This window comes from Gopherus evgoodei, chromosome 11 (assembly GCF_007399415.2).
Source record: "Gopherus evgoodei ecotype Sinaloan lineage chromosome 11, rGopEvg1_v1.p, whole genome shotgun sequence".
Classification (NCBI taxonomy): domain Eukaryota; kingdom Metazoa; phylum Chordata; order Testudines; family Testudinidae; genus Gopherus; species Gopherus evgoodei.
Genome location: NC_044332.1, coordinates 70,550,185 through 70,762,572, shown reverse-complemented (window position 1 = coordinate 70,762,572; position 212,388 = coordinate 70,550,185). Strand labels below are relative to the sequence as shown.

The 212,388-nt window shown below is 44.8% G+C and overlaps 1 protein-coding gene across 1 annotated transcript; it reads right to left on the bottom strand.

Annotated features, from left to right (window-relative positions):
• Positions 1-6,623: 6,623 nt before the first annotated feature.
• SEMA5B (semaphorin 5B) lies at positions 6,624-160,233 on the bottom strand. The gene is made up of 21 exons (XM_030579372.1): positions 160,197-160,233; positions 159,580-159,679; positions 140,834-140,879; positions 108,581-108,643; positions 95,507-95,605; positions 94,046-94,259; positions 91,410-91,695; positions 87,293-87,428; positions 83,168-83,375; positions 80,942-81,149; positions 60,236-60,353; positions 52,708-52,889; positions 49,854-49,997; positions 47,005-47,152; positions 45,335-45,560; positions 44,374-44,592; positions 34,652-34,822; positions 33,658-33,807; positions 32,836-32,880; positions 26,934-27,139; positions 6,624-9,294 (listed from the first exon to the last, which is right to left on the bottom strand). Exons 1-21 carry the CDS (start codon positions 160,231-160,233, stop codon positions 9,139-9,141), a joined length of 3,162 nt encoding a protein of 1,053 aa, XP_030435232.1. The 3' UTR covers positions 6,624-9,138.
• Positions 160,234-212,388: the final 52,155 nt, after the last annotated feature.

The window sequence follows — 212,388 nt, the reverse complement described above, 5'->3', positions numbered from 1 at the left end:
CACCTGCTGTGGCATTGGCAGAGCCAGCTGTTTGGCCTGGCTGGCCTGACCCATCAAAGGACAACTACAAAGGGAGGCTGGGCTGACATACGGCCTGCTGCTGTCCCTGGACCAGGAGGAGTGGCAGTGCCAGGAGCAATGCCAACCACAGGACCGCAATCCCGACATGGAGGACCGGTACTGTCAGTAACAGCTGCTCCGCAAGCTGTTCCGGCGGGCAGACCCGCGACAGCAAGACGCCGCTAATCGACACCCAGGGCTGCGGAGGTGGTGCCTTGGCTGGGTCCTGGAGCTGAACAGGAATGATGGCGATGTTTGTGCCGTTACCGGCTGCAATAGCCCCTCCAAGATGAGGAACCTTTGGAGACATCTGCCTCAGTCCCGTTGGTGTTCGCTTCCCTAGGCGGAGCGGTGTCGAGTGTCTCGGTCAGACGAAACCCAATCAGACAGCTTGGTGGGCGTCGAGGGTGATCCATGTGGATTTTCCCTGAATGGTCACTGGGCAGTGAACGGCATCAGGAACATTCCCTCAACTGACACCAGGGGCAACTGCAGAGATCCCCGCAGCGGCTTGCCTCTGGAGTACGGGGTCAACATCGGCAGTGCTCCTGGTACCAACCTGGACATACCGGAGGCCCTGCAGGTGACCTGGGACATTGTGGAGGGCATCCAGACACTCTGCGCGACTTGAGTTGGAGGCCTCAAGGCCGGTGGGGATCGAGGACTACCCGACGTGGGTCTGGCCTCTGTTCTGGGTTTACTCCGGTGCCGTGGCGAAGGAGGCCTCTTCCTAGCCTTCTTGGCGTGCCCTGTGGACGGGGAGTGGTGCTGACTAATCGATGGCACCAGAGGGTTGCCACACACCAACACCACAGTGCCCAGTGCCGACTCAGCGGCGAGCCAGGGTCAGCGCTGACTCCATCAGGATAGCCCGGAGCCTAATGTCCCTTTCTCTCTTGGTCCGAGACTTAAACGACTTGCAAATCTTGCAACGATCACTGATTTGGGTTTCCCCCAAAGACAGTCTGTGTGCGGCTCACTCAGTGGCGTAGATCGCCTACGAGTGTCGCACAACTTAAAACTTGGAGCATGGGACATGGCCCGGCCCAGGCACTCTAGCTAAACTAAACAGCTAACAACAGGTTCCATACACTGAACGAACAAGCAGTTTTGGAGACGAGCCACAGCAAAGCTGCAGCAGAGCAGTGGTGGTAAGGAGGAATTGAGGGTGGGGGGAGCACACAGCTCCCCTTATACCGTGCCATGAAGGCGCCACTCCAGGGATCGCTGGGGCGCTCCCCTACGGGTACTGCTAGGGGGAAAACTTCCAGCACCGGTGCATGTGGGGAGCATGCACACCTATTACGGAATACACCTGAGCAATCACTCGAAGCAGCAGCTTTGCGCCCAGCAAGTGTGTGTGTATAAAACAAAAATTAAAGAGCAGAAAGACTAATATATCAATTGTACACTGTGTTTGCAAATCTGGTTCAAATTGCAGTGTTTAAGGACTTTTAATTGCTCCAAAGTGTATCTTATTCACATAGATGAGGCATCAGCATGTTTTTGTTTTCACTATAACCCCACTGTGTAAGACTGGACAGGCCAGAAGAGAAAATAAAGTGCCAGGACTCAGATATTGTGCTATTAGGCATGGGAGAAAAATAGTGGGTTGATTAGATAGCTATGGCTATTCCTTTAGTGGGGACACAAAGACCATTGAACTCCAGCACTATCCCACTGGCTGCTGTATTCATTCAGCAAGCGATTTGTCATTGCTAATGGATGTGCAGCTCCAGTAGCTATTGTTGATGTTGCCCCTTCAGCCATCTCCAGTTAGGCAAGTAACATCGCAGACAGTAAGTGCTCAATTCTGCAACGGGCTGAGCACTTTGGCCCTGCTCCAGCAAAGCCAGCCTACTCAAGGTGCTTAAAGTTAAGCATGTGTTTGTTTCCTTTGCTGGAGTAGAGCCAGAACACTCAGCATATTGCAAGCTTGAGCCCTCACACTCTGTGCCAGCTCAGAACCACTTACTTGGCCTGTTTGTAAGCCAATATTCAGCTTTAGAGTGCCCCTAAACAAACTCAACTGTATGCATGAGGTATTTTTACAATCTTTTTTAGTATTAGATATTTTTACTAATGCGTAGAGTTGTGAAGTGCAGTGAAGGTGAGTGAGAATAACATGCACTGTGGAACAAAGTGAGCCTGTTACTTTAATTACTCAAATTTGTAGCTAGAAAAACAATATGTTAGGCATAGATTTTTAGTTTCCGATTTGAGAATTCACTACACAGAAGTGTCTTGCTTTCTAAATGGTTTTGTTTTGAATCGCTTATGCAAATTCAAGTATAGGAATAACGGAGAAAAAAATCTGATTCCCACTAAGTTTATTTTTACTGATGTGCCTCTCAAATTACTTTTTGATGGGCTGCATTTGAAAAGAAATTCTTGTACATACACTTGAGCATCTGAAAACACCCAAAAGATAGCTTATGCTTTACTAGGGATAAGGTATTCCATACGCAGGTGTAGCATGTTTCAGGTTGTTAGCAAGCCAATCTATTTTTTATGACAGCATGGTGTCATTTTCAGTATAAAACTACAATATAAGTCTTCAGCTGTCTGGAAACAAACTAAAATGTTTCTGACTCTGTCACTTTTTAGTCTTTATTTTGATTAATAAATGGGATGAGAGCACTAACATTCTCCAGTAAGAGGCTATGATCAGCCTTCAATCAAAAATGTGCCCATTTTTACAGTTTCTCACTGTGATATGTAAGTTGCAAAGGAGCTGGAATACAGTCTCAGTCTAAGTGAGAACTGTACAGCTGAAAGGATCAGCCTGTCGATTATATCTTTGAAACAAGCTAATATATTTGATACAATTTTAAAAAAAACAAAACAAAAAACACTGTGTCCTTGGGACACTAGTTATGTGGGTCCCTGGACAAAGTAGAGGTGATACAGGAGCCAGGGAGCAGAGTCATGCCGCAGAATCAGACCTGGATTTGTATTTCAAATCCGCCGGTGTTCAGAGTCACTTGATTCAAAGCTTTAGTTTGGCCCATTTGATGCCTTATTCTGAAATAAGATTTGTGAGTCAAATGCACCTAAAGTGTGGGAGAGTGGCAGGAGGGGGGTTTGGTGGTTTAGTTTTATTCTAGAATGCTGAGCAAAATCAGGTTTGTTTAGCTGGAGTTGCATTGTGTAGCTGAACTTAATTTTATACCCAGTAACCTTATGTAGTCAGCCAGACTAAAATTGTGATAAATGCAATTCTGTGTCATGGTTCAGGCAATAAGGGGATTGTGGTCAGCAAGGAATTAGATATTTACACATATTCCAAGTTATAAACCTGGCCCAATTGGCCAGTTGCACTCTGAGATGTGTTTTGCCATCTGTAACATATGTATTTAGCATTGCCAGGAGAAAGTTGCCTGTCAAATCTTGAGTGACTTCATGTTACGTCTTTTTGAGAGGAAATGACTCACAAGCTCTCCAGGTGATTGTTTTATTTCTGAATTACTCTTTACATTGTACAATATATAAAAATACAGAGTACCCCCCCAAAATTCACAGTGTCTAAAGGCAGTGATTACAGTCTAGGTCACCTTTGTATACTAATAGTACCATCGTGTTCAATTGCATAGGAAGGGTGATGTGCCTTCACACTAAGAGTCCACTAATACCTGCCAGATTTTCCTTTTTTAGGGTAAATATACTGTTTTCTGCTAACAATTTCCTGTGTATCAAAGATTCAGTATTGCCTCTGTCTCTCCCTCCTCACCCCTGTGACAAAGGTTGTTTCTGATTAATTGGCTTATCTGTTCAAAATATGTGCATGTTGTTGTATGTAGATGAAACCCACAAGATCATGCAACTGGGTGGCTTTTTTCCCCCCCAATGTTTTGCCATATTTCTACTAAAAGCCCTTTTGCTTCAGTTATTAGACATACTGACCTCTCCCTCATGCTGTGGCCTGTATAGTGCACAGCATCCCCATCCCACTGAGGTTTCAGTGTAACAATGTGTTTAGTAAAAATAAATACCGGACAGGGCTGGGATGAGGAATCAAGTTCTAGAAGCAAACTCAACACTGATTACAAAGAGGAGGCTGGGAACCAGAACTGCACTTACAGCTTCAAGAAAGGCTCTACCTTACAGTGGTGTGGCCAGGAGAATGAAGATACCGGATTCTCCATGAAGGCTTGCTTTTGTTAGTTTCCTTGTGCCGTTTTGAAGGCTCCAGTGCTATGGACAGCATCCAACGTGGTCAGTGCTTATCTGACCTCAGAATTGTTTGATGTTTGCTCTTAACTGGCTTAAATGAGGGATTTACCTATACGAGGCTGTTCCCATTTGAAAATTCACTGAGCTATCAAAACAACCCCTTCAGCTAGGACCAAATCTTGCAAAACCACTGCTCAGATGCGTATAGCCCTTACTCTACACCCCTGGAAATCTGTGTTCCCACCACTCCAGTGGGTGCTGGATCATGCCTGATATTCAGGGAGTCCCACTGATGTCCCTGGGCGAGGGCTAATCTAGAAGGCAAGGCTGGGGATTATAAAGGTGCCCACAGGCATTAGCTACATCTTCTCCTGTTGCTCTGTCAGGCCCCCTTGAAAATCACAACCTAGGAGGTGGCAGGGTCTAGCTCTTAAGTTGTATGACAACAGTCCTGTGTGGAAACTGTTATTAAACTATTATGCTGTCACTCAACTGCAAAGCTCTTCAACATACAAGTGAAAATTTCTTCCAGATCCAGTTTGACATCTTTTACTTTCCATTTGTTGTTCTAACCTGCTACTTTGTTTGCATAATTAGTATCTACTTGTAGTTAAATTCAAGAGTGATACACACAGCTGCTTCAGGCTGATTAGTCATCCACTGAATGGCTACAAAAATTAGGGGGTAGGCATGTTAGTCTGTATCCACAAAACAACAAGGAGTCCGGTGGCACCACTGGGCTACAAAAATTGTTTACTTAGTTATTCTTAGCCAGAATGTTTTGTGGAGAATGGGCATTTGAACTACAACAAAGCAATTTTAATTTTCAATTTTTAAAAAATTATATTTAGTTATAAAATGTATTTTGCTATATCTAATGAAAAGAACATGGGGTTTCTTAATCCTTATTTTCAGTCTTTCCCTATGGAATTTGAACACTAGCACTGCCTTTCTAAGTCTAAAATTTCTCTGTAGGCATTTGAATGGATGGAGAAAGAGTGTGTGTATATATTATAAATATATACCCTAGCTATCCACTGATAGCTATGCACACTATTACATTTGTTACATAAACTTTAAATTTACATTTTATATGTATAAACAAATCTGACATTTGGTACAAAGAATACACTGATCTGTGTGGACAGCAATTTCATCTTCACGTGGGCTTATCTTCAATTAATCATTGGAGGTGTCCTAATCATCTTTACCACAGCTGGCATTTAATGGACTCCATTCCCACTCTACCTTGATTTCAATACAACTTCTATTTCATTTTCTCAAAATAAGGCATTAAGAACATCAGTCATTACACCATACACATTCTTTTCTGGTATTTGTACATTTCACATGTTTAAGAAGAGTGAGTGACTCATATTTACAAATGTTCACAAGTGCATCTTTAGACAACAGTGCCCCTTCCTCTAGGTATTTTACTTTTGGGAGTCTTGTCTATTGGAGGCAGCTGCAAGTTATAAAGAGGTGGCATGTTTATAATTTGCATCTCAATCCAGCGAAGTGCAACAGCAGTTTTACAGTGGGGCATAGCTCACTCCATATATGCAACCTTTAGAGCAAGGGAGGAGTGCATCTCTTCATGTGGAGGTGCAAAAAGAACGACCTCGTTAAATGCTACCCGCTACACATTTGGGTGCAAGACACTTACTGCATTCAACGTGCAGTACAGCTGAATCCTATTCCAAAATATCTGCAGTGAGCTAAGCCTGCAAGGTCAACCCAATTTCTTGCTAAATAACTGATCAGCATTTTGTTTTTTTCTAAAAGTTTAAAAAAAAAAAAAGCAAAAACTGCTGTTAGAAACCTTTGGTGCTAGAGCAATGCTATTTCCAACACTGTGCATACTTTAAGAATGGGAAATTTAAGCAGTTTAACATCAGGCTCCTGCAGAAGCAATTCAGTCTCGTATGGACATGGCAGATCTGATGATCTGCTGCCAATTTACCTGCTAGAACCAAACAGAAACACAAGAATATCATTGTACATTGTGTCATTAACCTGGGCAGCCCTGAAGAGCACAGAAGGAATTCAACCCTCACATCACATTAACATTGCCCTTACAGAACTGCTCTCTCACACAAACATTAATTGAGTAATAAGAGTTCAGAGTTTCTCCTCCCCCTGCTTCCACTTTCTGCTCAAATGGAGGCCACAGATTCTCGCTGTGATTGCCAATTTCATGAAGCCATTCAGATGGTTAATAAGAATGACTCTGAAGTGTCTTGATGAAAATATAACCTTCCCCATTGCCCATACATACTATAAAATACGCACCTTTTGAGCACAATGGAAGCAGTGATCTTGCTCACTGAGTTGAAAAACTAAATAATTTCAGCTCTTACATGGCTTTTTTTTTTTTTTTTTTTTTTTTTCAAATGGAAATGTTTGCGCTACCAAAAAAAAATTAAAATAACTGCAAGGTTTAACTCACTTGCTCGCAACTCTAAGAACTGCAGCTGTAATCCTGCCAAATAAACAATAACCGTATAACTCTCCGACACAGGGAACCACCTGAAATGGAAGCCTAGAAATGACTTTAGCTTGTAATGCCTACAGTGATCTTGAGTGCCACTCGTTTCTTTAGAACTGCTGCCATTAGACATGTCTAGTGCAACAGTTGTCAGCCAGGCAGGCTCTGCATCAATCCTGTAACTTTAGCTTGGGATTTTCCATAGCCCTAAGGGAATTAGGTACCTAACTCCCACTGAAAATCAATGGGGCTTTTGTGACCAGTGTCTGCCTCTTTTGATCTAAGTGGAAGAAACTAGTACAGCCAAATTCTTAGAGCCACAATCTACTTTCAGTCATACTCCTGTATAAATCCAGAGTAATTTTATTTAAATGGGGTTTCTCCCAATTTACACTGGTGTCACTGGAAGCAGAACCTGGCTCAGCCTGCTAAACTGGTACAGTTGCCAGAAAAGGTTGGGAGTCATTCAGCTACTGTAAGACCCTCACTGATGAAATTTTATAATCAATCTCCTTACAGCTATAGATCACTAGCATAGGTTAGGGTTCAACTAGTTTAGAAACAGGTTACTTTGTTCTCCTGCTTTTGGTCCCACACTGTAAGACCAGGTTACTCCACCACTGCTCTGCCTCACCCTTAGGTGAGCTGTATATTTTGAGTCATGAACAGCAAAGCCTCTTCTCAGCTCTGTGGATGGGTATGTGTGCAATGACCAGCCCCCCCTCAGCCCTATCTTCCAAACAAGTGTCCGCGAATGACAGCAACGAGAAACCATTGAGTGCTGCCTTACAGTGAAATCTCTCCTATGTAACCAATAGAACCCAAACTGCTTCAAACACATCCCAGTCAATGATTGAAAACAGACATGGTAATTGCTACAGTAAGATGCATACAGAGAATTCAAGTTCTGGAGCTACTTGGAGCTCATGGGTGTTTAGGTTTGTACTCTTATCTCATGCTCAGTATTGTGGCATTGTAAAAGTCTTAGCCTCAGGAGTTCATTATAAATAGTTAGAAACATTCAACAGTAACAGTGTCAAACTTGCTCACGTTGCTAACACATTTGATGGAACTGTCCATTAAGCACTGGCGCTATTGTTTGGCCAAAACAAAACCTTATGTCAGACATACATATCTGGTTGTACACGCCATGGCTTCTGCAACAGTCTAATACAATTCTGCGGGACACAGGCACACACACACACAAAAATACATTTCAAGGCTGGATATAATGTTTAATAACGCTACAGTCCCAATTTAATTTAATAACTGTAGCAAGGTTTTTGTTCGTTTGTTTCTAGCTGAGAAATCTAAAGAAATATTGGCAAACAATGCACATTAGTCAGTTGTATAATTATTTGATGGAGTACTGACTGGAAGACACTAAGAATGTGCAGCAGACTTTCTGCGTCATGGTATGCTATGAATACATTCCTTAGAAAAATACCGTGCCAAAAATTCAGAATTTCTTACTTTTCAAAAAATAAGTGAACTAAAAAAATAATAATAAAAAGAATTAGCCCCAAGCCTAGTGATTTCACAAGAGGAAGGCCTGGCCATCGGTCATCATTCCTTGCAGATACGAACAGAATCAAGCTTGGAGGGAGAAAAAGTAAATGTCATTTCAAAGAAAGCTCATGGCTCATGTACAGCACTCCTCACATTTTTTCCAGTGGTAAGCACATCTTTGTTATGCAAAGTCCACATCTCATTAGTCCAACATTTACTTCACTTAACATCTCATTGCCTGTATCATTTTCTTTTAATTAAGACTGGAAATATTCTGAAATGCTTCTTTGGGTAGAGTAGAGTACTTTGTGTATTTTCTTTACCCAGCTGAACTGGATGTTACCAAAGAAGACTGTGGAGGCTATTTCCTACAATGTGAAAGGAATCTTCTGGTGAAGCTGGAGACACCACTATAAACCTAAAACTGTGTTCTCGTTCCAACCGTGATGGAGTCCCAGGCAGTTCGTCTTGTGAACGAAGTGTCATTCAATGTACCGCCATTGTCTAGTCACTGTACAATCATCCATTGCTCTAAGGAGCTATCTGTAATGTGTCTGAGAACACAATAGTGTAGCATGGTGGAAACCTAGCACAGCATGCAATCAGTTCCTCAGCAGTTCAAGCCTGAGACAGAAAAATTGATCATCCAGCCGTGAATATTTGCAGCAGTTAAATGTCATCTCCAGCCAAATATCCACAAAAGTCTATGCAGAATGGTCCATGGTCCATAAGCATTTTGTCAGTTTAAGGAGATGTGCTGTTTAAAAGTAATATAGTTAACCAAAAAAAAAAAGGCCCTAGTTGGACAATATTTACATCTGGAGACCGGGCCAATATTTGGTCCATAAACTCATTTAAAAAACAATTCATATAGGAAGTGATCCAGTCCTTGGACAATCTGTCCATCATCAGCTGTTGGTAAAGGTCCTTCCAGGGGAGGCCTCAGGCCTGTAGTCATATTTATTCAGTGTACTGGGATAATAGGTTGTCGTGTACACATTGGTTTGCTGCAAGGGGTAGAAGTTGGTCCTCTCATCAGGTATTAAGTTGTTCTTGTTAAGCGTCTGTAAAAAGTAAAAAAATTAGAGACATATAAATGCTTTGTAAATGTTCTTTCCTATTTTCAGATCTTTCTCTCTCAGATTCCGTCTCCATCCTGGGCCACTGGCACCTTCCCTCCATCTGGGAGGATAAGATGGGTGTGTACCATACATGGCTCTCTCTCTCTCTCTGTGGAGTCGGTCAGTGGGTGGACCCACAGCTCTTGCCATTTCTGCATTGGTGGATCTGTGCTCAGCCATTACTAGAGCCAGAATCCAGAGTCTTCTGCAGAGACTCAGATTCTCCTAGCAGATGGCATGATGTCTGATCATCATTGTCACACAACCATGCTGGGCCTAAACAGGACTGAGTGGTGAACTGTACACTCAACCTATCCCCTTCCAAAGTCTTCCTTATACAGCCACCAACTCCCTGGCACAGCAGTTACCAAAATGGCACTTCTTTTCTCTTTGGAAGAGCAGGTGCACATTTACCTGATCTCCATCTCCATTGGTAGATATCCAGGTTTGGACCCCCCGATATTAAGTGTGTCACTTCTGTCAGCTACAGTACAAGTAACAAGTCATGGTCACTTTTTGAAAAACTAAAATGACTCAAGAAATTCTACAACCAAGTAACAAGTGTTGGCAACAGCAGCAGAAAAATGAGAAATACAAAATGTATCTTTTACCATTAGAATTTAGAAAAGAGGCAGGGGCTTCTCTGCCTTATTATGGAATCACTTATATTCATGCCACCAGAAATTGTTTTCCCCCTCCCCTTTGTTGTAAAATCCACTGACATGCCAGATATTTCCAGCTCAAAAAGGAGCAAGTCCTGTTTTGGAGGATGAGACACCTCTCAGAAAATGTATCGTTTTCCTTGTTGTTGATGTCATTTCAGTCACACAATCCATTTAGCTCTTGAAGCATGCTCAAGGCAGGCTTTCATTTTTAAAAAGACCTGCATGCCTCAATCTCTCACATGGGCACCTTAATCTGCTGTTATGCTGCAACAAGGAATTCATCCCTTGTTCTGAGGCAACAAAAGGTGCATGTTTCACTTACCCCTTAAAATAGGTGCACACTATTTCCAAAAAGGGTGCAGAGACCTGTAATGGGCTAGTTCAAGCTTCTTGCAATCTGGAGTGGAGAATGTCACCCCTTTGAAAGGCAGCATGGACCGAGGACTGAATATAGACTTTGGAGTCCGGAACTCCTGACTTCTAATACTGGCTCTGCTACTGACTAATTGTGTGACCTTGGGCAAATGACATCACCTGTTTCCATATGGGTTAATAATGCTTGCTAACCTACCTCCCAGAAGTGATGTGATGATTAACTCAGAGCTCAACAAGTGCTAAGGGCCCAATACTTCCACTCTCACTCAACCTGCAAAGTACCTTACTCATGCATAGAGTCCTAGGTCATTCAGGGGGGGCTTCAAGGGAGTAAAGCACTGCTCTCTGTGACTAAAGATAACAGCATCGCGTGCTATATCCATGCCAAACATCACTATTAGAATGGGCAGAACTCCTACTTTAGATGTGCAAATGCTAAATAATTTCCAACTGGCCAAAAAGGGGTGAGAATTCCTTCGGCCCTTAGAAATGAATGGAAGATGTGACAGGAAGTGTTATGCATTGCTCCCAATCAACCAAAGAAATATCAAAATAAATAAAGGGAGCAGTTTGTTGGTTAGCACTCAGGGCTGGTGGTCAGGGAATTTGAGTTTAATTCTCTGGCTCTGCCACATTCTGTGTGTCCTTGGGAAATCTCTGAGATTCGGACTCCCCATCTGTAATCTGAAGATAAAAATACTCAGCTTGGTCAAACAGTTGAGATCCCTGGGTAAAAGGCACATTATATGTGCAAAGTATTATTATTGGGGAGCTCTTCCAAAGCAAATGAACTTAGTTATTCATGTGTACTGTACATAAGGATTGTTATTTCCTAGCTAGTGTGATTTAGCTCCGTACACTTAACACGTACAGTTAAATACTACATGCCAGTGCCTTCCATGGAGCAGTACGGCACACCGTACCACTGGTGTCCTCATTCACCAAGTGCGCATAAAACATCGCCAGATCTACTCAACTGCACAGTGGTAGCACAAGTGTACATTTTCAGAAGCATAAATGAGGGCAAGAGGAACACGTGAGTGAGGAAATTGCCTCCTACATGGTCAAGTCCTGAGATGATGCTCAGGGAAATCTCATGGGTTGCACAATGTGGTAAGGAGGGGGCTGTCAGCATATGGATGTGTGAGAGCAGGTGGTTCAGTTGGGATGCTCTTGGAAGGTCACGGCAGCTGTGGATTAGCTGAGTCTCCACTTGGAATTTCACTAAGGATTAAGGGTAGAGATGAGTCCTACTCAAAACCCCAGCTCTAAACACCCCTGAAGTTTGATGATGATCAAATCCTGGTCGGGCCCAGCTCTAACTCAAAATGAAAAATCACAGCCCTCTATTCCTTGGGCTCTCAGCTGGAATGACTAAATTTCAGGATTTCCTGCAATGCTTTACATCTAGTCACTGAAAGCAAGTGTTGCATTTAATTAACATTGGCATTTTCTCTCTTTTTTTTTGCCTTTACTTTCCTTTAACACTTAATTAGAAAACGACCCCACAACTATTTCTGTGTTCTTTGATGGAGGGTTTCATATCTTTGGGAAATACCTTATTAAAATTCTTTAAGGGATTTATAATGTAATTAGCTGCACAGAATAAGTCTCTGGCGATATTAGGATGGCAGAACAAGCCCTAAATCAGTACGATCAATGTACAACGCCTTAATGTTTTTCAGCACAAACATATTGTTGGTCTTATTTTAATAAATAGATGGTTAGGCTCCCAGGCACTAGAAATCGGTTGATATTTTTGCAAGAGGAGAAATTAGGCAGCAGCGAATTTTAGAAATCCACAAACCCAGACGGGGATTGTATTTAAATCTCTGGGTAGCCTCACTTGTATTAATAAAAGATTTAACCCTGGCTCATTCCTTTCTCCCTATGCAGGGATGTTGGCATAGAAAGTACGCTTATTAAGTTTGCGGACGATACCAAACTGGGAGGGATTGCAACTGCTTTGGAGGACAGGGTCAAAATTCAAAATGATCTGGACAAATTGGAGAAATGGTCTGAGGTAAACAAGATGAAGTTCAATAAAGATAAATGCAAAGTGCTCCAATTAGGAAGGAACAATCAGTTTCACACATACAGAATGGGAAGAGACTGTCTAGGAAGGAGTATGGCAGAAAGAAATCTAGGGGTCATAGTAGACCACAAGCTTAATTTGAGTCAACAGTGTGATACTGTTGCAAAAAAAGCAAACGTGATTCTGGGATGCATTAACAGGTGTGTTGTAAACAAGACACGAGAAGTCATTCTTCCGCTTTACTCTGCGCTGGTTAGGCCTCAACTGGAGTATTGTGTCTAGTTCTGGGCACCGCATTTCAAGAAAGATGTGGAGAAATTGGAGAGGGTCCAGAGAAGAGCAACAAGAATGATTAAAGGTCTTGAGAACATGACTTATGAAGGATGGCTGAAGGAATTGGGTTTGTTTAGTCTGGAAAAGAGAAGACTGAGAGGGGACATGATAGCAGTTTTCAGGTATCTAAAAGGGTGTCATCAGGAGGCGGGAGAAAACTTGTTCACCTTAGCCTCTAATGATAGAACAAGAAGCAATGGGCTTAAACTGCAGCAAGGGAGATTTAGGTTGGACATTAGGAAAAAGTTCCTAACTGTCAGGGTAGTTAAACACTGGAATAGATTGCCTAGGGAAGTTGTGGAATCTCCATCTCTGGAGATATTTAAGAGTAGGTTAGATAAATGTCTGTCAGGGATGGTCTAGACAGTATTTGGTCCTGCCATGAGGGCAGGGGACTGGACTCGATGACCTCTCGAGGTCCCTTCCAGTCGTAGAGTCTATGAGAGACAGGTGACAAACTGTCCCTCTGAAGACTTTCCTTCAGGTGCAAGATGGGTTGTGCCATCAAGGCAGGACATGGCTCAGACGCATCCCCAGTGTGCTGAACCCAGTGGAGTTACACCCAGGGCACATTTGGCCTACTCTGAACAGACAAGAGTCTCCAGCAGGTTTTGTTTATTCTATTGCCTCTCCTCTAAAACTGCAGTAAGATGCCTTCTCCTCAGGGCAGCACTCCCCCGGGCAATACACAGCTGTATCTGAAAATCCTCCTAAACACGGCTGGGAAACAGGTTCAGGCTCTCACTGCCCCATCCTGCCCTGCCTCTGTAGCAGCACTCGGAATCTATGGTGATAACAATGCCTGTAAGCTATATTGAGATAGAAAGATAGAAAATTGTTTCACTCAGGAGCAAACAGGAACTCAAACCACATTGATCAAATATCTGCTACTGCTTCCTCCATCCTCAAGATCAGCAGTATCAGCAAAGCCAAGTTATATTTGCCAGTATATCCATCAGGAGCCTCCATCCAAGAACCTTTTAGCAGATGGCTTGCTAGCAATTTATGCTAATCTGACCAAAACCCATTACTCAAGAGCACACACCAGAATTTAAACTTCTTCCTTTAAAAGAGTTTTTATTGTATTATATTGGCATATAAATAAAACACAAGAAAGACTCTTCTGTCCTAGGAATATTATTTTGTCACACAGGGACGTTTTCAGAAAAGTGAAGAAATCACTGTGAGATGGTTTGAGATAAATGCAGCATTTTGACATACTATCACTGTCGGCAATTTTTAAAAAAGATATGTCCTGACAATGCTACTGCTTAACCTGGGGCTAGCAGAACACTGAATAGCCCAATATTTACAGAAATGTATAAGCAATGTATAGTTGTCATTACAATAATTTTAAAAGCATAGTGCTACCAAAAATGCCTTCCATATATGGTCATAACCTCTGAAACTTAGATACAACATATGTATGGATATGTTCCATACGGATGGACTATTTTGTATGTGAATGTGTGTATGTATTATATAACATAAACACACACACACACGCACTCACAGTTCCATCCCATCCAACACAAAGTTCCAATAAAGCAAAGTGTAAGTATTTTTAAACATGACTGGCATCATGATATATTTGTTCACTAGATCTTTTTCATCATTTACAAGTGATATTTTAGGCAAAGTAAAACATTCAGACTTTCTAATTACTAATCTCCTGTGCCATAAGCCTTACCCCCAGGCCAAAAGATTGTGCCCTTAGTCCAGGTCATTAAATGATAATCCACTAGTGTATTGGATTAAAATCTGACACAACTATCAGCACAATCACATTTAATAATATGGATATTACAATACTAGTCCAGTTTGATCTTGGATATAACTGTATATGCCCTGTATGTACATTTGTTACTTATATATATATAAATGTGTGCTAAAACTTTTCCAAATTTCAATTTTTTCATCAATATTTGTCTAAACATCAAATTTTCATTAAAAAATAGGACAAATTTTTTTACAAAAACATTTCAATTTTTTCCCCATTTTTTGACCAGCTCCAGTGAAAAGGGCAATTTTTTTAGTGTATTAGCTATAAATACACTTTCCTCCCAAACATATGCCTCCAAAATCTAGGTCAGCACAATAAAGTAACAGTGTTTCTAACACAGTGAAATAATACAGAAAGATTTCTGGTAAGCCTCATCTGGTGCCTCATTTTGCAGTTACTTCCACATTTGCCGAGTCCCCTCAGCACTTCAGACTCCTCTCCCTTTTTTGGAGCTCTCCTAGGATCTTGGGGGCAGATCTTCTTCATCTGGTGTAAATTGTTGTAACTGCATAAAAGCCAATGGCGCTATGACCATTGACACAAACAGCAAATCTGCCCCAACATCTTTCTGCCACTGGCAGATATTTCAGTCTTTCCCTTTTACATATGGCAGATATTTTAATTTAGGTGACCTCTTCAAAGCATCTCACTCATTTGTGATTAACCCCTAATCACATTTTAATCTCGTCCTGGATTAAGAGGTTTTATATCATGATGCATATCTTTTCAACTGTAGTTTCCCCCAAAAGATCCCTCTAAAATGTAATAACTGCACTGACATTATATATACAACAGCAGGAGTGGAAGATCTCTTTCTACCATTAAAAACACATCAGTCCTAAACCTCATGTTGGCTGGAAAGGAACACAAGAAGCCAGCCAGCCAATCAGTCCTGCAGCCTCTCCACACACTTTTAAGCTTTGACATGCATTGTGCAGTGGATTTAGGCAATAGCCCAGGACTGGTGTCTACATATCAAAGTGACTGGACTGCTTTATGGACAGACAGCATGAATTAGACTACTCCACTCAGTCACAGTAGGAACCCCCAATGCCCAAATTGGGATCATATGCAAGTAGAGCTTAATATCCTACTTGCAGTATAATCAAGGGCATGAATTCAATGGCACAACGTTAGACCTTTAAAGAATAAAATGAGTAGTTCCCCTTTTCCCTGCTAGCAGTATCCAATATCCTGCAGTAACAGTGATCTGAGAGAGCAAGCTGGACACTTCTTTCTTCTGTGAGGAAAGAGGGAGGGAGAAGGGAATTATATAATCAAATCAAAATGTAATTACATAATGGATAGAAATAAACAATAAAGCATCCCAGATCCAACCTCTCATCTTTTTTGTGTTCCTCTTGGGGCGCATGTTTTCCTCATAGTAAAATCAGATTGGGTGAAATGCTTTTTAAATACAGATTGTTTGTGTTTTATGGAGCTAGCCATGCCCTGCTCATGAGAGGAAATTACCCGGTGTCATGGCAACATAAGATAGATAAGGATTACTGAAATGGACTCAGATTATGAACAATTCCCTGCAGAATGCACATTTCTGGAGTGGAGCAAGGTGGTCATCTCAGCACTGTGACTAGCCAGCAAATTGGGGAATAATTAGCACAACAATTACATTAAAAATAAATAAAGCACATGACTAAAATCAAACCTCTTGGCATTTACTAGCACTAACAAAACAAAGGATACAAGGCCTACTCCTGCCCATCAACTGCCTGCTGCAACGGTATCACGCCTCTCACGCTATACATTGTAACCACTACTGAAAATATAGACAAATGCTGGAAAGGGCTTCGGAATCCCACAGATTTATTAGCCACAAACTATAAAAAGATTCAGAGCCTCTGGCATCTCTTCTTTCAAGTCTTCCTTAGAAGCTCACCTCCTCCCAGATGGTGCAAAGACATTTAGATCTGCTAAGCTGTATGCCCTGTGGGTGAAATCCTAGCCCCACTGCAGTCGATGGCACAACTTCCATTGTGAACTAGGCACATACTTACGGCTAGACTTGTGTTTAAGTATCTTTCTGAATTGGGCCCCAAGAGTCTGATCCAAAGGTGACTGAGTTCAATGGGAGTCTTTCCACCGACATCAGCAGGTGTTGGATCTGACCCTAAGTAATTTGTCCACTTCACACTCGTTGGGATCTCAGACTCACCAGTATTTGTTACTCTTCTCTGGATGATTATCATCACTGGCTATTTGTTTCCTGTAGCACTCACAATTTGCTAGGCACTACCCAGACACAAAGGAAGCCCCAAACAACCTACACCCAAAAAATTCCCTCCTGTTTGTCAGTGTGGAGCTGTTTGGAGTGGGACACAAAATTCCAGCTCTAGTCTCAACAGTGCTGTGGAGATAGACTGTCTGCTCCCTGCTCTGTGATGTCTCTGCAGAATTCTTCTGTCCACCTAGCTATCGCTTATTGGGAAGGTGGACAGATGCAAGCACCTCTCCTGTCGGCATAGCTATATCTACACTGAAGCGCTACCGTGGTGCAGTTGCAGTGTTTCAAGTGTAGATAAGCCCTACATCAACATAGCTACACTGGTGCAAACAACCCTAATGGGTATATGCTGCAACAGTGCAAGTTACCCTGGTAACTTACTGGGGTAAGTCACCTGGGATGGTGTGAGCCCCACATCACACCAGCACAGTGCATTTAGACTCGGAGTTACACAGACAGAGCTACCCCAGCGCGCGCACACACAAAAAATCACAGTATAGACGGGGTCTAATTTGCCAACCAATACTTCCGTTAGGTCTCTGACAGCCTTCCTGCTTTTCAGCGATCTCCTGTGATGCTGGCAGACCAGGTGCCATCTTTTGCCAAGGCTTTAGACCTCAGCTGAGCACTGACAAATTCATTGCTGGAAACCAGTCAGTCTTCCCCTTGTAGCCGCATGGCTAAGATGGGTACTGGACTTACCACAAAGTGTTTAGTGTTTAGATTTTATGAAATGCTTAGAAGTTGCTGAAGGCATTAATCTCACGTATCTCTTTATCACATACTATGAGGTAGTATTTACATTTTTGTTTTGTAACTGTAAAAAATGCTTGCTCTGAAATTGTGAACTCGGTCAGGAGAGATGTCTCCTGCCCATCAAGTCGTCCTATCAAAATGAAATGAAGCATTGTGGAACATTATAATAAAAAGACTTTGTTAATTGCCCCCCCTCACACTCATCAAGAGGCTACATGCAAAAGGGCTCATCGCATCAGCTTGAATTCTGGAAGTAGGAAATAAAAACAGCTGGCAAGAAAATGTTTCATCTCTTTTGCTGTTTGGACTCCGAAAGGGCTGGAGGCAGCTCCAAAACAGCAGCAGAGATCCCTGGGTGAACGTGAGCTGGCCCTAAAAGACATTCAGAGCTGACATATTACTACAACTCTGCCACCTTTTGAAACCACACACTAATTCATTTGCGTATATATGTTTACCTGCTTTAACGTTGTAACAATGCTCTCAGTTTTTTTGTGGTTAATAAACCCTTAGAAAATTTACAACAGGATTGGCTACAAGCATTGTCTTTGGTGTGAGATCTAAGCTTCTTGGGTGGCCCTGGGGTCAACAACATTGGCTGCTGCAGAAGTCACAGAATCTGTGACCTCAGTGACAGCCACAGAGCCCTAATCACTGCCTACCATTTATAATCCATCAGCCAATTTTCAGGCTCAGTGGCAGCCCTCAAATCCAAGCCAATCTGAATCCATTTGCCAAATCAGGTTTTGTACAACCCTGTACCAAATGCTTTACTAACAGTGAGTGGAGTGGAGGGAGTGGAGCTACACCGATTTACAACAGACGGGGATCCAGCCCTGGATATCTGACAACAGCATTCCCTTCATCCCCTAGCCTCGGAAGCCAAAGAAGTGATCACATCTGATTTCTCTCGATGCACCCAAGTACCCTTCACTTCAAAGTATGTGATACTGCAGCTCAAAAATTAACTCCGGTTGCCCTGCATGCAACGATGACAAAGACTGGCTTTAATGAATTTGCACGAGCATACCTGAAAGCACAATATGGCCCATTCCAGTCATTGCTCCTGGTTTCATTCTCCACTGTGGCCCCGATTCAGCCAAGCATTCAAGTCCTAATGGTTTGATGTGGATGGACTGAAGTTAAGGATGTGCTTAAATACTCTTTGGAATAGAAGCCTACGTGCCTCCAGATATCTCCTCTTCGCACCAAATCTAGCTGGCCTTACTCATGTGGAATTAATGCGGCTACTCCTGTGACGGAAGTGACCCAGATTTGGTGGTTAAATAGCTATTCAATTAGTTAAGGAGGGACTGGAGCTCTCTCTTCTCCTGTATTTAATGCTTGGTACTATATATTTGCATTTCACAGCACTGGGGTATTGCCTCGGTTTTCATGAATTTTCATAAATCAGTGCTAGTAATTGGGGCTGTTCATTAGCTAATTCTCACAGACTCCAGGATACAGTCCATCCAGACCTGTTGACATAGATTCAGTTTTCCCCTTTATTCCTTAGTGCTAGGTCCTGAGATCCAGTGAGGATGCTCAGGCAAAGCAACTTTAGAGATGGCTTAATGAGGATTCCCCTTGTATACAAGCACCTGAGGGAGGGGTAGGGCCAGCATTATTAACTCGATGCCAAACCCACCCTGTATAGGGGATGTGACTGCTGGAGCAACCAATGCATCTTAGAGCAGCACTGAGGCTGCTCTCAACTGCTCCTCTGCACTGACCTGGTGCCTGGCAGTCTGAGTGTCAGGAAGACACAAAGTTGGCATGCTGGCAGGGTCCCTTCCTCAAGCTGCTGCAAGGTGCCAAACAACTGTCCCCTAAGTCTTAGAATTGATAGCTCATTATTTCATAATTACCAGACTCACTCTTTTTATTACTCCAGTTAAAGAAGCCATTCAGTAGCTCAACTATTCTAGATTCCTAATTAATTTAGTCTCCCTCCAAATGTATCACTGAGTTTATACTTTCTCTGGTATTTATTGTTCCCCTCATATATTTCTAAAGCCCCTCTTAATTTCTTTGCTTAGCATTCTTCTGTTTTGGTTCCCTTACTTCTTACACAAAGCTTTAACCAATTCTGTCTATATTATTATTAGGCCATGGCCACTCAGGACTTCACAGGTTTCTCTATGCTGCATACCATTGCCTCTCCGGGCTTCATGGCAGCAGTGCAGGGAAGAATACACATCTTTCTTCTCCAGTATCACAGTCCCATGCCCCGCGAGCCAAGGGAAAACCACCATTAGCTGTTAGCAGTAAGAGCCTAGGACATATCTGAGTAGCCCTGTTCTGGCCAGTAGAGGGCAGCGGTATAAATATACAGTAGCCAGTTAACTGCCATATCGCTGAATTTCCTCAGGAATCCACATTTCTTCTTCCTTGAATTCTGTTTTTTTCAGTGTGGAGAACAGATAAATATCCTTCCAACGAAGGCAAACCTGGCATCTGCAATGACTCGATGGGGGTTCTGAGCTCACTGAGTAGGGGACAATAGCAAAGATCCTGCTCACATGCATATCACCATCAGGATGGGGGAGAGAGTTGAGTAATCATTAAACACTTGGCAGGACAAGAATGAAGCACCTACATCCACAGGGAGGTGGTTCTCAAGATGACTTAAAATCAAAGAGGAAGTGAAAACTGGATCGAGAGAACTGAACAGAAACTCTCTCGACAATTACCGATGTGCTAATTTGGATTCCTGCCACACAGCACGCAGCCACAGCCCTGCAAAGCTGTGAAGCGCCCGCCTTCAAAACGGTTAGGTGGAAACCAGATTGTACTAAAGCAGCACGGTGAGCGGCTGTTTAACATTCCAAGGGGGAGCCCTTCTGGGGACAACCAGAGAGATAAGACATTCCAGCTCTAACTGGCAGTTTTCACTGATCTTAAACAATTCATCTATAGAACAGAGGCATATGTGAAAACTAGACGGCAGCTTTCCCCCTCCCAGCCCCCGTCCTCCAGGATGCTGCTGTCACGGGGTAATGACCCCTCTGCTAGATGCAGATCACTCCGTGGGCAGAATAATCACATAATAGTCTCACATCCAGGCATGCCTGACTGCTCAATTTGACTTGACCCAATTAAATAAAGGGGTAGGGGGAGAGAGACACTAATAGATTTCATCTGAGTTGCATGGCTTAATCCTTTTTCCCTCCCAACAGGAGCTCTGTTACTTTCCTTTCCGAGCAGGCCTTATGTAAATCTAGACTCCCCTGAAGTGATATTTGCAACTGCTGGATCATACAATGAAGAGCACAATGCTCCTTTGCCAATACAGCTGCCAGGCCTTACCATTTTTTTTCAAATAAGACTATACTCGTAAAATACGTAATGTGCCATTCAAACAGTTAAATGCCACTTTGCTCAGGGGAAATAGTCTCTATTAAGCATGAAATTCACCTAAAACAGATTTTATGTTTCAATCTGATTTACTGTTGTTTTTATTTGTTGTTGTTTCATCTGATTGCATCAGCTAAATCTCTCTTTAAAAAGACACACAGCCAAGGCAGATGCTAAAGGGAAACTGCTGAGAACTTTCTTGACTGAGTTGTGTTTCATTAGCTGTTGACTAATGTCTGAACTGTATAGCCCAATTCCTGGGACTTGAATGATGCACAATGAAAGGGTCACTGAAACAAAAGGAATTCTTACATCACAACTATATCATGGTCTGTGCTGTGACCACATAGGAATAAGTGGGTTAGCTAAGTGTAGTTGAAGTAGCAACACATCAAATTAGGTGATAGGAGAGAGAGTCCTAAATTTTCCAAGGGTGAGAGAAACAAATATCCTCACAAATTAAGAATGCCTTAGGCCAGGGGTAGGCAACCTATGGCACATGTGCCGAAGGCGGCACGCAAGCTGATTTTCAGTGGCACTCACACTGCCCAGGTCCTGGCCCACTGGTCGGGGGGAACAGGGGGGCTCTGCATTTTAATTTAATTTTAAAATAAGCTTCTTAAACATTTTAAAAAACTTATTTACTTTACATACAACAATAGCTCAGTTATATGTTATAGACTTATAGAAAGAGACCTTCTAAAAACATTAAAGTGTATTACTGGCACGTGAAACCTTAAATTAGAGTGAATAAATGAAGACTCGGCACAGCACTTCTGAAAGGTTGCTGACCCCTGCCTTAGGCAAAACTTACCTCTGGGGGACCCAAAGTAGCTAAAAGTCATTTATACATTAACCCCAGCTGCTTCTCGGCTTTAAAAAAGATTCAATTTTCAGTAGCGGTAAAAACAATTATACCCAAAAGAAACAGATTTTTAAAACCAAACAGATATTCACAGTCTGCTTCAAGCTTTATTTCTCACTACGCAGTTGGAAGCTGCACCAGTCTTTAAGCCTGATGATTCATTCAGAATATTTATTCTTCAGCAAGGCAGAAACTCTCGTGTACGATCTCCATATTGATATTTTGTTGCTTAAAATATTATGCGATTGTCTGGCATCCCTTGCAGAGGGTGCCTGCTCCACATGGGTCTTTGGCTCTCAGTGGGATTATTCTCACTTTGTTGAAAGGCATTTAATTTAGATTGTTTGATTTATATAGTTCCCATGGGAATTAATGAATAATATAATATATGGAGATATACCTATCTCCTAGAACTGGAAGGGATCCTGAAAGGTCATTGAGTCCAGCCCCTTGCCTTCACTAGCAGGACCAAGTAATGATTTTTGCCCCAGATCCCTAAGTGGCCCCCTCAAGGATTGAACTCACAACTCTGGGTTTAGCAGGCCAATGCTCAAACCACTGAGCTATCCCTCTCCACTGATTTTTCCATTTATGAATATTTTCTAATAGCTGTACTTTCATTCAGAGGCATAACTTTGTTTGGGCAAATGTGATACAGGCGAGTCTCATCTTACACGGGGGTTCCGTTCTGCAGTTAGCATGTAAAGCAAAAACTGCGTATAGACAAAATTACATTGAGCTGAATGGCAGGCGGAATCGTCCACACTACAGGTACAGTATTAAAATTGTTATTTTTCTCTCTTTTTTTTTTTTTGCCAATCGCCTAAAGCTGAAATCGTGCATGTTAAATGCGCATAAGATGCAACAGACCTGTATTCGCAGATCTACCCAAGTTAGTTTGTAGTGGCCTGATGTCTTCCTATAAACTCCCGGCACTAGGAGACACATCAAACATTTACAAGTTTCTTCACAGCCCAATCCTGAAATCCTCACTCAGTTTTCACTCTATCCTCTCTCATATAAAGCTCTCATTGCAGCAGATGGCAGTTTTGCTTTAGCAACAACTTCAGGGTTTTTCCCGTGGTTTACAAGGGATGGCAGTAGAGGTGACAGAGACAGGATGTAGAGTAGAGGAACTGGAAGCTTTGATAATTTATCTGAGGCATCTCTACAGAGAGAGAGGTTTAATTTTATAAAATATACGGATGTGTCTTCAAAATAAAGCTACAAACTACATTAAAAAAAATACGTCAATACAAGCACAGCTGGGAAGAAACTCTATATAGCTGTCATCACACCCAACCTTGAAAACATGCCATTCTCCTTAATCAATATGACCCTGATCCAAAGTCCACTGAAGTTAATGGAAGCCTTTACACTGACTTCAGTGGGATTTGGTTTTGGCCCTATGTGCAGGTGCCTTTCCCAGACTATTCTAAAACTCCGTCCCTATGCTTTGTAGAGTCAACACTTCGCCCCCTTTATTAACAACGAATTTAACAATAAGAGAAAGTTCAGTTTGAGCCTCTTCTTCAGGCTTGGCTGCTCTAAGGCTCCTATCTCAGAACAGCTCAGCCCTGACCCTGCGTCCTCCTTGCTCCTCCCCCTTATATCCAGTGCAGATCTAACTAGCCAGTTGGCAAGAGTGGGCTGCTGGGCAGTTCTCAGAAGGAACAAAGCCTGCTAAGAATGCCAGTCCATACCTGGTAAGATCGCCTTCATTAAATCTACCTTAATATAAAATTCACCTCGATTTACAACTCCGCATTCAGCATTGTGCATTTGAGTGCAACGCTCCTAAACTTTCGGTTGCGTTCTCCTGCTGACTGGGCAACAGAAATATTTCAAGATGAATATGAAATGAAGAAGGTTGCAGAAGTCTTAGTAGTATCAAAAAAACAGAGAAAATTACAGAGTTGTGCATTAGCCATGCCTTATGTTAGCATCCAGTCAATGTGTGTTATTGGTTTCTTTACTGCAAAGTAGCCGACTGATCAAATATTTCCTTAATCTCAGGTTTATTAACCCATACACATGCACATACATACACACCGCGTCCATGTGCATTATTCTGATCCAGAAAATCAACTGGAATTTAAACATTTAGAATACAGACAGGCCCAGGCCAGAAGTCCAGAACACTTCCCATTTTTAAGAAGGTAAATTTTAGCCCCCCTGAATTTAGAAAGACAATAAAGTCCACGTTACTGTATAGAGCTCTGTAGGATTACACAGAGACCACGGATCCTTCTTTAACGGATGATAATTCTATCTAATATATTTTTAAACTTAAAACCCATTAACAACATTATTAATTTTCCCCTTTTTAAAAACCAGAGCAGGACACAATCTCTCCCATCAAAACAAACACCTACTACAGATAAGTTTAGGAAGGGACAAAACATAAGCAGTGACAAAATCCCTCAGAACACCTGCTGAAGTTTGTCAGCTACTCCCAAATACAAAACTAACTAATAATACTCCTGTGCCTTACGTTTCACACACACCTGCAAACTCCCTTCAACTGCACTAACACTATATTATTTAGAGAACAATGAGAAGTGACTCAACTGAAGTGTAGGTCTAAGGTTGTTGGACAGACTAGAAGTAGGGGTTTAAGATAAGAGGAACTATATGCAAGCAGATTTTAAGGGGACACGGTTTTACAGAGGGAGTGATGATTAGGGAGAAGGGATTTCTTTTAAATCAACTGCCTTCACCACACCTGGACGTCCATACCACTCATTTCCCACTGCCTCTGTAAAATAAGATCTCTTTAAATTCTTCTTAATATACAAGTCCCTTTTACCCTGACCTCTTAGGCTGTCCAATGATCTTCTATTTACATACTTCAGTTGTGTCACTTCTTAATAGTCTCTATGTAACCCCCACCTTGTCCATCACTTCTTGTATGTGAGTCCCTCCTTTCCGTTAACCACCTTCACTGCCCTACCTTGCACTGTCTCCAATTAGCTAAACCTTCCTTCAAATAAAGTAATCTAAACTAGACACCCAGAATGTGATCTAATGAATGCTAAGAATTCCTACCTAATATATATATACACACCACCACCCCCCCTTCAGAGAATCAAACATCCTATCAGCCTTTACTGTAGCTGCACACAAGAGCAAATATTCAGATATTTGGTCTGTCAAAAACCCCAGGTCCTTTTCTGATATTGTATTAACTAAACCATTGCCGTTTTAAACTGTGCTTCACTTACATTATTCCTACCCAACTGCATCAACTTGATACAGACACATTCCGTTCCATAATCCATTTGCCCAGTCAATCAATATTAGTCTGTAATCAGCTGTATCCATCTGAATCTTAGCCACTCCCACTATTTTAGTACCATCTGCAAATGTAATGATCTTATACATCACAGCAACGTTTGCACCATTACCAAAATATTAATATAGTGCCATGCAAGTGTCCATTCCTTGCCCACTTCCAAAAAGAACATCCTCCTTTCACTCCAGCCCTCTGCATGCTGCCCATGAAACAAGAGAACAGCACTGCAAAACTCTACTCACATGAGCAGGCCTTACCTCACCACCACAGGCCTACAGACTGTGCCAGGACTAGTCACATTACTGAAAGGTTTACTCCTGTGGTTTTGGAGCTTTCAGGATCTGGCCTCAATCCTTTACCCATCTTCATAATTTATTATCTACCCTGTATTCTGAGAGTTTATAGGATAATCCATCCTGTGAAACTTTGTCAAGAGCGTTCTCAAAAATCCAGATATTGTCTGCTGCTTCTCTTCTACCTAGATCAATATTTATTTAATTTTAAAAAAGGAATCCAATTTGTGTGACATGATTTACCGTGCACAAATGCATGCTGATTCTCATTATTATGCTGCGCCCTTATTCAATTGCATGCAACTGTATCGTAAACCACCAGGATGTGTATTTTTGAGATTGCATTTACAAACTTCACAATCCTGCAAGGTGCTAAACAGCGGAGGAGAGGCCCATAAAACCCATCAGGAAGTACTCAGCACCTCAATCAAGACCGCAGTTACTAGATGAGTCTGTAATTTTCAGACTCTTATAATATTTCTTTGAAGTACCAGAACAATAGCCACTCTCTTCCAATTACCTGGTATAGCCCCATTATCATAATTGTTGTTGTTATTATTTGTGTCGTGCTAACACCCAAAGGCCTCAAACAGGATTGACGTCCTCTCGTGCTGGGCGCTGAGAAGACATTTAGGTAGAAACAGCCTCTGCCATGAAGAGCTTACCATCTATGGCCCCGATCCTGCAATGAGCACCGTTCAAAGTCTATGGGTACAGGGGTCTGCCTGCACGGAGATTATTGCAGGATCATGGCCTAAACAGGAAAGACAGGCAAGCAGCAAAAGACAGACAGACAACATACGCAAAATGTCAGTGATACATAACTACTGGGGGAGGAGGGGTTCTCTGTTGCTATACCTTCCAGACCATCCTCCCCATTGTGTTCCTGTGCCCCAAGGGAGTCTGCTCCACTCAAATTCCCTTCCTGCCACCTCGGCAGTCACCATTCAGCTGTCTGATCCCTAATCTCATCTACTACTGGTAAACATCATCCATTACTACCCCCGTTTTACACAAATATGTGTTTACCATTGTTTCAGTCTTCTCAGTCTTCTCCAGTGTATTGTCTCCTGCAACTCCTCCATGCATGTATTGCTAATCTTCTTATGAAATACCAAGGGAGCATGTGAGTTCTACTATCAGTTCTTCCGACCTCCTTAAGATCAGATTCTTCCAACTTTTCACACTTTTCAATGGAGCTTCTCGCAGAGTAAGGAGTTACCCAACATAAATAAGGCTGGCAGAACTCGGTCCTTATTCTGTTGCCCCAGGAACAGCCTCACCACGTCTCTCCTATTTTTCATTCCCTCAGTGTATTTAAAGAATCTCATCCTGTTTATCTAAATATCACCACTAGTTATTTGTACTTTAAGATTTCCATTATTCTCTCCATTCCTTCTGCTGCTTTTTATCAAGCCCTAACAATGCTGTCGGATTATCTCCTCTTTCAGATTCTTTTATGTACATATATACATTTTATCTATGTATCACGCACACACATTTATAATTAAGACCATAGCATAAATATATACGTAGGCAGCTGTTATCGATTTGCCAGTGGTGTTTCTGGTAAAGTACCCTACCTTGAATTCCATGGGTGTGTACTTTTCATTCTTGGGGGTTGTGTTGCCTTTGTAATGGAGATGGTTGGGAGTGGTTGGGTGAATAATAGTCGATTCCTGGGACTGTCGCTGACAGCGCTGACAGTACACATAGATCACAAACGTTAAGAGACTGGAACCGAAGAAGCAGGAGATGCCGGTGGCAATCAGATGGATGAGACTAAACCCTGTAAGCAAAACAACAAGTGATGCTCCTTTCAAAGAGCAGCTTTCTCCCTCTCTGGACAAAAGCACAGATACAAATCAGAGTTACATCATCTCAGAATCAATGGGGATAAGTTGCTGAATTGAATGGGTCCATACATTGTTTTCTCAAAACTCTTTCCCTGTCTCCCCATTCTCTCTCCCTCTATTGATACTGAAACTAAACATTCTGTTAAGCTGACAGCAAAAGAAACGAGGCATACAGACAATACACGTTCATGGGCTCCAAAGCATGGGTATGTCATGGAAATAGGGGGCTACAAAAACCTCAGTGTTTTATCCAATGGAAAATAAAGCCCTCTTTGTTGGCGACCCAAAAATATTCAGTGGGGGAGGCGGATAGGGGAAAGCAGCATGACACATTCCTACTTTATGTAATCCCCACAGATATGTCAACAATGCAAAAACCAACCCACAGCAGCAAGTCTCAGAGCCTGGGCCAACTGACTCAGCCATGTGGGGCTCCCACTATGGGGCTAGAGAATAGTAGTATAGAAGTTCTTACTTAGGCTGGGGTCCAGGTTCTGAGACCCACCACCCACCCCACCAGGAACATCTACATTGCTATTTTTTAGCCCGGAAGCTTGAGCCCCACAGGCCTGAGTCAGCTGATCCAGGCTGAGACTCTCAGCTCCAGGACTTTTTTGCAGTGTCCACATATCCCAAGTGTGCACAGCCATCATTTGTTGATTTAGCAATTAGTTTCCCCCCACTATCTATGAGGTGTATTAGCAACATTAAAGAGTGTGCTGGTAGGTGCACAGGAGGGGCCAGGGAAAGTGGGGGAATGAGATGGAAACAAAATGGGCAGTGGGGGGAAAAGAAAATACCAAGGAAACTGCCTGAAATATTCTTTGATCAAACTTCTCCATGAGCTGCCCAGATAGAATTCCAGGCAGGCCCTGGCAAGGCAGCTATAGTACACAGATGTCAAAGAGCAGAGCTCTTCACCTGAGGTTTCAAACATTTCCAGCACAATAGCACGGCATGGGGGCTATGTTATCTCCTGAAAGGAGATGCATATCTACAGGCAGGAGAAACCAAACGGCCAACAGCTCTCCACTTTACACAAGAGGAACAGCCTTGACTGGAGTCCATGGCACAACCAACACTAGAAGATATAGGAGCAGGGACTGGAAGAGTCTTGTGTAGCACCCAGATGTGACCCTGTTTAGTGTCCATCTTCAATCGGAGGGTGCTGCTTTCCGATCAGAAGAGTGGAGCAATTTGAGGAGAATCAGCAGCGTTAGCCCAAATGTAAATTTTTACTGACTTTGGTCTGCTACACAATCTTTCCAGGAAGGACGACATGGGCCACAAAAGTTGAGAGGAACCACTGCACTATTGAACATCAACATGCTCACTGCTGAGTGCAGCCACTTATGTTCAGAGACTAGCGACCAGAATCTATGGGAGTAACTATGACTCTCTTCAAGTCTTCTACTTGTGGGGGGGGAGGGTCAGGATCTTGAGGCATGAAGCAACAGCTTCATTGAGGAGGGGTTGGGTAACTCCTTACTCTGCAAGTAGCTCCACTGAAATCAATGTGTGAAAAGATATCCTGGATCAGCAGTTGGGCTAGGAAAGCTGCCAAAGAGGCTTGTGCCCTGGTTGAATGGGCTGTTACAATCGCCAGAGGCGGCACCTGGGCCTGGTCATAGCAGCAGCGGATACAGGCAGTGTAAGCGAGTGGACTCATCCTGTGGCGCCTCCTGCTGGTTGTCCTTGGGAATTAGCTCACCAGCCCTCTGGAGTGCCCTCTGCCAGCCAGTGATCCACTACTGCTGGGCCGCCGTGTCCCTCCCAGGACCCCAGTGCCTCTTTAACTGGGTGCTGCCTCCAGCAGTACCCCCCCAGTTCTGGGTCTCCCCCTTCCAGGGGAACCCCCATCCACTATCCCTCTTGTTAACTGCGGACACAACCAGCGACCCTGATGGTGGGGGGATGTGGAGATATTCAAATACTTCTCTTCTGCCCTTTTGGACATGGGTGGAATCGAAGATGGGGTCTGCCACTGTGTTTAGAACCCATGGATGGACAGGCAGCTTGATGTGGGCTGAGGTAGGAGACAACATGATGTTGAACAGGTCACCTGACTGCTCCGCCAACTCCTTGATTTTGAGGCTTAAGTTGTTAGCCACCCTTTTAAGGAGAGCCTGGTGCTCCTTAAAGTCATCAGGGGGACTGCCAGTCTGGGAGGGCCCCGCCACCCCTTTCGTCTGGTGATGAAGATGACAAGGGCTTCGCAGGGGAAGGGGTGGGTTCCCTTTCCCTTTCCCTTTCTGGGGATGACTCCTTGGGTGGTGGCTCATTGTGCTGTCCCCACGATGGACTCCGCATCCTGTTCCAAATCCAGTGCTGGCTGTGCCGGGGGGTTTCCGAGGCAGCCAGGGAGAAGTGGTAGAAGCATGGAACCAGCATCATCGGTACTTCCCAAGGGTTCTAACAGGGTCACTGGGCAGGCCACTGGCCCTGCTGCCATGCTGGTCTCACAGGCGGACAGGGATTCACATCCCTTTGGTGATGGGCTGAACCCTGGCTCCAACTCAGACCAGTCCCCTTCCGGTGATCACAGTCGGCCTGTGGAGGCCTGCATCTGCTGACTAACCCTTGTCAGAGACCGGTGTCTAGTGGGTGGGGATTTGCACCTGTCCCTCGATCGGTACTGGGGCAGCGAAGATTGGTGCCACAATGGCGAGCAGTTCCACACTGGCGGGGACCAACGCCTAGGAGACCACCTAAGCAATAGGCACCAGCGCCAAGGTGATCTTAGGTGAGAGACTGGCCGGTACTGGGGACACGGTGCCTCAATTCCAGCATTCATGCCTCGTGGAAGGAGAGCGCGGTGCCGGGATCTGGGCCTTCTAGCCAGTGACCGAGATTGTGGGACCGGGGTCCGGTCCTAAGCCGTGGGGACAGAGACGAATGCCTGAGATCCAGGGACCGATGGCGCTCCCCTGCCCTTTGGGGAGGTCCCATGGCCTTGCTTGCCCTTCGATTGCAGGGCCTTAGCCATGTCCGGCGCAACATCTGCAGTGCCAGAAGGCCCACCAGTTTTTTGGCTGCCTGGGCCACCTCGGGCGACAAAGGTCCCTATAGGGGCCAGGATCTCCTACCTCTCCCGGGAGCCGGAGTCACATCCCTGGCTGGGCTAGGGGAGATCCAACCATAGCAGTACTTCCCTATAGCTCCGGGGCGGGCCCGGGGCATGAACTAGACCCTTTACCCAGAGTCCCCTTTGCCTTCTTGGATGATGCCAGGCAGCCCTTTTTCCTGTGCCACTTCCTGGGCACCAGCGAGGGGGAATGGTGCTGGGTGGATCCTGGTGCTGGTGAGGTGCTCCGCACCTATGCCAAGGTGCTGGAGTGGAGTCCAGTCCTGAGGGCTCTGACACCAGGCAAAGCACGGTCTCCATCAGTAGGGCTCTCAGGCAGATGTCCATCTCCTTCTAGGTTCTGGGATGAAAGTTTTTGCAAATCCTGCACTTGTCCTTTATACGGGATTCACCCAAGCACTTCAAACAGCTGCTGTGGGGGTCACTGACAGACATCAGCCTGTTGCATGACGAACATGGCTTGAAGCCAGGGGAATGGGGCATGCCCCACTCCGGGAGGGAGGCCCAGCCGGGACTCTAACTACTAAACAACTAACACTTACTTAAATTGGCTAACTTAGTACCTAAGGACTATGAATAACAATAGGCTGTTAAGAACCGCTAATGCTCCTGCAATGCAAGATAAGGGGCTATGACCAACTGTCTTGGGCGGTAAGAAGGAATTGAGAGGGCATAGGGCCAGCAGCACCTAATATACCAACGCATGAGCACAACACTCAAGAGGGTGCCACAGCTGACCCTACAGACAGCGGTAAGGCAAAAATCTCTGTCGACTGTGCACACGGGCGCGCACACGCTGAAAATGGAATCGACACGAGCAAGCACTCGAAGAAGAATCTATGGTTTACTTTTTAAACATTGTATAAAATTCCATAGCAGGCATATAATTTTTTATTATATTTTATAGGATAGTCCAAAAAGTCTACAGAAAGACTATAATTTCCTATTACGTTTTATAGGACTTTTCCATCAGGGCAGTTTCCTCCTAAAAATCCTACTTTCTTGCATCTCATATCAACATTACAATCGCAAAAACGTAGAATGAATTAGTTGAGTTCAGTGATGTCACACGACTTTCTCTTGTCCAGTTTGCCCATATTGTAACATACCTGGTGATGATTCCATGAGGAGGCATGTGTCTTCTGGGTTTTTCATTCATTCATTCATTCATTCATTCAGTACAGTAGGAAATCCTTTCTGAAACCTGAAGCTCTTTTACCAACAGCTCCAGCTCTTGGAAGAGCCATCAGTTTTTGTGCATGTTTTCTTGGGGGCAAGAGATTTTGGGGTTTTTTCATAGGCAGCACATCAGTTCCCAAAGATGCCTGCCTGGTTCATCACTTTTTAAATGTTGGTTTTCTCTTCAAGATGCAGCACAAGGCGCTTCTATTGATTAACTTCCTTGCCAGAGATTGTAAGATGCTAAGTAATAAATAATATTAGCCAGTGTCAAATATAAATTGTAACTGCAAATAAAATAACAATGGAAAAAAGACAGTTCAAATTATCAATAGCAATGCATAATTCTGGAGTGCAAGGATAATCAGGAGCCCCAGAAAAGAAGCAGATACCTTGCATTATTTGGGCAGGAATAAGTGATGCAGAAAGACACTCTTTATATAATTGGTACTGAAGACATAATTCCACTGACTGCCCTGCAGCCACAAACCAAGAAGCTATGTATCAAAATACTGATGTTTTATTTGTATTTTTTGTCATCCCTTGGAAGGGAGAGTTGCTCTGCATGGACCAGAAGCTGCGCTTCATCTTGGGGACTTGCAGGCACAGCTGGTGATTTGTATTTCACAAGAGCTTTGTGTTCATCACCAGTGGAAATCTACCAGATCTCTTGTGTGAAGCTTCTCTGGTACCGTTTTAAAACGTACAGGAAAATCAATAATCCATGTCCCCAGCAGCACTGCAGGGAGCAGTAAGGGCAAGTTACAGAAACCTTGAAAGTCTTCAGAAGACCTCATCAATCTAGAACTCACAGGACAGAAGAGAGGTGAAGTTATTGATTAGATCGTCCAAGTTCTACACATAATGAAGACACAGCTGCTTGGTAGATAAACAAGAACATGAATGGAAGGGAATGCTTTGGAGGATGACTGTCCACTCTGATCTAACCCACCCTGTCTCTCAAACCTCATTATACTGCACAAGTACAGTCTGGGACATTCTACTCAATGAAATTTTCATAGGTGTCTGAAGGATACCTCCTTCCAAACAGCTGGAGTGTCAGAGGAATCTCTCTTCATTTCTCTTGGACCGTTTACAAAGTGGGCACAACAAGACAGGCATGTGCTCCCTGCTAATTAACAACTCTGAGGACCCACCCCAAATTCAGAAATAAGTAAGAGTCTTGGAAGTGACAGCTGGACAGAGCAATACATTCTTTCAATCTGACTCAGACAATGAGACTCCACGGGAATTAAGGCTATCAGCAGGATATGAATTGGGTAGATTAATGGTATGGTTGATGCTGTCCAGAAAGGAAAAGCCACATTAAGATAAAAATAAGATATATAGTTAGTTGTACTCTACCTCCACAGTTCGTGGTCTCATCAATGCTTGAGGCCGGCAGAATCACTAAACAAAGAGAAAGCATTGGGAAAAGTTGTCATTTTGCCATCAGTTGCAAAATACTCCCTTTGCTCCTTGCAGAAGTTGTTTGTGCATTCCACAGCAAGCTGCGGGCCTAAGTGGAGAGACTGGCTGACAACATGGAGCAAAATTTAACAAAAACTCTGTATAAACCCCAACAGCACAAAGGTGCAGCACAAAAAAAGAACACTTAGAAGGAGTTCTTCAGTCTAAAACTGCTAAATATTTGCACAGGGGACTCAAATTCAACTGACATAAAGCCTCAGGTTCCAGGTGTTCATGAACCTCAACCTCTCAGCAAAACTACACCCGAACAGCCATCAATGCCCTCTCCCCTCCCCACATCAGCCCTAAAAGCCCAGATGCCTTGCCTCTGTGGGATGTTTCCCCTGGAGTGTCTGAATGAACAAAACTCCAGTTGCCAACATTCACACAAACACTAGGGTTCATTTAATTAACGTCTCATGAATTGCACCCTGCAGGGTTTAATGGCCCCAATTCAAATTAAACAGCTTACTTAATTTACTGTAGCTGTAAACAGCATTGCCTTATGGGAGAGCTGAGCTGCCACATCCATTTCATGCACAAAGTGCTGTACGTTACGAAGGGGTTTTTCAAAGAGGTCTGCAGGCGTGTGATACGCCTTTGCCATTATTTCTAACCTCTTAGGCAGCTCTGGACATTGCAGCCTATGTTGACTGACAGTCATTCCTCCTAAGAGAAACCTGCTTTCCTTGCCCTGTGGGGTTCTGCTGCACCTACCGGGAATCTCATTGTACAGGCAGTCTTGGTACTGTGTGCTGTTTCCGACGCACTGGGATGACTCTGGATTGTGCATCTCGCAATAACGGCTGCGATACTGGATCCCGTCTTCGTTGCACAGGCTCCACTCTGACCAGTCCGACCACCCACCTTAAACCCAACCAATCCGAAATCAGGAATAACGCACACACGAGGCTGCCATGGTGGAGGGCAGGGGGAAGGACACCTGTACGATCCCAACTTCCCAGTGTTTAGGGGTGTCTGAATCCTGATTCCAGTGCAGGCCCATCTCTAGTACGGCATAAAACAGGGAGCCTTCAGGGGGCTGGATTTAATTCCCTCAATATAATGAACATTACCACTGTGCAACCTAAGCTTCACACTGCACCAGTGAGTGCAAAGCAGCCTGAAGGCTGACGCAGCCAGCCCCAGAAGGAAAACCCAGACTAGGGGACCCTCAATGGACCCAGAGTGGGCATAAAGGCTCCTAGATCAGCCCTCTTCCTATAGTAGCACAGAAGCTGGCTGGGGTTTTGTTCTAGCTGCCATAATGCCCTCATGGGGGCTGCTGGCAGTCAGCATAACTTAGTGCAGCCCCAGGGCTGCTCTAATCTCCCACTAGCCACCAGCCCAGCATGCAGCCAACTCAGGATCAGAGGAGCTCAAAAGTGGCTTCAAACCACCTCTGCACCCTTTTCCCAATGACCCGTCAAGTTGTGATGTGAGCTCCTCACCCATTCTGTGTAGCACAACACAGGGAAGGAAAATCCCTTGTCAACTGCACAGGCTGCTACTTCAGAGACACCTTTGGCTTGTCTTGCAAATGTCTCTGCTCAAAACTGATCTGCTTTGTCAATTTTAAATGGATCAGCTATCAACAAGATTTTGGCTGGCTGGCTCTAGAATACCAGTCCATGCTCTAGTGAACAAGTTAACAGGAAGGTGATGCATTTAATTTTAAGAATAGTGTGTCTATTCCTGAATAGTCTGTTACCTTTGCAGGAGTGTGTGTTGCAGAGCGCCTCCTCGGTGTGCAGGCCAATGCAGATATCCTCTCCGCTGGACGGCGCTGGGTTGGTACAGGTGCGGGTACGCTGATAATGTCCTCCTCCACAGGTTGCTGAACACTGAGACCAAGGGGTCCAGCAAGACCACGAACCTTTTACTGAGGATCATAAGAAATAAAACAAAGACACACACACTGGCTTTTATTTCTCTTTCTCTGCTGAAGCTTGGGAGACCAACTGAGTCTTGGCCTCCTAGGCCGCCCAGCCCAACCTAATGAGCTCTTTCTGTGCCACTAGGAATAGAGATTTCCTGGTGCAACGTCTGTGCCCAACAAAGGACAACTTAAACCAACAACGAGGTTAAACATGTTGTACTCTATAGATGCTGAATCAAACATATCTGTTATTCTGCTAGAGGAAACCCTGTATCTTAGAGTGCTCTAAAGGAAACAATTATTTTTCATGTTTCTTTGTTCTTACACATGTGTAATATAGCCATGATCATAATCTATTATTTACCTATTTCCTGACAAGGCCCACTTCATCTACGAGGAGGCTGAGCTACCTAGATTTCTTGGAAACAAATAGCTGCTACAACCCAAACATTTTTAATGCAATAATTAGTCTGAGTTTGCGTAGCACCTTTCTTTTGAAGATTTCAAAGTTGTCATAAACAGATAGCTAAGGGTTAATGTCTCTTTCACCTGAAACACCTGACCAGAGAACCAATCAGGAAACTGGATTTTTTCAACTTTGGGTGGAGGGAAGTGTGTCTCTGAGTCTTTTGTCTGTCTGCCTGTTTCCTCCGAGCTTTGGAGAAGTAGTTCTATTTTCTAGTCTTCTGTTTCTAAGTGTAAGGACAAAGAGATCAGATAGTAAGTTCTATGGTTTCTTTTCTTTGGTATTTGCATGAATATAAGTGCTGAAGTACTTTGATTTGTATTCTTTTTGAATAAGGCTGTTTATTCAATATTCTTTTAAGCAATTGACCCTGTGTTGTATCATCTTAATACAGAGAGAACATTTGTATTTTTTTTTTTTTTTTTTTATAAAGTTTTCTTTTAAGACCTGTTGGAGTTTTTCTTTACTTCAGGGAAATTAAGTCTGTACTCACCAGGGAATTGGTGGGAGGAAGAAATCAAGGGGAGAGCTGTGTGTTGGATTGCTAGCCTGATTTGGCATTTCCTCTGGGTGAAGAGGAAAGTGCTTTTGTTCCAGGATTGGGAACGGAGAGGGGGAATCACTCTGTGTAGTTTCACAGAGCTTGTGTCTGTGTATCTCTCCAGGAGCACCTGGAGGGGGGAAGGGAAACAGGATTATTTCCCTTTGTTGTGAGACTCAAGGGATTTGGGTCTTGGGGTCCCAGGGAAGGTTTTTCAGTGGGACCAGAGTGCCCCAAAACACTCTAATTTTTTGGGTGGTGGCAGCAGTACCAGGTCCAAGCTGGTAACTAAGCTTGGAGGTTTTCATGCTAACCCCCAAATTTTGGACGCTAAGGTCCAGAATCTGGGAATAAGGTTATAACATGGTGGCAGTAGGTTGGGATATAGACAGAATCCAGAAGCCAGTAGGAATATTATATTTTTCTTTTCTCTGCTAAGGGCTTTTTAGCAGAGAGAAACAGTTTGGTTTTAAAAGGGAACCAGAGAGAATTTTTTTTTTTTCTGCTCTCTCTAGCAGTTTGTGGTTTGCATATTAAGCGAGAAGACTGTTAAGGGTCTTTTGTCATGCAATAGCCCTCCCATTAGGAGGCAAGTAGCAGCACTTATATGCATGCAAATAAAGTGGTTTTTCTGGTTTCCCTTAATTGAACATTAGCTAGAGAGAGAAAAGGAAAAAAGCACTGTTGCTAGGCAGACTTCAGGAGGCAACAGAGAGCCTGCAGTTCAGAAGATAAACACCGGAGGGCACCTCAACACCAGAAAACAGGAACCATGTCTACTAGGACAAAAATGGAGGCCGAAGACCATTTAAAAGAAGCTGAACACAGGCGACAACTGGAAATAAAACAAAAAGAGATGGAGATAAAAGAAAAGGAAGAAAGCATCAAACTGGCAGCCTTCCAAAGAGAACAGGCAGCCCAAGAGGCAGCACACAAAAGAAAACTAGAAGAAGAAGAGGTGGCCTACCGAAGGAAACAAGCAGAAGATGAGGCAGCCCACCGCCGAGAAATGGAAAAGCACCAAAAAGAAATGGAAAAACAACAAAAACAAATGGAAAAAGAGAATGAAGAGAAGGAAAAACAGAGAAAACATGAACTGGAGATGGCAAAAGCTGGGCTGCATGTGCCAGCCACCCCTAACAACCCGGCGCCAATTATTGCTCCACAGCACAGAAAATTTCCCACCTACAAGGCAGGTGATGACACCGAGGCCTTCTTGGAAAATTTTGAAAGAGCCTGTCTTGGGTACAGCATCCCCGAAGACCAGTACATGGTAGAATTAAGGCCACACCTCAGTGGACCTTTAGCAGAGGTGGCAGCTGAAATGCCCAAGCCGCAAATGAATGACTATAAACTTTTTCAAACCAAGGCCAGATACAGGATGGGGATAACCCCAGATCATGCCCGTCGGCGCTTCAGAACCCAAAAATGGAAACCAGAGGTGTCATTTCCCAAACACGCCTACTACATTGCAAAAAACTATGAGGCCTGGTTAACAGGAAACAACATTCAAACCTTGGAAGAAGTGAACCTCCTCATACAAATGGAGCAGTTCTTGGATGGTGTTCCTGAAGACATCACACGGTACATACAAGATAGAAATCCCAAAACTATCGCTGAGGCGGGGGAGATTGGAGCCAAATGGATGGAACTGGCAGAAAGCAAAAAAGCTACTGTCAAGGGGAACGATTACCCCAGGGGGCACACAGACCATAAACCCTACAACCGAGGACAGCCAAAGACCCTCCATACCACCCAAGTAAAGCCACAGATACCCTACTCTTCAACCTCACCAGTCTCCAGTAACTCACCTCGGCCCAGTGACCCATCAGATGGAAGATGCTTTAAGTGTAATGAACTGGGACATATCAAGGCCAACTGTCCCAAGAACACCATGCGAGTGCAATTCATTACACCACCATCACCCCAAAGATCCCCAGGCCCAGATGCCTCTCAAATACCCTTGGAGCGAAGGGAAAATTTGAGAGTGGGCGGAAAGAAGGTTACTGCGTGGAGAGACACGGGGGCACAAGTGTCAGCTATCCACCAATCCTTCGTTGACCCCAAATTCATCAACCCAAAGGCCAAAGTTACCATTTACCCCTTCATGTCACAAGCTGTAGACTTGCCTACAGCTCAACTGCCTGTCCAGTACAAAGGCTGGTCAGGAATGTGGACTTTTGCAGTATATGACAATTATCCTATCCCCATGCTACTGGGGGAAGACTTGGCCAACCAAGTGAAGCGGGCCAAGAGAGTGGGAATGGTTACCCGTAGCCAAACCAGGCAAGCTTCCAGACCCATTCCTGTTCCTGAGCCGTCCACAGACGCCCCGTCTGTGTTACCAGAGACCCAGACAGAGGTAGTGGACCCGGATTCCATGCCTACCACTGAAACAGCCACAGCATCTCCAGTCCCAGGCCCGGAACTGGAACAGCAACCAGCACCAGCAAGTGCAACCACATCTTCAAACTCAACGCCCGAGGGCGCCAGCGAGCCAGAACTGGCAGAAGCAACAGACAGCCATACCCAAAAGGCTCAGCCAGAGCCTGAAATACCCTCAGGTGCACCAGCGGAGAGCGGTTCACCAGCAACGGAAACAACCCCATCACCTACATCGCTTCCAGAGGGACCAAGCCCAAGTCCACAGTCTGAGGAAAAACTGGTGACCCCAGCCTCAAGGGAACAGTTCCAGGCTGAGCAGGAAGCAGATGACAGCCTTCAGAAAGCGTGGGCGGCGGCACGGAGCACCCCACCGCCTCTCAGCTCTTCAAATCGATCCCGGTTTGTTATAGACCAAGGACTTTTATACAAGGAAATTCTTTCTGGGGGACACCGGGAAGAATGGCAGCCGCAAAAACAGTTGGTGGTTCCAACTAAGTACCGGGAGAAGCTCTTAAGCTTAGCCCATGATCATCCCAGTGGCCATGCTGGGGTGAACAGAACCAAGGACCGGTTGGGGAAGTCCTTCCACTGGGAGGGGATGGGCAAGGATGTTGCCAAGTATGTCCGGTCTTGTGAGGTATGCCAAAGAGTAGGTAAGCCTCAAGACCAGGTCAAGGCCCCTCTCCAGCCACTCCCCATAATTGAGGTCCCATTTCAGCGAGTAGCTGTGGATATTCTGGGCCCTTTCCCAAAAAAGACGCCCAGAGGAAAGCAGTACGTACTGACTTTAGTGGACTTTGCTACCCGATGGCCAGAAGCAGTAGCTCTAGGCAACACCAGGGCTAACACTGTGTGCCTGGCCCTAACAGACATCTTTGCCAGGGTAGGTTGGCCCTCTGACATCCTTACAGATTCAGGGTCTAATTTCCTGGCAGGGACCATGGAAAAACTGTGGGAAACTCATGGGGTGAATCACTTGGTTGCCACCCCGTACCACCATCAAACCAATGGCCTGGTGGAAAGGTTCAATGGAACTTTGGGGGCCATGATAAGAAAATTCATCAACGAATTCTCCAATAATTGGGACCTAGTGTTGCAGCAGTTGCTGTTTGCCTACAGAGCTGTACCACATCCCAGTTTAGGGTTTTCACCATTTGAACTTGTGTATGGTCACGAGGTTAAGGGGCCATTACAGTTGGTGAAGCAGCAATGGGAGGGGTTTACGCCTTCTCCAGGAACTAACATTCTGGACTTTGTAAGCAACCTACAAAGCACCCTCCGACATTCTTTAGCCCTTGCTAGAGAGAACCTAAAGGATGCTCAAGAAGAGCAAAAGGCCTGGTATGACAAACATGCCAGAGAACATTCCTTCAAGGTAGGAGACCAGGTTATGGTCTTGAAGGCGCAACAGGCCCATAAGATGGAAGCATCATGGGAAGGGCCATTCACGGTCCAAGAGCGCCTGGGAGCTGTAAACTACCTCATAGCATTTCCCAATTCCTCACTAAAGCCTAAAGTGTACCATGTTAATTCTCTCAAGCCTTTCTATTCCAGAGACTTACAGGTTTGTCAGTTTACAGTCCAGGGAGATGATGCTGAGTGGCCTGACGGTGTCTACTACGATGGAAAAAAAGACGGTGGCGTGGAAGAGGTGAACCTCTCAACCACCCTGGAACGTCTGCAGCGGCAACAAATCAAGGAGCTGTGCACTAGCTTCGCCCCATTGTTCTCAGCCACCCCAGGACGGACTGAACGGGCATACCACTCCATTGATACAGGTAATGCTCACCCAATCAGAACCCCACCCTACCGGGTGTCTCCTCATGCCCAAGCTGCTATAGAACGGGAGATCCAGAACATGCTACAGATGGGTATAATCCGCCCATCTACCAGTGCATGGGCATCTCCAGTGGTTCTGGTACCCAAACCAGATGGGGAAATACGCTTTTGCGTGGACTACCGTAAGCTAAATGCTGTAACTCGTCCGGACAACTATCCAATGCCACGTACCGATGAGCTATTGGAAAAGTTGGGACGTGCTCAGTTCATCTCTACAATAGACTTAACCAAGGGGTACTGGCAAGTACCGCTAGATGAACCTGCCAAGGAGAGGTCAGCATTCGTCACCCATGCTGGGGTGTATGAATTCAATGTCCTTCCTTTCGGCCTTCGAAATGCACCCGCCACCTTCCAGAGGCTGGTAGACGGTCTACTAGCTGGACTGGGAGAATTTGCAGTTGCCTACCTCGATGATGTGGCCATTTTTTCAGACTCCTGGCCCGAACACCTACTCCACCTGGAAAAGGTCTTTGAGCGCATCAGGCAGGCAGGACTAACTGTTAAGGCCAAAAAGTGTCAAATAGGCCAAAACAGAGTGACTTACCTGGGGCACCAGGTGGGTCGAGGAACCATAAACCCCCTACAGGCCAAAGTGGATGCTATCCAAAAGTGGCCTGTCCCAAGGTCAAAGAAACAGGTCCAATCCTTCTTAGGCTTGGCCGGATACTACAGGCGATTTGTACCACACTACAGCCAAATCGCTGCCCCATTGACCGACCTAACCAAAAAGACCCAGCCAAATGCCGTTAAGTGGACTAATGAGTGTCAAAAAGCCTTTACCCAGCTTAAGGCAACGCTCATGTGTGACCCTGTACTCAGGGCCCCGGATTTTGACAAACCATTCCTAGTAACCACAGATGCATCTGAGCGTGGTATAGGAGCAGTACTCATGCAGGAAGCAACAGATCACAACTTCCATCCTGTCGTGTTTCTCAGCAAAAAACTGTCTGAAAGGGAAAGTCACTGGTCAGTCAGTGAAAAGGAATGCTATGCCATTGTGTACGCCCTGGAAAAGCTACGCCCATATGTTTGGGGACGGCGGTTCAAACTACAAACTGACCATGCTGCACTAAAGTGGCTTCATACTGCCAAGGGGAACAACAAGAAACTTCTTCGTTGGAGTTTAGCTCTCCAAGATTTTGATTTTGAAATTCAACACATCACAGGAGCTTCTAACAAAGTTGCTGATGCACTCTCCCGTGAGAGTTTCCCAGAATCCAGTAGTTAAAAAGTGTTCTTAACATGTAAAAGTCTGTTAGTTATATACTTAGTAGTATATGTAAGGTGCATGTGTTGTATTGATCTGTTTATTTTCAAGTTCTAGAAGGAAATTGCCGCCAGTGAGCTTCCCCACTGTCTGCAATTTGGGGGGCGTGTCATAAACAGATAGCTAAGGGTTAATGTCTCTTTCACCTGAAACACCTGACCAGAGAACCAATCAGGAAACTGGATTTTTTCAACTTTGGGTGGAGGGAAGTGTGTCTCTGAGTCTTTTGTCTGTCTGCCTGTTTCCTCCGAGCTTTGGAGAAGTAGTTCTATTTTCTAGTCTTCTGTTTCTAAGTGTAAGGACAAAGAGATCAGATAGTAAGTTCTATGGTTTCTTTTCTTTGGTATTTGCATGAATATAAGTGCTGAAGTACTTTGATTTGTACTCTTTTTGAATAAGGCTGTTTATTCAATATTCTTTTAAGCAATTGACCCTGTGTTGTATCATCTTAATACAGAGAGAACATTTGTATTTTTTTCTTTTTTTTTTTTTATAAAGTTTTCTTTTAAGACCTGTTGGAGTTTTTCTTTACTTCAGGGAAATTAAGTCTGTACTCACCAGGGAATTGGTGGGAGGAAGAAATCAAGGGGAGAGCTGTGTGTTGGATTGCTAGCCTGATTTGGCATTTCCTCTGGGTGAAGAGGAAAGTGCTTTTGTTCCAGGATTGGGAACGGAGAGGGGGAATCACTCTGTGTAGTTTCACAGAGCTTGTGTCTGTGTATCTCTCCAGGAGCACCTGGAGGGGGGAAGGGAAACAGGATTATTTCCCTTTGTTGTGAGACTCAAGGGATTTGGGTCTTGGGGTCCCAGGGAAGGTTTTTCAGTGGGACCAGAGTGCCCCAAAACACTCTAATTTTTTGGGTGGTGGCAGCAGTACCAGGTCCAAGCTGGTAACTAAGCTTGGAGGTTTTCATGCTAACCCCCAAATTTTGGACGCTAAGGTCCAGAATCTGGGAATAAGGTTATAACAAAAGTGCTTTACTAACAGTAAGTCTCAGCACAGCCTTGTGAGATGTGTAGATCAACCCCTTTTACAGACTAGAGAACTGAAGCACAGAGAAGTTACTTGACCTGAGGTCACGCAGCCAGTCAATGGCAAAGCTGAGAATGGAACCCATGAGTCCAGGCTCCGAGACCCACATTCTGGCTACTAGACACTCTCCCCATTTTTCTCAGTTTCATGTTCCGTTCCTTCAAATGTGATTCAGTGCAACATATACCAGTATATTTATACACAGAGAAAGAAGGAGGGAGGCAGAGATAAACCGATATAGGAACCATGCACTCAAAACAGTGTGCAATAAATCAGAGTAAAAAAGGAAAAAAGAAAAACTGCACAGGATGCACAAAAGGGCACAGCCATTAGTTAAAAGCCCACTGGGATGTTCCAAAATAGTAGTAAAAGCAGTCTTTGCAGAGTTCAGATTTTTAATTTTTATGGGCCACGTGGCTCAAATTTTGCCACTCTCCTTGTGCTCAGAACATTATGACCACATCTCTCCTGTCCACAAATGGCAGCTTTAGCTTTAGGGTTGCCAAGCCTCCAGGACTGTCCTGGAGTCTCCAGGAATCAAAGATGAATTTTTAATTAAAGATTATTGTTGTATGATGAAACCTCCAGGAATATATCCAACCAAAATTAGCAACACCATTTAGCTTTGCCTTTGAGATTTTAAAATTAAGAAATATAATAAATGATACTGCTCATAATGATACTTAGCAGTTGTAGCAATTTCACCCTAGGGCATAAAGTGTTTCACAGGAAATGGCTAAGTATTGTTACTGTTCAGTGGTGAAGTGACAGCCGAAATTGTTTCTACAGGATGAAAAGGAGTGGAGTGGGAGAGCCCATGGACTATGAGTAAGGCCCTACTTAATTCACAATACTGCAGAAATTGTGGATCCCACAATATTAGGCTTCCCCTGCAATTCTGACAGTGGGAGCCCCGTCTGAACCAGTAGCCGACAGTGGAAGCCCCTGCTCTCAGTCCTGGGGTGCCAACAGTGGAAAATGACAGAAAAAGAATAATGGACCTTATTACCACAAATCGTAAGATCCATTACCACTTTGATACGATTCTCCATGGCTTGTCCGCAAGTCAGTAACAATTTTTTTAACAATCGTCCCGGAATTTAAGTCGGGCCTTCACTATGAGTAGTATTCTGGACCAGAAGTGCAAGAAAAACAGGAGCATAAACTCAAAAATCAAGTAACCTGGTACGAATACTCCCTGTTGGCCGTGTAAGAAACGCTAATTGATGTCGGGAGGAAATGCCCATGGTGAAGACATTACATAACTGGAAGAGGCAGGAAGTAAGAAGAAACAACTACTAACACAAAAAAATTGCCAAAACAAGCATCTCTGCGCAGTAGTAATCCACATTTGTTGTCCTCTCACCAGGGGTAAGGGCACCACACTGTCCTCTACTGGATGGAGCACTATGCCTGCACAAGTGTGCATTAGTCACTCTCTAGTGCAGTGTTTCCCAAACTTGGGACGCCACTTGTGTAGGCAAAGGCCCTGGTGGGCTGGGCCGGTTTGTTTCCCTGCTGCGTCTGCAGGTCCAGCCGATCGCGGCTCCCACTGGTCGTGGTTTGCTGCTCCAGGCCAATGGGGGCTGCTGGAAGCAGCGGCCAGTATGTCCCTTGGCCCGTGCTGCTTTCAGCATCTCCCATTGGCCTGGAGCAGTGAACCGTGGACAGTGGGAACCGCAATCGGCCGAATCTGCGGATGCGGCAGGTAAACAAACCGGCCTGGCCCACCAGGGGCTTTCCCTAAACATGTGGTGTCCCAAGTTTGGGAAACATTGGTCTAGTGGCTAGAAAAATGGAAAGTAAGTTACAGTGCTGTTCTCTAGAGCATCTTAGTATGTCGCCCTCTAGAGACGACAGAGGGCATCAGGCATAACAGTGAAGTGTGCACGTATCACAGGCTGCCCAAAGCTTATTTAAATACCTTCAAAAAAGTGATACAAGTTAAAAACAGACATTTAGAACTGTTGAATCTTCATGATAAGAGCACATAATTTTGTGGTGGAAATAAATTATTTTTTACCTGGGCAGGGATGTGGGTTACAATCTTGGTATTCCATTGCTGACCCCACACAGGGTAGGCCGCCATTTTTCGGCTCTGGGTTTGTGCATGTTCTCTTCCGGATCCGAAATCCCAATTCACAGTCCCTGGAACACGATGACCAGGCCCCCCAAAAGGACCAGCCCCCATTGATAATCCGTGCAGAGGTCTTACCAGTCTTTAGAAGATCGTCAACTAGAGCTTCAAGAAGCACAAAGACGACACAAAAGTGTTGATTTGGGGACAGGGCTTTGCTTGGAAACAAACTCATTCCATATTCAGGCTCTGGGGAGGAATTCTGTGGAAACTGCATCACCCAGTGGTGCTGGAAACCCAGTGCCAACAGTGCGGCTCGACTGCTCCAGAGTGAAACCAAAAGGGAAATTCAAGGGAGCAATCTATTTTCCCTGTGTAAACCCAATGAAGTAAAAAACCAAGCCCACAATATTACAGGGGCAACAAATTGATGAGGGCCAGACTGGACCTGAAAAGCACTGACCTATGCGACAGGCAGCACAGAGGTTCTCTGCCCCACAGGCAGCACCAGGATTTGTGGTTTCCCGTTGGGCCTCCAGAGCACGCAGTGAGAGTGTACATGCCACAGCTCAGGACAGCCCTCTCACTAGAGAGAATGGGTGAGGCTACATCCCCACCTGCAGCATCTCAGCCCCCTGCAGGCGCTAGGAGGAAGCAGTCCCTACACTTCCATAAGCACAGGGATAAGACTGTGTCCCCTTGACTCCAAGGAAACAAATGCTCCTTGCAGCCTCCCTGCATGGTGCTCTCATGCCAGGGCCAGTGACAGTTGGGTCTAGAGACTCTTGCCATCCCTGCAGTATGTGGTGGTATCAGTGTTTATTCATGACTGCGTCCCCCTTTCACAACCACAAAGGATGCAAAGCTGAACTTGGCCTAGGGCTCTGGGCAAGCCAGCGGGACGTACAGTCAGTATCACAAACCGCTGAGCCGTCATTGGGGCAGAACCGACTCTCCGTCTTCTTCCTCCCAAATTGCAGCTCATGAGGATCAGCCAGCTGGGCACGGCAGGTGTAGCGGAAGCGCTGCTCTTGGCGGGCTCCATTCTGGGTGAGGTTCACAGGCATCCAGGGGGTCCAGGGCGTGTTTCTGCGCACCTCTGGGCAGCCCTCTGGATTGCAGGTCTTGTATTCCTACCAACCAGGAAAATCATTTCCCGTTACTCCCAACTTGCTTATGGATGAGCTTAATGACTATAACACATCTGCAGCACAGCTAAGAGGAAGGAATTCTTTTACACTCAAGAAACCAGCACGAAAACAAGTGGATTTAAGAAGGCATACACTTGCATCACCCTGAGTGCTCCAGATACAATTCACCCCCATGCAGAAGGACAGCATGAGCCAGAGGGATTAACTGGGAGTTAACTGGTGCAGAGGCCTCATACAGGTCCTCGGCATGGGATGAATTTCACTCACTGAATTGTGGCCTATGTCTCCTTTGTTTTTGTTTCCTTGCAGATTGCAAGCTCTTCGGAGCAGGGAACAGGTCTTTGCACACATTTGGATAGTGCCCAACACATTTTGGGCAGGGACACAATGCAAGTAATAAATGAAATAAATTATAACAGTAGTCAATCTCTGGCTGTGAACAGCAGAGGTACAATCCTGAAAGTTAAATCTACACAAGTGCATGGCCCATCATTGAAGTTAAAGCATTAGCCCATTCTCCAGCACTTTATATTCCAGTCGTGGCACTATCTGTTTATTTCTGAAGACGCTTTTAGAAAACCTGTCTTCTGATTTGGGTTTCTGACCTACACGGTGAAGGCGATGGGCCACATAGGTCCTCAGTCTGGGTCTGAGTTCCTACTAACATTTGTAGAAGTTCTGTATGGGTGGAAAGTAAGGGGGTCCTGGATTCTGACAACCCCATCACCACCATGTTACAGGATGAATTCCAATGAATAACACTGAGTTCCTGTTTTTTAAAAAGAGTAAGGGAATTCTTTCTGGCAGGGAGATAAGAATATTCCTGCTTCAGGACTTTATATGAGTAGATATCAAATGGCTTGTGAATAAAATCAGAGGTCCCTGATCAAATCTGCTTACATCTAGAAAAATCCTTCAAAAAGAAAAACCTTTCTAAAGCAAACTAATTAAAAATAGCGTGCATCCTTCAGCTGACAAGCTGTGGAGAAATACAATGGAAATGTTAACCAGTGTATAAGCGGCAGGCTGATTAAATACACTTTCCATTGTCAAATGAGCGTGAGGCCCATTTCTGTGGTATGTGCAGAGCTCCCGCCAACGGCAAGAGGCTCCTCCACGGGAGTGAGAAGTAAAGGAAAAAAACTGCTGGAACGCTCTTAGTTTCCCAGACAAGTGAGGGCAAAAGGCCTGATCAAAAGCCAACTGAAGTCAGTGTAAAGACACTCCTCCCTCCTTCCACCCCGGCATCAAGTTCCATGAGCTTTCGCTAGCTCCCAATACAGAATGAATCCACCAACCTACCATTCTCCCCACCATCTTGCCTAGCAGAAGTTGCTCCTGGCATTTTTTACTAGCACAAAAAATGAAAAAATAAACACACGAGATCCCTTGTAGGCTGAATACAAGGCCAGCAAATAATACATACCACAGCGCAGCCTGGGCAGGTGTTGCCATTCTCACAGGACCTCTGCCTGGAATGTATCCCTCCACCACAATTTGCACTACATTTATTCCAGGGGCCCCACGAAGACCAAAATATTGGTAATGGGCATGGACTGTTCTCGTTGCAGAATCTGAAAGAATGTGGGCAAAGCACACAGAGAATCCCTGTCACTTACTAGAGGCATCCAAAGGACAGAGGGATATGGGCTTTAAATGCCACTCCCAAAGCAGGATCACAGCTATATACGTTTGGGGTGAAATTCATGTGCTGCCAAAATCAAACTCGTGGGAAGTGTGGGCTTTGCTGGTACACCACACAGGACTGAATTTCACACTTTGCACTTAACCCAAGGTGATTAACCATTTAGAGGGAGATTTGCTGACAAGCTCAGCGCCGACAGTCAGGGGCACATTTTCAGAAGAGTTCAGATCTTATTTGGATAGCAAAATCAATCTGATAAGATTTTCAAAAAAGCCATACCCCCAACTCTCATGTGTCACAATGGTAGACGCTGGGTGCTGAGCATTTTGGAAATCTGGTCCATATTTTAGGTGCCTAAATGGGAGGGGAGCTCTTCAATCTGTCCCCAGTTACAGGTTCTGAGCCCTTGACAAACTTTCTAATTGCACAAAATCAAATACCCTTGCCCCGCCCCTTCTCTGAGGCCACACTCCCACTCACTCCATCCCCCCTCCCTCCGTTTCTCACTCCCCCCCACTCTCAATCACTTTCAACAGGCTGGGGCAGGGGGTTGGGGTGTAGGAAGGTGCGAGGGCTCTGGCTCGGGCCAGAAATGAGGAGTTCAGGGTGTGGGAGCAGGCTCTGTGCTGGAGCAGGGGGTTGAGGTATGGGTGGGGATGAGGGTGCCGGCTGGGGGTGTGGACTCTGGGGTGAGGCCAGGGTATGGGGTACAGAAGGGAGCTCAGATCAGGAGCAGGGAGTTGGGTGCAGAAGGGGGGTTCAGGTTCCAGCTGGGCAGCACTTGCCTCAGGCGGCTCCCCATCAGCGGCAAAGCAGGGCTAAGGCAGGCTCCCTACCTGCCCTGGTTCCACGCAGTTCCTGGAAGCAGCCGGCATATCCAACTCCTAGGCAGAAAGGACAGGGGGCTCTGCAAACTGCCCGCACCTGCAGGCGTTGGTTCCCGGCCAATGGGGAGCTGCAGAGCCAGTGCTCGGGATGGGGGCAGCGCATGGAGCCCTCATGGCTGCCCCTGGACCTAGGAACTGGACATGCTGTCTGCTTCCAAGAGCTGTGCAGAACCAGGGCAAACAGGGAGCCTGCCTTAGTCCCGCTGTGCTGCCAACTGGACTTTTAGTGGCCCCGGTTAGCAGTGCTGACCAGAGCCGCTAGGGCCCCTTTACGCTCGGGGTTCCGGTCGAAAACCGGACGCCTGGCAACCCTATGACAAACTGCTCTCTTGAAAATCTCACTCTTATTGATGTTTGGAACACAGGTAACTAGTGTTTGAAGTCGGGCTGTACCTAAAAGCAGATTAATGTTGTTTCCTGTTTCCTTTTAAAAAGGGAACATCATTTTTGTTCAGCTTTTGAATCAAACGCCATCTGAATTTTAATCACTCCAGTCTTTAAACTTAGACCACAACTGCCGTGCAGTCTTTAAAGTTCCTTTTGAATGGCCACAAATCAAGCCAACATGAAGATGTCCAGAGTCAAGAAAGTGAAATAAATTACCCTCTGCACAGTGAAAAACACAGAGAAACCTATCTTAAGTTACTACTCAAGAGACCAGCAAAAATCTGCTGCCAAGTAGAAATGGCCTTTAATGAAATGTCAAAGCTAGAAACCACATGGGGATACTTAAAAGCATTTGCTTAAAGAGTGGCTGGACCCTGAGAAGTGATTCTGTGGAAAACGTACTGTGCATTCCAAATTTATTGTCTTTCAATTATTCTAGATTAAATTTCCTCAGTTTTCAAGTAAAGACAGTGTTTTCTCATGCCCAACCCTGCAAACTCAACCTGAGATCTGAAAGTTAAACTGGGTCCTTTCTTTTTCACACATAATTACCATTAACACTGACCTAACGGAGTGGAGTTGTAATTAAGGTGCAACTGATGTGTACACTGACTAGAGTACACCACTGCCCTCTAGTGGGTGGAATCAGAACTGCTCAACTAAGTATCCTAGGCGTTATATGGCTAATAGAGATTCTCTTTTAGCACAAGAGATAGGATCATCTGTGTTTGAGGCAAGAAGATGTCAGTTCTATCCCTGCTACTACGGCAAAGTTCTGAGAAACCATGGCATGCAGCACGGTGGTAATTGAAGACTTAGGACTTGTCTTCACTACCAGGGAGATCAACGTTGCTTCAATCAATGCAGCGGGTGTCGATTTAGCAGGTCTAGTGAAGACCCGCTAAATCGATGGCAGAGCGCTCTCCGAACGACTCTGGTACTCCAGCTCCCTAAGTAAGGTGAAGTCAGTGGGAGAGCATCTCCCGTCGACACAACGAAGTGAAGACACAGCGTTAAGCCAACCTAAGCTACGTTATTTATGTAGCCGGAGTAGCGTAACTTACGTCAACCCACCCCACTAGTGTAGACAAGGCCTTAGGTTTTCTCAGGTTTGTTCCAATATAGAGGGCGGTCAATGTGGGTGAGCTAATGCATCTTAACTCTGGAATTCCCTCACTTCTATGCACTTGACTGGTCAGCCCTAACGCTGCATTAACACTAGTGCTTAGCGTTACATCTACGTTAATTTCAGACCCATCCTTCCCGCTGCTATGTATTTATAGCCTGGAAAGTGAATGCACTGCCCTGGATGAAACACCCTCTAGTGTTTGGGCTGTGAATGCCTCTGCCTCTTACCGCTCTTCTCTGCTCTGTCCAACACAGACCCTGCCCCCATACCGTGGAGCAGGGTTGCTGCACGATCTCTGACGGACCTGAAAGCCAATCCCACAGGAGGTGCTGCATTGGGCCCAGGCGGACCAGGGTGTCCAAGCTCCATTTCTGACAGAGATAAAGGGAGGGGGCAGATGAGAAAACAAGCTATTTGGGTTAATTACAATTATTCCCATTTCATGCTATACTCAAAGGCTTAGGCTGTAAAGTTAATAAGGGGCAGCCCCACTAAATCACTGGGATACACGAGTTCTAAAAAGTCCCAAGCGATAGGCCCCAAGTGAGGACTGGGATTTTCAGAAGCACTCAGCCTTGGCCTAACTCGGCTCCAACTGAAGTTGATGGCAAAGCTCCCACTGACTTCAAACAAAGCAGAGTTAGGCCAATGCTGAACAATTTGAAAGTCCCACGTGAGAATTCTCTGAGTTTTCTGTGATGTTACTGTTGACGATTTCCCTTTCCCTTCAATCCCATTCCTCTATAAGTCTCCTTGACCAATCCCCTCCAATATCTCTTTACCTTCCTTCTCTAGTCAATATGCTCACACAACAGTAGACCCAAAAATTTGCATGTTAAAACCCAACCCCACTGCATGAACTGATCCTCCCACTAAATGGGATTCAGGTGTGGTAGGTCCACAAAACCAGCTCTGCCAATGCCCAGGAGTTGGGAAGACTACCCCACTCCATCGAGGGCATGCTGACACTACAGATTTGCTATAATTTGTGTTGCTAACCAGGATTTTATCATGAATCCTGTGATATTTGGTGTTTTTCTTAAAGCCGCAGCTCCTGGAATCCTGCTTTTACATGAGAATCTCAGCTTTCAGTCAAAAAAATTAATATCATCTAGCTTTCATGGAAAGTCTGAAAATTTGATTTAGTATGACCCTAGATGTGCAGAAGCCAGAAGGCAAATAAAAAACCCCAATGTTTATTAATTTAAAAAAAAATCTCATGATTTTTAACCCCAATCTCACAATTTTGGGGCCTGATGTACGATAGGGATTGGTAACACTGCTACATCATAAATCTCAATAGGACCAGGGGACAGAAGAATTAGATTACGGTCTTTCATGTGCCACAGATTCTCATCTCAGACTGAGCCACCAGATAGGCAACTATCTCTCTCCTTGAAGACCTCATCTCAATGCATTACTGTTTCTAGCTCAGCAATCTCATTTTGTAAAAAATGCCACTTCCTGATGTCTACTAAAGAAACGACTCAAGTGCTCTCCTGTTACAGCCATGTTCAAAAGCTGAGATGGAAAAAAGATATTACTTTTCAAAACCTTTACTAAACTATTAACACTGCTGGCAACAAGTGCGTTTTAGCCTGGCACCAATCATGGTACAGGACGGAAGTTAAAACCCAAGTTGCCCTGAACATTTTTTTGTGTTCGTTATCAGCTCTTGCCTTCTCTGAGCAGCCTGACTTCAGAACAGTGCTGGATATCTCCTCCTCCCCACATAGATGAAGGAACGAGAGATCCTTTTATATGAAAAATCTTACTCTTCCATGTTTTAACCCACCTCTCACCTGCCAGTCCTCAATCCAGGAGAGGTTTTATGCAAAATCTTAAAAGAGAAAAATACTACAAGAAGGATTTTTGTTGCTGTTGTAGCAGGAAAAGAAAAATATATACAAAAAATATTCCTGATAAAAATAACACTTCCCTGCCATCAGGTGATTTGTATTCCAAGTGAAGAGGCATCTTAATAGCAACAAAAAGTTTCCATTTTCAGACTTCCAACTCCTGCTTTCTAATAAAACTCATCATTAAACATCCTGCTTTCTCTCTGAGGAAATATCTCAATGGCATATGAAATCAATTAAAGGAAATTCTAGGGCTTACGTGGATGTAGGATGACCAGATGTTCCTATTTTTCAAACCCTGCTGCCTTCCTATGTTTTATGATGGAATACATATTCCAGCCACTTCTTACAGGCTGTTCCCACCACTTTTCCCGCTGGCCCAGAGCCTATAACGTGAGTGATCCTGAAAAGCTTGTCCCTCTGGTGGGCCTGACATCAGTCACTGACAGAAAGGGTCACCTCAATACGAGGCAGCAGAGCAGTGGCAGGAATGGCTGGCTCTGCTGGGTAGGCAGCACAGCTGGAAGAATAGACTGCAATTAAAATATGACCCTTAACAAATGTAGCTGATTCTTTTCCTGCCAAGAGCAGGGCTGAGCTCGGGGGAGGAGGTGAGGCCGACTCAGTATGAGGAGTGTTTAAAGAGGGGCTGAGGTAGATTAAGATCCACGATTAAGTCCCATTGATTGCAATGAGACATAAGCAAGTCCTGTCCTGAATAGGGATGCTTTCTTAGGTCTGCCCTTGTCTTATGCAGCCAGCCAGCACCAATCCCCTGCGTGGCGTGATGCTGATGGTTCATTAACTTAGGGACCCCGGCACACAAAGGAGGCACCTGAACTCTCCTGTGCAATATACTGTCTCTCAGCCCCCTCCATTTGGCCACACTTCCAAGGTTAGAAACACAACACTAGTGTGCTCTCACTATTCCCACTGTACAGCAGTGGGAAAGTGAGCCCCAGAGAAGCTAAGTCCAACATTTTCCAATACATCCACTCACTTGGGGGCCTCTCAGCTTTTGGGTGCCTCACTTGACACACTTTCAGCCTGTTTTTCAGAGGAGCCCAGTCCCTGCAGCTCCTATTGACTTCAACTGGCATTGCGCCCACTTACCCCTTGGGCCAAATGTGGCCCAGAGACAAGACGATACCAGTGGAAACATAGGTGAGGAGACCAGACATTTAGGAACCACCCTGTTCCTCTCCCAGCCATGCAGAGGTACCTTGAGCAATTTGCAATCTCAATCCTGGCCCCTTCACAGCTGCGACCCCCGCAGCGAGGGCGAGGGCTGTCACAGGACCGTGACCTGCACATACAAGAGCCTGTGCTGTCCCCATCCGAATGCTCACATGGTTGCCACGGGGACCAGGGCCCCAATCTCCCATTTGTCGTCAGGTTTTTCACCTAATTTAAAAAAAAAAAAAAAAGTGACTACAGAGAGTTTACATTACTGGAGACAGCACCACAATAGACATGGCAAACAATACTGCTGAGAGGATTAAGATGCAGCTTAGACAGGAGCTGTCTGTGCCTGTGAGCGGGATTCAAAAGCTGGGGCTATTTTCAGACAATGCTGAGCCAATATTTACCCTCAGAATTCCACCCTGCATGCCTAACATGCATACACAAGCAGCAAAGCTCCCTCAGGCTACTACCGCATCCCACAAGAGCATTGTCTGCCTACCTCACAAAACTGCCACACCTTCAGATATCATCTCACACCGCCTCAACCTGGGAGGCTGAGTCATGGCCCAGGAGCCCACTGTGCTAGATCCTGTGCAAGCACAGAACAAAGACACAGTCCCTGCCCCAAGGAGCTTACAATCTACGGATAAGACAAGAGACAACAGGTGGATATGGACAGAGGAGGAGTACAAGTGAGCAATGAGACAATATTGCTCAGTGTGATATGCAGAAGGCACTGCCCACTAGCAGCCTAACCACTGTCTTCCTGTGTTAACAGTCCAAAACGCCACCGCTTACTAAAGTACTGCTGCAGTGTTTGAGATTGTTCCCATCAAATTTATTATTTACTGTTTATATTACTGTAGCATCCAGCTGAGCTCAGAGCCCCACTGTAGGAGACAGTCCATCCCAAGCAGCTTACAATCTAATTAGATAACACAGGCAAAGGAGGAGAGGAAACAGACACACACAGGTAAGTGAAATGACTTGCTCAAGGTCACACAGCAGGTTAGTGGTAAAGCAAAGATAGAGCACAAGTCTCCAGTGGCCAGTCCAGCAGCCTTATCTAGTAGGCCGTGCCACTCGTCTCCAGAAAACTCAAATATATTCAGCTTTGGGGCAAGTGCTGCCTTTTCATTCCGTGTTTGTACTGCACCTAGCACTATAGGCTCCTGCTCCGTGACTTGGGGATTCCAGGCATTACAACACAAATAAATAATAATAGTAATAAAAAACAGGGTAATCATGTAAGTGCAAAAAATTGGAATAAGGAGAATGTAGCACCCGGTCCAGCCCTGAAGGGGTTGGAAAAGCCCTGCAGAGGGCTGGGGCTGGGGCAGGGAGCAAAACCCCGGCTGATTGGGGGAAGTGGCTGCAGCTGGGGCCATGCCCCAAACTGAGCAACTAGGCCTTATAAGACGGCCAGAGAAGCCAGAAGCAGCAGTCTCTCTCCATTTGTAGAGGGAGATGGGCCTGGCTGCAGGGGGCTAGAGATAGGGTACCTGACTAGAGCAGGGCTGGGGAAAGGCAGAGGAGCTGGGGAGCTCCAGCCTTGGAAGCCCCAGGCTGCAGCCTAGCAGAAGGCAAATAGGTACTGGGGGTTGCAGAGGGCAGCCCAGGGGTAGGCAAAGGCAGCAGGTCCAAAACCAATCATGACAGTGATGAGTAGGCTGATACTGCAGTCTGCACCAGGGCGCGGGGGCTAGACAATGACTGGCAGCAGCCGTATACTGAGGAAAGGTGGGGATACTGGGTGGGGGTTCCCCAGGAAGGGGACACCCTAAGACTGAGGGGTTACTGCCGGGGGCAGTGCCCCAGATAACAGGGCACCGGGCCTGGGAGGAACACAGGGGCCAAGTGGTAGCGGGACACCAGGCTGCAGAGGGTGCTCCAGTGGCTGGAAAGCTAATTCCCTGAGATGACCAGCAGGAGGTGCTGCAGGGGTGAGTCCTGCACGCTTACAGGGAAGTTTCTGGCTGGGATTGAGATGTGTGAGAGGTGGGGTGTCAGTATCTACTCATGCAATGCCTGGCTTGCTGTTAGTCTCATGCTGTCAGGATCGCTAAATTAACCTACAAATGAAAAATAACCTTGCCTGTTGGTCATGAATTACACTTAAAAAAAAAAAAACAGGCACAATTATTTAATCAAACAATCTTCCTATTTAAATTAAATTCTACAACCATTCCCATCCCCCAACCCTTCTCTCGCTCTTTCTTTTGCTACGGGAGGTTGCCCGTCTCACAGAGGCTCCTATGTGATGCAAAGTGAAGCCAAGGGCCTTGCGGAAGAGAAATGAGTTTGCTGAGCACGGTTGTCCTCCCCACCACAGTTTGGTTTGCTCTGCCAGCGCCACAGTAATAGACCTGCGCTCTTCACAAACTCCAGCCAGACCCAGCAGTCAGGATATTGCTGCTCTGGGCTGCACCAGCTCCTCTCTATCTAGGGTAACAGAACAGAAAAAGCAACGGAAACTAATTCTGTGCAGTATGTGCGCTGTGACCTCCGACAGGGGGTCTACATGAAGTGAGGCAGCTATAGGGGAGGCAGTGTGGCACCCTAGCCAGCCATGGGAGGAAACATAGGGGCCTTAGAGGTGCCAGTGTCTATAACTGTGCCTGAGATCCATTGGGTTCCCAGTGCCACTTCTTGAGGATGTGCAATTTGTGTGTTGTCTTGAGCCTACAACTCCCTTGCAGCTTCCACAGAGACAGCCAAAACTGAAGGGCTCTGACAGAGGTGTGGTGAGACAAAACGGAAGGGAATCAGAGAAATGTCCCACCCAGGGCTGCACAAAACCCTGCCGCTAAACTACCAATAAAGGCAACATGGAAATAGGTCTTTGTGTCTCATTCAAAGAATAAGAAAGGAACAGACTGGGGCCCTGGCTAACATCTTGGGCCAAAGTACTGAGCCAGATACAGCTGCAAACAAAACCAACATTGCCATGCTTAATGTTTATCCCTCTACAGCTTCAAAGAGTTCTACAATCATTCTGAACTAGCTGTCGCTACCTCGGTGACGTATGCATCTTTTCCTCAGCTTTACAGACAAGGAAACTGAGGCACAAAAGGTTAAGTGTCATGTATGAGGCCACACAGTGAGTCAATTGTAGAATCAGGAGTAGAACTCTCTCATGCCTCCTCCCCCGTCTACCTTACGTTAAGCTTTAACTAGGCACTTTTGAGAGCTGTCATCATCCCCCCTCAGCCCATCTAACAGCCTCAGCAACCCACAGCAATGACATGGAAGTAATTTAGATCTGTTACTGTGCTCGTCATATTGTGGCTAAGGGGTTTTAAGCATCTGTTGCAAACCTTTGTTTTCAACAGATTGTCATTCAGCAGCAAAAATTCATTCTGGGTTGAAGGTTACCAGGCAAGATGTCCCAAAGGAGTACATTATTTTTGGTTGACTTTGTGATTTTTAAATACAGACATAAAATTAATACAGCTTGGGTGTTACAAAATTAGAAAATTAGGAGAGCTACTTTCAAACACTTGATTATGGATTTTTTTTTTTTTTTTGCTTTTCAAAAGTAAAAATCCAAATATTGGATCATGCTGTTCATTTTTAAGCCAGAAGCCTTTGCTGATTTCCATCAGGAGTTCTGCTTAGAAATCAATGGTAGGATATGGCCCATTGCTTCAGTTTTTAAAAATAAAAAGCTGATAAATAATTATTGGCTCGCAATTGGTACTGGGAAAGAACCCAACATTTAAATAAATAAACAAAATGGCTGAAATGTTGAGATTTATAAACATGTCACGTTGCAAGTTTTTTTCTTAAGAAATTACATATGGATTATTATTCCATCCTTAAATTTGTAGTGACATTATGAAAAGAGCAAGCTCAGGAATTTGGATAAAAAAACATGAATTGATTTTTTCCAGAACAGGTTTCCGTGGTGGCTCCTTTGTAGCCATCATATAAACAAAATACATTTTAAAACCTCTGTAATCAAATACACCTTTGAAATTATTACACGATCAGGTAAGAGAGTCCTTGTTAATCATAAATAGACCCACATATGCAGAAGGGTCCAATACTCCACTGCTCGCACAACTTAAATGTCTTACTGAGTTCAAGGAATGCAGAAACAGGCCCAAAAGCAGCGGTGCTCAGAATCCAAGCTAAAAATCTAGACTGACCTGTTTTTATGCAAAGCAGATAATTTTGGTGTATAATCAAATATTATAGGTGGGGAAGGTAGCACCACCATAGTTGGCAAGTATAATAGGCCAGGGGAGGCTGAACCTCTCCTGATCCAGCTGCCGCCATGAGATACCTGGACTATAGTGGCCTCACTTGTACCCAGCCTCTTCCTGACCCTGCTCCGCCCCTTCCCCAAGCCCTGCCCCTTGCTATCTGGGGAGTCCCTTTTTTTCTCCTCTCCACCCCCGTCCCTCAGGAGGTCCCCCATTGATTGCCACATCCATCCTCTCCTCCACCTCCCCTGCCCCACAAGGCTCCACCACCCTGCATCCTTCTTCCCCTCCTCCCCCTCCCACCCGCTGCTCACTGTGTCCCTGCGGGCGGTGGGGGAGGAGGGTGGAGGAGAGAACGGATGCTGAGAGTGTGAGCGGGGGGGCCTCGCAGGGGAGGGGGCACGTGGAGGAGAGGAGGGAAGTGGAGAACAGCAGGGACCTCATGGGGGAGGGGGTGGAGGAAAGGAGGGATGCAGGGAGCCTTATGGGGGGCAGAGGAGAGGAGGAATGCAGTGAGTGGCGGCGGGGGGCGAAATGGGGATGGAGTATGGATGGAGCCATGGGTGGAAGAGGTGGGACAGGGAGCCAGCCTCCTTCAGGGGAAACTTCACCCACTGCCCATGGGCACCACCCAATATTAATGCTGCCCAACGCTTCTCAGTATAAGACCCTGTTTTCAGTTCCATACAGCTTTGCCAAACTCAGCCATTTAGGCTGGTTTTCCATGACAGGTATTCGCCTCAGGCTAGGGAGAAAAGCACTGTTTTCCCTATGTTAAAAATTTCTGGTGTCTTTTTCTTTCAACAGCTCTAGTGTCCCCAAGATTTGGAACAGGGGTTTGAAATTTGGCAGAGAGGTGAATCAGGGATGCGCCTTTTGCTGTCCCTAGGGAAACTGCCAAATTTGGCCAAGTTATAAGCCTTTGAAAAAAATCACAGTTTGCACTAGCTCACTAGAGACTTCTCTTAGATTTTAGAAGCGGAATTCCGTGAAGATTGTATCCGCGCTGGGAGGACAAAGCAAGACTTTCTCTGCTTCCGTTGCCCATCTGTAAAATGGGGATATCACCCCTTTCCTCACAGAGATTTTGTGAAAGTAAAGTCATTAGTGAAGCACTCAGATCCTACAGGGATAAGTGCCACAGAAAAGCTCCTGAGGAACTTAATCATTCTCTTTCTAGAGCAGAAGTTGAATAGGGTGCAGGGAACGCTTTGAACAATGAGGAGAAAACAAAATACTGAATAGTTGCTCATTAAATGAGCACTGTCCATACTATACAGTGAATCAGGCAGCAGTCCTGTGGAAGAAATAGTGCATGATCATGTAATTAAAGACTACCATAATGCATACACACACAGAGTCTGAATCAATGCTGCACTGGCAACTTTAATTATGGTATTTTCTAACTTCTGAGTGCTTGACTTTGCAACTTGAATAACACTCTTTTAACGCAGCGTGTGTTTGTATGTATAATTTATGATTAATAAAAATGTTTGTTTATATAATTCCTTGGATAGTACTTAATATAATACTATGGATCAAGCACCTGAAACCGATTAAGATAAAAACCTGGATTCTCCAAGACGCAGGAAGTAAAATAAGAGAGATAACAGAGAGGCATTCTTCACAAGGGCAGGCCTCTTAACTTCAGTGTCCCAGCCAAATTCTGACTTGGGTCACTGCATTCTATTTACCTACATGTCACTGCATTTTAAATAGGTAAAACATTCTTCCGCTTACTGTAATGTTATGCTCCTGCTGAGCAAGGTATTTACCATGCACTTAACGTTGAGTGTATGCTTCCGTTCACTGCTGAATCAGGGCCATAAATCAGCTGTTCCATTCCACATCAGAGACCGATATATTGGGGGGGAGGAGTGAGAGGAAGTGATTTCTGTAATGTATGTGGTTTTTAAAGTACTTGGCATGAAAAGTACTATATTGATGAAAATTTAATAATAAAAAACCTAAAACTAAAACTATCTGCATATTAAATTCTAATGCAAAGGTGAAATGAATGTCCCTAGGAGCACACAATATTCAGAATGCCCCTGAATATTCCGTGCAGCTTTTATAACCTTGAAACAATGATCTGGAATTGCACGATCCCCAATGTTCGCCATGGCGGATGTGTTTGAATTAGAGGATTAACACCTCACACACCTATCAACGGACAAAGGCATCAAACAAGACGAGATAACAGCTTGTGCAATCAGGAGGCACCACACTAGAGGGTTATAAACATACAAGCCTCTGAATCCAGTGGTGAAAGACTTAAGCCTGCCAAGTGGAGGATGGATTGAAGTAATGACTAATATTTCCTGGGAAATCTTCTGAGAAGATAGATAGATAAGGGAAATAAATATACCAGCACCTCCAGACATAAATAGCATATTGAAGGCATAACCCACCCAGCCTCTTCTCAGCCTGCTGTAGTTAGCACCATTAGCACGCTAACTGGCATTAGATAACAATGGAGGCTGAAGAGAAATCTTTTATTTTCCACATTGCAAGGTAATCAGAGTAGTTCTCTTTCCTGCAATCTTATGGATATGGTTCAAGCAGCAGGAATTAACGTGGCCATGCAGCTTTCAAAGACTGCAGCCTTGAACTGGATATGGTAGGCAGAAAGTCAGCCAGTTTGCTGGTTTGTTGCAATGACATTTCAGAGACCACAACAAGAACAGAAAAGTATTCCCTTTGAGTGCCTTAACCTGTGTTTGAATCCTACTCAGGTTAGTGGAGGGTTACAATTTCATCTCTCTCGTATACATACATACACACACACACGCCATCACTCTTCCCTTCTACTTGCACTTACACATGCATATAAAATTCTCTCCACTTTAACGTACAATTCTATCACTCTCTCTCCTTCATGCTCCCCCGACCCTAGAATTCTCCCCCCCTTATTTACATACATACACACATACACGGCTTGATTCTCTGTTTATGTTCAGCCTCTTTCTGCTACTCCAATAGAATACAGCCCAGCACAGGGAGTTTCTCTGGCCAGCACAGAGTTGTCACAAGAGCTCTATGCCAGCTCTTGCCTCCCAGTCCCTCACATAAGGTGTGTGTCAGAGATGAGTTGGGACATGCTGGGCAGGGCCAGAGAACATGGACTTCAGCTATTCTCATTTCCCAAAGAGAGCCGAGAGAAATAGTGCATAAATTAAAGCAGCCTTGAGGCTGCTCTGACTTAACTGGGGGTGTAGGAATCCCGCAGCAGGACTCAGAGACCCTAGAGCATAGAAATGTATGTACTGAGCAATGGGCTGACTATAATGCGAGCACGTGTGCTCTCTCTCTCACACACACACACTTTTCTACTCGTCTGTTTTAATTTCCACTTACCGGGCACTCAGTAATATTCTGAGTCCATAAGCTCATGTTGGAGCTGTCCTCAATGGTGGTGCATCGTTTCTGTTTGTTATCCCAGCCACAGTATGGGTCCCTGGCTCCTAGACATTCCCTGTGTGAGAAAAGAGAACAGATTAGAGCTCTTTAAGATTGGCCAGCTCTAAGAACCTATATTAAAGTGTAGTGCTTCTATATGACAGCTGTCAACTGCAGTGAACCTCAGCAGAAGAAACATTTCTTTTAGGCAGTACTTCACCTGCTTGCAATGAGAGAACAGTTGAACAACAAGGGTGATAGGACACAAAGCAAATATCATACATACTGTAGATTAAAAACCCAGTCAGTCACTCTCTTTTGAGGCCTATGGGGGAGAAATTGCAAATTTTAGTCAAAGAACACTTGTCACTGAGATATCCTTATGCCCCCGAGTAATCCTTCACCAGGCCAGATCTCACACAAAGCATCCTCTGTGAGCATGTTTGCTGACACTATGTCCCTCCAAAGGGGTTAGACAAGCAGAATTAGCCAATGGGCCAATAATAAAGGCTTTCTATTAGTCTTGGCCTTTGTCAGGACAATGATTTCATTTATAATCCTAACATCAAGATGTCAGTTTGGAAGAGTCACAGCAGAACATTATTTCTGAGCCTTTGGCTGCTCTGAACACTGGTGCCTTCATTTTCCTGCCAAACTCATATTGACAGCTATGTGTGTGCTCCCATTCTATGAGCTGCTACAGAAAACTAACTATGGCTGCCACCATCACTGGACAGCAAAGGTCAGTGATGAGACTGGTCCATCTCGGGCTGTACTGGTTACTCCCCTCATGGATTCCTTTCAAGTCCTTAATTTTCATTATGAAAATGTAATAGCACAAGCCACAGAGAATATGGACAAGTCAGGGAGAGAGAGAGAAAGAAGAGGGAAGACCAAAACGAAAAGGATTTGTAACACCATTTCTTTATTTCAGTGACCCATGCTTTGCTATCATGCAAACTGCTGCTTGGCTCTTTCTGAAATCCCCAAAAGATATCAGAAATGCCAATTAAATGGTAGCATGAGAGCAACAGGAAAAATCCAGTTCAGGCAACTATAAAGGAAGATAACGAGATTCATTCCAAGGGTAGGTATCAGTATGATAAGTGAAACATTAGAAAAAAAATCAAATGAAATGAGATGTGAAGTATTCCCACCCAGAAATCTTTGAAATCCTATTAGACCACAATCAGCTACAAATGAAAAAGGATGTCCCTCAAGCACAGCTGAAAACACTTGGATGCAGCACTAGTCCTACTGATTCCAAAGCAATTTGCCCAAAAGCAAACACTTGATTCTTTTGTTCTCTGGTACTGTTTTTTTATTACTTAACAACTCTCTAATTTGCTCATATGGTGCAGAAGGGCGTCTGTTTCACTAAAGATTTAAACCTGGTAAACAACAAGCAATGCTGTCTCTTGGTTGTTTTAAAGGAGCGATTTAGTGAACAAGTTACAATGATTCTCCATTATGTTTTCCTTAAACTGCTTAAAAATACCTGAGGAAAAGGTATAGATCATTCTCATTCAGCCCAAAGTAGTAAACGCTAGGCTTTAATGTAGAAAAAGACTTGAGATCCCTAGCCCAAGGACGCTGAAGGGTACATATGTGCTGCAGTGCTTACTATTCTGGCTAAAGAGCCCCATCCTACTGTTTTGGCTGCCCATCCTGTTTTAATCCACAGTATGGGGTAGCATTCATTTTCATAGGAAGTGCTTGTCTGCCTTTTGCACTTCAAAGGCAGCAGCTCCTCTCTGGGACGGTACATAGTCACTGAGCAAATGCACAGACTAGGAAGATGCCTGCCATATGCTCAGACCTCTAGGTAATCTCACCACTTCAGGAAGGAACTGTGTGGTTTCTGGAGGAAGTGAGAAAAACACAGAGAAGAAGAACAAAAGATTCCTGCATATAGCTGTACAGATCTCAGCTCATCCTTCTAGACCTTGAGATGGAGCACATGTTACATTGCTTCCGACTGTGTAAAGCTGGTCCACTAGACACTCAGCAAACAGAGGCAGGTCATTGTAATTCATAACAGGGATGGCTATTGTGAGCATCACCCTATTACAAATACACAATTTCTCTGAATTTAATTTATAGGAAAACATGTGCTGCATAAATTCAGAAAATAACCTCCATATGTTCTGTGCTGCAGCCCACAGCCCCTCTGCAGGCTGTAATATATCCCAGTTAGGCACTGACCACTTTGCTGGCACTATTATACTGTATGTCATGTAGCTAATGTGCTGCTCTGAGCCAACAGCAGCACGCCACAGACCCTTAATGGTGCACACAGTGAATCACAGCCTGCCATTCTCTTGCCTCTCTCGCTAACCCCCACAGCTGATTGGCAATCAGTAACTGAATCACAGGACCGGTACCTACACTGCAATGCTGGGCTTTGGCAAAAGGCTGACACTGTGCGTGTTAACACGAGCTATATCTTGTGCTAGGTGCACACTCACTGGCCTCTGGAACATGAATAGAACAAAGTGTCATTTGCCTCTCTCTGCCACTTACATGAGAACTGGACTCTATTTGGTTAGTAGAGCATACATGGTATAATTTTATAATAATCAAAGAACAAGACATTTCCCCATCTCAAGGCTGGCTCCCGTGACCAACTGAGATCTAAAAACAAAACAGCTGTGCTGTCTACTTCACTTCAAAATTCAGAACCCATCTGGTTCAATTCTCGTAAGAAACCTACCAACTGACAGTGATATAATTTAGGTTTAAGAGAAATGTATTTACTTACACACAAGTTGTTTCATTTCTTTCTTTTTATAAATGGAAATGGAAAGAGCATTACAATACACAGTACAGGAAGAGACGATGTCTGGCTAATGTGTTAAGTAAATACTTTCAAATCCGCATTTCATTTAGGGTTTGGAAAAATGTATTCCTATTTTATAAATAATATAAAAGCACACACTCAATACACACACATGTACATATACACACACACACCCCCCATACTCAGTACATCCCCATTTATCTGAATGGGCTGGGGGACATCCAAATACTTCAGATAAACAGGCTTTCAGACAAACAGAAGTGCTAGTAACTAACATCAGGCTACATGGGAGGGACACTGTGGCTTTGGATAACTAGGACTTTTGGATAAAGGGAATTTGATAACTGGAATTATACAGTACATATACACACACCCCAAAATGCTACATAAATTGTATTGAGAAAACAACAATGTATGCAATAAAAAGTCAAATTAGACACCTTCTAGACTGTAGACTCTGACACAGGGATTGTCATGTGCTATATGTGCAGTGCCTAGAAAAATGGGACCCTGATTTGGTTGAGGCCTCTGTATGTTACTATAATATCAATAGTAATATTAGGATCAATAATATAATAATAGGATCAATAATAGGATCAATAATATCTCTACAATAGTCACCATTAGTAAATCAGCATTCGCCATGCCATGGTAGCTAAGACACCATAGTATTTCCCTGTATTTAGAACAGAAAATACATGTGGTAATTACATACAAATATTATCATGTAGCAGTTACATTTTGATGCTACTGAAGTCAATAGGACTTTTACCATTGGCTTTAATGGGGCCAGGATTTAATCCCGTACGCGGACTCTTTAATTCCAAACAGTATGTGGATTCTTAAAGTGACTGATTAGAACCGCCTGAAGGAGCAAAATGATACAATATCATCTCCTCCCTGCCCTTTGCCATCACAACTCCCACTGAAGCAACGCTGCCAGGGAATCAATCGACTAGTCCCCGACTCTGGAAACTCTCACTGTGGGCCTTCCGGAGCACAGCAGGGAATAGTGATTACATTAATCCTGATGGTATTGCCCACTGACTTACTTGATGAATTCCCAAAGAGTGGGATGTACATGAAAAGTAAGATGTTGCTGACAGCAAAGCCACGCCCCCCCGCCCCCCCCCCCCCCGCATTAGGACCCCTCATGCAGATAAATAATTGCAACATGTTCACTGAGTCAGGAAAATACCTCTCCATGTACAGCTACTGGGCTCAGTTTACGATGACAGGGTATTTGCATCAATAGTGATTCACTTTAGTTCATTGGCTTGCAATAAATGTCTTACCTGGTGCCTAATGGCATATACTGAAAACCCCCAATTTAGAAACAATTCTGCTGGTATCTCCTGCACAGGGTATTTTGTCGCTCACTCTCTAACTTTCACTCACCAAGGACATTTGCATGAAAATAGGATCTCCTCCTTAAGTGTTCACCTGCTGCCTGCTGTTCTGGAGCCATGGGACTGTTAGTTGTCGAACACCACAATAATCTCCACAGCAATGAGTTGGGATTACACAGACAGAGGATTAAGGCTCCAGGTGGGGAATCAGGAAGTAGGATTTGATCCACAACCCACTACAGTCAACAGAAAAATTTCCCCTGCCTCCTGGCCCCATTTCCCACCACCCAGGCCCAGCCTCCTAGCCTCACTCCTCAATTGCCCAGGCTCTGCCTCTCACTTTCTCTCATCACCCTCCCCATTCCACATCACTCAGTATCTGTCTTCTCTCCTTATTCCATAATTACCTAGGGCCAGCCTCCCATCCCCACTCCCAGTCACATAAGGTCCATGCAGCAGCCGCTTATTGGGAAAGTATTTGTGAATTTTTACCTCCTTAAAATGCTGTTTAGCATCTGAAAACGAGGAGAAGAAGCCAGCATTGTGTGAACAATCATCTCGGTGCAGACCACGGCAGGAGAATTTTTCTCTTCCAGAGCAGTGAAAATGAGGTGGCCCTTCAAAGTCACTTTGTTGTTGCTGTTGTGGGCTTTGGTTTTAGGGGAATGAATTTTACCACAGACTGTCCCAAAATACGAGTTAAATGACCCAGAAAAATATCCGACCTGTGAACACAGTTGTTTCTTAAAGGGAATGTTTATTCCAATGTGCACCTTTTGAAGCACTGGGGATGCTTGTGCCCACACACCTCTAAAGGCCCCTCCCCTTAACCCAAGGGGTGGAGCCACTGGACCAAGGCTTCAATTAAGTTTAGGGGACAACAAATGAAAAAACAGGGATGGGAATGAGGGTCACAGGTATAAAAGCAGGAATCCAGAGGGGCACACCATGCACAGAACCCGGACACCACCCACTGCTCTTGGGAAGCAACTAGGGAGCCAGTGGAGGTGGCCAGAGGAACTCTACCCAGAGAGGTGATTTGAGGGAGGATTAGAAGTAGGCCCCGCAGTCGCAGTACACTCTCCTCCACCCCCACAATCTAGCTTCCTGCTCCAGGTATAGTGGATGGCCATTTTGGCCATGGTCAAGAGAAGGCTGACAAGGAGGTCTTGTGACTTTGTGGGGCCATGGATAGGGTGTGCGTAAATCAGGAGATGTGGGGAGAAGTGCAACCAGAATCAGAGGAGTAAGCTCTGGAGGAGCTGGAAGAGGGGCTGCAACCAGGCACACTTGATATAAACATGCGCCAGGGTCTCCCTCTCGCCACAGAAGGAACAGGTATTAGGGGAAGTCGTGAACCGTGCCAGGTACATGGTCGTGAAAGAGCCACCAACAAATCTCCCTGATGGGCCCTGGAGCCAGGGTGGAATACAGACTAGCCCACCGGGATTCCTCTGCCTCCTTAGGTATTCCAATGTGCAGTGCAAAGCAGCAGCAGCAGCCCACTTAGGAACTCTTGTTTACGAACTGAACAATTTCTCCCTTAAAATCTTCATTAAAGTTTAAAAGTCTGCAGTTCAAAAGTTTCCAATCCGGCCTCTAATGTGCTGATGGCACAAGAAGACTCCATCTTTTGGTCAGTTTTCCCTGACAGATAAAAGCTTTAGACTGTGTAATAAACAGATCTTTTAAAATCAATAGAGCAGACCCAAGAGATTAGGCTTTGACAGGCCAAAGGAAAGCAAGAATTACTGTAACTTCTGTCCTCTCTTCTGATTCTCATGGGAGAGACAACAAGCAAACATGCTCTTCTGTACCAAGAGTCTCAAAGCAACCACATGGCATTTATACTAATAGATATTCAGCTAAGGCTCTCCAGCAATTCATCACAATGCTCTTGCTCTCCCCATGCCCTTCCTCTCTATTTCCATTTTCCTCTTTCTCACTCCCTTTCTCTTTACTCTGCAAGTAAATGCAACTAATTCTGGAAGGTGGGTGAGAGTGTAACAGTCTGGCATGATCTTTAAGGGCCACAGGCCTGGGGCCAGCTAGCCCTGTTCACTAATCAGATTCAGCTGAGCAACAGGTCCGTGCTCCTTATAAAGAGCTGCAGGGCAGGTGTGTCTGCACAGAAAACTGCCAGGAAGGGACAGTCTCTTACAATAGTCCCTGCAGTAGGGAAAAGCGTCCATGAAGGAAGGCCCAGGGGACCAGCCCTGTGGACGCTGTCCTGTATAAAGGGCAGGGAACAAGGAGAGAAACAAGACTGAAGAAAGCCAAGGGGCTATAGAGTGGCAGAGGTTACGTTTCATGCCATCTGAGACTACTAGGGTGAAGAAAGGCCCAGGGAAGCAGTCCTGCAGCTACTCTCCAGAACAAGGAGCAGATTGCTGAGAAAAAACACAGGAGGGACGCAAGACTTTTATTAAGCCTAGGGTGGGTGGATGTTGTTTATGTTATTCCTTTATTTTAAGGAAGACTAGGGACTGATAAAGAACCTGAAGTCATAGAAGGAGATGGGCGCCAGGACCTTCTGGGTTACAGTACTGAACTTTGCTTTGAGATGTTAGGAGTCCATATTAATAGGTTTCCAACAAAAAGCTGCTTAGGGGGGCAAGATGGATAGCTCAGTGGTTTGAGCACTGGCCTGCTAAACCCAGGGTTGTGAGTTCAATCCAGGGGGAGATTTAGTTGGGGATTGGTCCTGCTTTGAGCAGGGGGTTGGACTAAATGATCTCCTGAGGTCCCTTCCAACCCTGATTGTTTATGATTCTAAAGCAAAGAGGACAGCATTTTGTAAGCAATAAGGTGGTATTTTGCTGTTGATTAGCTGTGAGCCTAAAGACTGTTTGGCAGGCTAGCATTTCCTGACAAGTTTAGCTCATTGTCCCATTAACATTAACCTGCAGAGGGTACGAACGAAACAAATAATCATATTAGCTTCCAGCCAACCAAATCATAATTCCTGACAGTCTCAATAACCCATGCAAAGGAGAGCGGACTTTTGTCTTCCCTAAAACCAGATGGTGTGAAGAGAGCAGAGTCAGAATCAAAGAATGTTCACGGCTTATGAAAGTAAGATTAAAAAGAAAAACCAACTCAAACAATCCCTGTAATTTCAATACATTTAAAAATTGAAACCCATTGAGATGGGCTCATGATCTGTGCAAATCCATTATCTTTCCCACTGAACAGGCAAGTGGACTGGAACTGAGCTGTTGCAGTCAGATGCTGGTCAAGTTGCAACTTCATTTTTCTGCCAAACAATGCAACACATTCAGAGCCAGATTTTTCACCCATTATTCATTTGGAGTAGGACTTTACCCCTCGAGTAATCAATGGAACTACTTACGGAGTAAGGTACTGCTCCTAGCCCACAGTGGGCAGGGTGATAGTAGCATTTAGAGCAGACAGATGAGGTTCAGTAGTTCAGTGCATGGTGTCAGAACACAAAGACAGAGAAGTGTGTATGTGAAGTTTATCACCTACACACCACCAGCTTCACTGACTTCCACTTTGTACATGTTGGGTTTTAATCATATAAATTAAAGCCTGACACTTGAAAATGACTTTTGAAAGTAAACTACCTTCCAGGCCATTTAAAAGCCAAAACACATCTGTCAGGGTTCCTTCCCCTCTCTGAACTCTAGGGCACAGATGTGGAGACCCGCATGAAAGCCCCCTAAGCTTATTTCTAAAAGCTTAGGTTAAACCTGGTATGCTGCCACCACCAAATGATTCAACAAGAAACAGGGAAAGGATCACTTGGAGTTCCTCTTCCCCAGAAATATCCCCCCAAGCCCTTACACCCCTTTTCCAGGGGAGGCTGAGAATAATATCCTAACCAATTGGTTACAAAGTGATCAAAGACCCAAACCCCTGGGTCTCTGGACAATGGAAAAATCAGTCAGATTCTCAAAAGAAGGATTTTATTAAAAAGAAAATGTGAACATCATCTCTGTAAAATCATAATGGAAAATAACTTTACAGGGCAATCAGATTCAAAGAGCCCAGAGGAACCCCCTCTAGCCTTAGTTTCAAAATTACAACAAAACAGGGATAAACCTCCCTCTAGCAAAAGTAAAACTCACAAGTTGAGAAAACAAAGATAAACTAATACGCCTTGTCTGGCTGTTACAAGTTTGAAATATGAGAGACTTGTTCAGAAAGATTTGGAGAACATGGATAGACGTCCAGTCCCTCTTAGTCCCAAGAGCGAAACCACCAAAACAAAGAGCATAAACAAAAGACTCCCCTTCCCCCGCAAAAATCTGTAAGTATCTTGTCCCCTTATTGGTCCTTCGGGTCAGATGTCAGCCAGGTTACCTGAGCTTCTTAACTTTTTACTAGTAAAAGGATTTTGGTGCCTCTGGCCAGGAGGGATTTTATAGTATTGTACACAGGAGGGTTGTTACCCTTCCCTTTATAGTTATGACAACATCTAACTTATTTGAAAGTAATAGTGAATACATTAATGACTTCTTTGGCAATTTTGGCTTATTTCCCTTTCCAGGCCATAGACTCTAAATTGGCTTTATCTTTGTTAGTTTCCACCTGGGCCCCAACATTTTCAATATCTCCATAAATGATTGTGGCTTTATAGATTATGGCCTCTCACAATCTACGCAACAAACCACTGCATTTTTCACTCCCTGACATCCCTTTCCATCATTTCTTAGGGACAACGAGTTCCTTATTGGGTATGGTTTGGTTTTTATTAAAGACATGAAATCAAACAACATTGCATTTATTCAGATTTGAAGATTAATGCTATCCTGAGAAAATTCTGATTAAATCTGGATTTACGTTTGCATCAGTAAAACAGGTTATTAAAATAAAAAAGCAGCAGCAGCACTGCTCCATAAACACTATTAAAAACTCCTGTCACCATGCCAAGCAAAACTGACATTATTGTTTCTAATAAAAACAGAAAGTCAGTGTGCCTTTGACTACCAGATATGGAATCAGTCATCCACAAAGAAATGCAGATAACTACACAAGTTCTAACCAGAGGGGTCACAAGAAGGAATACCTCAATAGGGAGTGTATTTGTCCGGATGTTGAAACACAATCCATTTCTGAAACTTAGACGACTTTAGCCATAATAGAAAATTCCTAGAGCATATTTTGGGGGAGTTCTATACCCCTCCTGTATAACACAGGCCAACTAGATGATCCCAATGGTCACTTCTGGCCTTGGAATCTACAAAGAAAACATCTCTTATACACAATGCAGACTGCAGTGTGGAGCAAACACACTCAAAGCAAAAAGGCAGATGGGTTAGAAGCCCTTTTGAAAAACAGCACTGGCAAATTTGCCCATTCAAGTGTCATTCTCTACAGCTGCTCTGTGTCGTGAAATGCCAGGATGTTGATGCCACATGTGGCTGGTACCTTGCTTCTGCATTTTGAGTTTGCAATGTCAGATTTCATACTCTTAAAAATGAAGTGAATTCCTGCAATTTACTGGATTGGGAGCATAGCAGAAGGGGTAGCTGGAGGGAAAAAAAAAATCTGCTCTCAATAGCAAGGAAAAATGAATATTATAGGCAACCTCCATAAGATGCTGCTGATTCACACCTAGGCTACAATGGGATTTATCAAGAAGAAGGCATGCAGGAGGAAATTACTTTGAAAGAGTCGTGAATGAGATACAGAGGTCTGAAAACAACCTACAATTTTCCCCAAGGCTGCACAAAACCATCCCTATTTGAGCAGCTCTTTCATATGAGCTTGTTTTGTCCAACTTTGGGTAATTACTTTCTGCTCAAAAAACTACCCTCAGCTGATTCAACTAGAGAGAATATTTGTAGAATAACAGAGTATTAAAGAGTTCAAAGAAATGTTAGGCCATCTAATCTATCCCTTGGGGATATAGTTCACCCCTTGCCCAGGGCAGGATAGTTCCTACGCTAGACAAGTGTAAGACGATCCCTTCAATATGTTCTCCATCACTTTGTTCTGTCCAGTTTTAAATGTCCCAAGCATCAACCCTTCCTCTACTTAACTTGACAGATTATTCCACACTGTAACTGATCTCACTATCAGGATTTTTTTCTTGATATTCAACCAATACCTTTTTAGTGCCTGTCCAAAACAGCTGTGCAGTGTTGCTGGCAGCTGGGTGACTATATTTTTCACAGGTTGTTGCTTTGGGATTCTTTGGCATGAAAGAGACTATATAAATATAAATAACTATCACTCTTTTGTGTTTTTTTCTGATGATGAATTGGATATACTTATTTTACACACTATGCCAGGGATCGGCAACCTACGGCACGCATGCCAAAGATGGCACGCAAGCCAATTTTGTAAGGCACGCGGCTGCCAGACAGGGTCCGAGCCACCGGCCCCCCTCAGCCCGCGGACGGCTGAGTGAATGGAACCCCAGGCCGGCAGGAGGCTGAGCGGGGCCGGCTGACAGGACCCCAGACCGGTGGCAGGCGCACCCCCTGGCTCCCCCCTCACCGCGCTCAGGTTCTGCGGCTCCCGGAAGTGTGAGCTGCCGCTGCCACTGCTGCCCTCCCGCAGCTCCCCTCCTCCTGCTGCCTCAGCGCTTCACGTGGAGCCAGCATCTGACCAGCATGGGCATGGTAAGGGATGTCCCGGGGGGCAGGGGGAGGGTTGGATGGGTCAGGAGTTCTGGGGGTCCTGTCAGGGGGCGGGAAGTGGTTGGATGAGGTGTGGGAGTCCCGGGGGTCTGTCTGGGGGCAGGGGTGTGGATAAGGATTGGGGCAGTTAGGGGACAGGTAGGGGGCAGTTAGGGGTCGCGGAGCAGGGAGGCTTAGGCAGGGAGTGGGGTTCTGGGGGGCAGTCAGGGGACAAGGAGCAGGGAGGCTTAGGTAGGGAGTGGGGTTCTGGGGGGCAGTCAGGGGACAAGGAGCAGGGGGGGTGGAGGTTCTGAAGGAGGCAGTCGGGGTGGGAAGTGGGAGGGAGTGGATGGGGCAGGGCTAGGGCAGGGCTATCCCCTCTTTTCTGATTGTTGAAATATGGTAACCCTAGGCGAGGTGGGAGCCAGGGGGTGCATGGGGGCTGGTGCCTGCATATACCCACTGCAGCCTGCACGAATAACTGGGAGGCGCCAGGCCGCAGCCTGGGCAGGAAGCCGCGGCTGCTCCCTGTTAGTGGCGCCACCACCTTTTCAGGGCTGCTGACCCCCTGCACCGGCTCCTCCATGGCTGGGGCTCGCTGCTGCCACAAGCGGGGCGCTCTGGCTCTCCAGTGCCTCCGAAAGGCGACTCCTCCCTGCCGAGCTGCTGCAGCGGCTCAAGCCTGGCAAAGCCACGGGGTAGGGGCCACCGGGGTGTGGTGGGGAGGGCTTACGGGGGGGGAGGGGGTCCGTGCACCCTCCAGGGGAGTTCGGGGGTCGGGAGGGAGGAAACCTGGTCTGGGGAGCAGCCCCTGGGCACAGCTGGCCCCTGGGGTCTATAAAGGCTCCTTGGGATTTGCCCCTCAATGAACTGACGTGCGGGAGGGAGATGGGGGGCACAAGGTGGAAGTTTCGCCTAGGACACAAAATATTCTTGCACCAGCCCTGCCCCAGGGGGTGTGTGCACCCCAGGTTAAGAACCACTGCACTAAACTGATAAGATCTGCTCTTTAAATTTAATTTTAAATGAAGTTTCTTAAACATTTTTAAAAACTTGTTTGCTTTACATATAACAATAGTTTATAGACTTACAGAGAGAGACCTTCTAAAAAGGTTAAAATGTATTACTGGCACGTGAAACCTTAAATTAGAGTGAATAAGTGAAGACTCGGCACAGCACTTCTGAAAGGTTGCCGATCCCTGCACTATGCTGATGCTGTAAAGAAAACCCCAACAACTAGCACATCTCCAAACGAAAAGGCCAAATTCCCCAGCAGCTATTCAGCTGGATATTAAACTATGACTCCTCCAATCAGGGGCGCACATTGCATATTGCAGTGACTGTTCCCTCTCACTACAGGTCTTGCTATAAGAAGAATGGAAATTTGAGATATGAAGTAGGCAGCCAGTGGAATTAGACTCCAAGCTCTTTGATGCAGAGGCTGCATCTTCCTATGTGACAGTGCCTAGAAAATTGAGGGTGCTACAAATATGAAAAAAATAGTTGCACAAGATGTAAGAACTGAAGGCTGAAATGGATGAAACACCTGCAGCCTGCTTATAGCATTTTGTTATTAATATTATTTAAATTCCTGTTGTGTCAAAGCCATCCTAGCATTGTACATTCCAAGAAAACTGCATGCTCACTGTCAATCAGCACTGGACTGAGACTAATTTCATAGAGCCCACCAAGCAGTCATCAGGTGGTAATGACTTCTAGACACCACTGATCTGGGCTGGACTCAAGCCAGTTAGCTAGAGGTGAAAAAATCCATCTTCTAAGCTATTCAGAATCTTCGGAGCCATCCAGGTCACAAGTGCAGTGTGGGGTGTTGTTGTTTTTTTTATTATTATTAAAACAGTAACACCAAAGCATCCCAAAACAAATTGGCAACAAAGAGATGACTGTGAGAAAACAAAAGCCAGTGAGCCCTGAAATTAGCTCATTTTACTGGGCTCATTCTTAAGTGACCTTCACCTGCCTCAGTTATAACCTTTCTTTTTTCAGTAGCTGCGTAAACCTGGGCTTCAGCTATTGTACAATATGGTAAATCGTAGTCTAATAGTGAGAGAGAGATGGTATTAAAAAGACAGCATAAAAATACAGCTTTATAAATTGAGTTTATAGAATCATATAAGTCACAAATTGGACAGAACTATCAAATTGTCCAATCTGTTTTCCAGGCACTGTGGGATTGTTCCCTACAGATTATTTCTTAGGGTTCTGTCCTACAGTAGTTTTAAATGTGCCAAGTGAAGGGGCTTTTGCCATGTTCCTTGAGAGATTATTCAATAGCCAAACACGTTTCTGTAACCATAGGGCATTCACACCCTGCTCTGAGCAGAGCATCCGGACACAGCACAAAATCCTGAATTCCAACTGTTGTTTGGTTTTTCATGTTTAACTCAATCACCACCACCAGATCACAAACCTCAGTCTCAGCTTTCTCCCCAAACTCACCCCATCTTAGCTTTCCTTGCAAATACTTAATTCTCTCATCATTGTTCTTTATGATTCTTTCACACTTTAGTATCAGCCACAAAGCATGCTATTTTCTTCCATGTCATAAAGATACTGTCAAATAAGATGGACCTAATGTCAATTTTTTGGGTACCTCACTAGAAACTTCCCCCAACTTGCTTAGTTTTCACTTACTTGTGCCCTTTGCTTATAGTCTTTTAATCGATTTTTAGATCCATACGACAATGTTCCTTTCTTAAACAATTTGAATTAAGCTTTCATGAGATACAGTACGCAATGTTTTACTAAAATCTAACCATATTACATCTATCTCATTCCCTTCAGGCACAAAAGTCCAGATCCTGAAAACTATGATGAAGATGCTTAACTTTAGGTATGCAACTAGATTTATTATAGTAATTAAGACTACTCATCTGCTTACAGCTCAGCATGTGAATTAGAGTTTCAGTCTGGGGGGTCCAATATTGTAGTGCTATAAAAAAAAAGCAATCAAATTCATCTGCCACATAAATCTACATAGCTTATTGATTGTAGTTCTGTTTGTTATGCTTTAGGGTTATGTCTACACTGCAATTAAAAACCTGCGGCTGGCCCATGCCAACTCACTCAGGTTCGTGGGGCTTGCGCTAAGGGGCTGTTTAATTGCAGTTAGATGTACAGCATCAGCCTGGAGCCCAGGTTCTAGGACCCTGTGAGGAGGGACTTCCTAGAGCCTAGGCTGCAGTTTGAGCCCAAACGTCTACACTGCAACTAAGCAGCCTCTTAGCCTGAGTCAGCTGGCACGGGCCAGCCTCGAGTGTCTAACTACAGTATAGACATACCCTAGAGGTGAAATGCTGGCCCCCTCGAGTCAATGGGAGCTTTACTAGTCACTTAAATTGAGTCAGGATTTCACTTGCATGATTTATCACATTATATTAGTAGGGTTTGTGGATTGATTTACTTTCCTTCTTTGAAGTTTTCCATGGCTTTTCAAATTAATTATCAGTGGTATAGCAAGTAGCTAGTTCCCTTAACCCTACAGTGACCAGGTCAACCAAACCAGATGGAAAGAGGTAGTACAGATGTTCTCTTTCCTGCTTTTCAACAATATTTATATTTTCACAAGGCCCCCCTCACTACTTCTCGTTAAGCTCTCAAAGACGTGCATAAAAGGAGTTCGGTATCTAAGCAATTTTCATAGTCGTTAAAGAACCAGATTTTCAGAAACACTCAGCTCCCACTTAGGTATCAAAATATTCAGCAAAAATCTGACCGTCAGTCACAATGGGAGCTGCGGTACCTTAATTATGATGTTTCAGGGCTCCTCTGTCGTTCTCCCAGCATTCTTAATACTTACTGCCATTGCACATTACTCGTTTGATTTCTGAATTCCCCAACATTTGCTTACCTGAAATCTAGCAGGCTTGTAATGACTGTATCTTTACTATGCAAGATTCAGGTAGTTCACCTCTTTGTTTCAGGGATCTCGCTTTTTTGTTTTTGTTTTTTTTTAAAACATCCAAACCCACACATCTTTCACTTAAAATGTCTAGTGGAAGTTGCTTAGGTCCAGGTCCCTATATACCTTTGAGGATCTATCTCCCATGGATTTCAGTGGCAGCTAGAAGCCTAAATACCTTTGAGCTTCTGGGCTTAGAGGCCACCTTTAGAACTTTTATTTGACATGTGGTGAGGAAGACAGGAAGAGTGAGAGAGCGAGAAATGCACTACACTGCTTGGATGCTGCTATTGACCCTTCCTCCATGTCCAACATTCCCCTCCAGAGCAGGTCCAGGAGTTACTCACCCACATGTATTCAGTTGTCTGATCACTGGCCAAGGGCTGCTTTGTAGTGAATTGTGTTCCTCATACAGACCCCAAGTCAGCAAATGAGAGTAGCCATCAGTCGAGCGTCAGGGTTTTTGCTGGCTTTGCATAAAGCAACATGGCCACGAGGTATGTTAAACAGAATTTTTGCAAAGCGAGCAATTTAAAACCCAGATTAATGCGGTCAAAAGACAAGAGAGAGTCACAACTGCATGCAAAGAGGGCTTGGTTCTTACCCCAGCCACACAAGTGTAAATCAGAAATAACTCCATTGATGTCATTACCCTGCTGCCAAACCGGTGTAGGGTCCAAGAGATTCACAGCTAAGAAGTGAACACAATTGCACAGAGAAAAATGCACCTTTAGCAGCAGAGGTGGATAATAAACTGGCCTGTTCCCAAGATCCCATAGTGCACCCAAAATACCACTGATTCGTATGAGCTGTAGACTCACTCCAGACAGTTGTGGGAGATGGCGTGGGGAGAAGAGGGGGCGGAAGATGATCCATAAAAAGTGCAGTAAAATAATGTCTCTACAAGGAGTTGGAGCAGCAGTGATGTTGGCGTGACCTTCCAGCCTGGTCACCAACCACGCTTTGTTGATGCTATTCTAAACCAAATTCATGACTACAGCTTCACTCGCATTCCCTGCCCTGAACATGGCTGGCTGACCCATAGTCAATAACCTGCTGAACTCTATGCATACTCTGGATAGATGCTGAGCAATGGGTATGTCACGTACATCACAAAGCTCGTGTTAGTGCTGGCCTCACTGTCCCACCTGCTTCACTGTGATTCCCAACATGAAATAATGATCTTACTAGCCCTTTAAATAATTCTTGACCTAGACTGAAGATTGGCCCAAACTATCAACACTGGATCCTGATCACAAATCCCCACCTCTCCAAAGTTCAGATGCTAGGCTTTGTTTTTACCTGTTCTAGATATACTGTGATGCCAGCTGTGAAATTTAGAACAGGAATCCAAGACCAACCCCAGGCCAAAGTTTAGGGGTATTCTGAAAGAAGAGTTAAACCCAACTTTACCTACTTCTTGTATTGTAAGGAGATTAAAAAGGTTTCTAAACAAGTAAAACCTTGAGCAGCAAACCCAGCCAAACTACTATGCAGCAAAGAAGTCTAGAAACATGTCATGTTTAAAAGGGTTTGCAGGTTTTGCATGCATTGGACACCCTCCTAATACTCTCCAGTGGAAGTGAGGAACCACAGCGTTAACACAATAGGAAAACACACAAATGCACAAGGCAAGGTCCCTGCAGCCAAGTCTAGCCATAAATTTGGGCAACTGACAGTACAGCCGTCTTCCTGTTGCTCGGCTGCTGAGCCTGGCAGTATTGAAAAGGCCAGTTGTGACAGGTCAGTGCACATATACAAAGCACCATTTAGACACCCAGAAATACCTTGGGTTAGCGAAGCACATCAAGACACAGTGCAATGCTATCAGTGACCATTTAGCAGGTTCAATTGATGCTATGGCAATAAACAAACAGTAAAAGAGAGGCCAGATGTGCTTTTTTTACCGCCTTTCTTCCTCTTCCCCTCTTTCTGAGCCTTGGGTATGTGTCCCCCTGCCTTGCAGCAGCAGAGCTGTATGGAATGCCAAAGCTAATCAATGCTAGATCAGTTCTGTCTCCACATCTGATCTCCCTTTCTTGAGGCCCAGACTGATACGATTCCAAAAACTACTTGGCAATCATAATTCCTAATCAGCCCCTGGGATGCTAAACAGTCACAAGTTTCCTGATAAAGAGGGACAGAGCGAGGGAAACAAAGAGCACAAGTATTCCTGCCTGGGAGGCATGAAGTTTTCATCACCTGAAAGCTTCCCAAGCCCCCATCAAAACGATTAGATTATGAAAACTGCTGAAACCAGAACTTTTCTGAAAAGCCAGTTAAAAAGTCATAGCGCCGGCAAAGAAGTAGGTGAGGAGTAGAAATTGAGACTTGCTCCTGAGGTTATTTCTTGGCATGTATTAAACATAGACACAACAATAAGCAATAAATCACAGACCATGAGAAGTGTCAGGTGGAAAGCACCAGATGAAATTAGAACACCCCTCTTGAAACAATTCAGCACTGAAATAAATACAAAGGGAGGTTGGTAAACGTGTGATCTACACATCCAGGATATTAAAGGGGAAAAGTTTCAGGAATCTGAAATTGAGAAATCCCCTACAAAATAGTTTCTATTAGGGGGAAAAAACCACCATCTAAATACATACAACCCGAGCTCCTCTTAGCTTTCTTAAGGGATGTGCACATTTGCAAGTTTCTATTTGGTTTTTTGCAATGTGCCATCCCTCTATTGCTCCAGATCTCGTGATACCCTCCCTGAGCTTTTCCTCAACTTCTTTTGAACTCAGGACCTACCACTGCATTACCTGCAAAAAATCTCATTCATTGACCAACTCTCTCTGAACAAATTCTGGCTTACCATGTTGTACAAATGTGTTCGCTGTTTGGCACCCAGCGTATTTACGGTACATTTCAGTTTATCCTATCCCAGGTACTTCTATTTAGCCCAATCTTACTAATTTTACAGTATCTAATCAAACTATGATAAAACTGATTGTAGGAGGCAGGATTTTGAGTCACCAGCCCCTCAAGAGCTGGGTTGATGCTTTATTTCATTGAAAGTAGTATGATCTAGAGAAAATTTAAAACCCTCCCCTGATGGCACGCAGCTTCCAGTCATCTGAGCTAGACCTTAACATTGTACCATGAAGTCAAATGACGACTATGATGTGTGGGAGTCTGTGTGTTCTAAACTATTATATACCACTAAGCTGGAGTAAAGATGGATGATGAGGGGAGGAGTTGTGCCTCCCGGATCCATGTGTGGAGGGGACTTTCATGAGGCAAAAAGAACTCAGCTGCGCTTGTGACACCGTCACCCTTTCCCCTCAGTCCATGAAGCGGGTTCTCTGGGTGTCTGGGATTCTGGGCCAGGTGAGGTGTGGGCAGACTGGGACTTGGAACACATATCACCACTCCTGGGGCTTTGTCATCTTTTCTGTGGCCCCCTCTTCAATCCAGCAATCCCTTGAAGGGGGATACCCACGGCCAGGGAAGTACCTGGTAGCGTGGCTTCAGTGCAGCTCCACTGGAGCACTGAGCTGCTATGGAAGAATGGGGCCTCTGTGCTGAGAGCCTTAGCTTCCCATAGATCCCACAGGATCCTTGGGGTTTCTAGGTGGGTTCCACAGTGTGTTCCATATGCAGGAGCAAACCCTGATCCTCCTAATGGAATCTCCATGAGGAGATTTTCATAGACTGAACACAGGTGGTCAGGCCTAGTGGTCAGAGCAGGAGTCAGGAGTCAGGCTCCAGGAACCAAAGGTTAGCAATGGAACCAGAGTTGGGAGTCAAGCTGAGGGTCAGTGCCAGAGTCAGGAATCGGGCCAGGGCTCAGAGCTCGAGCTAGGAGCCAGAGGTGGGGCACAGAAGCAGGGATCTGGAACAAGGCAGGGCGTAGGAACCAGGAACAGGACAGGAAGGCAGGAATCAGGAACAAGGCAGGACTTAAGAGTCAGGCAAGATGGCAGATCTGATATAGCTGCTGGCCAGGAATTCACCTAGTTGTTTAGATGACTTCTGGTTCAAACAATGAGTCTGAGTAAATTGGAGAGACCAGACATCTCCTCCAATTGGGAGCTTTGTGAGCGGTGCCTATAGTGAGTGAGCGAGGGTCCACCAGCCCACACTCTTTGCTGGTGCCAGTCACGTGGTGGCTGCAGTCAGAGGACTGCCCAGGGACCTGGGTTGAGACCCATGATCCCCCACAGGAGACCCTAGCAGACACTTCTTCTCCCAAACCCAGTCTTATGGGTTTTTCACAGGAATAGATGATCCAGACTATTGAAACTACATTACAAATACAGTGGTGTTGAACCTGGAATAAAACTGGCCCCCGATGTGTATGTCACAGGGCTTTCTCACTAGTAAAACCTTTAGCACTAAATCGGCATCGTAACGAAGGCTGTGCATGTTTGTCATGGTCATGACATCCAGGAAGAAAATAATGATTTTTAGGGGAGTTATATGATGACGGTCTCAGTCACCCAGTTCAGCCTGTTACTAAGCAAGTCTTATCCATGAATGCTCACAGGATTGGCTCGTTCTCTCTGTTCAGTGGAGTGGCATATAAATTCTTCTTTAATGGTTAGCATCCAAATGGAGTGTCCAGATACCTTAGGGAGCCTTGAAATAATTGGCCATTTAACTTTACAAAAGGGTCACGCTGGACCCCACGGTGGAAAGTACTTTTATATCCTCAGACTGGGAACTTTAACATTTAATAAATTGCCAGCAAGTTTAATTTGTGTATATCTTTCATGAACAAACAGAAAGAGATGGAAGAATTAGGTTTCCCTTGATCCATATGATATGTATATTCCTTTCAAGCTGTATTCTTCTATACAATCTTAAGAGAAAGGCTCTTGTGTTCTGGCCCTTTAAATATCTGCCATTCAGAGGGGAGGACTGGATGATGTTTTCCAACTATGGTTCCTTTCTCATATTAAACCCTTGAAGTAATGACTGACGTGGATGGGTTTTTTCCTAAAAGGGATAAGTACACTTACGAGGCTCAGCAAAAATAGAAAGAGCCGGTGTTTTTACATTTAGACAGACTCAACTTTAGAACAAGCTAGTTAATAATTTTAACCTGGTTAGAAATGAAGCAATCACAAAATTCTGCATGTGGAATCAGGCTTAGTGCTAGGCCAAGAAAGAAGTAGCTAGTTTAGAGCATACTAATGAACTGCCTCCTTTTGGCATGCACCGAGGATCCATTTCAGACAAGGATCAGCAACGCAAAGGCTGCAGTGAAGGGAGAGGAGTGTCCTTAGGGGTGCAAATAAGCAATTACCCACAGCTGGACCCACTTCAAACTCTAGGACTGAAGATGGAAAACACAGATTACATGAGTACCTGTCACAGTCAGCTAGTATCATACTGCTTTGCCTGCTGAAACTAGGGGCAGGCCATGTAGCTATCCCCCCCCCCCCCCCGTGTTGAATACAGAAGGGTTTGATTACAACTCTGCAATCAGAGGTCAATATTGAAAATGTTTTTTTATTTTCTTTTAAATTGTTCAAGCCAAACAGCACTTTTCCAGGTGCCAACTCTGTCAAACACTGTTCCAATGAGCTATTGGCTTCTAAAAGCAACGAAAAATAGCCAACCAATGCACCCCTACATTGTTAAATGGTTGGGAAGCAATCATTTATAAGCCACAATGGGAGAGAGGACCAAGAATTCAGAATACTGCAGCTTTTCAGCCAGTGAGAACTACAAGTGAAACACGTGGAGATGATAAAACCAACACTGAAATGTCAAGTAAAAAAGTAAATATTGGAAGTTACTCCTCAGTAAACATGTGATTAATTTCTAATGAGGACGAATTAATATTTACCAAAAACAATATCCGTCGTTCCCATTGCTCCTGGCATAAGCACTATCAATCAAGATACACACACACACAGAGAAATATCTGGTCTCTTTCTCCCAGCGATGAAAAAAGGTATTCTGAAATGAATCAGACTAGAATATGTTTCCCTGGTGCTTTCCTTTGAAGCTGGAGTGGAATATATCAGAGCAGTAAAATTTGCTTACCCTTCTGTTCTGTACACTGAACACCTCTCCAGAGGAATTTTTAGCACTCCATTATTTAAACCCACAAATAGTGACCTGTCACTATGCAGGATTTGGAGGCTCTTGATTGGTTCCTGTTGACCATCGGGAAGAATCTGCATTTCCTCTAAATAACAACTCCTCAGGCTCCTATTAGTGGTAGAAAGTGCCTTCAAAATGGTGCCATACTCTAATGGAACAAGAAGCAAGACGCAAGTAAATCTTAGATCTATTGATTCAATTTTGTACCTAGCATGAAGACTAAAGATTAATGACATCCTATTTACATAAACACTTTAAGGCTTCTTTCCTCTTCTACTACTTTTCAAACATTTTTGTTATCAAGGGTAGAAACTGCCTCAGCTATGTGGGTGCAATTCCCTTTTGTGTATTCAGACTGATTTATAGCTGTGGAACAGATGGGCCCACAATAATGCCATCTTAACTGCAACAAATAGTGAACCAGTGTTGGAAATCTCTGATGCCACAGTAAATGTTGAATGGGTTTGAAGTCTAAATTATCCTTTCCCTGCTAAAAGTGGCCCTTCCAGTAGGAATATTGGATACAACGACAATGAGCATTGTTTGTATGGAAGCTTACGCTACACTGTTGATCTATCAATTGGTGGATTGATGGACCTATGGGAGAAGTTCATCTCTGAGGCTGTCAAATTAGCATTTTTTTCCATGAAGAATACATGCATTTAGAACAAAAATTAGATTAGTCAATGCCTGTTATCTTTGAAGATTGATCTATTCAAGGAATAAGCTTTCCTGGTCAAACAGCAATTTTTTTTGTGTCTGTACCATAGTTACATTACTCCTAGCAACTAAGTTCTCCTATATGTAGGAATTTTCTAAATCAATTTATAGCGCCCCAAAATACAGATCTGGATCTATACCATCATGAAGTTTGGGGTCAATTCCGATTTGGATTCAAGTTCACTCCTAATCTCCATGATCCAATATGCTCTAGGCTCCCTTTAACTGCAATTCTCATCCTTTGAAAGGTTTTAGTTTCAACAGATTCCAGTCTCCATTGACCACTCCATTCTCCAGTGTCCAGAGAAACAGACGTGTATAAGATAATAGATGATAAAACACTATGACTTCTTCACAGATAACAGAAGGCAAAATGCAAATGGAATTAAAATCTCAGTCTTCCACTTCTGTTTCTTCTGGTATAGTAACTGGGACACCTCACTTAAGGAATAAAGATGTAAATGTGGCAAAACCATGCCATATTTCATTTTAAGTGTGGTTTGCTCATCACGATCACTTCCATGCAGGCCTAAATCAGGGAGAATGTTACTAGAATATATAAAAGCTAATCACTTACTTTGAAAGTGGTGGTAAAAGTTACATAAATTATGACACAATTCTGGAAGATGGTAACTTCAGAGTGAGAGGATGACTCCATATTGCAATGTTAGTTTAATCTAACACTTAGAGAGGCAATATATCTTATTATAAAAGTCAACACTCTCGCAATAAAGGATGAAAACACTACACCCATTAGGCTGGCCATATGCTTTGATTAACCAAAATATTTAATTTAACTTTTATCTCAAGTGTGTATATAGGTTAAGGCAACCATTTATAATACTTTGCCTTTCTTCACCGCCTTTCATCCACGGTCCTTGTGCTTTCCAGCGTGCCCTAATTGTCAGAGCATGGCAGTGGTAGTCAAGAGATTTGCATTATAATCTCAGTGCTGCTACTGACTATTCGTGTGACCTTTGGAAATTGTCTGCCTCTGTCTCCCCATCTGTAATGTGATGATGATAATAATGCTTACCCATCTCTTGACCTCATAGGAGTGTAAAAGTACACAAGCATTGCAGATAGGTAAACTGTAGCACACAGAGTTAAGTTAGCTTGCACAAGATCACACACAGCAATTTGGTTACCTAGGGCAAGCCCTTTACCCTTCTCCACCATTGTGCCTTAGTCTGATTAGTTGATACATGTTAAAAGGAAAGACATCTTTTGCTTCTTTACGCATTGCGGATTTAAGGCCTACTCTCTCAAGGTCATGCCTCAGGGTCTCTATTCTGTTTTTATCTCTTCCCTATTCAGAAAAATTAGCTTCCATGGAGTTTTGCCTAAAGAACTCAGTACAAACAGTAACAGCCTCAGGATCAGGCTCCCATGCTGCTACATCTCTGAACGAGGGGACTGATCCTCCTTAAACTTGAATGCTCTCACCTGTCCCAATATACATCACATGGTAAAGAGTATCCTTTCCTTGAACAATGTCAACCACCAGTTTGGAAAATCGAATGCTGTCTTGAGTCACGTAGGGATCCACGGAGACTGGCTGAACCACGTCATTCATCAGAAACAAGCGCTGGGCATCCTGCAGGATCCTTTCGGTCAGGTTCTCATTAGGGCTGTTGTCATTCAGGGTCCCACACTAAACAGGGACGACAGAACTTCAGCAGCTGTATTTGCACTTCACCCAAAACAACCCTCTAGTCCTTCCTCAGGGAAAACATTCATTGACTTCACTGAGAATTGTGCCTGAGGAAAGCCTTCAGGATTTGGCCCCTTGTGCTAATGGCCAGTGTTACAGGGAGCTCTGGTCACTCTTCCACCCCATAAAGTCATGTCTCCATATTTGTCCATTGGCCAGTGAGACGGTATTTTATTCCTTTGTGACACCACAGAGTGGGCACATCTACAGATAAACTACAGAAGTTCAGAACTAACTGGGGAGCAAAAAAGTTAAGGATGGATAAAGAAATTCAGAGGAGATAAGAAAACCCTGAACTTCTACCCAAACCCTTTCTGAGGTTTTCCCAGGTCTGCCTGAAATCTCACCTTAAAGTCCTGTAAATCTGAGATGAACTCCCCCCCAAATTACTCTTTTTGTATAACAACACCAAGTTCACCACCTGGTCTCTTCCACATGCATACTCCCATTGGCTCCCCTGACTTTGAATAATCCTTGCAAGGGAATTGGCCTGCAACTTCCCTCCAACTCCTACAGCTTCACATAGATGGCTGGTTAGCCTGTGTCCGACTATCTTCAGGCTTTACCTCACCTCCCACGGCCATCCAAAATAGACCTTTTGGTTAAGGCATTGGCCTTTCAGTTCAACAGCAGCATCAGATCTGCTACTCTGGTTACCTCATTCTGAGGCCTGAGTTGCCCTGGAATTCACTTTATATCATACTTTAATACTTGGCACTAAATATTGTCAAAATACCATGCAAAATCATACTCCCACAGAAGTCAACGAGATGTTAGTTATTGACTTCACTGGGAACAGGACTGGCGCTGTGAGGTGGGCAAGGAGGCTTTCATTAACTCACATGAAATGTGAGGAGTCTGTTGAATGGCCTGTGCCCCAGGGCACAGAAGTCAACGACAGAATTGGGATGAGTTCTCAGTCCTAAACTCGGTCCATTGGACTATGTTGCCCCACTGACATACTGATCTTGACAGATCAAGGAACAGAAAAATTATGTTTTCCCAATTAGGGTCCCATTTTTGACTGTTTACTGCAACAACGAACAAGTTCTTCACAATGGCTAGGCACAACTTTCCTTTTGTGAATCCCTGCCGAAAATCTGCAGCTGTGGGTATGTCTACACTACCCGCTGGATACGCTGATTTCAGCTATGCTATTCACAAAACTGAAGTTGCGTATCTTAGGTTGACCACCCCCAGCGTAGATCTAGCCTAACTAAAATCTGCAAACAGAGCTGGAAGAACTGGAGGGAAATCTAGGGCAGTTAATAGGGCTGGTGCTGACCTACTCCAGCTGAAGATCTAGCCCTCTGGTGAGTATCTTCAGCCTCTTTCTAAATACTCATGCCAAGGTTAGTAGTTTTCTGACTCAATCCTTACAGAATGCATTTTCTAATAGAGAAGTTCTTTCCAGTTCATCAGTGCCTAATCCATGGTTCCTACAGAAGTTTGGAAATCTCTCTTTTGCCACCTTTTTCTCATTCTCTCTCTAATCCTGCAAGTTCATGTTTCAGATAGTCTCACTTTTACCCACTATACCCTTTTCCTTCACAGGTCATCAATGAAGGAGAAATCCTGATGGTTGGAATGTCAGTTAGTTTTATTTCCTACGCTCATGAAGCAGAAGGTAACCCTTTTGCTCTCTTGGCAGCCCGCATGCTGAAACAGCATCCTCCAGTTATTATTTTGTTTTGTTCTAATTTCCTGATTATCTATGCCATCTTGATCCTCTATATCCTTCAGTATTTCTCCTTCCTCTCTGGCATCCTTCCCTCATCTTCCTTTGTGAACAGCGAGTCAAAGAATTAATTTAATTTTTTTGCAATATCTGCCTCTTCTGTCACTAAATTACCTTTGTCATCTCATAAAGGCCCTTCACTGACCTCTTGTTCCTTACGTACTTGAAATATATCCAAATCTCTTTTTGCAATCTTCCTTTCATCTTCCACTGTGTCACAGAGAGATTCACCCTGAGGGTGTGAGGGAAGATTCCTGACACACTGACACTCCCCCTGGGATTTCCACCAGTGGGGGAGAACTAAATTCTATATTTCAATGCAGGCTTCATGGCAGCCCATCTAGCAGAGGCTGCTCACGGACACTCTGAAGCAGTCATCTTCACTCGCTGAGGTTTTGTGCAGAGCTGACTGTAACGCTGGATGGTTGCAATTTGTTCCTTTTTTGCCAATTAGCTGTAACTCAGGATCCTGGCAAGTTCACAATTCACAGATGCTTAGATTTTTAAGCCCCAAAGGAACAACTATGATCATCTAGTCTGATCTCCTGAATGACTCACACCATAGAATGTTACCCAGTAATTCCTGCAAAAGCCCATACATTCCTGGAGAGCTAGCGCTATCTATTAGAAAGACACCTCCCCTTCCCCAATCCTGATTGAAAGACTTAGGAGATGATTTAAGATTTCAAATGACAGACACGGGCGGCTCCAGGCCCCAGCACGCCAAGCGCGTACTTGGGGCGGCATGCTGCGGGGGGTGCTCTGTCGGGAGAGGGGCAGGCGGCTCCGGAGGACTTCCCGCAGGCGTGCCTGCGGAGGGTCCGCTGGTCCTGCGGCTCCGGTGGAGGTCCTGCGGGAGGTCCATCGGAGCCGCCTGCCACTCTCACAGCGACCAGAAAAGCGCCCCCCGTGGCATGCCGCCGTGCGTGAGGCGGCGAAAAGTCTAGAGCCGCCCCTGGACAGACAATCCTCCACATCCCTGGGTAAGTTGTTCCAATGGTCACGTTCCTTAGTTCTAGTCTGAATTTGTCTAGCTTCAACTTCCAGCCACTGAATCTGCAAATCGTGGCTGGGGAGTCTGCATGGCTCATTTTAAGAGTCTCATTCTAGACACTCACATACCACAGTGATGAGCATAGCAGAAATACAAACCTAGCACAGGAATTCCCATTCTGCAGTCCCTCTAGCCCAGTATGGTCTCCAACAGAGGCCAATGCTAGCTGCTTCAAGGGACGGTGCAAGAAGCCCCGCAGTGGGAAATTTCGGAATAATCTGTCTCCCAAGAAATTTTCATTCTCACTCTTTTAATTAGAGGCTATTTTCTGCCTTTCAGCATGAAGGTTTATATCTCTTACACAACTCCTGTTCATTTTATAAGTCTTTACTACAACAACTCTGGCTATTCTTAGTCTCCATAGAAATGTTCAGTCTTCTTTTGAATCCTGCTAAACTCACCATCTCAGTAATATCATAGAGTCACAGTCATAACGTTTGAGGCCAGAAGGGGCCACCAGATCATCCAGTCTGACCTCCTGTATATCACAGGCCACCAAAGACCACCCAGACACCCCCATATCACGGCCAGCAACAAGGATTAGACCAAAGTATTACAGCTCACAAGAGACAACCCGGGCAGAGAATAGGAGGGATGAAGGAGAACCAATCCCCAAGACCCCTACAATGTCAGGTAATTGATTCAGTGAGATATACCCAGATCATGTGGCAGGGAGTTCCACAGATTAAGAATATGCTGTATGACAAAGATTTATTTTTACCCAATGAGAAGCTTGACCTATATTTTTTTTTCTCCTCGTTCTACTTCATTTGAATACAAATAATGATTCCCGCATTCTTCAAAAAAAATGACCACGCTTTTCCCCTCTATCCACTTCAGTCTTTATCTTGAAGTATTTTGGTAAATCTAGAGCACTAAAAAGTACCCACCCCAAACCCTAATTTTCCATTACACCTCCCAGTGTGGAGCAATATAGTTCAATGATTTGTATAGCACCAGGATTCTGCCTGGAGTCCTGAATTCCATAAACATCTACTCAGTACAACAGTTCCATCAAAGAGAAATTAAAAGGGTCTGGAGTGAATTGAAGTGCTGCAGCAATACCTGAAAATTAGGGATGGGGTTTATTGTTGGCAGCCATGTTGATCTTGGATTCTCCTGGTATCGGAAAGGGCCATTAAACGCCTGAGTAATGGCACTGAGGTTGAAGGCACATACTGCTGAAGCAGCTATACTGTTTCTGAAAAGGGGAAAAAATCAGTTTAATAATTAGAACATTGACAATTTCATCATAAGAGACATCAAACATCAGTTGAATAAAATACATGTAAATTACTAGGTAAAAGTGCAGTGTTACAGATCTCAGAAGGAGGAAAAAATCCAGCCAGATTAGATGACAATCTTGAGAATGAATTTTAATCTCGATTGTAAAATGTACATGATTTAAGACCCACAGAAGCAATCCTGACACAAAGGGCACATATTGTACAATTTCCATGGATTATTTGTGTCCGGTTTTCTATTTAGTTTTTTACATCCCATCAATCCTGACTGATAATGAACAGACTAATTTTTAATTTCATGGTATTTGTCAGATGAAGTTGAAATTCAGTTTCTGTAGATGCCTGAAATCTATAGCTGCAAAAATATACTAAATACATCTAGAGAAAGAATTAGCACCAAGCCAGCGACTGCAACAGTTCAACATGCAAGGTCATGCCACAGAAGCTGTTTTCAATGACCACAGTTCACTTCTTTGTGTCCCCAGCTGGGAATAGCATCTGTATCTGAATAGTATCAAGAATGCATGTGCCACGCAGAGGAATCAGTCTGTAAAACAAAGGCTTCTGGAGGAAGGACTATCTGCAAGGGAACTTGTTTCAGCAACTTTACCCTACTCAGTCATCATATCCGGCAGCTCTGCGGGCCATTGCTGTTCCATTTCTGTCAGCAAGGGCATGTTTTGGCAAGGTGCAAAGCACACTCCACTTCTGACTTTAATAGGCAGTGAGGTCACCCAGAACCACCCAGGACTGGCTCCATATCTAAGTAGGGTCAAGCCCTAAGCATAGGTATTTACTTAAGTGACAGGGCTTGTATAAGCCCAACCTGGGATTCAACCCATTCTTTTTAAAGGAAGAAGAAAAGAGAGAGAAAATTAGAGAGAAAGACATCAAATTAAAAATAAAAATAGATCACTAAGGGATAGCATGATTGACTTGTCATAGTGGCTTCTAGATAACCCAGGGTTTGCTTGACATACTGCGCTAATTAAGGCAATCTGAATTCTCTGAAAAGAACAATTTTTTACTAAACCAATAATTACACACAGAAAAAGCCTAGCTGCACGATTCCAGGCAGGGAACGAGAGGGACAGATTCTTTCACAGCGGATTCCTTTGGAGCAGCCCAGTATAAAGAGGAACTTTTTTCTCCTATTCCCTTTTCCTCCCCCCACTAAACTCCCCTCCCTGCACCTTCAATTCCACTGTGCAGTGGAGCAGTTCACTCTGAACATGTCAAAGCATTGCAAGTTGAACCTTTCTCCACTTTTGTCTGAATGCTGCTGATGCAGTGCATGTTCACAGAAGGCAGCTCTTTAGACAAAGCTAATTATGGGTGACAAGTAAATGCCTCGAGGCACACAAAAAAAGGCTAGTCTAAATAAAGCTGCATAGCTTTTCAAAATAGAATGAATTCTTATAGAGCCCTGCTAAACATTACAGAGTCAAGTTCCTTCCCTCTGCTGAAGATGAGTAAGAAGAGGTGAATATCAGATAATTACCCTGCCTCCAGGGCAGTGCTGTTCCACCCTATCAAAAGTTTGATCTCAATCTTAAACCACTGACATTTATTTCTCTGTACAGTTCTTTATTTCTGGGTGATGCATGGGCCAAGTATAGCTATCTCCTTCATTCATATCCAGTACTAGTGGTGATGGATCAACCAGGCAGTTTGGAAAATGCTTTCGTTCAAAGGGTTTTAAACGTGATCTCAATGACCTTATAGAAAAACTTTAATAACAACTGTTTAAATATTTCAAAAGCTAGTTCCCTAAATAAACCATATTTTCTGCTGACTTAGCTCAATATTACACAACAATGAGCAATAAATCTGTTTGTCATGGATTTTTCACAATGAAGCATGATATAAGCCAATCGTCCTTTGTTGGGAAACGGCCCTGATTCCACTAAACGCGAGTTTTCAAAAGGTAATGATATTTTTAAACAAAAATCATGTATCTTCAGTCTACCAGCAGAACAGTGGATAGAGACACAGACTGGTGCATAAATAAGCCTTATTTGGCATGCAGAACACATGTAGCAAGATATAAATCCTGATGGAAGTTAAAAGAATAATTATCATTATTTCTCTAGTCAGATGACAAATTGGAACATTTTCCTCTTTGAATTCTTGAAAGAACATTCTGTCGTAGCCACAAAAAACACTACTTGATCTAACTTCAGCTATGGTCTATAATAACGCATCTAGCCAGTTACACCAGAGTTATATAATACATTGTTCTCAGCAGGTGGAGGCGAGAAGGATGAACCAAGTGTGGGGGTGGGCCCTTTAAGGCCATGGAGTAACAAGAGTGTCTAACTGTATCCTATACAGGGATTGGGTAACATCCATTACATTCCGTGTTGCTTACAAATAATGGGCAAAGTGATGCTACAGACCTAGCAGGAGAGTATCCTATCCCACCCATGCCACCCAATACCTTCTCCCAGTAGATTCTAAGTATACCAGTTGTTAATTATTATAATGTTTTAATTTTTTTTAAATGATCATTTCAAACTTTTTCGTGCCAAATGGATGTATGGATAAAAACTTTCAACATCTTCATTGCAAACTGGTCAGCCACTTTTGGTAACATAAGCACTGTCTCATTATCTTCACCCGAAGCTCTAGCCAAGTTTCTTTATAGGGTCAGAATGTTTGGCTAATTTCCTTTAAGTATTAATTCTAGAGAGAGTTTCATGCAGAGTTTAGAACTGGGTTAGATTTTCTCCAAAGTGCACAGGGTGTTTGGACCTGGGTTTGTGGTTCAGGCCAATTGCCCAATGATATTTTCTTTTTTAAGCGCTGCACTGGCTTGTTCCTGGCTGATTTTGGCAGTGAACATGTAGAAATAGCATAAGATAGATGGATAAGTACAGCCTACCACCTCCCTCTTGGTGTTTATAGAGTATGGGTGAAAGCCGGGACCCATCGACTTCAACGGCAAAAGTCTCACTGATTTCAATGGAGCCAGGATTTCACCTCTAGGGCTGCAATATCTAAGCACTGTACGCAGATAACGAAAAGCACAACATCATGAGTTGCTTTGAGAGAAGTTGGTTCTCTGTCCCAATTTCAGTGTCAGTGGAGCCCATGCTAAAACAGCGTGACTCTTTCCAGTCTGCCCCTAGTTCCTGTAGAGAGGTTGAGTTTGCTGCAGCCTTTCAGCTAAGGAATCAGGTTCTCTAGCTCAAAAAGCAGACGTTTAGATCCAGGGTTCCCAAGCTCAATTTCTGCCACTGCCAACCCCTGCAGAAGCATCACTGTACACAGACTCCTATTTGAGTGTGATGCCAAGTCTCTGCCCTGCATGGGCTATTATGTGGGGCCAGATCTTTATTTACATTGAGTAGTATCCTAGTCCATGAGTAGCCCCGCAGGAGTCAGCTACACAAATTAGGCTCTGTGAGTGTCGCATCTTGTACAACAATTAATTCCATTTTCATCTTCTCCTTTATAATTCAGGCTAACAAACTCTAGAGAGTATTATTGTGACCTCATAATGGACATGCTGGTAGCAGTGAGAAATGGTTCTCACCTGAGCGTGGGGGCTTGGAGAAACCTGGTTTACACTCATCTAACTTTAAAAAAGTAAACAAAAACCTAAAAAAATTCACAATATATTTTTTAAACTTCACTCTTCTCCTCTGACTCTGTCCTCAGGATCCTCACACATGCACACCCAAAAACATCCCAATGCAACTTCCTTGAAAACGATCCCAACAAACATCAGAAAGGTGATATGACAATCTCCAGTTATGTCTTTACGCCCCTCTATTTTATAGTTCATGCTTCTCCCCGAAAGTTCTAAAGGATACTTTACCTCTAAACGATCGTTCAGAATGATTGACTGGAAATGATAGTAAGAGAGTTTCATCGTGCTGGGGGTTGAGGTGGGAAAGTAGGACCAAAATGTAACTGAAAGTGTCACAACTCACACATTGGTAGTGAAGACTCCATAGATCAGGTCCTGCTCAGGAAGATAGAAGGTGCTTTGCAGTTCATTGTAATAGAAGGGGATTTCTCCAGAGCGGGAGCAGTTCAGCCTGGCCTTCATAAAAGTCGTCCACGTGTCCTCCAGCAAAAATCTCCCCCCAATGTCATTTTTGCAAACTCTGGCCACGCGAGAATAGACAGTTTTCCCACAATCATGTTCCACCGCGTTCTCACGGAAAAAGAAGTACGTGAACAAACCAATGTCATAGGCAGCAATAAAGTTGGGCTCTGGAAAACAGACGCGCAATGAGATTTACAGAGCTCAGAAGCTGAATGGTGCTCATTCAACAGCCCTGTGTGTTGCACCGTTAGGTTGCAGGGGACACCAGGTTGGAAGAGGGCATCCGAGCAGTGGGTCTGAGAATAATGACATATGAATGTGTAGCTCCCATTCAGTTCCTCAGCTCCAACCCTGGTGATGCAAATACTGGGCCCAGTCCTTTCACCATTGCTATCAGTGGCATACCTACCACTGCAGTTAGACATTGTGTGTGTGTGTGTGTGTGTGTTCACTCTACAATACAAGCCACCCACCCCCTTTTCATTGCTGAGTCACACCTTCTGGTGTGTTAAATATGCTGTTTGCATCACCTCCTAATTCTTTAAATGCTGTATTGAAACATTCAACCTATTCTCCTAATGCAGTGACAACTGGCTTCTATCATGAGCCTTTTTCCAGTTCATAGGCACTAAAAGATTTTCTCATGTTTGTAAAACAAACCACACCAAAACTGATAGTATCAGAACAAGCGTTTTACTTCTTCCCTACAAGAACTTAAAAGACTCTGGAAGAGGTTTGAAGCATGCATTTTCATCAGACGCTACACAAAGTTCTAAAGTGTATATTCTTTCATGCCAACAGACTCTGCAGAAAAGCAAAAAGTTTGGCCAATGGACAATATTTGACTGGAGGGGGCTAAAACTGTTGATTTCACAGGCTGCTTTTAAGATGCTTATGTCGGACTCATGCTCAAAGTAGGAAGAAAAATGTACAGGAATTCCTTTAATGCTACAGCCCAGGAGTGAGGAGGAGAACAGAGCATGCACGGGGAGCTCTGATGAAGCTGCAAGGCAGGTTTAAGCTGGGAAGTAGTAGATAAGTAGGAGAGGGCTCCACAGAATAGCTCCAATCAGATCATCACAGACGTTAAGGCCCAAGGGACCATTATGATCACCTAATCTGATCTTCTACATAACACAGGACACAGAATTTCCCCCCGTGGTTCCTGCATCAAGCCCAGTAATTTCTGGTTGAAGCAGAGCATATCTTTTAGAAAGACATCTAATCCTCACAGACCGATTTCTTGAGATTTCAAATCCTCCACCTTCCTTGGTAACTTGTTTCAATGGTTAATTACCCCCACTGTTAAAAACAGGCACTTTATTTTCAGTTTGAAATTGTCAAGCTTTGGCTTCCAGCCTTTGATCTTATTGTAGTTGTGTGTGCTAGGCCAAAAAAACCTTTTTTATCGGGTATTTTCTCCCCATGCAAGTACTTATGCTGCACAGTCAAGTCACCTTTTAACCTTCTTTTGAGTAAGTTAAATAGATTATGCTCATTAAGTCTCTCACTGCAAGGCAGGTTTTCCAGACCTCAATCATTCCTGAGGCTCTTCACCGAACCCTTTCCAATTTTTCAACATCCTTCTTGAAATGTGGACACCAGAACAGGACACAGTATTCTGATAATAGTCCCACCAGTGCTGCATACAGAGGTACTACTGCCTTCATACTCCTACTCAATATCCCCATTGATACATCCACAGTTTGCATTAGCTCCTTTAGCTACAGCATTGCGACTGGCAGCTCAGCTTGGCTGTGCTCTTCTTTAAACTCTCTTTTCAGATTTTCTTTCCTTCTCCTGGATTTTTCTCTATTTGCCTTTCTGTTTGTTTGTGCAGGAAAACAGACCTAAAGGAGAAATGCTGGGACTTGCCTCCAAATGGAAAGACAATGCCATAGTCCAGCACCTTCTTCCTCTGGGCACTGCTTCACACCACAGCTCTATAGCAGCCTTCAAAAGCCTCACCAGAATCTGAAGAGTGGACACAAGCACTGTCCATAAGGTTTGATCCAAAGCCCACAGAAGTCAATAGAAAGACTCCCACTGACCTGAATGGACTGTGGATCAGGCCCCACTAACCAAGGGAAATAGCAGATTCTCCATCACTTACGTCTTTCAGTCAAGATTGGGTCTCTCTCTAATAGATCTGTCCTTGCTCATCCAGGGCTCGATGCAGGAATGACTGGATGAATTTTTATGACCTGGTTTACACAGGAGGTCAGACTAGATCATTATAATGATCCCTTCTGACCTTAACATCTATGAATGTATAATAGGCTGGGGGTTTATGTTGACTTAGTTTCTCCCGCTTTGGCATCTCAAGACTACATACCCAGCAGCCTGTCTCTGTAAAAAGTATTCTATAAACCACATTCTCTGAATTGTATAAAGTTCTCTGAAATCTCCTGTCAAGTCTGGATTCTGGTGTTAAATGAGGGAGAGGGAGCTGATTTACAAGCCTATCCTGTTGCTTTCAATACCCCTATTGCTTCGGTTTGGCCAGCGGGACTTTACCATTAAGCCATTTGGAGTTGTATTGTGCAGTCCGAAGTGGGGGAACTTTTCCAAGGCTGCGGTAAATGGCAGGATCCCGTCCAGAGAAATCAATTACAGTCGCAGCATAGAGTTCTCCCCGTGATGTAATCACGGCTGTCGAGTTGTGCCGAGGGTCATACGGGCATCTAGCCACTCCATTTATTTTGTCAATGGTTTTACTAACATTTCCTACCTGTATTTAAAAGGAGAGAGAAAGTGGGAATAAAGGGTTTTATAGCACAGCTGGCTTCTCTAAGCATGCACGCAGAATTCAACCTTTCCTTGAGCACCTAGTAACAACCCCCATGTTAAAAAAAACCCAAAAACAATAGGCAATGGTAAGAAAATGACATTGTGAATTATTGTAAATCAAGAGTCAAATCTGCCACTTGCAGAGGGCCAGCACAAAGCCAGTGTGGTGCATCAGCTTCAGACCTGTTGGTCCTCTGCAAAAAGGTGATGTGCACCAGCCTGGGATGCCAGCGGGCACAACTCGCCAATCTCAATGGAGTTGTACCCAAATACATCAGCTGCCTATTGACAGTCTTTGGATGTGTAGGTTCCTTCTGTTTCCAATTTTACCTGCTGACATTTTAAAATCACTGGGGTCCTGGTCCTGCTCCTTTTAATATCAAGGAGAGCTTTGTCATTTGCTTTGGTGGAACCCTATATGAGTTGGAATTCCAACAAACAGGGCCCACTCTCACTGAAAACAGCCTTTGTAGTACTTAATGACAAAGCTGCAGGGACCAATCCTGATTCTGAGGAGGAATCTCTCCTGTTTGGGAGCTGAAGAATGCGCTCCCCCCCCCCCCCCCATTAGTCTGTGTTCCATGTCTTCTGAATCCACACAGCTCAATTGCCACTCAGGATAATCTGCGCCTTGAGAAGATCTTATAGAGACAACAGATGCGTGTTGCCAGTCCTAGCTGTCAGCAGTAGGCATGAGCAAAGGAAGACCAAGAAAGAGCCATGAAAGGCGTAAAGTTTCAACAGCCCTGCAATCCTTCTCACCACAAGGATCCCTTCACAGCTCTCCACCGCTTCTGCCCTGCTCCCTACAAGGGGCTGGGGTGAGGACAAGTGAAAAAAACCTCGCCTCTCAAAACAAAAGGGTAATCTGAGTCCAAGCCCCTTCCACCACTGTCAACCTCCCACCTCACAAAGCACTACCCTATAGGGAGTGTCTGACTCACAAGGCCACAAATATTGTTTTGTAGCTGAACCCAATTCATATATAGCATCAGCCTCATTTCCCAGCAAGGGGGGTGGGTGGGATCACAGCAAAGAGACATAATTTCAGATCAGTTGAATTTTGAATATTTATTCTATAATAGGGAATACTTCCATCTTCGCCTCAAAATGACTCTTTCCCTGGAACACACCCTCATCTCTCTCCACCATCCCTCCCCCTCCCAAAAGAGAAAGACAATAACAGACCTGTCTACTGGAACACACTGGGGAGAAGGCATTGGTACCGCAGGTAAAAACCTTCTTGCCATAAACAATCAGCACTCGCACATAGTTCTGGCATTCCTCCTGCAAGAAGGGAAAATACAAACAGTCTATGTGAAAGGGGGACTGTCAAGGTAGCAGTTTTGTCAAAAAATCCTCGTATTTTCCTTACCTGTGTTACAGCAGAAATATACCGGAGAGCATTAATGATCTTTGAATAGCATCCAAGAGCCCCATCCTGGATCAGGCCCCATTGTGCACAGTGCTGTACAAATACACAGCTCTGTACAGTCCACTGCCTGAATGGGTAAGTCAGACAGGCAACAAATGACCAACGTGCAAAGCAAGATGTCCACGGAGATGTTAGAAACCCAGTTTGTTGGTTACTCCTCTAACCACCCCCATTCCCGCTCCACTGAAAGGGCTGCAATAATCTAATCTAATTTATTCTTCACCGGTTACACCAATGGCTCACTTTAGGCACTTCACCTAGCTTGCAGGATGAGGGAGTGTCCACAACAGGACATTTTGTACCCATTTTCCTAGCAGTGGTGCAGCTGTGCCAGCATGACCAATGGCACAAGCTGTAGTGCAGACCAGGTGCAGACTGGGGGTCACACTGTTGCCAGTAGCAGTGTAGTTGCATTGCTGCTGGAAAAACAAGAAAGAAATTCTCTGCTGTAGACAAGGCCTGAGAGTCGATCAACGAGGCTCACTTGTGTCTAGGCAGCTTCACTGACTGTTTTTCATGCACTGGGACTGTGCTCTCAGGAGTTTCACAGGATGCAGCGTAAAACAAATTCCCTACACCAACCCAGGCCACTGAGTGCCAGCAAAGCCCCTATTTACATCTGTAACTGGGGACTCCAGCAAGTAGCAAATGACTGATGGATCTGCACAGCCATAAATCCATGTCACTGCCCCAGTTTCCCAGAGCTGCCCTTAACAGCCCTGCAGAGTATGGGAGATGTCCTGCAAGTCTGCCATCAAAATCATGGCTTAGGGGTCTCTGTCCATCCTGCACTTCACAGAGAAAAGGATACAAGCAATTGTTCATCAACTACCATTCATAGGGCACATGGTAAAGAAATCAAATTAAATTCTACTATAAACAGAAAAGGAAACTTGTTAAAAATAATAACCTCATCTTGGTTACACTGGCTGCTTTGCTTTCCTCCCACACCCCTCCCCACCCTCTGTAGATAATAATTTTCCATTAAGCTGAGCCCACCATTGCAGACACAGCTCCTTCTTTTGAGAGTTGCAATCACGCTGCAAGCTCCCCTATCTCCAAGTCCTACAAGCGGCTGATCATTTCCCTGAAGATTTCATTTGCACGATTCAGCCATGTAAAAACATTCCATATCATTTGGGAGGGAAGAGACTTGCTCTGTTGCATTAAGTCCTATCTCCTTTCATTTGCTACATGGATATCAATTCCTGGAAGGACTGTATTTAAGGAAAGGCTACCAGCGTTAGCTAAGAACAAGGTACTGATGTTTAGAATATTTGGGGATTATTATTATTTTTTTAATATGCTACCAGGCAGTGGGATGTGCACTTTTAGAGCTAGTCAGGGAGCACTCAAGGGTTCCATGTGAAGGCTGCATTTTTCCATTGAGTCTGTACCTGCCAATCTTAATTTCAGGTTTATCATTTCTTGATCAGATATAGCAGGGATCAAATTTGAAACCCCATGTGCCCTGGAACCAGAGCTTCAAATCCTAGCTGCGTCGATTCAGCACTTCATCTGTCAGAAGCAGATGAACTGTTGTTTTGTCTATCAAACAGGACTTTAAATAACAAGATCTTTATCTGTTTCGTGTTGAAATTAAAGCTCTTGTGCTTTTTAAAATAAGACTAAGGGCTTGTCTGACCATGTCTCCTCTCACTCTGTCATGTTCTGCTGTGCTGTGTGATCTGATTGCCCTCCTCTACCCTAGAGGTGGCTGCATTTCACTGGTGGGTAAAGTAATTCTTGTATATGTAAGTCATAGTTCTGCAATCCTGACTCACCCAATAACTCAGTGAGGGTTTTCCCTGATTTAGGACTGCAGATTTGGGGTTGATAGCTGTACAGGACCAAGAATATGTTGCTCAGTGGCTGCTATATAAATAACTAGACATGGGCCCAATCCCTTTTTCCCACAAAATTTTCTATTTCAGATGTGGGGAAGGTTCAGCATCTAACCCAGTATGCAGATCTGCATCCAAATTCCAGTCTCAGAGAAGCTAACCCAACCCCACTCCTACTCCCAATTCCCCTAGCCTTGAGGGGATTCTAATCAGCATCTGATCTGAATTAGCCACAGATGTTTAATTTGATCTTTTGGGGGGTAACTTGTGTTAGGGGTGCGTAGAGTGTTGCCTAGATTCCTTTTTATTATTTTATGAACAATATAAACAACATTTACAGAATTTGCCGCTTTGCCACAGAACTATATTCTGGTCCTTCACTTCTATTAAAAAAAAAAAAAAAAAACCCACATGGCCGGCAAGATAACACTGAAAAAATGAACGATCTGTAAGCTGATGCTGCAGGGTCCTCCTGAGTCTGCAGGCAGCCAGCAACAATAAGCAGCAAAGTATGACATGAATTCTACTCCAAGGTGATTAGGAACATCAAAGCAACCCAACCTGGCTGATAAATTACCTGTATTTTTGAGAGGTTATGCACGGTTTTTAATTGTGCTTGCTCGAGCAAAAACGTAGGCCATTTAGCAAAAACAGAAGGTGAATGGCTAAGGAATCTATATTGAGGAGATCTTACCGCTTGGTCTGAGCTCGTTCCACTACATTCTGACCTGTAACTCAGCCTCCCTGCTCCTGATCGTGGCAGCAAAGAACATGGTTAGTATGGGGGTAGTAGGTTACAACAGAAGCATTTGACAGCTGATATTTTTCACAAAAATTGAATGACCTGAATTCGCTACAGTTTTCATTGGTTATAATGGAAGCTAGGGCAAATAGTGGCATTTTCTACACCGCTTGGGGGGAGGAGGAGGAAGAGAACGCTGCCAGGAAGAGCAATACCATGGGGCAAATGTAATTGTCTTATTCCTACAAAATAATTGCCTGGAATATGCATAGCTTCTTTAACCAAACTAAGTCTCTAGTGAGAATAACAATGCTGCACACTTCTGGAAGAAGGGCAATGATAACATATGTAGCTCTTTTTATCCACTGAGCTTAAAGAATTTTCCTCAGCATTATTTAAAGCCTCATAACATCCCTCTGAAGCAGGTAGGCATTATTCTCCCCTATTTACAGAAAGGTGAACTGTGGCAAAGAGATGTTAAGGGACTTGCCCAAGATCATGCACTTAGACTCAGTGGCAGCTCTGAGAACAGGACCCATGAGTCTTGACTTCCAGTCCCCTCCTCTAGCCACCAAATAGCACAACCTCCTACACATCCCTAAAAATAGTACTGTATTAATCTTACATTTTTCACTGCTGCCTCCACACTCTCAGTTGCCTCAGTCTGTGTTGTGTGAAAGCCTCAAGCAAAAGCAAGAATGATGCAGAAATGTTTAGATTCACTCTCAAAACTTCCCCATGTGCTTAACATGAAATACCTCCTTATTTCCCTCCCTCAAAATACCTTTGTAAAAGACCAGCCTTCTATACAAAACAACCAACTCCAACTCACAGTCTCTGACTTGCCAGCTTCTTAGACATAAACGTTTTAAACAAATAGAAGCTATTCAGTGCTAGATTTTACTAGCTAGATGTGGAGCAATTACTGTTCTAAATAGGGGTGGCTGAATCCAAAGAGGTTTTCCTCCTGGTCACAAAGTTTGGCATGTCAGACTTCACGACACAACAATATTTACATCACAATCTGATGTCATGACACCAGCCCAGATGAACCTGTGATCAATCAGCCTGTGGAATTCATTACCACAAAATATTATTGAGTCCAAGAGTTTAATCAGATTCCAAAAAAGGACTGGACATTTACATGACAAAAACAGCCTCCATTATAATAGAAAGGATTATTTTCAAAAAAGAGGGTGGAACTGATATAAACCCTTATGTTTATTGCTCAAAAAATAAGCCAAGCTCTAAATAATAGGGTCAGAAAGAACTTCCACTAAGGACAGGCTATTCCATAATTATCCACTTCTGAGTTCTTGCTCCGTCCTCTGAAACATCTAGCACTGGCCACTCTCAGAGATAAGATGCTAAACGAAATGGACAATTGGTCTGATCGAGCTGAGCTATTCCTGTTTTCCTAGAAAGCATGAGTATCTAACTGCTGGCCTAGTACTCAGTCCACTACGACACCCCGCTTCAATATCAGTGATAGAACTTCCCCAAAAGCCCTCACTTGCGTTTCCATAGATTCATAGATTTCATGACCAGAAAGGACCATTGTACCCACCAAATCTGACTGCCTGTAGAACACAGGCCATAGGACTGCCCCAGAAAAATTCCTACAGCAGCTCCTTCAGAAAAACATCCAATCTTGATTTTAAAATGGTCAGTGATAGAGAATCCATCACGACCCTTGGTAAATTGTTCCAATTGCTAATTAATGGTTAGTTTTGTTTCCATTACTTTGATCGTTGCCACCTAATTTAAGTCTTTGCTACTTTGTTTCATTCATTCCAACATTTGGCTTTAAAAGCTCCATGAACGAGGAAATATCGACCAGCAAGGTATTAAGAGCAGGCCTCGTTCTGGCATTTCCACACTTGCAGGCCGCTCTGAATTGTCACCAAGAGCATTTCAAACCCAATCACAGAAAATGGCGCCTTTCTCGCCTTCTCCCCATTACTGCCCTTCTTCATCTGGGGAGACCAGCAAGGCAAATAAAGGGGGCTGAAGTCCCTGCTGGGTTGAGGTTCAGACAAAAATCAAAAGGCAGTTTTCAGCATATTAAGAACAAACCTGTTACAGATGCTTCCCAAGGCATGTAATCTGTCATCCTTGAACACTAGGGGTTTGAAACGTGCCAACCCTTAATCTCATTGCAAAGATGTATTTTTCCTTCTGATGACTAACTGTATGGCAGGACTCTCTTTAATTGGGACCTTACTTTGAATAAATCAGTGGGGCTGGGTTTTCTGTGTGCTTTGTATTTTGTTTTTAGCCATTTGGCTCAAAATAGTGCACAACAGGTGAGCTGAACATTTTGGTGGATCATGAAACTAACATCATATAAAAATACAAACGTGATATAATGGGGAAGGATTGATTCTGGATGATCTGTTGCCTTTGGCAAAGGAACACATAAGCCATTCAGACAGCAAGGAGGGAGAAGATCCACTTGGTGTGGGGTCCACAGTGGTTTTACTAGGAGAAATGGAGTAATGTTGAACAAAGGTATGGGTAAGAGGAGGACTACAATCAAACCCCTGATGGTAAGATCTTGGTTGTGGATAAATGGAAGTATATTTTCACACTATGCACAATTAACCTGTGGAACTCATTGCCTCAAGATACCATCCAGGCAAAGAGCTTAGAAGTATTTAAAAAAAAAAAAAAAGGAATAAGAGTTTATATGGAGAAAAAAACTTCTAGAGTTTAAACAGCAAGGATTTATTCCATGTGGTTTGGAAGGGATAAAAACTCCCATGCTTCAGGGTTTCAACTAGCCTCTAATCAAACGGGCTGAAGGAGCTAAGAAAAAACCTTCCCTGTGGGCAGGTTATTCCATAGCTACTACTGAAAAGTTTCTTGGATCTTTCCTTTGAAGCAGCTGTTACTGGTGCTGTAACAGTCAAGATACTGGACTGGATGGATCATTGGCCTGAGGCTTGGTCTACACTAGTAAATTAGGTCCATTTAACTACATTGGTCAGGGATGCAAAAAATACATATCCTTGAGTGGCTTTGTTAAGCCAACCTAAGTGCTTGTCCTGCCGGCACAGCGTGTCTTCAGCAGACACGCGACAGCACTGCAGCGCAGTAGTGTAGACTTGCCCAAAGTCTCTGCGTAGACAGCGCTAAGTCAATGGAAGAATTCTTCCATTGAACTAGCGACTGCCTCTTTGTGAGGTGGGTTATCTACACCGACGGGAGACTCCATCCTGTCGGCGTAAGTAGTGTTTACATTGAAGCGCCGCAGCTGTAGTGTTTTAAGTGACGACAAGCCCTCAGTTAATATGGTAATTCCTACATTCCTACCCTCCCAAGTGAGGCAATGGAAGCCACATTGCCTGCGTCATTTAAAAGTGGATCAGACCAAATACTGAAGAATACACAGCGGGGAGAGACCCTGCATGGCGGGTATCAGGGGATGGACTCTAGACTGGCCTTGGCTGGTATTTCTTCTTTAATTCTATGATTCAGTATTTTCCACTGTAACTTACACATTACTGTCAAAGACTCATGGCTCTATCTATGGCATTGATTGAATGCAGGAGAAACATTTCTTGACAGGGATGGGAATTTGGGAATTTCCACTGCACCAGGGTTTGCTTCAGTTCCCACTTACAGCTCTATACATTTAAAGACATTTTTCGCTGCCCTCTCGGCTGCAGGGACAGTGAACACGAGTGCATTCAGCTTCAGAGGGCTCGACTGTGCCTCCCGTGGGTCTGGGTTTGCCTGGAGCAGAAAACACACTGCACTCCAGGGGAGAAGCCCTGACGGGACGAAATTCTGGCTGGTAACAGTGTGGGAGAAGCCTTGGAGGCACGTCATTTCTACTCACGTGTAACAGATATAGCCAGCAGGGTGCAGCCATCCTAGTGCAAATGGCCAGCCCTCCCCAGGCATGCCCCTTAGAAGTTCTATGGCACTGCCAGCAAGACCCAACCAGGTCATCCCTGCTCGCTGTGGGTGAGTGGTGAAGTGGGAAGGGAAAGAGCTTCCGTGACACCTTGGTGATTTGCCACCCTGTGTCAGCAACTATGATCAGCCCTGACAAATTCACTACACCGACCACCTTGTTGTCATAGCATTTATCCATCAAGATGACATCAAATGAAAGTTTAGATCCTAGTGGCATGACCTACATACGAGTAACACATTAGTAGTTGCCTATACTACTCCTGAGGGTATTCTGTGCCAAAAAATTAAAAATTCTGCACCAAGAAACTAAAAATTCTGTGCACAATATTTTATAGTTCTGCCAATTTTATTTGTCAAATAAATGTGGAGGCTCCAGGCTGGCACTGGGGAGCACAGGCCACTGGCTACATAGAGGTGGGAAATCACTGTGCAGCTACCCCCTCCGTGATACGAACTCAGCGGTGAGGCTGCACTCAACCCTGACACAGCACAAGGACCAGGTCTGCCCCAGAAACACCCCAGGATCCTGCCCCTCTGTGCCAAGTGCACCAGGTGTGGGCAGGCAGGCTAAGCAAGGCAGGATCCAAGTGTGGAGGGGCTTAGTGTGGGGTGATCCGGATGTGGGTTGAGAGGGTTCTCTGTAGGGCAATCTGTGTGCTGGCGGCTCAGTGGGGGATCCGGGTGTGTGAGGGGGGATCTGGATGCACAGGGGCTTGTTGGGAGGTTCTGGGTGCAACGGTAATGGGACTCTGCAGAGAGGTCCAGGGGAAGATGGTTGGGGCTCAGCAGAGAGGTCTGAGTTTGTGGGAGATAGAGCTCAGCAGTGTGGTCTGGGTGTTGGGGACTTAATGAGGGCATTCAGATGCTAGGAGAATGGAGCTCAGTTGGGTGGGGATCCAGGTGCAGCTGGTTGGGGCTCAGTGGGGGGGATCCAGATGCGTGTGGCTCATTGGGTGGTCCAGGTGCAGAGGGAGTGGGGCTCAGAGGCGGTTGTGGGTGTGGGGGGGGGGAGGATGAGGCTCGGTGGGAGGGTTTGTGTATGAGGGGGATCTGGATGCACAGGAGTTAGGCAGATGGGGAAGCAGCTCCTTGTACAGTGATCCCTACTCTTGCAGCTGAGGAGCGATGGGTGCAGGAAGCACCGAGGGGGGGGGGAGAGGAGGGGGATTTGCAGAGCTTCCTATAGCTAGGGGAGAAATCTGGGGGTGGGTTTGACATGGCCTTGGATGCTGTTCAGGAGAAGAGGAAGTCCAATCCTCCCTAGCTCAGCTGGGACTAGCAGCTGAGCCCAGCCCAGGGTGGGAGCCACCAGCCGGGTCTTCCCCAATCCCGCCCCCAACCCCATAGTGATTTACCACTCTGCCAGCTGCCCTGGGCATCTGAAACATACTGCTTGGGGAGGGTTGCATGACCGCTCTTGTGGCTTCCCTTTGCTTTCCCATCAGAAAGACATTTTTTCTGGGGGAAGCAAAAAAAATCTGTGGGAGACATAAATTCTGCACATGCGTGGTGGTGAAGAATTTCCCTAGGAGTAATGAACGTTCTAAAAGTATGTTTAAACTATGTAAGAAGGCCGAGATTGATAAACAAGTTTTTCCCAGACAAAGGAATGTTGGTTTACCTGTGTGCCTAGGTCTCAGATGCAAATTAAGCACAGTAAGCCAAACCGAATGGGAATATATTTGCATCTAAGATATACAAGAAGATCAAGTTAACCAGAGGAGGGAAAGAAGCATGGTGTCAACATACCGCAGCACAAGCAGCAGAGGAGAAGGAGCTTATCTGGAGGTAAGCTTCAAAAGGATCCATTTCAAAGAATTACCGGACTATAAAAAGGAAAAAGAACCATTTTGCTATCCATCACTGAGGGAGCAGAAAGAACAGCGATGTTTGCATTAATTAAAGTTGGATCCTGGCCCAGGGACAGGGCTAGTGACACTGAAGTTGCTTTAGGTGAGCAACTTTAGTTAGACAAGAATTGTAGCCTGCTAAAGGTGTATTTAGTCTCTTAAAAGGCTGCTACACTTTTGTTTTAACTGTACCCAATTCTGTTTCCACTATCCCTGTTCAGTATCAATTAAATCTCTGTTGTTTCATAATAAACTTATTCTTGGTTTTATTATAAATTCATCTCAGTGTTGTATATTAAGAGAAGTGTAAATGCTCCGCTAAACCAAGCAGGCTGGTGTGTACACTTTCTCTTTGGAGACAGCAAACTTGGTTATTTCTGTAAGTGTACAGTGACGGGCTAGATACTACAGGAGAACGCTCTTCCAGAGGGCTCAGAGTGCACGAGATGAACTGCAAGGCCAAAAAAAGGCTGGAGGAGCTTCTGAGGAGATTGGGTGGCTAACAGACTGGAGTGACAGGGAGCTGTCTCTCTCTACCTGAGGCAGGGAGGTAACAAGGTGATTTATAATCCTGAGTAACTTGAGAAAGTGTCACAGCTTCTTTTGGCCTCTTCTCCTTCTGGGGCATCAGCACTGAAGTTCACAATCTCTCCCCCTTCCATTTACATCATCCCCCCAAGAAGAATCTAAGCACAATCCCAGACCTACTGGCTGAGCTGGATTGACTGGGTCACCTTCACTAGCCAGAGGAGATCCCAGTTGAGTGACCCAAGACTCTCCTCTTTTACACATGCTCCTTCACTCTACAGTACTCCCAGCCTAAAGGCGCACCAATAGCAATGAACCGAGCCCATCTCTCCCCTATGGCACTGAGGTACAGAGCATTAACCAGCAAACTACACACTGCTCTTTCCAAAGCCATTTCATTTTAGGCTGCTGCAAACAGATTTAATTTATTTGCTACAGTCCACCCCTTTTTTTAAAAATCATCCTCTTGCAGGCTTCCGAGCACTGTTATTAATATGCTTTCAGATATTTATATTTATTTCCTTAGACAACCAATTCCGTTAATCAGCTTAGCCTGCATCCCAGCCAAGCTGTCTTTCCTTGCAGCAGATACCAAGCAGGATTTCCTAATGATTTTCCAGTCAGTTTTATTTCAGTTGACCTCATATCAAAAACTTGGGGATCAATCCTGCACTGCCAACTTAACAAGGGTAGAAGGAACAAAGGATCGAGTCACTGGAAAAATTATAACAAGGGGCAAATCCAGACTCATCTCCATTTATCTATATCCATCTATCTAGTATTTATATGGCCCCTATCATATCTGGTTCGTGGCCTTCCCAGTGGGTGGAGAGGACCCAGGGTGAAATGGAACTAAGAGGACACACCCTCTGCACAGCATAGGAATCAGCCCGCAGAGCGCATTCTCTTGTAGCAGCAGAGCCACTCCACAGCCAAGGATAGCAGATTCCAGCCCCTCGCATACAGGACTACCTGCACCAAGCCCCTGTATCTGGACTCAGCAGACTGGCCCCTAAATGCACGAGAGGAATAAGAACATATTGCTGATCAAGCATACAAAGAATGCCACGGTAGGGTTCCTTCTAGTTGGACTTTTAATCAGGTGCTTCCATCAGTAAGATTTATTGCTCCCCAATCACTATTAGCTTCTTGTCTCTTTTTCTTTCTGACCCCTGTATTACTGACAGCCATACAGCCTGGGATTCTCACAGCTGTACACTTCAGGCAGCCTCCACCGAAGTTTCCCCACACAATCCACTCAGACCCTACCAGGAAGGCATGCCAATTTGGAGAGCTAAAAATAATTCAGCATTCACCCCAGAGCAACGTGTTCGGAGCGCTGCCAGTCTCTGTGTACTATGCAAAATGACCAGTGGTGGGGTCTGATTGTTACGCAACCAGACAGGAACCTCAGTTAATCACAGACCAAAAAACATTGAATGCTGAGCTCCACACTAGTGACAATGAACACACCTTTGACCCAGTGGGGTCACTTCTCCCCATGCCCCACCCTGTTACTCATGCTAGCCACACCCTCAATGTGACTGTGACAGTACCTCCCATAAGGCTTTATGGAAATATGCTTAGAATGTGTTTTATGCTACATTTGCCATGTAACATTTCTCAAAGATTATGATCTACTGAATCTATTAATCCTATTTGTATGCATGTATCATTTTTTTATTCAAAGCTGAATACAAGTAATTCAGACCCTGGGTCTTTGTTGGAACAGACGGGAGTGTCTAGCTCAGCAAGATAGGGTGCTGGGGCCCTGAACTGGCAGGGAAAGCAGGGGCAGAAGTAGTCTTGGCACACTGGGTGGCAGTTCCCAAGAGGGTTTCTGTGATCCAAACCGTCACAGTGACATCACTTGAAAGACAGGGAAAGAGGCAGCACAGTGTTACATGATGTACTGCCAGCCAATAAGGTGACATTTTAAGATGTTGGTTTTAACCTGCAATCCTGAAGGGGCTTGGACCTGAGTAAGCACCCAGCCTCATGCAGTAGGTGGTCAGTTGTAGGGTTACTACTACAGTTAATGTTATTAGACAATATACAAGCAGCTCATCATCTAGCTTGTTAATATTTGATCCGTGACTTGTATTCTTAGGCTGAAGCTCCAGGCACTCTATGGCAAGATTTTCTAAGCTACCCGAGGGATCTGATTTAGAGTCTCAATTGCCATGAAAATGAATGGCATTTGGGCACTGTAATCCCTCAGGTGGCTTTGAAAACCCCTCCCTGAAAAGTACAAAAAAATAAATATATGTTTGGATGGGGGAAATAAAGCAGACAGGTCAAGTAACTTAGCCCTGGCTATGGGATAACTGATGTCCAGAACTCTTGGCTCTGTCTCTTTGATGCCCATTATTGCAGTATCTGAGCATTTCACAATCTTCAGTGTATTTATCTTCACAACAGCGCTGTGAGGTAGGGCAGGGCTAATATCCCCAACATAAAGATAGAGACAAAGACACTAAGTTATTTGTCACATAGAAAGACTGATGGAGCAAGGAATTGAACCCAGCGCTTCTGAGTCCCAAATTAGCACCATAAACCACTGGACCATCTTTCCTTCCTCCTGCCTAGCTGCAGGTGTTGTTGTGAGACCACTAGGCAACACCTGTCTGCTTTCAGTGCTTCTAATAGTTCAGTGTCATTCTAACTATTGTCTCTGAGAACGGTAAGATGGATTCAAGACATATCTGCAAACAAAGGCCAAGTGCATGCACTAAGGTCCTCTAAGCTATGGCTCAAAATGAGTTTGAACTCAACTTTTCAGAACATTATCCTCTTGTGAAATGTTTATCAAACTCTTTGCCATATGATTTGCAGGGACAGAGCAGGCAGCAAAAAAACAGACTCACAAACCACTGATTTCCACTGACATGACATTAAAAAGATAAAAAGTGAAATTATCATGAAATGTGTTCAGTTGAGCGCATGGGAATCTCACACTGGGTTGCTCTGTGGCTTGACAAAATAATGCTTGGTTATAAATTCAAGTACTTAATGAACAATAGAATGTCATTTTACTCTTGCACATTCCACAGTGGGTGGTAAGAGTGAAATGTTCACGTCAGTGCATATATTATAAAACGTAAGTACAGAAGATTTCAGATTCAACTTACAACAGTTCCCAGTGTCTTGATTTTTTAAATTCTCTCCCATCTTGTTTTTTTTGTATGTACAGCACCTAGCACAATGGGGCCCTAGTCTCAGTTGGGGCCTATAGGTGCTATTGTAATACAGTAATAACAATTTCAAACACCCTGAAGTTCCCAGCTTTCAGATCTGGGGGTTTGTTTGGACTTCTTAAGACGACAATGGCCATTTGCAAATTGTGGGTGCGGATCTGAGCTTGAATAAAAAACACCCACAAATTCAGTTGTGCTGGAATCCAAGCTCTTTACAGGGACTGTTTTTGGTTTGAATTGCATTCTAGGAAGGTGGACCTATCTTATAAAGAATGCTGCCATGTCCCTGATGTAGAGAATTGTTTTGTGTCATCAGATTAAACAATGCTGTTTGAGTGAATTATACCAGGACATGTGCTTGTCTGCAAATTAAAGCTGAATGCAAACTGACATGGCTGAGATCCAGAATCTGTCTCACAAAAGCGTAAGTTGACCTGATCAGTCTCAGCTATACAATAAATGTTACTCCTGGTCTGCCACCATTCTGCTCTCTGATTTGTCACAAATTACTCCCCTTCCAGCAGTGAATTACCTTCAAATCTCATGCAGAGCAGGTCTAATAACTAGAACAGAGGGCCTTTCAAATGGCTGGTTCTATGTAGCTTACGCATTTGTTGTGGGGGCTCCAAAAACCATGCAGATTTACAAACTTGAGCGGGTGTCAGATGTTCCCTGCATGTATTTCCAAGGGTGTGAAGCAAATAATTTAACTGCAGCCTCTTTGTGCCAAAGCAAAACTTACCTCAGTTTTTCCTTTACTCTGACAGGACCTCCTAGTGTCTTCATCTGAGCCCCATTCTGTTGCCTGGGAAACCAAAATGTACAAGTCACATGATAATAATGTGAACTATTGTTTCTTGGCTAACCCACATCTGGAAACTCAAAGAAACAAGAGCAAGCATCTCAAGTCAATTTATGCAGTGCAATTTGCAGCAGGCACTGGGACAGTAAACATAATGTCATATATATCATTCTTCTTGTGCTCACAGCGCAAACAAATGATAAATAGATGAACCGTCCAGAGGTTGAGGCAACTAACCCTTTAACAGAGAACAGATTTTAATTTGCATGTAAATACAACATCTGATTATAATTCAAGTGGAAGGGTCCAATACACAAGCCCCATACACCAAGACTTTGCCTTTTCTAAAGATACAGTGCAGTGTAAAAGTACCAGCTTTAAGCACTAAATGGAACAACAACAACAATAATCCTTACAGCAAAGTTATAGGTATTCAACAATAATTTTGCACAAATTTGTAGTTTTCTTAAAAGCTCCTCTGAGACAATCACCCTATTACTGAAACCTAGTGTTAGTCACACTGCAAAATCAGTTGGATAAGATGAGAAATGGAGGGATATCTTGGCAAGGGAATATGGGGGAAAGAGACCTTCAGGTGATTGTACAGCTAAAGAAATGTGGAGTGCTTGGACCAGATCCTTAGCTTATCCTTAGTGTAAAATGGCTATGCTCAGTGCTTAAATTCAGCTGGAGCTGTCCAGAGCAGAGCTCCGGTAAATATTTTTAAACCTGGGGCTGAAGCCCCGAGCACCCGGGGGGCTCAGCACCCTGAATGCAGGGGGAATGGGGACTCCAGGAAATACTATATGAAAATTTAAGCCCTGGCTATATTGCATTGCCAACAGTGGAGTTATGCCGATCTATACCAGCTGAGGATCTGACCCATAGGGAATGCTTTGAAAGAGGAGTCAGCAATACTGTATCAAACAGAGCAACTTCCAGCTTTAAAAAGTACCAGCATCAGAGCCAGCTGTTTACCACTGTCTCAATTTTTCCCCCTTTAAGCATTTTTTAAAGATTAATAAATTCAAACAAATATTCTTGGTTTTAATAACAGGCAGTGAAAACACACAGACATGCATACTGCACATTGCTCTGAGTGCTAGCAAAATAGCCCTTCTAACAAGATTGGATTGTAAGGTTCAGATATAGATCCAAACTCCCCTAAAGGAGACAGAGATTTGGTGTGGTTTTTTTCCCAGCTCATAACAAGATTGGTAATAGCAGCAAAGTTTGGTCTAGAACTGAACTTTCCCCCAACTTTCTGACTGCTGCCAATGTTTTAATACTATTTCCAGAAATTGTCCCCTTGACACAAGATGAACCCAGGTTGCCATGGGAGGCAGAGGAGTGCCTGCAGAAAAGAGGGGAGCTATTATTAGTTTTCCCAATTCAACAAAATACACTTGCACATAATCACAACCAACGACAGTGGTAGCACCACCCAGTAAGCACATTTATAATAAGCAGTACCTTGTAGGGAAGTGTTTGGGACTGTTTATATATTGATCCTGAAAACTGTGCTTTATCTATTATCATCAGAGCACTCCATTCAACCTGGAGAGCTAAAAGTGCGTGTGTACGTGTGTGAGCATGAGAGAGAGACAGCAATGCACTGGAATATGGAGGGAATGGGGGGTGAACTTTTCCTGGGAATTGTTTGGGGAAATACCTGTTATTTAATTCAAGTCAGCCCATTCCAAAGGCCAAACATTTGCTCTACACAAGTATTTTATGAGCTTGGGGATAAGTCTGCACTAGCAGGGACAGTTTAGTAGTATCCAGATAGGGGAAAGACACCATCAGAGGTAGGGAGAAGACTCCAACAGTCCCTTCAGTCCAAATGTGGAATTTTAACTGGCAGCTCCCATCAGAGAGGTGTAACACAACAGTTAGGGGGGTTGGATTCTAGGTTCTGGTTCAGTTCCATCACCACAGCCAGCTAGCTAGCTGCAATATTCTCTACTCTAAGATTAATTTTTGACAAGCTAAACAAAAACCACCACCACAACAAAAGACCACCGCCATGACACAAAGTGTACAGCAAATAGTTTATTTGATAGTTTTCTTCCCATTTCAGAAACACTCAGAAGCAGCACTCTCCTTTACAGCACCCGTTTAGCATGACAGCGCTTGGCAGGACAAAATAAAAACAAAAAGAGAAGGTGACTTACCTGTAACTGGAGGTTCTTTGAGATGGGTGGTCCCAATCTGCATTCCATTGAAGGTTATGTGCATACATCCGGAGCCAGAGCTTTTCAAAGCAGTATTGCTTGGCGATCCGTGCATGCACCCCTGTATTGCCTTGGGATTTCATCCTAGGTGATAAAGGGCGAGGAGGACTTGCCACACCTTCTCCACTGCAGAACTACAGACGTACAGAACCACAGCAGAGAGGTGGGCTGAAACACAGATCAGGACCACACATTTGAAGAACATCCAACTATAGGTAAGTAACCCCCTCATCTTCAAGTGATGCCCCTATTGTATTCCACAGAAAGCGATTGACAAGCAGTACCTTGAGAGGCAGAGGATGCGAGGAAGATGGCGGAACTGTAGAACAGAGGACGGCTGCACCGAATGAGAGATCCGTCGCAGAATCATGTACCAGAGCATAGTGAGAAGAAAAGGTGTGTTCTGAACTCCACATGGCCACCTTCCATATGTCCGCAAGGGACAGGTCGTGTAACGCAGCTGTGGCGGATGCTTGTACTCTCGTGGAATGGGCTCATATCCCATCTGGTGGGGAGAGCCCTGACAAGAGAGAGCAGTGCATAATGCACCTTGAGACCCTCTTGCAGATTGTCTGGGTGGAAACGCCTGTCCTTTATTTCTCTCCGCTAAGGCGACAAATAGCTTGGGAGTCTTCTGGATCGGCTTTGTCCTTTGTAGGTAAAAGGCCAGGGCCCTACGCACCTCAAGGGAATGAAGCCGCCATTCCTCATTTGAGGTATGTGGTTTTGGAAAGAACATAGGCAGATGTATGGGTTGGTTGAAGTGGAATTGGGAAACCACCTTTGGCAGAAACCTGGGATGCAGTCGCAGCGAGACCGTGTCCTGATGCAATGTGGTGAAAGGGGTTTTTTTGCCATCATGGTGGCTTCCAGCTCACCAACCATCCTCGCAAAGGTAATGGAAACAAGGAAAGTGACCTTCCTGGAGACAACAGAGAGAGTGCAGGAGGCCAGCAGTTCGAAGGGAGAGTTCATTAAAGAGGTAAGGACTTGATTGAGATCCCATTGGCAAGTGATGGGCTGAATATGTGGATATTTACGTAACAGGCCCTTCCAGAATTAGACAGTCAAGGGGTGGGTAAAAATTAGGGCTGTTAAGTGATTAAAAAAGTTAATTGTGATTAGTTGTGCTGTTAAACAATAAGAGAATACCATTTATTTAAATGTTTTTGAATGTTTTCTATATTTTCAACGGAGTTCCGCGGTTTTCAGATGGAAGAAATACTGTAAGAGCAAGGGATGCCCACAACTTCAGGAGCAAGACCTTGCTGTTGGGCCCAGCAGGTGAAGCATATCCATTTGGCCTGATAGAATCGCCTTGTGGAGTCCTGTCAGCTACTGGAGAGGATGTCTTGCACTGCCAAAGAGCATTCTCTTGCTAATGGAGGTGTCCATCGAAAAGCCATGCTGTCGGGTGTAGTGTCAATGGATTTGGATGTCTGAGTCTGCCATTGGGTTGTGTCATCAGTTCCAGAAATGTCTGTAGTAGGAGTGGAAGTTGTGTTGACATGTGGAGAAGGCGGCGGCACCAGAACTGGTAAGGCCAGAACCGAGTGATCAGAATGGTCATTGTTCTCTGCCACCGGAGTTTGGGGAGGATGTGACGTTGGAATGGCAGTTGGGGGGGGAAGAGAGCGTAGTTTGTCCAGTCTGACCCATCAACTACCAAAGTGCCGCCCCGTGAGTGGGCACCGAGTCCTCCCCTGTTTAGTATTCGTGAGAGATGCAAAGAAATTTCTAATTGGTGTACCCCAATGATCAAAGATGTCCGCAATCATCATGTCATGCAACTTCAATTCATGGTCAGTTGCAAAGTTCCTGCTGAGAGACTCTGCAATCACATTCTGGGTGCCAGTCAGGTAGGCTGCTGACAAAGGATATGATGTTTGTTGCACCATTCCCAGAGGCGAATCAGCTCCATACACAGTGCTGGGGACCTCATGCCCCCTTGTTAGTTTATGTAGTATACTGTGATGGTGTTGACATGACAAAGATATGGCAATAGTGGACAGCTGGTAGGAACACATGGCATGCCTTGCGTACAGCCTGAAGTTCAAGAATATTTACATGCATCCTGGCCTCTCGCATGGTCCAGGTGCCTTGTGTCATGTGATCTCCAGTGTAAGCACCCGGACAGAGAGTGAGGCATTGATTATGGTTGTCACAGTCAAAAAGGATAGGAAGAAGGGCATCCCAGAGCAAACTTGTATATCGTCTGCCCACCACCGAAGACAACAGATGACCTCTGATGGAATGCTGAGTATAATGTCCATTGACTGGTGCACAGAGGAATAGACTCTTTGCAGCCATAAGCTGTATACAACAAAGGTGCAGGTGGGCAAAGGGCATGATGTATGTGCACACTGCCATATGCCCTAAGATGGAAAGGCAGGTCCTGACCAAGATCGAAGGGTTGGAGGTTATCAGGGACTGAATAGGGTAAAAAGTTGATTTTTCAACACTGATGCTCACTCCTAGGGAGGAGAGGAGTAGAAGTAGCTAGGATGTCAATGCTCTAGCTTCCTCTTTGGACCATGCTGCCAGCAGCCAGTTGTCCAGGTAGGGGAAGACAAGAATTCCCTAACATTGTAGGTGAGTCGCTACCAAGAGAAAACTCGTGTAAAAACTCATGGGGCAGTGGTAAGTCCAAACAGGAGAACCCTGAATTGCAAGTGTCAATGCCCCACTTTGAGCCTCAGGAACCTTCTGTGGGTCAGATGAATGTCAACACGGAAGTAGGTGTCTTGCATGTTGATAGCTGTAAACTATCTGCCTTTTTCTAGTGAGGGAATAAAGGCTGCAAGCATGACCATACGGAACTTTGGTTTGCAAACTGAGCAAGTGAGGTGATGGAGATCCAAGTTCAGTCTTCATCCCTCTTTCTTCTTGGGTGCCAGGAAACAGTTCAAATAGTCCTCCCCTAGGGTAAAAATACTGTTGTGAGAGGATCTCTATGTGGGGGTTAGGATGGGAGATGTGGAGGAGGCGTCACCATAAACTCTATGGTGTAGCCGTTTCAAACGACGTCTAAGACCTACTTGTCTGTTGCTGCAGTTCTCCAAGCTGGTAGAAAGAGTTTGAGACAACTCCTGAAAGGTGTGGTGGATAGGAGCACTGATGTACCGAGTGGATGATGGCACTCTAAGCGCACTCAGAAATACCATTTTTGCAATGACTGAGTGCATCGTGGGGACGTCTGAGTTGCCGGAACAGGTGGATGGGTTCTATGTATCTTAGAGCACTTCTGAGGAGGTTCATAGGCCCAATAGTGGTAGAAGTGAGGAGTTCTATAGCGTTGGACTAGTGGTGGATGATAGCATTTTATCTCTGGTGCCAGTGTGTATATGCTCAAGGATCAAAAGATGGCTCTAGAGTCCTTTAGAGAGTGTAAGGAATCATGAGTTTTCTGGTAGAAGAGGTATGATTCATGGAAGGAAAGGTCCTTGACTGTGTTCTGCACCACTCCAGGGAGACCCTAGGAGTGTAACCAGGATTCCCTCCTCATGGCAATTCCAATCACCAATACACACAAGGACATGTCCGCTGAATCAACTGCAGCCTGAAGTATGGACCTGGCAACCAACTTCCCTTCCTGTATAATCTCTTGGAATCAAGTACGATCCTGCTGAGGTAGTTTATCTGCAAATTCCTCTGTCCGGCCATAGTTTATAAGTCATACTTGGCCATCAGTGCCAAGTAGTTAGAGATCTGGAACTGTAGTCCAGCCAAGGAGGCCTTTCAACAGATGAGGTCCAGTCTCTTACCCTCCCTGTCTGCTGAGATGGAGCACGGGTGTTATTGTTTGATCTGCTCTGACGCAGCCTGTATTAACAAGGAGTTAGGTGGAGGGTGTGAAAATAAAAATGCTGACCTTCTGGGGGGGGAGTAGTTCCTTTTCTCTGTCCCCTTTGGGGTCAGAACACATGTGGCCGGGGTATGCCACACAGTGTGTGCTGGTTGAAGATTGGCATCACTGATCAGTAAGGCCACACTTGCCAGTACCGATGCCTGCAGAATGTCTACTAACTGGTGCTGACTATCCTGCATCTCTTGTAGGGGGATCTCAAAAGCACTGACAGTTCTCCATAAGAGTTCTTGAAACTGAAGATAGTCATTTGCAGGGGAAGAAGGTGTCGATGACACAGCTGTGTCTGGAGACAATGAAGGGAATCTCTCCAAAACCACCAGTACCATCGGAGCCAGGCTGATTGGTGCATCATCTAACTCCGAACATCTAACACATGAAGAGTAAGACAGTAAAACAGGAGTTCTCTCGAGCCAAATGAGACTGTTCCGTAGGCAAATATTGGGGTCATGAGCTCCAAATGGCCAACTCGTTTGATCCTGCTGTTGTCGTCATCCTTAGATTTAGAGGAAAACTTATTGCCATGCATATGTGCATGCTTCTGTGGCTCACGGCTAGGCCCCGATGCAGAGTCCATACCACTAGTACCAGCAGATCCAGATGGAGGCTCTGCAGTAGGGGAAGTGCTCTTGGAGTGTTCAGGCCAATGTACAGGGACGGAGGGTTCCCCAACCAGGATCCAACTTTGGACACATGGCTACCTCCATGAGGTGCTTCTTGAGGTAGAGAGAGCTCTGCCTTCCCATACATGGGCAGGGAAGGAGAGGCAGACACTGCACCTGGAGGTGATGTGAGCTTTCCCCAAAAACACTGAAAACAGCATTGGTGTTCATCACTGATGGAAAACAAGCGAGGGCAGGAAGCACAGACTTTGAATCCCAGCATCTTTGGCATAAATCCAGTACCCAGACCGGGACAGGGGAGACTGGCAGGAAAAACTGTTGAAGCAGCATCCCAAGTGCTTAATTATAAAAACTGCTAGAAATCACCAAAATACAATGAAAAAAACACAAAATCCTAACTACAACAAAAATAAAAACAGTTGTGTACATTTTTTTTGGAAATGTGTCACTAAAACAAGAGGTCAAGCAGAAGCTCCTACTCGGACCATGCGGTGGAGAAAAGGAACTGGGCATGTGGATGGTCTTCCCCACCTTTTTTTGCCTCGAGCAAAACCATGAGGTAATACGGGTGCACATGCCCGGACCGCCGCGCAATACTACTTTGAAAAGCTCCAGCTCCGGGGTCATGCAGCATGTGCATAACCCCACAATAGGGACCATCCCTCGAAGAGGAATCTTTTTTTTTTTTTTTTTTTTTTTTTTTTTTTTTAGCAATTGATGCTGCCCCTTGGTAAATAATCTGGGCCCTTTGGGACAGCGGCAATGTAACTGAGAGCAGAATCTGGCTCTCTGTAGAAGAGCCTCCACTTTCCCCACACAAGCTCAGAGTTACTCTGCAAACACAATTCAAGTCAGGGATGTATCTGTGGTCTAAGCCATGTTTTTGGTGCTCGTTGTTTTCTTTTTTGGACAGCATTGTCCTTAGGTTCTCCCAAATCCCCGATGAGACTGCTGATAACAGAAGCCCTTGCTGATAGAACATATTATAGCAACATGTTGCCGGTGACTGCACCATTCGTCAGTTCAAGGTTCATTAGCTTCAAGAGGATAATTAAGCACTAAGGCATGTTTTATTAGGCAAGTATACACACCTCAGGTAAGCTCTGAGGCACAGGGTTGAGGGCTGACTGACTCCAATGACCTCCAGTGACTCAAAGAGCATATTAAAGACCCTGCAAAGGGGAACCTGGAGCTTCTTGTCACTAATCAAAATATAGCTGCAAAACCAAAATGCTAATGTATGTTTAAGGAAAAGAATTGTACATCAGTGAATGAACGTGCGCCAAGGGTCTGTCTCAAAGCCAACTGAAGTCTGGCTATTCATTCCAATGAGCTGTAAAGTGTCCCACGGAGGGCCAGGATTTTGAGCTCTCAGCCTTTTTATCACCTCTCCTTTTGGACTCAATCTGTTCTATCTGTTTATATCCCTCTGCTGGCCAGACTCCCCCCCCCTTTTTTTAGCTCTGCTACCACTTCCGAGTTTCTTCTTTCATTTCTGCTGTCTTAAGCGTCTTGGATTTACCCCTTTTGCAAGCCTCCCTGAAAACTGCTCAGGCTTCAGCGTAAGCCTGTTCTTTCTACTTCCCTTGCAAGTCTCTCCTTTCCAGAAGCTCCTTATGAAACCTTTCTCCTCTCCTAGACACATTCAGCATTTCTGCTTCAGCCAACTTTATCTCCCAGTACCTTTCAGAATCTCTTCAGTCAGTCTTTCCAAGGAGACATATGTATTCTGCGACACATTGAGTGTATAAAGCACATGTGTGTCTGGCTGACACCCGCATAAGCAATGTAATACCAAACTTTGGGAGTAACGCACCCTTGCACTCATTTCACTACCTGACCACAATGCATATGGGCAGCCCAGCCATGACACATTTTCTTAGCTCCGAGTAAACAAAAAAAAAGTTATTTCTGTTTATTTCTCAAAGCTCTCTATGCACATTTAGCTACATTGCAAACTAACTAAGCAACAGGCTGCTACCCACCGGGCTGGAGATCATCCTGAATTCTTCACTCATTTTCTCAGCTGTCTGAGCCATTTAAGTTTCACTGCCACAGCAAACATAGACTGGACTATTTCCATACCTCCTGATATGTGTGTCAATCAGGAGAAGAACAGCAGATGCCTACGGAATGACATGGCAAGACACCAGCTCTCATGGAAAATAGAGCCCGGGTTTTAGGTGACTGAAGCTGGTAGGAGGATGCAGAACAGGAGAACTGCTTCCCCATCTGCCACATGCTTATACCCGCAAGCAATATTTAGTAGTTTGAGGATAGACTGACTGGGGGCACCAGTACTTCACTCCCTGTTCCTCCTAACCTTGAGGGTTCTACCTCTTCTCACCTTCTACCTGGGGGGCTTCCAGCCCCCTCGCCCTTCCCTCTTCCTATTTCCAAACAAACTTTGTGGGGTTTCTTATTGTCAATAGTTCTGGAAACTTTGGGGACATCATATGAAACCATGTGAGCCATGTATCAGAGGGTAGCCGTGTTAGTCTGGATCTGTAAAAGCAGCAAAGAATCCTGTGGCACCTTATAGACTAACAGACGTTTTGGAGCATGAGCTTTCGTGGGTGAATACCCACTTCCTCAGATGCATGTAATGGAAATATCCAGGGGCAGGTATATATATGTGTGCTAGCAAGCAAGCTAGAGATAACGAGGTCAGTTCAATCAGGGAGGATGAGGCCCTGTTCTAGCAGTTGAGGTGTGAAAACCAAGAGAGGAGAAACTGGTTCTGTAATTGGCAAGCCATTCACAGTCTTTGTTCAATCCTGAGCTGATGGTGTCAAATTTGCAGATGAACTGAAGCTCAGCAGTTTCTCTTTGAAGTCTGGTCCTGAAGTTTTTTTGCTGCAGGATGGCCACCTTAAGGTCTGCTATAGTGTGGCCAGGGAGGTTGAAGTGCAGAATGAAGAAAGCCCACACCACTATAAGAGTTTGACTAATTAGTCCAAGAGTACCATCACTGCACAAAATGATGAGCATAAAAAACACGCACAGAGTGGCCCACCCATCTGTGCAGGCTGGCACTAAAAATTCTGGCAACAGTATCTGAGGATTGATGGTGCCATTTAATGTGCTTTTCATTCATAACATTGACAGGTGCATCTGCTTCCCCTCTCGTCCATCTCTGTGACTTGTGTTCCTTTCAACACATAGTTCTTCTCCCAAAAGGCTTTTCCTTCATCCTTCTGAAGCCATGCAAGGGAGAAGGATTAATTTTCTGAGCTAGTAGGGTCATGTTTACATCATCTCAAATACATGGTGCAACAGTAGCTAAATGGAGAACACTACAAGTACCACAGAGATAAGCCACAGACGCAAATCTGAACTTTCTTAAAGTTCATAGATATTCTGATTGAGAGTTTGGGTTTTGGCTGTTTAATAGGTGATAGAGGCCAGTTGTAAAGTTTGCATCCGGTTCAGAATTTATTTAACGCTGATGGATTATCTGATCTGAAAACTTCATTCTATCTTGTGCTTTCAAAGTCTTTATCACTCAGCACACACTTCTCAGGGACCTTTGTAGAGCCAGCTACTCAGTTACCTAGAGGTGCCACAGCAGGTATCCTCAGTATCTCCCTGTGTCATACAAATCCTGGTGATCTGATGCAGGAGTCCCCAGCGTGGTGCCCGTGGGCACTATGGTGCCCGCTGGGGCATCTAAGGGCACCTGTGTACTGGCCAGTGGATGAGCATCCGCCGAAATGCTGGCAACAAGCTGCGTCATCCAGAGGCGTCAGCGCCGAAATTCTGCCAATTTTCGGTGGTATTTCAGCAGCGACGCCTTTGGATGACACTACTTGTCGGTGGCATTTTCGTTGCGATGCCTATTGACATTGCTGCTTGTCGGCGGAATTTCAGCAGATGCTCATCCGCCGCCACGATCCTCCGTGGCTCATCGTCTGGCACCCACCAGACAAAGAAGGCTGGGGACCACTGCTCTGATGCAACACTCTCACTGACTTCCTGGGCCAGATTTCTCTTTGGCCCAGTAACGTTGATTCGCAATCTATAATTAATTTGAGATTGCATTTTAATGAAGTAGATTAGGCTGACAATAATCCCTGTGTTATACTTGGACTACAAAGATATAGTTTTTGCCCAGAACGAACTAAGGTATTTCAAAAATGGAAAGCAAAGACTATAAAAAAAAATAAGTTACACTGCATATGTATTTGGTAAATGAAACCCATTTTTAATTTCTAAAGTATCTCATTACAAACCCATCCATCTGTTACCATCCTCACTTTCATTAAATATCTGTTCCATAAGAGCTGCTGACAGCCTTTCGTGCCTGCAGCTAGGCCCAGAATCATGCTGTTCTCCTCTCTTTTCATTAAGATCTTTTCTTCTTACATCTTATGTTATTTATATCTGGAGGTGATTGGAATGCACATATTGCAAACAGAAGGCCTGATTCTGCAAGATCCCGAGCATCTCCTGTAAGATCCTGAGCCCCCTCAACTCCCACAAATGTTTACAGGAATGGAAGGAGCTCAGCATGTTGCTAGATCAGGTCTACAGGGACTGCTAAAGGCAATCAATTCACAGGAATACACAGAGGGGGATTCTTCCATCTGCCCAGGAGGGAAGAGGTGATTTTGGTTCCATGCTTGTTCGATGAATGGCACCCTGAGCCCAGATTGCCAGCTCCATCAATCTGCAGTTAGACCTGAACTGGCAAAGTTATTTCTCTCCCTTACATGTCCCTTTCCAATAACCCTAAAGGGGGCTTGTACCTGCAGTTAAAATACTCCTCAGAAAAGAGAGACCACCACCACCGAGGTAGCTTCCAATATTCCTTATTCAGCACAAACTTCTGCATCTCTTATCATTTACATTAGTAAATCTTTTTGTACTGACTTATTTTGGACCTGACCCTGTGAGGTGCAGACAGCTGTCAAATCCCCCTGACAGCAGGGAGCACAGAGGGTGCTCAATAATCCACAACAGGCACAATTAAGCAAAGCATTTAAGCATTCACTTAAACTTTAAGCATGTGTTTAAATCCATCTCCATTCAGCAAAGCATTTAAACATATGCTGAAGTCTGTTGATTTCAACAGAACTAAAGCACCTTGCTGGACAACGATGGACTTTAGCACGTGCTTAACATTAATCACATGCTTAAGTACTTTGACGAACTGGGATCAGGGTAAAGCCCTTTAGGCAAAATGCTGCTACAGAAGCCGGCACATTTCCGCTACAAATTGCCATCATAAACCTCTTCATCCATTTAACGCCAGTCAGGAAAAGGTCAGTTCCATAAAGTGCAACATACAGATTATTGTTGATGTGGACAAACTACTTTATAAGACCATTTCTATGCTCATAAATATTTGGTAATCTCCACAGAAGACAAATCCCACACCATCAATGACAATGCTGACCTACCGTTTATGAGGAAATCCAGTAGAGTTTAAAAGGAAATGATAAACTTTTTATTGATGTTAAATTGCAGAATTTAAAAGAAACCACCTCTACTAGATGATTCTATAGGTTGGATCAAGAAAACCCTTAAGAACGGATTTCATTTCACTCTATATAAAAGTATTCTACAAACCTGTTCCTTTTCTACATAGCCTCACTGGTTTCCTCCTCATTAAATTCGATTCGACTTATCCATAAAGGCCTCGGTTTTTGTCTGCTAAGGACCAGGCACATTCGCCTTGCTCTATAAACAATTATTTATCAAAATCTAACTTCTTAATAATACACAACAGAAGCTCAGTGCCCTAAAAGCCACCGCTCAAGCTCCACAGCAGTTAAATTTATTAAAACTGTGACACAAAAGGCTGGTAATCAGATAGAGTTGAAGGTGAATATAACGCTGTGTCTCACTACATAGATTAGCTGAGTATTGCATGGGGTAAATTACAGAACATTGCTGAAGACTGTGATGCCTATGAGGAATGGTCATGGAATTCAGCAAATTAGTCTTTGACGGGAGCAGTAATGGGGAGAGGAGAACTGCACTGCAGCTAATCAAATTGCTAATTGATTTCCCTTCAATGATCTCCAAATCCTTAGGATGTGATAAAATGCAAGTTGTACATTTCATTTTCAGCCCAAACTAAACACACTGTATATGAGCAAAAGCCAGCATGACAACCGGGCTCTGCCCCGAGTGACTGGGCTAACCATATGTGCTACAAGTCACCTGCAGACGCTGAACATTAAAATGAAACATTTAGGAGGCAGGAGGGATACGTGCTGGGAAAAAAAATCAACAGGCCCAGATCACCATTAACCTGTATTAATGGGTATATACATTTTTCACCAGTGCAAATCAGTGTACAAGGATCAGGGCGATAGTGAATCAAGCCCTCTGATTATAATTAAAAATAACCTATTAAAACAGTGCACCTGATTCTGCTCTGACACTGGTATTAGACTTATGTAACTCTCAATTTACATCAGTAAGATCAGAATCAGATCCTATCTGTAAGTGACACTAATGGGAGGCATACACCAGTCAAGGGAAGAAAGTTCTTATTTAAGGTTTGCTCTGGATCTATGGGTGTCCTGAGGCTGAATTAAACAACCTAGCCCACAACGAGTTTTATCAAAGTCCTTGTACACTGAGAAATGGTATAGCCCCAGGTTAGCTGCTGTACAAATCAGCTACAACCACTCTTCCTAAATAAGTCAATAGGGACAAAGCAGGACTGACCAGACACTCAGATTAATTCTTTCTTCTTCTCCAACTGTTATTTATTTTAACCATTTTGCACCATTTATTCCTGGCAGGGCCTGTTCCCCTTCTGTGGCGGGGCAAGGCCAGATGGCTATAGAAAAATAGTGGGAGATAGATATATTAGCCCCAGGTTAAACAAATCCCTGGTACCAGGATAAGTAAATGGCAGCTGCGCCAGGTCAATGAAGACACCTGGGGCCAATTCAGATCTTTCCAGAAGGCAGTGGAGATTGCTAGGTTGATTGGGACACCTGAAGCCAATCAAGGGGTGGCTGAAACTAGTTAAAAAGCCTCCCAGCCAGCCAGGTGGGTGTACATGTCAGGACCTGTGAGAAGTTGTGCTTTTAGAGAGACTGAGTTGTACACACTATACTAAGTACAAGGAAGGATGCCCTGAGGTGAAGTGGAGCTTGAGGAAGTGGGGGCTGCTATTGGGAAGTAGCCCAGGGAATTGTATGTGTCTTGTTTCTAAAAGGTCAGCTACCATAGCTGATACTATTAGGGGCCCTGGGCTGCAGCCTGGAGTAGAGGGTAAGCCTGGGCATCCCCCTTTTGCCCCCTGATTAATCACTGAGACTGGGAGACAACAGAAACTGTGCAAGAGTGGATAGCTTCTCCTCACCTCCCTTGCTGGCTTATGATGAAAATGGCTCAGTAGACTGTGACCCTTGTCTCTAGAGAGAAGGGTTAAGGGGAGGGTCACAGTGTGGGGCTGCCCAGAGGAGGGGCAAGTAGAGCAATATTCCCTGGGCCCTGCAGGGGCCCCCACAAGAATTTTTCAGGGCCCCTGGAGTGGGGCTCTTCACTCACCCTGGGGCCCCTGGAAAACTCTTATGGGGCCCAGGCCCCCAGAGCTTCTTCCGCTCCGGGTTTTCGGCTACAATTTGGCAGCAGGGGGTCCTTCTGCCCTGGGACCCACCGCCGAAGTGCTGGGTCTTCGGTGGCAATGTGATGGTGGGGGGGCCCCTGCTGCTGAAGATCCCAGGCCCCCGAATCCTCTGGGTGGCCCTATCACAGTGAGCCTCTGAGGCTAGTGAAATCTGTCAGGAAACGCAGGACCCACGGAGACAAGGACAGAGCTTTGTCACACTTCCTATCATTTGTCTGTCTTGTCTATTTATATGGTAAGTTCTTCCAGACAGGAACTGTCTCTTGCTAGATGTCTGTACAGTGCATAGCAGAACAGGGTCCTGATCTCAGCCAAAACAAATGGGACTTACTGCAAAGTAAGGTAGACAAATCTGGCCCTTAGTTTTTAAATGAAATTCAAAGTAATCTGTTTTTGGTAAAATTCTTTGCTTTCTGTGTGTTCTTGCTAATGCTGAACATTAGCTATTTTTCTCTCCTGAGCAGCTGCAATTATCATGTATTATTATTTATTTGTACTACAGAAGCTCTACACAGGGAGGAAAAAACCCACAGCTGACCCAGGTCAGAGGACTCTAGCTCATGGGGCTTGGGCCCTGGGGCTTTCCTTACTGTGTAGATGTACCCCTAGAGGTCTGGACTGAGATTGAGTCCCCCTTGTACTGGCATTACGCAAACACACAGCGAGAGACAACCCCTGACACAAAGTAGTTACAATCTAAACAGACAAAACAGGTAAATGGTGGGAGGTCACACAGCAGGTCAGTGGCACAGCAAAGAACAAAGCCAGTTCTCTTGAATCCCAGCATGCTGCCAGGTCCACAATACCAGACCGCCTCCCAGGTTTATTTTTGTATAGCATTCTTCATAGAAATATTTTATCACAATGATTCTCAATCACCAGGTCAGTGCTAGCTGGTACGGAGCAGCACTGGGAGGTTTTAAGAACAGATTAGACAAACACCTCTCAGGGATGATCTTTGTTTAGTAGCTAGAGCAAAAAGGACTGGATACTGGATGCACATTCTTAATTCCAACATGGATTTGCTGTGTGATTTTAGGCAAGTCAATCACCTCTGACTTTGTTTGCCACTGTCAAACTGGCATTGCTGTTCTGGAGCTGTAAACTTTCATTTGCCCTGCAGGGGATTCCATTGAGTAACACCAGGTTCCTGTAAATCAGACACTCCTCCTTCCTGTAGTGTTGGGCAGGAATTTATAGCTCCAAACTCTGTACTTCCTTATCTCAAAGGGTTATTGTGTGAGGCTTAATAAACCACAGTTTCTAAAGCACTCTAGGATGAAAAGCACTGTACAAGTGCAAAGTATTATTAAAGATTATTGTCTAAAGCTTTACTAAAGAGTGATACCAAGTACACATTTTTTTCCAGCCCTCTAGAACTAAAATGGTATAAAACTAGATTAAAACATTTTTCTAAAGTAAGTGATAAAGATCACAGCCAGGGTACAGCTTGCATTGCCCGTTTCAGCTCTTTGTTTTAAGGACATACATACAAAGGAATAAAAAATATTAAATAAAAACCAGTTTATAATAGCATGGCCAATTCATCCTTAAAGAGACACTGTCAACTTTAAATTCATAATTTAAACAAACAAATTTCCTTGCTAGTTGGTCTAATCTTACCCTCGGTCATTCTGGTGTATATCCAGTCTAACCAAACTTCCACGGGGGGGAGGACTTGAGGCCCTTAACAATAATGTAAACTTAGATGGTTGAAACAGGAAGTATTTTTTAATTTCCGATTTACTTTTCACTAATTACTTTTTGCATTTCTTGCACTGCACAAAGTACAGTCAGTCAATGACATTCATGTCATTTTGTTTACAAATCATTGCTCAACACTGTAATATTTAGTTGCAAATATTGCAGAAGAACATTTTTTGTTTAAAAACAACTATAACTAGTGGCAGTTAGAAAAAAAACAACAAATTTATATTGGTTGTAAGTTTGTAAACGCGCATTTTTACAAAGTCTAAAGTTTGGTCCAAATGCAAGTTGATGGCATTCCTTAACTGAGATTAAAGTTGGGTGGGAAATGATTTTTCTGGCCTGTGAAAATCTTCAAGATTTCAAAAATTTTCCTGTTCTGTATCAGAACAAAACCAAATATCCCAGGTGAGTGTCTTAACCACCAGGCAACTGGCTATCCTGGGGTGGGTTAAATATTCCTTGGAATGGGGATTCAAACTTGGATCTCTCACATCCCAAGTCAACGCTGTGACTACTGGACTAGCAAATCAGTCTTGCTTGGTCTCTCTGACCCAACAAATATATAAAAGCAGCAAAGAGTCCTGTGGCACCTTATAGACTAACAGATATTTTGGAGCATGAGCTTGTCGGATGCATGTAGTGGAAATTTCCAGAGGCAGGTATATATATGCAGGCAAGCTAGAGATAATGAGGTAGTTCAATCAGGGAGGATGATGCCTTCTTCTAGCAGTTGAGGTGTGAACACCAAGGGAGGAGAAACTGCTTTTGTAGTTGGCAAGCCATTCACAGTCTTTGTTTAATCCTGAGCTGATGGTGTCAAATTTGAAGATGAACTGAAGCTCAGCAGTTTCTCTTTGAAGTCTGGTCCTGAAGTTTTTTTTGCTGCAGGATGGCTACCTTTAAATCTGCTATTGTGTGTCCAGGGAGATTGACCTGTTCTCCTACAGGTTTTTGTATATTGCCACGAAAGCTCATGCTCCAAAACGTCTGTTAGTCTATAAGGTGCCATAGGATTCTTTGCTGCTTTTACAGATCCAGACTAACATAGCTACCCCTCTGATAATGAATATACAGTTATTTATACAAAACAGAATAGCTCAAATACGAGAGATTGAGCGAGCCCTATCCCAGAACCAGTATTAGCCTGGTGGTTATGCTAACCACTGAGCTACTCTGTAAAGGCAAGTTACAGTATTTCCTATGATTGAGAACCAAAAGCATACAGGAGCCATGACAAGGTATTTAGCAAAGTAGGCAGTTAACCTCCATGATAGAATCTGGTCTCCTGCCATATCAAATATCTTGTAAATTATGGCAACAAACATTGGCAAAAGGGACAGGTGATTATGAAGACACAAGATTATATGATAAATCAATAAAATAATTATATAAAGGAGGTTAAAATGTACACAGCCAAAAAAAAGATGCCACTTTAATATGTCAGACACAAGTCAAGTATATGAATATAGCTGAACGCTAGTTTATTTTAGGTTGGTCGTAATCTTTAGACACACTTGACATTTTTGTAGCTCATAATACACTTTCTTTGCACCTCCAGCTCTGTTTATTTTGCGAAGATCAATTTTTACACTTCTTCTCTCACAGATATAACAAAGTATTCCTTAGGACTGAATCAACCACAGCAATGCCTCCATTTTAGCAGCATAGATCAATTCTCCCTTCCAGGCTAATGTATCACCAAACGATGTCCATCTCCACCCCTTTTTGTTCTTTAGTAGAGTCACCATTCAGAAATAAATGCCTCCCTCCCATTCATGGGGGCCACTGATGGATGTGCCAGGACTCCTAAACAGCGTTCCTTTACTGTTCTGCACAATGATCTCGGCAGTAGAAGGTTCAAAAATCCTTCCAATGGACTAGCCCATATTCAGTACAAAATCGATTTACCATGGCTGTAGTCCCCTTTGTGTTTCTGCATCAAGCAAGGAGATTTTATTCTCCTTCATTTTTCTGCTCTGGGTTTCCTCTCTATTGTGCTTGCCTTTGAAGCTTACTGCTCTGTAGAGATGTTCAGACTTCTCCACTACACATGCTTTTCTTTTTCCACTACACAGATAGCCCGGATGGATACCGCACAGTCAATTGAGAGACTTTGTGCACCCACATTAAAAGCCTTTAAATGTCCAGCTATGAAAGGGGATCTTCGTCAACGCTTCCAATCAACAAAGTCTATGTGAAGCTTCCACACATCAGCTTCCTAGATAATAAAGAGGGGAGCCATGCATTCCTTATTCCACTTCAGGAACTGCAACAGGTAGTCCCTTTAAGCCTTGGTTTGTTGTTTAGAGAAATAACTGAATTAAGCTCAAGGAAACTGCCCAACGTGGACACAATTCTCTCAACAATTAGGATGAGATTCATGAATCAAAATCAGCACATCCTGCCATTTTAAAGAGACTAATGAAGAACTCAAGATGACATTTTCACTGTTCTGCGTTCCTTGTTTTTCTTCAGGGAAATCACATCTATTGCATCAAGGGGGCCTAATACTCTTTCAGATGACAAACACAGCAATATATTCTCATTAAAATCGTATAAGTTGTTCAACATGGGCTTAGCCCTGTCTCAGCTCTCAAACGGGGCAATTAAACAAATAAAATGTTCATGTGATTCAACTTATCCTATCCACATTCTTTTCTGGTTGTGCATTTAAGCTTGGTATAGTGCAACCAAAGGGGATAAAAGTGGAAATCTTTAATGAAGCGCAAAAAAAAAACAAAAAAAAACAACACCTTCCTAGGACCAAATGAAAGGCTTGAAATTACCTTAATTAGCCTTGGGGAATTTCATGCAAGCCAGAGAAACTGAGAGAGTCTTTTTCAGACAGACAGATTGAAAACATCAACAGGATCCTGAATAAACATGACTGCACTATGCAACTCTCTGAGTCTGCAGCCCAAAAGGCAAAACCAGAGTCTATCTTATGATGTTTCTTAAAACATAACTTCAGGAGTAAAGGCAAGAATGGCACAACACCCACAGGTACAAGACACCCTAGTTGATCCCCTTTGCTGAGATCAAAGTTTTGCCCTCTTTTTAAAATATATATTCAGTGCTGGGGAAAGAATCCAGACAGATGACCGTTATATGTAACTGTGTTAGTGCCTGGAGCCAACAGTTCCATCACACTAGTGCTGTATAAATGTAGAACAAAAAGGAAGTCCCCGCCCCACAGAGCTTACAATCCAAGGATAAAGTGAGAGACGACAGGCAGACACAGCAAAGAGACGGCAGAGCACAAGGTCACAATGAGATGACTGATCAGTTTAATAAGTGCAGTCACAGACTAAATCCGTTTTGCCACAGAACGCATGGAACCCAGGCAGAAGCGATGACAGCTTCCCTAATGGGACACTGGCAACATGCCTCAAGCCTGACTTGGAAGGACCCCCCGACAGCTGAAAGCACAGTTCAGTCTCCAGGGCCCACTCAATCCATGGCCATCAAATGTTAGCTGGGTTGGTGGATTTTGGGATGCTGAACACACATCTAACAGAAAGCAGACTGAAATCACCACTCATTTCCCTTAAGTAATGAACACTACAGCAAACAGTGGGTAGTGACTTCAGTTGCTATCAATAAGGGATGGTGTAGTGGGGCAGCCGCCCCACTCCTGCAAAAAAAGGGTCAAAAGCAGCCCTGGAGAGGGCTGCAGCAGGGAAAGGGATTAAGAACAGCTAGGGGAAGCTGACTGGGCAGCTGACTACAGCTGGGGCCAGCTTAATCGAGGCCAGCTGGCCCTTATAAAGAGGGCTGTGGGCTAGAAGCTAGCAGACTCTCTCTCTGGCTTCTGAGAGAGAAGGGCCTGGCTGCCTGGGAGCTGATCGGGGTACCTAGAGTGGAGCAGGGTCTGGGGGAAGGCCAGAGGAGCTGGTGAGCTCCAGCCTGAAAAAAACCCAGGCTGCAGGCCTTGCTAAAGGCTAGGAAAGGTACAGGGGCTACAGAAGTGTAGCCTGGGAATAGGCAGAGGTAGCTGGTCCAACCCCTCTTGCCGATGATGAGTGGTTTATAGACTGCGGTCTGCCCCAGTGAGCCAGGGCTAGATGCTGACTGGCAGTATCCACTGAGGCAATGTGGGGATAGAGGGTTGGGGGTTCCCCGAGTGGGGAGACCCAGACTGTGGAACCCTGACGTAAAGGGCACCGGGGTCTGGGAGGGACATAGGTGGCCAGCGACAGGCAAGCTACCGGCCTGCAGAGGGTGCTTTGGAGCTGGTGAAGGATGACCAGCAGGAGGTGCCGCGCTGGTGAGTCGTCACACCCCACCACAGATGGATTAAAAATCAGCTAACTAGCGATGAAAGGTTTATAATGTCTTACCAACCCCTTGAGCAATCCAGTCCCCTGCAGTATCTTTTTATTTTCAGTGTAGATGCAGTTGTGTTACAAATCTACACTCCTCCAGCACCTTATTCAGGGCACTCAGCATCTAATTACACCTTCCTGCCTGCTCTACCTCAAGCTTGCTCTGAAACTAACTTCCAGTGCCAGTGTGTTTTCATTAACACTAGACCATCCAGGGTCTATCAGCAATGGAGCATTTTACTTAAAGGAGATAGCAGAACAAACTGTGCTGACTTCCCTAGGCCATGCTCCGGACTCCCACTGCCCTCGACTCAATCTTATGAACAAACCAAAATAGATCCAGTCCTAGATGCACCTTCCAGAAAGACCAATGTGCCCATTTTCTCCTAGAGCCCAGCGCCGTAAGATGCATCACCATGTGCAATTACTTCCTCACTGGCCACTAAAACATTATTAGGTCTAGGTCAGGATGACCTTGCCTGAACTGTTCCGATGTAGATAGAAAACTAAGGCTTGGTGTTTCATCATACTGACCAGCTGGCTGCTAGTTTGCTCAGACTGCAAAAAAAAACAGCACTGGATCTGAGTGAGGGAATCTGACACTTCTCCAAGAGAAGCACAGAGTGCCAGCCTTGAGAGAAAGTGATGGGGTTTATAGAAAGAGACCTTTAGGGAGGCTATATAAAGCCCAGCATTTAGTACTACAAGACAGAGACAAACAAGAGTTTAATCAAAACAAGATTATTACCTCAAAGAAAAAGGCTCCCCCATTCCACTTTGCCAAGAATTCTAGTACCTCCATCAGAATCCCATTCCACAACTCTTACAGCAATAACATTTTATCTGCCTTTCCACTGCAAGCAAGCGTCCTCCCCAGGTTTCACTCAGCAGTTGCTCTATCTCCTTAGAGTCTGTTGAAACAGATGCCTTCAGACTCCCTGCTTGGTCTGTCACAGTTTGCCTTGCTTCTGTCTCTTCCTCTCCAACACCAGACGTCAGCACCTGATGCTCCAGTCATCTCTGCCAAGCTCTGTCCCAACAAGGAATTTATTTGCTCTTTCTACTGTAAAGAAGAGACTCATCCTGTATTTTTTATTCCTTCCTATCTCTTGACATCCCACTATTTATCTTCCAATTTTTTTCACCCTGAACTCAGCCCATAGTTTCTTTCTGGCACCTGTCCCTCTCCCCTACCTACTCCTCAAAAACAATTAATTTAACTTCTATCCAAGGTCAAAGACTCTAGTAACACATATTAAGAGTATGCCCCTTCTTTAGGATGTGGAAACACAATCTGATTCTCTGTTGGTTTTAACAAAGGATATTTTTCCTCTGTCCCATTTCTCTCTGGATCCTTTTCTGGCTGTGCAAACTTTACATGGAATGAAAATTTCAATAGATGCTACAAGCAAAGTACATTAAAAATTATTATTTAACATTTATATTGCAGTAGCATTTAGAGGGTAACTAGATGAGGGTCCCATTGTGCTAGGCACTGCACAAGCATCTAAGAAACAACAATCCCTGCCACGAAGAGCTGACAGTCTGAAAGATAAGACATACACACAGATGAGAAGCTGGGGGTAGGAGAGTGAGAGAAAACCACAGTAATGGTATGTGCACTGTTCTTAGCCAGTCACAAGTTATTCCATAGGAAAACCTATACCCTACACAGAACTGTGCGCACTGGGAGCCTTTTTCCTTGAGCAGAATCTGTTCTTTCAAGACTGCTTTTTGAAATGCTAGACTGGAAAACCTGCATGAGTTCAGCTGACAGCACGAACTCTTAAAGTTGTGGAGAAACCAAACCTAAGCCTTCTTCAGACTCCTGAAGTGAGGCTTGAAATAATCATTGAAACTAGAGTCTCCCCTGCTCTTGATCCTTTAATGATGGCATCTTCTCCCAGTCGAGGCAACTGAGAGGTATTTAGAGCTAATCAAGTTGGGGCTTGATCACCTTTTTCTCCTCTTCATATCTGGCTTATAGGATGTGGTGTGGGGTTTTTGTTTGTTTTTTTTGAGGGGGTGGGGCTTACTAAGCAGGGGGAATCCTTCCAATCAAAAGCCTTGTCACGTTATCAAAGATTTTACCCTGGCATGCTTCGGTGAAATCAATGTGCCACACAAGTGATGAACTGTTCCCCTCCCTTCCCAAACTCTGGACACGCCATAAGAGCCACAGAGCTATTCAGCCTGTGTTAGTGACTATGCTGTATGACTTCAGGCTACGATAATCCCATGGGAATTACTCATTCAAAACTGTTACATATCAACTAAACTGTTACCAACCAAAACAAATTAGGATAATTTTATGCCAGGAAACTGCTTGTGCTACCATGAAATGCATTTACTGTAAAATAAGTTTTACAAGAGCTCAATAGTTTGTTTTATAGGAAACACACAGGGTTGTTTAGGCCAGTTTTAGAGAGGCACAAATCAATAACTAGTTGTCTTACACTCCCACTATAAACTACTCTATGCTACCAGGGGCAAATTTGCTCCTGTGCAGACAGACAGCACAAGGTATATGAACCACTTAAGTCTTACTCAATTCCTGTTTTCAATTTAAAATGCAGATATTAACCTATATTATATCTACACTATTCTACAGTAACTTGCCCAAATACTGCAATTTCACGCTTGAAAGATGCAATACTTTGATATGGAAGAACATAAATGTTGTCTCCTTTACTAAAGGTCACGTAAGAACATACAGGAGGTACTAGCAGAAGGAGAGCAAACATGAAATACTTTTTCAGCATAGTGTCAAGGGATTTTCAGCTCATTTCTGGCCAGATCTTAGGAACAAACATTTCATCTGCTTTCACAGAACTTCTCATTACTGAGTCCAAGAAAAAAAATTTGCCCTAAGCAAACAAACAAAATTCTGCCAGTAGGTCAATTTTGGTGGAATGTTGATTCTTCACTCAGTAATACCAACATAAATAAGGAGTAAGTCCCTAAAGACAACTAACTGATCACGTACACCGACTTCTTCTGGGCACCCTGGAATCAGAGTAGTGGGAAGCAAGAGATAGAAAAATAAGCTAGCTAAGGCCAAAATGTGCTCCACGTCCTTTTGCAGCACAAAGAATCAGAGGCAATGCTGATTGTAACAAATGCGAGGTGCATTTTTTCTGGTCTGTCTAAAGCATGTTTAATGGCCCTGGCTGTAACTTGCAAGTAATAAGAACATTAGTCTTCATTCTCCACACATAAAATGCCTGACAGGGTTTTATCAAATAAAAAGCCAATATGCCACAGTTATCAGTAAGTGACTTCAGCAGCTACTTAAATTCTCAGTTTTTGACTCCTACTCTAAATGTTTGCTGACAAAGCCCAAAGCCCTGGCAATTGTTTCACCGTTTACATTCCAAGGTGAAGGGTAGGGAATGGCCGCCTGAAAAGTTATCTGGGAAGAGGGCTGACAATCAGCAGCTGAGAAACATCACAGAAGCTGCACTTTTCACACATGAAGGTAAAGGGCTAGGTCCTTAGCTGATGTAAATCAACGCAGCTCTGTTGACTGCAGTGGAGCTTCACTGATTTACACCAGGTGGGGTTGTGGTCCAAACACACACAGTGTCAGAGAGTGAACCTCCAAACTCTTCTTACTGCACCCTAATAGTGCACCACAGAGAGCACTGACTTCACTGGGGCTTCACACAGCGGTAAGCAATATGACCCCAATTTAGCAAAACATTGAAGCATATCCTGAAGTCCATCCATATTCAGCAAAGCATGTCAGCATATTCTTAACTTTAAGCAAGTCCAAGAGGAACTTGAGCACCTGTTTAAAGTTAAGCAAGTGTTTAAGTGCTTTATAGAACACAGATGGACTCCTGAATAGAGACCTTGCCCCAGCAGTGAGCGTTTGGAGGAAGGAGTCCTTAGAAAGGAACTGCAGACTCCAGACACACACTTTGACACTTCTCATATTTTCCCCTACATCCTAGATTTCAAGAATCGAGAAGCTCCAGCAACCTCTTGGATAAAATCTGAGAAGAACCTGAAATTCAATTTTCAGGTCCAGATCTGAATTTTTGCAAGGTGAGTGTATTCAGATGGAGGGTTTAATTTGGGCACAGACGTCAGATAAAACAAGACAAGACAATGACAAGAATCAGAGTTCCCTCAGTATTCAACCTTCCATAACTGAAACACAAGGAACCACAGTTTCATATGATCTTGATGAAAACCAGATTTGCTCAAAAGCAGGTCCAAGATACTAACAAGATTCGTCAGATCTTCACTGCACAGTACATCCATCACATAAGCCATTTATTATGAAATGTCATTAGAACTCTGGGCTGAGAGTAAGGGATTTTAGGTGTAGCTATGGTAGGTAATTTAGGAATAGATTTATATGTTAATCTGCTAATAAAAATGTATCATCCTGATAAAATACGTGACATTCATAACTAAAGTATAATCCACATATTGAGGTTTGCTTCTGCAGTACTGTATAAGATGTTGATTATGTTTAAAAAAAAATAACTGGATGTGCCTGAAATATAAGAAATAAATGTTTTATCTAGGTATTTATACCACATCACTGACAGCAGTAAGTGAACATCTGAAACAGACAGGACACATTCAAAACACTTGCCGTTAACTACAACTTTAAAACTATTTTCTTCTGTAAAAGTTACATTCTTGAAAATTTCAAAATGCAACTGATTTTAATGCAGCCTCACTTGTAAATAAAGCTATGAAAGAAGTCCAAAACTCATCTGAGTTTTGTGTTGAATGACAAACCTGGAACTCAGACCAGATTCTATTAAAGGTTTGCTAAAATTTGTGGACTTTGCAGGAAACTTGGACTTGCTTTTGAGCAAATCCGGTTTTACATCAAGATCATATAAAATTGTGGTTCCTACTGTTTCAGTGATAGCAGGTTGAATACTGAAGAGAACCCTGATTTGGAAATATTTTTGCAAATAAATACCAATTAAAATAATAATGCTGCTCTTATATAGCCCTTTCTTCTGTAGCTCTAAAAGCACTTTACTAAGGATCATTATCCCCATTGTACAGATAGGGAAACTGACAAGGAGCTGAAATGACTTGCCCAAGGTCACTTAGCAGGCCAGTGACAGAGCTGGGAACAGACTGCATGTCCTAGTGCAGTAGTTTGTCCACTAGGCAACACTACCTCCCAAGTTGAATGTACTGTGATTGGTGGAATGATATTATTAATCATTTGCAAGTATCCTGTTGAGTACTGGTCCTTCATGAAAACATTTCTGAATCCTTAAAGTTCCACGAATTTTAACACGAATGAAAATTTGGATGAAAATTTGTACTGAAAACTGCATTATTCACTATTCATCATTTGTTATGCTTATAAATTTTTATGCAACTGTCCAGGAAATACTGGAAGTCAGATTCTGCCACCTCTCCTTACACTGAGTAGTGCCGCAATATGTGAACTGCTTGCAGAATAAGGTACCAATCAACATATGTAAGGGAGGTAGTGTCAGGCCTTGAATAGTAGGAAATAAAGCAAACAGGATGTGTTTAATTCTTGTTTTTGATTCAAGACTTGAAATACAAATCTTGTTCATTCTGTTGCAGGGAGAGATGTTCAGGACCGATGGAGACATATTATTACCATTAACTGCAACCCGTTGATAGGTACTATTGATTTACCAGTGGTTTTGCCCTAGAGTTAGTGATCCCTCCACAGAGAAGTGTCTGCAGCAAAAAGCAGTTTGATTTAAGAGCTGGATCTGGGAAGTGCAGCTGATTGTCAGATTAAGAGAGGAAAAAGTGAAGCAGGGTAAAGTAACCTTCTCTCAATGGAAAAACTGATCGCTAAGAAGGGCAGTTTAACTACTAAAGAAATATACATCAGCTTTTCCTCTGTACTTGAGCTTTGCACATATCTGCTCCTTTACAGCCTGGTCCAAATGCCACTGAAGTCAGTGGAAACAGTTCAGCTGATTTCACTGTCTTGCATCAGGCCATATGGGCTTGGGCCCTGATTCAGAAAAGCGCTTAAGCACATGGTCAATGGGATTTAGGCACTGAAGATAATGGCACCACTCACGTACTGAAAGTTAAGTACTTTCTTACAAGTAAACTTTTCAAAAGCCCCCAAGTGATTTAGGAGCATACGCCTCATTGACTTACACTTAGGTGCTTTTGAAAATTTTACTCTAATTGCTTTGCTGAACAGGTACCATATTTATCTGCTTGAGGGATGGACTGAATTAAGGTCTAGATTCTGATCCCCTTACTCACATTGAAAAGTACCTTACTCCACAGATAAGCCACTAAAGACAATGTTGTTACTAAGATGCTTTTTTCCCCCTCAGTATGAGTAAGGGCCTCCATTCTGCAAGTCCTGGTCCAGGTATTTATTTTGCCATTTAATATGTAAATACTTTATGGCTCAACTCCCTATTTTCTAATGGCACCCTTTATAAAAGGAGCAAGTATTCTTGAAATAGTTTTAAAGTTGCCTTCATGAAATAATGTCCTCAATATACATGAGCAGCTCCTACCCTGCAGTGCTGTGAGCCGAGCTGGGCAAAATGGTTTGGATGAACAGGTTTATACTTGAATAGTCATCTGAGGAGGACTTAAATTTGGGTCTAACACATGAGAGTCCTAACTACCATGGCATAGAGTCATAATTTCCTTCTCTTTCCTCCCTCCACCCCAATGGCTATTCAAGTATTTTATACACAGTGAAATAGCTTCAAGAGGAGAGATTGAGCCCTGCCCCCGGAATCCCCCAAAACCCAGTGATTAGGGAGCTCTCTTGGGAGGCAGGAGACCCAAATTTAAACCCCTGCTCTCCATCAGGCAGAGAGGGGGATTGAAAATGGGTCTCCCACATCCTGGGTGAGTGGCCTAACCACCAGGCTAAAATTATAGGGGACAGTGGTCGCAGCCTCACCTCCCTCCTCACTTTGTTAATCTAGCCCCTTTAAAAATACCCAGGAACAAAACGTGTCAGGTCAAGCCAAATTTCATTCAATGCACAATCAACTTTCTAGATACACTGAAAATTTCAGAAGTTTTCCATTTCAGTTCAAAACAATTGCCACTCCCCACCTCCCAGAACTGCCAGTGAACCGAAAAATCAGTTATTCCCCCAGCTATTTAGTTGTGAGTACCCTCAATGAAGTCAGGAGGAGCTGGGGGTATTCAGTACTCAGAGTCTAGTGGGAAATGTGTGCCAGGAAGAGTGATTTTATATATGCTGGCAAATGTCCTTGTTTAGTCCTTTTAAGAGGCCCAAATTAACCTAGTGTATTTTTTTAAACACGCCATGAAGATTTTGTTTTTAAACTGACAGTTTCCACCTAATCTATTAATTGTGAAGTCTAGTACAAACAGCCCCCTTACTGGCCTCTCTGTGAAAGCTGGAGATTAGAGGGTAAACCCTGTTACTGGGCTCGTACATAAATTGAACAGTGTGTGCTATACATGCATATCATTGCCTAGGTTTAAAAAATGCCCAATATTTATCAACCATAATGCATACGCGAGAGCTGCTTTCAGGGTAGAAAAGGAAGATGTATGGATTTCATTTTAAAGGGACATTAGCAGATTTTAAAAAAAACTATGTTTTAAAGGTGAATTTCCGGAGTTTTGTCAGAATTTAAAAAAAAAAAAATCAACAAGATTTTCAATAGTGACTAATATTTTTAGGTATCCAACTTGAGGTACCTTAAAGGGACTGATTTTCAGGAAAGTCTTGAACTTATCCCCTGGAAGTTCAGCCTCATTAAGATAGGATCCAAAACCTGAGACACCAAAAATCATTAGTGATTCCTGCAGTATCTTGGCCCCAGCTCACTGTTGGCCATTAGCACAGACTGTTCACAATTTTTCATTTCTCTCAGCTTAGATAGGACAAGAATAGTTCCCCTTTCTAATCCATTTTGGCTCCCTGGTTCTCAAGCACAGGCCCGGTGCTGCAGCTGTTGGAGGGCCAAACAGGGGAAGGGAATGTTTAACTTCAAATGAAAATCTAAAGCCTCCCCTGAACCAGAAGTGAACCTTGGATCCTGGCAGGACAGAGGGGACCAAAGCAACCTACTCTGGAGAAGGGACAGGAGGATAAAGAGCTGAGAGTGAACACAGAGGAAAAGAAAGGGAAGGATAGTCTTTACTGTCTCCTTAACAGCTCCCAAAGACTCTCATGTCCTCCTCCCCACTAAAGCCTGCCATATTTTACCCTCACCTCCCCAAAGTGCCCCCCCAGCATCCTCCTGCACTCACTGCCTTGAAACACACCCCACAAAAACCTTCCGATACCCATACCCGACCTGCCACCAAAATCCTATCCTATTTATCAGGAAACATTAATTGCTGAGACATCTTTCACTGCTCAACAATACCAGTAATATGCTCCCAGAAAACAAGGATGTGAAACAGTTTTCATCATATGGCAAGACATTTGTTATAGTTTGTCTTTGTAATTGTAATTTCAAGATCCTAGTTCCATATTTTATGTATTGGGGCGTAATGTTCTATTTCAGTTTAAAATGGGTTGAATCTCATGTCAGAATAGCACATTTTTTGTTGTTGTGCTGGGAGCTTACAAGCATGTATTGCAATGCTGCATGGGATAGAACTGGGCAACTTTTTCCTCCAGCAAATAGTTTAGTCACTGAAAAATACCTTATGGGAGAACCAAGTTCAAATCCTTGCTCCACTATTTATGTAGATGTGTGTCCAGAATGGAACAGCTTCAATAGGAGAGACAGAGAAACCCACAGCAAACTATAGCCCAACCGCTAGGGTGCTTCCCCCACAATGTGGAAAACCCAAGTTTAAAATCCCTGTTGCACAAGCAGCAGAGTGGGGAATTGAACCCAGATCTCTCAGATCCCAGCTGAGTGCCCCAATCACTGGACTACAGGTCAGAAGGAGGACAGTGGCAGCAATGCCACTACCTCCTCTGGCTGTTTTATTTCATTTCCTTTGCTTTTACAGTAAAACGTGCCCAGAAAATACACCAAGAAGTTTGTTTTGACACAAAACAAAATTTCAAGTTTTTCTGTTAATTGAAATTCTTCAGATTTTGTGTGTTCTGTTTAGGTTGAAACAATTTTAATGTTTGGGTTTTGCTATTTTTCAGAGCTGCCAGCACAATGAAAATCCAGCTACACGGAAAGAGAGAAACCAAAGTCCCAGAAGGCCTTCAAGTTTCCAAACCAAACAGCACCAAGAAGGTTTACTCTAGCCTTGTGAAATAGTAGCTAGAATCCTGCATGGATACAATTTTATATTCACGGATATCCACATCCGCAGATATAAATTTGTATCCGCGAAAGGCTCTAATGGTAACTACAGAATTTTCAAGGGCATGAGAATTTCCTCTGAATGGAAACAGTGAATAATGTAATATACATTATGAGTGACTTTGTCACCTGTTCAACAGTAGGAAATGTTCATTTTCTGATTCAAGAAAAGATGGTGCAAGGGGGATGCATCAGTCAGAGTTAGCCACTAAATCTACAACATTACAGAAGGAGAGAGATTTTCAAGCACCCAAGTCAGTGGGCCAGGTAACAGTGTCACTAGGATATTGTTCCAGTGTTGCCAGGCACATTGAAAAAAAACCAAACTACTAAGATTAGCCTCCTTCATGGCAAAAGCACTGAGAGGCTTAACTCTTGTCTGTGGGTGCAGAGTGACTGACATTTACACTCACCCTTTACCTACAGTCAGCTGTGGCCATGGGGGGGTGGCAGGGAAGGCAGCGGTAAGCTCAGACTAGTACTCAGTTGGATCCATTAAAGGCTAACCTAGAAGATGCATTGAATTTAGGGTCTCTTCTGCATGTCCTGGCTCTGCCCCCGACTCATCACACAGTTCCTGCTCGGTGGGCAGTGCTGCCCAATTCAACTTCAGCAAAGCAGGGGTGGAGTGGGGTGGGGACATGCAGCATGTTATCCCCACTTTCAGGCAGATTTGGTGCCACTGGCAGCCTGCAACATGGGTTCCAATGAGAAGTGAATCAGATCCACTGGTAGGAGAAAAGACTCTCCCAATATATGTCGAACTGTAGGATCTGGATTATATTTTAAAAGAGCTGCTAACACTTCAATACAAAACAGTCTCCATTTTGTTATTTTCTAAACTTTGCCTGCCTCCCTGGCCCTTCTATTGAACTGAACTTTGAATCCCCTTAATTTCTCAACTTGATTTTCTATTCTTTTCTTCAAGATGGCTTATATGGAGTGGTGGGGTGTTCTCTGAGCAGCATTATGTGCTTCACGGATACAAGCCAAATAGCTACTTAGGCAACCACTAGGTCTGGAAACAATCGTTTCCATCATTCCCAACACGTGTGTCCGCATAATTCCATGCTCTCATTGTCATGCAAAGAGGTTTGTAGAAATGGCCGGATACACCCAGAAAGCAGGAACAAACTAAGCTCATTATGTTAATCGGAGATCCCACCACATCCTCCACTTACATACAGGAGGGTTTTCAATTTTAGACAATGTAGCATGCAGGCCATTGTGGAAGACATTTACCCCAGTGCAGAAACCCTGCACAAAGTTCTAGCCATTGTTGAAGCCCCACTGCAGCACTGCCCCCAGGAGACTCTCAACCAGGTCAGGATATAGGAGACCCCAGGGGTAATCAGAACAACAGGCTGTGATAGCCCCTCTGAGAATCAGCACGTACAGAGAAACACTATTTCACCACCACCACTAGGCTCCCATCTCTTCTATATCCCATTGGAATTCTTCTGGCACACATAACCTACCATCCTTGAAAAGGAAAGTTCTGTTAGATGAGGTCAACTTTTAGAGCTCGTTCCACTGTCACTTGTACTTCATAGAATAAAAAAGGAAGATGCACGGGAATTAAGTGTCTGACTGCTAAATAGCTATGCTGCCCTGCATCCACACTTAATGTCAAGAGACTCGCATGCAAGGAAACAGGGTGTGGCAGGTGCTTTGCTTAGCCATGCTGAATACTACCCATTGGTCAGAGCATTTTAGCCAGACTCTACGTGGGCAAGGGCGTCTTGGAAGTCAACAGGGCATCACTCAGGCACCTGCACGGAGTGAGACGCCATAATGAGGCATTGGACTCTAAAGTCTTTGCCACCATTTTGCTCTGTCTAACAAGAGCAAGGCACATCTTTTGGTGCTTACAGAAAACAACAATCTATACCCCAGCGTATTTGTTATTGACACTCTGTTACTTTTAATTAATTATAATAATTTTTGCTGCACCTTTCAGTTCCAGATTCAAGCTGGAGGGGAAAAAAGATCTTGCTCATACCATTGGCTGTTTGTAAGCCTTTTCAGTCCAGTGCAGATAAGCCTCCTCCTCTACCATTGGGTGGTGGGTGACACACATTTACAACCAGCTGTGCCTCTGAACACCCGCAAGTCCCATCTTGTTTTTAGTAACACATTCAGCTCCTCAGCATTCCATGCTCCCACCGGCACAACAAAAGCAGAGAGCGGTGATGGACAAGAACTATTAAAGCCATCCCTGCAAGCTGCTGACCTCTGCACTAAGGAGAGCCAAAGATTTCTTTGTATGGTTTTATTTAAGCTGCACCAGTTATCAGTCATGCTACCTGCTTTGTTTCTTTAAGATGTCAGATTTTCAGCACCCACTCATCCCATCACCATCAAAACCACTCAAGAATGGGGAGCAAGCAAGTGTTATCCAAATGGCCAAGCACTGGAATGCCCTCCCCTTTAGCATTATCTTCTCAGTGACAACAAACAGTCTAATTCTTCCCTCTGCCACTCTGAACGCATACTGACAGCATACATCAAGCGATTCCAGCAGCACATTCATTAAACGAGTCAAGCAAAACGATTGGGTAAAAAATGAACAAACGTACCTGGATAAGAGAAACGTTGCGTAGACTAAGTCTGAAGAGGTAGTTCCTGCACAAGAAAGAAGAAATAAAAAAAGTTGTTAGATTCAAGAGAACTTCTTAAAAAAGGAAGGGCGAGAGAGAAGAAAGTGAGGGAAAATCATATACGTTCAGCTAAAGTGTATGGTTATGCATTTATACAGGCAGCCAGGCTTTCCAAGAAAAACGTCCACATGATCCACCGAAAGAACAACAAAAAAAAAATGCTAAAATGGTGCCTCTTGTTTCACAGAAATGTAGGGCTCGACTGGACCTCTAAACGTCACCTAGTCCAGGCCCTGGCACTAAGGCAGGACCAACTAAACCTAAACCATCCCTGACACGGGTTTGTTCAACCTGTTCTTCAAAACCTCTAATGAGGGGGATTCCACAACTTCTCTTGGAAGGCTAGTCCAGTGCTTCACTGTCCTTATAGTCAGAAAGATTTTCTTAATCTTTAATCTCAATCTCCCTTGCTGCAGAGTAAAACAATTATTTCTTGTCCTACCATCAGCGGAGATGAACAATTGATGCCCATCCTCTTTATAACAGCCCTTAACGTATCTGAAGATACATACCCCTCACTCTTTTCTCATGACAAAATATATCCAAGGTTTTTGTTGTAAGATTTCCTCACAGGTCTGGTTTTCTAAACCTTATTTCTCCTCTGGATTCCCTCCAATCTGTCCACATCCTTCTGAAAGTGTGGCACCCAAAACTGGACATGATACTCCTGCTGAGACCTTAGCACTGGCAAACACATCAGGACAATTACCTCCCTTTGCCTGTCTTGTCATGAACTTTGTAACAAAACTCGGAGCCAATTTGTAGCCAAACTTTCCAAAGCCTGTAATGGAGATGTACAAAGAAACCTGAACGACCAGGGGCTTGATTCAAAATCTTCAGTTGGCCCACTCCTGTTTGCTTCTGGGAGTGAGGACGAGATGGAATCGGCAGACCTGCATCCAGGTATCTGGGATGCATTAACAGGTGTGTTGTAAACAAGACACGAGAAGTCATTCTTCTGCTTTACTCTGCGCTGGTTAGGCCTCAACTGGAGTATTGTGTCCAGTTCTGGGCAACTCATTTCAAGAAAGATGTGGAGAAACTGGAGAGGGTCCAGAGAAGAGCAACGAGAATGATTAAAGGTCTTGAGAACATGACCTATGAAGGAAGCCTGAAACAATTGGGTTTGTTTAGTTTGGAAAAGAGAAGACTAAGAGGGGACATGATAGCAGTTTTCAGGTATCTAAAAGGGTGTCATCAGGAGGAGGGAGAAAACTTGTTCACCTTAGCCTCCAATGATAGAACAAGAAGCAATGGGCTTAAACTGCAGCAAGGGAGATTTAGGTTGGACATTAGGAAAAAGTTTCTAACTGTCAGGGTAGTTAAACACTGGAATAGATTGCCTAGGGAAGTTGTGGAATCTCCATCTCTGGAGATATTTAAGAGTAGGTTAGATAAATGTCTTTTAGGGATGGTCTAGACAGTATTTGGTCCTGCCATGAGGGCAGGGGACTGGACTCGATGACCTCTCGAGCTCCCTTCCAGTCCTAGAGTCTATGAGTCTATGAGACCTGGACTCAGAAGAGCAGGGAAAAGGATAGCTGCATTCTGCTAGATGTTCTCCACACACACAAAACTTGCAGCGAAATCAGTGCAAGGGACTGTGGCCTGAACCTGTGGTCCGTGTGGAAACTCTCCATGCCCCTACACCCAAGCCATGATGTAGAATCTTCCCAAGCAAAGAGGATTCTGGAGCAGAGGCAGTGGAGGCACGTCCTGACATGATAGTTCTTGCTGCCAAGAGCTAAAGGGGACAAGGGGATGGGCAGGTGGCTACCGGAAGTAAAGGGCCTAGACATCCCACGATACTTTCATGATCTATGAAGAGCTAAAAGAAAGATTCACAGATTACAGAAAAAAGGAAACAATCATTTGTATTATGCAGGTGTTTATGCTTAATAACCTTGACTTAATGCATTCACATTTCCACCTATATCTAATGAATACATTCAATATAGTTAATTTATAAATATAATTAATAGAGAAAGATATAGTGTTATCCACTGGCTGGATGCTGAAGCTAGACAAATTCAGACTGGAAATGAAGCACAACTTTTTGATATGGTAATTAACCACTGGAACAATTTATCAAGGGTTGTGACAGATTCTCCATCACTGATAATTTTTAAATCAAGACTGGATGTTTTTCTAAAATATATGTCATTTATTTTGGGGAAGCTGTATGGCCTGTGTTATACAGGAGGTCCGATTAGATTATCAAAATGGTCCCTTCCTCTCACCTGCACAGGAATAGTCGACACAGAGGAGCATGAGATTCTTAAATGATCCCTCATCAAAGCATGTCACAGACAATACTAAATGAATGATTTCCTGATAAGTATTTAGGCAGGGTGGCCTAACAGAGCGCTAGACTGGGATTCAGGAGACTTGGGTTCTAGTCCCAGCTCTGCCACTGGCCTGTGGAGTGACCTTGGGGAAGCCACTTCCCTCCCTCTGCCTCAGTTTCTCCATCTGTAGCATGGGGATAACAAAACTGACCTCCTTTGCACAGAGCTTTGAAATCTACTCAACTCTATTCACCTACTGACGAAAAGAGCTAGGTATTATTAGTAAAATGTGTCCAATGTATCTTTTCAAGTTCTCACTTAGGAGCATCTCCCCAAATCCAGCACTTCTTTTGTACACTGAAAACATCCTTCCCTTCTCTTAAAGCTGTATAACCTCCCAGATACTCTGTTATTAAACTGTTTCTCATCAACTATAGATTTAAGGCTTGTCTACACTGTGGAGCAATGCACTCTACAGAGGTGTGATTCCAAAAGCACACTAACACGTTGTGCACTGTCCACACCAGGAGGCTGCATGAACACTAGAAGTTCCCCAGTGTGCTGTACTGCAGTGCTGTTTCAAACAGCATTATTTTAAAGCACGCTAGGGAAATTTTAGTGAAAACCAACAGAGTCTACACAGACCAGTTAGTGCGCAACAAGTTAGTGTGCTTAGAAGCGGTGGCTGGAGCCTGGGAGGTGAGGGCCAGGCAGTGCAGATGGGCTGGCTGGGGGACGCTGACCCCCAGCCCCGCCCCTTCCGCCCAAGGGGCCAGCCTCTGTACCGGTAAGTCCTGTGTTTTATTTTCGTCCTTGGTTACACACAGCTATGGAAGTCACTCAAACTGGACATTTTGATCCAACAGCTGATTTTTCTTGGATCCCTAAGGGAAGCACATACTAATTTAACAAAAATAATAATGCAGCTCTAGTGTGTAAGGTATCATGAGATAATCCTGCTCCTGAAGGTGTTAAAGCATGTCACAAGGCCTCAAGTCTTATAACACCCCGAGGAAGGAGTTCTCATGATAACCGGCTTGGAGCTGGTATCCTGTTGTTAAGCATGCTATTTAAATGCATTGATTTTGGAAGTTTTATAACACTGATTCCAGCTCCTTGTTTTAGTCCTGTGAAACAGGGGGTGGTTTGACTGAGTGATCAACTTTTAATATTAGATTTTTTTTTCCCCCACAGTGGAACAGATTCAACCAAAAACTTTTAAAGGAAGAGGCATATTCAAAGGAGATGGTTTTCCTTGCACCCAAAAGAGCTGCAGAAAGAACAGAGTCTGTTTAAAGAAAAGCAGAATCTATCTTTGCAGAGATCACTATGTGGCGCATGCACATATGCATCAGCTGTGAGCTGTGGTCAGGTGGCACACAATCCTCCATCAGTCAAGGATACTAAAGTTCACGCAATTATCACAATGATCTTCTCAACTCTTCATACTAATGTTACTCCTGGTGGAATTCTGCACCAAAAAATGAAAAATTTTAATTTTAAAATTCTGCAAAATTCTGCATTTTTTATTTGTCAAAATAACACAATATCATCACACCAGTTTCAATTGTTTTGGTAATTTATTTCAAAATACCTGTCTGCAAGTATGTCTGCAACAATATAGATCAAAAAAAAAAAAATTCAGGACATGTTTTTTGACAAATAGAATCCTTAGTAGGCCATATTAATACAGAACTCTGAGCAGAATTCATTTAAACTACAATACAGAACTGTATTTCCACCCAGCCCTCAGAAGCAGTGCAAAGGCTTGAGGGAGTCTGGGTTAATGGATGAGCTGAGGGAGAGGGAAGTAAGTAATGCTGGGAAGGACCCTGGGTATAAACTTGAAGGGTTGTTGGGTATTGGTGGGGAAGTATGGAACACGTTTTTTGAAGGGTGGGGAGGGATTGTTAAGGAACGTCCCCATGCAGATCCTGGCTGACCCCGAGCCTCTCCCATTCAAATCAGGCACATCTGCCCTTGTTGCCATGTCTCTGTGTTCCTACTTAGCCATCTCCCTTCCCCCCTGTAGTTCTGCACCTTCCCCTCTTTCCATGTGGCCCTGCGCCTCCACTCCCATTCAGACCCTGCCCTAGTCTGTCCTCCCTCACTAGCGCTTATGAGCCCCTCTCGTGACGCCCTCCAGCAGCCTCACGCTGTCCATCTCCCGACCTGGTCACAGGCGCTGTGAAGAAGGCAGGCTCTTTCTCTTCCCTATCCTAGCTGGGGCTTGCCAGGAGCAGCTGCTGTGTTCTAGTGCCACAGCTGCCTTCTGGTGGGCAAAAGGCAGAACTGCAGAAGTTATTTTCTGCTGGGAGCTGCTGCTTTGTTCTAGCGCCACAGTACCCTCCAGTGGGCAAAGGTGGAACTGAAGCAAATTTTCAGCAGAGGCTATTTTCTGCAATAAAAAATATGCATGGCACATGAAATATGCATATGCGCAGTGCCGCAGAATTCCCTCAGGAGTAATTTAATGTATACCTCTGTCCTGCAAACACAACTCTGTAAGAATGGTGTCCTATATGTTTGTCATCTTTCCATGGAGAATAAATCGCCCCCATTTACAGATACAAATATATTTTTTCTTATTTCTCACCTGGCAAACTCAAAATGGCATCTGAGATGAAACAGTTCTTTTTTGCTCGCATATCATCACCAGTAATAGAAATTCTGCTGGCCAGATTATGCCCTCAGTGATGCCTATTCAATTCTTTGTCATTTATGGGCTTTACACAATTGTAACTGATTGAATATAACAATTCTGTTAGTGATGCACAAGAAGGGATAGAATCCAGCTCAATTGCTCTTAGCTATGTTGGCCCTGTAGCGCTAACAGGAGGAAAAAGCAGCAAAAATTTATTTTACTCACTATATTCTGCAAATGTGACTCTGAATATGCCCACGGAGAAGATCTACTGAGTAAGAAGGCACCATTTCTACACAGTCACTTTTAAGAGTAGAACTTCAATTTAAGGCCCCTATTTAAAAAGGTACTTTAAAAAGGTAACTCAAAATGCCCCCACATTGACTTCACTGGGACACATGCTTAAAGTCATATGGCTGTTTAAGTAACCTGCTGAACTGCAATTCAGCAAGTTACTGGAGGTGTAGATTTAAGGAATACCCAAGTGCACCAGGCCTTTACATAACAGCAGAGGTGCCTAACCTTATTACACAGGAGGCCACATAAACCTAAGCACAACCTTATGTTGGCCACACAGACTCTCCATATTTTATTAAGATTTAAAGTCATGTGTACTGATTTATATTTTAAGTTCAGCCTCTTCGGTATGTATTTAGATAGAAACAATCTATGTACAGTATTGTCTGTTTAAAAACAAATAAAGAAATCAGTGCATAAAACATGCAACAGAATTATAGAAAAAAGGGGTGTAGTGAGACAGACGGGCCTCCTCCTCCAGGGTTAGTGAGGGAGCGTTACCCGCCCCGAGAGGGCAAAGCCTAAGCCTACCCGCCCCCTCGTCGGAAGGAGAAGGGCGGGGCCGAAAGTATAAAAGACCAGACCCGCAGCCCATTCGGGGGGAAACCTGCAGAGGGGAAGGACGTCCCGCTGGTTCTGGAGCAGTTCGAGGCAGATCCCTTGCCTAGCCCAGTCCATGCCCCAGACGCGGATGACAACTGGTCTGGAGTGCCTGCTGCTGTTTACTCGGAGGAGCCGGACAATGCCTGGACGCAGGAGGTACCCACCCCAGGGGAGGCAGGAAGTGGCCCAGGGCAGCTGCCATAGGGCTTGCTGCAAAAGCCCAGACCCCCAGCATCGGCATGTTGCAGCTGGATCCCCACCAACCCCGAGGCAGCTGACTCTGCCCCTGCCAGGGCCCTGGGCTGGGACGCGGAGGAGTAGGGAGGGCCCGCGTCCCCCTGCCCCTCCCCTGGGGTGGCTGACGCTCGTTCCGCTGCAAGGGGCTCCCACTCTGAAGAGAAGTGGCCCCAGCCCCCTTAAGGCTGTGTTGTTTGCTGGCTGCCTGAGCCCCGGCAAGCCCAATACTCAGGTAAACAGAGACAGGCCTGGAGACAGGCTATTGCGGCCCTCCAGGGACCTCCCTCCCCGGGGTGAGTGAGGGAGCATTACACAGGGAGAAAAAAAACAGTAAAGAACACACAACCTTCTCCCAAATCACAAATAAAGAGGTGCCTAGGGCTGTCAGCCCGAGCCCTGCCCAAGGCCTTATGAAATGCTCTGGCAGGCCATGTATGGCCTGAGGACTGTAGGTCAGGCACCCCTCTGCATAACAGGGTGAGGAGCTGAGCCTCTCTTTAGTACATTGCCACCCACCCCCCAAACCTGGCCCGTTTTCTTTTTTTTGGCAAATTTCAGTTATTTCCTTTTTACAATAACTTTTAAAAAAATAAACAAACCTTGAGCAGACCAAACAGGCAAAAGAATAACTGCCTGGTGCAATGAAGTTATCCAATGACCACCTTTCTCCTGTAGTTCTATAACAAACAATGGTATGAATACATTTAGAGGACAGGATGGTATTCACTTCCCATCCAAACTGTGCCCTTCATTTCCTGTCCTAAATTGCCAGGCAAGGTTGCTTCATACTGGGAAACAGTTGCCTGTTTCACTCCAGAGTTGCCTGCATTTCACTGGTGGGTGGTTCAAGGGATTATCATTTGTAAAGTGCTTTGGCACCCTTTGGGATGAATAGTACTATATATATTGTAACATACCATGAATGCTAATTATTATTATTACTACCCTTATTTCTCACAACTTCCAATGCATTTCTAAAAATTCCCCTATTCTTATTTCTTGTATTACAGAAGCACCCTGAAGCCTCAACCAAGACTGGGGTCCCATTGTGCAAGACAATGTACGTATTCGTAGTAAGATCATGCTTCTCTAAGTCCCCAGTTCATGAAAGCACTTAACCACATGCTTAGCTATAAACCCATGCTTAAATCCTATTCACATCAATGGAATTTAGGCATGTGCTTAAGTACTTTTCTGAACAAGAATGTTCTCCACAATCTGAACCTAAATCCTGTTTATTTGCAGGTTTCTTAGAGCTTCACTGTAGTACAAATCCTATAGATAAAAGTATTTATTAATTGGCTGGCCTGAAAATGACTACATGCTCCTCGTGCCAACCACCACATAGTATGAGCTGTTACAGAAAGGGAACAGTCCTGATTCATCTTAAAGAGTGGAAAAAACATATCCACTTCATTCTCCTTCCAATAACATTCCACAGTCAAATCTGCTTACTGAGTAGCCACCTCACTTGGCCAAGCACACCCTGGCTGAACTTTATAACACGTTACTATATTCTCCCTCCAAAACTGCCTTGCCTTGAAAGAATTGTATGGAGGGCAAAGTGGCGTTGTCTCCAAAGTGTCTGAGCAATGCAGCTGGAAGAGAAACTGGACATTTCTAATGAGACGCCATTTAACATGATCTAGAACAAAAGCCGAGATCTCCTCTAGAGGGTTTATAAGTATTTTACAGTATACTTTCAGGCACACCAGTCTACAAACAGAGGTGTACTCTGCTCTCTACAAAGCCCTCTCTTTTTTCAGTCACCAAGTCTGTCAGCATGATGCCTACTGATTAAAATAAATCTTCCTTCTAATGAAAAGAAATCCTGATCCAGAGCTCACTTATGCTGCTATAAATCAGGAGCAGCTAGAGCAGAGTCAGTAGTGTTATACCATTTTAAAATGGTGCCAGAGAACGGAGAGTCAGGCTTCCATTACTTTTAAACGTGGTAGTTCATTTTCACATCTTGTTTCCATCTGTATTTACCATCTTTCCTAAAACCAGAGTAATTCAGCTGTGCTTCAGAATGACCTCCGTGCTCGTGGCTAGTTTGGACACACAGAGGCAGATAATGTTAATTCACAATTAAAAGCATGGCTTGTGGGGAGAGGAATGTGGAGGTGGAAAGAGAGAGAGGTGTCATTCTCTCCTTTTGGGGCCATCCAACTCACTGATACAGACTGATCCTCCTAGATGAGGGAAGTTTAAAGCCAGCCCTGGCTTATAAGCATTCTGACATGTGCTCTGAGAAACTAGAGACTGCAGGTATATCAGTGTAATTTTGGGAAGGAATTTTCTGTATTTGTACAACACCTGGCATAGTGAAGTCCTGGACCATGAAAGGGACTCCAAGGTGCTACAATAATATGCTACAGTAGTTACCAGACCTGGGTACAGCAGACAAGATAAAAAACAAGATACAGACTGAGGTGTGAGACAAATCCTAACACCTCGCTTTGGAATTTTGCTAGAAGCCATATAGTTTAGGAACGCAAGGCTGGAAGCTGGACCTCCTGACTTCTCTGCCCACCTCTGTAAGGATCTGGGGACTAGAACCTGGGTCTGCAGAGCCCAGGACTGCTGATATTCCCACGGTGTCAACAGGATGCTGTGCAGAGAAACAGCCAGGGATCACTGTGGAGAGTAGACGCCGTAGGAAGTATCACCCAAGAGACTCAGCGTGATGGTACTTTATGGCCCTCTGACTGGCCAAGCGTCCTATTTAACCCAGGAAGTTGTTTAGGCAGCCACACAGATTTTGGCCTGCTGCAACACCAGACTTTATCTCCTGATCTTCGGTCTCCAACTCCAGAATGACTCTGACCCTGACTCTTGCTTCCTGATTCCAGCCGAGTACTGCCTCTGATCTCTGGTCTCCAACTCCGGCCTGACTCTGATCCTGACACTTGCTTACAGGACCTGGGTCTTGCGATTCCTCCAAATCCTGCTTAATGACTGTCCCTGGTGGGACCTGAGCCCAGCTATGACTGCTAAGCCAAACGGCCTATGCCCTAGTCCCTTACATTGTGGAGCTATAGGCCTAAAGAATATTTTGTACTTCTACAGCACACGGCAAACATAACTTAGTCATGTGTCACAGCCCCTTTTGCAGATGGAAGAAAAGAAGCCACAGAAAAGTTAATGACCTGCCCAAGAGCACGCAGCAAGGCAACAATAGAATCAGAATTAATACACAGGTGTCCTGACAGCCAAATCTCATGCTAGACTGGCCCAGTGTCCCCAGTGAAGCCCAGATGTGGTCTGCACTTCTAAGAGGGCTATGTACACCTCTGAAGTTGTCATCTGAAGAAGCCCAGAACACTGACAGATGATTCCAGGCTTCTTACTCAGAAGGGGTTGATTACATGCCTGCTTCATCAAGTGATGCAAACACTACTCTACTGATTCATTTACAGGGCCTAGCGTACGGATGCTGGAGAAGAGTTGATCTGCCAACATCTCCCTTGCAGCTTGTAATCTCATCGGCCAGTAATTTTGTTTCTATTGAAGAAAAGCTTGCGTGGAACATCACTCTTTCTTAAAAATCAATAGTTGCTCAGCAGAGAACTGTACTAAATGGCACACAGTAATATGATGCAGTTACTCTATGAGCAACTGCTTTTCCCTTAGCAACGTTTCTCTGTGATGAATCTAGGCAGAGCTACTGTTGAGTTCTCTTCGCTGGGATTGTCTTGTAGGCAGCATATCATTCCGATTAATCAGCTGTCTCAATTAAGAAAGGAGCCCACTAGGACTTCATGTTTGTCACTGTGCCACTCATCATGGCCATTTGGTCTCTCACACTGGCAGTGAAAGTGAAATCTCAGATTCTTCTGACTCCAAAAACACAGGCCCCTGACCAGCCAAATCTCATATTTGGCGGGGGGGGGGGGGGGGGGAAGAGGGGAGGAGGAAAGAGAAGGGAGGGGGAGAAGAATCACAAAAACTTCCATGACGCTTTTCCCCGACCAGCTCTGGTTATTAGGTTATCTAGTCCATCCCTCTGACAGATCACAATATTCTCCCACGCATTGCCCAAGCAAGCTGTAATAAATTCAAACTATGGGGCTTTGACTACTTTTCTAGGGAGCCTATTCCACATCCTAATGAATCTCACTGTTAGCAAGTCTTTCTTACTATCACCCTATTACTTTAGTTACACGCTGTTGTGCCATCTTAAATAATTCCTCTTCAGTGTTTACATCATTCACATCTTTATTGATAGAACCTCCCACCTCCTTAAACATCATCACTTAGCCCAAATAGGTTTCTGTTTTCACCTAAAACTCCAGATGATCTCTATGTTCTTTATATGCAAATGAAGGCATGTGGGGCTGGTGATGCCGGTTCTCTGCTGACCAACCCACTTTCTCTGCTCCTGCTGAGTTCCTTATGCCCTTTGAACTGCACAGAAACTTTATGTTTTAACTTTTAAGCAGATGGAGAAAGAATCACTTTAGGTCAAACTCCATGTAAAACTGCTCCCTCACAAACCTTGCACCACAGCCAAAGGTAACAACTCCATTAACACAAGGTTAAAAACTGCTCTGCAGCGCCACACAGTGGTCCTGAGAGGAGCGCATTAGAAAGAAGCCTGGGTTAGCCAATTGCTGGGGTATGTTTTTCTCAATGGGAAGCCGTTCCGTCAGCCCTACGTGTGTTGGACTGAAGTTTCTGCAAGGAATATCAGTGTAATTAATGTCAGACACTGCCTTAAACAAGCACAATGGCTACTGTTGTGCTGCTCCTTCCTCCCAGGGATCATTCAGTTGGCCACCCTCTAGAGCAGTGGTTTTCAATCTTTTTTCATGCATGGACACCAAACAAATTTTGAATGGAGATGAGGACCCCTTTGAAAATTTAACCTGGGGTCCACAGACCCCTATCATAGAAGTCTTAGACTGAAAACTGTGGGCTTCTGGGTTTTGACCTGTAGGTGGGGGTATTCACATACTTTGATCAAAAAAACAGAATGCCTTTTCTAGGATCTGAAACTTTATTTTCATAGTCACCTTTCGCAGACCCCTTAGACATAGTCTGTGGACCCTCAGGTTGAAAACCACTGCTCTACAGCTTTCAGAAAAACATCATGACCTGGTATTTGCTTATACCCAAGTCTCTGGAACATAATTTTTTAACTTAATTATCCTGTATGGGCTATTAGAAGGACGTGCTCTCATGGGTGATTTATTTTGTGATGGGGTATCACTGACATTCATCTAACGTGTAAGGAACATTTGCAATCTAGCCCTCATTTGTGAGGTTAGGATGATTTTCACAGAACCCACATTGTGCTGAGATGGTCTTTCACACAGTGCCGTCTGTGAGACTATGTCTTGAGCTAACTGAGACCCTCGTGTGGATCCCATGGTGATGGGAGGTTGTAAGATTAGGTACCCGATTAAACAGGCTATTTGGCAGAAATGCAGATGGTGTCACCCTGAAGTTATAATCAAAGAACATTTGTTTCCATTGCTAACAAAAGGAAAAAATGGGCTAAAATGCCCATTGTCACAACTTCAGCTCCTGGAACACCACCTCTTATTTGCTCAATTACAGCAGCAACTGCTTGTGTGCACTGGCTAGCACCAGCAACCTAAATCTGTTCGCTTGATTCTATGTCCTATTTATTCTGAGGTAATCAAAATGTCCATGCTGAATGCTAGGTAAATGTACAAAAACTTTACACACATGAAAATTATACACTGAGCAAACTGGGCCAGACTTCAAAGATCCCAGAAGCCACAAATTAAAATTAAAAAAAGTTTTCTGTCTCCTTCTCCTCAACAGATAGCCGGAGAGACTGCTAAGACTTGGAGCATGATGTGAAGTCGGCAAATTCAGACTCTTGGGACCTCTCTCTTGGAAGGTCTCTAGCCCCTTCACATGTAACCTGGGAGCTGCTATCTGAAGTGCCTGAGCAAATTCCAGCTAGCAAAATACCATATAAGAGGTAAGCTCATGTATCTCAAAAGCTTGCGTCTTTCACCAACAGAAGTTGGTGCAAGAAAAGATATTACCTCAGCTACCTTATCTCTTTAATATGAGAGGTAAGTCTACCTCTGAACTACCTGAGGATCAACTCACGTAAAGCTCTATCGATTAAAGCCTGCCACTTTAAATCACGTTTGTTCCCTGTGTAAAGAAACTCCATGCACCCCTAATTAAGGTTTTAACCGGCAGTGATGTCTACTCATACAATTCTCACACTTTGCCATGTTCTCTCTCATACAGAAGATCAGGCAGTTTCTTTAAAAAATTTCAATGGCCTTTTGATTTTCTCTGTAAATTTTGAAGGAGGGTCCTTCTTTCACACATTACCAGACTAGTTTATTTTCTGACACTGGGATGCGGCTTTTAAATCAGATCATTTCTTTTGTTCCTCAATAAACTTAACGTGTTAAGAGTGGAGGTTATTTGCTTTTCTGAGTTTCCTTCCAGCTTCTGCAACAGATTTCAGATACCCTCCTACAGGAAATATAATCAGACACACTCTCATGCTCTTTGCTTGATCACATTCCCAAGAATACTTCAACTGGCAAAGTAATTTCTCAGCCACAGATGACTTGGTAGGGGGCAAAGCCAGCAGGAGGCCATCATAACAAATGGCAGAAACTCATCTCAGTCACTCTCTCAGAGAAATACTGGATCAGATTCAGAGGTGAACTAAGGACGGCACATCTTGTACCTATTGCTAACTTGATAGTCAACGTGCTATTCAACCTCTCAACTTATTCATCAGATTGTGGGCGATAACGAAGCATTTGTGTTTTAATTTCTATGTGGGCACACACTACCTGATTTTCAGAGCTGCCGAGCACCCACAACTCCAGTTGAAGTCAGTGAGATCTTGGCTGCTCGGCATCTCTTGACAAGGATGGTCCAGTGGTTAAAATACGAGATTAGAACTCTGAAGATTTGGTTCAAGACTGTGCTCTGTCACAGACTTCCTCTGTGCACTTGGACAAGTAACTCAGTCTCTCTGTGCATCAATTCTTCATCTAAAAAATGGGATAATAGCATCCCCCCTACCTCAGAACGGGACTGCGAGGATAAGAGATCGTGAGGTACCCAGGTACTATGGCAATAGGGAGTAGCTTAGACAGACTCCCATACTTATGATCTGACATTCTGTATCTCCCTAGGTATGACAAACATGAATATAAACTCCCAAACCAGGACTTTGCCACAGTCCCAGCTTCCTGGTTTGCAATGAATTTCTGCCCATGCAACATAATCTGGTATAGAATCATAGAATATCAGGGTTGGAAGGGACCTCAGAAGGTCATCTAGTCCAACCCCCTGCTCAAAGCAGGACCAATCCCCAACTAAATCATCCCAGCCAGGGTTTCATCAAGCCTGACCTTAAAAACCTCTAAGGAAGGAGATTCCACCACCTCCCTATGTAACCCATTCCAGTGCTTCATCATCCTCCTAGTGAAAAAGTTTTTCCTAATATCCAAACTAAACCTCCCCCACTGCAACTTGAGATCATTACTCCTTGTTCTGTCATCTGCTACCACTGAGAACAGTCTAGATTCATCCTATTTGGAACCCCCTTTCAGGTAGTTGAAAGCAGCTATCAAATCCCTCCTCATTCTCCTCTTCTGCAGACTAAACAATCCCAGTTCCCTCAGCCTCTTCTCCTAAATCATCCAGCCTCCTAATCATTTTTGCTGCCCTCTGCTGGGCTCTTTCCAATTTTTCCACATCCTTTTTGTAGTGTGGGGCCCCAAAATGGACACAATACTCCAGATGAGGCCTCCCCAATGCCGAATAGAGGGGAATTATCATGTCTCTCGATCTGCTGGCAATGCCCCTACTTATACAGCCCAAAATGCCGTTAGCCTTCTTGACAACAAGGGCACACTGTTGATTCATATCCAGCTTCTCGTCCACCGTAACCTCTAGGTCCTTTTCTGCAGAACTGCTGCCAAGCCACTCCATCCCTAGTCTGTAGCAGTGCACGGGATTCTTCCTTCCTAAGTGCAGGACTCTGCACTTGTCCTCGCTGAACCTCATCAGGTTTCTTTTGGCCCAATCCTCTAATTTGTCTAGGTCTCCCTGTATCCTCCCTACCTCCAGCCTATCTACCACTTCTCCCAGTTTAGTGCCATCTGCAAACTTGCCGAGGGTGCAGTCCACGCCATCTTCCAGATCATTAACGAAGATATTGAACAAAACCGGCCCCAGGCCCGACCCTTGGGGCACTCCGCTTGATACCAGCTGCCAACTAGACATGGAGCCATTGATCACTACCCATTGAGCCTGACGATCTAGCCAGCTTTCTATCCACCTTACAGTTCATTCATCCAGCCCAGTGGTCCCCAACCTTTTCGTCTGGCGGGCACCAGATGAAAGACTGTGGAGCATCTGCCGAAATGCCGCTGAAATTCTGCGGCATTTCGGCGGTGACGCCTCTCGATGACGTCGCTTGTCAGCGGTAAGTGGCATCATTGAGAGGCTTCGCCACCGAATTTCTGCAGTGTTTTGGTGGCAACGCCTCTCGATGACGCCACATGTTGGCGGCAAGTGGCGTCATCGAGAGGCATCGCCACCGAATTTCTGTGGCGTTTCGGCGGCGATGCCTCTCAATGACATCACTTGCTGCCGACAAGCGACGTCATCGAGAGACATCACCGCCAAAATGCTGCAGAAATTCAGCGGCATTTCAGCAGATGCTCCACTTCCGGTCAGGACGCGGGTGCCTCCGCAGGGTCCATGGCACCCGTGGGCACCATGTTGGGGACCCCTGATCCAGCCCATACTTCTTTAACTTGCCGGCAAGAATACTGTGGGAGACAGTATCAAAAGCTTTGCTAAAGTCAAGGAAAACATGTCCATGCTTTCCCCTCATCCAGAGAGCCACTTATCTCCTCATAGAAGGCAATTAGGTTAGTCAGGCATGACTTGCCCTTGGTGAATCCATGCTGACTGTTCCTGATCACTTTTCTCTCCCCTAAGTGCTTCAGAATTGATTCTTTGAGGACCTGCTCCATGATTTTTCCAGGGACTGAGGTGAGGCTGACTGGCCTGTAGTTCCCCAGATCCTTCTCCTTCCCTTTTTAAAAGATGGGCACTACATTAGCCTTTTTCCAGTCACCCGAGACCTCCCCTATCGCTATGAGTTTTCAAAGATAATGGCCAATGGGCAATCACAGCTGCTAACTCCTTTAGCACCCTCAGATGTGTGACAGACCCAGGCCAGTGGGGTACAGGAGTCTGGTAGAGGACAAATATACTGGTCACTGGATGAGTAGTTTTCTGTTCCCTGAGTGACCAGAGCAGGGGCTACACTAGAGTAATCAGGAACCTGCTAGAACCAATTAAGGCAGACGGGGTGATTAGAACACCTGCAGCCAATCAAGGCATGTTAATCAGGGCACCTGGGTTTTAAAAGGAGTTCTCACAGTCAGGGGAGGGGGAGCCAGAGGAGAGGAAGTGCGTGTGAGGAGCTGGGAGCAAGAGGCACAAGGAGCTGAGAGTGAAAGGGTGTGCTGCTGGAGGATTAAGGAGTACAAGTGTTATCAGACACCAGGAGAAAGGTCCTGTGGTGAGGATAAAGAAAGTGTTTGGAGGAGGCCATGGGGAAGTAGCCCAGGGAGTTGTAACTGTCATGCAGCTGTTACAGGAGGCACTATAGACAGCTGCAATCCACAGGGCCCTAGGCTGGAACCCGGAGTAGAGGGCGGGCCCGGGTTCCCCCCAAACCTCCCAGCTCCTGATCAGGAACAGGAGAAGTTGACCCAGACTGTGGGGAGGATCACTGAGGTGAGCAAATCTGCTAAATAAGCGCAGGACCCACCAAGGTAGAGAAGGAACTTTGTCACAGATGGTAGCACTTGTTCATTTTATAGTTCAATGCAGCCACACTCTGGATACAACTGAAGATGCCCCGAGGCTGGAAGTGATGTTTCCCAAGTGGCACCAGTTTTACAAGTTTGACATATTTGGAACTTTCTGCCAGCTATGCAGATAAAAGCCTATTTTCAGCCAAAAGTCTTCTCAGAGGCTGCTATCTGAGGTACTAAGCTACCAGGCTCTAGGGCTCTCCAGAGAGTTTCAAATCAACTCAGGGTGCCAGATCTGCAGGCTAAGGATCTCGGAGCTTATTTGCAATCCCAACCTTACAGAAATATGTGGAACTTAGGTAACTCTTCTGGGGCCTCCATCCAGACTCCAGGCCTTCAGCTTAGCTAGTACACAATCATTTTTTGTTCATACTTAACCAAGGCCTTGTGAACAGTGTTTGCTGGCATTGGGGGTACCCAGGTGCCATGCCACCTGTTTACCAGTGATCGACCCCTCCAAAGCCATAGGAGGCTTTTTTAATAATATCCTCTCCCTTTTGATACTCAGAAGCAGTTCCTTTGACCTGATCCAGAATAAGCATTTCTAATTCATACCTTCCCTTAAAACCCTGAGTTGCCTCTTTGCCAAACACTAATAGACATATTCGGTACAGCTCTTAATCACTCTCCTACAAAGCACGCAGGCCTTCATCACTAGCAGCTGCACAGTCCTAGATCAAACGAAGGGCATCAGACCATATCACAGGGGCCAACAGTCTCACAAAACCCAGGCCCTCTCTGCTTGCCAGTATACAGCTCTGTAATGGGGCTCAGTAACTTCCTTACCACCAATGGCCTCCGCTGTAATGTCTGTTTATGGAAACAACTTCTGCGCTTCAGAGATGTGAATTCCACGAGGGACAGACATTTTATAGCTCCTGCTGGAGCTGGCCGTCCCCTGGGCAGGCTGAACAATGGAGACTTCTTGTCATGATGCTTTCTGGCTTCTTTTCCATAGGAGCACCTCAACTTGCTGCAAAAGGACAGTCTCCTTATAGATGCTTCTCACTATCCACAGTTCCAGCAGGCTCTCTCCCCAGAGCGACATTCCCTGCAGCTTCCTTCTCAGGGAAGTTATAGGTTTTCCTTTGGGTTTCTCAGTCATTCTTGTGTCTCCATTTGTCTGGGCACCATCCTTCTTTCGGCCAAGCTGCTTCACTTCAATTTGTAGCCATGCAGATTGTCTCACAGGGTCTCAACTATCCCCCTTTTAAAGCTTTTATTCTCTTCTAGTCAGCAAGTTCTTGTACAGTGCAAATGTTGGCTGTAGTCTGAGTTGGGTCTTTACAATCAACTCTCCCCAGCTGCACCTGCCACTGCCCAACAGGTAATGAGATAACTCGGAGCTAGCACGTCTCAAATGGCTCTGTCACATAGTTGGTAGGGCAGTGTAGCAGGGTGCTGCTGCAAGGGCACCTAATTAGCCCCTGCTCAGCCAGCCCCAATCAGGGAAAATAGATTGGGGCTGGGGAGAAGTCTGGTGCCTGGCCTCTGGAACTGGCTGCACCTGTGGGCCTGCAGGTTGAAGGGCCATAAAGGCTGGCTGACAGACAGAGAAGAGGGGAATTGGCCAGAGAAAGGGCAGTCTCCAGGCTGGGGTAGACTCCCTGTAAAAGAGGAGACAGTAAGACCTGTAAAGCTCTGTAAATAGTATCACTGGTGGTGGGAACTTTGTGTGAATAAAAGCCACGGGTGCTGCATTAAGAAGAGGCTTGTAGTGCTTTATTGGAACAGCAAAGAGCTTCAGCTAAGGGGGCCGAGGAAAGGACCCGGTTACAGGCAATACACATCCTCCACAAAGCCCTTTATACTTTTCCCCAGGTTATGCCTTCTGGACCAGAAGGCAGCAGGACCATCGCATGCAGACACTGAAGGTTCAAACAGTTACTTTTAATTTACCACTCTCACTTTTCACCTCAGCCATCTAAAACACTGCATGCATCTCTTGCCCATTCATTGAATTAGGAAATTTAGGTTGCCTCCTTCATAAAACCCATTTATTTTTGAGCAGCTAACTCAAGCTTTTCTGCCCAATCCATTCACCATCTGTATAACTCTGGCAGAAGAACGAAGTGTTCCAATCTGCTTATTCTTTGCTCCAGTATTTGGAATAACCTCTTCCCTGGCAGTTTCACCACTGCAACGCTTTTGTCTGTAATTACTTTTAACACAGACACGCATATCTCATTACGTGACACCAATCTGCAAGATGCTGCCACTGATTTGTTACCTATTACTCTTAGGTTTCAGATTTTCTGGCTGTGCAAATATATTCCTACTTAATAAAAGCAAAACATCTGCAAGGAACGCTGCACAGCGATGTTAACTTTGAACTCTAATAACAGGGAAAAAGAGTTGAAAGTAAAAGACAATTGTTCCAGTTATGGCATTGCAGAGAGATGGGAGCCTTTTCAATAATGAACATGGTGTAACTGGAAAACTTGACTAGATAACCTACCGATAAATAAACCATAGGGCTCAATCCTGCAGTGGCAGAGCAATGGACTACACTGGACTACTATTCTCTGGGAGACAGCAGCTTCCTGTTTCATTTTAATTGCATTTCAGATGGTTTAAAAAAAGTCATGATTTCAATTCTTTACAATTATATTGAGATTCTAAAACCCCTACATAATTACAGTCCTCTCTTTGTCTGTCGGTCAATCTCCCCTGAAGCCAGTAACCTGCAGGGAAAGAGCTTTAACAGTAACACTGGTCTAGTTACAAGATTATCTTTACCTTGCTCCCACAATGAGCTGATTCCTGTTGGCATCCAGTGCGAGCTGAGAAAAGTCGTGTACACCTGGATAGGTGAAATTCGACACCCAGGGTTTCAGATCTGCAAAGAAAATGAAAAAGCAGAAAACAATGACACTGCTCCAGAAACCGAGAGTTCACCCGAACATCCACTAATGGTTTTCCTACCGAGTATCTGTCAGTGGAAGGATAATAAATAATCTATTTAAAGTGCTTCTGTTTATTCTAAGCAGAATCTGCAAAAGCTGCATAATAATGGTAGGTTGTCTCAGCATTTATTTTCACATCCATGATGCCCAAAGATTGAGTGTCAGCATTATCTCTGAACAGACATCATGGTGGCTTGGTTTATTAGTTTATTTTAAAGTCCACGTGCCAAATTCAGAACTGGTGTTAGTGGTGCAATTTCACTGAAGCACCATCCAGGGTAGAAAGGCTGGTCTAGTGGATAGGACACTAGACTGGTACTCAAAAGACCTGGGACCAATTCCTAGCTCCATCACATACTTCCTGTGTGACCTCAGGCAAGTCATTTATTCTACCCTGTAACAGAGTTTCCCCGTCAGCGAAATGAGGATACAACTTCCCTACATCCATACGGGTATTGTCATAGGGTGCTGTGGTGATGAGGGCCATATAGTGCCCAGACTGAATTCTTCCCCAGGCTTGAATATGGCCCTATAAGATACAAGTATCTTATTTATCTAGCTTGGATTTGCCATGCTAGGCACTTCCTCAAATTGCAAACACACAAAAATTAGATTCTAAGCAACAGAACTGGCCATCCTCAGATGGTCAAAACTCCTACTGAAGTCAACAGGAGGCCCATGAGAATCACATCAGTTAACACACTAACATCTACTGAAAGATCCAGGGGAAAATGTTTGTGATATAATTTTTAAAAAGTATTTAAAAAAAAAAAAAAGAGCCCAGTTCCACGGCAGTTCTTAGGATGTAATGATAAGGCATTTACAGATTTAAGGCCACAAGGAACCATCAGATCATTTACTTTGACGTCCTGTATAACGCAGGCCATAGAATTTCACTGTACTGAGCCCAATACCTATGCTTGGCTAAGCATATCTTCCAGAAAGGCATCCAGTCTTGATCTGAAGATACCAAGATATGGCATAACCAGCAATTCCCTGGTTAGTTTGTTGCAGTGGTTAATCACCCTCAATGTTAAAAATTTGTGCCTTATTTCTAATCTGAATAAATTCAAACATCCAGGGTAGCAGAGGCAAAAATAAGAACTATACCACTACCTCTCTAGTCCTTCTATGACCAGAAGACCAAAAATCGTGCTCCCATTAGTTGCTGACCATACGCGCCGACTTTGTGAATTGCTGGGGGGCACTCGACCTCCGGGCTCCAACCCAAGCCCCACTTCCATTTCATCCCTTCCCCAAGGCCCCACCCCGCCCTGCCTCTTCCCGCCCTTGCTCCAACCCTGTGCTCACTCCACCCCCTCCCCCAGCATCTCCTACATGGCTGAACAGCTGATCACAGCAGGTGGGAGGTGCTGGGAGGGTGGGGGAGGCAGTGATTGGAGGGGTTGCCGGTGTGTGCTGAGCACCCACAATTCTTTTCCCTCTGGGTGCTCCGGCCCCAGAGCACCCATGGAGTTGGCACCTACGGTGCTGACAGTAGGGCTAGTCAGAAATTTTCTGATGTATTCATTGAAGCAAGATGTTCTGCTGAAACTATTACAAATTTGACACAACTTTAGTCAAAACACAAGCAGGTTACATTGGAAACCTGCCAGCGTTCCAAGGTCCACAGTTCTACAGCAGACAGCCCTGGCTGGAATAGCAACCATGATTCAATGAATAGCATATGTGACACTGTCAAGAATGTCAATTTCACTATACCCTTTCAGGAACGTTTCAATGTTCTCAAACCAAATTTTCCAGGGTCTTCGGTTTGCATAATAGTCTGCTAAAATTTGCACTTTGAAAGCAAATTCCAAAATACTGAAATATCTTGTTAACCGAACCCCCCCAGGTTTTGGCCAGATGAAGCTGGAAGCTTAGAAAGATAAGTAGGATCCAGTATAGTAAGAGATTTCAAAGTGAAAGTTAATGTCTTCTATGTAAATGCCAATCCATGGAGCAGTGATCCTTTCTACCTACCCACCTGGGATCATACTGTTATGTTCTGCATGACATAACAGATTCAAAATCAGCCCACTAGAGCTTTTAAAATCCACACATTTCATTTCTATGCTAAGTAGGTGCTTCACTTTAGGAACCCATGTTTGAAAATTTCAGTCTTCATGTCCCTGTGCCTCAGTTCCTGCACCTCTACACAGGGACAGTCTCTACGGGAAAGGATAAATGGACACAAATCAGATATTAGGAATGGCAATATACAAAAACATGTAGGAGAACACTTCAACCTCCCTGGACACACAGTAGCAGATCTTAAGGTGGCCATCCTGCAGCAAAAAACTTCACGACCAGACTTCAAAGAGAAACTGCTGAGCTTCAGTTCATCTGCAAATTTGACACCAGCAGCTCAGGATTAAACAAACACTGTGAATGGCTTGCCAACTACAAAACCAGTTTCTCCTTCCTTGGTTTTCACACCTCAGCTGCTAGAACAGCGCCTCATCCTCCCTGATTGAACTGACCTTGTTACCTCTAGCCTGCTTCTTGCTTGCATATATATATATACACACCTGCCCCTGGAAATTTCCACTATATGCATCTGACTAAGCGGGTATTCACTCATGAAAGCTCATGCTCCAAAACGTCTGTTAGTCTATAAGGTGCCACGGGACTATTTGCTGCTTTTACACAGGGAGTAATAATGCTTCCCTGAGTCACAGGGGTATGCACTGTTTGCAGAGCACTTTCAGGTCTTGGCATGCTTTGAAGGGGCTACAGAAGTGCAAGGTATTATAACAAACGAATGGCTGGGTATCTGCTGGTTAACCCCAAGCCCCTTCTCATTCCAGCAACAATCAGGAGGGGTAGATGAAGGCTAAATGAGACCTGGAGCCACCAAAACCTTGAGAAGCACCCTGGACACTCTTCACCTTAGCCTGGCCTGCCCTTTCCCAGACAGACTCTTTCTTCCAAGCTTCCACATTCCCCAGGATATTCTCATGTCTCCCACCCACGCCTGAGTTGCTCCTGACTGAGCCATCCCCACCCACTGTGATCAACTGTGCACTGAACTGTGGCCTGGTGCTCTGACTCAGTGCTGAGTCAGGCCTCTTATGGCAATGGATTTAAAGATCCTGCCTCAGGGTTTTTCAGTAGGAGTCATGGGTTTCCTGCACTGCTCAGGATCGGGCCCTTAATCTTAGCAAATAAGCATTCATATCAACATGGAATGCATGTACCCTACTCTGCTATTCAATACAAAGGTGTGAGGTATGGAATAATTCAGCCAGACTAATCTTCAAGCACTTCCACCCACTGAGCAGTCCTCCGAGACCTTTAGAGGTATGCCAGCACCAGGGAGGTGTGATGCTTTTTCACCTCTGGCGACAGTCCTCGCTAATGCAGCTCTGACTTCTTTTCCTGTAGCTCTTTAGCTGCAGAAATGCTTCTGAGCCAAGCAGCAGAAGCTGTAAGAATAACACCTTTCCAGGCAGGTGAACCAGGGCATTCATGTTGTCTAATGCAGGAGGTCAAACACTATCTAAGGTGGAAGAAGGGAAGGTCAGCACATAACCATAGAACCTTTTAAGGATCCTACTTTTATGCCATAATTTCTATTTGTTTTTCTTCTCTTCTACCAACTCTTTCCCTCTCCCCACAAACCAACCCACTATTATAATTCACTGGCAAGAAGAGGATTTCCTCATCTGCTGTTCTAAATGAAATCTCCTCACTTCAGAGAGGCCCAGTCCTCAGCTCTTCCTTTCGATAGCAAGTTCTGACAAATCACAGGTAAAAAAATAACAATCCTAATGAAAAAGCTGTCAGTGGCTCAGTTCTTGCCACAGACAGTTTAAACATCAAGCAAACCTATGAAATAACAGGCACTGTCCCGCTTTCTATTTACTACTGCAGGTGGCACAACTTATAAAGAAACCTTTCCTGATTATTAAATTAAAGGCTGAAAGACATGCGTCTTCATAGCAAAATTAAACTTTTATAGACATGTCGCTGGAGATTATTAAGCTCAGCATGGTTCCCAGCTAAGACTATCTAACTGCAAGTGATGGGAATTAATGACAAACGGCACATTATTCTCCCCAATCTTCTTTTCTATTAGAGTGAATGGATAAAATGGAATGGAAATCCAAGCGGCGAGAGAGGATATAGGTCTTTTTCATTCGACATGTTAAATCCTATCACTCAGACCACAGGCATCCCTAAGGGCAGCTCAATGCTTTTATTTTAAAATGAGCCTGACTTCTGTGAGAGTAAGTGTTTGGCTGGGCCTGTCCCACCTTAGCAGCAGTTTACACATATGGACCCAATGAACTCTAGAGTGTGCTTGCATTTGACCTTTCTCCAAGAGCTGATTTTTCAGAGCTGACTTTTTCCATTTGGCTGGAAATATGCTGAGGTATGTTTACCTTTGCAAATTTATCGGTTTAAAAACACTATGAAAAATTAAAACCCAACGTTCTGGCTTAGCATGTGGGCAGCAGGGGCAGGAAAGCTAGGAAACAAATGACTTAAGGGGCATTCTGCTCATCAAGGCCTCCTTTGTGCTTCATGTTTCTATTTCCAGGGCGTTAAAGAGCCACATTTTCGCTTTCTCCACATTAGTACTCCGAAGTGTAATTGTTTCAAATACAGCCCAGGGTCAGCAATGTGATCCAGAGCCTCTGCAATTGTGCTGGCCTATCTGCGGCCCAATCTGGTTCACAAACATGGCTGCAAAGACCCAGGGCCTTCATAAAAAACACCAGTCCTTCACGCATGCACAAAGCTGGGGAGAAAAAACAAGAAATTTGTTGCTCAGGCACAATGACATTTGGGAGGGTAGCCACTGATCTGCTATCACTTCATTGTGCATTAATCATCTGAATGTAAACAGGATGTGGTGAAAGGGCTGGATCTAAAGGCTGCTGAAGCTAGCAGGATTTTTTCCATTAAGTTTGAATCAAGCTCTAAATGTGGAAATTGTCTAGTAAGACTCATTATGATCACATTTAATCCCATGTCTCCTCGAAAACCCCCTTTCTCCATCCCATTCACACCTTGCATGTTTATGAGTAAGGAAGCAGGAGAACATAGGGCTTGAGACATCTCTGCATAAAGGATTCCACCTACAGTTTAATTTCACTTGTGCCCACATAGAGCCTTCACCTGCACTGCAGTGCAACAGTCTCGTGCAACCTGCTCACACCATGTAAGGGTCAAGATGTTAAATACCTGCATCTGAAAAATGCAAAAGCCTCTCTAGGCGCTAAGTAATATTCCTATTAGAGGTATGCCACTGTAATCCACCATCACTGTCAATTTGAACCCTGGACCCATTTATTCCCTGTTAGAAATGAGAGGGTAGCACTGAAACACATAAAAGATATAACAAAAACATACTGAAATAGGCAAGATTGGAAATTAATGGGAAGGAGTCCCCCAGGATCCCACTCCAGAAACAAACCCAAAGCAGAAACTCTGTTAATTAGCCTTCAGACTACAGATTTATATTATATAAAGTTCCCATAAAATAAAGCTGATTCAACAGCAAAGGCCTGCGTAATGGAGCAAAACATACTATACTCCTGGGCGCCTGCCAAACCCAGTGGCATAAATAAATACGTGCCCTGCCAACACTCAAACCCACTTTTGTACAGGGCTAACCTGACCACACATGGAGTGCTTTCCTAATTGCCTCAAGACGCCCTCCTAAAAAGACTTGAACTGGCTTCACTGGCTGCATGTCACAAAACAAAGAATGGGTATTTTTCCTGGTGTCTGAGTTGTGTTTATGTGAATTTACCCCCCTTGGAAGGTGCACCCATTTGACAGCCTTGACATTTGTTTATCCATAGAACAGGTACAGTTAAGGCAGTGACCATGAAAGTATCTCACACGCACCCTTGCAACGTGTCTCAGCTCTGACAGTGAACCTTTAGTTCACTCTTCATGTCTAGTCAGCCACTGGCCTCTCTGCTGGGAAAGGTCAGTTCAGAATGGTCTCTGATTGCAATGGATTCCATGGCGGACCAACAGATTTCCTTGTAACAAAGGTTCAGGTCTCAGACAGCTTAGTCTGAATACAGTGACAGTGCCTCCCCCCAAGCAACACACCCACCTTCGAGGCCTCTAATTTGCTTAGCAGGGTGTGCAACCTCATGTAACTCAGCCCACTTCAAGCCATGCTCCCTTGGAACTAGCGTCAACAGTGGCAGTGGCTTTTGTGATCTGGACTTTTTTCCTGCTACAAACTGAACTGAGACCATGATCCTCGTTTTATATAAACTGCTGAACAGACAGCATCAAATGGTGATAACTTCCCATCAGCACCAGCAGAGACTGGATCAGCACCAACAAACTAGAAGGGAAAAGGCTTTAGATGCTACCACCAGTCCCCTGAGGTCAGTGTGCACTGGTCATTGCAGAGATTCTCAACAGCATCCACATATAATCCTAGCACAATCACTGAGACACCACTTTATAATTCCATCAGCTAAATCTTCTTTACAGCTTTCTTCTATCAGCATCGACATTTTCACAGCTGAATAAAAAGCTACAATTGTTTTACAATCCTCTTAATATGGGATTCATTGTCAGTTTAATAACCTCCTCCTTTGAAATTCTGAATCTCTCCGTAGGTCACATTGTGGGGTTAGTGCAATAGTCTTTGGAGAACTGAGTTCTAATCCTGTGCAAACGAGCTGCGCAGCCTCCTCTTAGTCCCTATTGTTCACTATGCAAAACCAAACCAGGACGTGGGGAACAGGAAAAATCCATAGATGCGTTGGCAGGGCTGCCTAGACAAATATGCCAACATTCAGACTAACTTTATTCCTGAAACAAGAGATCTTGGTGTTACCCTGGGTTCTCTCTCTCCAGGGGTGAAAGTAACTTAAAGGACTTACCATACTCTGGAGTCCTTAGGAGGGGGCAGGGCCTCAACCAGAAGAGGTGTGGCCTCTACTGGAAGAGGTGGGGCATTTAAATTCCCAGGCACATTAAATCAGGATTTAAAGGGCCCGAGGCTGGGGCTGTGGTAGCAGCAGCTGGAGCCCTGGGCCCTTTAAATCATCCCCGGAGCTCCCAGCTGCATTGGCAGCTGGGAGCCTCTGGGGTGATTTAAACGGCCTGGGGCTCCAGCTGCTGCTACCACAGCGGAGCCCCAGGCACTTTAAATCAGCATCGGAGGGGCCCCAGGCCTCTGGCGGAGCTTTAAAGGGCCCGGGGCTCTGCTGCAGTAGTGGCAGTGGGAGCCCCGAGCCCTTTAAATCGCCACCCAATCCATGCTGCCGGAGCCCCGGGGTAGCAGCAGCAGCTGGGGGCTCAGGCGGTGATTTAAAGGGCCTGGGGCTCCGGCTGCCGCTACCACCCCAGGCCCTTTAAATTATCCCTGGAGTCCCACTGCCGGAGCCCTGGGGTAGCAGCAGCGGTGCTCCGGTGGCAAGTTAAAGGGCCTGGGGCAGTAGCTGCAGCAGGCACCCCAGGCCCTTTAAATTGCTGCCCGGGGAAGCCAATTCACCCCGGCATGGTGCACTGGCTCTTGCCGGTATGCCGTACTGGGGTGTAGCGGCTTACTTCACCTGCGTCTCTCTCTCAAGCACCACACACACACCCTTGCTGTACTGTCTTCATTGTGCATTAATCACATCCTTGCCTCAGTGACTGCAGTTCCTACTTCCCCATCTTCCTGAATTCCGGCTCTCCAACCAAAGTTCCAGGGATTCAGAATGCTGCAGCCAGGCTGCACTCTTGGTCTAGGAAATGGAGCTGTATTATCCCAGGTCCTCTGTTATGATTGATGGCATCCTTTCCACAACTCTCCATCTCCAAATTCAATTCAAAATTGCCTCTCAGATTGTCGTATCTTCCTGGATTCCCCCAGCCTGCTTCTCTGATCTCATATCTACCCTCCTGTAACTTTAGCGTCCTACTGGCCAAGATGGGGTCTGTTCTGCAGGCAGTTCTGGCCAAGAGAAGGCGCGCTTAGGAACACAGCAGTGAAAGTCCCTTCTGCCCCAGGGGCACCTGTTCCAAACACCCTCCCCCACAGGAGTGAACACACACCCACACATCAGAATAGTACAGTGAATATAGTAAAGGGAAATATTTATTCACAAAGGGAGGAATGGAGAAAAACAACAGGGGGAAAGACAGGGAGAGCGGTAAAACAGAGGTCCATTCAACACAAGGCCCCACTGGCCCAGTAGTAGCACAGTCTGAAAGGGCAGACACTGAGCAGTGTGTCTGCACTCAGACTCTGGGAGTCCAGGGCAAAGTTCCAGTCCAGTGGTGAGTCTTGGGTGCTTGTGGTCATCTTCGGGGCCAGAGAACTTTCCCCAACAAACCCATCCGGGGCCCTCTTCTGCCACTCTCTGGAAAGCCACACAGAGCGACCACTTAACTATCTAACAGCCTCCCTCCTTATCCCCACCGCAAGCTCCAGTATTCACAGCCCCATGCAGCTCTGGGCAGCCGTGATACTAGGTCCAGCTCTTGTCTCTCCTTCTCAGGCGATTCCTCCCTGGCACAGTGCTCCTCCTGGCTCCGTCCTGGAGTGTCCCGGATCCGGGCAATCAGCACTCCCCTCTCAGGACAAAGATTTAAAGGGGCCATGCTCTCTCAACCCCATTTAAAGGAGCCATGCTCTCTCAACCCCAAAGGGGATAGACTCCTCTCCCACCCACTCACTCACTCAGTTTCCTTTCCATCTCATTTCCTGCCCACTGACCCGACTGTTCCAATCCTGGCTAGCTCCACCAGGAGTGGAACAATGAGCAATCTCACAATGGTGTGAGAGCCACAGGGAATCTTGCCTCCCCCCCGCCCTCTTCCCTTAAAAGGCAGTGACAAAGGAAGTACAGGAGCTACCGGTGCTCCCACAGCCCATGCTGTCCAACAGCAGGCAGGAAGCGGGAGCCTGGATGGAAAAAGAGAATGAAATTCCTGTGCTCTCCCAGCACTAGAGGGAGAAAAACCCCCTCCCCATCCCTCAGCAACCAAGAGAAGGAAGGAGACAGAGCAGTCAGCTCTCCTCCTTCCCAGCAGTAACAGAACAGAGGAGCTGAAGACCCACTTCACCACTGAATGGAGTCTCAGAGACACAGTGTCATTGCCCAATCCAAGATGGCTTTGTGGCACTCACGCTTGCAAACAGTCCACAGTAGCAACTAAATGAAACTTCCATGGTCCTCCCATCCAAAGTTACAAGGGAGAAATGAGACCTCGTGACTTGAGCAGAGACCAAGGAATCCTGGAATTCCAATAATGGCTCTGACACGGATCCCTTTGTGGCCTTGAGCAAGTTGCTTAAACTTTTCAGTGCCCCAGTTCCCCTGACTGCAAACTGGGGCTAATGACTCCTCCCTAACTCAAGCGTGCTGCAAGGCCTAATGACTTGTAAAGCACTTACAGGATGTGATGTACGGCAAGACTATGTGTTAGTACAACATAACATGGATCATCTCAAAGCTTAGGTTCCTAAATAATGATCACTTTCTCAAACCGGGAGTTGGCTTGCCAAATTGCTGTAAGGTGGACAGAGAGGAACATATTCCAAAACCTCTACACTGTACAAGGACAATTACTAGTATTTATTTGCTTTTTTTTATTACTACTGAGCAGGCAGCAAAGTGTTGTGGTCTGTTTGGAAGACTCCCCAGTGATTCAAAGCCCAGGTAAAGAAATGCCAGATAATCCCTATGGGCTAGATCATGACTATACAGTCTGCTCTCATTCTGTCCCTGGAGCACCCTGAGAAGGAGATTGTGAGGCAGAGTCTCACAACTACCCTCCTGGATCCCTTGCTGCTCCAAGGAAGAAGTAAACTCTACCAGATCTATACCAGAACAGTGCACGCTGCCTGATGCACTATAGAGTGGAGCCAGGGCTCTGCCATCCCCTACCCTTTCGGGCCTTCCCAACCACTTGCACAAACTGGTGCTCATGTCAGCTAATTTAAAGCCCGCTTGTTTCTTTAAGCACATTCCACGGCATTTAAACATTGTGATCCATTGTTTACTGAGATAAACACTGAGGCCGTCACACAATCACATTCATTGAGAAAGATAAGACTAGTTGCTCATGCATCACTCATTGCGTCTTATGACAGTCTGATCCGTATAATCCCTCTTTCAGACAGGAAGGCAAGTTGCATCTTGGCTCTCAGACCCACTGGCATCTGATGGAAAAAACTCCACTCTTTTGTCATCACTCAACCTTTCCAGCCAGCCTCTCCCACATCTGGGGGTGGATTTTACATTACCTCTACGCTATGCTCACGTCTATGCCAGCAATTTTGTGCCATCAGATGTGTTGTACCAAATTCAGAACAACTATCTCCCCTGATCAGATCCTGCAAAGTCAGTAGAGACTCAAATCCTGTTAATGCATAAACTTTAGTCAAATACAACTTACTAGGCTCCACACAGGTGTAACTAGATGAAAGTCTATGGCCTCTTTTATACACATAGTCAGGCTACAGTATCTAATAGTCTATCCCAGCCTTTGAATATATACATCTATGAATGAACATTAGCCTGAAAAATCTTTTATGACTGGGTTTAAAATCTGCAAATTGCCAAGGCCTTGATGATCCCCTTTTTATTAGCACTGGGCAATTCTTAGAAGGTTTTAAGTAGAGAGGCTCATGCTGCAAAATTCAGACCTAGATTCCAAACACAGGGACCATTTGGTTCTAGGGCACATTAATGGAGAGAGAGAGCTGGCCATTTGTGAAATTTAGTTCATGATCATCCTCCAGTATCAACTTTCACTTCCTGTTTGAAAAAACCTTCAGAAAAGTTTGACCGTGTATTCAAAGCATTTCCACATGTATCCAGTCTGCATGCCAAATGGCAAATCTCCTGGGAACTGGCTTCCTTTGAAACACTTCCAGTATTTCCCAGCCTCACCTCTGTTTGGTGCATTAGTGTGACCCACTGGTAAATGTGAGTTATAGGCCCCTCTTGGCACTGAGGATACACGCTTGTTACTATCTATTAGTGCGAAGTATCGGCTTATGCTTTCAATTCTGGAAGTCCCCAGTTCTGTCTCCTGTGTGTCAGTCAAGATGGTGGCCATCACATCAGCACGTCTGCTGCATATACACATTTCCCCAAAAGGGGAAAGCTAATCAAGCTCTCTCTAATCTCAGAAAAGTTATCCCAACCAGAAGGCTTAACCATGGTTGAGGAGATTGTTTGTCAGTTGTATCTATTGTTGCAACCCTCTGAGCAGACAAAAAAAAATGTGTTAGGGTTTCCAAGTAAGGGCTTGATCTTGTAAAGTGATGAGCACTCTGGCTCTGCTTCAGCAAAACACTTAAGCATGTGCTTGGCTTCACATGAGTCATCCCATTGGTTTCAAGATAAGCATGTGCTTAAGTGTTTTGGTGGATCAAGGCCACAGTGCTCATCACCACCTTCCAGGATCAATCCCCTGATAGTTAAAGGATAGTATCAAACAAACAATTCTCATACAGGGATACATTTAATTCAGACACGATGAGATCTTTGAATGGAAGGTGTTAGAGAAGTACATCATGTTATCGTTATTTACAACAGAAGCTGTGTACAAAGGCTAACTAAATCAGTTTTGCAATACTATTGGCTCATAAACTGAATCTGTTAAGGAGCAACGTTACGCAAACCTTAAAATCCAGAATGAGCTCTCTGGAAAGCATGTGCTTGTTTGTATTGAACCACCACAGAAAAGCTGTTTTTTCCCCCTTCTCTTTCTTTTGCTGGGGTTGCTGCCTGGGATTTGTAAAATAGCACCGCTTATTAACAGCACAATATTGTGTCCGGCATCCAACTACCCTGAATGATATATTCAGGACTCAAAGCAACGTTGCATGCAGTTGTTATCAGATATTAAGCTAGTGGCACCTAAAAACACCCAGCTGCTCTTCAAACTCTACATGGACTCTTCTATCTATGCTACCTTTTTTACCTACTCCCAGGCAATTCCCTCTGCTCCACAACACTCCCTCACATTCTTCTCCTCCGCATTCCACCTCCCATGCCTCTTCGCAGTTGGGGAGGGGGGTCGCTCTTTCATTTGTGTTATCCCATCTCTTTAGAACTCCCTTCTTCTCCCCTCTGTGAGAAGCTCTGAATCACCCCACTTCCTTTAAATCTTACCGTAAAATCTTCCCTTTCTCTGCAGCTTGTGAGTGACTCTCTCTGTTAAAGCATTTTATGAATGAAGGGCACTTTTCCCAGACCCTTTTTATCCCAGAGGCCTTTCGGCACAGCACACTGAATCCTTTTTATCAGTTCTCATCGTGTTTATTTGCAAGGCTCATAGGACACCATTGATGAATCAGCACCAAAGAAAAATATTATTGTATTAAAAAAATACAGTGTACTGTATAAGTTGAAAGCTATTGTGTGAGATTTTCAGATGGCTGCCTGACAGCAAAATTACTTTCCTAACCGTTGTTCAATTATTTATGACTTTATTGCTAGTAATTTCAAAACAAATTCTAAACCAACCCTGAGGAAGAAAATATCAGACTCATTTGCTATAGTTCCATTTTCAAGATAAAAAAATACTATGAGATTTTTTAATAGAAAAGAAATCCACAGCCAAATGCCTTTAAGGTCAAATATTCTGCACCACTGCAGTCTTAGGCACATGCTGCTGTTGCTCATCCGTCAATGTTACATTAGCAGCTAAAGTTTCAACTCCCTTAATGGAGATACCAGGGTGGCATAGTACCTTTGGTTTCCCCTGGATATTTAGCCAGCAATACCTCCCAGACTTCGTCCCAAAACCCTCCACCTTTGTTACCAAAATATTTGGTTAAGAATGGCAAAAATCAAGCACACTCAGCATGGATGTAAATCTTAAGCAAAATTTCCGATGGGTTTTTCATACCTGGGAGGTGGAGTTCATGGATGATAGTCTGTTTTTTTCCATCAATACACACTAAAGGGAATATTGTATTAGGGACCAATTCAGCTGTAGTGGGGATGTTTGGCAGAATATCGTGCAAATCCAAGAGAAATAAATCATACCCCATTATCTTTTAGCCAGACAAAGTTAAAACAGCCTTTTGTTTCAGTACAACAAGCACACACTTAATAGCTCCCCATAGACCTCAATGTTTGCAAGTTGGCTGGTTTTCAAAATTATGTTTTTTAAAATAAAAATGAAAACAATGTATTTACATGCAGCAAGCTACATTAATGCTACCCAAGTCATATTCATCTGGTAACAGGTTACAATTACACATCAGCCCAAAGTAAAACCCCAAATTAGAACACTCCCAACTCAATTAAAACACCAGGCAACAGAAAATGCACCTGAACATAATTCAGGAGAGATCAAGTACCTGCCAATAGGCCAAATTTTGCATGCACGGAATGGAAACTTTCACCAACAGTTAGGATAGGATAGTCATATATAACGCCCTATGCGGTTAGGGATTTAACAGTCTTAGTTACCTAGCTCAGTCCACGTCTTCCCTAGGCATCAGCATGATGGCTCAGATCAGCTGAGGCAGTTTTACTGACAGTCCCCCCATTCCATAGGAACAAGGTTAGAGCGAGTGCCCTATTATGTACTATAAGCTTAAAGATTTGCTAATTTACTTTAATCCACTTAAACCTTTAAAGCATGGATAATGGAAAACAGACAAGAAAACTGTTTCCAAATGTAAAGACAATAGCTTCCTTCCCTCCAACGAAGCATAAAGCCTTAGACAAGAGCCCTAAAAGGTCATCAAGGAACCTTTCAACATCTCCTTTCTCCCTAGACACTCCATCTCAAAGGTCACAGAAGCCTCATTCAGATGCCCTCAGCAAAGAACCTAAACACCAATGTACTGCAATCCTCCAAAGGGGAACCAAAATCAATACTTCAACATTTAGGAGGAAGCTAGAGCTCACAAGGAGGCTCAAGGCACTATGGTAATAACATATGGAACTTCTCATGCTGGACTGTATAGGTGCTCAGATCTGAGGGTGATGAGGGTCTGGAACTAGATAGAAGAGAGATAGAAGCGCTGACAGAATCCCAGGGGTACCACTATTACATATAACGACATGGACCATTTATCTGGGATAAGGACACAGTTCTTCAGGCGAATTCTTATGCTGCAAAGCACCAGTAAGAGGCCTATGATGTTTTTATGTATGGCACTGTAGGTCTCTAGGGTTAGAAAGGCGGCTGCTCTTTTTTACCCCTAAGATCTTATCAAGGCCGGAGTCTGAAAAATCACTGGCAAATGACTACAAACGTATGCAGAAAAAACCAACAATGGACACAACTAGTGACGGTTTTATTATTGCATACAATAATCTTGCTCTAAATGTCCAAAATAATAAATGTGCCTTTCATTCAAAGATCTAAAAATGCTTTACAAGTATGAAATAAGCCTCATATTAGCCCTGTGAGGTTTCTAAGCATCACTGAACCCACTTACGGATGAGGAAACTGAGGCAAAATTCAGTGAGTTGCCCAAGATCACAGAGTCAGTGGTAGAATGGTGCTGAGGAACCTTGAGGTCTTATCTCTCAGCTCTCTGCTCTGACCTTGCTGCTTTCCAGGACGTAGCACTATAGGAAGGACTCCAGAGCGGACTATCCTATTGTACCTTGCAATCAAGCTAAGGCATCCAAGGGAAGAGAATCTCTTACCTTCAAAAGCAATGGTGGGGTGTTCCCTTCTGATGCACTGCTGTGCTCAGTTCAGGATATTCAGGTGCATTCTGTGATGCTGAGAGATGAAAAGTGAGAAGGAAAAGGCTTGCCACTGACAGAGAAATGTCCTTTAATCTTGATACAACCATGATTGGAGGTCTGCTGAAGATCTAGCTTCCAAGGTAGGCCCTGAGAGGATACCTGCAATGCAAAGAATTTTATTTTAGGAAACATACATCCTATCTAAAGTCTGCAACAATCTCTGGGGGTAGTTTTCCTCTTTCATTACAAACCCAGTGTGTTAACTAGATGTGATAATATTCAGCAACAATACATTGAAAACTCAGTGCCTTTATACAACTCTTAGCATGCAATACCAACGGACTTTGTAACGATACTGAAAAGTGCAATACTCCAAATACATGTAAATAGCTCAGTATTAAGTAATTCGAGTAATGCAAATACAAAAATAAACTGCTTAAAAAGGCAGTAGGAAATAGGCACCAGGTAGCAACATTACAAATTAAAGCCATATGCTATGTTTTATTCTTGTTCCTATGGGTTCTGAATATTGCCATAAAGATGATCAGTAACTCTTCACACCCTCTTATATCTGCATCTGCAGCAACTGCTATATATTATATCAAAAATTTTGTTAAAAGAACATTAAGATTGCAAAATCAAGCACTCAGAAGTTAGGAAATGCCAAAATGAAGATTGCCCCAGCCCCTCAGCTGCCTGCACTGATTAATTCCCTCCTCCCACCACACACCCTCCTATCTCTCATCTCCTCTGCATTCCAGAGTGGCTACTTCCTCCTTCTCTCCCTCATTGACTGGCTTCCAGCAGGGTGTTTTACTGAGAACACAGGAGACAGTCTCCCTGCTGCAGACTGGAGCATGCTCAGTGCAGACAGAATCTTTAGAGAATTTAGCTGCCAAATTAACAAATTTCTAGTGAGCATGTGCAAAAAGATTTTTTTTTCAAAGGCTTGTAACTTGGCCCAATGTGGGCACTTTTTCATGGGAAGTGCAGAAGGTATGTCCCTGAGACAAGGGCAACCACCTTCCCCTGCCACATTTCAGTGAAATGATTGCAATAATTTTTAAAATACATGCACAACAATGTATTTTCCCCTAATTTTGTTCTCAGAAACAACCACCACCATTTTAGCTGACACTTTCTGAAAAAATTTAAGCCGAGGCAGACATCCACCATAGAAATTTTCAGCCCTAACAGTTACTTATACGGTAAGCAAGTTGGGGCAGGGGCAGTCTTTTTGTTCTGTTTGTACAGCACCTAGTACAATAGGATCTTGATCCATGATGGGGGCTCCTATGGAAGTACAAACAACAGACAAGAACAATAAAGTTTGACAAAGTTATAAGCAATTGTAATGGTCCTCACTTGGGGGTCTAGTTGGGAAGTGTTGCCTAGTGGTTACGGCCACAACCCCCCTGACGGCCATGAGGGTTGTGAGGAGGAGAGCCCGGCCCTTCCACTCCCACCAGGCTCCAAACCCAGGGCCCTTTGGGCTACCAGTAGTCTAACAACCAAGAAAGTTGCCAACTTTCTAATTGCCCGAGGCACCACCCCTTCACTGAGGCCCTATCCCCACTCGCTCCATCCCCCTCCTTGTCACTCACTCTCCCTCACCCTCACTCACTTTCACCGGGCTGGGGCAGGGAGTTGGGGTGCGAGGGGGTGTGAGGGCTCTGGCCAGCGGTACGTGTTCTGGGATGGGGTTGGGGATGAGGGGTTTGAGGTGCAGGAGAGGGCTGGGACAGAAGGTGTTGGGGATGTTTGTGGGCTCTGGGGAAGGGGGATTTTGGCTGTGGGAGGGGACTCCATCTTAGGGCAGGGGGTTGGGGTTCGGGGTCCTGGCGGCACTTACCGCAGCTGCCAAGAAGCAGCAGTCAGGTCCCTGCAGCCCCTAGGTGCATGGGGAGCCAGTGAGGCTCCACACTGTCCTCGCGTCTGCCGGCACCGCCACTGCAGCTCCCACTGCTCACAGTTCCCAGCCAATGGGAGCTGCTTAGCCGGCATTTGGTGCACAGGCAGTGCGCGGAGCCTCCCTGACTGCCCATGAGCCTTGGGACCGCGGGGACCCGGTGGCTACTTCCAGGAGACACACGGAGCTAGGGCAGGCAGGGAGCCCGCCTTAGCCCCAGGCTCCCACTGCACCACTGACCAGACCTTTAACAGTCCAGTCAGCAGTGCCGACTGGAGCCACTAGGGTCACATTTCGACCAGGCATTCTGGTCGAAAACCAGACATCTGGCAACCCTACAACCAAGGCTGCTAAAGGCTGTCTTACCTGGGCCCATCTCATAGGACTGGAAGGGACCCCAAAAGGTCATCGAGTCCAGCCCCCTGCCTTCACTAGCAGGGCCAAGTACTGATTTTTGCCCCAGATCCCTAGGTGGCCCCGTCGAGGATTGAACTCACAACCAATGCTCAAACCACTGAGCTATCCCTCCTGGTACCCCCCTCCCACCAAGGACAGCTCAGTCCAAGGCCTTCCCCTGGTGGGGAAATCCAAACCAAAAAGTAGTAAAAGGGAGTTACCAGTGTCCATGGTCACAGGATACTTCCCCCTCTGGTTGTATCTGGGGTGGGTCCTCCCTTCTCTAAAGGAGGCTCCCTTTGGGCAGCCGTATCAGAGCCTTTAAGCTTCCCTCTGCTCTACTGGAGCTACGAGCAACAGGTCTGCTCACCTCCAACTCTGACCCCCAAATAAACTAATTGTTCCCTGCCTTTTAATTCCTCCAGCAGATGGAGCATTTGCTGCAGTTGTGGTGGGGTGGGGCTGCCTGAACCCAAAATAATCTCTTAACCCTTTGTTGCCCAGTGTGGGGTTTGTACACCCCAACACAGCAATTGAAAATGGGATCCTAGAACAGGAAGCGTCAGGCAACTTTAACTAAAGGTGACACTAGCAGTTCCACGTACCGTAAGAGGCTATGTCCAATTTAAATCCTTACTTGGGCTAACTCAACCCCGTGAAGCCAGTGGGAATTTGCCTGAAAAATAAGTGATGAAAGACCTCAGAATCTGGCCCTTGGTTTTCACTCCTATTGCATTCAGCGAGTTGTATCTGAAAAAAAGACTCGGGATTTGGCTTGGTGGCAGTTTTGTCTGACACAGTGAGGTCAACGGAAAGCCTCAAATTGGCTGCAATGGGTTTCGATCAAAGCCCTCAATGCTGCAAAGTTACTACAGGAATGTATTCAGGGTTTGGCCCGAGGATTTTTCAAATCTTTTGCCTCCTTTTGAGTGGTTATGAGCACCATCAGTCCCAAATTATGTCACTGATTGTTCTGACAGACATAGCAATTTCCTGTAAGATCCTTGAAAGACATTAGTGTATTAAGTTTATGTATTATTGAGGGCTGGGATTGTAGGCAAACCTCTCAGAAGGGAGATGTGACATACAGTGCAATCCCATGCAGCACCTTTGTGGCCCTTGTTTTAAATGAATGGTTTATGTATGACTGTGTTCCATTCCACGGGGGACGGCTACTTCAGCTCCTCCAGGAACTAAAACCAGTGGATGGTGATTAAGGCAAATCAGTCAGGTTGTAACCCCCTCCCAGAGAGGTACCACCTCCTGTGGAGGCTCACATATACTAGTTCAAACTACATTCTCCAGAGACCAACAGACAAAGAAAGGCCTTTTGGATAAATAGCCTGAGTTTAAAGCAAACTGCAAAGGGATCTCACAAAACTGGGTGAGTAGGCAACAAAATGGCAAATGAAATGTAATACTGATAAATGCAAAGTAATAATCAAACTTAATCCCAAATACACATACAAATGATGGGTCTAAATTAGCTGATATCACTTAAGAAAGATCTCGGGGTCATAGGGGATAGTTCTCTGAAAACATCCACTCAATGTACAGCAGCAGTCAAAAAAGCTAACAGAATATTAGGAACCATTAGAAAATGAGATAGCTAATAAAACAGAAAATATCATAATGCTGCTATATAAATCATTGTTACACCCACACCTTGAATACTGCGTGCAGTTCTGGTCACCCCATCTCAAAAAAAAGATAAATTAGAAATGGAAAAGTTACAGAGAAGGGCACAAAAATGATTATGGGTATCGAACTGCTTCCATGAGGAGAGGTTAAAAAGACTGGGCTATTTAGTTTAAAAAACTGGCAACTAGGGGGGATAGGATAGAGATCTATAAAATCATGAATGGTGTGGAGAAAGTGAATAAGGAAGTGTTATTTACTCTTTCACATAACAAAAGAACCAGGGATCACCCAATCAAATTAACAGGCAGCAGGTTTAAAACAAACAAAGAAGTATTTCTTCCCACAATGTATGGTCAACTTGTTGCCAGGGGATGATGGGAAGGCCAAAAGTTTTACTGGATTCAAAAAGAATTAGATAAGTTCATAGAGGTTAGGTCCATCAATGGCTATTAGCCAAGATGGTCAGGGATGCAACCCCATGCTCTGGGTGTCCCTAAACCTTTGACTGCTAGATGCTGGCCCTGGACTTCAGGGGATGGATCACTCAAGAATTGCACTGTTCTGTTCATTCCCTCTGGAGCATCTGGCATTGGCCACTGTCCTTCCGGATACTGGGCTAGATGGATCATTGATCTGACCCAGTATGGCTATTCCTATGTTCTTCTGTTGATTCAGGGCCTTCTTTCTGATCCAGCAAATGGGTGCGGAGCTCTAATACTTCTGGAAGGATTGGAAGGACTTGTCCTATTAGGGCCCATATGACTGACAGGTGACCTTTGGTAAGCTTTTTAGCATGTGTATAGGTTCTTTTATTGTTTTCAATAGGTTTTCGCTATAATGCTTTCCCTTTAAGAACAAATGCACTTGCTTAGAAAGAGTTGTGCAGTCACTGACACCTATGGGTAACTACTCTGTTCTTAGCCTCTGGAGAGGAAGCGAAGTGCAGACTCTAGCTTGTTTAGGTAGTCTGGCTTGCTGGGAATATCACAGTGTAAGGGAACTCTGCAGCCTGGAAAAGCTCTTTTCAAGAGGGAGTGGGGAGCAGGTCTCCACGCAAGAGAGGTGATGGCTGGGAGCCAGAAACCTTTAAGTGGATGTCCTCGATGGAGCACAGCAGTGGGAATATAGGTGCAGTTGCCCTGAACTGTGACAAGTGTTATCGTGCATTTAGCTATTCTCAGGCCCCAGATTAGCACAGATTTCAGAGAGGGCTTTTATAAAATCCTACTGTGATTCTCTCCAGGAGGCGCTAGTCTCAGCTCACAAATACTGCAGATGGACATATTTTTTCTTTTAAAAACACAAGCGAGTTAAAATAACAAGTGGCACTGGCAAAAATGAGAGATGGAAAATAATTCAAAGTTAAGGTTAGCACAGTCTATAGCACATGTCATTAAAGACAAGGCAATTGGAGGGATCACACACACACACAAAGGGTACTAGGTTACATGCAAGCTATGCTATGAGGGGAGGCATCAAGAGAGGATACTGTGGGGGCGGAGTGAGGGTAGCGGCTTCAGCAGTGTTACTGAGCATGCTCAGTACAAGCCAAGCCAAGCAGGAAATCGGGGGGTGGGGCACCCCCTCTCCCATGTCCCCTCTTGTATCACAAACTTTATCATTACGGAAGTGAGCAAGGGACTGAATGCAGCAAATATTCTCCACACCTAGGAAGATGTGCTTTGAATCACTCTCTCCACACTGGGTTCCAGAGAAGGTAGCATGCAGCCTTCCTTCACTGCAAGGTGCTTGTTATGGTGGAGAGTGTCAAAGACAGGAAAGACCTGAGAAGGGGTGGGCAAACTATGGCCCAGGGGCCGCATCCAGCCCTCCAGACATTTTAATTCAGCCCTCAAGCTCCCGCTGGGGAGAGAGGTCAGGGGCTTGCCCCACTCCGCATGGCTCCCAGAAACAGTGGCATGTCTCCCCCTCTGGCTCCTATGCATAGGGGCAGCCAGGGGGCTCCACATACTGTCCCCACCCCAAGCACTGCCCCCGCAGCTCCCATTGGCCGGGAACCACAGCCAATGGGAGCTACAGAGGTGGTGCCTGTGGACAGGGCACGAACAGAGCCTCTTGGCCACGCCTCCGCGGAGGAGGAACATGCCGCTGCTTCTGGGAGCTGCTTGAGGTAAGCACCACTTGGAGCCTGCACCCCTGAAACCCTCCCATGCCCCAACCCTCTGCCTCAGCTCTGATCCCCCTCCCACTCTCCAAACCCCTCGGTCCCAGCCCGGAGTACCCTCCCGCACCCTGAACGCCACATTTCTGTCCCCACCCCAGAGCCTGCACCCCCAGCCAGAGCCCTCACACCTCCCACGCTCCTTCCGCACCCTAACCCCCAATTTTGTGAGCATTCATGGCCCGCCATACAATTTCCATACCCAGATGTGGCCCTTGGACCAAAAAGTTTGCCCACCCCTGATCTGGGAGGACCTCACCCAAAGAAGGTGACCTTGATTGACACTGTTGAGTTGCAATAATAACCAGAGATAAAGTGCTCACCCTTGACACACAAAGACATATATGCTAGGCCTCCTGCACATTCCTCAGATGTACTCCTAAATTCACTGTGAAGTCTAAAATCAAGGGATGGAGAAGCCTAAGTTGCATTCTCGCTAGGATCATGGAACCATAAAAGTTGCAGAGAGAAAAGACTCACAACGTCATGCAGTCCATTCTCCTGCCAAAACAGGGTTCCCTACTGTACAGTTACTAGCATTTTGTCCAGGCTAGTTGTAAAATGTGTCAAGTGATTGGATTTCTGCCACTTTCCCTGGGAGACTATGCCACAGCCCAGTAGATATCCCTGTTCCCTAGAAAGTTTTCCCTGATAGCGTAAATTTCCACTCTCTAAAGGTTTACCAGTGTAGTTAAATCTAAAGTTGTATTCAAGATCATTAGTTTCAAAATGACACCAAGTAGAACCAAGGTGAAAAAGAAACCATAAAAAAAAATCGAAAACTTAAATATCTGTAAATATCTTCCCAATACTCTGAAAAACTGAACAAAAATCAATGCCATGAACCCCTTGAATCAAGACCCACTGTAGTCAGAAATAACCTCAAACCCCTTTTTATGGTTGGGTGGATACGTTTATGTTTTTATTGAAACAGGACACTGGAAGCTGGGAGCAACAGCAGACGGAGGTGCACTGGCACCAAAATATTCAAAATGAGCATTGGACCAATACACAAAATAAATATAAATGTTATACAACATGACAGCTGAGCAATACAGTCATGACAGCCTAGCACAGCGAACTATGCACTGTAAAAAAAAACCAAAAAAAAACAATGCCAACAAAAATGCAGCTCTTGCTATATTTATGTGTCATTGCTTACCCTGACCACAGACCCCAGCCAGCTGGAATTCACTCTTTCAGACTGTTTCAAAAGGCTGCTTCTCACTATCAAGAAAAAAACAGAGCTTTTCTCTCTGCCACCAGCAGTTGGTACATTTACCTATTAGTGCTGTTTATGTTGTGAACAGTGGATCTGTCTTACAAAAGAAAACGATACAGTGCAATTATATAACACAATGTGTCAAATCTTTCAATCATATTTACAGAATTAGACTCCCTTCTAGCATACTGAACTTTTTATTTTTTAATGCCAGATACATTTGACTACATAAACCATTGTTCAGATGCATGTCTGGGAAGAGGATTTCTCTCCTTTTTTGTTTTAATCAATGCATTGTATTTTTCTTTTCTTTTTTAAACCACTGACTTATTTCTACTTTTACTTCCAGTTATACTCTGAAGTGCTTGATTCTGCTGGGACTTGTTACTTGTAGCTTCATCAATCTCTATAAGTTACTTATATGGCCCTAATTAGCATACCATCCTGAGAACCTAAGAGCCTCCAGGATATTTATCCTCACAACCCAGGTAAGTATTACCATCTCCTTTGTACAGAATGGCTAAGTGACTTGCCCAGGATCACACAGGAAGTCTGTAGCAGAGCAGAAACTTGAATCTGGGTCTCCAGCTTGCACTCTAACCACTGGGCCATTGTTACTCTTTGTGAGTGTATAACTCACTGGGAGTTTCTCTCATTTGAAGCGCTCACCAGCTTTTGACAACAGTGTTGTTTCTCATACAGGAGTAAAACACCACAAATCAGGAAATACAACAAGACACATTACTCTAATCTCTCTGTTATCTTGACATATGAGAATATTTCAGACATCTCCACATAAATAAAAAATTACTTAACCTATTAATTCACATTGCAGGCACATGGCATGGAAACCTGAAAGGGAGTTGGGAAGAAATGGTCTAAGGTATGAGCATCTGTAGGACTAGATAGCTCAAGGGACTGGTAATGGGCTTAGATCACCATCTGATTCCAACTCATCTTGGCAGTGACCAAGGACGTGATCCAAAGACCACTGAAGTCAATTGAAAGACTCCCACTGACCTCAATGGGCTTTGGATTAGATACTACAAGATGATACTCTCTAATGGCCGCTTGGAGGCTTAGTCTGAAATGAGTCAGTGGGTCTCAGTCCACTTCCGCATGGGCCAGGTGTCCAAATCAGAGGAGCCACCAACTGGCATTAGTTGGGCCCCTTGTTGGCAGAGAAGCAAATGACTGAATGGTCATGGAAACTGAACTGCTGTCACCCTTAGAGGAGGTCCCTCCAGAACAGAATTCTATTACATAAAGTTCCCATAAAATGTTTCTGATTCAACAGTGCAGGCATGTGCAGCAGAGCACGACCTACTATATTGCTGGGCACCTGCCAAACCCAGTAGACACAAATAAATACCTGATTTGCAGACACTTAAACCTACTTTTGTACAGAGCTAGCCTAACCACACATGGACTGATTTCCTACATACTTCAAGATGCCCTCAAGAGAAAAAAAGATTTTTGAACTTGCTTTATTGGCTACATGTAATATAAAAACGTGAGCTATTTTGTTAGGGGGGTTGGTATGAATTCAGCATTTGTGAAAGGTGCCCTGGAGTCTGAAGTCTTCTGTTGATCCAAGGAACTAGTTTGGCACTCAAAACTTGCACACATTGCCCTGTCCATACGCCTCAATCCTTCTCTCGGGGACCCCTAGAATCATAGAATATCAGGGTTGGAAAGGACCTCTGGAGTTCATCTAGTCCAACCGCCTGCTCAAAGCATGACCAATCCCAACTAAATCAGGACCAATCCCAACTAAATGAGAAAGATAGGAAGGATGGGAAAGAGCAGCAGCTTGGAGAAGGCAGGCAATGATCCCGCTACCTCTCACATCGTAAGCGAGCGCTCTACCATTTGAGCTAACTCCCCATGCCCTCTGTGACACCTGCTAGGCTTGAGAAGGTATTTCCATCCCTGTCCCCAGTCAGTACTTGGCTGAGATGGTCAAGAAGGCTGCCAGAAGTGATGGTGGTTTTTGTGCAGAGGGAGGCTTGTCTGCGTGGAACTGCACTGGGTATGAAATGAGTTTTCAAGGTCCCCACTTCACAGATGGAGAAATCAAAGCAGAGATTAAGGACCTCATTTTCAGAAATGTCCATCACCCAGAACTCCTAGTGAAGTCAGTGGGTGCTACAGTACTCAGCACCTTGCTAATCAGGCCATAAATTTCTTGCACAAGGCTTCAGGCATAGGCTCTGAGTTTCTAATCTGGCAGGGTGTGCTCTCCCCCCCCCCCCTGCAGCTTCGCCCCAACTCCACCCCTTCCCCCAATGACCCACCCCTTCCCATCCCTGCTCTGCCCCTGCCTCTGTGTGCACTGCGCCCTCACTTCCCCCCACCTCATGCCTCCTGATGCAGAGAAATGGGCAGGAGATGCTGTGGGAGGGAGAAGCATTGATGGGGGGCTGCCAGTGGGTGCTAAGCACCCACCATTTCCTCCCCGTGGGTGCTCCAGCCCCAGAGCACCCATGGAGTTGGCGCCTACGGCTTCAGGAGGAGTGATTGACACAAACTGGATCAGGAATCAGGAGCCCCGAGTTCCAACTCAAATCTCTAGGTGTTCCATCAAAAGGATTGAACCAGGGGAATTGCAGAGGGCCAAAGAGGGGAGGAGTCCTCACAGGTCACAGGGCAGTAGCAGAGCAGCTGTGCATCCACTATTGCATCCTTAAGCCTACAGCAGCTTCTTTTCTGGTTACTCCCGCACAAGCAGTGGCAATGGCTTCAGGCATGGGCGGCGCGTATCGCAGGCCAGGAAAGGCTAATCCTCCCCAAACAGTCAGACATGTCCCCCGTCCATGCTCAGCCCCGAGGCCCCCTCCTGCTATTCCCCCATAGCCCCAGCCCAGGCTCCTCCTCTTCCACAAAGCAGGCGGGAGCTGGGGCAGGGACTGGCGCTAAGGCAGGCCGGCCTGTGGATGGGACTCGAGGCAGCTGGGGCTGGGGCTGCCCACTGCTCAAAGGGCTGGGGGGCCGGCAAGGGAGGGGAAGATTTGAGGGCACGGCCTCAGCCAGAAGGGGCAGTGCCAGGGGCTAGCCTCTCCGAACAGACGGTTCTTGCATGGCTTCTGGATCTGCACAGCAGTGCATCCAGAAGCGCTAGCTTCACTCTCAGCCCCCAAGTGCCCCCTCTAGAGCAGAGCATTTGCCCCTTACTGCAGTAAATCAATAAATATTTAAATAAATGCAGGTGTATTTTCTGAGTAAGTAATTGTTTAAAAGGGAATTATTAGGAAAGGGATAGATAATAAGACACAGAAGCAATATATTTTCTATCAATCCATGGTACGCCCACATCTTGAATACTGCATGCAGATGTGGTTGTCCCATCTCAAAAGAGATGTATTGGAATTGGAAAAGGTACAGAAAAGGGCAACAAAATTATTAGGGGTATGGAACAGCTGCCATATGAGGAGAACTTAAGATTGGGGCTTTTCAGTTTGGAAAAGAGACGACTAAGGGGGAATATGACAGAAGTCTATAAAATCAGGACTGGTGTAGAGAAAGTAAATAAGGCAGTGTTATTTACTCCTTCTCCTAACACAAGAACTAGAGGTCACCAAATGAAATTAATACGCAGCAGGGTTAAAAAACAAAAGGAAGTGTTTCTTCCCACAACACACAGTAAACCTGAGTAACTCTTTGTCAGAGGATGTTGTGAAGGCCAAGACTATAACAGGATTCAAAAAAGAACTAGATAAATTCATGGAGGATAGGTCCATCAATGGCTATTAGCCAGAATGGGCAGGGACGGTGTCCCTAGCCGCTGTTTGCCTGAAGCTATTGCATCCTTAAGCCTACAGCAGGGGAAGCTGGGAATGGGAACAGAGGATGGATCACTTGCTGATTACCTGTTCTGTTCATTCCCTCTGAAGCACCTGGCACTGGCCTGTCATAACCTAGTCCCAGATTTGGACCTTAGCATCCAAAATATGGGGGTTAGCATAAAAACCTCCAAGCTTAGTTACCAGCTTGGACCTGGTAAAGCTGCCACCACCCAAAAAATTAGAGTGTTTTGGGGCACTCTGGTCCCCCTGAAAAACCTTCCCTGGGGACCCCAAGACCCAAATCCCTGGAGTCTCACAACAAAGGGAAATAAACTTTTTCCCTTCCCCCCTCCAGGTGTTCCTGGAGAGACACACAGAAGCAAGCTCCGTGAATCTAAACAGAGGGATTCCACCCTCCCCGTTTCCAGCCTTGGAAAACAGAAGTACTAATTTCTCTTTCCCCCTCACCCAGAGGGAATGCAAAGTCAGGCTAGTAAATCTAACAAACACAGATTTCCACCTGACTTCTTCCTCCCACCAATTCCCTGGTGAGCACAGACTCAATTCCCTGGAGTTCCCCACTAAAGAAAAACTCCAACAGGTCTTAAAAAGAAAGCTTTATGTAAAAAGAAAGAAAAATACATTAAAATGGTCTCTCTGTATCAAGGTGACAAATACAGGGTCAATTGCTTAAAAGAAATATGAATAAACAGCCTTATTCAAAAAGAATACAATTCAAAGCACTCCAGCAACTATAGACATGTAAATACAAAACAACATATAAATCACTATCTGATCTTTTGTACTTACAACTGGGAAACAGAAGATTAGAAAGGCAGGAAACAGAGATCGTCTCATAGCCGAGAGAGAGAGAGCCACAAGACAAAGAACTCAGACACAAACTTCCCTCCACCCAGATCTGAAAAAGTCTTGTTTCCTGATTGGTCCTCTGGTCAGGTGTTTCAGGTACTTCTTTCCAGGTGTAAGAGACATTAACCCTTAGCTATCTGTTCATGACATGGCCACTGTCAGAAGATGGGATGCTGGGCTAGATGGACCTTTGGTCTGACCCAGTATGGCCGTTCTTATACTTTTATGCTGGGGAAATGGGAGTTATTTTCAATTATTTTTCTCATCATTTTTTTTAAACTCAAAAAGGTTCAATAGAAATGTCTATATTCATGCAAAGTTACTGTTCACTTTTATAATACTGTGCACTTCCATAGGCCCTTCTATCAGAGGATCTTGGAACATGTCACAAACACTAATGAATTTACCTTCTCAACACTCCCGTGAGTTAATTTTACTAGCCTCGTTTTACAAATGGGGAAACTGAGGCACAGAGCAATTAAGTGGCTTGCCCAGAGGCAAATAAATAGTCTTTGGCAGAGCCAGAAAAGTAACTTGGGTCTCTTGATTCCAAACACTTTAGACACAAGGCCCTCCTTGTTCTCCCAGTTTAATTTGGAAACCATAACTCTGCTTGACTTTTGCGCAATTACAGTACTAACCATAAAGTTTTACTGACATTGTTTGACATTGCCATGTAGAGGCACACTGGGGGGGTGTTCTTTAATTAAGGCTTTTGGAATAAATTCTGTGCCTGTGGCAATGAAGAGAAACTAGTAATAGCCCTGGAAGTAAGTCAGGCACAGTTCAGGCAGATACAATACTGTGGAAGTTCCCCCTTTGCCTCAACGCTGTAAAGCCCCTGGCTGGACTCTTTTCAGGAGAGATTTATGATCATGCTGCACTTTATCAGCCCCTGTGGTGGTCCTGTGACTGCAATATGTGGAAGGAACTAAAAGGAGATCAACAAACTCAGGGTATGTCTACACTGCAAACATGACAGTGGCAGCAGTGCAGCTATTCCACTGTAGCACAGACACTCACTACAGCAACAGAAGTGGTTTTTCTATCGTTGAAGTCAATCCACCCCCTTGAAAGATGGTAGCTTGGTCGACAGAAGAATTCTTCTGTCAACCTATCGGTGTCTACATTGGGACTCAGGTCATCTTAATTAGATCTCTAATTTTGCCCAGCTCTGAGTGATGTAGCTTGGTTGACCTGAGTTTTAGGTGTAGACCAGGCCTTATTTTCACTTGTGACATAAGCCAGGAGTTGAACTTGAGTCTCCAGCAGTCAAAAGCCAACATATCAACTAGCCATGCCACCCAACTTCCTATCTGATACTGAGGTTTAACATATAGGCTTGATGTACTCAGCAAGACTTTATTTTCTGACTTAAAGACGCCAGTTACAGCTTCCTTCCTCCTCCATTTGCCCTGCCCAACTACCCCTGGATCAACAATTGCCATTCCTCTGTTCTAGATACAACAAGGCATTATGGATACTCAAAATCCAGCACTCCCCCATTGGAAATAATCGGGTTGGAATAACAAATTTGTAGCATACCCTGCAGTATTTCTCTCAAAAACACTGGAGTCCGTGCAATAACTGGATCAGAAAAACCTCTATCTAACATGCATGTGTGAGAGAGAAATGTGGTTTTGGCTGAGAGCTGTGATTATCAGCTGCCTCAGAACAAATATATGACAATTAGAACTATAGAGGGATAAGCACTTAATGTTACAACGGAACTCAAGTTTAGCATGCTTGGAACCACGAGTACTTTTCACTGCAGTGTTTTTTTGGCACTTCACAGCATCGTTTATCACAAGCAGGCTCTCAGCTACAAAGCATCCAAAAGGTCTATAAATGTCCAGAATGTGAAAGGGGTGGGGTGGGAAATCAAACAGATTCTCCCTTTTCCTGCTACACCCAGCACACCAGTTTTATTCTGCACGTTATTCAGCAGCAAGCACCTGCTGCACTACATTAACTTTTCTCATCCATGGACCAACGGCGTTACTTTTATCAGCCCCATCTATTGTACTCTGGATAGGTGTTCGTTAGGAAAAAGTGTGTTGTGCTAAAACATATATAGCTGCATAACATCACTTGAAGGGAGAGAAATAAGTAGGAAAATACCCAAATCACAAGTCACTTCAACTCTTCATTACCATGAAGGGTGTAGAACTGTTACACTCAACACGGTTATTAAGGGCTTAAACCAAACAATGTAGAACTAAATTCTCATCAAAGCAGCTCCCCTGAAACCACCCCAATTTACACTTCATAAGTGTGTGACATCAGTCCCCCTAACACTCACGCATACCTCTGTTCTACTCATGAAACAACCAGGCTTTGATCTTATCTTACACAGGCTGGACCAAATTTCTTTCTTAGATACCCTAGTGCAACTGTCAATAGGCTTGCATCCTAGTGAACTGGTCAGCTCCTGCTCCCACTGAGGTTAGTGGAAGTTTGCCATCAGCTTCAAGAAGAGCGGGGCAGGTCCTCTGAGAAAATGTGGCTCACTGTTTTCATTGCCTCAAAATTCACTTTGCAGCGGGCTTTAGTTTATTGTCCCCATCCTGGGAAGTGCTGAGCTCCCTCTGCTCCCAGCGACATTAACAGGACTGAGGGTTCTCAGCTCCTCACAGGGTCAAACTCTGGGTGATCTAACACTAGGCCAGCCAGAACCATGCTGATGTAGCAGGAGGGAATATCTAAGACTATGCAGCCCTTCCGCACTTCTGACGTTGCTAAAAGCTGGGTCAAACCTCCAATTCAGAACTTGCTTTAGGAAATCTCATCCTTTGGGGGGAAAGTCTGCAAACAGAGCATCTCCCAGCCCCATGGTGCTGACTTCACACTGTGGAACAACTTTTTGAAATAACTCTTCAGATCCAGAACTTGTCATTTCACGGGTGGAGAAGGGCTATGCGTGACTGCTAGGAAGGCTGGCGTCAGTTTCACACACTGTGAAGCTTTCTGGAGAAGATGAATGTGTGTAATGAATTCCAAGCACATGAGTTCTAACCCCCTCACCACCGTGCTGCATATATAACCAAATTAGTTTAGAAGATGTAAGTAATTCAGGGACTTAGCTGTTCAGTCTGGCCTCTGAGGATTTGCTCTCATTATGGCTTTTATGCAAATTCTGTCCTCCAAATCTCTTCTGAATCAATTATTACTAGATTAATTTAAACATGTCCACCTGGGGTGCCTGTATATCATTTGCCTCATGTTAAAAAGTAAAAAGGATGATAATGAATTCAGGAGGTGACTGAAACAGATTCCTGCTTTGTGGAAATGTGACCTTTTTGTATAATGTCATAAAAGAAAAAAGTTCCCTCAAGAAACATGGCAGATAGGGTCATTCCTCAGATCATCTGGGCTCTGAATCACTCTTTGGAAATTAGCTTGACACAATAAAAAATTTATAAGAAATTTTTTTAAATATCATTTTAAAGCTCCAAACTATTAAAGTTTTTGATGCAGTGCTAATTGAAACATAATGCTTAATTTTAAGAAATGCCATTTTATTCATGGCAAAAGCTTGAATTAATGTCATTAACCAATGTTAATATTACATATACCCGAAGGGATAACTAAGCAATTAAGTTATTCATGAAATTGGAGACAAAAAAAGTACATAGCCTGCACATGGCTCTTGTGAGGAGGCAGAAGAGATCAATATGATCTGCATTTCCCCTACTGAGCAGGGATTTTTTAGACGGGGGTAGGGGGAAGAGTGGAGAAGAGGGAAGGGAGAGGAAAAGGAGAATTTTTGCTAACTTAATCACTGAGCTTATTCAGACTCTTAATATGGTTTTAAGGCTATTCTGCTACCTGGACACTACACTGAGGAGATTCTAAAAGAATAACTTTGGGAAGCAAAACCAGTGGTGGTGAAGACACCCCACTTGGCTCCACCTTTGGCTTTAAGATCCAGGTTGTAGCTAGAACACATGCCAGAAGCACACCCATCCCCACACAACTGGACAGATCCTCAACTTATGTTAGTGGTTCAATAGAGACATGCCCGTTTGTACTAGCTGAGACACTGGCCCAATCCAGACAAAAGAATTCAACCCTGTGTGGTGCCAAATGCCCTCAGTTCTCGGTGAGTTGAGAGAATTCAGTAGCTTGCAAGATCAACTCTAATACAATAGGATAGGAAAAGACTTAGTGTTAATAAAAGTCTAGATGAAGAATCAAAAATGAAACACTCACCAATTGTCAAAAGGCATATTGTTCACAGGGAATTAAAAATTCTGTATGGCAATGACGTAACACTGTATTTACTGAACCACAACCACATTCAGAATAAATCCTTGATTAGTATAGTCTCTGTCATACAATCTTTGTTTGGCTGAGTATTCAGCAGCAATGGAAAGCCTTCAGACTCCCAAGCAAAGCGGCGAATCTTACTGAAGAGCTGAAAACCTTGCTATCTTTCTTTGGGTCCCAAAAGGTTTATTTTATCTCACACACACGCACACGCACGCACACACACACACATCGTTCCTTTAAACTCCATATCAGAAAAGCAGATAAACCCCGTCCAGCATCCCACTGACAAAAACAAGTCAGTCAAAAGTACAACAAATTCCCAAACAGCATCAAATAAATAAATCAATAAAATTAAAAGATATTTATATTAATCCCTGCTATTGTACAGAATACACTAATGATCTGCTTTAATAGTTCACACAGAAAATGGCTCAGATGGTTCTGGTGGTATCTAATGAATCATTTTTTGTAATATTTTTCTGGGTCCCTTCATTCTTAAGGAGAAACCCATTTACAAACAGGCTTACTAAAAGCATTAGTAACCAACTTCTTACTCACTTTAGATGCATATATCATAGAGAGCTCAATTCTTCCTCCACACAAATCAACAGAAAACTAATTACTGACTTCAGTGGGTACAGGAATTACCTATAAATTCGGTCTAGTATCAGAGTCACATATTTCCTATGTGAAACCATAGAGTCTTTGTTCCTTTGTGGCCCAAACCACAACATTTCCACAAAGCCTCTCTCAGCACTTCAATTTGAGGTAGAAATATGACTTTGGACATGGTGAGAGTTTGGGATTTCAATATACTGATACATCACATTGGGTCTTATTTCAAAGAGAAGAGAGCAACCAGGAATACTTAAATGTTAGAGCAATATAAGCCCCCAAGAACTTCCACAAGAAATATCTAGTGATTGCTGATGAAGTCTAGCACATGGAGGTGCCAGTCTAGCAATCTGGATGTGCTGGAGACAGACACACCATTTCCTGTGCAAAATTTGCAATCCAGGTCTTTTATTTTCCAGTAATGCGCTCTCCTGCTCCCTCCTTTCATTTCTTCGGAGATTGCAACAGGATGCATGAAAACCCAAGAAAAAAGACAGTTACTCACCTTTGTAACTGTTGTTCTTCGAGATATGTTGCTCATATCCATTCCAGTTAGGTGTGCGCGCCGCACAGGCACACTCATCGGAAGATTTTTGCCCTAGCAACTCCGGTGGGTCGGCAGGTCGCCCCCTGGAGTGGTGCTGCCACGGCGCTGGATATATACCCCTGCCAACCCGTCCGCTCCTCAGTTCCTTCTTGCCGGCTACTCCAACAGCGGGGAAGGAGGGCGGGTTTGGAATGGATATGAGCAACACATCTCGAAGAACAACAGTTACAAAGGTGAGTAACCATCTTTTCTTCTTTGAGTGATTGCTCATATCCATTCCAGTTAGGTGATTCCCAAGCCTTACCTTGGCGGTGGGGTCGGAGTGAGATGTCGCAGAGTGCAATACGGTGGAGCCAAAGGCTGCGTCATCCCTAGACTGCTGAACCAGGGCATAGTGGGAGGCGAAAGCGTGGACCGAGGACCAGGTAGCTGCACGGCAGATTTCGTGAATGGGTACATGAGCGAGGAAAGCAGCGGATGATGCTTGAGCCCTGGTGGAGTGCGCAGTCACATGGCCCGATGGGACGTGAGCCAAGTCGTAACAGGTGCGGATGCACAACGTTACCCAGGAGGAAATCCGCTGCGAGGAGATAGGAAGCCCTTTGATCCGCTCAGCCACCACAACAAAGAGTTGGGTGATTCTGCAGAATGGCTTAGTTCGCTCTATATAAAAAGCAAGCGCTCTACGAACGTCTAGGGAGTGTAGCTGCTGCTCCCTGCGAGACGAATGCAGTTTTGGGAAGAAGACAGGGAGGAAGATCTTCTGGTTAACGTGGAAGCCCGATACCATTTTGGGGAGAAAGGCAGATGCGGTCGCAACTGCACCTTGTCTCTGTGGAAAACATTATACGGGGGGTCCACCGTGAGGGCCCGAAGTTCCGAAACCCGTCTCGCGGACGTGACGGCCACCAGGAAAGCGGTTTTCCAGGAGAGGTAGAGAAGGGAGCAAGTTGCTAACGGTTCAAAAGGAAGGGACATGAGTATGGTAAGAACCAGGTTAAGGTTGCATGTTGGGGCAGGGCAGCGTACCTGAGGGTAGAGGCACTCTAGCCCTTAAGGAACCTAGACACCATCGGATGAGAAAACACTGAGCGGCCATCCTCTTCTGGGTGGAATGTAGAAATGGCCGCCAAGTGGACCCTCAGTGATGATACTGCCAAGCCCTGTTGTTTGAGGGACCAGAGGTAATCCAAGATGTTAGATATGGGGACCTTGGCGGGAATGAAGTTCCGCTCCACGCACCAGCATGCGAAGCGCTTCCACTTGGCCAAATATGTAGCTCTAGTGGAAGGCTTCCTGCTACCCAGGAGTACCTGCTGCACCGGGGTGGAGCAACGCAGCTCAGAGTGAATCAACCACGCAGGAGCCACGCCGTGAGGTGGAGCGACTGAAGCTCCGGGTGACGGAGCTTGCCGTGATCCTGCGTGATCAGGTCCAGGTAAAGAGGCAGGGGGACAGGGTCGGCTATGGATAGGTCTAGCAGCATGGTGTACCATTGCTGTCGAGGCCACGCTGGAGCTATCATGATCAAGCGGGCTTTGTCCCTGCGTGCTTTCAGTAGGACCCTGTGGGCAAGTGGAAATGGTGGAAAGGCATAGAGCAGGTGCATCGTCCACAGCACAAGGAAGGCGTCCGCCATTGAACCCGGTGAGAGGCCTTGAAAGGAGCAGAACGTCTGGCATTTCCTGTTCCCGCAGGATGCAAAGAGGTCTATCCGGGGAAACCCCCATTTCCGGAAGAGTGAAAGAGCAACGTCCGGGCAAAGCGACCATTCGTGGGAAAGGAAGGATCTGCTGAAGCGATCCACCAGCATGTTCCGAACTCCTGGGAGAAAGGACGTGATGAGGTGTATAGAATGGGCTATGCAGAAGTCCCATAGTTGTAAGGTTTCCTGGCACAGGGGTGAAGATCTCGTGCCGCCCTGTTTGTTATATAGTGCATGGCTGTTGTGTTGTCGGTGAATACCGATACACAACGGCCCTGTAAGTGTTGTCGGAACATCTGACAAGCTAGGCGGACTGCTCTCAGCTCCCAGACATTGATGTGGAGGTCTAGTTCATGAGGTAACCAATGGCCTTGAGTACGTAGGTGCCCGAGGTGAGCCCCCCAACCGAGGGATGATGTGTCCGTTGTGAGGGATACCGAGGGCTGGGGCGGGTGGAATGGGAACCCCGCACACACCATGGAGGGATCCAGCCACCACTGGAAGGAGTCTAGCACCGTCGAGGGAATGGTGACGACCATGTCCATAGGATCCCTGGCTGGACGGTACTGCAAGTTGAGCTAGGATTGGAGGGGCCGTAGGCACAGTCTTGCATAGTTCGTTATGAACGTGCAGGCCGCTATGTGGCCCAAGAGAGCTAGGCAAGTGCATACCGAAGTTAGCGGCGCCGCTTGCAGCCTCCGGATGATGGCCGTCAGAGCCTGGAACCGTGGCAGTGGTAGGCAGGCTTTGGCAAGGGTCGAGTCCAAGGTGGCACAGATAAACTCTATCCTCTGAGTGGGGATTAGAGTCAATTTTTCCACATTGACCATTAGACCTAGATGTAGGAAAAGGTTCTTGACAATGCGGACGTGACTGAGGACTCGCGTCTCAGAGGTCCCGCGGATAAGCCAGTCGTCTAGATACGGAAAGACGTATATCCGACTGCGGCGACTGTGGGCGCCAACTACAGCAATACATTTGGTGAATACTCTTGGGGCTGTAGAGAGGCCGAACGGAAGGACCGTGAACTGTAAGTGCTGCCAGTTGACCACAAACCGGAGGAACCTCCTGTGAGGTGGGAAGATGGCTATGTGGAAGTAAGCATCTTGCATGTCGAGGGCGGCATACCAGTCTCCAGGAATGGGATAATGGTCCCCAGGGATACCATAAGGAACTTCAACTTTACCATGTATCTGTTGAGTTCCCACAGATCGAGCATTGGTCTGAGACCTCCCTTCGCCTTGGGGATCAGGAAGTAGCAGGAATAAAACCCCTTGCCCCGCTTGTGCTCCGGTACCTCCTCTATGGCTCCTTTGGCGAGGAGCGCTTGCACCTCCTGTAGGACGTATTGCTCGTGAGAGGGGTCCCTGAAGAGGGACGAGGGAAGAGGGTGGAAGGGGAGGTTTGAAATAAATTGCAGATGTTATCCAAGTTCCAACGTGCGTAGGACCCAACGATCTGATGTTAGCTGGGACCACGCAGGGAGGAAAAAGGAAAGCCAGTTGGAAAAGGGCGGGGACGGATCCTTTAAAGAAACTGGTACAATGCCCTCGGGCGCACTTTCAAAAGGAAGGTTTTGGCCCGGAGGAAGGCTTGGAAGAGCTTTGGTTCTGGCCCCTTTGGTTGCCTGGTTGCCTCCGGTGGCCGTTTCTGCCTTGCCGTCTGGCGAAGTCTTGTCTCTGCCAGGGTTGAGGGTAAGGGCGGTGCTGTTGGGGTCAGAAGGGCCTGCGCTGAGTTACAGGCATGTGCATCCCTAACGAGCGCATAATGACCCTGTTGTCTTTTAGGCTCTGCAGCCTAGGGTCAGTTTTGTCCGAGAACAGCCCTTGACCCTCGAATGGAAGGTCCTGAATAGTATGCTGGAGCTCCCGGGGGAGGCCGGAGACCTGCAGCCACGAGATACGGCGCATAGTCACGCCAGAGGCCAGAGTTCTGGCGGCTGAGTCCGCGGTGTCCAGGGAAGCTTGGAGGGAAGTTCTCGCAACCTTTTTCCCCTCGTCGAGGATCGCCAAGAACTCCTGCCGTGCGTCCTGCGGAAGCAGCTCCTTAAATTTGTCCGCTGCCACCCAGGTGTTGTAGCTATAACGGCTAAGGAGGGCTTGTTGGTTGGACATCTGGAGCTGGAGAGCTCCCGCAGAGTAAACTTTACGCCCAAGCAAGTCCATGCACCTCGCGTCCTTCAATTTAGGGGCTGGGGCCTGTTGGCCATGGCACTCCCTCTCATTAACCAACTGGACGACGAGGGAGCAAGGAGGAGGATGCACATATAGATATTCACAGCCCTTTAAGGGCACCATGTATTTGTGCTCTACTCCTCGCGCAGCGGGCGGAACAGAGGCCGGAGACTGCCATAGTGTTGTGGCATTGGCCTGTATGGTCTTGATAAATGGGAGAGCCACTCTAGTGGGGGCATCGGATGACAATATGTCCACCACTGGGTCTTGGACCTCTGGGACCTCCTCGGCTTGTAAGTTCATGTTCTGTGCAACATGCTTGAGGAGGTCCTGGTGGGCCCTGAGGTCAATTGGAGGAGGGCTGGCAGACAAGGTTCCAGCTACAGCCTCGTCAGGGGAGGATGAAGATGAGAGACCTGGAATGAGCGGGTCTGATGAGGGCTCCGCCTGAACCATCGTGTCCGTCTCCCTGGGGAGCTCGGAGTCCTGAGGCTGGGTCAACCCTTCCTCCATAGTAGGAGGGGGAGGGCGGGTAATCGTGGCCTCCGGTGCCCTGTGTTCCGAGGCCATCGAACGCAGTGGACCTGGCGGAGGGCCTTGGGCCTGATGGTACTCCCAGGGCATCCAGAATCCCCACTGCTGCGGACCATGATCTTGAGCTGGGGCTCGCTGAACAAGGCAGCAGGCACGTCGGTGTCCGGGGCGTACACACTGTCTGCCTGAGATGACAGGGATGGCTGTCGGGACGGCCATGGAGGAGCCGAGCGAGGCTGGTATGAGTCCCTCGCTCCCGTCGTTGGAGACCTCCTTGGTGCTGGGGATCGGTACTGGGAATTGTATCGGTGCCGAGACCGAGACCAGGACCTGCAACCAGCGCGGTGCCAGGAAGTCAACCTGGATCTCGATCGTCTACGACGGGACCGGCTGCAAGAGTCTCGGTGCCGGGAGCAGTGCCTGGAGCTGGAGCGGTATCGAGAGTACCGACCGGGACGAGAGGTGGATCTGCACCACAAGTACGACTGGTGCCGCCTGGGTGAGCGGTACTGGGACTGCGAGCGGCACCGAGATCGGGACCGACCACGAGACCTGGAGTGGTGTCGAGACCTGGATCAGGACCAGTGCCGGCTCGTCGACTCCAGCGAAGGAGACCTCATAGCAGCAGGCTTGCCTCTGGAATGGAGAACCTGCACCAGCGGTGCCGGGGGTTGAGGCAGGGCCAATTCAGTCATCGCAATAAGCTCCCTGGCCGAGGAGAATGTCTCCGGCATGGAGGGGACAGTCAGCTCGACCAGGGGTCTCACCGGGGAGCTCTCCTGTACTGGACTCGACGACCCTCTCAGGACCGGAGTCGACGGTACCACAGTCGTCGGTGCCGTGGCAGGGGTAGGTGCCGGGCGATCCAGACGGGTCTGCACCGAAGGTGTGAAGGAAGTTGAAGGCCTTCGGTCAGGTCCCTGCGCCGGAGAAGGCCGGTGCCGAGGTGTCTTGGCGGGGCCGGCACGGTCTGGTGCCGGAGAAGCGCTGTCAGCATTCAGTGCCGAGGACGGAGGGTTAAGTGCTGCCTCCATAAGGAGAATCTTTAACCGAAAGTCCCTCTCCTTTTCAATCCGTGGCTTAAAGGCCTTGCAAATGTGGCACTTGTCGGAGATATGCGATTCTCCAAGGCACTTTAAGCAAGAGTTGTGGGGATCGGTTGTGGGCATCGGCTTTTTACAGGGCAAGCACGGTTTAAACCTTGGTGAACCGGGCATGGGCCCGGGCACCGGGTGCGGGGAAGGGCTAGAGCCCAAACCGCTAAACTATGTACAACAACTAACTAACAACTATAAACTATAAAACTAATTATACTATGAACTAAGTCAACTATCACAACAAGAGATCAGACGAACGAAGAGAAGCTAGGGAAGTGGAGGACAGCTAAGCTGCGCTTCACTGTTCCAATGACCAACACGGGCGGTAAGAAGGAACTCAGGAGCGGACAGGTCGGCAGAGGTATATATCCAGCGCCATGGCGGCGCCACTCCAGGGGACGACCTGCCGACCCACTGGAGTTGCTAGGATAAAAATCTTCCGACGAGCGTGCACGCGCAGCACGCGCACCTAATTGGAATGGATATGAGCAATCACTCAAAGAAGAATATACCCAAAGTCCTTTCCTCTAGTGCTGTCTCTTTTTTATCCCCCTCTTCTTCAACAGGATGCAGAACAATCATTGAAGACACCAAGGTCAATGCAGAGTGAGCCAAAGTCAAATTCATAAGATCATTTAAAACCTCACACCATCAGACTATTATAGAGATGCGAGACCTTATGGATTGCAGTTTAACAGATCACAAAGGCGGACGATAAAGGGGAGGTGGGAATTCCCTATACACTGAAACTTACTGATTAAGGAGCAAGAGTGGTTGGAGTCTGTGACAGCATTCACATTCATAAAGCTGAGACTCACTCACTTCTTGATATTAATGGACACACCATTGTCGCCGGACACAGTGTTTTGTTATTCCATGACTAATTGAAAGTTGCAGGCAATGACATATTATAGGCAGGATAAAGTTGTCACTAGAAAGTCATTTTTCACAGTAATTCCTGCCAATGTCTACTATCTAAAATTGTATACACTGTTACAGATGAGCCCTCAAGTACAAACACATTACATATCTTTATATAAATAACAGTGCCGAGCAGCAGCAGTCCAGGGTAATCTCTATGGGATATGAAACAGGGAGAAAGTAAGGCAGAGAAATTGTCTTCATATATCAGTGAGGTTGTGCATGTTAATCTCAGTCAAATGAGACATTTCTCTTTTCCTCTCAAGGAAAACCATGCTTGTCTGAGACACATGTGATATAACAACAGAGACTCTGTGGCATAAACTACAATGGAAAACCTTCCTCTTAGGCCGCTAATTCTAAATCTTAAAAACAAATCTGGATCAATCCTAATTAAGCTTCTACAGGGTTGCCTCATCAGCGACTGGTCAAGTTTAATTTCTGAAGACCTCTCGATCAAAGATCCTTTTACATTGCTTTCTTCAATGGCCTCAAGAAGATACCAAATCATCACTTTTTTCCAGCATATTTTATTTTAGTCACTAGTAACTGTGACCAAATCATACACTGGCTGACACCTGAAACAATGTCTACAATACTCGAGAAAAAGACACTGCCATATAGATAAAAGGTACCGAGGACACAGTTCACGTCACTTACATGTCTTGTGGAACAAATTCACAGCTGAGTTGCCATATTGGGATACAGTTGTCTAAACTTTCGGAGTTAAACTCCATTCTGCACTCTGTTGAATGACAGTTAGAGCTGTCACAATACTCTAATATATTTGCCATTTGAAAAAAAAATATGATAGTCCACTATTCCAAGTAGATGTGCATTTCACAGACCTCGCCCTGCAAAGTTCACAGTATCTAAAACCAAAAACTTTAGACTTATTGAACCAAAGCTTTTCACCAATTTTCAGTCTGCATTTCAGACATCCTTTGAGAAGTCCAAGAGACTTTAAAGCAGTTAAATGCACCCACTTTTATATTTTGCACTGAACTAAACAAAGCAGTAGAAAAAAGAAGTATTTACCTGGTTGCAAGATGGTCTTGCTCAGACTCTTGTAAATCTGCCAGTGACAGAAAGGACCCAATATAAATGGGATATAAAAGCACAAAGCCTGGGTTGTCCTACAGCCTACAGGCAAATAGCAATCTCTGTCTTTACCTAATCCAACCAGAACCCTGGAAGGGAGTGAATCTGTGTCCACCGGCCCTTTTAACAGTCACTTAATGACCGTTAACTTTTTTCAGCCAGCCATTGATTCTAATGGCATGTGCATTCACAGACAATAATACCTCAGACGGCCTTCATTAATTTACCATGCATAATTTCTCTGAAAGCTTTTGCCAGTAGAATACCACTAAACTGACTCGCTAACTGGTGAAGATAAAGCACTTTCTGTGTGGGACTATTATGCAGATTCATGGAGTTCTCCTAAAATAAGTTAAAAAGTAGGTATTGTTTGGTGTCTACGCATTTTTGGACACAGGAAAGTTACATGCTCGCAAATTTAAAACTCCAGTATTTAAAAATCTGGTATTACGATGACTACGTAAGATACTCTAGAGGGACAGGAGAAAAAAACAAACGCTTTCTGCTGTGAAGTTCCTGAAACCCCTTACAAATTTCAACAATGAGAAGCCCTAAAAGTGAAAGGCCTTTAAAATACCAAGAGAAAATGCAACAATATAGATATTCATAAGCCCAGTTTCATTCATCTGGAAAGATTTTTTTTTTTGGTAAGCAGACTTTGTTCTTGGGAAACAAACCATCTCAGAAAACAAAACTTTCAAGAGAACTACAGTGCTGCCCATAAGCACCACAATAATATAAGACTCTGTCAGCATTTTCCCATTACAAATCTTCTGAGTCTCTTCTCATGTACACTGGTGTAAAACTCAGGAATAACTCCAGTGGAGTCAATGGAATCACAGAGTGAAGAATTATGGACCCTGTTTATAAAAATTAGCTACAAATATTGCCTATGGCCTTTCAGATTTACATAGTACTGGTTTTACACACAAAGGATTTTTTTTAATTAAAATTAAAAAAACGGTTACGCACCTTTTAGTAACTGTTGTTCTTCGAGATGTGTTGTTCATGTCCATTCAAAGTAGGTGTGCGCGCACCACGTGCACGCCAGCCAGAAGATATTCCCCTAGCAGCGTCCGTAGGGTCGGCCCTGGCGCCCCGTGGAGTGGCGCCACTACAGCACCCTATAAAGGGGCCCGCAGATCCTCTACCCCCTCAGTTCCTTCTTGCCGGCACTCCGACAGAGGGGCAGGAGGGTGGGTATTGGAATGGACATGAACAACACATCTCGAAGAACAACAGTTACTAAAAGGTGAGTAACCGTTTTTTCTTCTTTGAACGGTTGTTCATGTCCATTCAAAGTAGGTGATTCACAAGCCTAACCTTAGGTGCTGGGGTCAGAGATCACTGCTGACTGGAGTACTGCACGACCGAAGGCTGCATCATCCCTAGTCTGGTGCGTGATGGTGTAGTGGGACGAGAACGTGTGGATGGAGGACCACGTGGCTGCTCTACAAATCTCCTGAGTTGGGATCTGAGCCAGGAATGCTGCAGAGGAGGCCTGCGCCCTAGTGGAGTGGGCCGTGACTGGAGGGACAGGGGTCTTAGCTATGCGGTAGCATTCCCGGATGCAGGTCGCGATCCACAGAGATTCGCTGAGAGGAGACCAGGAGTCCCTTCATCTTATCCGCCACTGTGATGAAGAGCTGAGTTGAGCGCCTGAACGGCTTGGTACGCTCGATGTAAAAAGCCAAGGCCCTGCAGACATCCAGGGAATGTAACCTCCGCTCCTCACTGGAAGAGTGTGGTTTCGGATAAAACGCCGGGAGAAAAATATCTTGACCCATGTGGAATTGTGAGACCACCTTGGGTAGGAAAGCCGGGTGACGTCTAAGTTGGACCTTGTCCTTATAGAAGACAGTGTACGGGGGTTCGGCTGTTAATGCCCTGAACTCCGACACCCTCCTGGCCGAGGTGATTACCACCAGGAAGGCGGTCTTATATGACAAGCACAACAGGGAGCACGAAGCCAGAGGCTCAAAGGGAGGTCCTGAGAGGGCGGAGAGGACCAGATTTCAGGTCCCAAGCAGGGGCTGGCTGACGAACATGCAAAAATAGCCAGTCCATAGCTTTGAGGAAACGCCCGACCAGCGGGTTCGCAAACACCGAGGTACCCCCCTCTCCCGGATGGAAAGCCAACTGAACACGAATCGAGGAGAGGGAGAGGCCCAGTTGTCTGAGGTGGAGTAAATAGTCTAGGACAATGGGGATTGGGACCCCAAGCGGATTGTCACCTCGCTGACCCGACCATATGGAGAAGCGCTTCCATTTGGCCAGGTAGGTGGCCCTAGTTGACGGTTTCCTACTACCGAGCAGCACTTGTCTGACCTGCTGGGAGCACTGCATCTCCACCGGGTTCAGCCATGGAGCATCCATGCTGTGAGGTGAAGGGACTCCAGGTTCAGGTGGCGGAGGAAGCCCCAGTCCTGTGAGATCTGGTCCGGGAGCAGGGGCAGCATCAGGGGCGCCTGAACGGACATGTGCAGGAGTGACGTGTACCAATGTTGGCATGGCCACGCTGGAGCTATCAGGATTACCTGTGCGTGGTCCCTCCGAATCGTCAAAATCACTCTGTGTATCAGGAGGATCAGAGGAAAGGCGTAGAGCAGACCGACCCCACAAGACTGTAGGATGGCGTCCGACAGAGACCCCTGACTGTGGCCCACGAGAGAGCAGAACCGTCGGCACTTTCTGTTTTCCCTCGAGGCAAACAGGTCTAACCGGGGAAAGCCCCAGAGCTGGAAAATTGAACGTACCATGTCCCATCGGAGGGATCACTCATGACCCCGGAACGAGCAGCTGAGGGTGACCGCCAAACCGTTCTGCTCCCCCGGATTGCGAGGCTCAACAACTGCTCCGGCGAGCAGGTCAGGAGGATTCGAGTGTCCTCCAGGGCCGGTGCCGCAGCCGTGCCTGAGACCACTTCATCTGGGGAGGAGGATGAGGAAATTACATGGATTGGTCCTTCCTCCGGTGCGTGCAGTCCTTTGGGGTCCTGCGGCACATAGTACTGTGGTTGTGGGGCCAGTTCTGATTCTAAATGCAGCACCGCGATTGGTACCGGGATCGTCAGTGAGCTGCTTGGCGTATCGGGCGGTGCCTGCTGAGCCCGAACTGTAGCTGCTGCCGGTGCTGCTGCTCGGCTAGGGGGTGGCTGAACTTGGATATGGCACACCCCTGCCCGGCGACGGTGCCGGTGCAGAAGGCAGCTGCGCCAGGGCCACCGACGCCGAGGAGACCGAGGCCAACCTTGATCAAGGACCAAACGCCTGGCCTACCGACTGGTGGTAGGTCCAGGGGGTCCAAAGCGGCCACTGCAAGGGCGGATGCCATTGCTGCTGCCACAGTGGGTAATGCTGGTGACTCGCCTCCAAAACCGATCTTCTCCTCTGCGACCGGCTGGAGCGGTAGGAGTCTGCCTCTGAGTCTGAAGTCTCTGAGTACGAGGACCTGGGGGGAGCAGCATCCGGTGCCATTGGAGAGCGGTGCTGAGGCGGCAGGGAGCCTCTTATCTGGTCCGGTGCTACTTTAGTGGCGCGGTGCAGGGAGGGAGGCGACAGCATGGCCGGCTTGCCCCTCGACTGTACTGTGGGACAGGCCGCGGTAGGCAACTCCCTACGGTGCAGGGAGGCCGGCGCCGGGAGTCTCATCAAGTCTGAAGCCGCCTCGAACGCCTCCCGTGTTAAAGGGAGGCGCAAGTCTCCGCTGAGGTCTGGGGATCTAGGCCGATTCGGACTCAGCCGCCCTCTCTGAGGTGCAGGAGTCGACGGACCAGCCGAGGGCGTCAGCCTCGGGTCCTGGTGGGGTGACTGTTCCCTCACTGGTTTTCTCTTCTTAGCGGGCACCGGCGACAATGAGTGGTGCCGCACTGAGGCCAACTTCCTATGACCCGACTCCATCCAGTGCCGGGTTTAAGACGACTTGGGCTGGGCCCTAAGTCCTGATGCCGGTGCCGGGACGCTCCACACCGAGGAAGATGTGCTGGGCACTGCCTCAGTCGGTTCTGGGTCCAAGGGTGGCCACAGGGCAGCTGTAATAGAGGCTGTAATAGTGACAAAGAAGCCAGTACACCATCTGTCTAGTGAATAATGTGCACTTCCAAAACCCCTAAGTATATACCTGCACGATGAAATGGAAAAAAGCCAATCTACACTTGAGTGCAAAATTATTCTTTAATTTTTCTTTTCTTCTATATGTCTGATTTACACTAACCAACCCTTCGTTGTTGTCAGGTCAGTGAATCAGACACCAAAGGCTTTTGCTAAAGTAACAGTCTGATTTTGACCAATGGAAACTTGGGGGGGAAATCATAGATTCATAGATTCCAGGACTGGAAGGGACCTCGAGAGGTCATTGAGTCCAGTCCCCTGCCCTCATGGCAGGACCAAACACTGTCTAGACCATCCCTGATAGACATTTATCTAACCTACTCTTAAATATCTCCAGAGATGGTGATTCCACAACCTCCCTAGGCAATTTATTCCAGTGTTTAACTACCCTGACAGTTAGGAACTTTTTCCTAATGTCCAACCTAAACCTCCCTTGCTGCAGTTTAAGGCCATTGCTTCTTGTTCTATCCTTAGAGGCTAAGGTGAACAAGTTTTCTCCCTCCTCCTGACGACACCCTTTTAGATACCTGAAAACTGCTATCATGTCCCCTCTCAGTCTTCTCTTTTCCAAACTAAACAAACCCAATTCTTTCAGCTTTCCTTCATAGGTCATGTTCTCAGGTATCAGTATTAAGACCAGGATTCTCTATTCACTTAAAGTGGTGGCAATATTCTAAGCTATATTAAGCAAAGCAGTGGAGCTGGAGAGTTCTAGTTTCGTAGCATTTTACTCACTTTAAACAGGCACAAATGAGGACTCAAGCAAGGCAGTGGATAAGCAGGCCTTCTCTAGGTGTTATGATACAGCGATACCTTGGTATGTTTTCCTGACCCTTTGAAAATGTGTTTCTGCATAGTGCTTTCATATGTCTTGGTGATGGGGTGGGGGAGAGTGGGAAAGAGATCGACTGATAATTTCCCCTTCTCTAGCTCTTGATTTCTGCATTAATTTGTCTTTATTGAAATACTGAATGTAATGCTTCTAGTGGAAAATTGCAGCACTCTGCTTTCAGCATTTATAATGACAGGCCAAAATATAATCCGAATGTCTGAAGTACCAGAGGTTTCGAGGCAGGACTGATAACCGGTGTGATTAATGCCAACTGCATTTCAGCAAAGACAAATCTACAAATAATGTACCACTTCTCTCCCTGTGAATAACCACTTGAGAAAACTCCCCTTCTGTATCTTAGAAACCCAAACCAATTTTGGAAAACAATAAATCAAATTTGGGACAGCACTTAACTGATGAAATTTCAAGCATCATCTCTTTATTCTTTAGGTGCCTCTTTTATGATGTCAAGTTAGCAAGGAGAAAACCACAGTGGATATGCAAACTCCAGAGACGTTCAAAAGTTTCCATCTCGGCCTTAATTGCTATCACAGTTGCCTCACTAAATTGGATACGTTCCTCCCCCTCCTCAGGGTTTCGTCTTTGTATCTGTTTTGTCTTCGTTTTGCCTTGATGAATGGAATCTGGTATAATCGTTTTGTATAATGCCCCTGAGAAACATCTTCCTGTGTATGAACATGCAGGCCCATAAGTCAGGTTTTTACAGTTCTGTCTTCAGACGTCGCTCTGAACTTTACTCAGATTGATTCTTTTCCCTTTCAGGATATTATTTCGGAAAAGCTTAGGAGTAGATTTCCTCCAAAGATCAGACAGAGATTAGATTCCACCCTCCAGTTTTTAACCACTGGAGGAAAAACTACATCAAAACTTCTAAGCAACTTCTCCCAACCCCAGAAAGCACAGGCAAAGACAACTCTTTCTCCCCTAGAACACAATATCACCTGTTCCTGCCCCTGTATGACCAGTTCATTATTGCTGTCAGATGTTAATTAAAGATCCCAGACAGTCTGCTCTGGCATTATTTCTGATCCGTCATTGCCTGGCTTCTCATAGTTAATATCAGTGTATTTCTATAGGCATTCTCAGAGGGTAGTAAAATGTACACCATCTGTCTTCACTCTCCTAATTTGGACTGTTAAATAAAAATATGCAACATCATCTACAAAAACACCTTCATTAGGGCTCTGCCCTGAGCTCTGTATCATTTATAATTAACTGCAGGCCTGCTTGTTGGTTTCCAATAAGGTCACTCATTCACTAATCAGATGTGGTCCCAGGAGACAGTGCATACATATCCCATATTGAAGCCCAAATTAGGCTAATTTCGAACTTTCTTTTCTCCTTTAAAGCAAACATTTATGAGCTCTTGCAATAGCAGAGATTCCTTTCTATAGCCAGAATTACAGCAGATCTCCTTGCTGATTGAACAAAACAAAACAAAACACCCAAAAAAAACAAACAAATCAGCCTAAGCAAATGTACTGCAGTTTGGGTTCCTCTGTGCATTCACTATGTTGGAGATTTCTTATTCTACTCCTAACACTTCACTCTTTAAAAATAATAACAATAATAAAAAGAAAAGGAGCACAAAGGATAATTAAACAGGGAGGTAAGACAGAAAAATCTTGGAAGGAAACATGGTTTTGTGGTTAAAGCACAAACTGGCCAAGGATTTGGGAGATCTGGGTTCAATTCCAAGCTCTGCCAGACTCTCTGGGACCTTGGGCAAGTCCCTTAATCTTTTGGTGCCTCAGGAACCCACCTGCTTAAAAAAAGGGCAAAGCAATGGGGGAAATGTTATTTCCTCCCTCCTACCTTTTGTCTTGTCTGATCCTACAAAGACTTACTTACATACCTAACTTTATGCGCCGTGAGCAGCCCCATTCCCAGCCACCATGTGTACAATTCCACAAGCATGTATGTCTCAGCAAGAGTGGGTGGGGCCTTACACTCGAGAACCTCCAGGGCAGAGATTTTCTCTTAATATGTGTTAAGTCCTCTGCTGGATAGGGGTTTTTTTTTTTGGAAATGACTGAGGGTTTGCATGCCCCTAGCGATAAAGGGGTGGAAGGGAGTTTTTGTTAGTGTCAGGCTGTTTAAGTTTGGGTTGAAACCATTACTTTAAATGCTCCTGGGATTTTATTGTTTTACGCATGATGTGTTAAGACCTTGGATAGGTGTCTTTTTAAATTATTTTTTATTTAAATCTAAATAATTAATATGCATTTTTACAGTGCCCAGCATAATTAGGCCCCAATCTTCAGCAGTGCTGCTATGTGCTGTTTTAATACATATAATAAATAATATTAATCTTATCCCAAGTCAGCAGTAGAAAATAATAGGTCACTGGAGAAGTGGAAAACATTAGAGATTGATTTTAGTAACCAACAGGGCATCAGATTATCAACTGGAAGTGTAAGGATTTTAACCTATTGATTTCTTTTCCTTTAATAGCTAGCTCCAAGTTCAATTTCCCCCCTCCTACATACTACTGCCTACCTCAGGCTGAGACAGGATGGAAAACCCTTTGGGGTCTCTCAGGAGGACAGGTTCCCTAGCACTGCTAGGTCTTGCACGGCAAGAATATCATCACTGGCTAGCCAGCCTGTCTGATAGCAATTTGTTGTTTCTGGTATCACCCATCAATATGTCAGATACTTTCCAAATACAAAAGGCGGCATGGGTCCCGCCTCATAGAGCTTACCATGAAGCCAACACACAATGTTCAAGGTTAGTACATTTGTTCACAGGCTAGCAGAATGGGTCTGGGGCCTTCAGCTGCTACTATCACACAATATTAAAGATATATGAGTGAAAACAAGGTTCAGTACTGACCCCATTAAGTGTTTTAATTATGTGTTGGGAAAAGAGGGTGGTTTTGGAGTTTAATGTCTTTAGATATGGAACAATGAAGCTAAGGGCGACCTTGACAATGCTCATCAGAGCTGCAGATAATGTGTTCTCAGCTGAAGGCCCTTGACTTTGGAACGAGTTCTAGACTGAGCCAAAGTGCGACTGTCTTCATACCAGGTTGGAATGTTCACCTGTTTAGCAAGCTGGCATCGCAATAAGCAAGCTACTGAGAACCTGGGAGCGTTGGAAGAGCAGAACCCACTATGAACAGCATGACTCTAATCCTGAGTACTGTATTGGGTGCTTAGATATTATGATGATGATGGGTGCTCTAAAAATGATACAGACTAGAGAAGTTGGTAGATGTAGTTGTAATAGATACATATAATAAAAGATTGGGGCATCTGTGACCGAATGCACCCCAGTAATCATACTCTACACACTACTGTAATGATCTTTGTACAAAATAAGCCTCGTGAGATATCATTTGAAAACTAATAACTCACTGGTCAATAATATTATGGTAAAATGTATATAGCAATATTACCTATAAAGGTATGAAATCCTCTCTCTATATATTAAAAGCACATGTTCAAACTCACATAACCCTAATTGGGTAAAACAGGTCAGGCAAGCCTGTCTTAAACAAAGTGATGTGTGTTTACCTCAATTTGCATATAACCTGTAAAAAGAGTCCTCAGATAGCAAAAGGGGAAGGAAAGAAAGAAAGAACATACAAAAAATCTGCAGTCAGCATACACATGTGAAAAGAAATGGCAAAACATATCCTCCCCACAAGACTCCATGTCTCTTTGCTCTCAACAGGACAGAGCTTTATCTAGGGGGTCACTCTCAGAAAAATACATTTCAAAGGGTGACTGAACTATAAGTGAGGGGCAAAAACACCCAAGTTATATCTCCCAGTCCATCCCTCTCTTTTCACCTAAGACGACAAAGAAACAGACGCTGGACCTTGGGATCAGATCCTGGCCTGAGAGTTTGGTGAGCAGTGTACTGAAAATATACAGTAACATTTTCACCTCAAACCATGTCTACTTTGTTAAGTTTAGAACTAAGAAGCATTTTATCTCTATTTTTCTTCTATCCATTCCTGACTTTAATGCCTCATTACATGTAACTCACTTAAAATTCTATTTTCTTTTGTTTAATGAACTTGTTTTATTCTTTAATCAAAACTAATCCAGTATTGTGGTTAAACTGGGCTCTGTGGTAACTCCATTTAAAAGGAGCAAGTTGTTGTATATTGTTCCCTTATAGAAACAAAGGACCTTTGCTATCTTAACTATCCAGGAGAGGGCTGAACAATGCAGTACACAAACACACATTTTGGGGAGGGGGGAAATCCGGGACTGGGAGTGTGTTGGGGACATCTGGCAGGTGATAACCAAGGCTGGTGGGAGCTAGAGTGTGACTGGAGCATACTGGCAGGCTGCAGCTATACACAGACTCTCAGGGTGTGACCTGAATGTTATTTGTGAGTGGCCCAGGTGGGAACTACTGCAGCAAGCCATTGTGAGGTACCCACAGCTGCAGGGCAGGAGTGACAAACCCTCACTGGTCTGGATTGCACCCTGAAATGTCATAGCTTCTTTCTTACTTTACTAAACCCGTGCCTTGAAACCATGGAAGAGCGAAGGACAGAAGTGAATTATTTTAACTGTTAAGTATCATACGGGTAGCTGTGTTGGTCTGCATCTGTAAAAAGCGACAAAGAATCCTGTGGTGCCTTATAGACTAACAGACGTATTGGAGCATAAGCTTTCATGGGTGAATACCCACTTCATCAGATGCAAGTGGGTATTAACCCACGAAAGCTCATGCTCCAAAATATCTGTTAGTCTATAAGGCACCACAGGACTCTCTGTCTATTTTAACTGTGTTCTTCCTCACCCCAACCTAAAGGTTCTCTTAGCTACAAGAGATGGACCTGTAAAAGGAATCCATTTCATTATTAATTCATCTGCTTATATTTGGTATTTGGAATTGAAAATTGAACGAAATGAAGGCTAAGTGAGTAATAGCCCAGCGTTTATTGCCCCATTGCCTCTGGAAAACTGGCTCCAAATGCCATTATAAATGACAAAACATTTTTTTTAAATGATTTTTTAAGATCTGATGTGAGAGGGGAAGGGAAAGCCTTGGCAATTCTAGATATGATATGTTTCCCTCCCCGGGTCCCGGATGAATATTGTGTATCTGTGTACACAGCACACAACACACACCACAGCTGTCTGTATTCTCTCTGCAATTTTTCCCTTTTATACATAATTCACAACTTGCTGCAGCCATTCGGCAAAGTTACATCTCCTTTAAACACAATATGCAGATTCTTTCCCTTGCTGTTTTTGAATACTGAGCACATTGGATACTGATTTTCTTTTCTTTTTGCTTAAATTTCTCTTTTCAGCGTGGAAATGGCTTAGGCCAGGTACAATGCAGACAGGTAGCACGCAAGGATTCCCTACACAGGTATGCTACTCCTTCTTGATTGAAGTCTGCAGAAACTGTCAATGATGTGGTGGTTTGATGATATGAACAAATGCTTATTAGGGTGTAAGGAGGAGATTTTTAAAGGAATGCATGGAAATTAGGCACCCCACTTCCACTGACTTTCAATGGGGATTGGGAACCTAAAGCTTTCAGGGGAAGGGACTCTCTCTTTTTTCTCTGTTTGTACAGTACCCAACACATTAGTGTGACAGCTGTGCAAATAACAGATGTTTTCGTTTGCTGGCAATCCCCAAAATTAAAAAAAAAAATGTTTTGGTTCAAAGTATTTTGTTCAACCTGAAACAAAGTGTTTTCATTAGATTTCGAGCACTTTTAGTGCTGTTCTGGACAGCTCCCCTCTAGTTCTGCATGCTTGCTTGTCTATCTACCTAAGGTCCATCTACACTACAGCCAGAGGTGTACGAGTAGAGACACACACACGAGCTTTGATTCATCTAGAATCTGAAAAATAACAGCATCGCCAAAGCAGCGCAAGTGGCTGCATGTACCCAGGGCCCTGAATGGGATTCAGCTAGTCCATGCCGTTGCCCATGCCGCCGCGGCTGCACAATCAGTCAAAGCTAGCACATGTACGTCCACCAAGCTGGACATTTCATCGCCTGCTGCAATGCAGACATATCCTCAGAAAGCAACATAGAATTACTGGCTTTGACCAGGCATGCTTGATACGGGTTGCATTTTATTACAACCTCAGGCTGGCTTCACATTCTGAACACACACCAGAGTGACAGGTTACCCATGGTGTATTCTGTGGGCCAGATCCTTAGCTGGTGTAAGTGAATCTAACTCTACAGTAGGTCAAGTACAGCTACACCAAATTACACCAGTTGAATAATCTAGCCTCTGTGTCTAAGAATTAAGGCACAGAACTGCAAGGCAAGAGTTCTAGCTTTTAATTTTAGCGCTACCCTGTGCAAGTCACTTAACTGCTCAGTGCCTTAATTCACCCTTCTGTAAAATGGAGCCAATCTACCTCACAGAAATGGTTTAGTTACAGTTTGTAAAGTGCTTTGGGATTCTAGCATGAAAGGTGCTATGGAAATTCAGAGTATTATCATAAACCATTAAAAACAAACTACAGAGAAAGTGAATGGGTACAGTTGCTAGAAAAACATCACCCTCCAGCCCATGTTAGCATCATGCCGTACCATGAGCCAATGAATTAGGAATCGCGGCAGTGCTATATTTGAAGAACAGATGCCAAAAAGAGGAATGTATGATAAACTAAATTCTGGTAAGTCCAAAGGCCATCTGCACAGGTTGGTGTGAAAGTGTTGTGTGTGGCTTTTCTACCCTAGCACCGTGGAAATCTGGGGCAACTAGATACATTTTCAGGGGTGGAACCCACCACCGAGACAGTACTATTTACACTTGGGTGCCCTCTCCAAGCAGAGCCTTCACTGGAATAGGATATTGTAAGTTAGAAAGCACATGTGTTGTCCTCTTGCCTCCTCTCCCTCCACTGAACAAACTGTAATAGAACAAAACCACAACAATCTCACAGATCTAACAAGAATATAAGAGAAACCAGGAGGAGCTGCTGCCCACCTATGACTGTCTAATTCCAGCCCAAACAATCTGCCTCCCAGCTGCGGAGGAATCCAACAGTAAAACAGAGCCAGCAGAGATGCAACTTTGCGCCCCTGGCTCCAGCACTCAGCTAATTACAAAGGGCCATTATTATAATTAGTGCCAGTGGATGTGGCCAAGTCTCCCTGAAACTACGGCAGGAAATTTTCAATCCTCACTCTCAACCAAAAACTATCTGTCTAACTGGAGAGGGCAAAATGAAACACCTTGATGCCAAATCCTTCCATTAAGTCTGTTAGTGTCACTAATCTAGTTGCAATGTGTGACGTGCAGGCCTCAGATAGGAACCAGTTAATTCATGTTTGTACAAAGACATTGCCATTTCCAATCCATTTCCTTCCCAGCATGTTCCCTCTCATCTGTCCGAGGTCAGGGTGTTTCAGTAAGCTGGGCTGGAGAAGAGGGATCAATTACAGAAAGAAAGTAGGATTTGGAAGGGCTATCAGGCAGCAATGGCAACCTCGCATGTTTTCAAAGGACGGTTGCTCCTGGCTGTTCACGCACACCATGCTTAAACTTTCTTGTACGTGCACTTTGGTGACTTCCTGCATGCTAACTAGAATACTGGAAAATATAATAAAGGCAGCATCATGCTTCCAACTGATCTAGACACAGACCATGGAGAAAATAACCGCATGCATAAAAAGCTATGGACCATATCAGACTTCTTTTTCTCCCAGCTCAATTAAGAAACAAACAAACAAGAACACAGTATCATCCATCGAAGTACCCTATCTGATCTCTTCTCATGTTCCAGTGGATTTTTTTCCTTTCCTCTTCATGCTACAGTGTTGGAGATGAATTCTCATGAGAAAACAACTGAGTCAACCCAAATTGGCCATTTTTTGTGTATTTCTTCAGTTACCAGACCCCAATCCACATGTTCACAGATTGCCATCTGGTTGGTACTGACACCCAATTACCCGCAGTTATTGGGGGGAGGGGTACATACAGATATGTAAGCAAGCTAAGACTGCCAGTCTCAGTTACAATTGTTTCCCCCAACAATCTAATGGTTAATGCAAATAGGCATCACAACTAAATGAGCATTTTCAAATATTTTGGGTGAAGATTTTTTTTCCCTTC

Excerpts from the sequence above, each read along its gene's own strand:
- SEMA5B (XM_030579372.1), bottom strand. The coding sequence starts at position 160,233 with ATGGCCCTCATCACCACAGCACCCTATGACAATACCC. Across the intron at positions 108,644-140,833 it reads GCAACGTTTCTCTTATCCAG|GCAACAGAATGGGGCTCAGA; the intron begins GTACGTTTGTTC and ends TTGGTTTCCCAG. Across the intron at positions 52,890-60,235 it reads AGAATATTACTGAGTGCCCG|GTGAAAAACCTGACGACAAA; the intron begins GTAAGTGGAAAT and ends TTTTTAAATTAG.